This window comes from Calidris pugnax, unplaced genomic scaffold (genome assembly GCF_001431845.1).
Source record: "Calidris pugnax isolate Ruff unplaced genomic scaffold, ASM143184v1 scaffold44, whole genome shotgun sequence".
Lineage (NCBI taxonomy): Eukaryota > Metazoa > Chordata > Aves > Charadriiformes > Scolopacidae > Calidris > Calidris pugnax.
In genome coordinates this window covers 19,926,597-20,151,946 of record NW_015094506.1, presented here as the reverse complement: position 1 = coordinate 20,151,946, position 225,350 = coordinate 19,926,597, and the positions used below count along the sequence as shown (strand labels likewise).

The 225,350-nt window shown below is 39.1% G+C and overlaps 5 protein-coding genes across 11 annotated transcripts in view; 4 read left to right on the top strand and 1 right to left on the bottom strand.

Moving 5' to 3' along the window:
* The first annotated feature begins 4,330 nt into the window (after positions 1 to 4,330).
* On the top strand, positions 4,331 to 86,485 carry LGR5 (leucine-rich repeat containing G protein-coupled receptor 5). Its single transcript, XM_014963321.1, has 19 exons — positions 4,331 to 4,347; positions 18,367 to 18,515; positions 30,336 to 30,513; positions 45,081 to 45,152; positions 46,759 to 46,830; positions 57,768 to 57,983; positions 60,727 to 60,798; positions 63,383 to 63,451; positions 66,288 to 66,359; positions 67,167 to 67,238; positions 67,346 to 67,414; positions 67,563 to 67,634; positions 70,570 to 70,635; positions 70,839 to 70,910; positions 71,918 to 71,989; positions 73,905 to 74,030; positions 78,093 to 78,238; positions 80,577 to 80,660; positions 82,465 to 86,485. The coding sequence occupies exons 1-19, from the start codon at positions 4,331 to 4,333 to the stop codon at positions 83,553 to 83,555; spliced, it is 2,787 nt and encodes a 928-aa protein (XP_014818807.1). The 3' UTR covers positions 83,556 to 86,485.
* An 18,167-nt stretch (positions 86,486 to 104,652) lies between these two features.
* On the bottom strand, positions 104,653 to 148,740 carry ZFC3H1 (zinc finger, C3H1-type containing). Of its 7 annotated transcripts, none has more exons than XM_014963671.1 (35): positions 148,068 to 148,740; positions 143,268 to 143,687; positions 140,186 to 140,250; positions 139,725 to 139,920; positions 139,288 to 139,511; positions 137,042 to 137,165; positions 135,991 to 136,088; positions 134,737 to 134,940; positions 133,879 to 134,043; positions 130,055 to 130,192; positions 129,521 to 129,639; positions 129,127 to 129,273; positions 127,920 to 128,094; positions 127,593 to 127,724; positions 126,329 to 126,877; positions 126,136 to 126,245; positions 124,738 to 124,869; positions 123,494 to 123,615; positions 122,817 to 122,918; positions 122,177 to 122,293; positions 121,130 to 121,313; positions 119,269 to 119,455; positions 118,505 to 118,690; positions 116,355 to 116,592; positions 115,138 to 115,243; positions 114,862 to 115,060; positions 114,281 to 114,375; positions 113,181 to 113,291; positions 110,801 to 110,905; positions 110,545 to 110,710; positions 109,712 to 109,812; positions 108,471 to 108,572; positions 107,839 to 107,878; positions 105,631 to 105,693; positions 104,653 to 105,505 (listed from the first exon to the last, which is right to left on the bottom strand). In XM_014963671.1, exons 1-35 carry the CDS (start codon positions 148,672 to 148,674, stop codon positions 105,368 to 105,370), a joined length of 5,967 nt encoding a protein of 1,988 aa, XP_014819157.1. In that variant the 5' UTR covers positions 148,675 to 148,740; the 3' UTR covers positions 104,653 to 105,367. The 7 variants fall into 7 exon arrangements, 5 of the variants coding, with proteins under 5 accessions (XP_014819157.1, XP_014819156.1, XP_014819158.1 ...); XM_014963670.1 differs by having other exon boundaries at positions 139,725 to 139,923; positions 148,068 to 148,739; XM_014963672.1 differs by having other exon boundaries at positions 105,368 to 105,505; positions 105,600 to 105,693; positions 139,725 to 139,923; positions 148,068 to 148,739.
* A 14,581-nt stretch (positions 148,741 to 163,321) lies between these two features.
* TMEM19 (transmembrane protein 19) lies at positions 163,322 to 179,220 on the top strand. The gene is made up of 7 exons (XM_014964293.1): positions 163,322 to 163,672; positions 163,928 to 164,078; positions 170,777 to 170,890; positions 172,440 to 172,577; positions 172,904 to 173,158; positions 174,168 to 174,377; positions 177,481 to 179,220. Exons 1-7 carry the CDS (start codon positions 163,388 to 163,390, stop codon positions 177,642 to 177,644), a joined length of 1,317 nt encoding a protein of 438 aa, XP_014819779.1. The 5' UTR covers positions 163,322 to 163,387; the 3' UTR covers positions 177,645 to 179,220.
* A 19,599-nt stretch (positions 179,221 to 198,819) lies between these two features.
* Positions 198,820 to 218,608, top strand: RAB21 (RAB21, member RAS oncogene family). Its single transcript, XM_014963675.1, has 7 exons — positions 198,820 to 199,231; positions 206,108 to 206,167; positions 206,356 to 206,463; positions 207,801 to 207,864; positions 208,667 to 208,721; positions 209,156 to 209,244; positions 210,021 to 218,608. Exons 1-7 carry the CDS (start codon positions 199,085 to 199,087, stop codon positions 210,158 to 210,160), a joined length of 663 nt encoding a protein of 220 aa, XP_014819161.1. The 5' UTR covers positions 198,820 to 199,084; the 3' UTR covers positions 210,161 to 218,608.
* Positions 218,609 to 224,965: 6,357 nt separating this feature from the next.
* TBC1D15 (TBC1 domain family member 15) overlaps positions 224,966 to 225,350 on the top strand; it is a 37,521-nt gene continuing 37,136 nt past the window's right edge. The window contains exon 1 of the mRNA XM_014963320.1: positions 224,966 to 225,238. Within this exon, the coding sequence (XP_014818806.1) occupies positions 224,966 to 225,238 (273 nt within the window). The remainder of the gene's footprint in view (positions 225,239 to 225,350) is intronic.

Below are 225,350 nucleotides of genomic sequence, written 5' to 3'. Positions count from 1 at the left end.
GGGGGGGGGGGGGGGGGGGGGGAGTAGTCATGCTTACTAATATTACCAAACTTACGCATTAAGTACTTCAGTAATGCAGAAGTATTTGCTGGACTGGGACTTAATTTGTATAATGATTTTGCATAACTTCATCCTTTACGTGTTATGATTTTGTTTGTGCTTGTGTCATACATTTTCTCCCTTGAAAAGTGTAAAATAATTTTGATATTTATGAAGGGAGGTAAGTAGAAAAGTAAAGCTGGTGTTTAGTACTGCTACTTCTCTATCTGCTTCAGGTTTTTTGCTGTTAGTTCCTTTACCAAATACTTCAGTTTGCTTTGCTTGAGGATGGTATAGTTACAGCACTGGTATTACACAGAAATAAAGCTTTCCTAGCCTTTTTCTGCAGCAGTAGCTATCTTACAGTGCCTGTTATACCATGTCTTCTGGATCCTGTGATAGTACAAATGCTAGTCTAAGTGAACGAGACAGCAGATGTGAGATGATGTCAGCATTAAGGGAAGTGTAACTGCACTGATTTGGCATTCACTGAGTTTGTAAATGAGTCTCTGTGTGCCCTGAGGGGAGAAGTAGGTCATAGCTGGCAAAGGAAGCAAGTAAGATAAGACAAAGTTCTCTCTCACCCGCCACTGAAAGTTACCTGTTCTGAACCACCTTGATGAGTAACTTGCCCTTGGGTCTTTTATCCTTGATCAGTTTGGTGTGGAGGCTGCCTCAGAAATTAAATGTTTCTCCTGTTGGTCTCGCACATGATGAGGTTGCAATTATGTTTGTGACAGGGGGCAGACCAAGTTTTCCAATGTCCACAAATAAGATTAATCCTTATGAAGGCATAGAAACCAAAGTTTCTTAAACACACCAGTTCACCGAGATAGGGGCAGGAACTGCTTCTGGGAGTAGGGAGTATGATCAGACAGCTATAGCTGGGATCTAGGTAGCAAGACCTTTGAGTTCTGCTCCTGGATACAGTAATGAAGCAGTTTTCAAATTTAAGTGAATAGTGCAACTTCTGTGCTCTTACTCTTTGTATGTGATGGCTGGGACAACTACCTGCATCTGAGTTTTGACTAATTTGGTAGTGGCTGATAAATGCTGGAGATCTGTAGATTAAAACACTTAATGAAGTGCCAATTATGAGTATGGCATGGTAAAATAAGGTGAAATCCCAAAGGATTTTCTTCTCTTCATAAGGATCTATGTCTGCCTTTCAATTTTGTTCATGGCGGTCTATGTGGGCTGAACTCCGAGATATATAAGATTCTTATTGGAGCAAGTGAAGTCTGTGCAGGCGTCTGAAAGCAATATTTGACCTGCTGACAGCAAAATACAGGATCCATATGCTTGGTGCAATATGGAAGCATTGCCTGCACTCGTGCTGAAGTTGTGCACAGACAGGGATTTGGGAGAGGGCCAAAAGAAGTGCAGGTTCAACCTTGTGACCTGACAAGGGTCTCAGGGAGTAAATTCCAGGCCTACAGTGTCCCTGCATAAAGCCTAACTATATTGACTTTAACCTGCTACAGGCATACACAATTACAGGAAGATGAACAGAGAAGCAAAAAAGTGCATTGTGAACAAAGAGGCGGCAGGTACCTTGGGAATCCATCTGTATCGGTGCTACAGAGTAGTAAAATGTGGCTCTCATCAGGAAGCTCAACCAATTTTAAACCCTCAGGAGAAGTGGCAGTAATGCAAATCACAGTTTACGTGTGTGCTATGTGTCTGCAGTAAGACTTTGTGGGGCACAGTTACCTTGGCATAATTATTATCAGAAATGTTTGTAACTAACTGGCCCTACTGGAGATAGGTCTAAATATATAGTTGGAGTGAAGAGTAAGGATTTGCAGTACTGCTGCTGGGTGTTTTTAAAAAATGAGTGTGGGGCACTGTAGAAGAGTAATTGGTAGCAGAATAAGGGGTTCACATGGTGTGATTTTGGCCTAGCTCTGGAAAAAGACAATATGAAAGCTCATGATATGAGAATAGCAACTGAGAAGGCTGTACGTTCCTCAGCATATGGAGGCTTTGCGTGGCCTTTACTGTTGCTCGTACATATGTATAATAGTGTGAACTGCCAAGTGCCAGAACTTACTTCTTTCTGGCCAGGACAGAAGATGTGAAAAGAAAGGGCAGGACAAGCATCTTAGAGCATCCTATCTGCCTGAAGGCCAGAGACAGTACAGAACATAGTTGAACACGTTCTTGAAATCTTGAAGTACATGTTTTTAGAATAAAACAAATGCTTCCTGAATACTGGTAAGGTGAAAAACTTTTATCTGGAATAGAAGCCGCCATTGTGTAGAAACAGATACACGTAGAGGAATATTGTAGCAAAAGTATTTCTTAGGTTATTTGATGGAGTATTTAAAATAAATCATTATAGGGAATGGAGAAAAAAGACCCAGTGCCAGATTCATCTCTGCATGTCATTCCATGTGTGTAATTTAATAGACTTATGCCAAGAAAGACTTCAGGTAGTTTTTGCTCTGCTTATACTAATGGAACTAACTTAATTCTTTGGAATTTGTACTACTTCAATATAATTTGAAAAATTTAAAGATTTTGGAAAAGCATTAATGAATATAATTACAATGAAGCATTCACTTCAGTTTTAATGTGCCGACACTTGACAGAAAAGCTTCATATGCCATTACTGTGCATAGTGTCTGTCTTTCTGAAATAAATGAAAGTCAACATTTTTTTTAGAAAAAAAGGCATACAGCCAAGTGATCATTATTGCCTTGTTTGTGTCAGGATGTCGACTCTGGCAGGAGAGTTGTGTTGTGTTGTGTCCGGGAGTTGTGGTCAACTGTTTAGACTTTGCAGCACTTTGAGGAAGGAAGGATTTTCTTTTGTTTTTCAGTCTTTTTTGCTGTTGTTGTTGACAACATTCAGTGAGAAGAGAAACAGATTTTTTTGGAGGATGCTTATACAACCCTGTGATCCATTCATTCCCTTTATCTTAGACAGAAAGAACCGTCATTCCAAATAGAGTTATCAAAATCACATTTCTGTACATATTGGTGCCTCAGCTGCTCTGCCTTCAATGGCTGTCTCCGGTCAATCTGTGAAGAATCCCATAAACCTGAAGCCAGATGTGGCCTGTTTTCTCCATCTATCATCAATCACAGATACAGCATCTTGCAGTCATGTAGCTCTGTGTTCCTGCCTGTCTGACCATAGAGCAGTGCTGTAAGAGCATCAGATTTCACAAGGAATTTGTAATATCCAGATTCACTGGATGGTATTATTTACAGTGTTGTATCTCTGTGTGGGAAGTATATAGGGAAATGCTGCATGCTCTCAACATGCTGCTGGTTTAATCTATACGGATAAGGGTTTGTGAAAACTAATTATGAGCCAATTTGGTTCCCAGTAAAGCTAGAACTGAAATTCCTTTTGATGATATGGCTTGAGCTCCTGGTATGTCACAGTTTTATTGTAGAGGGTTCTGTTGGGTCACAGTGAGTCTAGTCTAAGGGAAATTACTCGCTCTTTGTCCAAATATCACCATATGTTGAGTACGCAAACAGGTTTGTTTTTCATATTTGGTGACTGAATAATGCCTAAGTACACAATGATAGTAATTAATTGTAAATGACATTCATTAGTGGTTTAGATTATCTCAGCATGGAGACCTTCCATTAAAGTGTTCACGGCTTTTATAAGGCAGCATTAAGGTGGTTGTTCAATAACTATGTACTGATCAAGATTAGACCAAATGAAAATAAGCACTCTGTGTAATCATCATGTAACAGTATGAATTTGGTAAATGGATGGATGTCGTAGCTACAAGAGAATAATAACAGAAAGATGTAAAGCAAAGAAAAACACACCTTAGCAGCAAAGCATTATGTCTATATTCTTTCATCAGTAATATCACTACTAGCGTTAAAGAGAAATGAAATACATGTGTAGCTGTACCAGCATGAAACAAGATCAGACATGAAATAAGCCTTCATTTTGTTCTCTATCTGTAAAACTGTATTGTTTATCAGAAACAGTTCCAGCAATTAAAACATTTGGATATCTAACATTTATTAGCAGATTTAGACATTAATCTGAGTGTTCCTCTGAGCTGTCAAGTCCATTCACAATGAAATGCCTTGGACCAGTACTAGCCAATGTGACTCTTTGAAAGATGGGTCTAAAGAGCTGACAAAGCAACTCATATATTTGTACGGTGTTTAATTCTTGGAGCAACTTCTGGTTTATTAGGCAAACTGAGGTCTTCAAACAGTGTTAGAGGCAAAGGCCTGAGTCAGTCCTCTTGGGTGCAATTAGAGGAGGCCTGTTGCTACTGCAGTGACCTTGGGTGCACTTCGGGAACATGCGGTTCAAGACTATGTAAGCTGACCTGAAAGAAACAGCCCAGGGCTGCACCAGGTGGGAAGGATGACACAGAACAAAGGGAACTCAAATTTTTTCTTTATGAAGTACGGCACCATTATTGATGAAGATGAAATATGAGGTGGAATTTCTCAGTAGTTACAGTATGAAAAAGAGGCTTTGAAGTTGCATACTGAGATGATTCTATAGTGCTGCTTCAGAGCATATAATTCTTGAATAAGTATTTTAATACTGCAATACATGTATGTTTTTCACTTCCAGTTTGAAAAGACAGTTTTTGAATATTTTGTCATGTGTCAGGACAAGTATAAATAACCGCGCACAGAGATTGATCTCAGTGCACAGGGGTTTAAACATGGAGAAAAAACCTCAACACCATTCAGATATCTGTCTTTCCTTTTACAACGTCATCCATCAGAATAGATAATACAGCTCATATAAAATCATGAGTTTTACTTCCTATGAATATTTTTTTATTTCTTTCACATTCATAATAATCATGTTGACGGGGTTGTCTCTGACTGCCATGCCACATTTAGTAAAATATGTAAGTAAATGTTCTGATAGGCAAGATGATGGTTATGTTTACTGCTGGCATGAGATCATAAACTAATTTTTGAATTGCTATAAAGCACTCGGAGCACAGACTGCATTAACAGAATATATTGAGTATTAGCATATTAACATAAGACACAGTATTGATGGATAAAAATTCAAACTAGACAAATGAAAGTACAAGTTAGGCCATGAAATAATGTCTTCAAATAGATGACATGGCATAGGCGTGCAATTTTCTCTAATTAAATAAATAAAATTAAATAAATAAAGAACACTTAAGCTTCCCATTGTAGAGAAACAAGTTTGAGATGTCACTGTGTAAGTATGTACATGAAGCTGAATGATATTAAAATGAATAAAAGCTTGTTTGAATACCAGTTCTGTACCTCATGCTACTCTTTCAGCATTTCACAAAGCGTGTGATGCAGTTGACTTTGAAAGGTACTGGTTAAGAAGAATTCAGTAAAGCGTTATTGGAGTAGAGTTTTTGCTGCTTCTGAAGTCCAGGCAGGGGTGACCAAAGGTACCTTTTGCCATTTTAAAATTTTTTTTTTGCAAGGTACTTAGGACAGCAACACAGCTCACAAAGAAAGTAGAAAATGCCTAAGGCTGCTTTTTAGAAAAGCCTAGATATCCTGGGAACTGTTCCTCTAGTCAGAATTGTCGAGCAAAGAATTTCAGTGTCCTACTCTGGCTTCTCAGGAGGTTTGCTGTATACTATTGACTGCCTTTTCCTGAGAGGGCTCCATCAAGGCAAGTGAGCCACTTTCAGACACTGACCCACAGCTGGGTCAGTGAAGCACTGTTCCCCAATTCTGTGAAAAATGATGAAGATCTGTCACAACTATCAATTTAGTTCAGTAGTGGAAATCATAGGCTTCTCTTAGATCTTAAAAAACTTATATCTGTGTTCTTAAACTTTCACATTTAGAAAAACTAACAACAGCGCTACAAGCTTTGCTAGTTCTAGGTATAGGTCACTGGTAAAATGATTTGATTTATTATACATACTATGTTTTCAGGAGACATAAACAAATGCAGGCTAATGCAAATGTGTGCATCTTCAGGGTAGTGATTTCAGCTGCAGTGTTTCTGTCTAGTGTAGAACCTCCATGCACTCAATAAGTCATATCCTTGAAGTGTAAAATATATTAAGATACAGAAATTAGTGGAGGTTTTTCCCAGTATCTGAATCTCTCATTCTGGCAAAGTGGTAATACTTTTGAAGTTCTGTTATACATTAAGTTTTTCCTTGGATACCAAGGTATTCTATGTTCATGGGAGTTTGGCAGTTGCATACTTTTGGATACAGCTGCAGACCTGGCTGTTTTGTGTTTGGAAGGAAAGACGGGTCATGGTGTGACTGCTGTGACATCAGGCAATCCAACTGTGGGAAAAATTACCTCCGTATCATCTACTCGGTGCCTGATGTCTTCCTAGTAAATCTGTGTTTGCTATCTGCATCTCTAAGTTCCTATACAGCTTTTAAGACCTCTACCCTTGCCATCTTTAAGCTATTAAAGTAGGAAAGAGATGCCTTACATGGGAAAACAAAGCTTTTTCAAGCTTCTCAGCTTACTATTCCAGATCAAGGAAGAGGTTTTCCATAAGATTTTTCTAGCTATTGAGTCTGAATTGCATCTCTCACTTTTTAAGACATTAACTGATAAGATGAAGAAGACTATTTCATTTCTAAGTTGCAGTTGGTAGAACACATACAGATATTGTGTATGCCTGTATACAGGCTGGGAAAAAGGTTCTGGCAAATATTTGGGCCTTAGAATATTTCTTTTTTCTTTTTTTTTTATATCCTGTGTCATTTAAATATGCTTAACAATCACTTTGGAAATCTGCAAACCCCTACAACTACATTGATTAGCAACAAGGGTATGACTGCAAGGGTACAGGCAGTAGAGAATAAGACAGCCATCTAAATCTGATCCTTATATCACTGACTAGATTTCGTGTCATGTTTCTAGGTCCGTCCTCTTTGTGGAAGTAATTATTGTTAAATAAATCTGAAAATTAAATGGTCTTGTTATCACAGTGAACTATGTAAGCTCTAATAAAATAGAATCAAACTGTTGAAGAGTCTACAAATTATACAGCAATTTAAATGAGGAAAATCAGAGTTGAATTATTAGTCAGCCTGTATTCTGAAGGGCAAAATAAGAGTTTGCAAAATTGATCAGACCAAGGTGATTAAATCTGTATCTTATTTTAAAAGCAACCAGCCCTTGCTGCTTTGGAGGATATTTAATTGCTACCTTATAAGTGAAAACAAATCCCTGTGTTCCATGGTATTTTAATACACTTGTGAATATTCTTATTCATGAGAGCACACTGACCCTTTCTGAATGCTGCCAAAATACTAATTTCGGCTGCCTCAAGATAACAGTTTTTACAGATACAAATAGAGTGCTTTTTGAAGTATCAAATACTGATAGGTTTATTATTACAGGAATCTTTTTATTATTAAGAGGATTGTTTCTCATTTGTAAGACAGACACATGTATAGTCTAACCATGTGTTCATCTTCTCTCTAAAAGAAATTATCCTAATCTTTTTTTTTCATATGTTCTTATGGTAAGTTTTTTAAAATTCCTTTTAATTAGAGTTCTCAAATAGTGAATGTTCAGTGAATACAAATTTTTTTTTTTTAAATTCTTTGCTTACCAAAATAAAAAAATGCAGAGTAATTCAAAATCAGGGCCATTGCAGAAGCCAACTTTGAAAGCAAATTTTGTTCTTTGCGATAATTTCTGTGCCTGAAATGACAACAGAATGAGGATGTAATGGGCATTTTGGGTTTGGTCCGAGGATTGTACTTGAGGGTAAGTCATGAAATCTTATGACATGGTTGGTTTTGTGAAAAAGATGTGAAGGAATGCAGGAAAAGCCTGATTTATATGCTATATTTTCTGATAGGTTTTATCTATACACTTTCTCTTCTGGTCCTGTCCACACAGAATCTCCTCATAAAAAGGCATAAGAAACCAAAATGGACTTTTCCTCCAAGCTATGAAAGGTGACAGATTTAGGACTTGCTAGATCTGTGAGGAAAAACAATTTAGGAGAGGCAGACCACCAAAAGTGAAGTTCCGAGGTGCCAGCACGCGTGCTGGCTCCTGACACTCCCAGCTCAAGAACAATTCCTGATCTCACTTAGCAGGGCACAGCACTGGGGAAGGAACTCACTTTCTGCAGCTGAATTCCTTGAGTAGAAGCTGCTTGTCTTTGCTAGTTAAGTTTCTGAATTCACACAATTGGAATAAGATGGTGCTCAGATTTTTCTGGAAGATTAGATTTGGAATAGGAAACTCAGAAAAAATGCGCTTCCTTATTAAGAGTCCCTCTGCAACAGAGACGATTTAAGATGTTCATGTTGGCTTTACCCCCTTTGAAGCCAGTTGTTCCCACCCTCCTGCTCTACGTGTTGTCTTTTACGGTTGTGCTGACTCAGCTATTTGTTGGGCGGTGCTTCTAAGCAGATCTGTGAAATAATCCAGTTTAAAAAGAAACACATTTCTGGTCTTTGAAAAATACGTATCTCATTTCACTGATGTGTGTTAGAATGTAGCCACAGAAAAGCCAAACCAGTGCAGCTGAAGGGACAGGACAACTGATTGAGAGTACGACAAGCAACTGAAGGGGAGTGGAAAACTTTTCAAGTATTCTTGTACCATTGCAGGTTCCAATGCGAAAACAAACATACAGAAAATCATAGGGATGGAATTTTCTTATCTTTGATTTAGTTGCAGTCATGTGCTCATTAGCAAAAGTCTTTTGCCTTGATTAATTGGGTATAGTTGGTAAACATAGCATTTTGTAAAAATTCCATTGGAGGTGCTTATAATTGGCACAATATAAATTCTTCAGATTATTCCATATGAGTCTAGAGTTCAGCAAAAGTGAGGAGGTAAACATTCTCAGAGAACTTGAGTTCAATTACTGTGGTTCAATTTAGTAGTCAACCAAGGGAAAATTTTTAACCCAGACATAGCTCTGTGAAAACAATTGCACAGATCAGCAGTTCTTCAATTTGTGAGTCAAATGAGTATGAAGTTTATACACCAAAAAAATTCAAGATAATGACGAGGTAAAAACTTTTCCAAAATTGGAAAAAAATATCCTCTCCACTCCATATTGAAGTACCTACAGGTAAAACATTTTATCTGCGTAATGGCAAACTTCACCCAAGATATAGATGATCCTTAGCCTATAGACCACATGAGATCATGTTTAAGAGAGTGAAATAAAACTTATGACATATACAGCTACAGTTGAAAATGCCGCCTTACTCTGAAATAGCTATGAAATATGTCATCCAGAGCAAAACTTCAACCAATTATTAACAAGATTAATAATTATTATTAACCCTACAGAGAGCAGTATGGAGCGTGTGTATACTTGACATATTTCTGCAAGAGTAGTTTCATTCCTTTAGACACTGTGGCACTATTATGATGCAATAACAGAAAGAAGAATTGTAAGAAGTGATTTCAGCAGCCAATTTCAAATATATTTGCTGGTTTTACTTCGTATACAAAAAGGGAATATTCTCTTTTGCATCCCAGCTGCCATTGCTTGCTTTGAAAATGAGGCCAAATTCTGCATTCCCAACCAATGCTCCACAAGTAAAACATAAAAATAAGGCAGTCACATTTAATAGGTTATCACCTCATATATCATTTTACAAAATAAACCCAAAAAGGTAGACATGTTTGTGTTTCTAAAAAACTTAAACCATTCTCGAATTTTATGCTTCACTTTCCTAAAATTCAGGAATGTAAGAAATGGTACACTTGGGGCACTGAAGAAAATGTACTTTTACAAACCTTTACAACTATGAATTGTCTCATTGTGTGTCTGTTGCAGTAGCCAGAGGATGCACTTTTATGTGAGATGTGCAACATGACAATGTTGATCGGAACATTTATTTACTAAGATTTGTGTTTTAATATTTTCAAGGCAGTTCTGTGTTTCTTGATTACCAAATAGCAAATCCCCCACATTTGTTTTATAGTCACATTCTATATATATAACATTGTAAGGAATTATATTAAACGTGTAACAGGATAAATAGAATTGTATTTTAAAACCTTGCTTGTCCCACATAGTGCCTAAGGCAAAGAACACTTATATATACTTCTGTAAAAAGTGTTTTTTAAAACTGACTTTATTTGTTTTACAGTTTGGAAATCTCTGCAGGTAGCCTTAAGAGCCTGTTCAATTCATTATCATTAAATCAACAACCAGAGCTTCTTTCTGCCATTCCCTGGCAGGATTAATGGATTTTGGCATGATTTGTGCATTTAGCAGTGAAAGCTCTTGCTGGGTAAGCTAGCAAGCTTGACTAATTCTCAGTTGTGCTAACTTCATAAACCTATTTTAAGGTTTTAACTTTGACTAAAGATTAGAGGTAATGTCTTCACGCTGCTACCTTTGAATATATGATACTCTAATATGATTATGTTTAGTAAGTGTAAATAAAATATCAAATGTATGTTGTATGGTACACATGTGAAAATAGGTACGTAATGGACATTTTACAACATCCTATAAACTGTCATTTTTGATGGTTTAGAATGAGATTGTACAAAAAATTGATGTATTAATATAAAAACACCTGCATATACTTAAATGCTTGAAGTAGTAAATGATACACAGAATTAGAAAACTCCACAACAGGAACAGATTATTTGTATTTCAAAACATCTCACACTTGAATCAGAAAAGTGATTAATTATGATTTTATTTGATTTAAAGCTGGCTTGCTCAGCAAAGCCACTTTAACCTGTAAAGCATTCGAGTTACTGTTGGGTTTTTCACCTTTCCAGACAACCCTAGAATCAGTATTCAGAAAAGCCTAAAGAAAGGAGAAAAGAGAGGAAAAAATATTTTCAGCCTGTCTGACAAGACTACATAAAAAGCCTGTGATCAAAGGGTCTTAAATACACGTTACTGGTGTGACAAACAACATTTTTGTCCTTTTATTAGATTTATTTTTCTTCTGAAAACTGCAGTGGCCAGTGTATAGTTTGTGAAAGAAAGCTGGCAGGGTTGTATTCTTTGATTCCTAATTAACACCTTCAGTCTCAAAAGAGAACTAACAGAAATACCATAAAATGTTGCAGCTGCATTGTTATTCCGCTTGGTTGGTTTGTTAAAAGTCGGCTGGGCATTGGCAGCTGCAATAAAGGAAAAGCTCAATGGATGTTTTGTATTGTGCCCACTGAAGTGAAAGAAGGCAACCATTTTATTTTCAAATGGGCAGCTGCATAGTGATGTTTAAATGGAGCTAAATGTGAGATTTACTGTTAATTTATAGTAATTGGTTATAAATAAAGTAGCAGTATAGCTTGGCTTTCATCTATTAAAGTCATAGAACACAAATTGAAGGGAAATCAGTTATGAAGGGTAAAAAGTGAACAGTAAAATACTGGAGTGATAGAAAATGCTGCTTAAAGCAGTTACTTAGAAGGAGTAATAGTATTCAGTTTTGCAATGTAATGCAGCAGCCACCTTGGAAGCAAGTAGCCAAGCCATTCTTTAGATCGCGCTTTGAGAAGCAAAGGTAGACATTGCTTTGTCCCACTGTAGCAAAAACCAAAATTTTAATGCTGAGATCAGAACCAATGCAACTCTGCCTGGAAAGCATAGGTTTGTATTTTTGGTAGTAGAATAAAGGAGGCATTTAACTCTGGTCAGATAAATCTCTCTCACATTCAAAAAATGCAATTAGGGAAATATGTAAATCTAGATGTTTCATCAAATGCTAGCTAAGGGGTTACCAGTTCTTTCCTTGCACAATGACTGAACTAAAGAACTTCAGTGTCTGTGTAAGAACCATTGTCCCAGCCCCAGAGCCCGTTGGAAACAGAGTCCAGACTGGCCGTGGGAAATACCTACATATTTGACACAGGCCCCATTTCTGAGAGAAAAGGGGGTGGAATAGAAAGTATGGAGATTTTACTGTTGCATTCTAATCAGCCATGATCTGCCTAATTTGCTTTGATCAGGAAGATAAACTAATTTTCCTATAGGCTGGATAAAAGTAATTAGCAATCCAATGCTTTCATGTTTTTGAAAAGGGTAAAGAAAAGAAGAGCAGAAATTGTTATGGTGGGAGCAAAGTACCCCTTTTCGGCTCATCTGAAAGCGCTGTTAGTTGAAAATAGGATGGTGCCATAGGAGAGGGGCCCTGATTAAGGTGGCTTTATGGGCTGGGATGTCATTGATCTATAATGCTACGCAGCTAAATGTTTCTGAAGGTTAATTTCACATGAGTTTTACTATATTTAGGTTCTGTTCTCTTTTATGGAAAAAAACATATCCTATGTAAACAGTATTTCTGCCATTCTCTGAGGATGCTGTTTGGTTTCCCAAGGCATTTTGGTATCTTTCTCCACAATCGCATTAGAGTAATTGGGTGGTTAATTAAAGTCTGGATCTGCTGCTACCATAAGGCTTTAAGATGAGGGTTTCTAAGGCCACATAGTGAAATCAAAAATGCTATAACCATCACCAAAGCCAAATTACTGGATATCTCCATCTCCTGATTCTGTTAGGTAAGAATGTGTGGTAGGTAAGAATTAGGTAGGCCTGTGTGGTTCTGCAGGCCTGAGCTGTGACTGTTAGCCTTACACGTGCACTATGGTGTAGTATTCCTCCACTAAGTTTTCTGGGAGCTGTTACTCCTCTTCTCTTTGACTTTGGCCATTCCATTTAAGTATAAACCAAGATGCCTTGAAAGATACTGACTATAAAACTATAAAACCCTTAATATGCAGACATGATGAAATGCCAGGACACAGAACAACCATCTTGACCCAGGCAAACAGTACTCATTCAGATAATCTTACTGAAGTCCACAGGCTGCAGAACACCCCATTTTTAATCTCTGTCTTTAAAAATGAAGATTATTTTGGAAATACTTATTAGCTGTCTTAACTAGTAGTAAATTAAGAAGCTTTCAAAGAATATGTGTTCCTGTAATTTTTTATGTTTGCTGCCTGGTCTGGTGCTCTGTCAGTAACACACCTGTTATCATAAGCAAACATTATCCATCCCACATGACATAAAAGAAATTACTGGACTGCATTGTTCAGCTTTTAGCTGTCTCGCGTTCACAAGCTTGACTTACAACGGTATAGAAAGCATTTCAGGGGTGCATTAGGGGCCTAAAACACCCATTCCTCAAGGAGGCCAGACAGACCTTCCATAACATTAGGGCCTCATATCTGTACATACTTTTGTGCTATGCAATAATAATGCAAAGAAGAATCATGTAACCTTGACTGTACTAAATGAAAGTTAAGGATTACGCCTTCCCCCAGGTCTCCCCATCTTCCGTGTGAATTGAGTAGTTCATCAGGCAGTTACAGCCAATCTACTTAATTCTGTCTACCTACCTCTTTGTATTTTGCAAGTTATATTTAAAAAGTCAGATAAGCATAAGGACTTTAGTTATCATTTGTTGTATTTGTATTGCAGTTCATGGCCATAATTGGGATTGTGGATCCACTGTGTTGGGAACAGTTAAAATAGAGAGGCAGGCTCTATAAAAGATTTTGTAGGGAAAAAAAAGCTATTTGTGATGAATGGGAAAACCATTTTATGGTGTGGATAGAGAAACAGGGGCATATGTTCTATCTCAAAGACGCTCTTATTAAAAAAATAATATCCTTTAAAGACTGAGTTTGGAAAATTAATTTCCCCTGCCAGCAAGATGCACTGAATAGTATTCGGGGGAAAAAACGATGTTCCTGTATGATAGCACTCTTAAACTGAAGTAGATAACAGATTTTTCAGTTGCCTTTCTACATCCTGAAGTATGTTGGCATTGTGAACATCTGCAGTATTTGCATTCCAACCCGTGTGATGTCAGCTGCAAAGCTATGTTAGATTGTATGTGAGAACATGGTCACAAAAATAAAAATTGATGGAAGAGTTATAAAGAAAAGTAGAAGCATTCATTGAAATACCACTGAGAGTTGTGGTTAGCTTGGGAATATTTATTGGTTTTGCTTAAGGAGGCAGCACCACCTCATAGATAAAGCATTGATCTGAGATGCAGACTTATATTCTATTTCACTTCCTTATTGCATCGCTTAGTGCCACAGCAAAGTTAGTTCCTCTCCCACTCTACAGTGTCCTCAGCTCCTAAATAGTAGCTAACTCTTTCTTTATGTTGTTCTTTGGAAAGTATTGCATAATTGAATATTGCTGCACAAAAAGTACAGGACAGAAAAGCCAACAAGCACATAATTACTTAGGCCCAGAAAATTCTCCACCCAATCCCTGCCAATACATATCCTTCTTGGATATGAGTTGGCAGAAGTTGCTCCCCTGGCACTCCCAAGAGAAGAGATAGCAATTTTGTCTCAGACCTTTGAATTACATCACATTTTCTGTAGGATGTGAGCTAGAGTGCAGATTACCACAGCTGTTATTCACAAACCTGAGAAAGGACAAGGGATTGCTTTTATCCTTCTATTCAAGTTGCACAAAAATTAGTTTCCTAAGTCCTTGGAATTTTTCAGAATGAAAATCATGAGGAAATTGGAGGATCTGTGACTCTTACAGGAGGAGAACACTGACTGTAATTATGAAAGATGTCCTTCTTCCATAGTGTTCTGTTCATTACAAGGCCAAGGGTTTTTAAAATAACATTTTCATGACAATATAGAAATGCACAACTCTCAAAATGATGTGGAAAAATAGTTTTATAAGGAATACTTCACACTTTTGTGATATCAGTCATTTTTAGTCCCAAAGGATTCAGCACACATACGATGTCACGTCTACGTAGAATTTTTTAGGAAGATCATGTGAGCTTTGCCCGTGTTCTAAGCCATCTGGAAACCATCAGCAAAGCACTGAGCCTGACCTTACCTGAACACTAACCTTACACAAAAGGATGTTTTTTATCTAGAGACACCTAAGAATCTGCATGAGAGAGAAACCTACTTCATCTCATTGAACCTAGAGGAATCTGGCTATAAGATAGAAGCTGACATGAGGTTGGACTCCCTAAACTCTACTTTCATGAAACACATCTTGAGTTACAGAGACGAATGATTTCAAAAGTCTTTAAGTGTTGTTAACAGCCTAACTCCCATTCACTTTTGTTAGGGTTTTACTAATTTTTATTAAATTGTCCTTACTAAGTATTCTGTATTTCTAGGAAGACTTACCCATTTATATTTTTATGAAAGGAAGCCCAACAATCAAGTCACAAATCTTAACATATACCAATGAAAGTAAAGACAAGTTCTCACTTTCCCACATGAAGAAAACTAGTTTCTTTCAAGAAAAGCTTGAGTGAGCAACCAGGCATTACAGTATGCTTCACATGTCAGAAAACTTAAGTTGTATCAGTGCAGAGAAGGAATCAAAGAAACAGATTTCATCTAGTTTCCTTGCATCACTGCTAGTATGAATATTGTTCATATATTTCATCTTGTAATTTAGTTGCTCCTGAATTCAGCTGAACTGGTATTCAGCTCCATATTCACATGCTGTTCAAAAATGCAGCTGTCTAGAGTAAGCATTGTCTCACTATCCTAACAGTCAGTGTAGTCCTAGTTGTTGGAGAGCATTGACCAAACAAAGTCACTTATCTGAAGATGAGATAAATCTTTCTAGATTTAACTGACTACACTAGGAACCCAGAAGCCTGTTTCACATGCAGACATGAATCCCAGCCTGAGAGGTCAACATAGTTGCCTAAGCGTAGGTATCTATCTAGTGCACTCAATTTGCCCTAGGGTATCTTAACTGGCTTTCAGCTGTCCCTTCAAAAGGCAACATGCAACCTGTGTCATCAGTCATAATGTAATATTTGCCAGGCCCATATGGGCGTCTCAGGAAAGCGAGAATGTTTCAAATGACTCTAGATGCCTGTGTTTAGCAAATTAAATTGACTCTTCATTCTTTAATGAAGCTGGAGCTTCATTTACGTGGTCACAAATATCTATCTTAAGCCGTTTAAGGTACTCCAGGTTATTTGATGTATCTTCATGAGGTACCTATTATATGACCTTTATGGGAAGTGTAAGGCTATTATATGGCCTTTACTGTATGGAGAGTGTTGGTTGGAAGCCAGATGTGATACCCTAAGTCATCTCAAGAAGTGAACCACAGATAAAATAATCTGACCTAGTTTACTTATAATCAGGCAGGAGACCCATGGCATAGTTCCCCTAGATATCTTGAAGACACGTGGAAAATTGCAGTACTATTAACACAGTAACTTGGGGTGGGGGAACAGGGCATGTTTGGAGGAGAAAAACCCTTCTGTTCAAACTGTGTTATAGGCTTCATATTATTTTTACAGTGAGTTGGGATGAGCAAAAAATGGATGGGATATGTCCATATCCATATAGGTGGTCAGTAAGGCAAACGAAAGAAGCAGATGCAAGGTGTGGCCTTCAGCCATAGTTCATGTGATTTCCCATATATAAATCCTTGACTAAGCTGCTCCCTTTCAACAGTACTACAGGGAAGGATAATCTTTGTGTATCCTTGTGAGGGATGTCAAGTGAACTTCGCTGATCCCCAAGTTGGGTGTTCTTGATGTTCACAGTAAATTGTCCAGTATGGTAAAAAGATTGATTTGTTCAAAAAAATTAGATCTATCTGGATTGGGGGAAATTTGACAGGGGTCTGATTTTATATTTTTTTAAATATTAAAAAATCTGCTTAGCTTTACATCATTGGCACTTCAAAATTTGCCATGAGTCTCTATTGTATGATCTTGTTCTGTTTTTCTTCTTTTCTGTGATACTTACACATTTTAACCTGATTATTTCAATAATAATAATAAGAAGAATAATTATATGTCTTGTGCCCTTCATAATAGCTCATGTCTTGGCTTTGGTAAAACTTACTGGATGCAAAATGCAAAAAAAAAAGAAATTAGGAAAGAATAGAGATGTTGTTATGATGTAAGAATAGGTTAAAAAAGAGATGTATGTGTAAGGGGCAGAGGTTTTGAGGATTTAGAGTTCGTTTTATTTGGAGAAAGATAAATTAATACAGTATTGTCTTAAAATACAACCACAAGGCAGTATGTAACATATTATAAATTATTAAGCCTTGTAAAATAAAAATGTTGAATAATGATTTTTTATAAAGTTCTTGTCTTTACTTTCAATATAAAACATACAAAAAGTCTTCTGACATCTGATTAAGGGAAATTTTAGACTTTTTTCTTTAGATAAAGCAGTCAGGTTCTGCTTTAATCAGTTTCATTGTTGAATTAGAAGAAACATACCTTCCACTCTTAAAATAGTAACGTAATTGTAAAGTTGTCAGTCTAGAGTTCCTATTTGGACTGATTACACTTGATAAAAATAACAAGCCATGACAAATAGCGGGGCTAGGTTTCAGTAGTTCACTGAAGAATGTCTCTACCAAGCCTTTGTGGTAAAATGTCTTGTTTGCAGGACAAATGCAGAGTTGAAATAACAACCCATGAATACCACTGGTGAAATGGCTATGTACACAAGGTGAATGCTAAAGTTTTCCCTTCTGAATGGACCTTTTAATCCAGGCATTATCTAGCCTCTGAAAAAGTCTTCAGTGGCCTTACGTACAGATTAATGGGAAAAGCTGAGACTCGGAGTTGGGCTATTTGCAGAAACAGTTTTCAAGATTTACTGATGGTTGACAAATGCCATTTAAGCTTTCAAAGCCATCAATATGCTATTGAAAGGGATTTAGAGGGAAATCCTCCCACTATAGAAGGCGAGGACTTTGAAGGATCTCGGTGGAAGCCCTTGGTCTCCCCACCCCTTCAAACCTTTCACTGGCTTCCTTCAGCATATAGGGCCCTGAAACGCGTGGCTATGGGAAAGGGGGGGGAGGTCCCTTTCAGAGGCATTTGTATATAACTGAATGTGCCAATCTGCTTTTGTTCAGGCATGAGAACTGAATAGAAGTGTTTCCAGAAAAAGTCTCTTGTGCTCATGGTCAGCTTTTCAATAGGCTTTCTGCTAATAGATTTTTAATATGGGAGCTGGAAATGGCGAAATACAAGTTTGAAAATTTTATTGAATTGAAAAATTGCCTAGAAAAGGCTCTCTGCCCTATAGCATTTGTTAACGATGCTACCATTTCCTTCTTTAACACTGGCTTTTAAAGAAAAGTAACCTCATACATTATGCATGTGACAAGACAAATCACCTGAGCTTTGAGTTTAATTACTTAAAATAATGCCCTGTCTTTTTTTCTGCAGACATTTTAAAACCTGTTTCTGTGCTCTTTCTTTTCTCTGGTTATTTAAAAGCTCATTTTCAAACCACATGCCTTTATTAAAAAATGTCCATTATGGGATTAGGTTAGAAAAAAAGACACCTTAGATGATCGTGTTTTAACTGTTAAAGGGGTTTTAATTTAGGATCAGGATGGCTTGAAGTTCTAGCTTTTTCCTGCGTTCTGCTGAATCCGCAGGATTCAAGATGAAAATTCTGAAGAGCTTAATGAAACTGCACAAATGAAAAAGTGGCAGAACCCGCTGGACAGTTCTGGAGAAAGGATCTCTCTGGAATCTCTGACGGATCATGCAAGGATATACTGGGGCTTTTTTCAGGGAGTTCCCAGTGAGTTTGTGTTTTTCAGTCAGAACTGCCCACAAAACTCCCTTTGCAATCCTTTTAATAACAAAATGTCTAACCATGTAGAGCCATGCAGTGCCATCTTCTTCAGTCTGCCACAAATATGTGAAAGTTGAGATCCATATGCCAAGACCATGACTGAGAGGGGCATCCTTCACCTCTCTAATCTTCCACCACTCTCCACATGGGACGGGAGAATGAAGCCAGCCTTTAGGCTGAGGTAGTCGCTTTGTACCTGGTGTGTGGTGTGAAGAGCAGCACCAGTCTGCATCCCACCAACTCCAAATCCCTCATGAAGGGACAGCAAGGCTGACTGGATTCTGCGGAGTGTGGAAAATAGGATAACACCTCTCAGCAGAAGACCACCTTCTGCTTAATGAGTGCCTTGACTTTATTTCTGTCCCATTTCTACTTGCACTATTTTCAAGCTGGTGTCCATTCTGTCACCATGTGGGGGAGAAGTGCAGCAATAGCAGTATGTGGCAGGTACTGCCTTGGGCACTCTTGTGCAAGATGAGTCCAGTGGTCATAAGCAGTTGCTGTCATGTAGGAAGTGGGTGTTGCTGTGATCATTTGTGCTACTTGTTAATCACAAGGCAAATTAAGCCTAGAAGAGATCTCCCAGAGTGTCTAAGCCTTCTAGTTCCAAATTGTTGATTGATGTTTGCCCAGAAGGAAACATCACAATACAGATTATTCCGAGCGATCCTTCTGGTTTCCTGATGGAGCAAACTGGAAAGCTGGACTTCATGTGATAGAAAAATTGAGCAAAGGTTATGGAAAAAAGAACGAGGAAGGAAAAATGAGCAGAATCAGCACATCACTTTGGAAGCACAACATCCAAATGAAAGTTAAGTACCCAAATATTTGGAACAGGTACGACAATCAAATAGAAAAGAAAGAAGGGCTTTAACAGTGGAAAACATGGAAGTAAAAGAAACTGAAATAAATGACTTCCTGAGATTTTTGGAACCTCCTCACTTGAAAAAAAAGGTATGAGGATGATTTCATCAGCAGAAAATGTCATACTTTCCTCTCTTTAGCAACCCAAATGAACTTCATCCTGTCTTTAGCTAAACAGATTTGAGAAACAGTAAAAAGGCTGGAAAAAATACGTAGAGATCTTCCCAGTGAACCCAGTGGTACTACATTCACTAGTCCAGGCAAAGCGATGTGCTGTTGCATGATTTCCACAACTATGAAGTGCTGCCTATTGGGTAGAACCTGGCATTAGGCATTGGGAGGCCTGGGATGACGTCCTCCTCCTATGGGAGTCAATGGGAGCCTTGCTACCAGCATCAGCAGAGCCAGGTGTTAACCCCCAGGCACTGTTGTAGTGCTGACATTGACTTGCTGTGTTATATGTTTTCAGACATGGAAATAATAGGGCGGCTGATTCTTTCCAGCATTTTTATAGCATTTGGAATAGCTAAAGAAAAGAGATCTTGGAAAGTTCATTTCATGTGCAAAAAAAAAGCAGAGCTGACAGGTGCAATATAGGAGACGCGTTTATTTCACATACGCACACAGGTGGAATAGAGTTGGCAGCAATACTTTACATTTGGTAAAGGTTTGTTTTGGCTACTGATTGTTCAATATTGTCTCCAGGAAGACCCAAAACTGATATTTGAAGCCTGAAACTGAGACACTGCATTGGATTTGACTGAACATCACCAATTAATTGCTTGCCCTGGAGAGATTTTCTGTTGATCATCATAACAATTGCAAGAAGTGGTGGGTCACTGGCCTCAACAGGAGGTTGCCAAACAGTGGACTGTGTAAACACTGTGAATAAAAGGAAGGAAGCAGGGATCATTTATTCTGGATCAGAGTCTGCTGCATCTACTCATACTAAATATTAGCTTATCCTCTGAATAGCCCAGCTCACCTCAGTAGAAGTAGTCCTGAAGTATTTTGCCTCCATGTATAAATTGTACATCTCTGATCTCAGTAATTTAAGTTACTGGAAACAGAAATAATTTATCCAAAGAGATAACACTTTTATGCTAGAAGGAGCACAGCCCTCTTCCCTGAAGATTTTGCTGGTATAACCACATGAAGGATACATGCCAGCCTGATCCAACATGTGAGGTCTCTACCAGAGATTACTCTTCATTAGGGTGAGTTAGTGCATCTCAGCCCTGCTCCTTGACCTGAATTGTTTAAAGCTAGTTCAGGGTTTGCAGTGTTCTGCCTATCTGAAGGGCACCTGTTCAGGTACAAGCAAACAAATTGTGTGGAGACCAGGTATATGGGATGTCAGTGTAAGATTAAGGTTTAAGGGTTTATGTATATTCAGACTCTTTTATACCAGCCCATGTGAAGGTATCTCATGATGAAAGTGAATTTTGAACACTTAAGCAAGAAAAAAAAATTACCTGATGGTGAAATACAGTGTTTTTAAGTCCATTATCTTTGTAAGAATCAAGATATACGTATTTCCTGGCACTTACTGTTGCAAAGTTTGGGTGTTCAATCTGTCAGTGAAAAATCTGACAGCTCTCATTCCTCTGAGCTCCGTAGGAGGTGTTGGAAGAGGTTGTCAGCCAGCCAGGGGCTGGCAGATCTGGAGGCCCATTGTATTTCAATGAACAAGTCAGACAAAAAGAGAAGATGTGCATACCAGAAAAAAATCCACAACTTTGTGTATCTGAAGAAGATTTACAGTATTTATGTCCTAGGTATAGGATCACCCCGCATTTCTCCAAGCTAACACTGCCAACTGAAGAAGAATTCTGCTTCACCTTCCTTATTTGTTTCTTGTCTGTGTTTTAACTTGTGGTGGAACAAACAGCAACACAATGAACCAGCTCAGGGAAGTGATTTGGATTAAAACTTTTTTTTTTTTCTGCTGTATTTATTTAATCTGGATCAATTGCCAACTCCGGTTCAACAGCATCCTCAAAAGAATGTGCTGTTGGGTAGGAAGGAGGAGGCGGCAGAGATCAGGAGTCAGTCTTTTGGTAGCAATGTTGGATGAAGATGAGCATGCTGGTAGTGTGACATCAGTTGGGTTGTCCACGCGATAAAGAGAAGATTCTGCAATGAATTAATTCAACTAAGCAACAACACAAAACCAATCAAATTAGTAATTCAGAGCAGAACTCTAGTAGTTGTGATATATCCTAGCATCATTTTCTCTGCTGAAACTCTTTAATCACTCTTCAACAACACAAGGTACAATTAAACTATAATAAAAGCAGAAGCTGTGTTAAAACAAGTCCAATCATTCAGCACCAATGCATAGGAAAATGGGACCCTATAGAATAAGAAAGGTGAAACAGCTAACCAGAATTTTACTGAAAAGTCTTTTTAAGATAAAAAAGATCAGTTGGGATCAAAGAGGTGGACTTTTGTCTTTGCTGAATGACGTTTTTTGCCATTTCCTTTACCAACTCAGAATTTCACTCAATCTTAGGGTATGTATATTTTGCAACAAATCAGTTTGGGAATACCAAGTTTATATATGCGACAGCTGCTACATTGCATCACACAAGGTAGCACTGTGTGGAGACCCTGCATGATGAAATTGGTGCAGTCACAGCAGCATCCTGCTGTAACTGGGATCATTAGCCTTTCTGAGGGCATCTAACATGGTAGTGAAACTTCCAGCTCTGGACCCAGCTCACTCGTCTGTACCTTGGGTACCTTTGCACTATGCAATGGAGGACATATATTTGCTGCTGTAAAGACAGGTGTGTTGTGCACATGTTTCCAGACACTTAGACTTACACCAGCACTGTTAGAATATATTTATAGCAGATGCTCTCAAAGCTGTTTGCTTTTTAATTCTTCAAATCCATGCTGTGGAATTGAGTTGAGGCAAATTAAGACCAGCAAAATAACTAATTTACAGTGTATCTTGTTATGACTGAAATCAGGCTAATCCTGATTCATTTCCACTCTCAAGGAGCCTCACTGGAGTGGTATTGGATATTTTGGTGAAGATAAGTTTTAAAATTGGTTTGTGTGACATGTAACCTACACTGTGCATAACTTCCAGTTGGATATTCAGCCCACCTGGCTGTGTGGCCCATTATACTTGATTTAGAAAGGTTGTACTTTATGACTTTAGCTTGTATTTTGAGTCTTTGTCTGCACTCAGATATTTTGAATTAGTTTCTGCTGTACTCAAGGTGTAGTACTCCAGTAAGCAAACTATGCTGTGCTTTTTGTAGATTTTCTCCTCTCATATAAATAATCATAATTCAGGAACATCTTTACTGAATTCACTGAAGATGTTGATGAACATCTTTACATGTTGATTTTTTACATGTTGATGAGGTAATGATGAAATTATAGACCTGAAATGAGAAGGAAATTGAACCCTCATTTTCTAAAATGGATGAATGTGTCCATTCATTCAGAAAAAAAAAAGTTTGTTTTCCTGTATTTCTGTCATTTTTATAACAAATAGTTGTAAAAATAAGCAACTTCTAGAGTTGCAGAAAATATTCTGAAACTAAGAAAGACCAAGGGATTTTTTTCCCAGTCTTGGTCACTTCTAATACATATCTTTTCTCAATTTAACTGCACTGTTTTTCATCAAAAATAAGACAAACAGTACCTGCTAAACAAACAGGTAAGGATGAAAAACAGAACGAACATTTTAGTAGTTGTCTTCATAAATTACAATAAAAATTGATATGTTTTCCTGTTGTGTATTTTTTCAGTATATGCCCAATATGAATCATGTGTGCAGTACTTGTAAAATCTATTTGAATTAGTGTGGCAGAAACAAGCAATAACTCACAAAGTAAAATAATACTAAACAATCTGTGGGCATGGAAGGAAGAAGAATTCCATTCAGTCCTCTTTTAATTGCTTCTGCTGGCTTCTGTATTATAAAATATTCCTTTAGTTATTTAAGCTTTAAAATATGTGAGTTAAGTACAGTAAATGATTGACATGTTGGAATGTTTTTGTAACTTACCCTGGTAATTATTACTTAGCAAACTGATTCTTCAGCGCCAAATGAACAGCCATGAATCAGCTTTGAAAGTATATGGATAATTTCATTTAGTGAGCATTGTGAATTTGATATACAAAAAAAAAAAGGAAAGAGCCAGAATCTTTGTACCTAAAATGAAATGTCAGGTACTTGTCAGATTAATTCAGCACTGTGTGTGTTTGATCTGATCTTTGATCTTTACTTTCTTTTTGACCCTAATTGTTTGCTCTGCCCTGCTCCCTCTGCTGGAGTCTTGGATAAACTGAATGGCAAAATTGTTTCCTGAAAAGATTAATCATGCACGTACTGTTTGCTTTACAAATGTTCTGCAGTCTAGATTTAAGTAAGTCTTTGATGGCAGTTTATATGACAGATTTGCCTACTATGTTCAGGAATAATGCATGCTGTTTAAAATGACTGTGTTACAGAGCTTCTGCAGTAATAAGCCAAATTTTGCTGTCTATGACATTAGAGGAACCCACTGAGAGGTGTTGGGAGTGCAGAATTTTGGCCAAAGTATTTTGTTAGTTTGTGTTGAATCCAGATGTGCCCTGTCAGCCTGGTTTGCCAGGATCTGACGTTTGATAGTCACCCAATGGGTTATTGGCCAAGACACAACAGCAGAGAAGAGGTGTAGACAGAGCCGTCCTGACCTTGCTGGATCACCTTTGAGGCTTCCCTACATTCAAGGGGCCTGATCCTTCCCGTAGATGTCTATTTACAATTGCAGTGCTTTTCTCTTCTGTAAGCAAAATGCACTGCTGGAACAAGCACCACTGGTGTGCAAAGGAAGGGAAGGACAGTGCGAGGGGCCACTGGGAATACAGTCTGTTCGCTGGCATAAAGCTCTTCATGAGGTGCACAGGCACACACACTCCCACTGCAGGGTCTATTCTCATGCGACCACACAATGTAATTTGCTTTTTGCAAGGCATGTTTTAATAGAAAGGTGTTGGGTCTCTGGAAACAATTAACTTCAATGTCAAGTAAAAGAAATTTTCTGTAAAAGATGGATAACAAGCAATCCTGCTTTAGACCTGCATCACTTCTGTGTTAATTTTTAAAAGCATTGAATAAGATCAGTTGCTGATAATTTGCTATTACAAATAATATTGCATGGGATAATGAACTTCAAAATATTTAATTTTAGCATTTGTCATTATCAACATGCAAAAGGGCAAAAATATCCATGCTATTGCCACTTATTATTTACTGTGAATACTTTGATAGAGTGATCGCCTGCTTTGAGTAATGGCTATTATAACTCTCTCTCTTTACTGCCTCTTTCTCCAAATCTACCACATTTTTCCCAGAAGATGTTTCAAAATACAAAGATGTACTGCTTCAGATGTGAGTCATTTAGTGGAAATTCACATTTTAATCTTAGTTTACTACAGAGCCCTTCAAAGAACCACAGATGAAGTCTGAAGGTAGTTGTGAGAAGAAATGCTATGATTTAATTGTCAGGAAGTGCTTACAATGCTTATTTATGCATGCTCATACTCTGCCTTGTGCTGCTCTGCATGGGTGTATTAAACATGCAAGTACATGACTACCAATTTTCATGTTGATTTTGGAAGATAACGTCATCTAGGACCATTAAAATGAAAATATGATCATTGTTTTCTGAGTCCATTGACAGCTTATGCATCAGCATTTGGAAAACTGGTGTAAATGCCATGGGGTGGACAGTGTGATCTAATGAAAAGGGCACTGGACAAATCATCATCAGTGTTTGGTTCCTCCATGGCGTTCAACCTATTGTTTGACTGTGAGCATGTCACTTCACCATTAGGTGTCTTAGTTTCCCTTCTGTAAAATGATGGTAGTTATTATTCTATTTATTTATTGAAACCTTGAATGAAAACATGCTATAGGATTTTATTTGTAAGAAATAGGAACTACCACTACAGTGTTGGCAAATAGATTTATCTACTTTAGGTAACTGTAGCAGATGAAATTATTTTTACTATCCATAGCGAAGCATTTGCATTAGTTGGTGGTGTGTACTTAATAGTTGACATATTCTTCCATCATACAGTGGAGTTAGTAAAGTATTCTTCCAGCAGCAGAAACAAGAGTGCTGTGTTAAAAAGACAGGCATACCAAGGGAAGAGTAGTAATTCTCACCCCTTTTCATTATTTTGTATTGCTACATATAAGATACTCTCAAATTTTGTTGTAAATGGATTAAGGAAATTGTCGTAGTTTAGGAGCTGTTCTTAGCTGATAGGAACTCAGGGAGTGCATTCAGCTTATTGACAATATTTTCATGTGAGTGCTTTATCTTTCAAAGACTTCCATAAAAATAATCATTAGTACCTCTTGTTGGGCTAAGGCAGGCCTAGAGGAAGCATAATTAATAATCCTAATAATAAGTCTTGATCATTTTCTAAAAATCAAAAAACTGATTAAAAAAAAAAAAGAAATTAATTGTCTTTAATACTGGATTATTGTATAATACCTGCAATGGGTAGACAAGTTTGTACCATTCAGTACAATTAAAGTTTAGCATAGTAGTAGATTACCAGGTTGGTGAAAGCCCATAGAAGCCTTACATATATCCCAAACAGATTTTTGTTCTTCTTTTAAGGACAAAAATATAATGTGAAAAACTGATCTTCCAAGATGAATAGTCACTGAAACATCTCTTGTAATAATGGCTAATAACAGGTTAGTAACTCTGCCTCCAGACTCCTCTATTACACGTTAAGAACTACTTAACTTGTTTTACTGGCTTTTGGGAATTTATTGTCAACTACTAACTTTTAAGGGGGTAACTGGGTATTTTTTCAGCATGGATATGCATGAACAACAAAACTGAGGGAGAAAAGACCCATTGTATTTGCCTTCTTGGACTCCGTTTTGCAAATGTTCACCAAGAAAAAACAATGCATGGTGCAATTTACAGTATTTTCTGTTCTTCAAAGATTTCATCACAGGTAGGATTCCTTTTGCAAGTCACCGGAGACACAGCATGGTGATTGATTGTCACAGAGAGTAATTAAGATATCATTATAGTGAGCCATGCTGCCAATGCAGTCATTGAAGCAAAACTTTTTATCTTTTGAAAGAAGTTATTTTGCTGGTATGTTGCTTTTACAGTCAGCACTTGGAAACAGGCTGCAGGAATACTGATAGGAGGACAGATAATGCGTTCGTCTGACTGTTCAAAATAACCTAACTTCTTTCTAGTACAGTACCTCATGGTGCAGCTAGTTCTCATAAAGGTAGATGTGGTACTGTTGCTGTTTACAGTAGGAGCTTTTTAAAACTCAGAGTGTACTCTTAACAATGCTATTCCAACTGACATCGGTGGGGTTTGCATGTGCTTTGGTGGTGCCATATAGGGCTTGTTATTTTATACTAACTTTTTAAAAGATATTCAGTTTTCTAATAATTATAAAGTTTTCATCACTGTAGCTTGTAAGAGTCTACCAAGTTTAACAGGAAATGTTTGCAGTTTCAGCTAGTTTGGTTTTGAGTATACATGCACAGGCACACAAATAAAATATAATCAGAACCATTCCACTAAGGATAGTTAAAGATCTAGTACCTTGATTTTAATATATTTCAGCATTACCCTACAAATCCTGACGTGCAAGCCATCTTTCATCTCCTTTTCTTTTCTGGAGATAGCAAATTGCTGATTTTGACAGGCTAGCACTGAAAGGAGAAATCAGAAAACCTGTTTGATACACCTTTTCGAAAGAAACCATTGCAGATGCCGGACGTTAGACATACCCGTTACGGTTGTTACTGGTTTTCATAGTAGTAATATGTAAGCCTACAATTTACCAGCTAGCTCTTTCTGGCTGGTAGCTGTGCTTGATCTAGCTAATGGCCACAGATCTCATCTTAGCTATGTCTTCTTGGCAATATGGTCCAATGGAGGGCAATTATTGAGAACCTCTCGTATTTGTCTCTGGAGCACTGTGAAGAATTTCTTCTCACCAGCCCAAACTTTGCAGTATTGCTCACATGAGACCCAGTGACTGATTGCATTGCATTAACTCTTTTTATTTGTCTCATTTCTCCAAGCATTCCCTCAGAAGCAGCTCTGGGTGATGGGACTTATCTCATAAGTCCCTTAGTTACTCAGTGAACAAAAATTGGATTAAATGTGTCCGTGGTGATTCTAACCCAAAAGAGTATTCTGAATCTAAAAACTGTAAGCACAGATGAACTACTGCTCTGCCAGTGTAAGCAATGTGAGGAGTTTAGGGAGAAATAGTATGGCCTAGTTAGCCAACTGGTACAGTTGGAAGGAGTAGAGATTTTGATTTTTGTGCTGGAAAATTTCTGGTTTTCCATCTGCATCAGTTAGCTTATCAAAGATACTACCTCTCCCTACAGTAGTTGTCTTTATATTCTTAAACCCTTAGAGTTAGAACAATAACACATTGCCAACACAGACTGGAATGGCCTGTGTATTAGTTACTAGTCTGTTAAAAACTAGTTTGGAAAGACATTATTGAACAAATTTGGAAATAATTTCTGTTACCTGCACCATCCCTGCAGGTATTTAAAAGACATGTAGGTGTGGCACTTAGGGACATGGTTTAGTGGTGGACTTGGTAGTGTTAATGGTTGGACTTGATGGTCTTTAGGGTCTTTTCCAACCTAAATGATTCTATGAAATATGCATAGGTAATGTTTAGTAGTTCTGTTGCACAAATACATCTTTCTACTTTATGTTCCAAGAAAAGAATAATCTGGGAAAAAAGGAACCTACCTAACATAATGAGATTAATTAACTGGTAGGTTTAAAAAGAACTAGCAATTGCTGCAGTGTAAACTGGGGAAAAGAAGAGGTTTTCCTTTATCGTATGACGCAGAGCACGTACTTTACCACATGAGTTGAGTCCTAAAAGGAGACTAGGACATTGGAGTTGACTTTTGGTAAATCCACCTCTGTGGTATAAAGATGTTTTTAAGAAAAGTGCACGTATTGTTGATTTTCCCATTGTGCATCAAAGAATGTAATGAAAGCTGCGTTCTCTTATTCCAATCCTCTCAAGATATTAGGGTCTGGTCTTTAGATTTCTTGTAACTAGTGTCATCATGTCGTCCTGTGGGTGATATGAACAGACAAGTACTGCCTGCTACTAATAGAAATTAATGTGCTAGAAAAACAGATTTCAGCTTTCCCTGGTCAGCCAGAGCACTGGTTAATGCTGGTTTTGTAGAATGCACTAAATATGTGTCTTGCTGAAGATGAATCACTCCCATTTTCCACCACGGCTAGCTTTTTAAGTCTAAAATGTGATTTGTTATGTTTACAAAAACCCATTAAGAGAAGTGTTGAAAATCTCATGATCAAAATGATACTGTTAAAATACTGGGTTTATCTTAATATTCAGTAGTGTATGATTCACTACCTGGATGAGTTTTTCTTTTTTCCAAATAAATCCATGGTTTTGTTCCTTTGCCAGAATAAATCCTTTGAGCCTTTATCAAAGTGAAAGGGTAATAACCTGCTAAACGGTATGAAAGAAATGGGTGATAAAGTATTATAGTAAAGAAAGAATTTAATAAGTACACAGTTCTTAAATTATACCTTGATTTTGAAGTGAATGCAGAGACTTTACCCAACAGTGATTTGATAATTGTTGCGAAGTATTAGCACATTTCCTTTATTTCACAATCTCTACGTGAAGTATGTTTTTAAATTATACATTTTTGAATTCAGCAAAAGATCAAACAACAAAATTAACTATGCTGACTAAAAGCATATATTCTGTAATGTGAAACAGACTGTGGGTAATAAGAACTAGATGGACTAGGAATAGGACGTCTACCCACCAAAGTACAGATAACTTATTTACCTTGTAAGCTCTCAACAGCTGGAAGAAATAAAGTTATCTAAATACTACCCAAAGTAGCTGGAAAGTATAAACATATATATATATATATGTGTGTTTAAATAGTGGGGAGTTTTAAATTATCACAAAATGTTTGCATAAAATATGCATGTCTGATATTTTTATTTTAGCAGTCTAAAGGACTTTGGATACAGTTGTGTAGTCATATCTTTCACACAGAATTTTATTACGCAGTCTGTTTACAGTTTTATACTTAAGGCAAAGCAATTATAATGATACTGTGGGGCATGGGGAAGACAATGGAAAACAATGAAAAAGCATGTTAAGAATAAAAAGGTATTATATGAAATTTAGTCTAAAACATAGCTTGAATGAGCTCTGACAGAGCTGATATGGCTGGTTGTTTCCTGTGCCAGGAACTACCGTGGAACCCCACCAGGAAGTGTGCTACAGAGCAGGATCGCATTACACCCTTGTTTTATGGTTCATTTCACTTATTTAATGCAATTTGAGAACCTGCAAAAAAAAGAGCACTCTAAAAAGGGGATGTTTGTTATTTGAAAATATGTCATTTCTTTGACTCAAGTAAGTTGGGGTTGGGGGACACCTAACGTGCCTAATGTAAGGCAAGGCAAATCTGTACCACCATGCAGCAGGTTGTTCACAAAAGCAAAATGTTTCCATATTCATGAAATGTAAAGAATGATGCAGATAGTGTATATCTGTACACTTTTGTCTGTCTACTTTAATAAGCCAAGTGTGCTACAGTGCTACAGCAACAGCAAAATCATAGCAGTTTTCCTTTACTACTCCAAGTAAATTTTAATACGGTACAGCGGTTTATTAAAATTATGTAGACTAAAAGGGTTGTTTAGTGTTCCCGCTGATTTATAGAGCGTGATAAAACATTCCAAAATCTCTGGAAACAAGGAACGTGCTACAACCTGTATTTGGTTTGACAAAGCTGCGTTCATACGAAAGAAGAATGTTTAACGTGCTAACTAGATAATGATTCATCAATTCTGGCAGAGGAACTAATTTTTGTTAATGTAGTACTTAAAAATGTGTGGAATGAACAGCTGGATACCACAGTTGTGGCATGCCATGTTAAGTCTCTGTCTGTTTTCCCCTACAGTGATCTCAGTATGAACAACATTACTAAGCTGCCCTCAAACCCCGTGCACAATCTCCGCTTCCTGGAAGAGCTGTAAGTATCATTGTATCCTTGATGGGCATAGTCAGCACTAGACACATTCCTGTGTTTGTCTCTTATACTTACTGTGGGAACCAGATAAAACGGTGCAGGAAAGCTGTCAGCCTGACACTTTTGGCACATGCGGAAACACTTAGCTGAAAAAAAACCAATTGCTCGTGATTCTGGAAATGAACTTATAAAAGAGTTACCGTGAGGCTACAACTTTTCTAAGCAGAGACAGAGCCAAACAAATTAAAATTTTTAAACAAGGGCTGTTTAAAAGAGCTGGATTGCTTTTTGGAAATAGTTAAGCAGCAGGATATTAAAAGTTTGAATACTGGCTCATGTTTATTAAAATCGCAAGTAAAGCTATAATCAAAACCAAAACCTGCTGCCTCGTTCTGCCTGTGTCAAGGACAATTGAGCCCACGTTTCATAGTATCAGGGCTCCTTGTCCTAGTCACTTTTAATTACTGTTTCCTTGCTCTTAAATTTAGCATCCCTGAAGGCTGACTGTAAAATGCAGAAACCTGCAAAAAGCTTAGTTACGCTATCTAGTACGTTCACTGAGGGGAAAAAGTACACTGCAAAAACTAGCTAATCAAGCACAACTTCAAAAGAGGAATGCTGGTTTGAAGTGATGGTGACTAACCAAAAGTGAAAAGTATTGTGCATTCATGAGACCTGGATTTGGCAGTGACCCTAGTTATAATGGCCCAGGCTTAAAAAGAAAATTTCAATTCCTGAGGAGTGATGGAGGCTCTGTAACTGATGTACCATAGATGTTGTGGGAAAAAGCTGGCACCTGCATTTGCATGAGTACCTCTAAATGTTGATTAAAAGAATTGTCTAGGCATCCGGCCTCTTATGAAACATGGGGTTTAAGCTTTTAAAAGTGAAAGCCTCCTTTTTTTACCGCAAGTTTAGCTGCTAACACACCATAAAACCCACGTAAGATACACAAAGTCATGGTGCTGCCCTTCTTGCAAAGACAGAGTCTATTTTAAGCTATGAAATGTGTACAGTCCTCTGCAATTTAGGTGGGTATTGCACTGACAACTTTTGGTGTCCTTGATAATGTTCATTTGAATTTTGCCACTTGGTCTTTCCAGCTGGCATCTATGAAAAAAAATAATTAAAACTATTTTGGTAACACTAACTTTGAACAATACCCTATTTGCAAGCAGATTATCCTTTCTTGTCTTATTTTTATTACTGGAAGTATTTATATTTAGAAAGAATTAGTTCTTTTAATTCTCTCTCTCTTCCTTTACTTACTTCCTTTCTTTGTTTATCATTATCTGTATTGCTGTTTGTGCAACTTTCAAATAACATAGAGATATGGACATAAAAATGAGAGACGTCACACACCAAGCGTTAATAATATCAAGTGCATATGAAATGAATATGCCACAAAGACCCTGCTTGTGGATTTTGACGTCATGTTCATGTTTGCTTGTCCAATCTCCTGTCAACTCTAATAACCCTACTAAAAGCTTCCATCCCAATGACTTCTCTCCAGCCATTAAAGAAAAGAAGAAAAACAAAAGTTTGGGCTTTTTATGGAAGGAGATTCTAATGCATTAAGCCAAGATACCTTCACTCTTTCATTTTATGGTCCAAAATTAGATGACCCAAATAGTGAGACGTACATTGCTGTTTGAGAAACTGTTCAGCAGTCTGCTTCATATTCCTGATGAAGAGCTTTGAAAGTGTACTGACCTTATTCTTGTCTTGGACCTACTTTTTCCACTGGAAATATTAAACCATTGTCCTTAGAAGCTTCTGTTCCAAATTAAGTGATTCCAGTCTTTCGTTGCTGGTAGTACCAGAAAAATATTTATTTATTTATTATGTTGTGCGTCACATATACGTAGTCAGCTCCTCCACTTGTTTCACACAAGCCAATGATTTCAATTTCTCATTAGTTCTGATGCTGTTTTGTGAAACCCTTCCATTTTGTATTCACTTTTCAAATAAATGTAGAAAACTGAAGCCTTTCAAGAGGTGAGGCAGCTGATTACCTCCTCTTAGTGTAGATTCAAACCCATTGTGCTGAGAGGCTCTTTGGTGTTCAGAGGCATGTATTACAATTCAGTTTAGTATTACGTAGAAAAAGTATAGACAATGGAAAGGGAATTGGCTATTCAGTTTTGAAGTAGGGTGTAACAGCCATCGTAGTTCCCATGCTCCCCTTACGCTCATTTCTGAGCAGTGATTGTACATTGGAAAATTATGTTGCCCATCCAGGCATTGCCACATGATTTTTATTCCAAATTTACCTGGGAATTATGTATTTTGTTGATGTGGCTCAGTTAATAGGGACTATTGCAAAATATAACTTGGCCCATAATGCAGACATTGTAAAAATAAGGTTTTATGAGATATTTAGACCAAAGCAATGTTTCCATGAAATTAAAACGCATCTTAGAAATGTCTATCCAGTCTTTGAAATACAACAACAGCAGGAGCTTAAAATGCATTTTTTAGGGTTTTTTAGTGTTGAAAGAAGTATTACTAATCCCTTTATTAGAGGGGTGGTTTAAAAATCTGATAAAAGCAAACAGTTGATCCTCCGAGTTTTAGCTTAGATACTATGTCCTAGATGTGTGGCTTGGCAATACTGCTAAGTCATTACCCCAGAAGAGCTGAGAATTTATTAAGACAGTTAAACCAATTGTTTTGACTCCAAAGCAAGGATGTATAAGCCAGGACTGTTCAGCCAGTTCTGACCTTCTAGGCTGAATCTGATCCAGTCTTCCAGCCAAGGTTATACACCTCTGCAAGCAGCATTCTCAATCCTGATGATCATGCCTGGTATTTATCCTTAACCAAAGACTTTGATCACAGAAATACAACATATTGAAACTATGCTTTATTTTTGAGGTGCATGTTCCTCTAAAAATGTTGGAAAACATTGTGGTACTTTGAAAACTGAACTGTTCTAGCTCCTGAAAAGTTTAGTTTTGAGCAGGATCTTACATTTGTGAAAATGATGGGCCTTTCAGGCATAATTTTGTCTTAAAGTGCATGTGATAGAACTCCCACCAAGAAAGAAATATGCTTCGGCTGCTTGATTATCAGCAAGTTGCTCTGCATGAACTTGTACAACACCATTAAGTCAAATTCTTCATTATGAATTCAAAATAACTGCAGATATTTATCAGTATGACTGAGTCCAACAATTGGTCTCATGTGGAGTATTTCTATGCATATGTCATTCTACAATATATGTAGAATGCTCATATTAATAGAGCAGTAGTTAGAGTAGTGCATTAAAAAAAATAAATTAAAAAGTGTAAAGAATTACCTAGGGTGTGACTTTTAAGAGTTTAAGAGACAACTACATCTGAGTGTAGACATATCATTTTGTGATTACTAACACTTCAAAGCAGTGCCTGAAACTGTTTTATTTTATAAATTAATGTCTCTATGAAGAGTGAGGAAGAAAGCCAATAATAATTTAAAACTATTTGAATCAGACCTAACTACAAATATCTCCAACTAGATATATGTACGCACAGACATACTTATACATAAATATATGCACACACACCCACACATGCACACATATAAGGCTTTTATTTTAATTTTAAGCACATTCCACAGATAAGCAAAACTCCAAGTGATTTTTAGTACTTTTTCAGCAACTTAAAATAGGTGTTTTACAGCAACAAAGGACTGTTTTATTACAATTAATTTACCTACAGAGTAAGACAGTTTAAAATAACTTGCATTTCACAAAACCAAGCATTAATTAATTGCAACCTACATACAGGTGCAAGAAAGCTTACTGATACCTGTATTATTTCTTAAAATGACCTTAAAGGGAATTAAATAGTTGTAAGTTTTTCAGATTGATCATGGTATTATTACAGTAGTTACTCAGGCAGAAGTGCCTTTAAAAGTGCATTTTACTACAATACTGAAGTGCAGAATTACAGATACAATACAAAACAGGCGTATTATGTGAATCTCACCACACATGTGTGGAAATCCCTTTACACTGCAAAAGTGGTCAAGAGGCCACTGTATACACAAATATGAAGTCCTAAATAACCAGGCACAATCCATCACCATCTGTTCTTATTTATTGTTTTCCCTTTATTTCTCTCTCTGTTTGCTCTTTGTTCCTACAAAGAGGTTTTCAAAGCTGTTAATGGGAATTAGGTATTCTTTTCCCCACTGACTTGGAGCAGTGGGACGGAGCTCTCTGGTCATTTACATCTTTGAAACATGAGAGCATTAGCTCCTAGGGTATTACATGGTCTTTATTTTTCTGCTGGTGCAGCCACAGTGTGGCTAGCACTGAAAATGGACTCTGTACTTTATGTAAGCTAGTAGAAAATATAGAAGTGCTGCAGCCGTAGTCCAAAACTTTTTGGAGAAAGTGAGGGAATCTGTAATTTATTTCAACTTTGGACGGGATGTTTCAATACTAGAATCTTGCCCAAAGATTAACCTGCCTAGATTTAAAAAACTCCAAGGCAAAAAAAAAAAAAAATACCTGAAGCTGATATGCACAACAGTAAAAATAGGGTATCATCTAGTGGTCTCAAACTGTCCTCAGATGCTTCCTTCTGATGTCACTTAAATACAAGTTTCACAGTTCTTGCACAGTGGATTTTAGTGGAGCTGTTCCTGGTGGAAATGGGCTCATGCCACTTCCGTCAGCTGACTTTTCAAGAACTTTCACTGCTAAATGATTTATGATCCCATAGGTAGCTTCAGAGCTGCGCATAGTCTGACATGTAAGTTATGAATTTGGTTTCTTCACATAAATTGTGAATTTAGTTTCTTCACTTCATACGTGCATGCATGTAGAGGCGATCTGTTCTATGCTGCCATGTTCGATACGTGGTGTTTGTCAGTGAGAGGAACCTGCCACCAGCCAGGCAAGTGGCCCAGGGCACATTGTAAATTCTGTTGCTGTAAGACAGACTTTGTTGATAAATCAGGGCTGTGACTCCCCAGCTTTGCTTTAAGACATCCAGGGAGGCACTCAAAGTACCGACAGCGGGAACTGCACCACTCATCTTGAAATTAACCATATGTTGGTAAAAACAGTGAGAAGATGTTTGTCTAGTTAATCAGTTGGAAGCAATTATGGTAGTTTTCTCCCCTAGTTTTTTCATACGGTTTAATTTACTAGAAAAGAACAAACCCAAATGCAGAAGATTCCTACTGAACGATGTAACAACTCTAACCTTTACATTCACAAAACAAGGGCCCCGATGCTCTGGAGCTGTCGGTGCCTTTGTTGCTCTTCCCTTTGATGCCACCAAAGCGAGTAACAACAAAGAACTCTGCCATGTGGATGTGTCAGCCTGGCACCCTCCAAACTGCTCTTTTTGCCATCTTATCAAGAATGACAAGATGAGGAACCAAAAAAAAAAAAAAAAGAGAAACATCAGAGCAAATGCCTTACTAAATTAGAGCTGCTTGCATTGCTTGTTGAATAGCTTGTGCTGACAGACAATTATTCTGGAAATGTTAATACAAATTGTACAGAGCAACCTTGACACTGGAACTGCTGTGCCTCTGTGGTGTAAAGGGTCAGAAGAGGAGAAGGTGGTGGATGGTAGAAGAGAAAAGAGAAGAGAAAATAGAAAAGATATGCATGCATGTGGAAACACTAAGCGTTCTAGGTTGATGTTCAAGAAAGCTTGTCAGTGCTGCTGCGTTGCTCCTACTGAGTGTGTTGAAGTTTATTTTTGGCTTGTAGCTTGTAAATGCTTTCTGGAACTTGTAAATTATTATCCAGCAAATTCGTTAGGAACTACTTTAGAACATCAAAAAAGGTCATAGGAAGAGCTTTTTGTATTTTGCGATCGATACAGATAGTGAAATTATACTTAATTAAACTACAGTGAAACGGTGCTTTATTAAACGTGCTATATATCTGTAGATCCTGAGGCAGGATTTTAATTTAAGTCTCACACATTCTATGTGTACTGCAGTAGCAAGTAGCAGACATAATTTGCTTTTTTTGCCAGTGGAAGTTCAGCCTGTTTATAGACTGCTTGATTCCAGTGCAGTGAACACTTCTGATACCTACCCAGTTCAGTTTTCCACTTGCTTAGGATTATGGGTAATGAATTCAGCCAATATCACATTTATTTCTACTAGATTCACAAGCACAGTAAAACCAACTTCTTCTCTTTGGTTTGTTTTTTTTTTTAATTTCCAAACAGGAGTAGCAGTAACTTCTTCAGTAATTCTTGGGTATTGCTTCATTGTACCGCTCGGAGAATGGTAGTAAAGGTCTCAAAACTTGGATCTACACGATGTCTGTCCTTTGTCTGTCACACAGTTAACACATTTTTCATTATTGATAGTTTGATCATGGTGTGTGGTACTGCAGTACACTTCAGCTAATTCCTGTTATTAATGATGATGATTATTATTAGTTTTTACTCTTTCTGATGATACTGGCACTACTGGGGTAAAACCAAAACAAAACCCAGCATCAGAAGTATAAATGACACTTGGAAGACCCAGCCCGGGAAATGTAAAGTATATGATCCACCATTTGTTGCTTCATCTTGCTGTATCATTTAATCTACACAAAGGGAATTTTAACAAATTTAAGATTGATTTGGGAGCAGTGATTTAGTGACAGCATTCTTCATACATGGAAGTGATGTCTCTTATTGGTTGTATCCTTGGGGTTTGCTGCTGGAAATCAGCATGGGATTTCCTGGCTGCTGCGGGAGCACCTCCGGTCAGTTGGCCTGGCTGCAGTCAGAAGGCAGGTACTTGCCTGGCTCTTGAGCAGAAGGGCCTTGTTGGAGCCCCATGGAAGGGCACTGCCTTTGGCAGCGCTGAGAACAAAACGGCTTGTCTCAGCGCTGGCCACGGACAGCTTCACCAGAGGAGAAATCAGTTGTATGTAGCAGTTATTGGATCACACTCATACCAGGTGCAGAAAGAGTCTCTGCCTTTTTTAAGTGGAGAAAGAAATAGTACATTTTAGACCACATCCTTAACTGACAATAATCTATGATCTGCTTTATCAAAGCCAGCTCAAGATCAAATGCACACTGATTTCATTCCAACTGATTGAGCTCAGTTGGAGTTATTCCAGTTTACACCCTATGAGAATTTGGCACATGCATTTTAAAAGGCAATTAGGCCCTCAAGCAAGAACAGACTGTGTTATATTTGAATTTCCAACTAAACTGTAAGTAGAAATAAATATAATATACAGCACAATTATGACTTGCACACTCCCCTCCCCTTTTTTAAAGAAAGGAGAATATCGTATCTTTACATTTTCTTCTTTGATCTCTCTGAGCATCAGTTTTTTTAATATATCATTTGACCCACATTTCTTTTTTTATTACTATACGGATTACAGTTTTAATTAATGTGACAGATTGAAATATAAAAAGATAATTAAAATACAGAGTAACATTTAATTTCCTAGTCTAACAAAGTAATTCCTCAAAAACATTTTGAAAGATATATGTTGATATCATCCATGAATTAATTAATAATTAATACAGTAATTAATCACCCATTGATTCATACATTTCTATTGCATTGGCCCAAGATTAATCACTAATAAGTATCAAATTAACCTCTTATCTCAAAATTTCAGTTGACTTCAGATAAGTGCTTGATGAGTATATATATTGTCAAAGCCTTTTTGATGTAAGAAGCAGGAACATTTCATGTCATCTATTAATAGATGTACATGTAAACTTAAGAACGTTATTGTCATAGAAATATATAGATTATATATTGACTATACATTTATATAGTTGGACTAAATATATGTGTAATTGGGCGCTTGTCTATCTTTGATAAAGTTTGACAGGAAACAAAATTTAAGGAAAAGGATAAAGGTTATTAATTCTTCCTTGAACAGAGGCAATTCTTTCTAACCAGAACAAGTTGTTTTAGAAAAAGATTTGGAAATTTATGTTTTCCTGTTATACTTCCACATTGTTCCTCCACAAACAGCCATTTCCTATTTTAGAAATGGAGAGAATAGTTTTAAGTTTGGTACTAGTGCTCTTGGTACAAATCCACAGCGAAGAGGTAAATTACTGGCAAATACGATACTGAGGGAGGATGCAAATGAGAGTCTTATTTCTCCTTGTGTCAGCATAAATTTTTCCACAGACATCAATGAGACTAAGATTTCACCATGGATCTTTATCAGTTATTCAGAACAATTATGGCAGTTGGAGAGGCTGATCAAGCTTTTAAGAAAGAAGTTTCAAATTACAAAAGAGAATTTCTTATCTGTACCGAAGGTATAAAAGACATGATCCACGATTACAGGAATTTGAATGGAATTTTCTACATGGCATACTAGTGTTGTAGCAACAGATTCAGGAAGCTTAGTACCACGAAGCAGCAGCACTGTCTCAACTGTTGGGTTTTTTTCACTGTCTCAGGCCTTCTCTACTTTCCATTTCTATTCACAAAAACAAAGATTTTTTTCACCAGTCTCTTAAGTTCCTGTATATAATTCCTTTTCAATTTGCTGCCTGGAGAGTTTGTTAATTGCAGTATATAACGTAGCAAATGAGGAATTAAACATCTGTTTTCCAAAAAAAACCAGGAAAATAGAAAACTGACTGAATTGTGACGTTATTGATGTTAACCTACTCATCTTTAAACATACATATGAATATATATATAACCAAATTCATCATAGCATTCTCTTATTGTGTGCAGTCTTTGCTGTCATTCCTTAAATAAAATCAGCAAACCAGTTAGTGAACAGAAGTAAAATGCAGAGACAAAGGGACATCAAGGCAAGGTAGCACATCATGGAATTATTTTTGTAGAAATCCCTCAGTATTTTCACAGCTGAAGGATGATTTCAGATTGCACTCACAATTACATTCTGTATAGGATATTGCAGTACATGTGGATTGATTAAATATCATGCAACACAAGTGATGCAATGATACATAACCTAATCTGTATTAAAGGGAATGCACTGGCACTAGTCTAGAAACATTGAGTCAGTCTGGTGTTGCTGTTATAGTTTACTGGAATAATAGTAAGTCCAATATATTTATCATGAATTGGAATGTAATGAAGTTCTACTTAACTGTATCTGTTCTGAACCAATTAGAATAGATTTCACTGGATTTTCACTTCTTAGTAGTGGAGCTTGACTCCTTTTAAGCTGGTTATTCCGGTCATATGTTGAGCCACACCAAGATCCAGAGGGCCACCTATTCTTCTACATTTCAGCACCTTGCGAGATTTGATCAGTAACTAGTTCCAGAAAATTCCATTCTGCTAATCCTGTTAGAACACAGCATGAATATTAATTAATGTAAACATATGGTTTTTCCCAAGGAGACTATTATCTTCCTTTCATGTCCTTCCTGTAGGTTTGACACTGGATTTTGAAATACACTTTACAGATGCTTGTTCAGCATTTGCTGGATTAGATCTTAGTCAAGCAAAGCAAAAAAGCAGGCACAACCCATATCGTACTGTCAGTCTGCTGAAGACATTGAGGGGTAGCTGGGGGTTAGATTTGCCACAGCTTCTTTCCACAGTTAGAGGAGAGGTGCTTTCTCTATTAAATACCACAGTTTGTTAGCTGCAGAGAGAAGTCTTTTTGGTGTTTCAAGTTCACCTTCCATCCCTGCAGGTAATGAAGAGCCGCTTGGTACCAGGCCAAGCTTGTTCTGATGCAGAAAACATCACAACAGAAAGCAGTTTTGAGTTGGCAAGAAAGTGGTTGACTGTGCTTAGTGACAACTTCATGTTCATTTGCTTCTTTCTGAAGAATGAAGTTTTTCTCTTCAGAAACAAGCAACAGTGGAAAGAAAACAAACCAAAAACATTTCTGATCATTTTCAGAGCTTTCTGTGGATGTCTCATTAGTTGTGTTGTCTTTGGGAATGTTCTTCTGACTTGGTGACCACCATGTCTCAGAACTGTGACACTGCAGAAGAGGTCAGAAGACACCAAAGGGCTAAACAGATGGGGAACAAACAGATGGAGCCTAGACACACCTTTTCTTAAATCTGACCACAGGCCATGAACGTGACCTGCAGCACTGCAGGGACATTCCAACAGTGAGCAAAGTTTGCCAGCTAGGCTGAACTGTGTTGAAAAGTATTTTATAAATTGCCGACATTTGAAAGGATGGAGGCAACATGCTTTTCTCTCAGCTCATTTATTTTACATCTTTTAGAATGAAAAATGAAGTCGTATAAAAACTTAGCGTATGCCAAAACCTGGTATCTTGAATCCAACAGTGGCAAGTAGCAGGTACTGAAGGAGGCATGTGGTGACACTTCCCCGTAAACATTTCCAGCCTCCATTAATTTGCAAGATCATATGAAGCAGCATGAGTAAAATCTAGTTCTAAAAGAATATAGCTCCAAAACTCCAAAGCTCCAAAATCAGTAATGCTGTGTACTTTTGATTACTTTTTCATTAAAAAGATGTGATACATTTGAGCCTGAATGTACTTAATGAGATATTTCTAAAATAATGCCAGAAATGCTGAAAATAAAACAACTTTTAAAAATTGAAATTCAAAGATGTTCAAGTGATAGAAGCCAGTCATTTGGTTATGCAAGCGCTATCAACAAGCTAGTTCATTCCTGCTCTCAGAAATCATTAACTAAATGGTGAACTATAGAGACAGATAATATGTCTGTCCTCATCTATTCAGGGAAAGCGATATTTACCCATCCATCCAGACTAAAAACACTACCCAAAGTGCCTCCAAAGTTCAGTAAAATACTGGGCAGCTTCCCTCAAATAATTTAGGGTAATGGAAAATAAAATCCCTGAAGTGGAGAAGCATAAACCCTGATAGATACTTGATAGGTACTGTATTGTCAACAAGAGGATTAATTTTCACCTATGCCAAGACTGAGAATAGAAACACAGTAATATCAGGAAAAACCCACAAGGAAGGCATTAAAATGATCAGGAACAAATAAGCCAAAGTTAATGAGCTTTGCAGCATGCCTTAAAGAACTGGTGGGCTAACTTTCATCCAAGAATATTGAAATATTTAGACAACGTTCCAAATGAATCATTTTTGCTGATTTTTACCAAATACCAGAATCCTGGGGAATTCCAAAGGGCTGGGAAGATGCTACTGTTGTGCCATTGTTCAGAAGTGGTCTCATGGAGTGTCTTGGGATTAGATAGGTGGTTTGCCTGAAGTTGGTTCCCCACAAAATCATGAAAAGGGCATAATGAGAAATAATTTAATATGGTGATGGCAGTCAGACAACATCATTACATAGAAAATAATTGTGACCAGATGTGTACCTTTTCTGTTATTGTCAGTTTGCTTGGTGAGAGAACTGTATGGACATGCATGTATTTTGGCATTTGTGGTACGTTTGATGTAGCCCTCTACTGAAATATGTTGGGCTATATATGATGAGTGTCATCTTCTGCTGCGTAAGCAGAGGTTTATCATATGAGATAGTTCGTATTAATCACTGTCTGCAAAATTAGTGATAACTCTTTCCAAACTGAAAAATATTCAAAGCAGAACTTCATGAATGACCTGACTTTTGAAAAAGGCACAGGAGTAAATGCAGAAGCTATGTCTACCAAAAAGATTAACTCATCGTTCCATCTGTCTGAAGTTTTTGTACAACATTTAATAATTGAGAAATTGTGATCTAAAAGGAAAAGAAGCAGAATATGGAACCTGAAGCAAAAACAAAAGAAAAGAGGAAAAAATTACATCTCAGTTTAACGTGCAAGTAACTCAGAACAGCTCAGGAACGTGGCTCAGCATCCCGTGCTTACAACTGTCTGTCAGCTTTGTATGTTCCTCTAAAAGGTGTTGGAGCTGGGGCCATGAAGAGGTGGTACATCGTGTGTGGCCAGATGATCCAAATGGACCTTACAGCCAGAATGACAACAGTTTACTTTGAAAACATCTTATCCTGAAGACAGTTTGACAGAAAACCTAGCCACAAAAAGAAATGGAAAAAAGTTACATAAAGTTTTATTTAGGTATTTCTGTCCAAATATATTAGATATACATTACAGGTACCATAAAAATGTCTTTAAAATTATGACAGCCCACTTTCAAAAAATGCCAAACATTAAGGTTACCACAGAAAGCCATGATGATGCTCTGAAGCTGGGAAAAGTGAGTATTACCCATTGAAACAAAACTTTAAAGCTGCATAGTGTCCCAATTAAATTGCCTCAATCCTGCATTTGGAACAGGGAGGAGCATGCGTGGCAATTGCCAGAGTCCTTCTCCAGGAGCTCTTAAACAGGTCTGATTTTCTCAGCCCATTTTATGAAGAGGATTCCAGTTCAAACAGGCGGTGTGAACATGTAGTGTGTTTGGCAGTTTGTACTGCAACAATTATACAAATTGCTGCAAGACAGCCCACTCTTAGGAAGGGATGGTGGCCTGACAGAGCACCAGCTTGAGTCTTCAGACATCTGGGTTTAGTTCTCTGCTCTTTATCAAGCTTAACGTACGATACTCAAAGCAGTAATTTAGAGCTGTAAGTGAAAACCTCAGTACCTGTACCTACTTTTTTCCCAGTAAAGTTTTGCAGACTCCTCACATTCTGGTTCATGCCAGGCTCCTGTCCAGACTCGTGTCCAGTCGTGTTATTAAAAGAACAGAGCAAAAGGGTGCTGTGGAGGTGAAGCAGTCTTTAGGCTTTCCAAAAAATCATATCATAAACTGAGATGAGCATTAGTTAGGTCCTGAGCCTCTACTAGTCAGTGATCCACAAATGGCATTTACTTTCAGGGACCCAGTCTGGTGTGCCCAACCTAGCACACACCTGCTTGATCCAGCAACAGCCCGAAAATCATTCCCATTTTTGTTCAGAAGGAAGCTGGAGCTGGAGAAGCCCCTTACACATCTGGAAAAAAAATAAATAAGCTCAGCCTGTGAGTGCCTCACCTTGGAGCAAGAGCAAGCCAGGTTTGGTTCACGCACCAGCCTGCAGGAGTTTAGGTGCACGTGCCCAATTCTCAGATGTCTGAACATTACACTCCGCTATACTCTAACGTGAGACAAGCTCAGCAGCTCTGTCTGAAGCCCAGTGGCTCTGCAGAGCACAATTAAATTCATTTAACAGAGAGAGGAAAAGCCACTTGCTAGAGTCACAGGTCACATTACGCGGCAGGGGTGTGTGTCCAGGGAAGAGCCTTTTCCCCGAACTGAAGATGCCTGAAAAGTCTTAGGAGCTGGGATCTAGAATAATGTTTTCTTTCTTAATGGCCCAATTTTTATTTTTATTTTCTGTATGAAAGAGATTCAAAAGAGAAGGTGTGCTCAGGAGCCTGTGGGTAGTGTGGAGCAACTAAACTCCAAAGGAAGACAATATTTAAGGGCCAGACAGTGCTGGATCTTTGGGACTGCAGTGATAAGCACCTGGCCTTTTCCATGAACAGTACTGGCAACTCTGGTGCCTGTGTCAGTGCTGTAGGTTCCTCTCTGGCAGCTTGGTACCTAAGGCATTTTCTGGGTCTAGTCCTGTGGTCATTCCTAAGGGGCCAGAGGCCAAATCAGATGTCAACTCTGTCATCAAATCAGCTGGTCTGTGGTAACTGTCTGCAATTTTGGTGTGCAATATCTTCGCTGAGGGGAAATATCAGTTCCACTTGGTTTAACTTGGTCTGCAAATAGAAGGGGGTTGCATCATATCAATCTGCATTTGTTGCCAGCAAAGAGCAGACACTATGGTTCTCCTGACACAGAGTAACTTGACTGGGAATCTGACCCCTGCCAGTCAGTTTTCCAGCTAGGATACACGTGTCATAGCACATTCATGCAGAACTGGGATACCAGGAGGCTAAATGCAAGATGTTTTGGAGTTGCACTGATGGGGAACATAGAAATGCCATTATTTCACATCAAATACATGATCTCTTTCCTAGGCACAAACCTTACAGAATGCATTCTTTTTTGGGGGAGAGTAACAGGCTTTGCAGAGGTATTTGCTGTACTTACATAGGTCTGTAAAATACTGTCAAGCATTCTGACAAGGGAGATGCAATAGAAGTAGGGCAAAAAGCCTTACAAATTTTAGGAAATAAACTTTATGATAGCCTATTACACATCTGCTCACAAGGAAAACTATGGTTCCACCAGTACAGCAGTTTTATGTATAGTTATATTTTAATGAACTGTGGTCATGACTATGTGGATGTATTTTCATATTAGTGCAAATGGGTTAAATATACATAGACATCATACATGCACAGTTCCAAAAGTGCATGCCTGTAAATCCAATGATTTAATTGTTGTCAGCATATCTGTATTTTAGTTGCTGAGATTGCTCTAATCCTTAAAAAGAGCAATATGAAGAATTAGATGTGCATTCTAAACCATAAGCTCAGTTTGCAGTGAAACTGCATTCTCTGCAATCCAGCTGTCAGTAAATCAACTGTACAGTTAAGGGCTTCTCTTTTTTTTTTTTTGCTTATAAAAGTGTATTAATGACAAAACAAGGCTCTTAAACTACTGCCTCTGGCATCAGCCGCTCAAACATAGCTGTATTGCACTTTTTAACAACCAAATTAATTCCACATGAAGAAAAAAAGTATTCACTCTCTTTCTTTCTCTTTTTCAAACTTTGCAGACGTCTTGCAGGAAATGGCTTGACATACATTCCTAAGGGAGCATTTGCTGGCCTTTTCAATCTTAAAGTGCTGTAAGTAAACTGTGTGTTGTTTGATATATTTCTGATTTCCTAAATGCTCCAGGGAACCAATTAACCAGTGAAGTTTTGATCAAGTAAATTACATATTTTGATCAGCTCATTTTGAACAACTCAGCTGAAGTGAAGATACATATGAACATCATTAAATCTTTGTTTTTTCATATAGAAAATTTCCTAAACACAAAAGTTGGAAAACATTAATGGCATTCTAAAAACAACTTGCTCATCAAGTAGATGTCTCTGTACAATATCAAAGGTAAAAATTGGTTCAGTTAATAGTTTCTTTAATTGTTTCAAAAGTTCTGATTTAAAATCTAAAACTCTTACTGGACTTTTAATGATCACACAAAACTGGAGTTAAATTGCCTTCTCCTTTTCTTGAGACCTGGGGCGGAAAACCGTTATTGTAGAACAGCATGTAATTTAAAATGCAGTTTGTATTTAGTATCTTGTTCTTTGCAATGTAATTACTATAAGATAAATTATAAAAGATATGACAAGCCCTGTATTATTTGGAGTAATAAGACAGTACATACAGTTACTAAAATTACTAGCAGACTACATCTCATAATATTTATACTAGAGGGGATCTTTGCCTATGTAAAGTTCACAGAAACTGTATTATTAGCAAGAACACCAACCTCCTAGGCAGCGTCAAACCAAGCCAGATGCTACTGTAAGACTATACAAAGCTTTACTGAAAAAATACCTAAGTGGGAAAGAAGTATGAAGAGTTTCCCACTCCATCCACTGCAGTTGGCCAGCTGTAGCTCTTGTTGGCCTAAGGAGATTTAAGCCTGCCAAAAATGATTTCATTTACAATGTCCCATCAAGTATGCCTCCTTTTGAAGGCAGCATGTACTACTTCAGTTTTACCCATGCAGAATCCTTTTATATATGTAGGAGTTGGTCCAAACAAGGATATTAGGTCATATTCAAAGGGAAGAAAAGATTCTCTTGGAATGAAAAATTATTTTTCAATCTTAGCAAGCTAAGTGATGTGGTATTTCAGAAAAGAGATTTGTCAGGTTATTGCTAGCAAACTTCCATTTGAGAAAATTTATTACATTGAGAAAAATTCAGCAGTTTTTACTGAGATAAAATTTTATTCAAACCAAATCATAAACTCCTCATACAGTTAAAAGTTCTGTTTGCCATAATAACATTTTCCTGAGTAAGGATTTCAAGAGTCAATCCTTCTCAGCTTTATGAGAGTAAGAAACTGAAGCACTACAGAAGGAAAAAAAAAATCAATACATGAGAATGACCATTTCAGAATCACTGGGACACAATTAGGAGCTTAAGCCCTTTTGAAAGCAAATGGGATTTATTCTTTTAACTTCCTCAGCTGCTTTGAAAATCCCACTTAAAGCTGATGTGGAGCTGTTAACAAAGCTAATATGCAACAGGTATTTGTTTGCTTTGAAGAGAACTGGCATTTGACAGGAGCAGGGAACTGAGTGTTTGTGTAGCTTTGCTTTGTTTGTAATCTTGAAGTAGAACCAGAACAAAGGAGGTAAGCTTGGAAGAAAATTTAAAATAGAAAGAAATTATCTTTACTGTGTTGATTCTGGGTTTTGTGCTACTCAAAATGTAGGATGCTGCAGAATAACCAACTACGCCAAGTTCCTACTGAAGCACTCCAGAACTTGCGCAGTCTGCAGTCTCTGTGAGTATACTTGATAAATCAACTTGTAACCTTGCATGAACAATAATGTATGATTACCTATTAATTAGCTGTTAATATCACTTAATAATGTGCTGAGTCAACTTTTTCTTTCAACTCTCTTTGAGCTGCTTTTCAAGAGAATTGTACTCTCAATTAAACATCAAAAGTGACTGATTTCATTCCATTAATTTCATGACACCAGCAGCTTCTTTGCAGTGTTACAAACTGGTTCACCGTCTGAGAAGACACTCCTTGCTCTTCAATGCTTTCTGTCTGTCAAGAATAATATGGTCCCTTGAGCACTGGTCTTTCCCATGGTTTCTTAAGATTCCTTACAGGGGAAAAGAAAAGAAAGAATCTCACATGACTCCCTTGGTTTTTTTCATTGGTGTAATTTTTTCTTTTTAAGCAGTATGGAAAATACTATTAACTCATGAAACAAAGTGTACTAGAGGATGCTTAATTATATTCTGTGCTTCAGGCAGGTCTCTGTATTTATAGTTCTTGACTGTGCCGTGCTGACTCAGTCCATGAGTTTCAGTTTTAACAGAACTCCTGCCAGAACTTCTAGACCAGGAGTGAGGATTGGCTGCTTCATGGTATGAATGAAATTATTTTGATGTGCTTCTGTCCCATAACAGAAGGTTGGTTGTACCAGGTCATGCTAAAAACTGGCCTAGCCCAGTGTCCAGTTTTCAATAGCAGATGCCAAAGGAAAACTAGAAGGAGGTCTGGCAAAGAATATAATAATATTCCTTTGGTAAATTGTCCTGGTGGTTTGCACTCAGGGGCTCACTGAGCCTATTGTGGCTTCTTTGAATTTAATAGCTCTTAAAGAATTTTCTTCTAAGAGTTTGTACGATTGCTTTTTGAGCCAATGTAACACTCATGATATTTTTGTGGCAGAATACCTGCTGATCAGCTAGCCCTGTGTAAGCGTGGCGAAGTACCTCCTATTATTCACTTGGAACTTCCCTACATTTGATGTTCCCTGTGTGCAGCATCAGGAGAAAGTGGAAACAGCAGTTTCAGTACACTAGACCTTATAGACCTCGTATCTTGTGTTTTTCAGACATAGGCTGTAAGGATTGTTTCTCATGTGGGAGCTGTTCCCTTCCTCTGGTCATCCTTGTCACTCGTACTGAACACTTTTTTCAGTTTCATATGTTTGATTTGAGACAAGTCAAGAAAGGATCAGAACTGCATAGCATGTTTAAAGCGTTTGCACACCATGGATTTACAGAGGAGAATTATGGATGCTTTTTTGTTCACTTTCCTACTAACTCCCCAAATTTCGTTTTGCTTAATTTTTTTAGCCTTTACTGAACACTGAGCTGTCATTTTCGTACTTACTACAACTGCAGGACCTCTTTCTAGCATGTTAGTAGCTCCTCAAGAGCTTGCCATGTAAAGTTTGAATTGTCTTTTCCCTAAGTGCCTCACTTGACACCTATTTATACTGAAATTCATCTGCCATGTTCTTATTCAGTCGATTGAGTATCATGGATTCATTCTGCTGCGCTTGCAGTTCACATTTTACAACCACAAGGCCGCTCCTGCTGTCTTAATACAGGAAACAGAAAATAGAGTTTGTTTTTAAATTATCCACATAATGCCATCGTCACCCAATACAAAAAAAAATGCCTACATTTTCTAAAATACCTACTGATTTTGAATGTGCAGCATAAAATACCTAGACGATTGAAGATAAGCAGGCAGGTTCTTTGGACAGAGTAAAATGTCGTCTGACTCATCTCTGTGCTTTAGTTGACCACCTTATATTTTCACAGAATTACTTTGAAATAAAATTATTTTCCTAAAAAGTTCCAAGATCCAAATGTGGAAGTCAATCTGGAAGTTCAAATAACCATCATAAAAAGTGTTGCTAGAGTGTGTGGTGATCACCAGCATCACTGGTAAAAGTCTAACAGAGACGAAGATACAGCGAGCATCTGTACCAAGCTGTCCAGTCTGGTTAGAGTTAAGATGGATTGGTTGAGAAATGTACTGTGTTGAATATGCTCTCTTCCTTTTTTGTGCATAAAGAAGTTCCACCAGAATGTTAACATCTTTTGCATGCATTCAATTCAGCCAAAATCTGACAAACAGAATTAATGAAATTAATTGATTTCTAGCAGAACTGTGTGATCTGTGTATAGCTTACCACTACAGACACACATTATTTGGTATTAACTCCCAGGTTCTTAAGTCTTTCTTAAACAACATTTACCTCCTTAATATACAATGCTTTCGTTAATGTTTCTAAAGGTGAAACAGCCCTAAGAATTAATTATCTTATAATTGTTATTTGGTCAGTGCCTTTTTTCTTTATTGACCAGACACAGACTGAAATATCTCAGGCATATACTTTTGAGGTTACGGTACTTTCCTTTGATCTTTGAAAAAGTCATGAGAAAATGCTGGTCTAGTGACTATATTAGATTTTCTTTCTGCTAAACAAACAAAAAAAAATCTTGCTGAGATCACATCACTCTATACACATTCTGGACCAAAACACGATAAGCCAAGCAAACAAGAGTTCCTTTGTTGCTCTGAAAGAGACTGTTGAATTTTCAGCACAGTTTCTAAACAAAATGACAGTCTCACTCAGGCTTTGTTGCAAATATTTTTTTCCTTGGGCGAAGAAGCTGAAGAAGTAAACCAAACATAGTTTGTGCAGTCTATGTAAAAGACCAGTATTTTGTGACAGAATTAAAACAGAAGGAGAATAGGAGTGGTCAGTAGAAACCTTTAGACAGCTGTGTAGCAGCCCCAAGATGGAATGATACGGGTTTGTACAGAAAAGCTACTATCACCTGAAAGATGATCACCAGCAAAAGAGACCTCTTTGAGGAAAAGAAGACTATTATTCTTTTGTTTGCTTAAACTAGGTTGTGCCTGTCAGATAAGGGTGTGCACAGATTCAATTTCTTGTTTCATACAGTCTAGGAATTTTCTGTTCACAAGGTGGTTCTTGCATTGGTTTCTGATTTACAATAGGAATTATTTCTTGAAACCTTTGAAATTGCAGGAGTCTTTTCAAGAGTGTAATTAAGAGGTTAAGAGCTTTCACAAAGGCAGTTCCTATAAGATAGCAACTTCTTGTATTTATTGTGTTTAACTATGCAGGTGGCATGGTTTCTGGAAGCCTCATTAACCCTTTGCTTTATGTTAGTATGGAAGCGAAAAACTGAAAAGTGGTGACAAGGCTCATATCTCTGCCTTTTGTGGTTTTACTCAAGAAGGGTGGTCCTGCAGAGGGGCAAGCCAGAATAACTGCCTTGTTACCTTAATCCATGTGAAGAGTATTATGTTAATTCCATTTTTATATAAGCATACATACATAATTATGTATGTGTACATGCGCAATATATGGGTGTATATATATGCACACACAAGTTTTCCATGTTCACCCATAGTGAAAATTCATCACAGATTTTTGCACAAAGAGGTATTTCTGGATGATGAGCTCTCCTTATTATCTAGTTCCAGGCTCAAAAGTGACAGTATAGGTATCAGTATGGATAGACACTTTAATTGATGTTAAATGGCCTGTGGCAACGTTCATGTATTGCAGGAACAAGCAACAATTTCTTCCACTTTCTTGTCCAAGTTGTAATATTGCTGGCATGCAGAACGGTGTGACAAGTTTGAGTGATAAATATTCATAAATTTCTTAACGCTTGACCTACCTCTAGAATAGATCAGTCTTCTTCAGGCAATAAATACTATCAAATGAGAAATGGGCACACAAAAAAAACCCCAAACCTTTAAGATTTATGAATTTCATCTTCAACAGCAAAAATCTGAGAAAAACTTTATACTGCTGCCTCAAAACAAACAAGCAACAGTATTTCACTTGTCAATATGTCACTGAAGCAACAATAAGATTAGACAATATTAAAATCTTCTCCAGTTATAGAAAAGTCTCTGCAGTTCTGTAGTCAACAACAGCAATGTGCTATTGTTTAATGAGGAAGTAACCAGAACATCTTGATTGTGAGATGTGGTTTTGATCTCCAAGTTCAGCAGAAGGATATCTTCAGCTTATTATATGGGCTATAATTTTCCTCTGAAATCTAGTGTGGGTACAAATTACCTGGGTTACTACTCCTAACAATTCAAATGGCATTTATTTGTGTTAAGCCAAAAATAGTAAAATATGTTCACAGGTACCACTATTGAAAGGGAGGAACAATCACTTCTGTGTCACAACTCAGATCTTGGCCGCAGGGTTTGAAGTGTCACTTGAGTGCTGTCTTCCCTGTTACTCACCTTGAGCAAATGTATTTCTTTAGAACCAACTTGTCTCTCGATTCTGTGATTCCCACAGCATCAGTATCTCCATTCTGCTTTTAAAGCAGGAAGCCTTTTAGTGATTTTGAATATACTTGCATAGTCCAAAAACATTTTACATATATATATTGATTTGCTTTTCAAATATTGTTGTTAATTAACAGCCTGTTTTCTGTCCAGTTTTTTCATTTAATGTATGTATTTGTTTAAATAGTTTTTTTTTTCTCTAATGTAATTGTCTTGTCATTTCTAATGACATCCTTATGTACCAGAATTGGCATATAATTTAAGTATTTATGAACAAGACGGGATTGGCAAAGCAGGCAATGATATACCAATTTATTTTTTATTTTTTTTTCTGTGAACATGTTAACACAGTTTATATTACTAGCAACTGATAAGCTGCAGATCTCCGTTTGTGAATGAATGTTGCTAAATAAAGGAGGAAAGCGTAATTGGCATTGCTGATGGAAAAGCAAAGCATCTGTTATTCTTTTCTTGAACTATTGTAATACAGCCTTTTCCAGTGAAGACTACAGATGAAACTTCACTCCCTGTTTATTTGCTTATTTAGGCATCATTGTTAATGAGCAACTTTTACTGCTGCATTGTCAAACACAGAAGCAGTCAAAATCAAGATCAGATCAAGTGCTACCTCATTGCCCATGCAAAACCAGTCATGAAGGACATTTACAAGGAAGCATTATTCACTGTATCACCTGCTTTCATTCTTGTAAAATTTAAGAGGACTTTTACTGTAACGGTAGGAAATAGCACAGAATAGAACATAGCCCATCTCCCAAATATGCTGGAAACAGTTGATAGAGGGGAAAAAATAAACCACCTTTTCTCCCTTGACAACTTGCAAACTTGGAATTCAGGGAAGCAAACTAATTTGACTTCAAAAGTAACAAGATAAGAAAATAGAAAAGTAACAAGATAAGAAAACAAATTTGTTTCAAATTTCCTAACAGACTTTGTAAATTGCTTAAATTTTATTTTTAAGATATTTCAGTATTTGTGGAGCACCCAATGGTGACATCAAGTTTTACATAAAAGATTATCCAGAAATCGTCCTGGATGTTGTTAATAATTGCCTGTCTGGAACAGATCAGCAAATGGATTTTTCATCTTCTCCTTACTCCTCCAAATATTTGGCATTTCAATAGAAGTTTTCATTCTTATCCAAACAAAGAGTTGAAGACTTTGAGGGCACAGAATTCTGAAATGCTTCCAGTTTAGGCTTGAAATAAAAAAGCTTTTTTTTTTCAGAAATGTTAACTTTAAACAATTTTTTTTCCATTTTGATGCTTGTCTTAATAATCCTGATTTTTAGTTAAAAGATTAAAGAACTTTGATGAAATCACATTCTCTCAAGAGAACTGTTTTCATGAACAGGCAGGAGCTTTAGTTGTGGTTTTCCATGTTACACCCCATGATAATGAAGGCATTATCCTTCTGAGGAAGCCAGGTACCTGAACAGGTACCCACAAACTCCCTGAGGAGGAATTTCCCACAGCTTAAATCAGGGTTGTGTCTACCCATGCGTGTGTCTCTATGCATACGCAAAGACGTCTCAAAACTCACCATTGCACCATTTTATCACGTCGTAACATTCAAGCTACTAGAGCCCTAGGAGGCACTAGATAACAGAAGAGTGACTGAAAGGTGGAGCGCTGGTACAGTACAAGACCACCCCTCTCAGCCACAGACGCTTCTCTAGCTTGATCACAGAATCAATCTTCCAGGTTGGAAGGACCTTAAAGATCATCTTGTCCAACCATCAACCTAACTTTGACAAAAATAGACACCCACACAACAAATAAACAGCTGGGAGGAAGACAGAGGTGCAAGGTTCCCTAAAAATGCACTTACTACTATTTTACTTGGGTGCAGACCAGCTGTAGGGCCAGTTGCTTTCAGAGTAGGGTGAAAATTGGCTGAGCTAGATCAGCAGTTCCAGGTCACTGGGTGAGGTTTTCTTTCACCCAGTAGAAGCTACTAGCCATGTGACTCTTTTTGTGTCTTCTGAGCAATTTTTTAGCATGTTTGTAGGGGACAAATTTCTCAATCTCAGAACTGCTAGCCAAAAATCATCCTGCATGGCTGAAGCCCACCAGGGCATACACCACATGTAGGAGGAGGACAAGGAGCTGCTGTTGGAGCAGTTAGCAGTTACGTTAGCCTAGAAATCTAGGCTCACACTAGATTTCCAAGGAGGTCCTCCTGGGTAGCATACAGTGACAGACTGTGGCTACAGCCAGCCTAGCAAAGCAAACAGTGCTTGAGAGTGCTCCCAGGCACTGGCCATGACCGTCTGTCCTGCTGCACTGTTAGCAGCGTCCTTGGCACACTTTTGACCCGTGCCAATTAACATTTGTCTCAACTTTTCCCTGGGGCCATCTGGCAGTTCGCACACCCCTGGGATCGTCCCCAGTCGGTGCTCTGCATACAGCCATCTCATTTGGGAGCCTAGGAGAGGTCACTGGCCTAGCACGGGCCACTGCCAGACGGTTGGCTGCAGGAGCCAGGAGTGTTCCCAGCCACACCAAATGTGCTGATCTAACCGTGGGCTCCTGATCTGAGCGTGCAGCCGGATTCCTAGGACAACCCAACAACTCCTCTTGGCCCCCACTTTTTCCCACTGGTGGGGATTGAGGGTACTCAGTATCAGAGCCAATTTGTATAAAACCAGCACTGCAACTGGCTGGTTGTGCTTTATGCCATGGACAAGCATCCCAGTCCACTGTTTTGGTTTACCAAAACACCTGAGCAGCATAGAATCATAGAATGGTTAGAGTTGGAAGGGACCTTAGAGATCATTGAGTTCCAACCCCCCTGCCATGGGCAGGGACACCTCCCACTAGAGCAGGTAGCTCATGAAGAGAAACGCTGAGAATTGAAACTCCCAGAGCTGCAGAGACCTCCCCATGTAAAACTGGGCACTGGGACAAACAAATGCTCCTAAACTGCCACTTGTGACTTTTCTTTTTTGGTCTTGCTTCTGTGACACAGGGTTTTCTGTATCAGTCTTGTAGAAGCCCATGCAAGGGCAGAGCTGAAAGTGAGCTGTGGGAACTGCTGCTGTGCTGGTGTGCTGCAACTAAGCGTTTACAATCGCCCTGTCATTTTTCCCTGTGGACTGAAGGGGATATCCTGTGTAAAGGGGCCATGTTTGAAAAACATGGCTCACAATAGCCAGCTATATTTTCATTACAGAGCCAGTTTTGATGTTGCTTGCCATTACTTAATGGGGCTTTAGCGCAGCTCCTGTGAACAAACGCTGTCGAAGATGGTAGGGCTCCAGGTGACCCCATCTTGCCCATTATACTTGCCCCAGACTTGCCCCTTCTCCCCAGCCTCTGTCCATCATTACTCCACACCTTGTGGAGAGGCTTGTCTGCAGCTCCCTGGGTAACAGAGCCAGGTATGGAGAGGAGCAAGGTGGTAGGAAAGGGAGAAGAGCACCCCTTCATTCATCTGCTGCCCTTTTTTATTTGGTTTTACCTTTCCGATTTTAAACTTAAATGTCAGGAGAAATATTTTGTCCTCGACTTCTTTATCTGGCTTTGTGGCTCTGCTCTTCTCTGGTCCCTTTGTTGTATTCAGGCCCTCCTGCATTGCAAGGAGATGCAATCCGTGTAAGAGCTGGTTATTTCAGGGGGGAGAATGACCTGGGAGAAATCTCCTTCCTGATCCCATAACTAGTGTTTGATTTAAACCTGAATGAATGAGCAAAACACACCAACAAGACATTAAGGAATTTCTTGATCACAAGGTACATCCAGGTTGTAGCTGGGCTTGCTCTTGACAGAAGGCTCAGAAAGAGGAAAAAAAAATATATTCCCTTAGAAACCTACCAGTGGCATAAAACTAAGTATCCGGTCATACTGAATTGATAAAAAAATGCAAATCAAGTATTCTTCAAACATCTACCTTCACTCGTTCCAGCGTACCGGTCAATGAGTCCTTTTTACAATTCTGTATGAATAATATCTTTTCATAATTTATGCACATGGTTGTAGTATTCACAGTATGTCACAGGAAACACCAGTGGGATACAGGCCACATAGCTCAAGCATTTACTTTGAAAGGTTTGGACATTTTAAGTGAGCTCATGGTGAATTTCATACTGGCTGCTTTATTTACATGCTGCCTATCAGAAGAGATCAAGCATTTCTGTTTCCCTAAATTGGCTCTCTCTGGAATATAATAGCAGCTTTCAAACTCACCACATGTTATCTATATATTTTCAATTATAAATAGGGTCATGTTTGTGAGTTAATGGGTTTAGTTCTGGAAGTGCCAAAACTTTGATCAACACATGTAAAACAATTGGCTGAAAACAGCGATTTTGATCAATGCTTTATACATCAGTGTGCATTACCTACAGTATGACAGGAAACATAACCACTGCTGAAACCTTTTAATATCTGCAAGAGGGAAAACGGTACTTGGAAATTTAAAAAAGATTAGATAACAAAAGAGCACTTGAGGCAGTACTTCTTACAAGCACTTGCAGGATACGTAATCCTGTTACAAGACCTGCAGCACAAATCATCGTAGCTTCTTGATTTCTTCCAAAGTTTATTTAAACAATAATCCAACTACCTAGAGTCTCATTTCTGTTACAGCAGTCCTGTTTTTCTTCCTATGTTGTGTATTTTGTTTACATAGCCACTGGTGGGTTTATATTTGGAAACTTCAGCTATAAACAAAATCAGTCCCTTGATTTGCCACCACATATTGGTCAGGTAAAAATCCTGGTCTCACTGACGATCAGCGGAAGCATTGCCATTTCAGCCACGGGGTCACATATAAACAAGTGGCTGTTGGCTTTGCCACGTGGCCGGGCATCCTGTGAGTAACTTCTGTGGAGTCAACGGGGATGTTGGAGCTGCAGAGGCAACCTTGGGAATGGAACGAGATGTTAGCTGTAATGCAGTAACACATTTAGGTTGAATAAAGCCTTCATTCTTTAATCAGCGTAACTGTCAAACTAAGGCAACTGTAACTTCTTAGTTTACATACCAGCATCACCCAGGGAAGAAATGTACTTCTGACTGAACACAAAGAAACCTCATCTACTCATTCAAATTATACCTTATTTGAAAACACGGGCGTAGCATGGTTGTTGCCCAGGGAATGGGGGAGGTACAACATGAGTATTTCTAAACATTTCCGGCCTCACCCATTTGTTGACAGACCCTTGAGTTATTTTGGAAGCTCTGTCTCTGCTGCCTGCCATGTCAGTTATTATTTTGAAAATTTAATTGTACAAGGGCTTTGACACTGAACTTTATAAATTTGTTCCAACTGACCTTGTCTCAGTTATTTGCCAGCCTGGCACAGAGCCTTAGCAATCATTATTTGTTCTCGTGCAGTAGGTAGGAGCAGCATGGAGCAGGAGATAGAATGGACCTGACATTTTACATGACTGTAAATGAAGAAGCAGCTTTAAATAAAGAGATTAGTATGCCCGCCACAAAGAGTATTGCATTTCTCTCAAACAGACCAGATTTCGGTTGTACAGAATTACTTCTTTGTACCCTGGGTGTGTCTGTTTGTTCTGCAATGTTTTCAAACATCTATTTAAATTTATTTCTGTTTCACCATTCACTTAATTGCTCCTCTGTACACACATCTTCAAGAAAAGTTTTAGAGCGTGGCTTTCATGTTTGGAACAAGGTACAAGTCACTACAACACATTAAAAGCAGAAAACATGCATTGCAGTACAGATCGCCGGCTGGATGTTTCACAGTTACAGAAATCCAAAGCACACTTTTAAATACTTCCCTGAAAGCATCACAACAGGAAAGCAAAATGGAGCGAAAGCAAAAGCCAATGAATATATGACATATTTCTGCAAAAGGTTCAGTAGATTTAATCCTTATTTACACAAGTGTGAGAGCAAGATATCACCTGCAGACTCTGAAAAGGTACGATGTGCAGTTGAGCTCCCTCTGTTGGCTCTGCAGCAACTGAAGTGTATTTCACAATTTCTTTTTCAAAGTAAATAAATCACATTACCAACACTGATCTTTATTCGAAAAACAAAACAAACCAAAACGTTTTGCTCCACTACTAAAAAATGTGAACTTCCATGCTCGTTAGAATCATTGGAATAAACAGTATGTAAGAAAAGGTAAAACAAGAACAGAGACTTACAAGTGAGTTTTATTTTTGGCTCCTAGAATGGGTGTCTAGCATATGGAAATCCTAACCATCTTGCAGCTCAGTGATTTATAAGTTCTGAAAGAGAATCTGTGGCTGAATTTCTTGCACTATTTTATTCCAGATTGTCAAATGATGAGGAAAGGAAACAAATTCATACCCGGTCTGTAGAAAGACTGTGTTCAAGAATTACCAGTGTGTGCTCTCAGTGAGTTGATGGCTCCAAAGGAGAGCTGTCTGCAGAGAGCCAGCTGACAAGGGGACTTGTAAACACAATGTGAGGTCTCAAGGGTGCAGCTGCAAACAAGGTGGAAATGTAGAATCTCCAGGAAATGAAAAATGGATGTGGCAACTCATGTCCGTCCTTTGGGGTTGTATTCTCGGTGATAACTTCTGATATCCATTGTGTAAGTAAGTCCACTGTTCTTTTCTCAGAGTCAATTTTCTCTATTTCTTTTTTTCCTAGACGTCTGGATGCCAACCACATCAACTATGTGCCCCCCAACTGCTTCAATGGCTTGGTTTCCCTTAGACACCTGTGGCTAGATGATAATTCTTTGACAGAAATTCCCGTCCAAGCTTTTAGAAGTTTACCAGCACTTCAGGCAATGACATTGGCACTGAATAAAATTCATTACATACCAGACTATGCTTTTGGAAACCTCTCTAGTTTGGTAGTTCTGTAAGTTTTATCAATTGTTTTTTAGCCACAATATCTGCTTCTTTGGCAGGGCTTTGACCATTTTGTGATAAATGACTTGAAGATGCAATGTTTAATTTAGACGTTGCCCGAGATAATCTTTAATAATTACATATTCCCCTAGTACCTCCCCACTTTACAAATGATAGGTAAAGAGGTATATCCCTGGGTTAATTAAACGTCTGTTTCGTTCTTAAATTCTTAGGATTAAATTGATATCTTGGGGCTATAATCTGCAGTTTCCCTTCTACATTTGCACTAGGCTTAGTAATATTCCTTTACCAAGCGGTCAGTTCCATTTGTTGCAGAAAATTGGTTTTTTGAAGGATAAATTTTCTCGCTTGTACATGTACTACAGAACAAAATTTTTAAAAAATTATCTTGGATAAAAGATTGTTTACAGCTTCCTACACTTAAACTAGCATTTGCTAAATCACTTGTTTTGATCTAGCTTAAAAGTTTCCATCCCCAGTAAAGAACTATGTAAGGGAAGTAAAAAATCACCCTATCTGGTCAGCAAAACAAACAGGAAGAGATGAATTGTGTGCCCTCAGACTCTAAGGCAGTGTGTACTGAATGAGGGAAGATTAGAAAAAGGAAATGAACTGAAAGCTTTCTGGGTGACTTGGAAATGCCATCCAGTAGAAAAAGTATGCATTTCCCTTCATAGAAGGTATACGTAGTTCTGTATTTTTTTATTTTTGCATACCAGTTCAACCAGATGAAACATGCGTAGCTCGCACCAAAATCTGGAAGGAATACTGTGGAGCATGGTTTCAGCTTTTTATCTTGTGGGAATGTACCAAGTGGAAAAAATTCTAGACTGGCTGGAGAAACTGAGGAGGGGAAGTGAGGTGGAAAAGTTATTTCAGGATACTTTGGAAAATGTTGGCGTTATTAAAGAGAGAATAATATATTCAAGCTTTACAAGCTGTCTGAAACCATAGTCTGTAAGACACTTAGCGTATTTTAGCCCCAGTGTGAGCACTGAACCTGGCACACACCAGGGTTCTCTATTGACAATTATAATCACCATCTCTTCCTAGTGCTTAATATATTCATATATACATTAGGGCACCAAAAATGGGGGGGCAACAGCTGCCTTGTGCCACAAAATGTTTGCTTTCTGTTTACAACTAAGCATCAATCCCATTCAAGTTAAAGAGTGGATGGGCTTGTCATTTGACTGAGCTTCTAGACTTATCTCAGTAATGCTAAAGACAAAAGACTTGTTTGAACATCATTCTCTAGATCCCTACCAGAAATATAGTGATAAGAGGATGGTTAAGAAGTGCAGGAGAAAATAATTTCTTTTCATGCCCTTATTGCTTCTCCTCGGTTAGTTTTCCTTATGTTAGATCTGCCTTGCTTATTTCTAATCTTCTGGGCTTCATATTGATTAATAATTCAATCATTTCTTGTGATCTACAACATCTGGTATTTTTGGTTCATCAAAATCTTTGTGTGTGGTTCTGCTTTCTTTTGTTTGCTACTTTATTCCATCTGGCAAATTTTAAACTTGGGGCAAAAATGCACGGTCAGTTGGAGCAGGTTTGAAGCTCTATCATTACAAATATGAAGCATAATTGGAATTTGGAGATGTACTCTTCATGCTAACTAAAACATTAAAGGTCAGTGTAGTAATTAAAAAAAAAAGTTGATTAGGCTTCTTCCTAGGAGAGAAAAAACTCATTTGCATTTTGCCATCAGAATGCCTACCTTCTGTGGACAGGTAGACTCAATTATTGTAGGTTCTGTAGAATATTTAAAGAGCCTCTGATCTTTAACGATATTTTCAGAGCAGAATGAAGCATTGAAGCATTGAAGTGTCTGGCAGCCCCTAATTCACAGACCTTTTAAAGTGCTACTCCTGTAGTTTCCCTCCCCTATAAGGGTAGAGTGTCAAAAAAAAATAAAAGGAAAAATCCAGGAAAAAGGCATCCTTTTTGAAAAACAACCTGAAGTGGCTCCAAGTTGTATCTACTCACATTAATGAGCTTCACACAGAGTGGAGGGTTTCCATGTTGGTCTAAAAGACATAGAAATAGGCAGCATTCTGAGCCTTCATGCGGGCTTGAAATATGTAACAATATTGCTTTCAATTGCTATACATTTGAGGAAGTAGTTGTTGATTTTTATAGTTTTAAAAGAAGGCAAGTTACAGCACTTTTAAGATTGGTTAGTTCACTCATCTCAGTGAAGCTATGACTTTTTTGTCCTGTGGCTTTGTGTCTTCTTTCATTCTGCAAGCCTAATGCCCCTTTCCCGTCTGCCGTATTACCATCTCCACACCTGCTCCTGTTCTGTTCCATACCCTCTAACACCCTCTGAATATACATCTTCCAAATATACACACCACACAGAGTTTTTAAGACAACCTGTTAATTAACCACCACTGAGAATACGTCTACAATTTCCCACTATTTGATATGCAAACCCCAACCTGGAACTCCAGGATATACCCTTTTTAAACAATCCAGGTGGTTTTAAAACAAATTCCTTCTATGAAAACAAAGTGGAAGCTTGTGTGGGTGGGGAGATATTGGGGAAAAGCTGGGAGGGTGGCGAAGGTGCCTCCTATACATGCTCTCGCAAAAGCATGACTTGCATATAATCAGTGCATGCCTGCAAATAAATTTCTTTTGATTTAACCATCAAAATGTTTTGCTTAAGTCCACTGTGCACAGTGTGCTTTCCTGACTCTGTGCTTAATGTTCCCCTGCAGACATCTCCATAACAATAGAATCTACTCCCTGGGAAAGAAATGCTTTGATGGGCTCCACAGCCTAGAGACTTTGTGAGTTGACCTCCTATTTGTTTCCTTTTTTTTTTTCTCTGTGTTTTCATTAATATTCTGAAAGAATAAAAATAGCTTAAAAGCCAAATGTGGTTTTTGGCTTGCCTAATCGCTACAGGATCTAAGTGATGGCGTACAATGACTCTATGTAGCAAATCCTATTTTTGACTATAAAATTAGTTTGCCTTTTTAATAAGCATTGTCAATTGATAAATTGTTGGAAGGACAGTTGAAAACTGTACTGAGCACTGAAAAAGAAGTGGCTATTCATGAACAGTTACGTTTGCATAATTTAGTACTATTTACTTGTCTTGTTTAATCATAAAAGCTAATAGCTAGATTGGGAAATTTTCACAATGAAAAGCTCTAACATTAAGCAACTGTCTTGCCATAGAAGAGGGTTACAAAATTGGATGGATTTATTTTTTTTATCCCTGAAAAAAGCAAAAGTGCCAGGTAGCCAAATTATGCATGTTTTAGAAGGAAGGAAGACGAATGTTTCAGTTCTATCCAAGTTTTTGTCTTTAAAAAGCTCTGATGAAGAATAGCACTGGTGAAGACTGAAATTTCCACAAGTTTTCCCTGTAGTTCTGTTCAGACCGACTGAGTTTTCTAACAAAAAATAATTCTACAGAAAAACATCAGACGGGAACACAGTGCTGACGGTTAGCGCAAAGTATTTCACTACAGAGTTAATCGAATAAAGATGTCGCCTGCAAGAGTAGACCACAAACCCCCAAAATGCACAGTAAAACATTGCATATCCTCCCCCCTGGCACCTGCAAGAATCAGCTGCATCATTTTCAGTGATTTTAGATATTTTGCTCAACCAGGACAGAGGTGGAAAGACTTGTTACGAGGAACAAATAGACAAATTTCAAATATGAATAACGCTAGTGTAGAAGTGAGTATTTACTTTCTAATTCACAGAACTATGTACTGCCCGCTTCCATGTTTCATTAAGATGAGAAAGCAAGAAGTTTTGGCCTTTGTTTTTTTTATCACTAGTTTTGATTACATTGATCCCTCGGCACTGAATTGCAATTTTACAATTTTGACTTCTAGCCGTCTGTGAGTTGAGAGGAAGTCCCTCGGTGTAGCACCGGAAAGGGGGATGGGAAAGGGAGAAGGAAAATGTAATCGCTTGTTTTGTTTTTTTAAGTGAGATTCACATGGCACTTGGTCAAAAATGGGGGAGAACAGAACAATGGAGTAAGTAATTGCAAACCCAGCCCCAGCCACCTGGCACGAGAGAGATGAAAACATAGAGGACAGTCATGAACCTGGGACTAAGTGGAGGTGCAGCCCCTTCGCTGCAATAGGAGAACGTAGCACTTGCCTCGAGCGCAGTAATTGCAGACTGTGTAGACTGTTTCCAGATAGTTTCAAGATAATCTAAAGAGATCTGGGTATAAATGATGGACGCCAGCTTTAAGATCATTTGTTTGCATCGACGCATAGGTCTGGAAATCACATATCACTGGAGGGCAAAACCAAACCATACATGCCTGTAATCTCTTTTTGTCAATAAGCAGGAGAGAGAGATTTACAAGCAGGAAGGAAAGCCTTGTTGAGTTCAGACAGCAGTTTCCTGCCTGCATTACTTCAGCCTGATAGTATTTCAATTTCAATCTATTGTAAACTCTGATTTGTGTTTTGCCTGTTCAGAAAGGCTTTTCCTCAAGTTTTTGAGACTGTGTTCTTCATAAAGCGGTGCCGGAGAGCATCACAGTAAACTGGCATATCTCAATTTTAGTTTCAGGTGTCTCATGAATGCCAAAGGATGCACATGTCATGTCGAGGGCAGAAGTTGGTTTATAGTCCATTCAGCCTACCAGAATAAAGTCTAATTACTGCTGCAGCATGAGCAGTTCTTAAAGCAGAGGTCACCGCTCTAGCTAAATAACAGATTTTACAATTTACATGCTTAGAAACATTCTCCTTATGAATAATGACAAATCTTAAAATTAACACCACAGTTAATGGTAACGTTGAACTTACTGTGTGTTTTCCTCCTTGCATTAGCCAGAGGAAAATATTCCCCAATCATTTTTACCCTCCAGATTCCAGTATGTCTTTTTTTTACCACTTAACCATTGGCAAAAATCTCTTCAGAGATTTTTTCTGCAGTGAAAAAAAAAAGAAAGACTGATACAAGTAGACAGTAAGTCAGAGGCAAACGAAACCTTTGTAGTGAGATGTATAAAATGTGTAAAATGCAGCTCTCCATGCAAAGTTGTTGAATATTCTGCTTGAAAGATTTTTTTTCCTGTTAACACTTTCAAGTAATGGAAAAGATGGGCAATTTACAAAAGAGCAAATCGCTTATTAGTATCTGAATCCGCTTTATTGCAGAATAGCTAAGATATAACTAAAAATAGGATGCTGATAAAAAATAGGAATGATAATGTGCCTTAAATAGAATTTGTTGGAAAACTTCCATACGCTTTTGAGGATTTCCTGGCTTTTGGCTTTATGTATTTATTCAATACATGGGAGATGATATTTCATTACAAATGCCAACAATTATATGTTATCCATTATGCGGTGCATAACCTAAATAATAAAATCTATTTTCACACAGAGATTTAAATTACAACAGTCTGGACGAGTTCCCCACTGCTATCAGGACACTAACAAACCTAAAAGAACTGTAAGTACAGAGCTCATATTAGGAAGGAGGATGTTTTGTCTAGTGTGTGATTATTTTTTTTAAATGCTGGTGATTTTATCAGTAATCCTTAAAAACTGATATCCTAGGAAAAACTAATAAACATGCCAACATGCATAAAAGCTCATTTTCAAGACTCAGTTTAGAGCATTCAAGTTCTGACAACTTTTACTTTTATGCTGCATTGTGTAGTGGGTTTTCCAGGAACTTCATCCTTGGAATACAGTAAATAATAAATGCAACTAATTCGCTTAGAGTCCTAAACACAACAGTGGGATTTTGCAAACAATCCAATATATCACAGTCTTCTAGTCTAAGAAGAAGGTGTGGCACCCTTATTAGTCGATCAGGTTTAAATGTCTTCCTTCTTCCCTCCCTTCCCCGCATTAAATTAAAACAGTTTCTGTTCAATATAAGTAGTCCTTTCTAGTGCTGTAAATAAACCACTTCTGGATGCACAGACATTGTTTGCATTAAAAAAAATCAACAATGAAAAGAAGCCAGCCAGGTTTGTTGTAAGAAACAACTGAATTATAAAAACATGGATGAAATTATATTCACACATCATACACACAATGTACACATCGATGCATATGTTCAGAATTCTTTCCGTTTGAATTATTTACCACGTTACTGGTACCATTAGCATAGATTTTTGAAAAAAATAGGAAATCATATAGTAGTTGGACATGGTTGTAGCCCGGCTACATCACAAACGGATCTTAAAGCCGCTTTAAGTAGCCACCTGGGATTTTTTCCAAAGCAGGGATCCCCAGGTGGTGTCGACTCCAGCTCTGCACCTCCAGTGCTGACAAAGAGTGCTGCTCTGGAAGAGGGAACAGGGCTATGAGTTTCTGATGTTGTCTGTGGGCTAAAATAATTGGTATGAAAACCAGTGGCCTCGAAGGACTGCCTTTTTGCTGACCTCTGGAGCCAGTAGCCAAACATGGATAGCCCAGGTTTGCAGTAAATGCACAGTGCCCAGTCCAACAAGCTGCCTGATGTGCCCACTGGCCCTGTAGGACTTCACCTCTAAGTTTCAAAGTACTTGTTTCATATAAGCTCCTAGATGCAAAGGATCTTTGGAGTGTGAAATTGCAACCTGACATCCCAAATCGAGCACAGACCATGAGACCATGTGCTTCAGTGCTTGCTTTGGGCCCTGGAAGCCAATCTTAGAAGCACAAGGTGTCTCCAGTGAGGTTGTGCTTGCCCTGCCGTTTTCACCCAAGTGAGAGCCCAGACCCACAAAGGTTCAGCTCATTGCAAGGCCGCCTTAGTAAGTGTATTTCTGGTTGGGACCTCATTTCTATCAGAATCACTGCTGACAAGTGGTCAGTGAGTCATGGCCAGATCTGTTTGATGCCACAGGGACACCATTGTCCCAGGTGCTCCGCACTTCACAGTCCCAGCTGTACGAGTAGATACCTCTCCAAAGTAACGAGGTATAGCTGTTACCCAGAGTTAATACATGCATAATGCTTTCCAGATTGGATTTTGAAGATACCTATAGAAGCGTTTTTCCCAGCGTGGCCTTAATACAGTCTTTTTACCCAGGGGTGTGGGTAGATTTTACTGCTCTTTTGCTCAGTATGTGAACTGACAGGCTACAAAGTGCCTTGGGTTCAGGCCGCATGGACCAGCTGGGTACAGTGCCCACGACACAGGCTGCACCTGGGAGCACACTCTCTTCCCAGCAGCTCTGAAGTGCCTCAGGCTCTTCTCTGCATAAATGCATTGGAATCTGCTCTTGGCTGACGATGGGGCCAGATACTGCCCTGGGAAGTAGTCGTGCCATTTCCCTAGCTTTTCTGCCATGCGAGGAATCCCATTCAGTACAGCCACAAAACCAGTCTATTTCTGGTTCTAAGATTAAATGGGATCCTCCTGTTGTTTAAGAACTGTGTGGATGCAGTTTTTATTGCATGCAAAAGAACTAGGGATTTAGAGCTACTCTTAGCACGACGCCTAAACAAGTAAAACCAATAGTGCGGGACCTGTTCAAGTAATGCCCAAGTGTGCTTGCATCAGTGAACAATTTGAGCTTTTCTAAATGCATAAATTTAACCTGGGAAGCCTTTTTCATACCCGAATGAACTAATGGGAGTTTCCCACACAAATCATCATTGTTCTTTTGAAATCTTAGTTGTTTCTTTTGTTTTTCACAATGGAAAATTACTCATATGAATAAAATCCGGTAATTAATGATGAGACAAAGATTTGGCCCTCTGTCCAGCAGGCACAACTACATTGGGTAGTTTGTTCATGTCCACGTTTAAAATGTTTCAAGAAAAAGGTGGTTGTGGGAGGCTCAACATATTACAGTATAATGTGCAAAATCATTTACATGATAAACTTGTGCAATCCATTATTATCCCAGTGAAAGAAATAAGGGGGGAAATATATATACTGTTATATTGTTATTTATTTAAATATTAATATTTAAATATAATGTTATTTGTTCACATGAGTGTGTATATTTACGTCATATCTGTATACTTACATAGATTCATAGATCAATGACATGCAGCTACAGAGCAGTTTCCAACTGAGGGCATCTGAATTTTAAAATGCCCTTTTGGAGTTTAATTAATCTGAATGTTTTTGCTTAATTAGAAGATTGCAGAATTCCAGCTATTTCATTGCTTTTCTTTTCTTTTGCTTTTTTCAGTTCTGTCTTATGCCAGAAAGCAAGTTCATACCTCTGCATGCAGACAGTTTTCTTATTACAAAAAAAATAAATTGTTGTGCATTGTGAATACCAATTGTGCCTTCACTTTTTTTTTTCTTACTGTATAAACCATTTTTCCTTTTGTAGGGGATTTCATAGCAATAACATCAAGTCAATACCTGAGCGTGCATTTGTGGGTAATCCATCACTTATTACAATGTAAGTGATAACAGTCTTTTCAATGACTCTTCTTGTTAAAGAACACGGAACTAAGTGTCGTATTTGTGGCTAATTGTCAGATTGGTCTCCATGTTAGCGTATTGTGTAGCACATCATTATAACAAGCAAACAAGATCATATCTTTCAACTTTGTGGAAAGAATGGCAGTTTACATGCCCTGTTGAAGGGAAGCAAACAGTGGTCTCTGGCCTTTGACCTTTTATTTGAACTTTTTCTTCTAAGTCTCTTAATGTTGAAGCTAGCAAAAATTACTCTTGATGGATATCAGTTCCCATTGTCTTACATGAGAATGCATTTAATGGGCACACCTCAAAATAAGAAATTGTAAAATAAATATTAGAAAAATAGTGACTCATCTTGAGCAATATTATTCTATGAGCAAAAGCAGGAAAAGGCCTCAAAGGTGCAAGGCAACCTCTTCTGAGTATGTGAAGTTCTGAGTTATTCACCTGATACCTTAAATTTGTCTCAGTTCATAACCAAGTTCTTCATATTTGGGTTTCTATCTTTGCAAACCTGGGAGGCAGAGGGAATATTCAGTTGATTGTCCTCTGGCTTTAAAACCAAGAAAACAGTGACTACCCAAATATTCAAAATATGAGAAGTGGATGATGTATATAGATTAGTGGGTGAGAAAAGCCCAGAGGTGCATCTCTGCTACACAGGTGCACAGTCTGTGATTCATCATAGAGAGTTTATTCATTTTCTTAAGAGTTTAATCACGTAATATATTTGAAATATTTTTAAATATTTTTCATAAAATGTCTTTTTATCCTCTTTTTTCAGACATTTTTATGATAACCCTATCCAGCTTGTTGGAAAATCTGCTTTTCAACACTTACCAGAACTCAGAACTCTGTAGGTGTTTACTTTTTTATTTTAATTGTCTTTATATATCACAATATTAGAATTTTCTCGTATTTCACTCACCACAGTTGTACTGAAATTATGTTTTTAAATCCCAGGACTTTAAATGGTGCTTCACAGATAACAGAGTTTCCTGATCTGACAGGGACTACAAGCCTGGAGAGTTTGTAAGTGCGAGAGAAATATTTTTTCTTTGTTTTATTTTTTTGCATATTGACTTATTCTAAATAATGTTCTAAAAAAAGGTGTTGGTTTTGCAATCTTTAAAAAGGAGTCTTTTTTTCTTTTTTTTTTTTTTTTAAATACTTTCAACAGGACACTCACAGGAGCACAGATCACCTCTCTCCCCAAATCAGCTTGTGACCAGTTACCTAATCTCCAAGTGCTGTACGTTTCAGTAAGATTATTAACATTACATTATTGCAAGAGATTAATGGAAAAATTAAAGCATTACAATTTCAAAATTACCCAATTTCTGTGTTACATTACTACTTAGGAATTCGGCTCAGGGAGTGGGCCCCCGTGTTACTCAGAAAGTTCACAACCCACTTATCAGTTAGGATTTCCCATACGTTGCTGAAAAAGATAATTACTTTACATATTTTTAGGAAAGGCTAAAACAGTTATTGATTTTGTTTAAAAAAACAGAACTACTTTATTTTCATTCATTCTCTCCTACAATAGTCTGGGGGTTTTTTTCCCTCACTGAGGCAGATAATTCAGTGAAGTGAATGGAAAATATGAATAGGGAGTGCAGTTTTGAGTCCTTGTTATGCTCCTCTTTTCGTTTCTTTTCCAACCAGACATAAGTAGCTGACTGAAATTTTAATAGCCTATTGCTTGGCATAGTTGGGAAATAGTTTTTATACTAAATATCCAATATTATTTAAGCTTGGAAATTTCCTTGAGTTTGCTTAATCACTAACGAAAGTAATCGTTCTGTCCGTTGCTTTGAGAATGAGCCAACAGCACTTTCCTTTATGTATTACATCACTAGGAATGTATGTGGTATTAGTTCTCTGGCCAACACTGCAATAGCACTAATTCTAACACGTTATTTGAATACCAGCATGGATGTCATGAACATTTCCAGAAAAAATTAAGTTTTAGTTGGTGGACTCATTATAATCATTTCCAGAATGATAAAAGGCAGAAACAGAGTCTGTTGCCAGAAGAAAGTCTGCACACAGGCTTAAGTTTAAATATGTGCTGTATTGTTCAAAACCAATAAATAATCTCAAAACAGAAGGCAAGTACGTACTATAGTAATTAATAACTTATACGGTTCATAGTAGATAGGACTGTCCATTGAAAGGTCACATATTTTGTTATGTATTATTAAAGCTGATATTTAAAAGGGTGGGGAGCCAATTTGACAGCAATCTCTGGTAGTGCCCCAGAGTTGCTCTTTCCCCATTCCCGTCAGGCTGGAATGAGCCTGCCAAGCCCATGTTTAGGTTTGCACGTTACTTCTGCCCGTGCCATGAAGTGTAAGCGTGCTGAACCCCACCAGTTACTCAGAGAGAGCGATCTTGAAAGGGGTTTCCTGGCTCAGATACGTGCACAGGCACTGCAGGCACAAACACCACTTTGAAAGGCAATTTGTACATCCTCCCTAGCCACCAGTACTTCCAGATGCGGATGAATGGACATGGAGGCTTCCTGCGTGTCTGCTCACTTGCAGTAAAGGTGTATGTGAGAAGATGGTCCCAGTAGTACTCGAAAGACTGTCCTCAGCACAGTCAGATACACACCTCAGCACAGGAACCAAAACCACTGGCCCTCTGCTGCTGCCAAGAACTTCATGTATTAACAAAGCAGGGAAAAAAAATTCTTAAAAATAAACAAGAGAAATATTTTCTGGAGCTCTAACAGAAACTGAGGGAAGAGTTTCGGTTTTGGGATGTTTTTTTCCCACGTGTGAAGAAGGAGTGTCAGTATCTTAGAAGAACATACTTCTTAGAAGAACAGTATCTTAGAAGAACATACTTCTAAGAAGACCTAAGTCACAAATGTGCGTGTGACAGAATAGCCACCATCCACCAGACGTACCAAACATCTTTTACCTTGGCCTAAAAGTCTTCAGCTCACTTGAATCCTCCTCTGTCATGTCTGATTTGGACCACAGAGTACCTGTGAAAAATACAAAAACAGAGGCTGCAATCTTCCCTGCTGTAACAAAAAAATATACATATATTGATGGTAGCTTTTGTGTATAGTAAAAGCAGAGTGGAATACCGTAAAAATACACACAGTCATTGCTTGCACCACTTCCACAAATCAAATAGAAGATTCTAAATTCCCCTGTTGGAATATTAACAGTGAAAATAAACTTTTACCAAGGAAGTAAATGGGTGGAGATGAACCAGTTCTAAAGAATTTGCAATAGGAGTGGAAAGAGATTACTCTTTTACGTGATAATATTGGATAAATATGGAAAAGGATATTTTTGCTAATTATAAGCATAAGCTTCTTTTCTATATTCTTTTCACCAACAGATTTCCCGTTCAGTTTTCCCTGAGCAAGATGTATATATAGGATGAGACTGTTGGGTGGTGGGGGTGGGTGTTTGGTTCCTTTTTTTTTTCCCCTCCAATTTCTGCAAATTGCCTGGGCTTGGTTTTGATTAGTTGTATTATACTATAAATCACTCCAGATGTTTCAGTTATTCTGTAATTTGTTGAGTTTTGGCTCAAGTCTATTCAGGGTTTTTTTCCTCCGTGTAGATTGATTTCAAAGTTAGTTCCAATACTCTTTTTTAACCACTTCCCTCAGTTAAAAGATACAACAGTCGAAGGATCAGAGGCAATACTGCTTAATTAAAAGTGTACAATGGAAAGCTGATTACACTCCATTGTGATTATAAGCCAGAAAAATACAAGATCTTCTCTGAAAAAAATATTATTATATATGTTTAGTAGATTATTTTAAATGGCTTAAATATTTGTCAGAATTTAAACATGATGAATATGAAGTCTGTGATGCAAATCCAATATTCCTATGAGCAGATGGCAAATATCATTATGATAAAACACTCAGAAGAAGTCTACACTTCAGACAGGAAATCTTCAGACAATGCAAAGAATTTGCAAACGTAGAATACGGAGTTAATACATCTTGCGTTTTTGCCTCTTCTCTCCTCCTCAGTTAGAAATTAAAATCTGACAGATGAGAGATGGTAACTGAGTTTGCACATTTCTATTCTTCTGTGAGTGGGGATAAAACCAAGTTATTTTAAATTGAGCGTGAAGGTAGACAATGAAAGATCTTTTTCTTTTAATGTTACTTTGAGGTTAATATTTTCTTTTCCTGTGTATTACAGGGATCTGTCTTACAACCTGCTGGAAGATTTACCCTGTTTTACTGCATGTAAAAAACTCCAAAAAATGTAAGTATCAAACTATCCTAAAAAAAGGCATTTGTATACAAATTTGTTTCAGCATCATCAACATGGGTATTGGTGCCAATTTGACATATCCCAAATACGTACCCTTACACTGTATTGAAGTGGGTCATGAAACATGATCTAAAACACCCTGAAGTGTCCTCCAAACGCCTTTGAAACTGAGGAGATTCTTATTGCTATTTCAGTGACTTGCATCACAATGAAATCGGTGAAATCAAAGCAGACACGTTTCAGCAGCTGGCTGCTCTTCGGTCTCTGTGAGTACGGCCCTAAGAGCCATTCACCCGGGTTCTCAAAAACACGGGGTGTACACTGTCTGCTCACTCTCATTTGCCCCAAAACATGCTTGTTTCTGCTTTTCTTTGATCTTTCACCCATTGTGTCATAACTGTGAAAGCAGAACAAGTGGTGTAGAGTTTAGCGTGCGCAGCAATGAGTTCAAAGATGTAAACTTACAGCTATAAAAGCTGTTACTTCTAAACGTTTTGCAGTTGGACTAGGTGATCGTTGTGAGTCCCTTCCAACTGAATTATTCTTTTCTATTCTACTCTCTCTATTGAGAGAGATACTGAGCCAAAGCTAGTGTCTGTTGGCAGGTTCATGTAATAATAAGCTCTAGGGAGCATGAAATCTTTTTATAGACAACAGTGTGTTAAGAAATAGATTCTAATCATGTGTCAGTTTATAGTTTCACTGACTTTCATATAGTCAGTTTATAGAGGCATATGCCAGCAGAGTAATTTTGTTGAGAAATTACTCATGCGTGTAAGTCTTTGCAGGGTCAAAGGATGCGCACTTTTTATAATATTTTGATGTAAAAATACTCTCCCATTTTTTAAGAGTCCCTTTCAGTTTTTTGATTTTTCAGGGGCAGTGAAGACTGAGATTAGGAAATTAAGCCTATTGACAATGGATTTGCTGTTATTAGCCACATCAGGAAGCCCTCTTAGAAGTAGGCCATATACCCCACCCTTCTCTCTGGTGCCCTGGAAAGCTCTGAAGCAGACAGAAAATAAGTATGTTAGACTGCAGAAGACATTAAGACATTCTAGAGAAAATGGTCAATTTAATAATTAAAATCATTAACTGACTAACACATTTTAAAAAGTGAAAAAAGATTTTGGACTGTGACATACGCAAAAGCTTATTGAAAATATTTGCATGTAATTAATACCTTTTTTATATTTAGGCCTCCTAGTCAAGTGTATGAAAACTTCCATATTCACTCAGTGGGTATGTAATTTTCCACTCACTTTTCTTGTAGGGATTTAGCTTGGAACAAAATTAAAATTATTCACCCCAATGCCTTCTCCTCTTTACCATCTCTGATCAAACTGTAAGTATTTGTATGTCTTCTACATTCAAATTTTCACATTTTTCTTGCAAAAGCCTGCAAAGATTTTAATAATTTAGTGCTCCACTCAGCAGAAATTGAGGCTTTCTGTATTCTAATCTTCTGATCTGTTGAATCCATATTTTAATGCCTGCTTTCTTGTAGTTCAACACCTGTAGGTATTATGGCAAAGCTGCATATAACGCTGTGTAATCAGAATGATTTGGGGTCCATGAAGCATATCAGTGTATCTGCCTTTCTTCATTCAATTTGTTAGCAGTTCAGTCACTTTTAGTAGTGGGGAATATTTTGTGTTGTGCATCAGGACTAAGGAATTTGATTCAAAATTAAATAAGGAACATTTTCCAGTAAGCATCTTTATTTCATCATTCCCCATTTGATGGAATACTTTGTCTTCTTCAGTAACTTCATCCAGAGTAGTTAGTGGTCAGCAGTCCGATTTTGTAGGCCTTGTTCACAAGCTCTTCTCAGTCCTTACTAACTTTTTGCTGTTTCCCACTGTCATTGTAATGCCTCTTTAAGGTGAATCCCTGAGGAACTGGGTGTATGGGAAAGACGTGAAAGGAAATTTCTCTGGAGTCATCCTGCTCCGTGGTTGTCACAAAGATAGACTGCTGGGCATCTGCATACAGATGATCCAGTAGATGCTGGGAAACCTGGTTTTGGAAAGGGATATTCATTTCTGTTGATGTGCAAAGCCTTCCCTTTGAATGGTGCACTGCAAAATGTCCATAAAGAGAATATTGCCTATGGTATCCTTTTTTGGGGGCCCTTCTAAGGACTTTCCTACAGAAGAAAGGGTTAGGGAACATCAAGCTACCAACAATAAATTGTAGCTCTGATCAGTAGCACAGAACAGTCAGGGAGGGTTAAAGAAAAAGTCCTTTAACACACGCATACACAGAGCAACAACACAGCGTATTAGTGTTTCCTGAAATGCAAATCTGTAACCCTGGTCTAACTGCAGCCAGTGGTCATTTTTAGTACTGCAATAGGACCAGTATTTCACCTTTTGTATTTAAGTGTGTTACAAGCAGGAGGACACACGTGCACACACACAAACACACTAAACCAGAAAAGGTAGAAGACCAATCCACCAACATACCTCTAATTTTATGTCTAGTTCCTTACATTTCAGTAGACAGTCCAAGAGACAGGAGCTTTGCATCAGACTCCCCTTCTTCCTCCTTCTTGACTGCTGACCATCTTAAGTATTGCAGGGTAGATAATTGTGAAGAGGACTGAAAATAAATGGACTGAGAATAAATTGAAGAGAGAGGAAAAAATGGAGAATACCTTTGGACTTCTCACTCTTTGATTACTTTACCGTTTCTCCGTGATCACAGTCACTTTTTCATTCACTGGTTTTACTTTCCCCATTACGTATCCATGCTCTGTGCTGTCTTTCTTCAGCTCCTCAAACCTCAGCTTAGAATGGTCACCTTCCTCTGCTCCAGCCCAGACCTGTCCTACCCTGAAACACATGGTTTCCTGTGGAGCTTTCAGGGCAGCCGTGCCCTGTAGCATCCCACTGAATCTTTTAAACTATGGGAAGCTGTTCTGGTACTGGCTGCCTTTAATTCAAACAATCTAATGAAGAGATTTTAAATTCATTTGCTAGTCTCAAAACTGCCACTCAAAACTGTTTGGAGGCAAAATTTGGCAACAGAGACTTAGCTAACTGCTAGATACTGCTGTTAGGTTTCTGCTAGACACATAGGTGCATACTCCTGAGTACTGCTGCAGCTTTGCTTTGCTGACTGGGGCCTCTGTTTAATGCAGTCATTTTTGATTGAGTTAGAAAAGCCTAACCTGTTTTTCCAATATGACACTTCTAGTGCAAGAAGGAAAAAAAAAAAGAAAGCCCATAAGCTGATTTTTATTTGCTGTTATGCAGGGATGTGTCATCCAACCTTCTGTCTTCTTTTCCTGTGACGGGGCTACATGGTTTAACTCATTTAAAATTAACAGGAAATCATGCTCTACAAAGTTTGATATCATCTGAAAATTTTCCAGAACTCAAGTGAGTATATCATTAAAACTAATAAGCCACATTTGTGTTCATGTGCAATGGAAGATGTGTCAGTGTGTAACGCATGTTACTTCGTATTGTCAGTCTTTGATCTGTGCTATTAAAACTAAAGCAAATATGATAAAAATGATAGACTTCTTTTATTATGCTGACTTTTAACTGAAGCAACTCTGAAGGGTTTTGAAATATTAACCTCAGTACTTGCTTAATATGATCCACATCTGCTTCCTGGTGATATGTTTCAAAAGCTGTTAAAACAATATTGCTAGCAGCTTAGTGCTATGTCCTTCTTCTACTGGACTGTGCTTATAGAACTTCCATTATATTTAATGAGAACACAGAGAATATCAAGGGAAGAATATACTCCTGAAGTTCCAAAATATTGGGCTTCTTTTGTTTGAATGTGTTTTTTTCTGAAATATTTTGATTAAGATTCAGATAGCACTTTGCCATTATTACTAAAACATTTTGATGCTAGTAACTTTCTGCTGTATGCTCTGTCATACAGGAAGGAAGTGTTCTCTAGAGATCATTTGCAGCTCTGCCAGTCACTGGATGACCGTAGAGAAATCACAGTAAGGAGAGTTTTGCCTCTGACTTCAGGGCATTTGGGAGTGTCCCCTAACTCTCCCTTGGTTTTTATATTTTAATTAGAGGATGACTAGTACAACATACATTTTTTCCCTGTTTTACTGTGAAAGGTTTGATGTCATAAAATAAAAGTTCAGTTAAGATTTTAAATAAGATAAAAGTAATAAATAAAAGTAATTCTTTTATCAAAATTATACTTTATATGATTTTTCCACCAGTAAAATTATGTACATTGCTCAAACGCAACTACAGTATTTACCCTGGGTAAGTAATTAACAAGGATGCGTCAGGCAGTTGTTTAAGTCTTTAAAAAAGATGTGAAAAGTGTGATGATAAAAGGATAAAAAGTATATCTAGAGTTGATTAACATCTGTAAGAACAAATTATATCCAGTCAGGAGAGAACGGGGTAAAATCCTGACCTGGAGTCTTCAGGACTGCTACTGTGAGTCAAAATAAGGCCAGGACTTCACACAGGATCACTGCACAGACAATGCATGAAGCACCAAACTTGAACAGAGATCTGAAAGAAAACGAAATTTCAACCTTTGTAATTGTTGGAACTAGGCACTGGTTACAACATTAAAGACAAATTCCTGTATAAAAGCTTCCTGCTCATCTAAATGGGTCATTGCTGTTCAATACTCAGACACATCAAAGAGCTGAGCATCCTCTGCCCCACCTTCAGCAATGGCAGCAGAATGCTCTACAGAGCCGAGCCCAGCCTGCTATGGCAAGCCATGAGGAAGTAGACTCAGGCTGCCAGCCACTCCTTCCTTCTTTATCTGATGCTTTGATTCAATGCTCTAAAGAACTCATTGATTTGCTCCATCCGTCATAACTGTGCCTTCCCATTCACCGTCAACCCCACACCTTTGTGAGGTGGAAAACAACCTTGTGTTCTCTGCTGCTTAATCTAAAAACAGAAAATAAAGGCATTCCTTGCTGCAGGAAAAAAATTATCGAGGGTAAAGATACCATCAGTAAGATAAGCAGTATATAAAAATAAATTGAGCCAGTGTTTCTAAAAGAGTTTAATTTGACAAAGTCCAAATCTAATCACCCACATCGAAGAAGCAGCCATAAAAAGCACTGTTTTCCGGCACTGTATGGCTATGAGTTGTTACCTCTTTTGTTGTTGTTATTAAAAGAAGCTTTTGCAAGAAAGAATTTCCTTTGTCACCGAGAAGAGCTGATACTTATTTCCCTGCACTGTAAACCATGTTTTGCCCTCTGTGCTCTGGGTCTCAGTCATTCTGTCCAATTATGTTTTGGACACAGATTCAGAAGCATTCAGCAATTTGAGGCCTGTATGCATATTGTAGTAACCCAGGGCAAAAAAAAAACCTACAAAAACTGTTCAAGTTTAACAAAGGATGCTAGAAAGACCTGCAGAGAGGAGAAATGGGAGTCTTGCTCTTTAAAGATAATCTAAAAGTGTTGGGGTTTTTTGGCTACTTCATCGAAGCAGTGGACCAGCACTATGTGAGAGGTCCACATTTCCAGTGTATGACAGGCCAGCAGGCTGGTAGAAGCCCAACAGTATTTGGAAATCTGTTATTATTAAGAACACGGAGCTGTTTGAATAAAGAGAGAGGACATTTCTGTTAGTCCCTTGAGCCTAAAATATCCACTAGCTGTTCATTTCCCAGCTGTATTAATGTCTTCAAAAAGGTCTGAAGCCAGAAGTTGCAGTGATCACCTTGCAGAATTGTCAGGTTTCTTTTGATAAGTCTGTTTGTTGTTGTTTGTGGGATTTTATTTTTTTTTTCAGAAAAGAGGCATTTCTAGTTGGGGATTGGGCTTGGATTTAGACTAGGTGACTAACTATGGGTTAGTCTAGTAATCTATGGGTTTAATAATAATTTATTTAAGAAGGACTTCTGGGAAATGTGTTCGAAAAATGTTTAATTGAGATAATCTCCTTATTTTAAAAGATGGCATGCGCAGAAATGAGTTAGAAATTAAATATTTAAATCTGCTGGCAAGAGGTTGTTTAATAGTTAGATCTTGGTTACCTTGAACTTTTATTGCAGTACCTTAAAAATACTTTATGTATCTTTTTGTATTGGATGCAAGGATACAGATTATTATTGCTAATTTTTAACAGAAATGTAAGTATATAGAATCTAAGTGCCCCAAAATGCACTAATTTAAAAACTACTTTAGAGCTTAAGGTTCTGTTTGTTCCCCTTTGTACCAAGCTTTTGGCTTGCGCACAAGTTTAAGTCCTGTTGGCACTGGGCCTGATTCAGACTGATTTCTTTGCAGATTTCCCAGGGAGTTAGAGGTTGCTTGGAACACTCATTATGTTAATTTACATGATTAACCTGTTGAAAGTAATCTGATAGGAGAATATAGTTCTATTTTATTCCTTTTAAGTTAAGTCAGAATAACTTCTAATCACCTCTTTATCTTTGAATTTTTTGGTTTATTGGGCTTTTGGAATTAAGCTGAGGTGTTAGGTCTTACTATGTACTATTGGCAAAGTGTGCAAATTAAATATCTCTGCTTCCAGAGAATAAACTATATCTAAGGAATAGAAGAAGTAGTTTATAGAACTTGAATATATGTAATTATCCTGTGCTACCCCAGAACTTGCACATCCACAAATGAATTAAATCTAAAATATACCAGAAATGAGCAATTTTCTGACAGAAGAAACTCTCAAAATCATTGAAAATCACTGACCTATACTCAGTTACATATTAGGAATACTGATGATCTTAAAAGAGTTAGGAGTGAGCATCCAGTGCCCTGCAGTGACCATGCTCATTTCTAACAATTAATGAAGTAAAACTTTTTCCTCAGTGACATCTGTTTCCACACACGGTGTCTTTCTGATTCATTCACCTCTTCATTTAAAACACTTTCTTGATCTGTGCACAAAAGACAATCTCCTTTTTGCCATCTTACTGTGAAAAGAGTTGGATGTGGAAAGAGGTGGATAAAATTTGAATTCTAAAAGTTCTCATTCTTCCCCAAACTGGAGAAATTCCATTTGGGAAGTGATGTTTTGTTTTTGCCTGTTAGGTAGATGCAGTTGTGATCTTTGGGTCTGCTTTTTTAAAAGAAACCATTAAGAAAGAAACATGGAGAAACTGTTGAGTTACACTGTAAAATCATTCAAAATCATAAAATAGAAATACGGCTCTAAGAGTAGCATTCACTCAACTGCAAGGCACATACCTCTCACTGCTGTATGTCTCAGGAAAATGCATAAGAAAACTTCATTGTGCCATTACTAAAATTAGCATAGACATCATCTGAGTTTCTGATGTGGAATTTTATTTGTGAGTCCTCATTTTGTATTATCATGACTGATCTTTACCCATAGATACTTTCACTTTCAGTCATGGTTCTTTAAAAGAGTTCCTTTGTGCTAACTGTAGAGAAGAAGTACAATCTAATAACTTTGGTGCTAAACCAGTATCGTTGCATGCTTTTCCTTATTCTTCTACAGGGTCATGGAAATGCCTTATGCTTATCAGTGCTGTGCCTTTGGAGCTTGTGAGAGCCACTACAAAATCTCCAGCCAGTGGAACAAAGATGAGAATAGCAGCATTGATGATTTGCACAGGAAGGATGTTGGGTTGTTACAAATTCAAGGTAATCACCATCTTTGGCTTTTAAGTATACCTGAAGGCTGTGAGCAGTCTGTGATGTTAAACAAATCCAGTCACAGAGGCAGCCTCTCCCTCTCTCTCCTGATAAGATGTTATTCAAGCATTCCTATGCTTAGCAATACTATTTTTTCAGGTCTGCCTTTCAAAAATCTCACTCGCTCATCTTTCCATCCAAAGAATAACTATAATAATGTGGGATGAAATCTTCCCTTTATTTGAGAGACAGGGAAGTGGCGCTGGTATGTAACCCCGTACAAGAGCAGACCAGCAAAGATCCAGTTTCTTGCCAGCCTTGGAAGTAGCCACGTGTCCTTGGCTCTCCTGCTGTCCACATGCTTCAGGATGAGTCACAGACCTTATGTGGCTGCTCTGGCATACCCGCCAATACTATTTCCTGGCATTTCCCAGGTACCAGAGAGTGCGTCTGCTCTCCATCACAGAAGACTACTGTATTTTTCTTCACCTTCAGCACAAGGTCTGTTACTTGACCTGTTGCCTGTTATGTAGGTGCACACATTCACGTTATACCATCCTGGTGCTTCCTGTGCTATCTCTTCTCCTGCAAACCAGTAAATCTCAGAGTTCAGGGCTAGCCCCAGCAAGAAGAGAGCCAAGAATACATGGTAGAGTGATGACATAAGAAACACAGAAAAACTTGGGTTAATTCACCTGTCAGCCTCACCTCTGTGGTGATCTGGGAAAATCATGAACCAGATCCTCCTAGAAGCTACGCTAAGGCATATGGAGGACACGGAGGTGATTTGAGTCAGCCAGCACGGCTTCATCAAGCGCAAGTCCTGCCTGACCAACCTAGTGTCCTATGAGGAGTGACTACATCAGTGGACAAGGGAAGAACTATGGATGTCATCTGTCTGGAACTCTGTAAGGCCTTTGACACAGTCCCCACAACATCCTTCTCTCCAAATTGGAGAGAGATGGATTTGATGGGTGTACTGTTTGGTGGATGAGAAATTGGTTGGATGGTCACATCCAAATGATAGTGCTCAATGGCTCAGTGACCAGATGGAGATCAGTGACAAGTGGTGTCCCTCAGGGATCCATACTGGGACCAATACTGTTTAATATCTTCATCAATGACATAGACAGTGGGATCGAGTGCAAGTTTGGCAATGACACCGAGCTGGGTGGTGCGGTTGACACGCCTGAGGGACGGGATGCCATCCAGAGGGACCTGGACAAGCTCGAGAAATGGGACTGTATGAACCTCATGAGGTTCAACAAGGCCAAGTGCAGGGTCCTGCACCTGGGTCGGAGCAAACCCCAGTATCAATACAGGCTGGGGGATGAAGGGATAGAGAGCAGCCCTGCCAAGAAGGACTTGGGGGTACTGGTGGATGAAAAGCTGGACATGAATCAACAATGTGTACTTGCAGCCCAGAAGGCCAACCATATCCTGGGCTGCATCAAAAGAAGTGTGGCCAGCAGGTGAAGGGAGGTGATTCTGCCCCTCTACTCCTGGTTAGACCTCACCTGCAGTACTGCATCCAGCTCTGGAGCCCTCAGCACAGGAAAGACATGGACCTGTTGGAGCGGGTCCAGAGGAGGGACACAAAGATGATCAGAGGATTGGAGCACCTCTCCCTTGAAGAACAGCTGAGAGAGTTGGGGTTGTTCAGCCTGGAGAAGAGAAGGTTCCAGAGAGACCTTACAGCAGCCTTTCAGTACTTAAAGGCAACCTACCTACAGGGACAAACTTTTTAGCAGGGCCTGTTGCAATAAGACAAGGTATAATGGCTTTAAACCGAAAGAGGAAAGATTTAGACTAGATACAAGGAAGACATTTTTTACAATGAGGGTGGTGAAACACTGGAACAGGGTTTCCAGAGAGGTGGTAGATGCCCCATCCCTGGAAACATTCAAGCTCACGTTGTACTGGTCTCTGAGCAACCTGATTGAGTTGAAGATGTCCCTGCTTATTGCAGGGGCTAGACCTTTAAAAGTCCCTTCCAACCCGGATTCTTCTACGATTCTACCATTTTTTCTATGAATTCTTAGTAGCCTGGCACAACAGCAGAATTCATATTTTACACTCCTTCCTGGACAGTCATCACACTGCAAACCACATAATGGAGAATGTATCTGTAAGTGATTAGTTTCAGGGAAGTGGTGGTGCCAACTTTTTAAATAATCCTGAGTACAGTAATTCAAAATCTAGTAGGCATACGTCTGCTTCTGCTCATAGTTTGGCAGGCAAAGGGGCAAGACCAGACCTTAAATGCCACAGATGTTTTTGCAATTTGTACTAAAAGAAGTTTTCCTTAAAATCACAGTATTGAATCTGGGTATTTTCTCTCCCACAGATGAGCGTGACTTTGAAGATTTTTTTCTTGACTTTGAAGAAGATTTGAAAGCTCATCATTCAGTGCAATGCTCACCTTCTCCAGGTAGGAAACTGCCAGACAGATAAGAATCCAAGCACAGTATTACCAGATATCCTAGATGCAGAACAAATTCTGAATTTGATACTAGGACAGTAACATGATATTTTTCAATAATTTGATGAGAGTAATACAAATCCATTGCACAACAACATAAAATTTTACATTGAGGTCCAGAAAGCTATTCAGCTACTAAATTCATCTATGAGTGTAACATAAGTTTTACCCAGTCCTCAGGCAGATCCTCACTCCAGGCCCCTTTTCACAGGAATTGATTCACTTATCAAGGGAATGAGAGAGTGAAGATTGTGTTCTACCAAGACACAGATGATAAAGGGGAGCAGAATATTTGCTCACTTAGTCTTTTGCAAATCTAAAGTAATTCTTCTGAACGTCACTGAATTATTCTACACTTGAGCTTTTTAAACAAGACACAGTTTGGTTCAAAGTGTAGGAAATACCAAACACTACTGTATTGATATATGCAGCCCATCACAAAGGACCCACAGTACTGTCATTTTCTTTGTAGAGTAGTGCATCCCTGACTTCACCGTGTGGCAGAAAGGAAAAATAAATGTCTTGACTGAATTACAAAGCTACAGGCCACCAATTCCACTGAAAGTCTCCTTAAAGGCAAGGAAAGAAATAAGGGAGATCACTTCTAGCTTTAGCAGCCATGGTCATAAGTTTTGCTTGCTTGATTCAGCAAACATTTTCCCTAGCCATTCTTTCATTGTGAAACATGAAAAAAAAAAAAAAAAAAAAAAAAAAAAAACCCAAGTGACAACTAGTACTTCAGCATTCATTCCAAGCCAAGATGCTTGTTTATAACAACAAATAATAATGTATTTTTTAAAGTTATGTGAAGAGGAACAGAAAAGGCAGGAAGCTAAAGAATTTAGAACCATTTGACCATCACATATTCTCTTATGGCCTAAATATAACTACTGAGTACACAAAAACATAGCTGTCCTCAAGGTAAGCTATCACCAGACCCAAGAGAAAACTTAGCTTCCTTGTTGATCTTTCAAATAGTATCTTAGAAAAACTTGCAAACTGACACAATACATGCTTATGCCTACTTGATGGCAACAGCTGAAGTCATATGGAGCACATTGCAGCTGTGGGGTTTGTGTCTTCATGGAGAAGCACAGACCACTGTGAAGGACTTGCTTTGAGAGAGCATCTGGCCTGTACCAAGATAAATAACGTTTCTTGGGCTGCAGAGCATTCAGCTTCAACCATACAGCACATGCACCTCAATTCTGTGAGAATACACAGCAGGCTTCAATCATAGTGACCTGATTTCAGCCACAGGTCAATCAGAAGCCCCTCCGAAAAGGCAGCACTTCCAAATGCAAAGACAGCCTCAATTTTCTTGGACTGTGTTATAAGGTAGCCAAAGTGCATCTGTCCATATCCATTACATCACACTTCACCAGGACTCATTAGCAACCTGGTCTAGTTTAGTGAGAGGTGTCTTTTTCAGCTTTTTTCGCACACTGACAAACATCACAGCATTTCTTGAAACTACAGACTGGCCATTCACATGGCACTTGGACTGCTAGGCAAAAAAACAAACCCATGGACTATTCAGGTTAAGGGACAAAGACTCATGTGTACCAGCAATGCGCATGAGCAGCATGTTATCAAGGTCTTACTCCCGAGGAAGGACAAATTTTTAGATCCCTCTTGGGACTGAAATTCACCACTGAGAACCTGCAAGAAGCATGAAATTTAATGTCTTAGCACAAAATTATTTTTTTTGTTTACACGGGTTTCCCTTGTCCTTTTTATTTTCTCATTCCAGGTCCCTTCAAACCATGTGACCACCTGTTTGGTAGCTGGCTGATCAGAATTGGAGTGTGGACCATAGTGGGTTTGACCTTCGTTTGCAACGCGCTGGTGTCTGCTACAGTTTTCCGATCTCCGTTGTATATGTCCTCCATAAAACTTTTGATCGGTTTAATAGCTATTGTAAATGCCTTGATGGGTCTGGCCAGTGGAGTCCTGGCTAGTGTGGATGCATTGACTTTTGGCAGCTTTGCTCAGTACGGAGCACAGTGGGAAAGTGGAACTGGTTGCCAAATAACTGGCCTTCTTTCCATATTTGCTTCAGAGGCTTCCATTTTCCTCCTTACCCTAGCTGCGCTTGAACGTGCATTCTCTGTCAAGCACGCTTCGAAGTTTGAAACAAAATACTCCATTGCTAGTGTAAAAATTGCCATTTTCTTCTGCTTTGTGGTGGCACTAATCATTGCAGTCATACCTCTCCTCACTGGGAGTGAGTATGGGGTTTCCCCGCTTTGTTTACCGCTGCCCTTTGGAGAACCCACGGCAATGGGGTACATGGTCGCTCTGGTGTTGCTGAACTCCCTTTGTTTTCTGGTAATGACTATCGCTTATACAAAGCTCTACTGTAGTTTAGAAAAGGGAGAACTGGACAACATTTGGGATTGCTCTATGGTCAAACATATAGCCTTGCTACTTTTTACTAATTGCATTCTTTATTGCCCTGTCGCCTTCTTATCTTTTTCCTCCTTACTAAACCTCACTTTTATCAGCCCAGAAGTGATTAAGTCAATACTGCTAGTGATTGTCCCACTGCCTGCATGTCTAAACCCACTCCTTTATATACTTTTCAATCCACACTTTAAGGAGGACTTGGGAAGTCTGCGAAAGCAAACTCTGCTATGGAGGAGATCAAAACATGCTAGTCTCATCTCTGTGAATTCAGAAGACATAGAAAAACAGTCTTGTGACTCAACACAAGCGTTGGTAACCTTCACAAGTGCCAGCATATCCTATGACATGCCTGCCAGCAACTCACTAATGCCATCGTCTTATCAAATGACAGAAAGCTGCAATCTTTCATCGGTCGCATTTGTTCCTTGTCACTAGTTTCAGTGGCAGTACAGAAAATACCTATGTTTACAACTTTTTAATCCTGAAAGAAAGTATGGGGGTGTGTATACAAGCTAGAGAGTGCCTCTGATTTGTTGTTACACACGTCAGGAAACAGACAATGACAAAACTTGCAGCAGGCTGAAAATCCAATACTTGAGCCTTCTCAGCCTGCTTCCGAAATGCTGAGATGGAGAGAGACTGAGAGCTGCTGCAGTTTGTGTGGCTGTATCAGCTGCTCTCTTTTAAAGTAGCACTGCTCAGAAAGGGCATCACTTGGTCAAGAGCAAAAATACCATGCAAAATTGGTAAGCTTTTTTTTTCAAAGCATCACCTGGTACAGTTTGTTTTCAGGGTTTGGAGGTTTTTTTCCCCATTTGTAGTAATTTGTTTTTAATAATAGTTTTTCAGTGCCATGATTGCTTTTGGAAGCATCTGTGCACAGCCCTCATTCAGAAAGGTATCTAAATGGAAGAGTAGTCCTGTTGAAGTCCTAAAGGTTTCTGCAGAATAGACTTTGATGAATTTCCATGTTTGATAAAGCTGACTTAATAGTTTAACTGGCATTGGATTTGGTTTTTAGAAGTCGTTTGACCTGACAAAGCATTTTTAATTGTCAGCTAAATCTACAAAGTTAACATGGTGTGGAAGAAGCTGATCAAGATCCTGTTAAGCACTTAAAATGTAAATGGCAAGTCATTGTCACGTGGATATTTTTCTAGTGAGGTTCTGTGCAGTTTGGTCCTGAATTGCTACCATGCCAGTAGAATTACTCCCAGAATTACTGCTAATAAAATTGGCAGATGACTCATAGAATTTGAGGGTGGGTAATACCACACAGAAGGTCATCAATACAAAAAGACATGGCATGCTGAGGGCAATTAAAGGACACTCACATAGAAACATCCATTCAAGGTCATTTGTCTAGGAGCAAAAACTGTAGTCCTGCTCTGGCATGATCTCAGTCCTGTGAAACAGTGATTCTAGAAAGCCTCTAGTTCATGGTCACTAGTCAGTCGAATATTTAGAGGCCACTATGTCCTTTTGGCTAAGGAGAGCCAATATCCTTAGCCAAGTCAGTATCGAGTAGGAGTGAAGAGGTTGTATGATCTGTGTTCTTAGCGCTGTTGCAAGCACTACTGGGGTATTTCAAACAGTTCTGGCATTCACATGCTGAAAAGAACATAGTGAAATTGAAAAGGATATGAATATCATGAATTTAAAGCAGCTTAAGAAAAAAGTGATTTGATCACAGTTTATAAGAAGTGATTTGATCACAGTTTATAAGTAGCTACTTGGGGGAAACAGAAGTTTGAGAGCAGAGGACCACTCAGTCAAGAGAAGAATCTGATAAGATCAACTGGACATTGGGGACATGCAGCATAGAAATAAAGGTGCAGACTGCTGGCAGTGATGTTCATTAGGTCGTGGAACTATCTGTCACCAAAACCATCTAAGTTCAAATTGGATATATTGCCAAAAAAGGTTTTGGAGCAGCTATTGGGATTCAGGGACTTCTGACGGCTTTGGTTTAGGAAGAGGTTAGATTAGATTAACACAGAATTCCTCTCTGGCTTTAAACCTGTTACTGCTTTGCTTCATCAAGGTATGTATGTTTACACATCAGAAGCATCCCAATTAGAGAGAAGAGAGTTCAGGTTCAAGTCTGCTGTCAAAATGTCTCAGACAACAGCGCGACCTTCACTTCCCTAGAGTATCAGTCTTGGGCCTTGGCCAAGCCATCAGGGGATATTCCAGTTTTCTTTTCTCAGAGCTGGCACCTTTTGCTCAAGTGAGCTGATCGTTTAAGACACAAAAGTGCAAAAATTTACTTTCTTTTGTTGTTAAAAATAACTCCCTGAGGAGTAACATTTAATAGCCCAGTACTCACTGCTCAGTTAATGGCCACTCAACCTCCAGGTGAATGAGACTAATATTTTAACATTACCGAGGTTAGGCTAGCCCAGTAATTAAGATAATTAGTTACAGATGATCTCTGTTGTTCATCAGTTACTGAATCTACAACATCCTGGGACTCAAGGGATGGATTTTCACAATGAGGAATTTGTTGCCAACAGTGGATATGCCTTGATTTTCTTGTCCATTCACACTGGCATATTTTTAGTTTTGCAGTTACAGATGGCATCAGTTGACTTTGGCTGACAAGTTCATCCTTCAGGAAAAAAAAAAATGAACCAATGCCGAAATTATGTATGATAAAGTCAGCTGGGTACTTATCTTAATCCTTTATCTCTTGCGGCTTTTGAAGCAGTGCAGCATACAGCTGGAGAATGATGCCTGAAACCACTTTGGATTAAACAGAGGATCAGTCAACCATTGCACAATACCTATTACCATGTTTACTTAGCTTTAATTTAACTGGGGTCCATCTGCGCTGCACTGTTTAATGTCAGTGAAATTCCTTTCAGCTCGCTATATTTAAGAAGTTTGTGAAGTGATTTGAGAAGCAAAATAATGTTATAATTCTAAAGACTAGTTAAAGAAAGCTTCTTTTATCAGAACTTTTTTAGCTTGCAGAAAGTCCTAAAGGCTTTGTGTCTTATTTTTATAAGCATGTTTGAAATATTTTGATCAGATATTTTAAACTTGAAATTCTTAAAATTCATTTAATAGATTTTTAAAGTAAAATGTGTAAATATAGAACTGTATTTATTATTACAGTGAAATGCAACCACAGTAAAGGACATGAGATTAAGCCCTGTACAGTTTCATATTGATATTTGCTATATTTTCTGCTCATATATATTACTAAATTTGTTATCTGTAAATAATATAATGTAAATGTGTAGTGATTGTAAATAGGTGACATGCTTTCTTTTCTATCAGTGTTCCAAACATATATAAGTTGTAATAAAATGTGATTACACAGTAAAGAGCATTTAATCAGGACCTAACACCTCACAAAATTGCGTGCATTCTCAATTAATCCTTCCCAAGTTATTGTAATACTTCCACTAACCTCCCCAGATGTCTGAAATTCTTGGCAACATATAAATTACAAGTTGCATGCTCTCATTAGGTGCCCAGGGAGCAAAAAAAAAAAAAAGAAAAACAGTGTTTCATTTCACCACAGACTAATCCTCTTACCAAAACTGCTCTCCCAGACCCTTGTGAATGGACCCTGCTCCCTGTGCGTGCTCTCCATACCTCAGTGACGACCTCACATTTGCCACATGTGAGAAGGACTGTCACCTCCAACCGTGTGACAAGGGCATGCACCAGCTCAGGCGATGACTGGGCATATTGGACATGACCGTGTTGGACCACAGGAGAGATGAGGTTCTGCTGCAGTAGGCTGCTGGTGAGACAGCAAACTCTACCACATGCTTCCTTATACTCTCTCCAATCCCTTACGTGGCAGACAGAGCTTATGTGGCTTCACACCTCGTTCCCAAAAGCAGGGAGAACATCCCTGGATAATCTGGTGGTCATACTTGATCTCGAGTTGAGGCCAACCACTTGCACAGTCCTTCCTGTTGCTGCATCTCAGTGTTCGCTTTCTGCCTTAGTGGCCTATGTATAGTTGACAGCAGGAAAGCTGCTGCCACACAAAGTAACTTCTGTCCATATTATCTGTAGCAGGAATTTCAGCTTTACAGTATTGGGCACCACTAATTTCCTCTGACTGTTTTATGAAACACTGGAACAATAAACTCATAATAAGACTTTTTGCTGTCATCAGTTTAGGTTCCTGTATGAAAATTAAGGTCTTGCTGAAAACCTCATTACTCAAACACTTAAGAAAGGCGGTGACAGAGCCCTGGAACAGGCTGCCCAGGGAGGTTGTGGAGTCCCCTTCCTTGGAGATTTTCAAAACCCGCCTGGATGCAGTCCTGAGTAACATGCTCTAGCTCTGGGCAATCCTGCTTCAGCAGGGGAGTTGGACTAGATGATCTCTATGGTCCCTTCCAACTCTAGAAATTCAGTGAAATTCAGTGAAAATTAACATTCTTCCATCTGGAAAGCACTGGAAGACAAGGAAGCAGAGACAGAAGAGTAAGAATATGAATAGGGGAAAGCTAACAATAAAAGACCAGAACTAGGATCACAGCAGCAACAATAGAAGATCCTTTCCAGATCCATGAGGCACAGTGACTGTGCAGATGCTCAGGTGCTGCAGGAGAACACAGCTCTCAAACTCCAAGAGATCTGCGCTCCTTCCACCAGCCAAGGATGGACCAGCATCCCCAACTGCAATAAGCAGCTAATGTTCGGTTTCAAGAACATGTGTTAATCAAGGGACAAATCTGTCATTCTCCAACAAAGTTATTGTAAAAAAAAAAAAAAAAAGTTATTATTTTATATTATCTAAACTAAGCCTAGAAAATTGATTCAATGCTTTCTCTGTGTTTGCTTGAACAGAGTCCCAGCTACATGAGATCAGAAATTTTAAAGAAAAATGCAAATTTACCTGTGCTAATAAATAAAGTAGAAGGAATTTCATGTGTTATACCTAAGACTTAGAAGTGTACTGGAAAGAAAAGGGAGAATCAACATTATGAACATCTTGTTCACATAACGAGAATCACAGACTTGTGCTCCAGTCACTCTGGAGACATAGGAAATACGAGTATGTTCCCTCCGTAAGACAATTTGTTGTGGCATTGTCAAAATTATCTAAGGATCCGATCTCAGTCATAGGAAAAAACAAACATTAGGAATATTCCTCTTGAGAGCTGGCCCACAGCCAGGATTTCTGAAAAACTCAGTCACAGACAAAGAGTCCACTCAAAATCCCTACTTAATCTTTTCGCAGGTGGCAACATTTTCCACTTGTCAAGCAAAAAATATGCTTCATTAACAAGGGAAAAAACCTGTCCATCTGTGAATCTAAAGACTCCCACTAAGTATTATGCATACGTACACCAAGAGTCTTCTCCAACTGGCCTTGAAAGTCTCAGGACTCCAAAACTAAGACTTGAAGGAAGTTTCAAACATCTCCTTTTTCATCTGGTGTCATTCTTGATATGTAATCATTGTTTTGACAGGTGTCTGCAGTTATTAATTTGGTTCCATGCATAACAACAGCTTCTCAGGACTATCTGTAGATGTCACTGCAGTTATTATCAGCGTTTCCAGTTTATGATCTGACCTTTTCCTGGAGAAAGGAGCTCTCTTGGCCTTCTAAGAAAAAAGTGAATGAGGAGGTTGTTCTACCAGAAACAGGGGCTTCATCTCCTATAGGAAGTACCACAGCCTTCTGTGAAATCCTCCTAGCCCTCTTTTCTGCTTAACTATGAAAATGAACCCCAGAAAACTCTGCATGGCCAGGGAATGAATTCTAGGATATGAAATCAGTCTGAAGTCTGCAAAGTTAAAAAAATACCTCAACATTTCTCTCCCTGAACATTGTCATCAATCCAAAAACAAAAGAGGAGCCAAGATCATTGTTCCAGGGAAGTAAATAGAAGAGATGATTGATGAGCACATGTCTAAGCCATGGCAAAGTAGTCAAGTGGAAGAGCCAGCCATTGGCATCTTAATTCATGAAATGGGAAAATAGTTCCCTGATTTAATTGAATGCTGTACTGTGAATGCAAGATGTGAGGCGTTTTGCTTTATTTGCTTGTCCCAGTACACAGATAAACTTCCATATTGGAAGTGGTGGGTTTTTGGGTTTTTTTTTTTGTGTTGGTTGGTTTGGGGTTTTTCATAGGCAACTGGCGATATTCTGGAGTTCCTGCAACTTCAGCATATTCCTCAATACTGAAATGTAACTGCATACAAATTTTATACACAGATTTCTCTGAGCTGACTGTCCCTCAAGGAAACTGGCCATTGCTTGCCTCCAGGGTAGCGACAGCTCTACATGTTTGCTCTTTTGTTTGGTGATGATGTGACATATTTGAGACTTGATAAATTCAGTGTCATAGGTAAGCAAGGTGCAAGGCCCATTTGTAGAACTGAATGAGACAGAAAGCTATTTCTTAAAATTGGGGTTTCTATACTTACCTTACAGCTACTTGGAAATTGTAGGAACCTTGAAGGAAACAAGAAAACATCGAATTTTCCACTGGACTTGTCTCCATTTTGCAAACAAATTTAACGCCAGCCCACATGTATGTCCAGCCTGTGGAATATAGAGAGACTTGAGAGGCTCCAGCTGCTGGAACGGTCATCGTTTATGTTCACACTTGAAGATCTAAAATCCATCCTAGTAGGTCCTACCCAAAACACAAGACAATACAGCAAGTCAAAATTTGCAAGACTTACTCTGCAAGAAAGCAACTTAGTTCAGCACTCTCAGGAACAGTCTTTAATCTAGCAATTTGCTAACTTAATATTTTAAAGGACAAAAATAGAACTAAATTCATAAGAGTCCCTTGAACATCATTCAACTTCAGTATGAATTTCTTATGGCCAGGGCCTTGTTCTCCCCACCTCGGGCAGGGCTTGGGCACCTCGTTTACAGGACAGTCTAACTCCAGCTGTAACTGTTTCCTGTTGGAGAACTGGAATCCCCATGTGCCTGTGCAGAAACTCCCATTCATACTTTAAAATGCCCTGATGTGGTGAAATGGCCTGAGTGTGTAAGCCCACCGAGGAGGGGACTTCCTCAGAGCCTGACCATACCTTTTTGCCACTATCCCATTCATCTATTGCACACGCCAAAATGCTGTGCCTCTGTTACCTTCCTGCTGGTACCAAATCTGCTTCTCTGGGTGATGCTGCTACTTCCTCACTGCCAACTCTCCCTGCTTCTCTGTCCCACTCCTCTCGTGCTTCTGGCTAAGTAATATCCAAGATGTGCCTCTGGCTCAGTTTAGATTCCAGAAAGCTTTGCAGGTTTGGGGACACGGGCTCTTGCTTGCATTTATCCCCGTGAAGGGGACTCTATATCCCTCCTATTTTCAAGTAACTTTCTTCCCAAACTACAGAATAATGATATGTATTACTAGAGCTGTTGATGGTACAGGCTATAAGTCCTGATGTCCTGCACACATGGAAACGGTACCATCAGCAAGTCAAAACAGGCTGATGCAGAGGCAGTGACAGGAATTACCCAGTCCCACACTTAAACAGGAGTCGAGGACACTAGCTTCTACAGAAGTAAATTGCCAGTATTAATTATTTAGTCCCTGAATACTACATTTCTACCTACAAGAATTGATAGGCTTTCCCCTGAAAAACATTCTCTCTCCTTTTCCCATGCTCTTGACACTATTCTTTTCACAGCACTGCTGGTCTAAATAGGCCTTTCCAGGTCTTTAAGCACATTTTGCCTCCTCGACGGGTTTTACAGCAGTGAGAAATCCATTTTGTGAGCCAGAGGTGAACTGTTCTCAGTATCGATCTCTCTCCACTTTTATTATTATCTGTGTTAGGAGGGCACTTTGGAGCTCTGGTCATGGACCAGCATCCCACTGCTCTAAGCGCTGCATAAATACAAAAGGAAAAAGTCTGCTTGGAAGCTCTCAGGGCTAAACTCTGAATGAAAATATGCATAAATAGAAAGGGAAAAAATGGGTAAGAAAGCCCACAGGCCCTTCCAGTGTGGAATTCAGAGGCTTTGCAAAGACCTGCACTTCTGTGGATTTCAGCAAGTTTTTATTTCCATACCAAAATTCCTTTTTCCACAGTGGAACTTCTCACTTTTGCAGGCAGCGAACTACAGCATAGTCCTAAAAACTGTTGCTTTATGGTACAGTGAAGCATTTCTCACCAAATCTGGGACCTCATAAATGATACACTAGATCTGATTTTTTTATTTTTTTTTAGAAGGTAAATAAGTGACAAACAATAGAGCCATTGTCCACTAAGGACCATTCTTACACCAAGAGCCTTTCATAATGACAGCAGCATCATAAAAACGCTTTGATCTATGAAGGATCAAATATCTTTGTTTCCTATTAACATAACTTTCTTTCCCGATGGAGCACAGAGCATTCCTGATAATGGCACTCTATTAGGATAATTAGAAAAAGATTGCTCAGCTCTATTTCTCCCTAAGAGCTCCCTGGCAAATTTCTCCTTTCGTGTCATTCAGATTTTCTACTCCAAATACCTCTGTCATAAGGAAAAAATTTAAAAGTTTCACATTTTATAGCTCAGAAGTTTAGGCTGCCAATGTGATGTTAACCAGCCATTAACAGATTCTGAAGAAGGACCCAGACTGAAAATTAAAACATCACCTTTTAAAAAAACTATTTTTTTTTTTTAATGTGAGAAAGAATTTTGATAACTATGTCATAGATCTTGTAATAAGGTAGCAGGAATGTGCCCTGGGTTTATTTGCAAGGGAGGGATGAGAAAGCTTTACAGGAAAAGCTTGCCCCAAGGGATTTGTGGGTGCAATATGACCAGAAGCAGACTTCGTATGACAGATGACAGACGGAGGAAGACACTTGCTAGGAGACTATCCCCAGACATCCTATTGGAGACATGGAGTTCTTATTTTGTCTTGTTGTGCAATATTCAGGCTTTTGCCTCTTCCATCAGAGATGTAGATCTGAGGTCACAGGCAGTTGGAGCCACCTGGAGAAAGTCAGTCTTTTTTCGCCAGGCACCTAGTGCCACCATGTGCCCAAGTGTGCCTCACTGCTGGTGTGAAACACTTATTTTCCCTTTCAGTTTCTGGTCCAATGAGTTATTCCTCTTCCAGAAGGCTTAGGACAATTTGAGGGAAGTCCCTGGACAGATTTCGGGAATTCTTGTGGAAAGGAGGCTCCCAGGATCTCCCACGTTGGTGGTGGTGGAGACAGGCAAAAGACTGGCAGTGGGACCCCTTTGGCTTCAATGGTTTTCCATCCAAAACACAGCATCCTTGATCAGCAAGATAGTTGCCAGTCACAGCAAAACACTCTGAACAGCAGAAAGGAAATAATCAATGAAGACATCATGAAATCACAGAATAATGGAATCATAGAATGATTTGGGTTGGAAGGGACCTTAAACAAGTCCCTCATCTAGTTCCAAACCCCCCTGCCATGGGCAGGGACACCTGGTTGCTCAAAGCCCCATCCAACCTGGCTTTGAACACTTCCAGGGATGGGGCATCCACAGATTGTCTGGGCAACCTGTTCAGTGTCCCACCACTCTCACAGTAAAGAATTTTGTCCTAATACCTAATCTAAATCTACCCTCTTTCAGTTTAAAACTGTTACCCCTCATCTTATCACTATAATCCCTGAAAAAGAATCCCTCCCCATCTGTCCTGTAGGCACCCTTTAAGTACTGGAAGGCCGCTATAATGTTTCCCCAGAACCTTCTCTTCTCCAGGCTGAATAACCCCAGCTCTCTCAGCCTGCCTTATAGGAAAGGTGCTCCAGTCCTCTGATCATCTTCGTGGTCCTCCTCTGGACTCACTCCAACAGGTTCATGTCCTTCTTATGTTAGGGGCCCCAGAGCTGGTCCCCTCAAGTGGAGCCTCAGGAGAGCAGAGTGGAGTATCAGTTTTATCCACTGATAAAACTGATCAAAGGGCTCCAGCATTATAAGAAAAAATTCTCTTATAAGCACACTGAGGAAAACGACAGCAGGAAAGCCAAAGGCATAGAAAACAGACCCAAACTAAGCAGATCTGGGAAAATGAGGACTAGGAAATCATGCACAGAGGACTCTCACGTCTGTACAGAAGAGTGGTCAGGAAATCAAGACAACTCAGTGCACTCGGACTTACTTTTGTCCGTATCTATGCATTTATTATTCTATAAATAGCACATGTTCCTGTTTGCTTCAGGTATCTAAAAAGTAAGCTTTAAACCCAAAGTATTTGGAAGGCCGAAGATGAGACAGGGATGTCCTGAACCTGTTGAAGTGTTACAGTTCCCGATTCCAAAATCTAAAGGCAGGTGGGACATTAGAAAGTGTGCTGGAGAAGCCAAGAAAATGTTCAATACTGGAGCCCACTTTGACAGCACTCTCCCACCTCATGTGTGCAACCTAAATACTGCAGCCCAGCAAGCGTGCAGGTGGGCAAATTATGGCAGGGGAGAGTGACAAGAGACTTGCATGTCTCAGAAGCAAAAACATCCTAGAACATACCACAGTCTGCAAATGCTTCACTGTTCAGACAGGGGTCTTCATTGCCATCACTATCACAGTTTCTCTAAGCCATGTGGAAAAATAATCACTCTATTAGCAAAGCATCCCCTCTTTCACCCTGCATAACTGTTTGCATACTTGTTACTCGATCACTACAGTTCTGAGAAGGTTGACATTTCATGATGGCGCGGGGGACTGAAGGAAAAGAGATGTGAACTGCACTGGAGGGCTTCAGCTGCAAGAGCAGTGCCCGTGGCCCAGCTGCTGTCTCTTGCTGCCTCTTGGAAAAGCCATCAGGATCCTGTCTTCAGCAGTTTGGGCACTCAGGAATTCCAGGATCCCAGCTCCACCCAGAAAAAAGCAGGAGGCTCTGATCAGTGTGGTTGGCTCTATGAGCTCCTCTGAGTCTAGAGTACCAACACACAAGCTGACTCAGCCTCTAGTCACAGTGGCTATGTCTATACCATGAATTAGATGATCTGGGGATATTCTCTGCCCTCAGATACAATCCAGATCTACACACTTACACTCCCTCCAGTCCTTCTTTCCCTCAAAATAGAGTGATCTTGTCCAAGTGTCCGGTCCATGATAATTTACCAAACAATACCTGTGACAGATGCTGCATGGGCCAAAGCCATAACAGGGAGCCTGCTAACAGAATGTTGAATTGTCAGCCTATGCTGGAATCCGTATCTTGGCTGATCACACTAATACAACCACTGTTTCTGGAGTTTCTGGAACAAATCAGATGGTTCAGGGTCTAGGCCTAGGACCTGATCAATGTGTCCAGCAGACCTGGAAGCACTAAATCCCAGGCAACCATGTGGATTTCTGATTTTGCTTAGAGACTTTCCAGACCATTCCGTTGTCCCATTGCTTATGATTTAGCAAACACAAAAACCAATTTCGGATAAGGCCCAGTAGCCCATCAGCGGGTGCTTTGTGACTGGCTCAAGGCTTCTTGACTCCAAGTTCCTATGGACAATTCTCTATGCAGCCATTTGTCCCAGTTATGATTTAGGACTTGCACTACATCAGAAAGCAGAGTGTGTACAACACAGGGAGCTCACGTCCCGGTGCTGTGTCTCCATGTTCTCCACACAGCTACATGTTGGGTGAGAGACAGCCAGGCTGAAACCGTTTTCATTGCTCCATTTCAACAAACGCTTTTCATAACTTAAAGCCTCTGGACTGCTTAGTAGAATTGGATAGAGAAAAAAAAAGGCAGAAAGATATACAAACACAGTAATCAAGTCTAACCTTTGATCTAGGTTGATCTGATAAAGCCCTGGCACAAGGCCTTCAAAAACAACTCAACATAGCACTCTGGAAGGATTATGCTGAACAAGTGATAAAAGCACAGGCTTTATGTTCATTGGCACTTTACAGACACTGTCCCATTCACATGCTGATTTCAGACAAAAACATTGACTTTTTGCCTCACAGATGAATTCCACTGGTCATTTTCCTATCTCCCATCATGCAATTATAAGTGCACTTACATTATTTATGGTGTGATGTCTTTCTCTCTTCACGCTATTCTCCAGACAACCCATCAGATTATAGCAGGGCTTTACAACCAGAAAACATGTGAAAGTAGGTATTCCTACTTACCAAGTCAAAACTGTTTGACTCAGAGTTGGTGCACAAGTGCCACAGGCGAGTCCCCCCGGACATTGCTCCGCTGGAGCAAACAGACCCACTATAAAAACAAGGAGCAGAAGATCTGTGCAGTCTAAACAAGATTGTTGCCTGTAATTCAGTCTTTGGCTTTATTTTTCCAAGTCTCCCACATTTGACTTCTGACAATTAAGTAGAAAATATGCCATGGGTTGCTGGCTGAAAAATGTTTAAGGGCAAGAGAGTCCTGCCTCTTTTTTTGTATCCAAGAAGGAGGGGAAAAAGAAAGGGAAAATATTCTTCCAGTTAGTGCCTTGTCTAGTCAACAATGATTTTATCATATATTTGTGCTGTAGGGAGTACCACAACACACCATGAAAACCTTCAGTTTCAGACCAGCAGGTAATGAATGCACCACAAAGACCCAAAAAATCGTCCTTATAATAAAAGCACATTTTCTTCTCAAATTAGGCTAAGTTGGTGGGCAGGGAATGCTAAATGCTGTTGTGACTGACTGTTCCCAGTGTAGCACATCTCAAAGTATCTCAAAGTATCTCAAAGCCCTTACCAACATACTCCAGAGTTTATCACAGCTTTCTGAGTCCATACTGGGTTCTCCTCCCAAAGACAGCATAGACTGTCCTGCTGACCATCAAGGGCTGGTTTGGGGCATGGATGCTGACCTTTCTAAGCTCCTTCTGCAGTAACATAAAAAGACATAGGGTCCTCTAAGAGAATCATTCTAGCAGGGAGCCTAAGTCCAACTCTTTAATGAATGCCTCAGAGTACTCAGGTACATCAGAATCCTCTGCCCATTACCTTCTACTGGAAAATTGGGCTTTGGAGGTGTCCATTCTACCCACATGGTACTGGAGCATGCATCTGACACAGGATCTGGTCTCACTATACACTGTCTCCTGCATCCATCATCAAACCTTCAGCACACCCTGTGTCTTTAGGCATAGCCTCAGCTATCCCAAGACAAATTTTGTGAATTTAGTTTTTTTAAATCACTGAGTTTGTCCTCTGTGTAGGCAGATCTTTAAGTTGACCCTCCATTTTACAGGAATGATGGTATCATACCTCTAATCACACAGTTTAGAGCCACTGCCCTTTTGAAAGCATGCTTCAGTCTTGTTGGTCTATCCAGGGCCAAGTAATGAATGTACCACCACTCTTTCCTGGTGTCCCAACAAGAGATTAGACAAAGTTTGGCTTCTCCTGACTGTGCAGAGACCTGAACAGTGCAAGCCTTGATGGTGACCTCGCTACAAAAATCCACCTAGCTACTGGCAGAAAAAGGTATATTAACATCTCTTCTAGAAGAGAAAATTCACAGAAGACTTCAGAGGGAGAAGGAAGCCTCAGGAGGGAAAAGTGAAAGCTGATGGGAAAGGCAGATGTGGTTACAGGGAGCAGGGGCTGAAAAATATGGGCTGTTCCTGCATCACATCATCATAACCAAGACTTCCTAATGCAGGGTTGTGAGGGCAGTTCTTCTGCCTTCCTATTCATGCTGTATCAATACAAGAGAAAACACAATTGCTCTCAAGACCCATTCTTCGAAATTCCCAATCACCTTTCCTGAGCCAGAGTTTTCTCAAACTGACCAGAAAAGGGACTGACCTAACTACAAGGGTCACAAATGAGAGCCAGATTGACAGTTGTTATGAAAATAAAAAGCAGATATAGAAATCAGTGAAGATTATCATCTCAAAGAGCAAACGTTCCTCACAGATCACTTATGGCCATAATGTGCTGGGGTAGCAACGAGAATTTAATTCAAAATCATTCCCTTTTTTGAATATACAGAGGTTTCCCCAGCTCAGACTCTTTGAAGTAACACACTTACATAACAGCATCACTGTATTTTCTATGCTATTCTCTGCTAGATCAGGCCCTGCTCTCCACACTGAGATGCTTCCACCTGTTTACTCTTTACCAGCATTTTACTGAGCTGCAATACGGTCACTTCTGCCAGTACCCCAGGTGCAGAACCGCAAACTTTATGATTGGGTTTTATGCTCCCATTAACAGAGAGCAAACATACACGTATATTTTACAAGGTTAAGTTTCAGTTACAAGCCGTACTCCGCTGTATTATCTGCTGCTCAGGTAGGACAACAACAAATAGTAGTACGCAATAAAAAAGAAAAGTAGCAGTTAACGACTATATCCAAATTTTGATCTTGTGTTCCTTGCAAACATTAAGTCACCTTACAGATAAGGATAAGATAACACCCCTGCTCTGTTCTTCAGAGCAACAGATATATCCCCTGGCATGAAATACCGACCGACTCGGGAAAACAGCCCATTTCTGCTCTCATCTCACTCCTGACCGCTCCCTAAAACCAGCGGTAGGGTGACCCCCAGTCCCAGGTGAAATGGCAGGATGTGTAAGGACATCTGCAAGTTTTAGTGTAGATTGCTCAGGTCAGAGACAGTTCTACCTCTTTCTGTGCACTGTAACTACCTCGGTAAACTATTTGGAATTTCCATGGGATTTGAAAGATGCTGAAAAATTTTAAGTCAATGGTGCTATATCTTTGTTTGTACTCCACCCAAGCTAATTAGGAGCATTGCCACATCTACAATTACACAGTCATCACAGAACAGAGATATAACTTGCATATCTTATACATTAGGTGAAGTAGGTAGAGGTATTCAACTAACAACATTTGCATTAGATACATAACCCACAAATTCATTATCTTGTAACCAAATTCCACTAAGACATAGATACTTACATTCAACTCACTAAGAGCCTATCTTTCAAATTTATCAGATGCAAAGACCTGACATTACATCTGGCAAAATTATGCAAATTATTTCCTTTTGATATTCCCAACACCAAGGAAATAAATTACTAGCCAGGTGCTGAAAGGTAAGCTAGGTTTTAAGAAACAACTGAAAAGGAAAATCCATAAACATAGGTGGGCTTGCTTACATGCAGTTTGTTAAAAATTCTGTAGTCCTAAAACAATGTAAATACCATGCAGTCTCCCTGTCTGGCCAAAATCAGTGTCAGTGAAACAGCCTGTGATTTTCTGTGGATACACAAATGGTGTCCTTCAAACCAAGAGGATGAAGTTCCATTTGTTCCACAACAGTTCAGGAAGCTCATGGCTATCGGGACCAAAACAAGAACAAACAAACAAAATAAGACAGAAACCAAAGCACAGAGTCAGTCAATATGAAATTTGCAAAGGGAAGTGGGACTGCAATTGGTTTGAGTAGCTGACCATTTACTGGGAAACTTGTATTTGAAATCCAAAGAAATATTACCAGTGGGGAGAAGTTACATTATTGATCAGATTGTTTCCACATTCATATGGAAGAAGTCTGCTCATAATACTAAAAAGCTGGTCAGATGACCAATGCACTCATCCCTCAGCTGAATTGTTCCATGACATAAATTTGGGTGATCAGACTTCTCACCTATTCACATAAAACAGAAACTTTGTTGCCCTGGTATTCTAAATGAAATTTCATGAGACATGAACTCAAATTACCTGTGAGGAGGAGGGGGCTTAGCCAAGGTCTGACCAGCTTAAGGAGAGATGCAGGTCCATGAGCGTTCTGGAGCCTCAGGGACACAAACCCATCATGCAAAGATCTAGTGATGGGCAAGTTGGGAATTAGGTTTTTTCTTCTATCAGAAAATTAATTTAAGTCCATCTTGTTAAATACTCTACTTGATAATCTATTTTGAGAATTTCCAAAATCTTGTAGTTGTCTTTTTTATGGATCAAAGGAAAAACAAAACCAGGCAATGTCCAAAATTGCTAGAAAAGAGCAAAGAACTGACAGAGGGTCAGACCAAGTGATTCTCAGGAACAACAGCTTCTGCAAGGAAGATACTTTTTTGTTTTGTGATTATTTTCCTCCTTCAGTGACCATTTACCTGCTTCCAACAGGCAGCTTTCTGTGATTGCTGCCTGCTTATGGTGCGTGTTTTCTATTGCTCCTCCTCACTGAAGGCCAGAGTCTTCAATATTCCTCTCTGCATGAAGGGCCCCTCCATTTTAATCATTGTGTGAGTGAGTACCTCAGAGATCAGAATTTCTCTAGGCATTTGCAGCTTCCAGATTTTGAAGAGTACAACTGTGATAGCAACTGCAGTGAAAATGAAGAATTTATGTATCTTAAGGCCACATCAGGACCATCAATTGCTTCCTCAAACATGTTTCAAGTTAATTTTGCTTGATCAAGGAAATTTCAGCTCATCCATACATTGCTATCCATACGTTGCTAGGATAAATGTGCTCATGGTTATTAAGTCTACTGGGATAATTGCACCTCTGTAACAGTCATCATGGTTTGTAATTTTAAAACAGCCCATCTTCAAGTCTAATCACATCTGCTTGCCTCAGGAAGGCTTCCTTTGATGCTTGCTACATACCTAGAGTTTGGGGCAAGGAGGTGAACGAGGAGTTTGTGCCCATTGCATCTAGTCCTGTCACTGGGCACCACTAAGAAGAGCCTGGCTCCATCCTCTTTACACCCTCCTTTTGTACACATAGGATAAGATCTCTCCACAAGTCTCTCCACTGACCTCCTGCATCACCCTCAGGACCCAGCTGTTGAGCCAGTTTTCAGTCTATCTTGCTGTCTGCTGATCCAGTCATACTTCATCAGCATCTCTATAAGGTTAGCATCCCACTTCCCATGACTATTGTCTGTGGAAGAACTCTGCATCTTCCCCCGACATACTCCTGCAAGTCTGGCTTCCTCACAGACACCCAACTTGGTGTGGGATTGATATCATCACAGCAGCTGTTAAGTAGATTGCCAGATACAAGACAAATTGGTTTTGAAGTCTTTAGTATCAAATGCTACAGCAGCCACGTCATGTTTGTAAGTACTGTTGGGGTTCTGATGCACAGCTCTAACACTTCTTGTAGTCTCAATATAAATCAGCACTCCAAAAAATAAAGGTAGCAGGTTACTAATTGTCAGCATGGATGAACAGGAAGAAGCATTTTTAATTGGGTAAGAAGCCCTATTTTTTAAGTGATTACGTTTTTGGTATTTTTATAGTTTTATATAACCCAACCAGGAAAAACTATCAATAAATTAATGAGTTAAGCTTTGCTATCCCTTCCTCCACTCCTTGTTAAAGGCTTGTAATCTGGATAGAAAAGATAAAAAAGCTTGTCCCTGCCTTCACAGTATGTCCTAGAAGCACAAAAAGGGTAAGATAAAGCAGCTCAGGAATCTGCCATCAAAGCACAGAATGCAATTCATGTGGGAATAGCATTAACTCAGCACTACGAGCAGAAATAAAAACCAACGTGGTACAATCATACAACCGATGACTGTAATTCAGAAGCCTGGATGCTGCTGCAAAACAACTTGGTAGATGTGGAGGCCAACAGCCTTAAAGCATCTTACTGGGCTTAAGAACTAGAGCTTGTAAGAGAGACAGAGACTTTTTATGAAGGCCTGTAGTGACAGGAGAAGGGGCAACAGACTGGACACATGGAAGAAATTCTTTACTGTCAGGGTGGTGAGGCACTGGAATGGGTCACCCAGTGAAAGTTGTGGATGCCACATCCCTAGGAGCTTTCAAGGCCAGGCTGGACGAGGCTTTGAACAACCTGATCCAGCAAAAGATGTCCCCATGAGCGGGGACATCAGTCTACTCAGTTAACTGGGGATTTGCATCAGATCAGAGCCATCCCCTTCCTGCACCCGCAGACACCAAATCCAAATGTTCACAGCCGACAAACCCACAGCAGTTACACAGAACAACTGTATTCAACACCAGTGTAGCCAACTCTGTGTCTCCCAGTACTAGCCCAGTGCTTCAGAACAGCACTAACTGCATCAATGTTAGTGGTAGAAATCTTGTTTGTTGGTGGGTCTGCTTTCACAGCTGAAGGCAGCTTAGCTTTGAGACACTGATCAGTTGAGAACTTGGAGGAGAAATATCTTATTTTGTGAATCCCAGAGAGAAGTAAGGGCTCACAAGCAGCCTCAAGTGCAGAGCAAAGGTTCCAGGTTCACTGGTACCTCAAAACAGTGAAACAAAGAGGCGAATATGTCAACATCTGACATTGCTTTACGCCAAGAAAAACTGAAGCTCTGAGGAACCTCAGAATGTGCACTGAATAAAAAAATAAATGTCATGAACGATGTCTGAAATTTAGGAGTAGATGCTCTCTATATTCTTTACAACAGGTAACTCCTAGTGAGATCTTTTTTCTTGGTTTTTCATTTCACTTACTTGCCAATGTTTAAGAAACTTGCATATGAATTGGAGAACCACATAAATAAAGGGAAAGGGACATGGCAGTGTTCTGCCCCACAGCCCCAGGCAGTAGGAACAGTTTGAGTTTTTTCTCATTTTTACACTTTGGGTAACAGGAGGGACAAGGACACCTAAACACAAGAAGCACGATGTAAGTAGAATTAATATAATTTGATAAAAACTAAATTATTTCTAGGACAGAACAGTTTATAAGTCTCAGTGCCAGAACTCTTGTTTTGTCTCATTTACAGGAGGTCAAGTAGGGCCCCAGGGCAGTGACCTCTAATTGTAAGGCACAAGCACCAGCTGTCCACCCTGTTCAGGAGAGCACCAAGACTTACCGGAGGGAGCAGGGCACGTGCCCACAGCTGAAGCTAACAGCAAGCTGGACAGTCCACCAAGCTTCTTGGAATACTACAGCGTTCTTCTGAACAGCTTCCTACTGAGCAGCACCCCAAGAGGTGCCCAGCTGATGTCCATAGCACACCGATTGCATGCTGTTGTTACAGCACAGTTCAAATTCACCCGCTTCTCATCTAATTGAAACAGTCTTTCCCATTTTGTGCCTTGGTCTCCTCGTGTTCCCCTAGACCTGCATTGCCTCCCTTGAGTTTGCCGACCTCTTCGGACCTCCCTTACAAGGTCACCCCACAGCTTACATCGAGATCAGGTGAACCTGCTCACTCGTTCATTCTAGGAAATGTTCCTGTGACACTGAAAATTCCTGGATCTTTTTGGAGTTTTCTCTATAAACACAGAACATGTGATACAAGCTTTCCAATCTTTCACCTGAAACAGGGCCTGTGGAACGTGAAAGGGAATCCACATCCTTTTAAGAGTTGCCAATTGCCAATAAATATTGTTGTATAAAATACAATTTACCAATGGGCCTAGAAGAGTTAATAGGCTCATCCTCAATCCCAGTGAAAAGAGGATGTGTCTGGCAGAAAAAATACTACTTTGTATCCCAAAACTTAAAAAAAATTATAGGAAAAGACAAGTCTTGGTTATCTTGGAAAGGTTAAGACCACCCTCAGCTTTCCTATCTAATTTTTTTACCTCAACAATTCTTTAAAACCTTTCAGCTTGCCTCCCCTTATTGCTTCCTTCTGCACTTATTGTCCAACAGGCCTTCACCTTGTAGCTGTGGGGAGCGTATCTGTAACGAAGCTGGGCTAAAATTGAACTTCTGTGAAAAGTAAACAGCGTACCATCCCATAAATTGATCATTGTCTTGATAAGCAGTAAAGTGATTAATACTGAGATGATCTTAACGGAGGTCTTCAGTGAATGTACTAAACAAAACAAACAAAAACTTCCATTTAATTTTCTTCCTAATAAATGCAGTTGGATATTTTGTTCGTATTGTGTGTCTTTCCAATTACTGTGCTTTCCTGTTAACTTCATTTTTCCTCTTAATCAGCTTGTATTTTGCCTGATTGATGGGAATGATCCTTTCTTCCCAGTTATTCACCGTTATTGCCCATAATCTGAAAAGTATTTCTTCTAGAACAGAATCCTCAGAAAAGATCACCAATTTAAAAGACTAATACATGGATTAATACCCTTGGTTAAATTTCATTTTTCCTGAAGATGAATTAACGAAGTTTTGCAGAGGACAAAAACCCACCTTGTTTGTTTCTCAATGGGAATGCCTTCCTTGTTGCCCCCAGAACAGGGAGAGGATTCAGTGCCAACCGCAGGCCCGTGGAAGCTCTAAATCCTTCCTGGCAGCTCTGGGCTTTGTTCCTGGCCTGGTAAAAAAAAGTGTCTGTGCTGCTCTACACAACACACAGCTTCCTCAAACTTCTTCATTCCAGCTCCTGAACGGGCGATTCCCATCACGATTAGCTACTTTCACATAGCATCAAGCCAAGCAAAATTGGGTCAAGAAGCCGCATATAAAGTGGGAGTATTTTAATTAAAGCAATATGGATCAAGGCCAATAGAGGACAGAACATTGTGGAGCTCTGGTTCCCCGCTCCCTTATCTCCATTAAGGTAGAGTACCGACGATTAATCCTTGATGAAAATGTAAAGCTTAAGGGCTCTTTAAAAGAGACACTAGACCTTTTGTTATATGGTCAGCGTGCAGCAAGGCAAGAAAGGTAAGAAAGTAACAGTCCTAGCTATAAGACAGGCCTAAGCCAGGGAATGCGTAAGACGCCACTGAAAGCGCTGTCACCCCTGACCATGTTAATCTCTCCTATTTTTAACAACAGAACAGGTGAAATGCTATCATGCTAGAATAAATACTGCAGGTGTTTAGGTGTTGCTGCAGGAAATTATGAAGTGTTTATCAACAGTTTTAAAGACAATTTTTGAAAGAGTTATTTGAGTAGCACGTGTAAGCCAGCATTTACCATACTTGAAGTGTTTTATTAAAAGAATTAAATACTGCATGTTCACAGTCTACACCATTTTCATTCTGAGCCATGCCACATAATTTTGAAGAAATCAGGATACCACCTTACTGCCATGAAGAATGGGTTTCAGTCACCTTTTGGAGTACTTGTAATTTTACTTACTTCGTAATTCATGCTTCAATACAAGTTGACTTAAGGTGCGGAATCACCCTCCATTCCCCTAGATGAAAAACAGTATTTCTCACTTTTCCCCCCTTTAAAAGCTGTTTCATGTGTAACTCCAGATAAAGTAAGGGTTTTGAAAGTTACTGGAAGTTATGAGGCAAAATGGTTTGTGGCTTATTCTCAAACATGAAGATGACTCATTCATTGTCTTCATGACATCTTCGTAAGTCACCTATGCAAAAGGTGCTACAGCCAGCTGCTGATGGAATTTGGCACAGATGGAAAAGCAAGTGGAAAGCCAACCTGATGCAAACAGCCCCAGCACCGGTTCCATGGGCTGACAGCACCTCTCTGCACTGTACATGTAGTGGCATCATTTTATCAAAGTTGAAAAGGACAAAATATGAAGTGTACTTTCCATTACCAAAGTGGTATTATTGACAGGAATAGCTGTTACAGGACAAACGTCTGTGTATGTGAGGCAAGAGGAAGAAAAAAAACCCCATTGTGATGTAGTTATTCTACATCCACAACAGGTGGCTCAACCATATCTGCCTATGCCTTTTGATCAAAATAACCAAAGACAACAGATTTATTTTTTTAAAAAAGGTCAGCTTGTATTGAAAATATCTCTGTAAGAACACCTGTAATACTACAAGGTAGTACCAATACAAAACAGATCAATATTAACTTTCTTTAAACTGTTAAACTTTATTATAAATTAAAATTTCTTTACAAAAAATTGCACATAATTGACCACTCTTATGTTCTGATGCACTGGCATTTGCAATAGTTTCTTTAATCTTCAAGTTTAATAGTCTCTGCCGTGAGTCCAATGCAGAAAAGGGCAGTAAGCAACCCTCTTAGAGCCTTCAAGTGCAAGAAGCATACTTGTGGCCACGGCAGTTACACTTTCCTTAAGAGCGGCTGCTTTTGTTTTAAATCCTGTAATGAAAAAGTCTCAAAAAAGGTTTAAAAAAGGAAAACCCCAAAATGGACTACTTGCTTTTTTACTGTAAACACAGCCCAGTAAATTAATCCCAAACACAGATCTCTCAGGCATCAGCGAGAGTGTCAAGTGAATCAGGAACAGCAAAACAAAGAAAACAGAAAATAAAAAGAAAACATAAAAAAATAATGTCTGTCATTTTGATTAACTATACTTACGTACATGACGTTATGAGAATCTGGCAGGGCCCAGAAGCAAGGCCAGACAGGGAGTTCATTTTTCCAGAGGAAGGTCATGTTAATTGTTTCCAGGTTGAAGGAAAGCAGATTGGAGACTTGATATGCTCAGCAATACTCATCTGCCTTACACAGATCCTAGGCATGGATCAGCCTGAAGAATCATTCAACTGATTTTGGCATTTAATAGGACTTATGGCTGACCGTACCCAGCGTTCAGTGATTCTTGCTTTCTGTTCTGTAAGTGTTTAAATTTAAAAGCTCATCTAGGCTCACTCCAACCTCTTGGCACTTGGAAACTAGTTTTCTCAGGTTATCAGTTTTACCTCCTCCTGATGCTTCAAACAAGAGTTGCTGTAAGAGATGGGGAAGCAGATATAAGATTTAGCCAGAGCTTGAGCATCACCACATCTATGGATATGGGATATGCAGAAAATTTAAATGAAACCTCAAACTGAATCATAAGGAGAAAACATTACATCTTTCCACAGTGATGCACATAGAGGTAACTTCTGAAGGGCTCTCTGATATAAATGATGGACCTGCAAAACAAAAACAAGTATTAAAAGCCAGCACAACTTTGTGCACTCAAAATGTGTGATACGAAGCACAAAAATCTCTTGTGATAATTTTTAAAATATGTTTTTTTTTTTTTTTACAAAGTTTCAAAGTCAAGCATTAAATTGTTACTAGAAGCAAAGGCAAGTTTATGTCTGACCTTAATTCTGACCCTTGTATGCACATGATTAATTACATGAGGACATTCTATTTTTCTTCACAAGATTCTTGCCTCATTCATTGCACAGGATGGAACACATTCAGGGAATGAAGCAGCTTACTGAATATTTCTCTTTCACCACTCAATATGTAGTCTCAAGGTCTCGCTTATTGCATACCATCCCAACCCTGCAATGAAAATAACTGGTTCATAGGCTTTTTTCCTTCAGCATCTATCTGTGCTTTAACAATCATGTGTGTCTTTGCCACTGTCTAAAAAAATAACAACAATAATAATAATGGGTTTACCATTTTATGGTTGGAGATAGAGGAGCAAAACGTTTAATGCCAGTATTTACTCAAGTCTCCTTCAACTACTGGTATCTAAAGTATCAACTTTTATCAGAGAGTCATTAGGGGAGGTATTTGTTGACATTTTAAATACTTGTAACCTTTTTTAGATTTTTTTTTTAGCAAACCTTTACATGACCTCTAAAGGGAATAAATGTCAGGTTCCCCAGGAACAGGAAATCCAGAATCTGAATCACAATTCAATTTAAAAACAATATCCTACTTGTTTACTAGAAAATCCAATTATCCAGAATGGCCCCTGATTTGCATAAAAAGTTTTAAGTGCTCCCTAGATCCCAAATTAAGCCCTCCTGCAAAAAAACCCCAACTGCCTTCTGAAGAGATTTTACTCCACACCATACAGTTAGTCAGGTGGTTGCAGAAGAAAAACAAGATTTCTTCTGGGTGTAATCCAGCTACAATATTTTATATATGCCTTCATTCTAATTGGTTCATTTTCTTTAAGGATCCTCTTTTTGATTCATTTGAAATATATTTTGCTAACTGAATAAAGCAGGGATCTTTTAAGTCACCAGCCTCACTATAGGCAGTGCCTTAAAATGTAGTCCATCTAATACAATGACTGAAGCAGGGATCTGTGACTAATTACAGATTACACCAAACCATCAATACGGAGACAGAATTAAGGTTGAATAGGCAACCGTGCCTTTGATATCTCCTGACTTTGAACTATTTGATCTTACAAACCAAATAACTGTCTACTTGGGGGGTGTTCTTTTAAAACATTCTAGGAGACAGTAAAAAAGGAAAGCAAAGATTTCATATGTGAGCCTAACAATAGCCATACTAGCCATTATGAACCATTTAAAGCTTTAATACTGTTTCAAAGAAAGACTAACAGAAAAGAAGGACGCTGAAAATCAACCACTACAAGAATGACACAAAACAAGATACAGCAGAGAAGTAGCTCAGAAACACCACAAGCAAGTGGTGTCACAAACCCAGGGCACCATCGTCCCCCCAACACACAGCATCTTTATGCTGCAGGAGACTACTTTGAAGGTGACAGCAACAATACCAAGAAGATCCATTCTGTTTGAACTGAAAAGGGACTTTGTTGCTGTCCCAAAACCCTGTTGCATTTGTATAAAGAATGATAAAAATATTTCCCTCCCCAGAGCACTAGTGAGTGAACTTGTTATTTTTGGAGAAAAAGAACAGATGTCTTTGGTGGGGTGAGGAACCCAAACTCGCCACATACATTGGCTTGGCAGACCCATCCTTCCAACTACTTGTAAAGATACTCGTTATCGTCTTCCAGCACAACAATCCTTACTTCCCTCTACTATCTTTTAGGTGCTACCAATCTCCTCCAGGTTAAAAAAAAAAAAATGTGGGAGAATACAGCCCCCTCATCCCCTGTAATGGAAAAATATACACAAACAGTATGGACAAGTACTCATGATATAATCCATTCCACCTTGATTGTCAAAAATATTTCTCACAGTTGAGGCAAATGCTTCGGTGTTTACACAGAGTATTTCAACTATCTAGAAATCTTGGTTTTAAGAGATGACTATTGCTTTGGATAAAGCCATAGTATGAAAATTCATACAGTATTTGTTAATCACTCATTTCAGTAAACTGTGTTGACTTACTTCTCTTTGTCCCATTAGAAAGCACTCGGCAGCAATGGCTCTGAGGAAAAGAAATATATAAAAAAAAATTTATTCTTGAATGATTTTAAATGCCATTGGTGGCAGAACACTGACTGTGGAATGGAATTACAAACTCCTTGAGAAGAAACTGACTAACTTCCAATGATGTTAATCTACAGTGAAAAGATAAAAATAGCCATTTTTTAAAAACAACCTTACATGAGCAAGACATTTCAGTGGTTCCCCATTATGAACAAACACTGAAGAAAAAGATCAGTTCAGCATCACTGGATAATGGAGATTACTGCTATTGTGATATATAAAGGGGAGGGTAGAGAGGGGGAGACAGAAGTCAATAGTTGAATTAAAAAAGCAACTTGTAAATACATCATTCACATTTATCTGCATAATATCCATTCACATACGTTTTCCCCAGAGGGAAACTTCATTTCTCATTTTAAAGAGGTGACAGTACCTCTGTCTGTTGTAACGAACAGTTACTGTTTAAAGTAACGAAAGAGAGACTTCCAGTATAAGCCCAATTGCAAGGACGTTTCAGATTTACCTTTGTGATGTAAACCTTATAAACAAAAGCAATATCTATGAAAACAGATGTATGACTGTTGCATTACATTTTCCAGATGGCCAGGCATGTTGGGATATTATATGTAAACATCTTGGCTTGCAGTTTCAGAATTTGAACATTGCTCTCCTCCCAGTATCGCAGAAGCAGTCTGTAAAAGGCATTCATGAGAAAGGAACACTGCTCTAATCACTGGGAACAAAAAAGCAATCAGAAGATACAAACACATTACACAAAATATATTATACCAAGAGTTGCAAGGAGGAAAAAAGCCCAAGCCACCATCCACGATATTGACTGAACATGCTCCGGAACAAAACAAAAGAGATATACTTTCAGAGAGCAAGAAGTGTGAAATCAGAGAAAATATGACCTGGGTACTTGACAAGATCCCTTTTTAGCATGCACAAAGTAACCCCTCTATTTGAAGGGAAGCTAATTAGTTTTACAGTCCCGTGTGTGGAGATACTGTGGCCAGGAGATACTGTTCTGTCAGTTCTGCTCACCCATTTCATGTAGCACCAACACTGTCTAAGGAAGCTACAAGTTCCATCTAGATAGAATTGCAACCTGGTTTAAAATGCAGCCATTCAACTTTGTGTGCCCAAGGCAGGTGTGTCATACTCTCCCCATGCCCCCAACCACACACACTTATTTCAAGTCTTGCTTTGAATTCTTTGGGGTCACTGTTGATGACGAACAGGAAGTGCTCGGAGAATTTCCAAAATCAATCAAATGTTCGTGAGTTCACTGCAGCCGAACATGGCAAAACATGGACTTTCTAATTAAGGTTTAAAATACTGCTCAAGTAAGAATCAGTGTGATGCTTACATCAACTATTTGTTTCCCCACAAGATTATTATTTTTTTTTTCCCCAAACTAAGAATGGCTTATCTTTCCTAATAAACTTCAAGCTGTAGCACTGTTATACACTGTTGTTAGCTATTTTCGCTTGTTCTATGCTGGAATCATACATTTAGTAGATCATTAAGCAGCAACAAGATTTTAATAGATATCTGACATTTCTCTACACACTTCAAATTTTGATCATTTGTACTCATCACGTACAACACTGAGTCAATTCCTTATAATTATAACCTTTCTGTAGATAGAATAGAACCCTGTCAAATAAAAGAAAAATATTGAGGTGACGTCAGAAGGCACAATATGCCTCAAGCAACATGCAATAATGGAGTAAGCATAGTAAAAAGCAAGTCATGCATGTCTTGCCCAAAAACCAGTAGTTACGTTAACTAGCTGTTTGTCTTGATCACAAGGATTTTTACATACCTCAGTGCAAGTCCGGGATTAGCAGGCATCATAGAACAAAACCGTTCCAAGGTTTTGGAATGTTGAGATTTTGGAATGCAGCTCAAATAAAAAAGAATTACCTGTAGAATTTGAATTATAAACATTAATCCACTTTATAGCTGTCTTAATTTTGCTAAGAATGGAATGACAAACTATGAATATAACTAAAGTGAGTTACGGCCTACAAACCTTATCAACTGCAAACCTTATCCCTCAAGGGTAATCAATTTGTGTAATAAAAAGTTAGTATAAAGTTGCTAACGTGAAATATTTGAGTCCTTCCAGTCCGCACTAAGTGAGTAAAGAGAAATGCACTGGATGTTAGCAAAATGGGACCCAGAACTTCTGTAAGCTTTATTCTGTTTAAATGCTTAACTTGCTTTTACTCCTACTTCTATCTTACTTCTTCTGTTTCTCAACCACAGTTAACTTCTATGATCAAAACTGACAGCTTAAATACTATTTCCATCTGCCAGTGTTATAGCTCTGCAGACCCCTTTTGTTCAGCCATCTCTTCCCTCCCGTACACATTTTCTCTAGGAAAGATGAGTTTGCCATTAACAGCTGCATCCACGGTATTAAAGGATGCCTAATAAAGTTTCTCTTTGCCTTACACACCCTTTATTCAAAAGGTCACTGCTAGATAGTCTTCTGCTCAGAACACTCCTCTGATACTTGTGTCTTTTTCTACTAATTCCTAACCCTCAGCATTCATATACTATTGGTGCTTTATTTGAACAAATAAATCACAGGTACCTGCTAAAGGGTCATCAGCCTCTTTTAATTAAAACTGTCCACAGACACATTTTTACCTTATTATGAAACTCATAATTGGTCCAATAATCAGCAGTACTAAAAGGAATTGGGTATCGTGTGGGGACTGTAACCAGACATCTGTTCACTAGGTCAGTAAAAAGCTTGAATTCTTGAACTTTGTTGTTGGATCCAACAACTTTGCTATTGATAAAAACAAGGTAACTGGAAGAAAAAAAAAAAAAGAAAAATAGATGGTTCTGGTAGCCTTCACTTAATAGTTCTGAGATTAATTTACTATCCTTAAGAACTTACTCCAGCCAGATGTTCTGGACCATTTCCTGCTGCATCACTGCCCCCAGAGCTGCTTCATAAGCATCCAGTGCTTCACCAACACTTGCGTGAAGAGACTGGCACAAACTGTTTATATTAAAAGTTAAAAAAAGTGTCGTATGTCATAAACAATGCATGTTCTTACATACTAAGAGTAAGAAACAAAGACGACCTTCCCATCCTGAGATGCAAGGAAAAAACCAAGTGTTTTCAGTTTAGCAACATTATGGACTAATCAGTCAACTTACTGAAATGGGTAAGTCTCAGCTTCCAATAATAAGGAATAATACAGAAACTATGCAGTTTTAAATGCAACTCTTAAATAAAAATGAAGTATTATGAACTGCATGCTACTCATGTGAAAAGTACCCTTTTACTAATCCTTATAATAGAGGTGCTCTGACTGCTACAGAAGGGAGACAAGTCTTGAACTTCAGTTTGGAAAGCTCCAAAACAATAAACTTCAAAGTCAGATTAAAACCACTTGAGAAACTGTTATCAGACTGTGGCAACAAAATTAATGTTCTGAAACAAATATAACTGGGGACCTGGGGTAGAAATATGCTGGTCACGTTGGGAAAAAGAACAACTGACAAGAATAGTAAAAAAACTCTTAATTTTGTTCCACAGCCCCTTAAACACACGGTCAGACCAACACAGAGGATCTCACAAAGACAAAAGTAGACATATTGTTTGACCAAGAGTCAGTGAACAATCCTTATTTCAAAGTGTAAAGTAGCAGTGAAAAAAAGGTAAGACTTTCAGTAAATTGTAAGAGGAAAAAACCAGCAACCTCACGAAGAGGAAGACTACAGAAACACAATATAAGCTAGAGCTAATGTTGCTACCTTACTACAGGATCCTCCTGACAAGAGTCATATAATCTGAGTGCCTGATTCTACTCCTGCTTTCCCCAAGAACTATGAACTGAATCACCAATTCGCTACTCTTCCTAAAAATGCGTGTATGTCTATGCTATGCGCACACATACACATGGGTAAATGATCCTTCCAAGTAAAACATTGTTCCTTGAGCTTTGAGGCTTTCCTGATTTCAATCTGACTGTTTTTGCTTGGTAACAAGTGAACTTCTATGTCTTCTGTTCTTTGTACCCAAAAAAAGGACAGACACATAGGTTCAAATACCTAGGCACCTATTGTAGCAAAACTCAACTGCAAAAACACTCAATTACTAGCTCTGAAAGAAATTTAGGTGCTTATTTCAAGAACACTAGTTTTTCTTTTAGAAGCAGGTGGTGAAGTACAAGAGCATCTGAGCTTAAGGTCCCTAATGACTAAACAGTGACCTCAAGTGTCTAACAGTGTTTCTGCTGTGCAAGTACTAAACTTAGTTGAACTTGCAAAGAGGTATTTTCTAAAAAATAATTTATTTAAATTGTTATTAATGGACAGTATCAAAAGAAAATGTTAAGATACCTTAATCTAAACCTTATATAAAGATTTTCTTGAAAAATCATAATTTTCACCTGTTTGTAAATTGTTCACCAACTAAAAACTATAAGCAACAGTGCTGTAGTTCTGGAGTCCTCACTCAGTATATGAAGCATTATCATCTTTATCCCTTTACTTACTCGAAAAGCCAAATAACTACTTGAAGATTGACAGACCCAGACCATGAGGTGGCAAACTTCCTAAATAGCCTCAGTCAGCATCTCAGTAACCACAGTTATACTAGTATAAGTTAGAGATGGCTAGTACTTTAGCGCTTGCCAATCCTGGATATTGCTGCTATCAAAAGGAATATCTTTTTTTCTGTTCTTCCACTAGTGTATACATGAGAAAGATCTGTTGTCTTTGCAGTCTCTGGCAGAGGAAAGGTCACTTTGCTGTATTACTTGGCTACAGAGGGGCGTCTGTGGCTAGTTCCAACTGTTCTAGCCTGTTGATAGTAGCTCCATAAATAGCTGAAACAGTGAGTCAAGAAAGGTGAGGAGACCAGGGAAAAACAAAGTTCAACAGAGTGGGGGAACGATTGTAAAATAAAAGGGAGGCAACAGAAATCCAGAAGAAAGGAGAACACTACTAGCAGTAGCAACCTAAACCAAAAGTAAAACAAAACTAAAATCATTTTGTGAGATGAACACACCTGTTACTGTTCCCATAGGGCAAAATTTCTGAAAGATTTCTCAAGTGGTGAATTTAAGCTGATGTGCAATTCACAGTTCCATAAAATTGTCTCTGTTGTGCAGTAGGCAGGCAGGTTCTCTAAGGCTTAGCAGGTCATTTATTTAAAGAACCCAAAGTGATACACCCTCAGGCAAATAATTAACGTTCTGCTTTTGAAAAATGTAATTTACACAGACCCAATAGCTGTTTCTTAGAAATACTATAGATAGTCTCACCAGTATATCTGCCACAGATAGGGGATTTGTTGGTTTACAACATCATCTGTAAGATGTTCTTTATAGAGAGGTGATGTAAATTCAATCGGCATTGGAAAATTCAAGAGATATCTAAAAGAGAAAAAAGTAGTAGTAAATGAGAATATCCCTCTAACATGCAAGAGACCTACGTGGATGTAACAGTTTTGAAATCCACTTCATGGGACATATTAAAAGAAGATGCACTTTTCCTAGATATTATTTTAACTCCAGATACTATTTATACAGAAAGCATTACACGGAAATGGTTTATACAGAAAGCATTTACTCCCTTATTATGTACTATGTTAAATGTTCCTTTATATATCAGACTCCCTCCCGCACAAAAAACGCATCTAGTAAGGTAGAATCATCTACCAACAGTCAGTTAAGCAGCACTGCATTACTGTAAACAGATGTAAGCATGAGTAAAATACAACACCTAAATATGATACAAAACAACCTAACAACATTTGAAAGCCTCATGCGCATAAGCTTTAGCACGGAAGGTCTTCCTTTGAAGGCCTTCAGAGGCACCTATTTTGACTATAGGAAACTTGCATAAATCAAAATTTTGATAAGTCTCTCAATTAGGTGCTAAAATTCAAGTGGAAAATCAGCAGGCTTAATACAAACCTGTGCCTCTTCAGCAATAGTAGCCTGCTGATTAATAGCATGCTGGACCTCTGGATTGAGGTCTTTTGCAAGTGTTTGAGGAATACAATTTTAGGCCCCTAGCTTTAAAAAAAAACAAACAAACAAAAAAACAAACCAAAACCCCAAAAAAACCACCAAAATTACACACAATCAATTCTGGCATACATATGACTGATTTGCATCCCCCAAATCCAGACACTAAACTTGCTGGCTGCTTCATCCTTAACTGCTTCTGAATTTAAAATTTAGTGTATATGCACAAACAAGTATAAACCTTATGAGCTGCCAAATCATCATTCACTGAAGTTTTAGCAAAACATGCCAAGCTAAAGATAGAGGAGCTTAAAAGGTCTAGATTGCCTTATTTTTAAATTTCTGTAATACTGGTATTTTCTTTAAGTAGAAAAAAAATATTCTAAGTGTACCTTAAAAGATCCATGGGACTGTGCTGTTGACATGTATTCTCAAAGAAAGCTGCCACAAAATCTTGCAACAGTGGAAAAATACTGCTTGACTTTTCCTGTTGGGGGCGGGTGTGTGAGGGAGGATGGGTATTTTTTTAAAACAGAAAAAATTAAAATCAGACATCAACTTGAAAATGTCAAGAACAATTTGAGCACAATAAACAAACAAGTGGTGTGTCTATCTCTGCAATGGTCCACTATCATCACTCTCCCAAGCACGAATCTAACTGGGTCAGTAGTAGGTAGCAGGGAAAAGCTGAAAACATATTACAGGGTTTACTGTTAATGTCTATTATTGCATACGGATATTAACACTGGATTAGAACAATCCAAACTATAAATTCATGATTTTATGTAATTCCTTTGATTATCTTTAATCATGTCACTAATCTTGCCAATTCTATTTTTCCCCTTGATATAAAGGGGAACTAGACATTACAAAAATATCATGAAAATTAATCAATTGGAAGTATTTGAAGCAAAACACAAAACCTTAACTTCATAAAGCCAGTAGACCAACAAAATGAGTTTTGGAGTATTACCTGTGAAACAAGGAATTTACACAACTGATAAAAAATTTCTGCATTCTGAGGATTCTTCTCAAATGCTCCAATCCACACTTTGTAGGCATTGTCACTCTGCTCCATCTGCAAATACAAGGTGGCCAAACTCTCCAAGAGCTGACAGTTATTAGGGCAGAGCTCCAATAAAGATCTACAGAGTTCTGTTGCAGACTCCCACCTTAAAGGAAAGTAAAAGTAAGTTTTCAAAAAAGCAGAGTTAAGTACTCCAATTAAAAATGTCTTGAAACAACTTACCTTTCAAGAAGTTTCAGCAAAGCTATCATGTTTCTGTAGAGAGGAAAGCAGATAGCTATTCTTTTGTCAGCCTCAAGGCTTTCATCAGTACATGTTTTGACGGCATCTTCAAAACAAAAGCATAAAATCAAGTCTTTAGACCTCAAGCAATGTCAAAGTTATTTGAAGCCTTAACATAATAAAAGGTCTTATTTAACCTAATGAAAAAACGTAGACTGTGGAAGGATATTTCTGAGAGAGCTACTTTTGCAAATTACTAAGAAAAGGAAGATGGTCATCTTTTGAAAAGTTTCTTAACACTTATCACCACAGCATAAAGACAAGAGTCTTTCACAAGTTTCATCCCGTGTTCATTTTAAAAACAGGAAATATTCTACCAAATAAGCATTAGAGTCACTTTACAGGTAGCAGTGTACCACTGCATTTAAAACTACACTCCAGGATTTCCAGCATAGCTGCTGAAAGCTATTGAAACAAAAGCTAACATAGGATACTATTTTTCTTCTCAGCATAAAGCTCAATAATGAACACCCCATTATGATGGCTAGACTGCCTTCACTCCCACAGTTGGGCTATTCAATCTATCCTTGAGTATTTCCACACTGCATTACCATCTGCAGCACAGATACATTCTCAGTGGCAATTCAGTGTTACTGCTGAATAGTCTACTTCTGGCAGCACCACAAGTCAAGAATTCTATTTCTTCTACTGTCTTCATTTTACATCTTTAAAGAAATTATTCCGTTTACTTAAACTTTGAATGAAGACAAACACATGCATTTCTCTGCCTTTAAGGAAACACACTTCCTTACTACACTATATTGGAAAGTAACACACATCCCACTGAGGGGAGGTAGGGTAAGAGAGAGAACATCAACAGAAGTTTTGCTTTATGCTTGCTAGTTTTCATGGGCTTGTGCAATGTCATACTGTCACAAGGCACTGGTCTTTATTTTGATAGAATATCACAGTTGAGAGAAAAAGCTATGGCTTTGAGCCACAGATGAAAAACTCAGTGTGTACATTAAGTACCCGAGAACATGGACTTTCCTCACCGCTCTGTTGAACTCAAGATGAAATACTTTCTGGATTAATCCCAATGGCTTAACATAGTCATCAGCAGTATTGCACTGCCTTGAAATTCCAAAAGTTGGAAATAATTTCTTGATTTACAAGAAGTGAGTGATGTATTACGCAGTTTACCTCTTCAATCTTACCTTCAAACATAGCTAGCAGTGTATCAGGATCAGTCTTCACATCTTGAACCGTTTGCCATGGTATTAAAAATGGCTCTTTGCTCATGATCCTTGAAGGACCGACATTAGCTGGATCATAGAACTTGACGGGGAGAATGCCAAATTCAGTTAGATGTATGTAAGCCAGCCAAGCCAAGCAACGGTCACTTACAGTAAGGCGTTCTGATATTGTCTTTTCTTTTGCTGATTTTAAAGCATTCTGTGAAAGTTAAAAAGAAATACATTGTATTTCAACCATAAAATCTTTAAGATCTAAGAATGAGACGAGGAAACAGGAAGAGTAAGTTTTAACATTTTCAAATCTTTTCCATAGAAAACACAGGAACTAATTCTTTACATCAATCATGACTGTATTGGGCTATGTGAATATGTGACTGTATACAAATCATATGCATAATTTCTAATAACAGGTTCAGAAAAACTGTAGAAGATTGTTATTTTGGAAAGTAAACAGTAAAATATGCAACTACCAACATACGTTCTATTCTTCTGCTTAATTCTTGGACAATTACTTCCAGTTGCATAGAAACAATACATTAGTTCTAGAGACAACTCATCTGTAAGTTGGATTCAAGCTTGTTACATCCTACTGGGTTTTGTGGGCCTGGGGTGTTTTTTTTTGTTAACTTCTAGTTGTACAGCTATTAAGTTACAGCTATCCAAGTCTACTGAGAGTACCATAATCTTCTAGGGATATTGTTAAAAAAAAAAAAGTGTTGGAAACATAACTGAGAACAAGGATACTGCCTCATATTTTTCTACCAGTCGTATGCAAAACTAGAATAACCCAGTTTAACTGGCAGATCCCAAATAAAATCATTAGAGCATGCAATTACACAAAATCTAAACACAATTGCTCCTAAAATAGAACAGGCTCCTAAAATGTGCCAACATTTTTCTGGATAAAAGGCAGTACAACCAAAGAATTGCTTTCAAGGGAATGAAAGTACTTGCAAATTTAAGCAACATTCAGCAGGACACTTGTCCTGTAAAAGGCAAAAACCTGAAGTTTCAAAAACATTTAACTTGTTCACCCTTCAAAGTATTCAAAGGGACACATTGCTACTTACTCTGAAATAGCATTTATTTAGAAATTATCTTCTCTTAAATATGGTTAGATAATCTCTCCTCAAGACATTGAACTACACATTTCAAGTGGATATAAAAAAAGAACCAAAAAATTTTGGTTTTGTGATGATGGGAAAGATAAAGGAAACCAACATGCTATTCCCTCATATACACTGGATTTCCACGTCAATTTGACACTGTTCTTTCTCGCTCTGTTCTTTTTGTTCATTCAGTCAAACATTCAGAGTTACATATATCAGTACTGCTGTATTTAGAATAGCTTTTGGATGTAGTCAACAGAGCATTACACTTTTCCATTTAAAATGGAGCTAGAAAGAAAAAAGCACTACAGCCTTAAACCATACCAGTGAGAACAATGTTTTAGGGTGCAGCGAGCAACAGGTGCCACCTGCTGGTAGGAATGAAAAAACGTGCAACTGAAACTAGAGCAGCTCCAACTTTCAGTAGGGGCTGATGTCAGCTCTCAATTTCTCACCTTCATCCACCACTTCTATTGACAGGAACAGCGACTTAAATTCCTTCTACAGTCACAATAAAAGTCTGAGATAAATCCATGACATTGGAGTTCAGAGGATCAATAAAATCCGATTTAACAGTCTCCAAATTTTGGAGCAAGTCAATACTGTTAGGCAACATCACACTATGTTCTTCCCAAGAACTACTAGTTGGAAAATTTCTGTAACAATAAACATTTGGGAACCTGAGGCAATACATTACTCGCAGGCCATTCACTACAGACAAGTGTTCTACAGCTTACTGGAAATCAAGAAGTAAGGCAATTCCCTAGTAATTTTTTTTGAGATGTTGTGATCTATTAGCTACACAAGCAAAGCAAAATGAGTAACAAAAACCCCAAAGGTATATCCAAATTTTACAATGGCACCCTATCTCAAAACAGAAGTCTGTAGGAGAATTCCTTCAGCAAATAAAGGAATAAAGTCCTCTCGACACTATCAAGAATCACAGACAATATAAAGGTGAAGGTATGGAGACAATTCCTGGGGTGGTAACGTGGAAGTTACCTGCAGCAGAACAAGAGCATTCTGATGTCTTCCTGTAAAAAGGCTTAAGTGAACTCTGTACAGGAGAGTCTCCAGCAGCTGAAAGGACACAAGATTTGGATTTTCTTCTGTGACTTCCATTAGGAACTGGAGCATCCTCCCACATACATAGTCTTTTCCATCAAAGGAATTCTCCAAATTCAAGAACTAGAGAGAAATAATTCGTATTAATCAGAATATTAGTAAAGTTTGTAAGTTCAAGTCACATGAATCACAAGCTTTGCATAATGGCTTTCACCACCTTATGAACTTTATTTCTCTCCCTCACACTTAATGTTCACGTTAAAACTCAGAAATAGTGTTTAAATACTAAAGATCAAGTAGTCAAAGGTAAAATTTGCAAGCTTAAGTAACACAAAATAAGAAAGATGATAACCAGGTTGAATGGGGCCTTGAGCAACCTGGTCTAGTGGGAGTTGTACCTGCCCATGTCAGGGGGCTTGGAACGAGATGATCTTTAAGGTCCCTTCCAACTCCAACCATACTACTGTTCTATCTTCATTTTAAATGCCTTTTACTACTTATTTATTATTAGAGGAAAAGTGATGATTTCTACAAATATCCTGCAAACAGAACTTTGAATGGCTTCATTTTCTGAGGAACTTGAGTTTTCAGAAGGCTATAGTGTTTTTCGTTCCACACTTTCCCTGTCATACATACTGGTTTTCTGCAGTAGAAAAGCACACTTATATGAACATTTCACATACACTTTATTTTTAACTTACTGTCCACCAGATTTGATAAGAGGGAGCGTATTCCACTGCTGTTTCGCACATTTCCTGTATCTCCTCCTTGGTTCCTCTTTTTGAGAAGAGTTTGAGGTAATGACACCAAATTTCAGGATTTTCTTTATTGTTCTCAAGGGCTCGAGCCAGAACATTTAAAGTAGAATCTAAACACTCAGACGACGAGCTGTAAAAGTGAAAAAATTAAAAAGGCACTCACATAACTGTGTTAGTATTATGACTTACACACTATCAAATATGAAAACAGATGCTGAGAATGTAAGTAACATGTTCAGGTTTTGTTTTGTGCTGTCCTTTACCATGAAATTTTCGAAGTTTCAGTACGTTTTCATCCTTCAAATGTTATTATTAGGTGCAATTACCACTGTGCGTGGAAAAATAATTTTTCTGGGAAGAGTGCCAATTCAAATAGGAGTCCAATTTAATTGAAAATGGGTAAGATTGATCTGTAAGTACAAGTCTCAAGCTGCAATCATACAAAGGCATTTACATAATACAGACTAAATAACTTAAGTAAAAATTTCAAAGGCTTACTAAAATAAGGTAGAATATTTTTCTTACATATTTAATTTACTTTCTACAGTCTTCAAATACAAGCCTTTATTTCAGGTTTCTATGCATGTCACACAGGTTTTCTCTGCCTCTAAACCATTAAGAAAATATTTTACTTTGAGATAACTGTCATGAGACAATATCAGCAAAGTAATACAAGATTAGCTCAAATAACTGTATTTCAAACCACAGAAAGCTTTGAGGTCACATTTATTCTAAAAACATCTTTAGAAATTACTTTGCATAGTCATTTATGAGAGGAAAAACACGTATAAAAATAAAATTAACACAGTTAACCACGTATAGGTCTGAACCCTTCCCAACCCCTTCTGTCACCACCACCCCCAGTAAACCACACAGTTTCTTCAGAATACTGAGGTGGGGGAGGAGAGAGGGACATGAGGGCAGGTGGTTGTTTTAAGAAAAGGATGCATTGTCTTCCATTAGGTTTTCCATTGTATTTTCTAAGTATAAGGTTTCACACTTATATTTAGAAAGCACGCTCCTCTCACCCTGCCATTTGCTGGCAGCATTTTCTTTGAGTACTGGCTTTTCCAATTCTATTCCTTCTAGTGTTCAGGCAGCCACTGATACAGCTAAACTGATCTTTTGCTTTGTTCTCCTCCCTGCTACAGCTGTTTAAAATCAAACTAAATCTCTAGAAAGAATCCATCATAACAGAATTCCTACTGAAATTATTGGCAATTATGATTGCCAATAAAAATGTAGTACCTTGCAGAACAACTTAAAGGAACATAAACTAGATTAGCTTAGAAATCTAAAAGTTAAAAAATTACAGAAGAAGAAACTAAGTGCTCAACCGGACAATTTATATAGGGATAAAACCATACAGCAGAACTGTTCTTGTAATGAAGACTTCTGCTGAAATTACTTTCAAACATTATTCCAACCATTCACTCTGCAGAGGAGAAACTGATTTGAGTTCATTGGTTCACTACTTTATCACTGGAAGTACAGCATTCCACTGCAATCTTTGGAACACATCAGGTTGTGCATTTTTCAAACACAAACAATTATTTCTCCCACACTACTTTCTACCAACTTCCATTTTGAATCAGAACCTAGCTAAAGATAAGCCATTAGCGTAATTTATTACTCACATGCTATACTGCATACCGTAGGAAATCAAATCTACTTTTTTAACCTGCTTTTAAGTAATAAATTATTTATGGCATTGTTGATGAAAGTTCTTTAACATCAGAAAGAAAACTTGATCACAGTAGCATGTGTAAAGCACAAAAGCAAGTCTAAAATGTAGCAGACTTACCCTTCATTTTGATTCAAGTATTTGTATGCAAGCTTAATCCAAAGCTGTACATCACAGGGGTTTTCTTGAACACTTGCCTCCAAGTTGGAAATGTCATCAGTCTCACTTGTAAAATATCGGACATCATCTGGAGTCACCACAGCATCAAGAGCTGGAATTCTTTTTTTATGTTCTGTGGGATGGGCTGCAAACAAAAATAAAATAAGAAGAAACATACTTCTTTTCAAAACAGAAGCGACCCATAAGATTAGAATTCACACACGTGGGAGGCACTGAGCAGAGCAAAATAGAGTTATTTCAAGATCCTCTAACTTAGAACCGTGTAGTCTGTAGAAAACTGGTTATATTTCAAATGCAAAGGCAATAAATAAATAGCAGTAAAAGGCTGCTTTTATCAACAGACACCAACTAAGGCAGTTCATTAGGTGGTATTAGGAAATAAAAAAATCATCTCAATTCAGAGTAACTAAAAAATTCTTTTTACAGAATTTGTTAACTCATGCAAGTGGGAGCTTTAGGATTTGTTACATGTGAAACACTGTCGGGTCACTGACACTAGCAAGCTTCTCAAATGCTGTTTAAATGCAGCTTTTTTTAACTCCTGACCTCACCAAAAAATACTAACTCTGTACAAATTTAAAATAACCAAACACATGAAGTTTTACTACTTATAGTTCTGGGAGGGAAAAATCATGGATTTTTTAAAATCCTCATGGTCTAAGGGCAAAGTTGAAACAGTCTAGGGAAATAGTTCCTTATATTCCCTTTAAGAACAGCTAAGTAGAAATTTCACTTCAACTTCCAGTCACACATTACACCAGATTATTTTTTTTTCCTTAAATACAACAATGCAGGTCAAACTTTACCCAAAAACTTATGAAAAATAAAGTTTGCATGCAGGAAATACAAAGTTAAGAGACCTATTAAAAGCTCTCTTAAGTTTAAAAGTTTTCTTAAGAACCACTTTAAAATTTAGGTCTTGGGAAGAGGCTGGTAGGTATTTTCCCCCAGTACTCTTTTTTTAATAGATGCCACAATCCAACTTACCGTATTTAATAGGTCCAACAAACTGTTCCTCTTCACTGCTGCTACTATCTAACAGGGGTTTTCTCCAGTACCTTGGTCGCCATTTCCTTTTATCTTTCCATGTTGTAAACGGGGGTGCTGTTAACAAGCGAAGTAGTAGAAATTCTTTTACTTTTCTGTATTCAAGATTAAATCATCTTTGCTAATAATGATTTTAGATAAAAACATTCTGTGAGTGCAATAATCACGTAAGTTTCAACACTTATTATTTAAAATCAATTATTTTGATTTAATTTCTTAAAATTATTTAAATTCAAAAAATTAAATATTATGTTTAAAATATTTTATAACTATTAGTTTTAAATATTTAATATTTAAAATATATAAAATAAAAATTCAAAAATTATTTTAAACCAGTTATTTCAAATCAATTGTGCTCAAGTATGTGAGTCACTTTTCCAAGCTGGACTCCAAACCCACTACATTATTGCCATAAAAAAAACTCTGCTGCCTTTAATGTACTGCCTGTAATGTAGCAAAATTTATATATTGATATAAAAAAAATAAGCAACAAAAAAAAAAATCTTCGTTTACAGAAGTCATCAAGGTATTTCTATAATTTTAAAAGTTTATATTGTATTCAATCTACCAAGTTACTTACTGTGACTTTTACTCTCATTGACATTGCTGGCCAGAAGAACAGCCATCTGATCCACTGACATACGGTCTCTGTTTATACCAAAAAGTTTTTCAACATATTTTTCTGAAACAAGAATATTTCTATCTTAGGTAAGGATATAAACGAAAATGGATAGGTAACAACAATTTAGCACAACTTATGCTGAATTCATGAAATGTGACTGCTTCAAGAGGTATAGTAATTTAACATACAAGAACAAAGAAATTAAATACTGAAAAAGTTATTGGGCAACTTGCCTGTATGGCAACAGAGTTGTTAATAGAATTCCAGTTCCACTGAAACAGACCAGCTCAGTAGTTACATAAAGAAGTGAGGAAAAGAACTGAGGAGGGGAGAGGGAAAGACTATGTCCATTGCTCCTCAAGCCCCCGAATCCTAGCAATCCTTTTTTATTGGTTTTTTTTTTTTCTGGACTGGAATATTGCACAGATCAACATTTTTTTTTTCTTCCTGTAAAGACACCATGGTAACTACCCACTACAAAAGACCAAATTGGACAATTGCAGAAACTAATTTTTTTTTTTCTATATAGCTGTATCTAATGCATCAAAGTCCTCGCACCCAGAGCTTTCAATGGAAGCCATTCCCTGCAGTAGTGAATCTTTGTGTAAAAAAGTGAACAAAAGACTCTCAAAAACCTGTGGCAGTGCTGATCTCCTCATCAGTGCTTTTTTCTGAACAGCCAATCAGTTCTAAATTGTAAGACAGAATATCCTGAAACAGCTGCTTACGGTTAAGAGTGCAATCTTTCATGTGCTGCCTAAAACAAATAAATAAGCAATTAATATACTTATCACAGAAACAATTTGATAAGGCTTGTAACTAGAAAGTTGGTTTTAATACATGTTAGGGTGAAGCATAAAGGAAATTACACCCACAAAAACCACTATCGCCTTTGAAGGTTCTGTTAAATAGGCCTGGGTCTTCTCTAAACTTAAGCCTGCATGAGTAACTTAATCCTAGCCTTCGTTATTTCACTATAGTATTGCCCTTTAAAATGTACTTCTACACACTTGCTTCACACTAACAAAACATTTGATGTAGAACTTTCTCGTTCAGGCAAGGTAGTTATAAGAACTAGATATCACTTGACATCTAAAAGATTCAAACTATGATTTGATAGTAGCAGTTGAGAGCTGATCCAAAAAGCTGCCTACCACCAGAAAGGGGAAAAAAAGAGCTGAAGTCCACTTCTATGATATTTTCCAGTAATTCAAAGTTTCCAAATTGAGTTTATTCTAGACCTATTCGTACCCATTTGTTCTTGTATCAACTTTTTAAATATACTGTGCAATGTTGTTTAACAAACTATTTTTAAAATAACTTAACACCAGCTTCAAATTAACGAACTTAGCCAGCATTTTCCCAGAAAACTAGAATTCCACTCTTATAATAGCTGTTTGGGTTTCATGGAATTTTTTTTTGTTTGTTTTGTGGTTTGGTTTTGGGTTTTGTTTATTTGTTTTTAAGATAATCACATAATATTTGGCATATGCTTTATTTCAGTTAGCAGCATGCTACATCTCTAGTGTGCTTAACAGTATCAACCACCACCTAAGGTTCCATGATGGTCAGAAGTTATATTGAAGCTATAAAGCAAGAGGGATCCCATCTGAATTACAAGGCAAGCAAAGGGTGAAATGTTCTCTAACAGTGCATTACTGCTTTTGTAAATTTACATCTAAAAAGCCTCCTTTCTTCATGGCTTTGACAGGTTTTTTTCCTGCCAACCAAGTAAGTGCAATAGGGTATCAAAACTAACTATTTTCTAGAACTTGTGCTAGACCCCTTAAAGAAATGAAAAACATGCCTATTTTGGTCTTTGAGTCAGACATCTAGAAGAGAGGTTTAGTTCAAACAAGTGTAATTAAAAAAAACTCACCACTGACAGTCATCATCATTACACGTGCCCGTTAAATCAAAACGGCAGAAACACTGTTTTGGCTCAATCATATTGCTATACGTTACTGAACTGAGGTACAGTTTTTCCTTCGTCCGAAAATACGGACTAAACCTAAAACAAAACAGTGAATTCTTGTGACAAAGCTTCCAAAGTAAGACATCAGTTTTACTAAACAAAAAGTTTTAAAAAAAATAATTACTTTTTCTATATTAAATCTCATTATTTCCAAACCCTTAATACTAACCAAACACATTGCTGACCTGTCAGTTAAGAGAAAGGCGAAAGCAGGAGAGAAAGGGAAGAAAACAGTACTTCTCAACCTAAACAGATTCTGCTCTAGCATTCTCTTCTCCCTTAGCTGCAGAACTTCATACACAAAAACAGAAAGCGTAGTTATCATCCAGTAGGGAAAGCAAACTACTGAAATCAAACTTTAGTTTAGTTCTAGAAAAACTGCACTCATGCTCTGGTGAGCCTAAGGTCAACATCAAATGGAAGTGTAAAGAGAACCACTAAAGATTAAGCTCAAAAAAACCAATGAAAAATCCACATCAGATTTTATAACATGTAAACAAACAAAACCCAGTCTGAGCTGAACAAACGAATGCGTGTTTTAAGTTTGAGTATGTCCATTTTGGCATTTCAAGCTCCTTAAGGAGCTGAAGCTATAACCTACAAGAAGTTAAAAATCAATACTTTATGATGCATCCTCCATCTTTTGCTACTTAAGAATATAGAAATAAAAAACCTGAAGCACATGGTAGGATTCAACTGCTCCAGTTTGTATTCCAGACTTTTGTTTTCTAAAAGTTAATGTGTAGCAACAAAGCTCTCTTTAGCTAAAAGATAGATGTGTCAAATTGACTGAACTTGCAGGTGCTTATTATAAGTCAAGATGAATCACTGTGGTCATGACTCTTTCCACTGAGCAGGAATCCAACAACAGGTGATTGGCTCAATCTTGACTCTCGCAATGTAGATTCTAGCCAAGTTTGAAGACTGCATAAGTGAAATACACTCCTGCTGATTTTTTTCCTGGATTTTAGATTGCTTCATATTGGATACAAAAATCCTGTTTTCAATTGCTTCACTACTATCTTTTAATTTAGTTATACCAAACAACAATTCAGTTGCAGGGAGCAGTATGTAATACAGTATGAGAGCAGCTTACTGCACAAAAGCAAGGGACTCCTCCATAACATAAAAAGTAACTAAAAACATCATGTTCCCTAAACTAGAGAAAGTTGTTTCAGGATAGTCAAGTTTCTCACTGCAACTTGTCTTTCTGTAGATGCCTGGGTATCAGGGAAGAGCAGTGAAGAATACGTAAACAAGAACAGATATACACAGAAGTCAAATAGCTGTTAGTCTTCCTACCTGTAGGATTTAAATACTAGAAGAGGACTATGATATGGTCCAAAGGGAAATGGTTTCACTTCTGTTTGTTTGTTTTGCGATGTAACAAAATCCATGTCCACTGAAATTTCCTAGGAAACAGACAAACAGATATACAACAATTGCTATACCACCTAATAAGAACTAAATATGCGGGTTTTCTTAAGACATTTACCTGACCACACAACAGATCTTCCTTAGGTACTATAAAGGAAGTACTTTTCATTAGGAGCTCTTTCAAGCTGTCAGCTTTAGCATAAAGCTTTTTCAGTTCATCAACATTCAACCCAAGGAACAGCTCAGGCTCCTCTGATGCCTTTTTAGAAAGTTTGTTTTTAGTTTCTTGTTTTGGAGTGTCCATGTGTTTAAGATTTGGTTTAGTGAAAGAATTAGATTCTCTGAACGACCTCCTTCGTTCTCTGTTTGAATTAGACAGAACTTCGTCATCAAAGTAGTTTTCTTCACTGTCCAAAGACAATTTATCCTGTGTAAGATCATGAAGTGATGGCTGAGGTAATGCAAATTCAGACTCCTCTTCTGCCTGAGGTGCAATATTCAATTGTTCCTTGGTTTGAAGAGCACGGGCTTCTTTCAATTTCTGAATCTTCAGAGCATATTCATACTCTAGTTGCTGTAGTCGTTTTTTCTCTAGTGCAATCAATTCTGCTGAATGCTTTTTTGGACTTGATGCAGGGGAGTTCTCCAATTTCAACATTTTGCTTGGCTGAAAAAAAAAAATTGCCTTTATTTTCACATTTACTGATCTAGCGACAGGAGGTAAATGAAACATGTACAAGATATTTAATTCAGAGTTTATAAAAATGTACTTTAAACTCCTGCCAAAAGATTTCAACAAACAGCAGGAAAACTACAAAGGAGTTTGCCATAACTCAACTACCACGTTTGCACATTTCTAAATAAAAATTACCCTACAACATGTACAGGGCTACAATAGGAGTTCTGTCTGCTTTTAAAAAGTGAGATATAAAACAGGTATACACAATGGTGTTGAAGGAATGAGGGGGAATACAAAGTAAAATTTTCAAAAATATTTTAGCTTTGTTTTTCTATTTTTTATTTTTTTTTTTTCAAAACAGAAAGATCAGATCCCCACTTCAGCATCCTTGCTAGATACTTTTAACAGGATTGCTGATGTCTACAGACAGTATTTCCTTCACAGGGACATAGCTCCTCTTAGTATTTCACTACTGGCATGGCAATATATTCCTGGCACAGAAATTCCAGCTTTGAATAGTTTCCTTTTTTAAATGCTCAGTGTTTTTTCTGTTGAATTCTCAAAAAATATAGGAAACCAACATGAAATTTCCTACAGTGCCTTTGAATCATTTTCCTGAAATCCCACTTGAACTACGTTTCCTAATAAAGATTTCTATTGTTTTTCAAGTACAGCATGGTTTAAAGGCACACAACAGACTTACTCCAAGATGATCTTGCTCCAGTTTTCGTTTCCCAATTTCCTTACTTGCTACAGCTTTGGCTCGAGCAAGTTCTTCCCCATATTTTAACGCCAGAGCTTTTTTCACTGTAACTCGTTGTTGAACTTTATGAATCTGAAAAAAAAAGAAAAGAAATACTACAGTAGGTTGCAAATCTTCAGGTATGATGACATAATAAAATGTAATCAGAAAAGACACAGCAATTAATTTATGATTAATTCAAAGAAATCCTATTGCCTCCAAAAATCAGGCCTCTCGTTTCAAGATTTCCAGCTCTAGGAAACAGAAATATTTTAAAATTAAAGTTACTTGTTCCTGAAGCTTCTTGAGAAACATCTTATTAGCATTCAAGATCTTCTCTGTTGCTTGTAGCTGTTCAGCCAGTTTGTTAATCTTATTTTCAGCAATTCGAACATTCTCTCTCTTCTTGGCCTCTTGTTGCAACAAATGCTTCAAGACAGATTCATCCTTCATCAACAGAAGTCTAAAAGCAGAAGAACCATGTAACAAATTTTTTTGCAAAGAGAAGTTTCTCAGACCTATCGCTGCTCCTCTAAAACCCTAGTTATTTAAGAACCCTATTTCACTTAACAAACAGCATTTTAAGTTTCTCCAGCTAGTCTTAAACATCCATGAGACATTAAATATTGCTAGTACATACAGCAATTTTCAGTATCCCAAGTTCAGGATGTCAGTATGAAAACATCCCAGTTATGAGACAAGAGAAGGTAAGCAAGCGGTGTATCTTTAATACTGTTTTTAACATTAAGACATCCCAAACACATACATTCTTGCTTTCTGTTAAGTAACAGCCCAATTCTTCCTTAGGGCACATACTACAGCTTGCAATCTGCTAATGTGTGTATTATGGCACAACATCAGAGTAATTAAATATAAAAAGCTATGCATTAAAGGAAACAAGATAAAGACTTAGACAGGTGTGAATAAAGGCAGGGCAGAACAATGTCCTTCAATTTATGTCTGACCAGGAACCAGTTTTTCACAAGACCACAGAGAAATAATCAAGTGGCAATAGAAGCAGAGAAGAAGGATGCCAAGAACTTTTATTTTCTACAGTAATTTGGAAGAAGGATGATAAACATGGAAGAGGCATGCTAAAAGAGAAGAGGTGTACAGGAAAAGCTTCAAACAGCATACCTATTCAGCAGGAACAGTCATTCATTTCTACCTATCAGGCATATCCCATTGAAACATGCTACTCTCAAAGTGTACCGAGTAACAAAAAGCACACTCTTTTTTTCATGTATATATTAGGTGGCACAGATGATATTCTAGTCATTAAACATAAACACAGCTGAAAACAGCTTGACAACCAAACTTTAAAATTACTAAACACCACAATTGCTTTCGTATAGCAATAGAATTCAAGACCAGATAGTTCAAGATGACAGAAAACCAATCATTTGCTGTACTTGAATGCTACACATTCAAAAAGATTACTTACCATTTTCATCCTAAGCAAATAAGGTATGACTTATAACAGTGAAACACATACCTGTTTTTCTTAAGCTTTGCTTCTGCTTCTGTAACTTGTTTTGTCACTACTGCTATTCTCCCAATTCCATCAACTTCACCATCAGAATTTGCAGGGGATGAATTGTTTCTCAGTGGATCAGACTTAATTAAGCGCTGCTTCTCACGACTAAAACAGAGATATTAATGTTGAAGCTGCTGAACATCTTTGCTTTTAATTTCACTGTGTACTCCCAATAGTTTTAAAATGTTCAAGAAAGTAGCAGGACAAGATTTCAAGTTAAACGAAAAATAATTTTCCACAACTGCAATCAATTACTGTAAATCAGTTCAAATTCAAGGACTTCCTTTAGACTCCTAGGTTGTCTTACTAAAATAGAGTAAAATTTTACTTTAACAATTAAACTTGGTTGTACCTGGCAATCTCTTCTTTTAAGAGTCTGTATTCTATTTTCTTATCTTCTGGTAGAGCCTCTGGAGTTCTCATTGGATCATTTTCTTTTTCTGATTTTGGAGGGGCTTTTACTTTTGAGGCCTGTACAATGAGGTTCAGGTCAATACCAGTCATACTAGTTTAAAATACAGCTATTAACTACTATTTTTAAGAGGTATTTCAGCAAAAACTTCAAGCTGTTCAAGGCTAATCAGATCTTTTAAGCCAATACTTTTTTTGCTAGTAAATAAATATGCACTGAATTTTAACTGAAAAAAAAGAAGCCAAAATATATTACAAATTCTATCTTCAGGATGCCATCTTAACCAAAAAATCATTTTAATTAGCTAGTGCAACCCAAATCACAATGTCATATAGTCCAGACAGGAGTAACATACTCATTCTTGCCCATTTCTGATATAATCCAGTATTTCTTGACCAAATTCTAAAGTTGAAATCCCATATACAACGCAAAATCATTATTAAAATAAGCCTATTAAATGCTGATAAAGTTTACCTCAACGTTTCTCCTTGCTTCTTTTATCATAGATTCTAGTCCTCCAAATACACTGTTAGTCGAGTTAGACGGCTCTCCATCAGACTCACTATCATCTGAATCGTTTAATGTAACCACAACAGACTTGTGTTTTGGAAGCTGTGGGGAGAATTAAAGAAGTTTTATAGCAAGAAGAAAGAGTTAGGTACAGATACAACCAAGCACATATTTACTAGAAGAGAAAAAGGCAGTTAACTCCTTTTGTTAGCATGGCACACTTAGTCTACATTATAAGAAAATAAGCAAGCATTTGTGCATCTCCACTAAAAGACAGAGACACCATACCAATTTTTAACACTGTGACACAAAAGGTACTCCAACGTTTTCAATGTATTCCCAAGTATCTGCAGCATATTTATGTTTGCATGTTCATAACATACAAATCACAAACCTTTGACTCCTATAACCTCATGAATTATTCCAATTGCAATGACAATTATGATCTGCCATTTGCAAGCAATTTTTTGAAGTAACTGACAGGTAACAATCAATGAAGTTTGCATTAGAAATGTGGTGACAGACATACCAGAACGCCCTCATCTTTCAGCCACACAGTTGAGATGCCTCTTGTCCCACAGTTATACTTAGCTGACTTTACAGTGAGCTGCTCAGGCAGTTAAATTGGCAGAATACCAACAGTATATAAAGAACATACGAAAAAGAGATTAATCACTTTTTGTTGACATCACTAACTGAAACAGCTCACTGAAGATCAGATGTCTGCCAGTTCCAGCACAAAGAAAATCCAGAAACAAGCAGACAATTTAGATTAACCTCAAATGTTCTGGAGTTACAGCTTGAAAAGAAGCAACTTAGTTCACATTTCCAGGACTGCTCTTCCCATCTCCCAGTGTAGGTCTGGACAATTACAGTTACACTATTAACCTTCGTCTCAGGACAGGACCTTCAAACCTCTTTAAACCTCTAAGTGTCTTTTAAAGAACATAACCCACAAAACCCCCTACTTTTTAAAGTGAAAAATTCCCAATTTCCACAATTATTTCTTTTTTATATTCTCTTTCTGGACAGTTCTTAGAATAAGGATCATATCTACTACTCCTGCACATGTTACAGCTGCATCATTTTGGCACCACCGGAGCACGGGTAGGTGAAATTCCAGTTCATATTGGTGCAAGGCACTGCTCCTCTCCTCACAAATATTCTCCGGGTGTAGCTCCATGGAAACCTGAATTTATCAGACAAGGCACCCCACCCTTCTTGTCCTCAGATGCCTAATACACCCCTTCCCCATCACTGGCTCTTGGTATTAAAAGACCAAAACTGCCAAGCTGCTTTTGGCACAGCTGTGTAGGGTAAGCTGTCTCCAACTGCCTTCCTCATTTGCCTTCTAGGGGAAAAGTTGATAGTGGGGAGGGTCAAAGTCAGCTTTTCCCAGGTGTTATTTTTTCACGTGGTTCAGCAAAATGTTTAGCTATCAGTACAGTAACACCAGGCAGCTACCATCACACTGCCTTCAGGAAGACTTGATTTCTACTGCAGGGGAACCACAGCCTCAGCTGTAACAGCGGATCTCTCTCCATGATGTTATAAGGCATTATTTTCTATCTGTGGTGAACAGATCCCTGACTGTCTGTGATTACTTTGAAAAAGGGTTACAAGATGCCACTGAAAAAACAACTAACTGTAGGCTATCACCATGCAGAGGTCCTCGACTCCACAGAAGAAATCTCAAGGTTTGTAAATAGAAAACCTCTTCTGAAATATGGTACAGCATACTCAAACATTCAAAAGCTACCAAGCCCTCAAAACTATGAAAACATGTCTAAAAAAAAAAATTAAAATTTTGCATTTTCTATACCTTTGTGATTTTTCATTTCTGGATATGTCCAAAAACACTCATAGAAAAACTATCAGTTTTTAAGTTCAAAATTAAGTGCTCATGAGTTCTTTTTTTATGCTCTAGTAAGAAATACCAAATACTACAAAAGTTAAAAAATCATAAGCATTCAATACGAGTTGTTTCTAAAAGCTTAAATTAACAGAAGTAACTGATACTGCTTTCACAGATGACAGAAATACCCTGTGACTACTCTCCTGTAAGCATTATTTGGCCATACATGCATGTATGTTATGTATAAATATTCTGTATCCCAAGCTATTGAAAAAAATTATTAACAACTGCAAAATTATTTGTTTCTATAATCATTTTTGTAAAAAAAAAAAACAACAACAAGCTAGCTGATTCAAATACAAGGTATTAATCTCTGTCAGCTTTAACTAAGCTAACTTAGCAACTGGCACTGAATTTCAGTTTCAGGTTTTTTTTTTTTTAACATTTACATAATGCCTTTCAACAGTACAGCTGATAAGAGACATTTATCATGTTACCAAAACAAACAGCTCCCCAGTAACATGTGCTCTCCCCTCATTTATTCAACAGCAGTTAATGAAGTCTCATGACAGAGTATGCTGTAATTTAAGGGTTTTTTTTCAGAATAGGTTTAGTATTTAACCACAGGAACACTTAAAAAATGTAAGTAAATGTGAAGCAATTTCAGGAAGGATATAAGCATGCCTAAATTGAACAACTAGTCTGGTTATATTTAGAAGATATGAAGATGGGTATAGAAAAAAAAATATATCCACTTTAAGCTTAGGAGCACCATTTTCCTAAGAAAGGAAAGGAAAGTAGGCCTTAGAAAGACCAAAAAAGAAATATACAAGTGTATTTTTTTTTTATTATGGAATTATGGGCAAGCAAGCTGCTGGCCAGCTACGGCTAGATTTGATAGTGATACAATAGCCTCAATGATACTATACACTCTTCCAAATTTAGTAAAAAAAAAAAGCTTTAGAGACAACATCCACTGACAGAAAGGCAGAGGTATGGACTCAATCATACTATTCATTAGAAAATCTGCATGGGAAAGAGCTACAACAAACCAAACTTTGTAAGATGTGCTGTTGAAATAATCGCAAACCATCCACTATGCAGGGTTCACTGCCATAAACAGAACAGTAGGTTACATGGGCTTCCAGTTGGCATAAACACAGGCAAATATGTTTTTACAGCACATTTCCAACAATCCAAGGAGACTGCTGACATCACACATCAAATGCTAGCGGCACATACCTCCCATGACCATCCAAATGAAGGTCAAGTTATAGAATATGGCTTGAGCTAATGTAATGAATGCTGCTGCTGCCTGAAGAGAATACTCTCTCCTGTCTTCCACCCTCACTCACAGACATGCCATCTGCCACCACTTCTGTGCTAGCTCTGATGCTCACGCACTGTTCACTGAAAAAAGTGAACTCCTCCTAGAAGGAAAAGTATCTTTTCCCCCTCAGGGGTTAGTTTTCTCACCAGTTTAGCATGTTAAATTTAAGCAACAGGACTGATGCTCCAGATCCCAGGTTAAAAGGAGGAGACACCATTTGGTCAGGAGCAGACTAAGAGCAAGACCACCTCTTCTTTGGCACAAAAAGTGATTAGATTGGCTCAGCTACCACTGAACAGCACCCTTTAGCCTATGCTAATCTGGAAAAGAAATCAATTGCACTATGCTTACAGTCTCTTCTAGTTCAGATGAGTGCTGGTATGTTTTGATGCTCTCTTAAGCTGAAAATTCTTACTTCAGTATCAAGTTCTTTCTAGAGGAGCATATGGATTTTCAAAGTCACTAATAATTCAAACATTTAACTGAAACTCCACCATTCTGTGCTGTCTCACTAGAAAATCTTAAGTCTTTTTGCTGTTCACTTGAACTGAGGACAACTTCAACACACAGTTTTGTTAACAGAAAGCATCAATATTTCCTTACTGTGATCACTGCTCGTGGAGCCCTCGGTACTCTAACAAACTTTGTGTTTTGTACCCGTGGCTGTGAGACTGTATTAATACTGACAGTGGACAGATTGCTTCTTGGCACAGACTGCAAATTATCTGGAACAGGAGGGGAAGGTGGACCACTGTTACTTGAGGTTTCCTAACAAAATAAAACAAAAATACCGTCATAAAAATACATACTATACACAGCTATTTTAAAAGACAAAAGCATAAATGAGATGGTTCCATGCGTGACTTGGAATTGTGACTTAGGCAGACTATCTGAACGTATCAGAAAAGTCTTGCAATTCTACAATAGTATCAAAGAAGCACACAAGACTATGCCAGTTATTCATAGGTCAGCTGCAATATATCTGTGACTTTTTAATGAGGTCAAAAACGATTAAAGTTTTCGAAATTACGAACTTTGCTTCTTAATCCAAAAAAAAAAAAAAACCCAAAACAACAAAAAATAGAACCGTTAACCTCTCCTGACTCCTTTTGCTAGAAGGTTGGAACAAAGTGTCTTGTTTTCTAACTGACAGCTGATAAATAACAAACATTTTTTCCAGAAAATAAAATCCCCATTCGCCTGAACTTACTCAATTTTTAGTTTCATAATTTCTTCAGAAATAAAAGACAAGCTGCAATTTACAATTCAAAGGGTGTTTCAGGGTGGGTTTTGGTTTCTTTTGGGGGAGCAAAGGGTGACAAAGTCACATAATTACTTTTTTTTTTTAAGTCATCAAAAAGGTAGCACAAAAAAAGCCTGTAGTCCTCACTTAGCACATCATATTTAAGTTTTGGTCAAGATCACCATCTAGAGGTTTACATTCAAAAACCAAAAGAGTACCTCAGATCTGAAAGCTCGTTTGTTGGCTAGAGACTTGAGTAATTCTTCTCTTAAGAGCATCTCCTCTTCCTCTTCCTCATCTGCAAATGGAGGTTTTGGTGGCTGTTCCGGCTCTTCAGGGGGAAGCGGAGGAAGAGGTGGAGGCGGCTCAAGAGAAACACATGAAATACCCTCCATGTAAAGCTGGCTCAGAGATGGTACAGGCTGAGAGAAAAAGAAAAACAAAGGTTTGAAACTTGAAAGTTACTATTACTTTATGATTATGTAGCAGAAGTTGAGTCCTAAATTATTTCATGGTTTAAAACTAATTCAAACTACAGTGGATTTAGACCACTGTCAAAGGCTGCTACTGAACGGTGAGCAATTACTCAAAGATGATGACAGATGGAAACAACAAGGTTATACTTGGATAGTCGAGTAGTGCAGACATACAAACTAAACATAAGTGAGAGTTCAGAACCGGAGATAGTCTACCCACAGAAATATGGCTCACCAGATAGGTTCACACTGCTTGAAAAGCAGTCCTTAAACAGTTCTATGAATTTGTCTTAACTAACAAAAAAAAAAAAAAAAAAAAACAAATTTTTTTTTTAAAAAAGTTTATAAATTTTTTTTAAAAAAAAAAAAAAAAAAAAAAAAAAATCACAATTTCCTTTAGTCGAAAATTCAGAAGCTGTCATGACAGGGAATGGCAACTTTATATTGCTTTACTAAGGGTAAGAATCATACAGTGAAGAAAAGTGGTGAGGAAAAAAACCTATACTAATTAAATTTCATTGTGGACTCTTAGTAGAGCAGACAGACAGCATATAGTCAAAAAGTACAAAGTTTGAAAGAAGGACTGATAAGCTACATTTTTGTCTATTCCCCCCCTGAGGTAACAACTCAGAGCATAAGTGTATCTACATACACAGCCTAGAAATAAGAGGGAAAGTTGCCTTGCAGTAACAATTCCAATTCATTATTTTTTTATGTGCTTCAGGCAACTTGTTTTGCTATTAAACAACATAGCTCTAACAACGAAGAGAAAACAGGAGACTTCCACTAAACAGGATTTGGATCAGCAAAAAAATAGCTGATACAAGAAGTTTTTAAAAAGAAACCAAAAGTCTACCAGGTAGTCAAGGGAACTGCCAAATAGAGAATTGTATCAAAAACAGAATCTAAATTTAATCATAACTTTAGCATTAGAAATAAGATACAAAATAAGAAATCAACATTTCAAAAAATAACATTCCTTCCAAGGTTACTTACTGGAATTGGAGGTGGCAGGGGTAAGGAAATTGGTGGTACTGGAGGTGGATAATATCCTATTGGACACTCAAAGAAAGGAGGCTGCACTGGAGAAGAAGCTGTAGATAAAAAATTAGGTATTGAGTATAAGAAATATGGCAGGTAATTACTGAGCACCAACTTCAACTGATTAACACAGCAGGAGATGACATATTTTACTGTGTGCCAATCTGAAAGGTAACATCAGACACAGCACAGTGCATTTATTTTTTACATATATGTATATAAATGGAGTAGTTATCTGTCCTTCTTTTATTTTACATGCAAAATGCAAGTACGGCCAAACAGTACTACTAAGGTAATGATTTTATTCATGACTTGGACCTCATTTTGAGGTCCTTATTTATTTAAGTGCTGCCCCTCATTTTCTGTTGCACACTCCAGAGAAGAGCTGGACTCTGTCTTCTCTGTAACTGCCCACTAGGTGGTTGAAGACAGCAGCAAAAACTTTCCTTAGCCTTCTCTTCTCAATACAAACTCAGCTCCCCTAGTCTCTCTCCATAAATCAAGTACTCCAGCCCTCACTGAACTCTATGAAAAACAGGCCTGAAAACAGTTTTCCTTAGTTAAAAAGGTCCTTCAGTAGACTCCTTCTAGTGCATCACTATCTTTAAAGGCTACAGTTTGCCTTTATAATCAAAAGCCATGGTGCTGACTCCCATTTCACTTAATGTCAATTGGGAGCCCCAAGCCCTTTTTTGCAAAGTTGCTGTCTACCCAGTCAACACTCTGGGGCCCTTACTTTCTATTCAGCTGCTTGGGAATGCGAAAGAATAAACTCTACAGTACTGCACTGACAACAGCACAACCTTGAAGACCTTCAAAATACCATGACAGTAGAGACGACAGAGAGGACGTTAAAAGACAACAGAATTAGCTCACCTTCAAATGTTACTTCTGTAACTGCCACATCTCAAAAGAAAGACTTTCCCTCTAAAATGATAGCTCATTTCCTACTTTTTTAACTGTTTTTACCACTCACCATATAAGAAAACAAAAAAATAAGGCTTACCTGGAGAGTTAGTTTCACTATCTGTATCCATGGCAACTTCATCATAATTATCATACTGATATATGCCTCCTGCACTATCTGTAGACGGCTTGTCCAAAGACCATCTCAAGTCTGTATCTGAAGACTAAAAATACAAAAATGTGTATTTTATTTAGCTGGTCTGACATTATTCTTTTAGAGCAAAACAATTAAAAGTAAATTTTAGAAACAGACCCTTATAATTTTGCCTTTAATTGCTTTATAAATACAACTTACTTAGCTGGTACAAAACCAGCAAACTGAAGTTTAACTTTTGATTAACGTTCGTTAGTAGGTAGTGACCTGACAAATTAACAGTTTTAAAACTGCATCTCTTCGGGGGGGGTGTCATGATAACATAGAAGCAATTTTTAAATATCTATTAGGCCATTATGTATCTGGTAAATTGCCATGCTTGTATTTCAGAAACACTGAAAGAGGTTTAAATGCTTCAATATTTCTGTTAATTTGTCATGGCAGTTACTAAGAGTGCTTGAACTACCTTTGTTAGAAACAATACAAAATTGCACAAGGGTCATCTTTACTATGACAAATTCAGGTGGGGAATCCTTTTATTGTCCCAGAATGAGCCACATACCACAGTGAAACAAGCCCAGACACTGCCAACTAATAAATCAGATTTAAAACACTATTAGCCTCAATTTTCTACTTCTTATTATTATAAATGAGACTATTCTATAACACGACCTCAAATAGGAAGTCCCAATTCCCTTAGTTGCAGTTTCATTTCTCACTACAGCATCAGTAGCTCCAAGCACTTGAAACACCCAGCTGCAGCAGCTGTACTTCCACCATGCTTCCATGATGATTAATGCTGAGGAAACACTGTCTTTTTTTTTTCTGTACAGTATCAACGTTTTAGAGACCCCACATTTGTGATTTAAGTGCCTTTTGCTAATCTTAAGATGAGAGAATGAAGACAGCCTACAAGTGTGGCATGATGACCACTGCAGTTAAGTCCGTTCCTTCGTAAGTTTGACATGATTCTGTCATCCTGTAATGAGACTTAAGCAATTACCTTTTGTGTCTAGGCTTATTTTGTACCTTGACAAATTAAAAATATACTATAAAGAAACCAAACCTCAGATAACGTTTTGAAAGGACAGGCCACTGAAGTCGTATAGACACAAAAACTCTGAAGATGTGGAAGCAAAACTGCAATCTAAGAGAATAAAGTCAAGGAAGTTTGATTGACTGTTTTGTGTTAGATTACAGAATGCTCTTTGAGCACAACCTTTAAAAATCTTTAGGAGAAAAATGCTTTATCGCTGACTTGCAAATATACAACTCATACAAAACTGATGTCACCAAACCCAATGTGATTGCCTGTCTAGCATGGGATTAAAACACCATAAACACTGAAATATTTTGAGCTTTTCTTTTGCTTTTTTAAAGGGGGGAGGGCAGATTAGGAGGGACACAGACAGAATCATGAGGGGCGTGATTCTATTAACAGCTGGAAAGCAGCCCTGAGGAAAAGGACTTGGGGGTGTTGGTGGATGAGAAGCTCAACATGAGCTGGCAATGTGCACTGGCAGCCCAGAAAGCCAACCACATCCTGGGCTGCATCAAGAGAAGCATGGCCAGCAGGTCATGGGAGGTGATTCTGCCCCTCTACTCTGTGCTCGTGAGACCCCATCTGGAGTACTGTGTCCAGCTTTGGAGTCCTCAACACAGGAAGGACGTGGACCTGTTGGAATGGGTCCAGCAGAGGGCCACGAAGACAATCAGAGGGATGGAGCACCTCTCCTATGAAGACAGGCTGAGAGAGCTGGGGTTGTTTAGCCTGGAGAGGAGAAGGCTCCAGGGAGACGTTATAGCAGCCTACCAATATCTGAAGGGAGCCTAAAGGAGAGCCGGAGAGGGACTCTTTGTCAGGAAGTGTAAAGACAGGACCAAGGGTAACAGTTTTAAACTGGAAGAGGGGAGATTTAGATTAGATACTAGAAAGAAATTCTTTACTGTGAGGGCGGTGAAGCACTGGAGCAGGTTGCCCAGAGTTGTTGTGGATGTCCCATCCCCTCTGGAAGTGTTCAAAGCCAGGCTGGGTGGGGCTTTGAGCACCCTGGTCTAGAGGAAGGTGTCCCTAACCACGGCAGGGGGGTTGGAACTAGATGATCTTTAAGGTCCCTTCCAACCTAAACCATTCTATGATTCTAAGACAGAAATTACTCATGAACTTAAACAACATATAATAAATCTGTTACCCTGCTTCTTGATCTCCTCTTTCCTCCAACTAGCTTCATAAACCGATTGTACTGCTCTTCTTGATTTGAGAGGTCCCTAATTTTTCTGATTTCTTCTTCTCTCTTTCTTCTCTCCTCCTCCTCTTCTTGTTTCCTCTGGTCTTCCTCTTTCTGACGCCTGTCTTGTTCCTTTTGCTGCTGCATCTTCTTGGATGTCTTTGTCTGTTTCCTCAAAGCTTGCTTGGCTTTAAATAAAAAAAAAAAAAAATGTGTGATTAACTCCACCTTACCTAAATGATTCCCCCTTGACTCTTAAGTTCTTCAAGAACTTTGAGTAGATGTACTGGGTTTTAGAAGAATTAAAGGCTCATTGTCCAATACTTCACATAACATACTACGTTTTTTTATTTCAGAGGTCATGCCATTGGTAGCCATTTCAGTAATATTAAACTTATTACCTGTAGCACTAGTTTTTTTTGTTGAGTGTGCTTTTGTACTGGCTTTGACTTTCTGTGTTACGCTTTTTGTTTTTGTCAATTTTTCCTTGCTTTCCTTCATCACCTGTTGTTCTTTCTGCTGCCATTTTTTACTAGCAGACTGAAGTGCAAGAAGCCTAAGCTGCAATTCAGACATCTCCTCCTCATCATCAAGCAGCTTCTTGAAAAGAAAAGAGAATAAAAGGTAAGACAAAAAGTCAAGAAACATCATTTAGACCCAAAGCTTTTTTGAAAAAGTCCTTTGAAGTCTGTCCAAAAATTTTTACCAGGAGAAAGCTTAAAAATCCTACTGTGCTGGTAAGTGTCATTCCTTAAGAACGGACTGTTTCTTTTAAAGAAACATTTCTGGACTGCAATTTGGAAAAAGATATCAGAGTATCATAATGCAATTATGCCTCATCTATGGAGAAACACTGTCTTACCTTTTCAGATGTACCATCTGAACTGCTAAGCTTTCGCACTGATGTTTGTTCCTTGTCTTCTGCACCTTCCAAAAGAAAAATATTATTTTTGGGCAAACTGTTTCGCATGAGACAGAGCTACATTAAAATGATGTGCAGAATTTAATCCATTCAAACATATTTTATCAGTATCATTGGTAAACAGTGTAAAACAGGATAGCAGTTGTATACATATATTAATGTTGGTTAACGTGCTTTCAAACTTGGCATGTCCGAGGAAAACCACATCATCATGACACCATAAGCCTAAGGCAAGATTTGTCATTTTTTAATGATTCTCTGTCTTAAGGTTGGCACATACTTCTCCAAGAAGCAGATCCAAGAAGCAGAGAAAAAACACATTTGGAGACAAGGGGAAATTAAAACTTCTTGCCATCTGTTTTATGCTACCATCTCATATCAGCTGCTGTCCTAAGCATCTCAGATTCCAGTGGCAGTTATTTTGAGTAACTGGTCAGTCTTTTGCAGCATTAAACATAAAGCCCAAAAGCTACAGTAACAACACACTTGTTCCATTTCATGCCAAAGGAAAAAAAGGAGTTATTCTACGGAAGTGAATAATAAATAGTAATGCTTTCTTACTAAACATAAATATGTTGACATATTTGTTAGACTGCCTAAAAGCCATATATCCATCTGATTATTACATAATGTATATTTAAATTAACATATTATACTTTATATAATATACAGCATTATGTATATTCTACATCATATTGTATAATTTAACATTTATAGCTAATAGCTATTAATACAATCAACAGCAAAAATATAATTATTTAATTTTTAAATAAATATATATATTTATATGCATCAGAGGAAGGAAATAAACATTTAAAGAAGCCTGAAGATCTTCACCTATATTCGCCCTTCTTCAAAGGGAGATTCCTTCCCACAATTCTAATTGGCAGAAGTTTGCACTCTTCCTAATTTTTTTACAAAACGTCACATTCAAAAAAGTACTGTTTAAAATACACCAAGATCTTATACGTAAAGAAAAACGGTATGTAGCAAATGCTGAAGGTCTTCCTACTTGCATATGCACACATTTTTTAAAAGCGCACATACAAGAGGAAGAAAAATAATATTTAATACCCACATGTATTCTATAAAAGTCAAACAAGTTATTACTCTAAGCAAAGATGCCAACCATTCAGTTGACAGAATGGAAGCAGGGAGATGGCTGGTATGTTGGTTTCTGTGACACAGACTGATATATGCAGGGACATACTACACAACTAAAACACTCTTTCAAACCAGGAGCAGACCACAGAGGCAACATAGACTAATGGGCAAAAAGGGAAGGAAAGCAGGGAATACTGTAAAGCCTGTCAGAACACTTGAACCACAGAGAATTAATTCTGGAGACACAAACTTCCCTGAGTTTTAAGACAAGTTCTTCACCTTGAACAGGTCTGGAGAACATCCAGTACACCATTTAAAAATAAATATAATGGGAAAAACAAGTTTTGCTAATTTCCTAATATACACATAATCAAGTAGTATACATTCACTTGATACACATGAATCTGCAATAACTGAAGTCAGCTGGGTTTTTCTACTTTGGAACCCTCTACTACATTGTCACAAACAGTCACCGATACATAACGTGTCTGCTTTCAGATTGTTTTTAATGTCATACATTGAGTGGTGTGCAAAAATTAAGATGATCTTGATGTCCACACTATAGCACCCATTTTCATATATATCATACAAGCTGTATTTTCAACTTTAGTGCTTTTCAGTTTTGAAGTTGGAAAATTTTTTTGAGGCTGTTTTGCTTTTTAAATAGCTCTTTTAGTCCTGCCTTATTATGTTGTTTTCCTGAAGGGTACTGGGTTTTCTTCTATAGTCAAGATCTGTTGGCTTTCCTCATGTTCCCCATTAAAAAAATACACTACCTCTCAAACAATACTAAAGCTTTTTTTTTTTTTTAGGTGAACAAGAAAGACACAAGGGGCAAAAAAATACTTAGAATGAGGTGGTTTGACTAGTAATTACCATTTTTCCTCTTTCAATTTCTTTACAAGCTTTGTCTTCTAAACTCATACTCTGAAGTTATGTATAAATCATTCTGACTTCCAGCATTCTTGTCCCACCTTTCTTTGTATTCCTACTAATTACTCACCTGTGTTCTTAATCCATCCATTTACTACTCAGTCTCTTCCCACTCAAATTGGTAGTTTACATACACTGACAAATTAGCTAACACAAGATGATGAGTGATATCCACAAGCACACCCTCAACTACAGTAAACACTAGAACTAGATAAAGCCTCAGAATAGGAAGTTTGAGCTCATTGCCTTGTTTTGCTGCAGACTTAAAAGTAAGCTCAAGGACTTTCACCACAGGTCAGCTGGACACAATAACTTTGTTTCTCACTAACTGGTTCATGCATCTGAGCAATTATCCTTTTTGGCCAGCAGAACTATCTGGGCAAGATGCTTACTCTACCTTTTGGCTACATTTCTTCTACAAATCATTTCTATTTCTGGCCCATGATATCTTCACTACTCATGAGTATCAATTATGACCAAAACAATTCTGGTGAAAAATCTCATACAGGTTTGTCACACTGAAGAAAACATGTAACAAAGATGAAATGCAGAAAAAGATGTCTCCAAATGTTATCTTTTCTGCTAAAAAAAAAAAAAAAAAAAAAAATCACTTTTTTTTTTTAAAAAAAAAAAAAAAAAGGGAAAAACAGAAGGAAAATTAAGTGAAAGCCAATGACTTCTACTACAAACTGCAATTAAAACTTTCAAGTCTTGTTCAGGTGCTTTTTACCAAACTAACACTTAGACTGAAAAAACACATTAGTTAAAAGCAACCCAAAAAAATGCTTCTGAGCATGTTTATGTAATTCAATTAATTACATAAAACAAGAATTAAGTACATTAAATCTGTAACTTAAAATGTTTAACATTTAAATTAAAATTAGTATTTTAATTAAAATAAAATTTTCCCCAACACCTAATAAATATGAAAGACAACAGCAAGCAAAAGAACTTTACAAACTAAAACAACTTTATAAGTATTTACCTTGGACAGATTCTGTGACTTCAGATTTTTGTGACAACTGTTTCGTTCCTTCTTTGCCTTTTTTTAATCTGCTCCTCTCAGCTGGAGTAGGCAGTTTTTGTCTGAGAGGTTTCAGTTCAAATGCCTGAAAGGCTATAACCGGATTTTTCTCCTCAGGAGATACTTCTTTTATAGCATCCGTTGTAATACTGTCATTTTCTACAGTTATTTGGTCCTCGGTGTCCGCTGTTTTATCATCAGCTTGTTGTTCACTCTCTTCCCTGTTGCTCAAAGCCAGTCTTTCATCTTTATTAATGTGTTCAAGCTCTAATTGTATCTGCTTATACTTCAAGAGCAGATCCTCAAAACTTTCTTCCACGGAGTTCTCATTTTTAGAAGAGTAATTCTGCTTTCTAGATGGGGACCTTCCAAAAGTTTTGGCTGAATTAATGGTCAAGAAAACTAAGACAAGAACATGTATAACCTTAAAACAGTAGCAATATGATCACTGAAGACTCAACTATGACAAACAGAACTTAAGGTCTTTCTCATATATTTTAATTTTACCTTAAGGCTAGCTTGAAAAATATCCCTTACAAATATGAGCAGCATGCAAAAGATATGCCCATTATTACATACTGACAGCTTAAATAAACATTTTCTCAATCCAAAAATTTAAAATATCCTAGTCAGGACAAGAATTTCTTGAATTGCCAAGAAGGCTTGTCTCTTGCTTACACCTGCCTCCCAGAAATAACAGCTGTAATGCTGAGAAGGTTCCCCACCACAGAGGGCAAGTCAGACTTCCACAGTTCATAACTCAAGTATTGGCTCCCCATTTGACATTTTGAAAAAGGTTAAATTCATTCTCACTTATCTCCTTTCATAAAATGCTACGTCTATTCACTGCACAATTACACACTGCAATAACCGTAGCTCAACAAATGAGGTAAGGCACTGAATAATCAACAACTGAAGGGGGGGAAAAAAAAGGCTAAAGACTTACCATCAAAATATTAAAAAAAAAATGCTGAGATGATTGGGAACTACTAATTACTCAGAAAAGGTTGTCTATGCATGCTCAAGGGATACATTCTCTTGACAACATGTTGTCCAAGACAGGCAATGGAAATATTCTTAGGCAACTGTATCCAGAACACAAGTCCTCCCGAGTAGAGGTTCACCTTCTCTTGCCTTAACCTGACACTTAGAAAGCTAAACTATCCTGTAAAATAATCATGCCCGGGGGTAAAACTTTTAGGATACTGAGTCAGGTTTGACTCACTTGACTTTCAGTATCAACCCCGCTGTGATAACAGCTGACTCACACCCAGTTATGTGAAGTGCTTTTTCATCAACGTCATCTCTTAAAACAATAAATGAAGTAGAACTAAAAATTAAAATACACATCCTCTGAATGCAGACACACTGAATCCAGCGGAAGGTAACTTTATATTTGTCTTCTGCTCACATCATGCATCAATAACTTGGATGTTTTGCTATGCTAACTTCTAACATAAGTATGAAGAGTCTTGATATGTATCCCACAAAAACAACTTCTGTAATATCAGGGAACGTTTTGGTATACATGCTTTCTTAAGCTTCAGCACAAAAAGCAGAAACTAGTAAAGATAAACTACATGAAATCCAGAAGGCAATCAAACAAACTATAAATATGCTGAAAATATTAAGAGCTGTGTGCAGTATAACACCAAATTATTTAGTAATTATATTTGCCAAATTCACTTCCAACACAGTTCTACTTCCAAAAAGACAACTACAATAGTGATTTCATGAGCCACAGGAACATGTGAAGCTAATTATGGGACTTAACATCACTTATAAAAATAAGTCTAACTATTATTTGATATTGAAATACTTCAATAGCTTCTGGAGTCATCTAGCTTTGCCTTGTTACCCAACGCTATGAGATGCTTTTTGTGGTCAGGATAATTCAATTGCTAGAGCTCCCACAATGGTATTCATCAGAAATTCTGTGTTTCACATACATAGGAAATTTTTTACATGTGGTTCTACACACAGAATGCAAGACTACATGGTGTGCTATGAAAGGCAGGTAGGCATATATGCATTAAAACAACAGCTATTCTTCAGTCAACACAAGAGAAGCTTCAACCCACAACCCAGAAGAGACCAACTAAAGAAACTGGGGGGTTAGACACAAAGAAAAGCGTACACCGTGACGAGTTCAGCATCCAATGGAAACACAAAGTCACATTTTGGTCCCGTATTTCAGACTCAAAGTTCCACAATTCTCTATGCAAGAATTTCTGCAGAACGACTATCAAACAGCTTCATGTTAAAGTTGCTTGGAATTAAAAGAGAAAGCCTATTAAAAGCTAATACCCAACAAGAAATAACAAGAATTCTTATATTGCTCCACCATGTCGTTTACTTCATTTACACATACACTTCTACAAAGCATTGTGCAAAGACACTTAAAACATTTCATTTCCTGGGGGAATTCCAAATACCACTCCAGGCCACAAGCCTCCTTGTACCAGTTGATGTGGAGGTCTCTTCTGAAGTCACATGCCCATGAACTATGCCCCTACTCCATTAATGTTAGCAACACAGAGGTACCTTAATATTTAGGAATACCTTAATATAAACTCCTTTAAGTGGCAAGGATATGAAAATACAGAAAAGTGCTTACCCTGACAGAAAATCATGGTCCTTTCTTAACAACATGATCCATAAAAAAACTGGATGTCACTTATTAAAAAGCAATAGTATTAGAACCTTCTCTATCATGTTTAAAAAGAAGAGTGCATATTAAGTATCAGGGGGAAAAAACCCACAAAAAACCACAGAAACCCAACTTCCTTATTTTCTGCTTTTGGTTTTATGGGGAAAATAAGGGAAAGTCGGCAAGGAAAATTATAAACACACTTAAGTGACTTGCAGCTGAGGTGTAGAAAAACACATATATAATACTAATTATTGCTTAGTCTTGCATTTAGATAGCACAGACCTGTGATAGACTTAGAGGCACCCTATCAAATATGCCTGAGATTCCTGTCCTGCTGTGGGAAAGATCAAAGCACAGTGGTAACCTACACCTGAGTGAATCCCTGATATATAGGGAGCAGCAAGAGCAGCAGGTTCAAAAATTCCCTAGAAAGGATTGAGGTCCTTGGTGCTCGGGTTCCTGCTTGCGTGACTCTGCCCAGGTGCTGCTTCAGAGACCCCCCGGGTTGCAAGGTTCACAAAAATAAATGTACTCTTTGTATTTCATCCGTGGTTTTGTGGTTATTCCTGCATCCTGCCTGTCAGCTTACAGTTTGAAAACAGAATTATTAGTTCCTCCCTCTTTAATTAAAAGAGGGAAGGAGGTTCTGTATCAGTAATAACACGCACTGCAAGGACTGCTTAGGATGATCAACAGGCTTCCCCTGCAAGATACTCATTCCACAGAAAGTAACCATTTTCTGGTACTCAGAGCAACACTGCAAACTAAAAGAGTTAAAATCTATTTTCAGCACTAGAACCATCTTGCTGTGTGACCTTGGGCAAATAAGGTCTTCACTTGCTGCATCTCAAGATTCTTGAAAGAAGAGTTCTTGTGACAGCTTTAGTAATGCTGTACCTTTACCAGATGAGATTAAATAAAAGCATCTATTTATCACCAGTTTATATACTCCACCCAAATTTAAAAAAAAATAATAAGTGACATGGATAAATAATCTTGTATCTAGAATAAAACAAGGATCCAATGGATAAATAATCTTGTATCTAAAATAAAACAAGGATCCAACGAATAGCTTTCCAAGCCTTAAGTCCTGGCACAAGTAGGAAGATTCCTGTTCCTGGGATCAAACGCACATCCTTTGACTATTGGTACGGAGAACAATAAAACGCCCTAAGATTCTGAAGTATATGTTTTAAGCACTTGCTCAGTGCTTTTTCACATTCACATACATTTTCAGTTAGGCAACAGTGCAGTTACACCAAGTTTCAGTACCAGGCTGCACCGAAATTACAATGAGCATCAGGATTTTTTTGTTTGGTTCCCCCCCCCCACCCTACAGCAACCCCAGAAAACGAAAGGAGCTTTTTCAACCACTTTCAGTTCCTACTCCTAAAAGGAGGTAACATTGTAACTCTATTAAAAAGGCCAGCTAACCAACTCTACAATCAGAGGAGAACATCCTAAAAGGGATGCTGGATATAGCTTTATAGAGAAATGGAGCTTTCCTATGTTACCCAAACTCCCATAAAAACCACATTCTGTGCATACAGTCCCGGTTCAACTTAAGTTTAGCTTTAGCTATGTGTAACAGTCTCCGAAGGGCTGGAAGCAAAAATGAAAAAACAGCGGATCCTTCATTGCCCAATAAGGCAAATTAACAAGCTTAGGGTTCTAGCTTTACAACCGTGACACTTTAATTATATACATTAAAACTGCTGCACCAAAGGCTGACCCCGCTTCACAATACTTGCACTTCGGGCTAGAAAAGCAGCGACCTGGGATCCAATCGACTACAGCTTTGTTTCAGGCTACGTTTTTTCCTTACACAGGACTGATCGGCCGGATTGCAAGCCAGGTCACGGCAATAATCCGGCTTCCCAGCAGCCTCTCCTTGAGCAGCAGGGCCCCCCAGGTCACGGCCAACCCCTAGGACTGGAAGGGGAGCCTCTCTTTCCGTTATCCCTACGGCAGTCCTAGTGCCGGAACAGAAGGAAAAAGCGTCCCTTCCCAGGGACTTTCGGCCACGTAACCCGGCACTGACACACACTCAGGCCCACCCCTGCAGCTCGGCCTCCTCGCCTCCGCCCCTTCTCACGTCTCAAGGATACATTTTCGAGGCGAGGGCTCCCTCCAGCCCTGGCTGCTGCTGAATCCGGCGCCGCCTCCCCCTCCGGGTGGCCTCCCCGGAGGGTTGCCTCCCCGCTCGCCGCCGCCTCGGCTCCTACCCCAGCGCCCTCCGCCCCTGTAGGGCCGGCCTCGGAAACGGAATCGGTCCAGCGCATTGTGGCTGCGCTCCCAGAAGGAGAGCCGGGGGCCCGTCTCGGAGTGCGAGCCCGACGGCATCCGCGGCGCCGGCATGGGCGGCGGATGGGAGCGGAACGAGTCCTTGGGCCGATACCCGCCGTGGCCGTGCAGGTGCCCCATCTCCGGCGGGGGCTGGTGCCGCGAGCGAGGGAAGCGCCGGCCGGAGGAGGAGAGGGAGATGTCCCCGCGGAGGCCGGGGGGCGGCCTGCGCCTCGAGTAGGGCCTGCTGGCGACGAGGCCGCCGCCGGGCTCGGAGCCACAGCCGCCGCCGCCGCTATAGGGCCCAAAGCCGTTGTTGTCATCGTCGCTGATCTCGCCGTCCTCCAGCTCCCCTTCTTCCTTCGGGGAGAGCCCGCTAGGATCCAGCGCCACCGCCTCCCCGGGCGCGGCCGCCGCCTCCGCGGCCGCCATGGGGCCCAGGCCAACGGTCTCGGCCAGGCAGCGCCACTCCGCCCGTTTCGTTTCCTGCGCAGGGCGGCCCCACGCACCGCCCCTGCCCTGCCCCGCCCCACCTCTCGCGAGACCCCCGCCCCGCCCTTCGCCGCCCGCCAGGGAAGAATGGGGCGCTGGGTGTGCTGGGTAGTGTAGTTCGTAGCTGGGGGCTAGGGGCGTGTAAGGCGAGGGGGGCGGAGAAAGACGGTGCCTCAGCCTATAGCGGGGCGGCGGCGGAGGGCGGGAGCCAATGGGGGTTCGACCCGCCATGTTGGTAAAGGAGGCGAATGGAAAGGCCGCCATCTCGTTGAAGGGAAGAGAGCTGAGAGGAGGCAGGAGGATGGTGAAGAGATGCTGAGGCGCAGTATGGCGGCGGGCTGCGCTGCTCTCTAACGTAAAACTGTTAGTGGCAGGGTTCTCTAGGGCACTCATGTGGGTGCTTGTTCCGTTGCGCTTCAGACCCTTTCTCCGTTGGCAGGGCCTGTGTCCCGCCACCCCCGCAAACGGTGTACAGGCTTGGAAAGAAGGAAGAGTAGCGGGGGTTCTGCCAGTGCACAGCACCCCTGTGGGCGTTGTTAACCCACCACCTTGCTCTCAGTAGCTAACCTGCTGTTAAAATTTTCAAGAGGGAGGTTTCTGGGAAGCTCTCCAAACCTGTGATTGCTTGGAAACGCAGATTGGCCCCAGTGGCTTCTGTGACAGGCATGAAAAGTAAAGCAGTTACATATACTTAAGTCGTTCATTTTAATTTCACTTTTCTAAATTTGAGTACGCTGGTGCTACCTCATTGTTTGTTCCAGTGATGCAGCCTCATACTAGGGTGTTGGCAGGTAAGCAGCAATGGCTTTCTTGGGTAGAATAAGAAACCTTATTTTAAACAAAACCTTTCAGCCTTCCCAAGTCAAGTTGGTGTCACCTGGAAAACTCCGAAAACTTGACTTTTAGAAATTCAGTCCCTGAGAGTATGTTTGCAATGATCACACATACTAAATGTCTTTGCAGGCTTGCCATGGTCCTAATACTTCGAAAAAGACTGCTGCCTTTCTGTGCTTTTCCTGAGGGTGAATTACAAGTGGTGGGGTTTTTTTTCAGTGAATAATGTGTCATGAAAGCACAAGTACAAAAAATAAAATTCAGTATCATGTTACTATTTATTTTTCTTCTCTCTAGGTTTTCTTTAGATCCAACAACAATAGGGGAATAAATAATGCATATGCAAGTCCAAGATGTTGTGCCAAACAAACTTACTTTTCTTTGCTCAAAACAGTTTGCATCCTCTTGTTTTTACCTAACTGGACAAACTACATGACTTAGCATAGGTAACATTCCAATGACTGATACCTTAAATTTGTCTAATTTCTTCTATTTGAAACTGTGGATTTTATTAAGATAATTGCAAGGAACAATTGAAGCAAGTTAAAAGTTTGCTTTTTTTTCTTTTTACAGGCATACCACAGTAGTGTGTTATTTGTGTCAGTTCTACTCAAATAAATGTTACCTCTAGAAATCACACTTAATTGGTGGCCTTATACTATTCTACATATCCCACAGTGCTAAAACCATCTCCAAAGGGCCAGCAGGTATGACACAAGACCTACTGAAAACTTTCTGAAGCAGGAGCTGGGGGTCATGCGGGTTTCTTAAACAGTGCTAGCTACCAATCTACCCTTCTGACATCTGATCTGCTGAAGTTACAAAGAAGTTTCATTATCACTACATCTAGGCTGCCTAAATTTCCCTCCCAGCAGACGATTGCTTACTTGGGCATCTCAGAGCTTTTTATGTATCTGTTCCAGTTTCCTTTGTATAATTAGCTTTATTTCTAGGTGTTTTCACACACCAGTAGGAAATTGGTATCAGCATCTTTTAGAGCAGGAATGGAAATACTTCTAAAACTGTAAGGTATTGGCAAAGAAGCAGCAGCTCTATGGGAAATTAACCACTCTACTGATTGTTACTGTATGTTTGCCTACAGTTTGTCCAACAAGTGTGTTGAATTTATTCAACAATGCTATATAATCTGTATTACCAGTTTCTAGCTGAGATAATTAACATCTGAAAAAGAAGATGCTGAGAATCTTCCAGTGGTTTTGTGTATCCCATGGTATCATATGTCCCTTCTTCTATTTCAGTCATCTGATGCTGCCTGCTTTTTTCTCTCATCTAATGTTATCAGGCCTGTATCCTATCAGTTTTATGTCTAAAATGTTTCTGCAATAAGCCTTTCTAGAACTAAAACTTCAGTGCCTTTTGTTTCAATTTGTTCAATGTTGAAAAAAATCAACATTTGTTTCAATGTACAAATACAAAAATTGTATTTGTTTCAATACAAATACAATTCAATTTGTATTTGAATTTCTGAGAATTATGTTCAGTTAATCCATAACTTGACACCATGCAAGTTACACAACTTCACCTCACTTTGTTTCCTAACTCGTTTCTTCTGTTTTGTTTTTTTCTTCTGGGTTTTTGTGTCTTTCCCCCTCCCCCCCCAAACAGAAACCTGTGTGATATCTTCCTAAGAAGAAAGAGGTTTATATGTAAGAAGGGATAAGTGTAAACAAGTTCTTACTGAACACAGCTAATGCCTTCAAAAGACCCATGAAAGTAAAAACAAGTAAAAATTAGAGGAGACAGTAAGATTAAAAATGAAGAATTACATTCAAACAGAAGGCAGAGCTGCACAATGATAGATTGAAATACTTGCCTCATCAGAAGCTTAAAATCAAATAATATTTCACCAAGAGATATATCTGAGCAAATTATATTAAATGCCTGAAGGAATCTTCCCTTGGTTGAGTTAAAAATACCAGATAAAAATATGAGATATTATGTAAGTTTAAAACGAGATACTTTGCAGGAGACTAGAAAAGTTTTTGAAATAAAAAAGTAGTCTGTAATCTTTACATTGGTATTTATGCTGTTAATGCTAAAATAGGAATCACTCACATTGATGAGCTCTCAGACATTCACTCAGTGATGAGAAAAATCTTTTTATGACCGTTTAATTATTCAATACCTATCAGTTACTATTGAAGACTTCTTTAAAATCTGGAAGATGTTAAAATGGGATTTTAGCTTTTCACCTCAGGTAATAATAGTGTCTGATGGAAGAGCTGGTTCTGTGAGTTCAGTCTTTCCCAAAGTGCATACAAGAAGCTTTTTTTCTTTTGGAAGAGGTTTTATTTTTAGGAACATAAAATAATAGCTGCAGGTAACATTAACATTAGATGGAACACACTCAAGTACCAGCTACCTTCCTCCTGTTAGATGTTGCTAAAAAGAATGGCAGTTCCCTCTAGAGAACGTCAGTGCCCTTTCCTTCATCCCCTGAGATTTACAGCTGAGGATCGTGTGTTGGTACTTGAGATTCGTACAAGAGACCTTTAAGATCATCAAGTCCAGTCTAACACTGCCAAAACCACCACTAAACCACGTCCCTCAGCACCACATCTACACCTCTTTTAAATATCTCCAGGGATGGCAACTCAACCGCTTCCCTGGGCAGCCTGTTCCAATGCTTGGCAACACTTGCCTTGGAGAAATTTTTCCAAATACCCAATCTAAACCTTCCCTGGAGCAACTTGAGGCCGTTTCCTCTTGTCCTATCGCTTGTTTACAGACAAGCAGCAGACAAACTGCAGCTGTCTTACTGCTCTGCTGCCAAAGTGATCATCGTTTGGACTGTCACATCTTGTCATCTGCTGTTGCCTCTAGGCTTGGGTGTCAAGCAGTGTTGCTTCTGGATTTCTTCTTTGCTTTCCAGCCCTGTTCATTTCATGTCAAGGCGCTTGAGTCCCATCTACCAGGTCAGGGTTAGAGTGGTTACAACAGTCTCCCTGCATTTCTTAATACACAATTTTACTGTGCAGGGAATTATTTTAATAAGCACGTACAGTACAACCAACAGCAGTAATATCATAAAAGACCGTACAATTTCTTTTTACCTAGCAACCCACCCTGCGTTTTTAAACAAGTTCCAGTTACTGGGTTGTTTTGCTTTGGCTGCCTCTTTTTTAATGTGTTCACTCAAATCACTAATGGTTTCAGAATTGGCTGGGATAGAGGCAAAACATTCTTTTCCAGTTAAAGTGCATATTTCACCCTTATAAGCCAGCATAAAGCCAAGTGTTAACCTGTTTTAAAGGGGGACTGTTCAGATAGTGGTCATTTCAATCATTATTTGGTAAGGATCTGCCCTGCAATTCCCAATTTGGTTTAAAGAATAGCAAATAGACCATTTTTAATGGCTCTTGCCAGCTCATACATGGGAAGTATAATAGTACTAATTTTTTCACGCTCTTGCCTTTTCTGACACAGCGTGCCTTTTCTGAGACTACTCCGAGGGCAGAGACAACTGTTGAACAGCTGGCATTATCTACCCAATATAACATGATCCAAACCAGTCCTGTGGGAGCCACGAGTATGCAAATGTACCACTAATGAAACAGGGTTCCAAGGAAGTACGTGGAGAGATGATGTCAACTCACAGTTTTGTGAGTTATCAAATGAACGTCTAGTATCATTCTGAAAATTAAGAGTTTTGGTACAATTACTGTGTCACATGTAGAATGTCGCATTTCCTTTCACGTAACAAGTGTTTCCCAGGGGCACCCAATCCCAGCTGGCGAGAAGGAGTTGAGGCTTCATGCACATCCACAGTGGATCAGTTTGGATCAGTTCCCATGCATTGTCATTGGTGATAATCTTTGACAAGAAATTTCTGCCCTCTGGGGATTCCAGGCTGGTTTTTTTACTGATGAATTATGTACCATAGGAAGGGTGGGGACACATTCAGTAGAGTGCTGAGGGATATTGAAACACACCCAACGTTTTGAAACATCTACATCTTTAGCATAATGGTAGGCCACCTGAAGAAAGGTATCTTAATAGTTTATGTGGTGATAAAAAGACTCTTGACTCTTGAAAGACAGAGCATCTTTATGGGTTCTATTCTGTTGATCTTGAATTGTCTGTATGTCACCTTGGTGTAGACCCAAGTCTTCAGATTCCCAAGGGTGACACGTTTAGAGGCAGGTTCTGGAAGTTCTTCTTTGTCCTGTGAGTGAACAGTCTTCACACATTTCATTAGAGCTTTGCAGTAATTCAACATAACATCATCGGTTGTCTGTACCTTGTATCAATGAGGTGGCTTAGTTCAGGTATGCAGTAACCATATGGGTTTACACATTACAACTTCTTATGGGGGTAGTGGGTGCTCTTGATGTATAGTAAGGCTAATGGTAAAGCATCTGGCCATTTAGAGCCAGTTTCTTCAAAAATTTTGGCCAGTCTAGTTTTTAAAACAGAATTCTTCCTTTCAACAGCTCCCCAGGGTAAATGCTGTTGGATTCCCAGGGCTTTACAGACCAGCTGGACAACTTGTCCTGTGAAATGAGTTCTTCGCTCGCTCTGCAGTACAAGGTTATTCCAAAATGAGGCATTCCCTCAGGAGTTTCTTGGTGACACTAGTAGCATCCACATTTCTATATGGGCAGGTGTCTACCCAGCCTGAAAACATGTTTATGATTATAAAAATGTATTTGCAGTTACAGCATTTGGGCATTTGTATAAAATCCATTTGCAAATTTACAAGGAACCTCATGGGTTTGGGTGTGCTGCAGCCTCAGTTTTGACCCTTTGTGTGGTGTTATGGACCAAATAAACAGGACAAGTGCTGCAGTGTTACTGTGCTCTTACAGAGAAATTTGGAGCAAATCAATCTTGTTGTACTGCTGCAAGTTACTAACCCTACTTGCCAGTGTTAGCCACCAGGTGTATGGGAGGAGAACCTGAGATGCACTGAGGTGGCCATCTGAGGAGCATCACAAGGAATCAAGGTGTAACTGGCAGCACTGGCACAGCCAGTCAGCATTTTTGTCTCTCGAGGCTGGGTCCTGTAAAATAGAGAGTTCTGAAAGAGAAGCAGGCAGTGACTGCACTGTGGAAAGGCTGATGAGAGCATGTTTAAGAGCCTGCTGCCAGAAAGGTCCACTGTCCTTCCTGATTCATCAGTTAAGGCATATTCTTGCATGATATCCTTATAAAGAAAAACATACGTTTAGCATTTAGCATTTTACTATTGCTAAAAGAGAGGGTAATAAGCTCTTGCAGAAGAGCTTCAGTGTAGCAGCTGTTTCGAGGAGGAATGCCAGATGTTAAGAACTTCAGCTGTTGTCAGATTTGTCTACAGTTGTGCTGAGCCCCAAAGGCACATGGGGGATCAGTGAAACAGTGGTTGCTCAGGGCAGCCGAATGCTCTTGTGCAAGCACAGAGGCAAGAGCCAGAACAACGTGTTCTGCAATTTGTGCCGAAGGGATGGTTGACAATGAAAGCTGCTAGACCTTTGGTGGAAGTACAGAGAGCACACCCTGCAGCTGGATGCCCTGTGGAGACACGAGGATAGAACAAGGGCCCATCTCCAAAAAGGATTATGTCTGGCTTCTGTAGGGGAACATCTCTGAGATCATGCAGGGGTGCCAGGGGTTGTTCTGTGACAGAAAGACGGTCATGGTGGTCTCCAGAAACAGGGGCAGGACGAAATGCTACAGGGTTAAGGACAGAGCAGCAAGAAAAAAGGTTGGCTGATGACAGGAGTCGTTTTTATTGGAAAACATGTTTGTGCAAGTTGGAAATATGTTGTATTTTCTCTTTTAAAAGAAAGGCTGTAACAGGGTGGGGAACAGCAGCAGTTAGGGCAAGACACAGGACTAGAGTATCTGGGGGGAGAGCCTAAATCAAAAAAAACAGCAGCAGTGACTTTCTGTTACTTCTTTTTTTGGGGTTTTGTTTTGTTTTTTCCATTGGGTGTCTTTTCATGTCAGCTGAAAAAGACATCCCATTGGACCTGGGCCACCAGGTTGCCTGAGTATTTATACTATTAAACATATCAACAAGGGAGCAAGACTTTCAAAGATTAATGCCTTACCAAAGTTATATTTTTTTAAGAAAAAAGGTGTATGCATATTAATTCTCAGTTGGTAGCTGTGAAAAGTGCTGGGATTGCTGTCCTGGAGAATTAAACCGATATGTAAAGACGTGTGACATGACCCTCAGTGCCAGACAGATTTTTCAGCTTTTTTCACACCACTTTACTGTTATTCTTCAGACTAATCTGAACTTTGAATATATAGGAAAATTAAAGAATGTGAAGTGTTCTGTCCAGTTTCAAAGATCTTTTCTTCAGGAAAGCTCAGTAACCTTAACTCTACAAGAGAAGTGGATGATATTCTCAAAGGCCCTGATTTAAAGCACTGAGGGCTAATATTTGACTTTATCTGTGCTGATAAATAAGTGGGCTTAGGTCCAGTCCCTGGCTTCAAGGCGAACTGGTGCTTAGGACTAGCCCCCTCTCTAGGGACCTCCTAGGAAACAGCTAGTTGGAGCAGTCAAAGTGCAGCTGGAGAGTAAGTTTACAATGAAGCAGCGTTGACGGTCTTATTTATTTATGTAGCAGTAGAAATATATCGCCAAGGTCTTCTCTTACTTAATGGAGAAATAATTTCTCTGTCAGTTGTTTCAGTTCATCTAATGCCAACTGACTTCAGAGGGGGTAACACATACCAGAAATCTTGTGTTAATTAATAAAAGGAGAGTGGTTTCCATAGGCTGAACTTAACTTTCTTAAATACAACAGAAGTGTCCTAAGACACTTGTGAACACCATACCCTTAGCCATCTCTGCAAAAGTGTTAGTACCTTACATCAGCCAGCAGCTACCAGTGGCCTGATTGCTGTACAGAGAACTTTTAATTACTATTTATCTTTTGGATCTGAGCATTTTCTAGGGAAACTGTAAGATCAGTTTTCAGGAAAAAAAAATCAGAAGCTTTTCTGTGTGGCAGTACTGACTCTGGAAGATTTCTCAAGTTGCTCATTTGCAAGAGAGAAATCTAAAGTGTTTGACAAAATTTTGAATTTTTAAGCCCAAAAAAAAGGGATTTATTTATGCAAGTACTTTCCTCACAAATGCTGGAGCAGCTCCAGCTTGCCTAAGGCTTACAACCAAATCAGTGGCTGACATAACAGAAATTAAACATATAAGATGATTTCCTAATAGTTGAACAGACTTACAAAGTGGGAGGCTCAAATAATTAATATAAAAGCAGGCTGGATGAAGGCTCAAGACAGAATAATACAAAATATATCCAAAAATCATGATCCCTTCAACTAAAATAATCATGAATGTTAAAAATACTCACTTTTTATTTATGTCTTCAGATTTCTCCTGAGAAGATTTTGTTTGAATCCAATTCATTCTCCTTCCTGCATTCTTATTACCCAATGTCTATGTCTACGCCATTAAGAAAAAATACCAAATGCAGCAAGAGTTGGCAGCTGTGAGATAACCTCCTGTTGTTACAGTGACGTCCCAAACCTGAAGTATCTCAGATTTATGTGGGAAAGCAGAGCACCAAATTTTGTTTATCTTTGTTATGACCATGTTATGGAACAAATACAGAACCCTTTCACAGATCAAGGATGCATTTTTTTTCCACAGCTAGTCAAATATACAATCTTTTCTGAGATTAAAACAGTGGCAACTTAACGTGTCGTGTACAGTGAAAGGGCACTCTGCAACTTCAATACCAATTTATGACACTGGGTGGATCTCTGAAGTCAGGAGAACAAAAAAAGAAATCTTTAATTGACACTGTCTTGGCATGAGAAGAGTGGATTGGGCTCCACCCTGTTCGTTAGCGTCTTGATTTCTCCATTATTCCTCTGCTCCAGGACAGGATGATTTGCTGTGGCATCACTTTGCTGTTTGTGACAGAAGCGATGGGAATAAATTATCACGGCAAAGCAGCAGAATAGGTAGCTAAATAGTCATTCTCATGAGAAAATTCAGTTGCTGACAACGTTGGGAATCTGCAGTTCCTTGTCATAGGACTTAAACTCATCTTGCTTTGAAATACTTTTTCTGCACTGATTCTACTTAATCTGGACTGAACAGAAGCCTTGAAAGGTAAGGGATATTTTTTCATAATTTTTGAGTGCACGTTGTTATAACCCTCTCTTTTGGGTAAAACTTTCCTTCCTTACTCCGCGGTTTTGGTTTTCCATGTTGTCTTCACATTTCTTACATAATTACCCACTTTCTAAAGTGAAAAAGTCTTCAGCTCCTTAGCAGTGTTTAAAGTTAGATGTGCAAGTGTTTGCTCCAGGTGCACCAGGACTAAAATTCTGTATTGCCAAAATAAAGGTATTGTATTTGCGTGAGTATTTAATGATACAAAAATTTTTGTTTAGTAAAAAGCCAATCTCCTGAAATCCAGTTTGTTTGCCACAGAGAACTTGCTGCTTTCATCTGTCTCCACAATGTAGTTAAATCTGTAGTGTGCTTAACAAGTGTGTTATCCTCCAGTATGTATCTCTCCAAGTAAATAATACTTACCTGGTTTAACAGAAAACTGAGTATCTGTCCGGAGCTACACAACACAACAACCTTACAAGTACATATTTACAATCTACCATAAATCTAAGAATTATGGGTTTTAATTTTTATTATAAACTTTATATCTTTATAATAATGCTGCACTGTAGCTTAAGAAAAATAACTCTTTAAAAACACATCAGACACCACTGTAGTCTGTAGTAGTTTTTAATAGGCTACTACTAATGTGTAGGATCTTCTGTGTCAATACAAGGCTTCTACAATGTATGAAATGTGTGGAAGGTCCCATAGTGCTGTAGATTTGAATCCGGGTACACCCCTCAGCTGGATAATTCCTGCATGAACTTTCCTTACAGTTTCTTTGGTAGTTATCGAGCTAAGCATTGAAGGAAGATTTTATCATCTATTTCATTTCAGGATCCAGATACTGCTTAGGGCTTACAGCGTCTTTTACAAATGTTGAATAAAATGTTTAATAAGTTTCATTGTGTATGAAAAAATTGGCAAATCATCTGGCTTTATGTTGTTCTTGATTCAGTTTCCCATGGGATCTGGAACAAAACGTTTACCAATATTATTTCCCTCCCTTAAACTGTGCCAAAATGTAATGTTTGTGAAGTTTTGTAACCTCTTATGATTGTACTGCTATGGAAATGCAAAGTATGTGTTACCAATTCAGAGAGACAGAACACCCTCAGTACTAAAGCTGTGTCTTCATAATTGGTGCCCTTGCCTCTCAGATGCATGTAACAGCCAGACATAACGTTACACTGTGTGTAAGAGTGACTTCATACCATAATTAATTCAGTTTAAAAATCAGATTGCTTTTGATACTTCAATTCCAGCTAACGCATGTTTTTAGTAACCTGAAAAAGTGAAATAAAGTTGCTTTGAAGTTGATTTAAGAGGCATTTTACCTGCTTCACTAGATTTTATATAATAGTTTATAAATTTAAGCTAAGAATATATAGCTGCAGAAAAGAGTTGTGAAAGCTATTTTTCTATAGTTCCTTAGTCAGACTCGGAATTGAGTATATGCTCAGTAACCTCTATTGTGCCTCTAATCTTAATCAACTAAAACAAATACAAAAAGACCACATTCAGTACTGGATGAAGTGAAGTGATGACTACTTTATTTCTTCTATCAGGACTACGAGGAGCACATCGGTATTCATCGTATGATTCAACTGAAATGAATACACTTATCACTGGAAATATGAATTGTTTCATTTTCATCCAGGCATCTAATATCAGTCCAAACTGCAATGGCTTAGGCAACTAAAGCAAAATATACTAGCAGGGACAGTGCCTTTGTCATCTGTTCTTTGCTGTCATCTGTCTTTATCAGCTCACCAAAGGCTGGCTTTGTGGCCCATAGCTTTGCTGTCTAGTAAGTACCTAAGCATAATTCTTCCCTGGTTTAAAGGAGATACATCTACAAGGTAAAGGGAACTCAAGCCCCAAGCATTTTATGATTTACTACTCTGAAAACATTTGTCACTAATAAAAAATACCACTTCCCATGTTTATTTTTCAGAAGCAATTGAAAAAAAATGGTCAAGTGGAAATTTAATAAGGAACAACCAGTAAAAAAGTAGAGTCAAGAAAATAAATGCATTTAAGTGGTGTTTGAGAACCAATCTCTCCTTTAATAAAAAAGCAAGTCTCACTGCAAGTCTGCTTTTGAAATAAGAATTAGTGAGCAAATATCTGTTTGATGGTGTTAACAGCATCTGCCTTGAGTTTTTGATTCAGATCTGCACATTGTGTAATACACCACATCCTCACTGGCTTGCATGGCCTTGCAGCTTCGTACAGCCACAAAAGGGTTCATCCCAAAATGCATGTAAATCTCTGTTGTGTTACAAGAGCATCCCACCCTCCTTCACATGGAAAAGGCAGAGAACTGGAGTCACTGTAGCTCACAGCAGCTGAAGAAAAAGTTTGGAAAAAGGGAGTAGGAGGAGATATGAAGTCATGCCCTGATGGGAGACCTGGCAGGTGAAACACCACCACCGCTTGGTGACACTGGCAGAGTTACCCCTGCAAACATTGTGTGGTTCAACGCTGTTTTGTTTCAGGTGCAGATAAAGACATGATGAGCAACTGCTTAAAAACTCCTAGTTAAAAGCTATTCATGTAAACACAGCATTTTGGTACTTGGGCCATTGCTCAAGGGAAGCAAAATTTACCATCCTGTTAAGGAGATGGTTTTTGAAATGTGAGTCATATTTTCCTGTTGCTTTTCATCTTCCAATGGCTTGTAAAGTGGTCTACTTTTTGAACCTCTACAATGAAACATAGATTCAACAAATAGTTGGACTTGGGAGCCGGGTGGCATGGCTGCTTTACCAAGAAGAAATGTTGAGGGATTTTAAGCACTTGTTTCCTTTCGGGAAGTGCTGTTGTTCTAAAATCAAAACATATCAGTTTCGCCTAATATTTTTGTTGGAAAGCTCCTAAAGTCAGGACAGAAAGTGGATAAAAGTCTTATAATAGCGACATCCCTTAGAAAAGCCAGTAGTCTGATGGTTGGAGTAGTCGGTTAAAAATAGTATTAAAAATAGTAAACCTAACTTTAATCCTTGTCCTGCTTAGTTCCGGGAAGACAAGTAAAAACCAGTAAATGTTGGTCTTCTACATGCCCAGTGATTTCCAGGCTATTACATCACTTGAAGGTAAATGTACTCAATTAAATTTTTTTGATGAAACTGTCATGCCTGCAGCCAAAAATCTCTTTTTGAGGCCAGTTCATTTGATCTCACTGTCAAGACGACAAAAAAAAAAGGGATTTCATCTATTGACATTTAAGTCTGAAAATTGGTGTTGACGTGTGGTGGAGCATCCACTTTGCACTTTTGCATCCACTCATTATATTACCACTTCTGCCATCCTACCTATGTGCTTCTTCTTGCTGGTGTCATTCAGCAAAGCTTTTTCTACCTCTTGTTCTGCCTGAGGGTTCTTCCCATGTCCCAGCCTCTCTCCACCAGTGTTTCGCAGGCATTCTGCCTGCCCTTCTTTTCTTTGCAATCCTCATTTTTGCCCTAGAGTTTTCATTCTTTTTTTTTTTTACCTGAAGCCACCAATCTTCTTTTACATGAAGCCCCAGCCGAACAATTTCATTCCTCCCACCTGCCCGTCCTCTACACTGAATTTCCAAGCGTTTTCCTTTTAAATAACTACAGTTTATGTCTTCACAGATATATGCCACCCGTTTCCAACTGAAATGGGAGCTTGGCACACCTGTAAGAATCCAGGCCTAGTCTCTAATAACCTTGAGGACGGACAATACTTTTTATTAAGACTATGTTCCATACCTAGATTTGGCTTCGGTTCATCCCCTGACCCTCCAGTATCTCTTACGAGTTATTTTAAACAAAGTGAAAAACTAGTCATCTTAAATATTTAACAGTATTTACCAAAATTGTCCAATTCTGCTTAAAACCCTAGAGGTAAATGTGACAGTTCTTATGCTGAAAATCTTAACATCTGTGATCTATGTAGGAAAAATGTATGTGCATAGTTCCATCACTTCAACTCAGTCTGCCTAAACAGGTCAAACTGCTGATCTCAGTCATTATGTATGACAAGTTACACCCACTTACTTGTGTAGAGGCAGATGTGGAAGGACATCCGTTTTCACAGGCTAAAAATGTATGTAACTTAATAACTCTGAATCATTTAAAAGTTATCTAAATCTAAAAGCCAGCCAGTCCTGTTCCCTTGCCTAGCTGTTATTCTGTCAACACAGACTATGCTCTACCTGGCACAGCAATACAGAACGATGATGCAGCTTTGACGCCAGTCCCAGGGTTGCTCTCATCCACCGTATGTTGGTATTCATTTCTCGATGCAGTTTTGGTGTACATGAGCTAAATTCCTAAACCACACTTCTCGTGCCAGGCGTTGAGAGCAGGACTCTCTTTTGCTTTTCTGGCTCATGTAAACTCCAGCAGCAGCAGCACCCACAGGTGTGAGGCCTGTAGATAAGCCAGTGCAATAGCCTTGCACACTAAATCAGTGCAAGTGCTGCTTATCACAGGAATGGGACCTATGAAGGAAGCTCCACAAACCTCTCACACCAGCTGCTGGGTTACCATTAATCCTGGTCCCACAGTTGTACAGTCCCACAGGTATCAGCCACGGCTGTATGATCCCTGCAGGAACCTTTGTTTCTCTACCAGAAATTCCAGTATCAGTCTGTTACAGTTTACAAAATAAAAAAATAAGCAATAAATTAAATAAAGCAATTTATTGCAGTTAAAGGTGTATCTGAATTAATTAATTTATGAGCTGCTTACACCTAAACAAGCAGCTACTTTTTCAGGTACCAGTCTAAGTAGAGTTGATCTTATTCTGGTTGAAAAATTCAGTTACTTAGATTTTGGGAGGAGCATCTAAGCAATGTCATATTGGTTTTATCCTTTGAAAGGTATCCTGGTCTTACAAAGCAGCCCAGCTACTGAGCCCCTGATTTTTAGATTTCCCAGATAGATCTGAAAAGTTGTGGAGCATCACCTCCTTCTGTGCTTTGTTGACAAAGCCTTTGATGTGTGGGAGTCCTTCTAGTAACTCCTGTTAGCTTCCTCATTTATAGTCCAGTGTTTTGGGACTAATTCTGGCATGCCCGCAGAAAAGCTACCAGGCAGGTTTGCCTTGTTTTCATCCCAAGTTAACTTCAGGAAATGTTTCAAGTCTCTTTCTCCTAGTGTTAATGAACTTTGCAGTGTCCCAATAAGTTTCAAACCCCATCCGGGTACTCAGTGGTCTCACCAATTATCAACCGATTGCATACTTTACACAGTGGTGCCATTCCCGTTTTTATTTCACAAACTGGATGTATATTTAACCGGTGTTTCTTCCTTTGGCGTGTACACTGTTAGTTATTTGGGGCTGTGGCGTACAGGCCAGCCCTGTGCCTGACGGGGTGCAGGAAGATGGCTGTCTGAGGGATGGTCGCTTGCCGCAGAGGGGGCAGGCTTACACCGGCCTTTCGCCAAGGACAGCCCCTGGTCGCGCTGAGGCCTACAACCCGGGAAGCCCCCCGGGGCCGGGAAAGGCTCCGGGAAGGGGAAATCAGCCCCAGCTCGGTACGGAGGCCTGCGGAAGGGTGACGAGCTCGCAGGCCCGCCCCTCAGCCTGGCCCTGCGGCGAGACGCCGCAGCAGAGGGCCGGGGTGCCCTCGGGAGGGCCGCGGCGGCTGGGAGGGGAGGTGCCCCGGCTGCCGGGGAGTCCGGCCGGTCCCGTTCGGCTGCCACAGCCGCCTCTCCTTGCGGAGAGACAGGGGAGCTCATGCTGCGGCGACGGGCTGCTGCCGTGAGGGCGGCAGCGTCCCAGGACCAGAGCGGGGAAGAGCCGCCGCTGAGGGGACAGCAGCGCCGGGGACAGACGGGGCACGGGAGCGGCTCTGCGGCAGGGAGGGCAGGGCAGTGCCCGGGGAGGGCCGAGCCCTCCCGGAGCTCAGGCCGCCTCTTCTCTCCCTCCCTGCCCGCCAGCGGAGGGGCAGGCGGCGGCCGGCGGAGCATGCGCGGAGCGGCGGCGGGGCGGGATGGTGGCGGCGGCGGGCTGTGGGAGCAGGTCGGTGTTGAAGGGGAGGAGGGGAGACGGGGCGGGGGTCTCCAGCCACCGAGCGCCGCCCAGCCCGAGCCCCGAGCGGCCCGGCGTGGCCGCAGCCGCCTCCCAATGAGCGCCCCGAGGTGCCGGGGGCGAGAGGCGGCCGCAGGGGCGGTGCGGGCCGGGCAGGGCCGCGGGTCGGGCCCGGCGGGAGGAGGAGGAGATGGGGGTGGAGGTAGCGGTGTCTCTGATGCGGTGTGCTTTGTGCTTCCTCGCCAGGTGTTCTCCCTCTGGTTTCCTATGTCCTATAACCAGGAAGACTTCTTCAAAGAATACCTCAAGATGATGGCGAATATTGTCGTCCTTAACTTGATCATTTGTATTTCCCTGGCGTTCTGGATCGTGTCCATGACGGCAAATACGTACTACGGTGAGTCCAAAGGCCGGGGAGAGGCTGGCCTGGCACGGCGGGGGGCCAGCTGAGCCGCTCGACACCCCCCTGCCCTCCCTTCCTGCCCCTGCAGGCCGGGTTGGCATGGCGGGCTGGAAGAGGCATGTGCACAACCCCTTTCGTCATTTTACTCTGCTCTGGTGGGACCTCAGCTGGAGTACTATGTGCAGATCTGGAGCCTTCAATATAGGAAAGATATGGACCTGATGGAGCAGGTCCAGAGCAGGGCCACGAGGATGATCATGGGGTTGGAGCACCTCTGCTATGAGGACAGGCTGAGGGAGCTGGGGTTGTTCAGCCTGGAGAAGAAGAGGCTCCGGGGAGACCTAATAGCAGCCTTCCAGTACCTGAAGGGAGCCTACAGGAAGGCTGGGGAGAGCCTGTTTACAAAGGCCTGCAGTGACAGGACGAGGGGCAATGGCTTTAAGCTGGAGGGGAGCAGATTTAGACTGGAGATTAGGAGAAAGTTCTTTACTGTGAGGGTGGTGGAGCACTGGAACAGGTTGCCCAGGGAGGTGGTTGAGGCCCCATCCCTGGAGATATTCAAGGTGAGGCTCAATGAGGCCCTGGGCAACCTGGTCTAGTTGGGGGCGTCCCTGCTGACTGCGGGGAGGTCGGACTAGATGACCTTTGGAGGACTAGATGACCTCTTCCGGCCTAGACAATTCAATGATTCTGTGATGGAGCTAAAAACCTCAGCCCTGACAGCAGCTGGTAGTGGTTTAGAAGGCGTTAACAGCCATTGTGCTTTGCTTTGAATCCCGTTGAATTTAAAATGTCACTATTCTTTGTGATTTGTCATCGTAAAAGAAAGCAAATAAGGTAAATTGAAAAACTGAAAAGAAAGATCTTACAGAGGCCTTCCTCTGTTGGGGGAAGTTGTGACAGCACAGGAGGAGTGTGCGAGCCTTCAAAACAGTTTTAAGAGTGCACATGCAGGCTTTGAACAGAGCACGTGAGCAAAATTCCCTGGTCACAGTAGAGAGAAATGGGAAATGGTACAAGAAAAGAGAAATGTACGCATGGAGTCTGGCGTGGGTGTATGCTGTGAGCTGTGTTCTGTTCAGGCAACTCAGGCAGGCTGTGGGTTAGTTGTGTGTAGTTCCAGGGATGCTAGTTGGTCCAGATTTCTGTGGTTTGTCGTTTCAGTTTTAGGACCATTTTTACAGCAATGTGCAAAACTGCCAGTACTGCCTTCAGCATCAGTTCAAGCCTACAAGAGTTTAACTGCTTTCCCAGGACAGGTAGAGACCTGTCCTTAAGACCTCAGCCAGTTTCATGCAGGAAGAACTCCAGGGCCATTGCAGTGTTGCTGTTGCTGCAAATGCCTAGGGATGCAGTATGAACAGCCCCAAGTGCCTAGTGTCACCTTAGATCCAGAAGGAGCTAGAATAAATATCCCAGCAGTTTAAGCTGATTTTTGCAGTGGGAGTTGGATGTCTCTGATCGGTGTTTTTCAGTGCCTTTGGTTTTATTCATCTTGGTACAAGATTAAATCTGTGTTGTTGTGAGATGCCAGACACGTAGAAGGTATGCTGAAGCAGGCTTCAGAACCAGGTCTCATTAGTCTCATTTATAGATAGCCAGGTTGCATTTAAAGACACTTTTGCTTGTGCATGTCTGCTCTCTAAAGATACAACTCTCTGAGTTCTACCTCTAATTAGCTCCAGTCCTTGCTATCTAATATGATTTAGAATTGACAGTGGAGAGGCCTGGTATCAGATGAATCAGGATAGGGACTGATACAAATGAGGAGATTGCAGACAAATCCTCCATTTTTTAGCAAATTATTGTGGAACAAGAAGGACATAAAACTTTTGTGGTCTGTTTGCTTGACACTATGGAAAGACCTTGGCTTAAAGAGGTGAATGAAGCATATAATAGGAAGGGGTTTAATGAAGTGGAAGAGAGAACTTAAATATTTAATTTCAGCCTGTAAAAGTGATGTAATTCAGTCCTTAACCATAAATACAAAAATACTACAAACATACCTTCATTAATTTACAGTTTATAGTAAATTTATAGTTCATAGTAGGGCTTAAGCACCAAGCAGTGACCAAAATTTTGATAAAATGGAAGTGTTAAAGAATCCATAGTAAACCAATTAATGTGTTTTATCTTAGTATTAACTACTTACATTTAGTAGTAATTTAGTACCAATACTTTCTATTTTTTTTCCGCAATAAAATAAAAAATGTCAGTTTAATAATGACCTTAAAAAGATGAAGATTCTGTTTGTGATCAGCAACACCAGACTACAGCACTGGAAATCTTTTCATACGCAGCAGGTGGTGCTTTTCTTTTGAGTTTTTGAGTCAACCCTTGGCTGCAAGACTCCCCTGCACATCTCCTACAGCACTGGGGCTTTTCAGTACACAAAAGAGAAGTTTTTGTTTTGTGAATCTTTGTGCTTGCAATGACAAGTGTTTTACTGTGAAATATGCTTGTCCTGCATTGCACCAGGGATCCTGTATATCTGCAAAGCTCTCCTTACTGCTGACACACAAGTTCTTGTTGAAAACTGTCATGTTTAGCTTTCCAGCAAGAGAAGCTGCTGTGCCTGTGTGAAATCTTGCTTCTGTAAGATTGAGACCCACTTTAATGCTAGACTTGTGACGTCTTATATTTATTAACTGCATTTATTTCAGTAAGTGTTCTGGAATTTTAGAAGGAAACAAATATGTTTAGGCCATTGATAATAAATTGTCTCCATACAATTAAGTTGCTGTGGACACTAGTGATTTATGGAATGGTGTGGAATTATGACACCTAAGTGGGATATTGTTTTCCTGTTCTGCAAGCTTGTTTAAATTCAGACCATAGTGACTTGACTGACTAAGCAAAGGGAACAAACTGGAAACTCAAGAAAAAGCTTTTTTGAAGGCACTGTAGATACCTTGATGAGAAAATAGCTTGATTTTTTGTTTTCAGTTTTGTTTGTAAAAGTAAACCATTGGTAGTTTTGAAAACCAGCATTTTTTTGTTTGGGAGTATTTCAAGTGGTCTGTCTTGGGAGTTGAAATTTGTCAGTGAAGAATTTAATTAAAAACAATCCTTTCTTGCAAAAAGTTTTGGATTTGACTAATTTCCAGTTAAAGTGTTCTGAATTGGGTTTATTTTCTGTGTAACAAGGATAACAGGTAAGCCATTTGTGCTTAGATGTTAATACTAGACCTGAATTGGCTTATTTCTCCTCAGTTCAGTATACTTTTCAAATACAGAAGCTTTGATTAAGTAGAATCATTTCTATATGAAAAGAAGGAATTGATAGAATTAAACCATTCAATATATTGCAATTGGTAGCTCTGCGAGAAAACTGATAAGCTACAATCAAATATTAGAATAGCTGTGACACGGGAAGTTCAGTTTGATTAAATGAAATTAACCAGTAAATGAAGAGGAGGCCAAGAGCTTTCTTGGTAATTTTGCCACCTCTAGATTCCCAGGTATTGCTCACTTAGCAAATACGTAAACCTAAAATCCATACTCAAGTGAAATCACAAGGCAGGACTTGAGCAGTGTGGCAATTCTGCTGCAGAGAACTGCTGTCAGAGAACAAATATCTGTGGAAAAGGATTCCCCCACTACGTGAGGCACATTAACTTGTAGAAAAAGAAAGGTATCTCCTAGCTTAAATATCTGTCTTAATTCTATGCTGAATATACCATGCCAAAAAGAAAATAATTTCTTATGCAAACATGTTGTGCAAGCTAAAATAAATTCTCTTTTCCCTAAATCTGTTTGATTGTGGTGTTCTAGATAAAAATGCGAAAAAATAACAGGGAGGACAGTGGGACATAGAAGCGGAAAAGGATTAGTCTAGAGAATCCTCAGAGGAGAGTAAAATTCTGGGAGTAAATCCATATTGTAAGACATGAAATTGTTGGATGCAGCTTGCTTTTCAGCGTGTCTCTGCAATGCTCCAGACCAAAGCGTGCAGTTAGTTGTCTATACTGCTGCCAGGTTGGGAAGAGGCTGTGCAGTGGAGAGGGACTATGCAAAGCAAAGAGTAAGTCTAAATCATCTCTGGTCTCAGCTAAGCCAAATTTTCTCTAGAAACAGACAGAACAAGAAGAACTGCATTAGATAACTCCAGGCTCACTCGAGGACAAATACTCAGGTGGAAACCAGACTATACAACACCTGAGCAGTATGTCACATAGCTACCTTTTCTTAAATACAAAATTTATAGTATATATTGTTCTTTATTGAAAAATATGTTTGGGGGAACGCAATGACTTGCTGAAATAAGCTTATTTTTTTAAGTGTTCCTTGTTTCCTTTGCATGTTTGCAGGACTAGCCTTTTTGGTGAAAAATTTAGGGTTAATAAAATCATAGTAACATCCATTGTAAAGGCAGTGGATGTGTTCTCACGTCCTGAGGGATGTAAATTCTACCTGTAGAGGAGATGTGCTCCTGTGGTGGAGAGAGAGACACAAAAGCTTGGTTACCATGGGAAAAGGTGATGAGATAGTGATGCAAGAAAAGATGATGAGAAGAACAGAGCAGCAGGGCAAATACATACTTTTTACACCAAAGCTGTCTGTAATTAATGTACTGCGTGACTGAAGAGGCCAGTAGCTTGGTTAAATACAGGCAAGGTAAGCAGGAGGGGAATTACACCATCCAAGTTACTTACTATATTCTCATCTATTTTGGAAGTGACATGCTTTTCACTCTGTCAAAAAATCAATAGATTGATAGAAGTTGAAAAGTCATAGTTGCAAAATCACAGTGTCTCTCTGCTGTGAGTACTGTGTGCACTTTCAGAATGACCACAGCACAATTAGAAAGGAATGCAGCAAGGATGGTCAGAGCAGGTAACAGGATCCATTTGAAGAGGACTTAAATAGGTAAAGATGTTTTATCATAGAAAGGGGACATTTATATAGGTCATGAATGGCAGGAGGAATGTGAATAGGAAATCGTTATTCAGTTGGTCATAAAATTTAGCAGATGTCCAATGAAACTAGAAGCAGCAGGATCTTTGTTGTTTGGCTTTTTGAAAGGCTGTTTTCAGTGCATCTAAAACCAGAATTCAGTTCTGTGGCTGGTTGTGGAGATGAAAAGAAAATTTAGAAAGTCAATTGGGCAAATATATGAGGGATCTTAGGAATACTGACATAAAAGTTCCCAATAAAACAGGGAAGATCAGTCTTTATGTGTTCCTTATACTCTTTGCTTGCACATGTGTAGCTCACCACTGCCAGGTGGGATTCTGAGTCAGATGTTTGGCTTGATCCAGTTTGGAAGTTCCTGTATTTTCAATCCAGTATAGTGTGGAGACAATCAGAACATTTTGGATACCAACAAAAGAAGAATATTTCTTTTTTAGAACTGTAAAAGAAGACCAAGCATCTAAACTTCCTTTCTTGCCTCAATATTAATTATCAGTGATGCTGTGATTAAACTGATGAATTGCTCAGAGACATGCAGAAAGACAGAATCAGTGTATAAAATAAATATATATATGACTGCAGGACTTCCTGCTAGTTTATTAGATGACATCAAGTATCACTGTAGCTCAACTAAGCACTTAGATATATTACAGAATATGTAAGTTTTCCAGACTAGAATAAAAGGGATATGGTAGTAATATTAAAGCTATAAAAACACGGCCATCAGCTAGCTTCTGTGCATGCTGACATCTTCTCTCCACGTAGACATGAAACTACTTCTTAAGTCTTCTGTCAGCCAAGTATCAGGAGTCCCTCTATTAACATAATGTAAAATTCTGGTGGATGGCGTAGACAACAAAGTGACAATATTAGGCACATCCTAGGAGTAATTCAGAATACATAGACGATGAAAAAAGGCATGAAAAAATTGCTTGCTTTTCATAGCCAAGAGCTAGCAAGCTAAAGCTTTTAATAAACAAGGATGACTTTTCTTAAAAACACGTGGTATTTGGATGGCTTGAAGACAAGGTAAAGCTTCCAATATACTGTACTAATTTTCCTTCTACTACAGTGCTAAAAAGCATTAATTAACATAGACAGTTTTGTTCATTCCTTTTATTGTTGCCATCTTTTCTGAAACTTCATCAAAAAAGAGTCATAATAATAATAATAAAAAGATCAACCTATGGTTGGAGAAGATTAGTCATAATTGGATCTATGAGGGAAGCTCTTGCACTAATTTATTTACTTGACATTGTTTGCAGTCTCTTTACATGAGGAATGCTAACGTTTTGGGAACTGGAATTTTAGTTTGAATTTTATTCATATTTGAAACTGAATTCTATGTAACTTATTGTGGCTGTATGATGGTGGTTTTTCTCTAAAATCTGAACTTACCTGTTCTATCCAAATCAGGTTTCAGATGGCCTTAACATTTTTCATGATAACTTTTGGACTTTATAAGTCTCTTTTAGAGTGGAAAATATTGCCATGTTCATTTCTTGTCACATTTGCTATTTTTTTAGTAATTGATTTTAACTCATGTAATGTATTTTCTTTTTTTTTTTTTCTGTGAAAGCTGATAGCAAAACTGAGTAGATAATTGCAGATATTTTGGTCTTCCATTCATAAAAATATTTTTTTCTGGAGCGTAAAAAGTTTTAATCTCTATTAAGATCAGATTTTAAATGTATACTAGACCACAATGACTTTTCAGATAGAAAGGCATTAAAAAGGCTTATAAGGATCATTGGTAACCCTTTTATTTGATTTATCAGGTAGTTTACAACCCATTTCTCCATGGCGCTGGCTTTTTTCAGTCTTGATTCCACTGGTGATTGCTACACAGGGTTTAAAGAAGAAGAGTCTTGATCACAGTGGTGCATTGGGAGGTATGTTCTTTCTGAGACTATTAAGATAATCATTTAGTAAACTAAATTAAGGTAGTTTTTGTTGAACATAATATTCTTTTAAGATTTTGCTACCTAGTTCTATTACAAGAAAAGTATAAATGTAAGCATACATACCTTGAATTCATACTTTTATTTCTCATGCCTGTTTGAACAGTCAAATTAATTTTTGCTGCTGTTTGTAATTCATGGGATTACTATTACTAATATTCATGTGATTACTACTAATTAGATCTATATAAACCTAGAAGAGTCTTTTAAACTTCAGTATAGTATGCAGTTAAATCGCGTGTTTTGGAATTCACATAGAGATAAAGAAATGGCAGAGGTGGTGGTAAATACCATAAAACTGAGCCATGTCAGCAGCCTCACCTGCCTGGTAGGAAACCAGTAAAGATAATGTGGTTCTCCTTTCTGTGACATGAGCAGCTCTAGGCAATTTTTGGCCTCCCAAAAATAAGAAGAAAATTAAATCTGCACTTCACTTCAAGCAAATGACCGTTTCAACAGAGTTTTTCTTGACCATGTGAGAAAAGCCCCAGTGAAGTGTACAGTAGCATTTGTTGAAATGTGATGCAAGTTTTCTGGGGGAGGTGACTCACCCTTATCCTGTGACATTGTCTGAATTGATGGTCAATGGAAAGAAATTTGACCTCAAATCTTTTCCTCCCACGTCACTTATTTTGCAAATCTTGTTCTTTCTGTGTGTTAAGGGGAGCACTGTCTAAATTAAAAAAAAAAAACAACCATCTTTTCTCTTCTGCTGTGTTTTTACCTCTTAACACAACAGCTCTGGTAGCTACCTTATATTGGCATTCGCTTTAAGTGCAGCCAAGTTCTTTTCAGTCGGGAAGAATTGTAATCTCATGGTGGGCAATGAGAATTAGACCTTCTTTGTGAAGGAGGAGACAAAAAAGCAGCACATCCAGGAGCTCAAATACTTAAGAAAATTACAAAAAGAAAAAGATGGCGTAAAAATTAGAAGCAGAAAAAGGAAATGAATAACAGAAGGGAAAAGTAGTGTCTGTTAAGATATAGAGCAGGGTTATCCATGTTATCTAGAGACCCTGGAGGAAGGATAACTGAAGATAAACTTGCTGATAGAGACACAGTCACAGCTGTATATATGCCTCTTAAAAAATAACCATATTCTTCAGGCAGAGTATTTAAATTCCAATTATATATCCTTTGGCTGCTTTTATTATAGCTCTGTCTTCTATTTTTGCATAGCATTACTGATTTGTGGCGAGGGAAGGTTGTAAAGATCACACACTTTAGCAGGAGAAATAAAATTAGCAATTTAGCAATGAAATTTAAGAGAATATCATAAAGATAACTGATTTTTTTTCAGACAGGGTATTTCTGGAATTCTTACACAGGTATTGGGTGCTTCAGTAATTCTTCTGTTGCATGATTGTCTTCAGTTTATCCTGAAGATATTCTTCATATTCAAGAGATTAAAAATACTTAATTGCTTTGCAAAGCAGGGATTGTTACTTGAAGGAATTTTATGTGCCTTTTTTCTCCATAGGACTGGTGGTTGGATTTATCCTTACAGTTGCAAATTACAGTTTCTTCACGTCCTTGTTTGTATTTTTTGTTACTTCTTCAAAACTTACTAAATGGAAAAAAGATATAAAGAAGCAAATAGATTCAGAGTACAGAGAAGGTAAGCCATAACATTTTAGTTCTTTCAGATCCCTTGTGGAGAATAACTACTTCATATTCCTCTTTCTTTCAAAGGGTCAGATGAGACATAACATCCAGAGTAGGGAACACTTTTGTCATGCCTCCCCTCCACCCCCATCCCTATGATCCCAAGCAACTTTGCTTTTGCTTCTGTTTTATTTAATAAATGGCTATCTCGTTTCTGTTTTGAAAGCGTGTCTTTTTAAATTTAAACTTTATAAGTGTGTGGTTTTGCTTTTGTCTTGTGCTATTGCCTGTCAAGGTATTTTGCCTGAAAATACTAAAATGTGGCTTTTGTCACTTTAGGTGGACAGAGGAATTGGGTGCAAGTATTCTGTAACGGTGGTGTTCCTACTGAGCTGGCTCTCTTATATATGATCGAAAATGGACCGGGCGAAATTCCTATCGACTTTTCAAAGCAATACACAGCATCATGGATGTGCTTATCCCTTCTGGGAGCTTTGGCATGCTCTGCTGGTGATACGTGGGCTTCAGAGATTGGTAGTGTTATGAGCAAAAGCAAGCCAAGGTTGATAACAACCTGGGAAAAGGTTCCAGTAGGTAAGGTGTTGCCTGTTCTACATGTTCTTAATATTTTGCTGATCTGTTTCTGTTCGAATGATGCGTCCAACTTGAAAATTTCCAAAAAAGCCCTAGAAAAACAAACATCAGAAATTTGGGATTAGAAAATGTTAGCAGGAATGCATTCTCTGAAATATATTCAGTTGTGTTTCTGCTGCATCTCATTGGCGAGATGCACCGACATAGCATCCAGGGAGCTGAAATCATTCTTAGTGAATGCTGTCACTTGTTATCTCTGGCACTATTGAAAGTGTTTATGTTGGCAATAATATAGAGAATGCAGTTATCAACTTGAATTTTTCAGACATTAGAATTTTAATCAGTGGAAGAATATTCAATATGCAGTACAGATGCCACAAAAAATTCAATTCTTAACCAAATCACTCATTTCCTTTAACATCTTGCCACAGGTGCATGTTCTAGATCTTGTGGGACAGAATTTAAATGCGTGGACATCGTTATTTCCGTTTTCTAAGTGTTCTTCAGATTTTTATTCAGTGAGCAGCTAAACATCTTCTTTCCTGTGGTTCTTATGGATTTTGTTCTTTCTTTTAAATGTGTTGGTGAAGTCCGTCTTGGTATGCTTCTGAAAGAGGCATTGCTTTAATAGCATGCACACCTCAAGCTCTGTATTTTTTGGAGCAAATCTCTTTTTCTTATCCTGCCTCCTCTCCCTCCACCTTACAGCAGACAAATACCAGGTGACATTGAGAGGTGTGCTATCTGGTTTTATTTAATTTGATGCTAGTGAATATTTCTAGATAACTAGCCTTAGAGACAGGAAAAGTAATAGTAATAGACTGTAATGGTAGAGGTCATGCTTCTCAGCAGCATAATGGAAATTATAAATAAAAGCTGTGGTAGTAGAGCCTTGGGGATGGGGAGGGAAGATCACTATGAACACGGGTTTGATTTCATATAAAACATTTGAACAAATACAAGTGTTTAAGAAAAAGTTTGTAAATCATCTTGGTTTTATTTGACTTAGGTACTAATGGAGCAGTTAGTTTCGTGGGCCTGCTTTCAAGTTTGCTTGGTGGCATGGCAGTAGGTGTAGCCTACTTCATAACACAGCTCATTTTCGTGACTGATCTGGAAATATCTGCTCCACAATGGCCCATTATTGTGTTTGGTGCTGCAGCTGGCTTGCTGGGATCAATTGTGGATTCATATTTGGGAGCTACGATGCAATACAGCGGTAAGATGCTTCTCTCACTATGAACACGGGTTTGATTTCATATAAAACATTTGAACAAATACAAGTGTTTAAGAAAAAGTTTGTAAATCATCTTGGTTTTATTTGACTTAGGTACTAATGGAGCAGTTAGTTTCGTGGGCCTGCTTTCAAGTTTGCTTGGTGGCATGGCAGTAGGTGTAGCCTACTTCATAACACAGCTCATTTTCGTGACTGATCTGGAAATATCTGCTCCACAATGGCCCATTATTGTGTTTGGTGCTGCAGCTGGCTTGCTGGGATCAATTGTGGATTCATATTTGGGAGCTACGATGCAATACAGCGGTAAGATGCTTCTCTTTTTTTTTTTTGTCTCTTTTTTTTTTTTTCCCTCCCTCTCCTAATGTAACCTAAAAATGGACTTGAATCTCAAAAAAGGCTGAGGACATAATTTTTAAATGGAAAAAATACAGAATTAGCAACAGAGAGGACAAAAGGAGCCAAAGTGATGGATGTGATAATGAAAACAAGTGCAAGGGCAGTTGGTCCTCTTCCACATTTTGATTTATTTATGTTGTGTTACTCTCTTGTTGATCACTGAAAGAGACCAGAGATCTCCAACATGTTACCTTGGGAAAAGCTTAATTTTAGCCATTTACTGAGATTAAGTTGTCACTGCAGAAGCTCCATTTCTAACCCTGAAGACTTAGCAATAGTCTTAGCTTTAAGAATTAAATAAGCGGAGTCCCAGGAAAATGTGCACATTTTACATTCATTTTTTTCCACCACTTAAAAAGAGTACCGTTTCCTCATAAGTTACGCTTATCACAAGCTATCTGTGACTTTAAAAAAAAATAAAATGAAAAAAAACATGTTCATTTTTAAAAAGGTTGTTGGCTGGCTGCTTCTAAATAATTTCAGTATTTATTTACTTATTGTCCTTTAAGGATCATTGTTTGTGAAAAAATGCTGTAGGCAACCTTTAGACTAAGCTGTCAATTACCCTTTGTTTAAAAATTGTTTAAGGACCGTATTTGACACTATTCTGTTTAACAGCTGGTTTACAGAGAGAACTTTTAAGTTTTCAGGTTTTGTTGTCAGTATATTTACTTGTTGGAAGTTGAGGTTTGAATGTGCAGGTAAACTGCCTGAGAGATGAAAGTCCTTTAAGTCTGCCATCACAGTGAGAGCTGCAAGCTGTTGTTGAGTTTGGGTTTCCAGCAGTTTTTATGCTCTATTCTTTGTAGCTCCAGGAAAGTCCAAAATATAATGTAATGTTTAATCATTTGAGGAATTTTTAGATACAATATTTCTGTACTAAGGAGGAAACACTTAAGCACTCAGACAATATTTCATGCTCCTAATGAGGCAGATGCATTAAGAGAATTTGGTAAACCTTGCTAATGCACGCCAGCATTTATCAGCGTGTTTCTTCTTCACTTCAGATATTTTTCCATGCTCAGCAACTTCCTCTGCTGGCTGTAGCAGGGACAAATATGCAAGTTCCACAATTTCTTTTACAAATTCCTAAGCCCTGCTGGAGTATGCATACCGTATACATGTTATGCTATGGTATATACGCTGTGACATAGATGCAATAGTGCTGCTTGTGTGCTGCGTCGTGTTAGGTTTTGTGTCCCTCTTTGCTTTAACCCACTTTTCCAATCCCTAATCAATGTGTTCTCATAAGAAATACTCTAATCTCTCTGCAGCATCTTGAAAAACAGTGAGTAAATACGGCTGTGGTAATAAAGAATTGTGTCTTCAGTTTGTGACACCGTTTCTAAGAGAAAGTCCCTCCCCGCCCATGTATTTATTAAGTAAAACTGTGTTTGAATAGATACGCAGAATTAGATTCAAATTCTCCCACGTTATTAGTCTGAAACCAGACCTATTCTGTAAATAACCACACTAATGGAAAGACTTACTGTTGCTCTTCCTGTTTGTTTATGCACTGAATCCATGCTTTCTGTGCGTTTGAGGTATGTATTTATAAAAAGTTATTCCCAGTTTTTCTCTCAAGAAAACTTAAGGCTTTATAAAACATAGTGAGTGTTAAGAGTTAAACTATCAGGCTTTGAAGTTTGATTTTTGGGTATTTTTTTTTCTGTAGCTCTTTTGCATTATCCAAAGCTAGGTTTAAATGTGTGATTCAAAGGTAACAGTAATACCAGTTACATACCTGCCAAGCGGGTTTGTGGTGTGGGGTTTTTTTAAAGTTTTGTCTGAGGTGCTGAAATTTTTTTTGTAATAAAGCAGCAGCTGAAAATGAAATTTCCATGTTGTGGGTTTTAGCAGATACTCAGATCTACAAAGAAAAATAATGTTAATATAAAATAATACTGATTTGTTTTGGAATGTTTCTTCATGTCAATCTTAAATGTGTGCATGTGCGTGTACCCAGTTATACTTCATTGTAGGGGGAGTTGGCATTAAAATCAAGGGTGCTAGAGTTTAATGGATTTGTCAGCATACAGAATAATGCAGTTGGACACAACATAGGGTAACGGTGTGTGTACAGTAACAGCTAATGAAACAGTGCCAGAGTTCTGATAATACAGAGATAGACCAAGAAATGGCTTAAGTACTAGGAAAGAAAATCCAACAGCTGATAGTGTAAAACTGCTGTGTAAATAGAAATGATAAATTCAACCTCTGTAAGGAGCTTGTTTTCTGTCAGATCAAGTAATAATGTTATTTCCATAATTTTCCCTTGAAAACAAATACATCTTGACAAGGAAATACGTATTGCTGATTAGGTGTTTTTGTTCTGTTCAAAACAGCATCCTTTGCCTTACAATGGCTCTTGGAATAGCTTTTTCCTCTTCTGATACAGATTGTTTCATTCCTTTCTTTGCTATGAAACTACATAAAGAGAGAGAAGCAGACCTGACAGAAGGGTGACTTTATAAAAGAAGTAACTTCTAATGTAAAGTATTGCATTTATATCCCATTCTTTGAAGATAACAGATTAAACACTATAATTTAGTTTAGTCTGTTGGTGCCTTTTCTTAGACGTTTAGCACAATAATGGTAAATTAAATTTCAGAAGTTGTGTACACCACCTTATTAAGTTACTTTTCAGCTTGGTTGACTTTGTAAAAATAAAGTCTTTATCTTTTCTCAGGTTTTGACCGGAATATTGGCATGGTTGTCAACCACCAAACAAAAGACTCCAAGCACATATGTGGAAAACCTATATTAGACAACAACACAGTAAATCTTTTTTCTTCTATAATCATAGCTTTGGTGCTTCCAAGCATGGCATGGTTTTTCTGGCCCAGGCGTTGAAATGGTTTAAGGTTTTCTGCATGTGATCCAGTCTTACTCAAAGACTCCGAAAAGTTTTCTTTGAACTCCCTTGAAGAGAGGGATCTGAAACTTTCAGAGAGCCAAAGGACTTTCCATCTCAGCTTCTGAAGGCTGTAAGCTTCATATGGCAGTTGGCATCTGCCATGGCAAGGAAGGGGTCTTGTCAATATGCTCTTGCTGCTCTTTAAAGGGATGTAGATCATTGCCAAGGGAGGTGAAGCACTTCATTTATCCTCGTGGAGCTGAAAGGTTCTTCCCAGTCCCCAGCATCTGGAAGGGCAAGAAGCTGGAAATAGAAATCTAATCTGCATCAATCAGTGTGATGGAGCATTGCGGCTATTGTCCAAGCCAGACATAAAGTGTGCTGCAGCTTTATGTGGGCAGCGGTGACATGGGTGAAATGGGTGAATTCTGGTATTTACCATAATCTGCGGAATGTAAGGTTTTAGGGAAATCATTGGGGGAGGGGTGGGGGGGTGAGTGAAGAGAGAGGTGAACCTTGTTGCCTATCTGTATCCTGATACTGTCTCCACTTTCCTGAGAATAGGGCTGGTAAAAGTGATGCCCCTACATAATGTTTGAAGTGAAAGACTAAATTTAAAATAAAAACTCAGTAGTTTTTCCAGTAAGAATAATAAATTTGTCTGTGCTTTTTAGACATGTTTATTTCAAAACTAATTATATTTATGAAGATTGTCAATACTGTGGTACTTACTAAATTATATAAAATTAAAGGTTACAGTTGTGAATTCACATTCATCTCTTTAGAAATAGAATAATTTATTTCTGTCAGCATAGAATTGTTCCGTAATGCTTAGCATTCTGAGCAAACGATACTCTTTGGTTCTTTCTCAGCAGTGGAACAGTTTCCAGTTTTGTTTGGGGTTGCTGTCTGGGGATGAATGGCCTCAACCAAAGAAGCTACAGAGGTTATCCTCGTAGTGAATGCGGAAAGTCTCACTTACAAAGTCTTTCAAACTGGGAATTTAACTTCTGGTGCTTGGGATCCTATGTTAAGCAATTCCATGTTCCATCATGAATTTATAAAAGAGGTGGAAGCAATTTAGCCAGCACAGTTTGTATTTAAACCTTAGAGATGCCCTCATAGTAACTGACACTGTCAACATTCAGAAGGTGGAGCCCATACTCTTAACTTATAAAGCTTTTTCTGTTTATCTTTAGAGATTGGTGAGTATTTTGTATTGAGCATCTGATTATTTTTTTTACAAATGTCTTGTGTATGTTGCCTGTTTTAATTCATTTGAATTGTGTATTGTGGCACCTTGTATGCGAGTATTCAAAAATTTTAAAACCTTCCATATTGAGTTTACTCTTTTGAAATCTAGTCTTTATAAATCTGGAATTTATCAGTGGAAGCAGTTTACTGTATTATCCAGTTATAAAGATGAGATTTCAAACTAGTAAAAGCTTCTGAAACGAATGAATTGTGTGGCTGCTGTTTGTCTGTTCCTGTGGCAAGGCACAAAATTATAAAAGGAATATATGCACTAAAACTGTAACAATAAACATTTGAGATTCTTATGCGTTGTTTGAATTTATGCTGCTTCTAAATAAAACTGTATTAGTTGTCTTAATATTTTAGTAATACCATTGTGCCTTCTAGAACTAAGACACAATTTTTGTAAGATACTTTTTCTTTCAATGAAGTGCCTAATTTTTGTATTTTTTTGATTTCTGCAACACAGTATACTTTCAGACTCAGAAGTAGACCTGGTCAGCTTTTCACTGCTATTTAATATGGGACTCATTTTAAAAACAGCTTGCCCTACTGAGAAGACATCTGTGATTTTAAATTCATAGCAGCATGAAACGCTTTGATCTGTTATCATAGGAATGAATGTGATCTGAATGAGCTCCTTGAGTAGGACCTTCAAAGGCCATTATTCAGTTTTTTTTTCTTTGTCATGTCTTAGTGATGATGCTGAGTTGCTTTTGAAATTTGAAATTCCCACTCATAAATCTCCAGTAGTTTGAAAGATCTGAGCACTCTTGAACTCTAAAAACGATGGTGTTAACTCTTGGGTATATTGTGTAGAGTGGGGTATAGCTTATGTGAATTTTTTTACATTTAACTATTTAATAGCTGTAAAACTTTTAGCTTGCTTGGGGGGGAAGGGGAGTAGGGGGATACAAGGAAGAAGTTACAGTATGTGACCAACTGCTTGTAGATTGGTGTGTGTCACTAAGAGCAGTTACTGAGCTCAGGAAGGAGCAGACAGGGATACCACATGCTGCTTGGAGAGGGAGGACATGCAGGAGCTAGGATAAAAACAAGGAAACTGATAGATTAGAAGGTGCAAAATAGGTCAGTGCAGTAAGCAAATTTAATTCCGTTCTTTAAACACTCTAATATTTCTTTTGCTTCAGTACCCTTGATATATGAGGTAACTCTGTCACTGGTGTTCCTGTCATACTGAGGTGGCACCAATATTTCTGGGTACCAAGAGGATACACTTCAGTTGTTTCTTAACTGAAGAGGTTCCTATTGTGAAGTATTGGTCTTCACTCTTGGCTTGAGTTTTAGATGTGTTAGAAGTCCAAGTAAAAGTATGATTATGACATAATTGCATAAGAGAACTCTTTAGCCAGGTCTCACTTAGGTGTCTTGATCCCGAGTGTTGAAGTACACTGGTATCAGACTCACCAATATTCAGGAGTTTTTTTAAATATTTCTATTTCATTGTTACAGCTACATGGACTGTCTGGGGTCTGACCGTGGTGCTGTTGAGTGGTCCCTCATAGCAGCCGTAAACCACAGTTCCCTGGGACAACAAAAGGAGGTGGTATGAAAAACTAAGGGGATGTACCACCTCTTCTGGGTATTAAGAGCTAGCTGATGTTCAGAACACTGACTTTTTCTGACAACAAAAGGCTGAAACACCGTGAAATACTGTTGGTATCTTACAGAACCCGATTTGGGCACTGGATAAATGTGGTGATAGATTGATATTCACATTACAATCTGATAGGGTTGGCCATCTCAGATTTGCAAGCAGGATTTGTTTTCCCCGTGTTTCCCTGCAGGCAGTGCTTTGGCCCCTGCTCAGCCTTTTTAAAAATGTCATTATCTGGCATCTTAAATTGAAGTCACTCGCTCTTCTTCAAGCAGGAGTTAACCTGTTTTACAGCAAGTTTATTCACTTAAAGCTTTGCAGGTACATAATGTTCTCTGCTTCTGGCTGTTACTGTAACTGAATAATAACTCAATTTAAATACTTTTTCTGTTGGGGGGGGGGCAGGATGCAGCTGTCACAGTGACGGGCCTGTTGTAATATGTAAATAAGAGCAGGTACATGGATTCACTCAGACTATGAAGATCCCTGCAGTGCTCCCAAGCCTGCAGCCACCTTCAGTAAATGTTAATGCAAGTCCCAAAAGAAGATGAAATGTGGGAATGTAGAAATAAAGCTGCAGGGCAAGTGGTAGCTTGTACTTGGGTACTCTTGTTGTTGTAAAACTTAAATCAAAGTAATGAAATTCCACTGGGAGAGCATTTATTCAGCAGCTTTTCTGCAACTTTCATGCCCCAGGAGAAAATGGGTCAATTTTAATATCTTGCCACTACAACCATGAACTAAATCATAGACTCATGGAACTGCCCGGGTTGGAAGGGACTTCAAAAGATCATCTGGTCTAACCTTTTGTAAGAAAGGTTAGATTAGCCTAAAATTACATTATCTAGCATCCTGTCCAATTGCATCTTGAAAACCCCTGGTGATGGGGACTCTGCTATGCCCCTAAATGTCAGAGTTTTCCTTGAAACACAAAGGTTGAAATATAAACAGATTTCATAGGATAAGATGAAATAATTAACATTAATAACACTAAAGAAGCAGTATTGATCCTGAACCATATAAAATACATGAGAATTATACTCAAGACAGTTCTATCAGCAGGAAGCTGTGCACTCCCAGCAGTGGACAGCAGACGTTATACACTGTGAGCGGTACGGCTTCAGGAGGAAAAGAAGGGCTCAGGGGTCCAGCACCAGGACAGGAAGTTCTCTGGTCCACCACCATCAATGGAGAGAGAGCACTTTTCAGCAAACATTCTAATTTATATTGAATGTGATGTTCATGATATGAAATAATCCTGTTGGCTAGCGTGGGTCAAGTGCCCGGGTCTTGCTCCTCCTCATCCCTGCACCTGGCCAGGCTCAAAAACACTGAGACCTTGAATCCCACATAGCATAGCTGGCTATAAAGTAAATATTTTCACAAATTCAGACACTAGAGTCTCCTAAAAGTGCAGTTTTCCCCAGCATTAGAAGAGAAGTAAGTCCTGTGTCACTCAAACCAGGACAACAGGAAAGCAGAAGACCATGGTTATGTGAGTTCTGGGAAACCTGCCATGTGACCCACTGATAATATGAACTAGTAATTTCATGCATGTTATCACTTTGAAAATATCTTTAGACTAAATGTACCCTCCTTTAGTAGACCTCCTAGCAGGGTCATTAGCTCTGTGCTGCTCTGGGTTCTGTCGTCTTAGAGCAGAGGCAACTCCTGGTGGTTGACTGCAGAAGAAAAGACTGGGTTTAGCTGAAATGTGGAAGAACCAGTCTGGTCCCTGTTGAGGGAAGGGATTTTGGAAAGGGGAATACTACCAATGCAGAAACAACCACCAGTCTGGGGGGAGCTACCTGGCTGGACTTGCAGAGCCACCTGTAAAGCCCTGTGTAACTTGTTTGCACCTCTCTTGCCTTGTGGCTGCTTTTTTGTGGCTTTGCTCATGCAAGCATAAAACAATTAAACACTGCAACGTGATCACCATCCAAACTGGACTTGGAGGTTCAAACCCACATCACTGGCAAGGACAACAGCAGTTCAAGAGAACATGAACACATTCTGCGGTTAGAGGAAATGTCAGTATAAAGCAAGAAAGCAGTAAGTAAAGTATTCTGGTGTTCCCATGTTATTATCCTTTTATAACTTCGGTAACAAGTTTTGGAAGGACTTTAAAAATGCAGCGCCAGTTGCAAAACTATGAAAGTAGAAGGACATTGTATAAACTCAGAGGTTTTGGGTTGGAAGGGACCTTAAAGATCACCTAGTTCCAACCCCCCTGCCATGGGCAGGGACACCTCCCACTAGACCAGGTTGCTCAAAGCCCCATCCAGCCTGGCCTTGAACCCTTCCAGGGATGGGGCATCCACAGCTTCTCTGGGCAACCTGTTCCACTGTCTCACCACCCTCATAGCGAAAAATTTCATCCTAGTATCTAATCTAAGTCTCCCTTTCAGTTTAAAACCATTACCCCTCATTCTATTGCTCCACTCTGACAAAGAGTCCCTCCCCATCTCTCCTGCAGGCCCCCTTCAGGTGCTGGAAAGCTGCTCTAAGGTCTCCCCGGAGCCTTCTCTTCTCCAGGCTGAACAATCCCAACTCTGTCAGCCTGTCCTCACAGGAGAGGTGCTCCAGCCCTATGATCATCTCTGTGGCCCTCCTTGGGACTGGCTCCAACAGGTCCATGTCTTTCTTAGGTTGGGGGCCCCAGAGCTGGATGCAGTACTCCAGGTGGGGTCTCACGAGAGCAGAATAAAGGGGCAGAATCACCTCCCTCGACCTGCTGGCTACCTTCTTTTGATGCAACCCAGGCTATGGTTGTCCTTCTAGGCTGCAAGCACACGTTGTCAGGTTCAGATAGGTTCGGAGTGGTTTAAAAGATATTTTATTTGGGTTCAGAACTCACCTGAAATAAGAATGTAATCTAGATTTCAAGCTTAGATGCCTTTCCTTTTTCTCTTCTTACCTCTAATAAAGCCAGTTCTTTACTATATAATTTGATTTCTTTCCACAGTGGAAAACAGCTAGTCATCTGTCTTCACTTACTGTTCTGTGTGAGAAACTACCTTCTTTCTTAAGGTATAAAAAACGCCAAGAGGACAGAGGCAAGGATAAACCCATGTGTAGTTTTGAAAATGTTTTGCTCCATTCTTCCTTGCAGATGGTTTTGCAGTAGAGCGCAAGCTCTAGCTTGATTACAGCGTGCTCAAGTTTATTGACTTGTGCTCTTAAGCTCTTAGGCCAACTGTTCTCCTGCCTCCAGCCCTCCATGTGATCGGAGGGACACAGGCCTTGCGTGTGCATGGCTTGAGCGAGCTTGTAAGAGCATTTGGAGTGGGAGAATAAAGTTCAAATTCTCAAAATACACAAGGGCATAATTTCAGTGTTCCCCAACCCAGTCTAATGTATGACTTTTGCCACAAATTTCTTTGTTAGAGAATGTCAGTATTTTCATGGCCAATAGGTTAGCTTTCACTCCTGATATTCGGCACATTAATGTTCATATACAGCACTTAAGCATTGTCCTAAAGAATGAAAGGCGTTAACAGTTAACTGCTGCTGGTATTTGTGCATAGTGTAACAGCAAAATCCTACTAGATTTAATAGGCACTGCCATAAATACTGCTTTTTGACACCCCTAATTTTCAAAAATTAAAACTGTCATGAGCATTCTCTTTGAGGACTAGCCATTTGCAGAAGTTAAAATCCTGCTGTTTTGAAAGCTTTCAAAATATTTTTTTTATATTAAAAGGATAGTACGTTTTAGGTTATTATTTTTCTTTACACTGTTACCAGGATAATATTTTGTTTGTGTTACTCACACTTTTTGTCCAAGAAGCAAACATTAAAAATGTAAGCCAAAAAGAATTTTTAAAAATTTAAATGGATTTAAAGTTATTGAAAATTACTATTAAATCTGTGATAGCAGTTAAATTCCCTTAAATGATGTCTGTATGCACTTGCATACAGCAGCTCCACTTCAGTACTTTAGCTAGAAGGCAAGAGAAAAAGAATTGTGATGATAATGACTATATGTAGTTGATATATCATTGATACATATCACTCTATACCCATGTCTTCACAGAATTTACAAATCCAAAAATAACAACTGCACATATGCCATTTTGGGGTTATTATTGTTAGTTCTTTGCAACTGTAATCCTCTCCTGTGCAATATCTTCTCTTGTTTTATTTTCTGCCATTATCTGAAGAATCTAGTTCTCAGCATTCCAGTTTCCTCTCTCTATGTCTCTGTTTTACTGCCCCGGCTTCTGGACTGGAGTCTGCAGCTACTCCCTGATCCTCATGAATGTGAATTAGATGAGCCACAGAACAGTGAATCTTTTCATAGCAGCAGATACAAAGTTAGTGTTTACTCTTCTGTGCCTGGCGCAGGACTGTTCTGTTCTGTGCAATTATTTTTGCTTTGCTAGTGCAAATAGTCATATAAAAATACTGGTTTATGTCCTCTGGGGCCTATACAGTCTCCCTTTCCTACTCAGATACAGGGAAAAGTGCAATGTAAACCAGCAAAAGCTGGTTTCAGCTAGGGCTGAAATTTGCAAGAAGCTGAGCTCCAGTTCTGCACTAAGGATGCTGAGGAGTGCTAAGGTACTCTCTCCTGTACAACAGCTTAATGCAAATAGATACCTTCAGATTGAAGGCAGTCCTAAAAAAATCAGCTCAGCGTCTTTCTCCAGAACTGAAGCATCGGTCCGGTGTGAGACCGTATCAGGCCACAACAGACACATCTGCACCAGGATTATTTGATTTCTCTACCCAAGAGCACCTAGAGTAGGTTGCCTCCCATTTTTCTCAGATAGGAAAGCTGAAAAGCAGTAAAGTAAATTAGCTGTGCCAAGCCACCTGCACTTACGTTGTCCTGTCTTTAGTATGAAACGGTCCGATTAGTAATTCTTGTAAGGACTCCTTGTAAGAACACTTTTATATTTACTATGCTTAATGTGAAGTGGCACAGGTTGATCAAAGTTTTCAGCAGGGTTATTTTCCTGCGCCTTGTTTTCACCACAGAGTTTGTACAAATCCTTGCACAGTCGATAACGCTGTTGTCATTTTGCCAAGGTCAGTGGCATCAGGCACTCCAGTGCAGCTCAACTTCATCAGTGTTTGATCCCACTACAAGTGGAGAGCAGCGAGATGCTACCCAGCAAATTGTTCAAGCACACAGTTGATTTTAAGCACAAGAGTAGTCCCACTGAAGTGTTAGTAATGGAATCATAGAATGGTTTAGATCAGAAGGAACCTTAAAGATCATCTAGTTCCAACCCCCCTGCCATGGGCAGGGACACCTCCCACTAGAGCAGGTTGCTCAAAGCCCCATCCAGCCTGGCCTTGAACACTTCCAGGGATGGGGCAGCCCCAGCTTCTCTGGGCAACCTGTTCCAGTGCATCCTCACCCTCATAAGGAAAAAATTATTCCTGATGACACCTAATCTAATTCTGATATCTAATTGAGGGGTGTGCTAGTGCTGTTTAAAGTTAAGCAGACCCAGAGCAGCCTTGCTAACTGCAGTCAGCAGGCCCCTCAGCATCACCTCTAGCAGACAGGCCCTACTCGTGCGAGTCAAGTTCATGAAGTGCACGGCCAGCTGTGGGATTGAGTTCATCCGTTTTATCTTCGACAAACTGTGCTTCATCTTCAAACATAAAGTAACAAGTTCTGAAAGGATTGTATTATTACTGCTATCAGTGGGGATCCTCCCTACCCTGGCACTTACTTTCAGGGTCAGAAAAGGCATTTCGGAAGCCTTCAAAGGGTGTTTTAAAGAAATGAATGTGGACAGGCTGTTTAAAACTGCTGCACCCAGAAACTGGGTGTAGTACAAGTCCTTCAAATTATATAGTACTAAAGGAATCCAGGTTGAAAACAAACCAGAAGTTCTCCAGGCATAATGGGCATTTAGAGAGTGGCTATAGTTACACAGACAGAAAGCTGAAACCATGATTCAGTATTTGTCTGCAAGATAAGCTCTAATTCATACAAGAATTAGTCAGGGAGGATGTCATAATTAAACTAGACAGGAGGTGAGACTAGTTGATGGCAACAATATGTTTTGGCTTGATGGCCTGTGACCTTTGTGAACTGACCACTTAAGTGAGCCCAGAAATGCATCCCGACCAGCAGTGACTCTCAAAATGGTGTGCCTCCTTTGTGAGTGGCAGCATTCTCATCGGCACTGGGGGGGGGTTATTGATGCGTTACAGCCATTTAACCACACGCTAATCACGTGGCAGACAAGTGACATGAAGATGCAATTATACAGTCTTATAAAAGGTCTCATCAACTAATTAAAGAATGAAAGCGATCAATATTTCAGTTTTATAGCCCGCTGAAAACACTGGCACCCTCAGACACCAGGAATTGCCTTTCACGTGATGCTACTTGAGCAAGAAATCTGCCATCTCTGCAGTGCTGCTTCCCAAAGCACTGGGATTTGCCCGGCAGTGGGAGAGCTCTGTGGAATGGCTTCGCTGGGGTCACCCACTGGCACCCTGAGGGAACACCTCACCAGGCTTCAGCAAAGTCAAGTCAAGGATAAGCAGGAATCTCGGACCTACCCTTAGCATTTCACAAATCTTGTGTGGTTTTTCAATCAGCTTGTTATTTTCATACAGCTCTGCAAACGGACTCTGGCCCACTCCCGTAGCTCATCCTCTCCTCTGTTTCGCATTTAAAAAAAAAGCAAAATATTTTTCTTTTATGAAGAACGGAGTTATCAGCTGGTGACTGACAGAAGCACTGCTTACTATCAAAGGAAGCATTTGTTTGCCTTGAATTTCCCATTAGATGCACGTAGTTTCTTCTTCTGCTAAAAATAATACATTTAAAATTTCTTTGGACACAGAAATAGCTAAGTGTTCAGACCCAAACCAACTTGCAAGCCTTTGATAGTGAGCAGAAGTGATTTCCTAATAAAAACACAGAATTACTAAATACAGTAGAATTTCCAAAGTGGTTTGCCTCAGTGGAGCTCTGCCATGGTATTAATGTTGCAATAACACCACTGGAAGAATTTAAGCCGTATTTCCATTATTGCTACAGGCCTGTGGCTCTGTGTCCTCGAGGGACTTGCCATTTTAATTCTGCTTGTTGAGAGGACTGTTGGAATGTATTACAGCAACTCCTGAGGCAGGACAGGGTTGCCTTCTCCTACCAGGGTGACCTGGCAGCACCAGGGGGAGAACTTGTTCTGTCCATCTTAAAGCCTTCTGGTTCTACAGTACCAAAGTATTTAATGAGAAGAGGAGGAGGAAAGTCCTTCTGCCTTGCTGATCCTCGAGAATTTTAGTTTGCTTCTGTGAATTACCTGGACTCTTCTACTGGTTGGAAATAGGTTTTGCTTCAGGTCCTGCAGCACCTGAAAGCAGAAGCCCAAAGCTGGCTGCCTGAATGCACCCATATTTGCACACACGAGCACTGTATTCTCTTCCATGGAACAGCCTCCCATAAGCAGGGACCCTCTGGTATAACCTGCACAGAGTAGGCAGGAGGTGTAACCTGGGAGACTGGTGTAACCTGGGACAGTATGGCTGTAGTGATGTGAGGACCCAGGTAAACACGATACAAACTCAAGAGATTTTGGATGGTTCCTTGATAGCCTCATTCCTCTTTATGCTGCTATTTATAGGGATGTGTCTGATACTGATGACATATGCGTTGTTGCAATGAAAGATCCTGGGGAGCTTAGTGAAAAGAGCAGAGGTCAGCACTATCTTCTAGATGACTTACATGTTGGGTTACTACATTCTGTCTCATTCATAAGTGTTCCGGTGCTCACAGTGAGGGTGACGGAACCCTGGAACAGGCTGCCCAGGGAGGTTGTGGAGTCCCCTTCTTTGGAGATTTTCAAAACCCGCCTGGATGCAGTCCTGAGTAACATGCTCTAGCTCTAGGCAATCCTGCTTCAGCAGGGGAGTTGGACTAGATGATCTCTATGGTCCCTTCCAACTCTAGAAATTCAGTGAAATTCAGTGAAAAGTTTACACAGGTGTTCATTTCTTTCTCCTCAACTCGTTTGTGCTGGAGGTTGTCCTGTAGCTTCTTTTCACCATGCCTCGGTGATGTCTGCTCATTGTATCTGCTGTTCCCATGTTTTGTACAGAAGCAAAGATCAAAGATGACAAACAGACATGGAATGTTTAATGAAACACAATACCTAAAAATGTCATTTTCTTTTCAATACTAACCTTTAGGCCATAGATAACTTCTTTTTCAGAAAATATAGGCTATTTCCTGAAATGCTCCATTAAACTATTTTTTCTCTTTGTTGCTATGCCAAAATCACAGACCTTCCAGTTTTGCAAAACCTATTTTACAGCTCTTACTCCTGGTCTGCTCCACCAGCAGCACCTCCTCTGCAGTGCTGCTCCCCAAGGCTCTCATACTGCGGGTACAGACGTCGCTGCCTTGAAGATGGGAACAGCTATTCCACCTTTGGTCAGATAAAACCATTCTGCACAGAACAATGCATGGAAAAGTGTGGAGAGTGTGTGATATCATAGTGTACTTGTAGCATCAGAGAGACCATGTCATTGTGTTGAAGAACACAAGCAACTGTTTTAGGTTTCCCCACGGAATGAGTCAATTCAGATACACCTCAGTGGAAAGTGGAAAACTCGTCATCACCTATAACTTCAGACCTTTTTCTAGAACGCCTCCACTGAAATGGGATCATTCTCCTACTCCTCTTATGTCTTCCTTTAACAGTAGCAGCAGCTGTACTGTACGAAAGTGAAGTAGGGAGCCACCAAAACAGACCCTGAGGCTGCAAGGCACTAGCTTCCTGTAATTCCTGTGACCCAGCCACATGAAAGTACTCTGTTTCCTTTCTCTGTGTTCCTGGAACTTGTATTGTTCCTTTGTCAGATGCATGTAGAGACACCAGCTTTTCTAGGAACCATCAAATGTACCATCAGATCGGAGCAGAAGTCTCAGCATCCCTCCTGGAAACTGGCTAGATGGCTCGAAGGAAGTATCAACCTGAAGTAAGAGAATTGGCCTGGACAATTAGGAGCTGACCTGCACATAGGGGATGTTTCTTACCTCACCTTAGTTAGAGGCTGAATTTCCTGAAGCTTGGGAGTTTGCATCATTACTTCAGTCACTGCTGCACATCTGGGGAGCTCAGGAATTGAGAAGTGAGACTTGACAGAGCTGGGAGCTCAGAGGTGCCTGCTATATGGCATTTTAAAACTCCTATCATGCTTTTGCTACCTGAAAAGCGAAGATGACTGCACCTAGCCTTATGCCTGTCGCCCTTGGAGATTCACAGCATTCCCCTTGCAGTTGTCCTCATGTGGTAAGGACAAGGCAGATGAGAAAGTGCCACTATTCAAGCTAACCTTTGCCGATACATGAGACGAGAAGGCGCAGAACAGCCAACACAAAGCCAAGCTCAGGCATCGTTAGTTGTTAAAGGCTCTCTTCAGCTTTGGTTTGAACTGGCATGCATATTTTAAGTGAATGAACAAGTTGAAACCAGCTTGATTACAAAACATCAAGAGTAAAATAAAGTTTTATTAGTACTAATCATGCTAGCCATGATTTCTATGCCTTGCCAGGTGAAGCTATTAAGCAGCTAGTTCAGTCAGCAAAGGCTACTCTGTGAGAAAATTCAGGATTTGAATGCAATCCTGATAGGAACTTTCATTCTGGAGCAGCAGTATGTAGTTCAAAGTGACAAAGTAACACACGCTCCATATCCATCCCTCTGTCTTGCAGCAAACAAACCCTCCTTCCCTGCCTGCGACGCTCCTTGAACTGAGCAGAGGGGACTCCCACCGAGCAGGGAGGGTTGGGGGGCAGAAAAGCTGGCTCACTCCTCCTGCCTCCTCCGGCCTGAGCGGGGGCTGCTCTCATTGCTGGAGACTGGCACGGGCAGGAAAGAAAAAGTCCTTTCGGTCAATTGACAGCTAAAAACCAGAGTTATAAACACACACGCCTTCCCTTCCTTCTTCGTGTTTTTATTTGTAGTAAGTACTGTTTAGTGAACCTTACCAAGCTCCCACCCCTTTACTCATGGAAAAAAAATGTATTAACCAAGGATGCGATGGTATTTTGAATCAAAGTGCTTGTAAAGAGGAGTTGGAAAACCAGATTTCCCCCAGAGGGTTTATTTTGGATTTTTTTTTTGCTGGGTCTTGGCTGTTTAATTTGGCAAATGCTGTTGTTTGCTAGAAATCTGTTAATAAATCTGTGGTTTGTTTTGTTGGGTTTTTTTTAAATGAACACATCAATATGTCTTGTAGCCATCAGTGTCTCCACAAGGGAAAAATAAAACTATCAAAACACTGCAGAGAATCCCTAACCATGGATTCACTTATTTTAAAAAAGGTGGTTCCCATGAGGTCTGCTGTTTACAAACTTACTAGTCGCTTTTTCTGAAGTACACACTAACATACTACATATGTGGTTTTACTGCTCCATTTAGATTCAAGTAGAGCTTCAGATCATGGAAATATGAGGATCATGCTTTTTGGATGAAACACGAACTCCGCGTTTCCCCTCATCTTCTGGAAAAGTAGTGCAGTCTGCCCAGCCCAGCAAGCTTTGGGTACGTCACCAGGGCTCAGTGAAACTCTCACCAGGTTGCAGGGAACACAACTATTCCTTCACAATTTACACACAGAAAGATCTCAGGAGTAAAACCCCCCTGCCAAGTGCAGGGTGTTAGTTGTGACTCCACCATCTCCGTGCCAGTCCTGTCCATGGCCCTGCAGCAATCCCCACATCAACTGGTGAGGCCCCACCTCGAGTGCTGTGTCCAGTTTTGGGCCCATCGCTACAGGAGGGACACTGAGGTGCTGGAGCGGGTCCAGAGAAGGGCAACGAAGCTGGTGAGGGGTCTGGAGCACAAGCGTTATGAGGAGCGGCTGAGGGAGCTGGGGTTGTTCAGCCTGGAGAAAAGGAGGCTGAGGGGGGACCTTATCGCTCTCTACAACTACCTGAGAGGAGGCTGTAGTGAGGTGGGTGTTGGTCTCTTCTCCCAAGTCACAGGACAAGAGGAAACAGCCTCAAGTTGCACCAGGGGAGGTTTAGATTGGATATTAGGGAAAAATTTCTTCATGGAAAGGGATGCCAAGCATTGGAAGAGGCTGCCCAGGGAAGCGGTTGAGCCGCGATCCCTGAAGGTATTTAAAAGAAGTAGATGCAGTGCTGGGGGACGTGGTTTAGTGCTGGACTTGGCAGTGCTAGGTTAACATTTGGACTTAATGATCTTAAAGGTCTTTTCCAACCTAAATGATTCTATGGTTTTTTAATGGGGCTCCCACTTGAATAGCCGAATTGTTTATTTGAATGACTATAGTGAGCTTAATCTTGCCCTTCATCTCACCTTTTATATACACAACATACATTCACATAATAGAAGATTACCTGTACATACATGTCTCTCCATATACACACGCACAGAGCGTGCATACGTTGCTGTGCTTGCTCTCCAGAGGCTGCCTAACCCAGCACTGGCAGGCAGCCTCCTCTGGGGTACCATGCAGAAGCAACTGGCTGTAGTGCCCTCGCTCAGGGGCAGGTGGAGGGTTCTGGCCAGAAACACAGCAGTGCTGTCATTTCTTACAAAGCGCTTCTCCAAAACCTCATCTTCATCTCACCAGGCGACCCGGAAGGCAGCGGGGCCGCTCATATTGAGCATCTCCTTCCTTAGCACGGGAGGTTTCTTGTCTCCTGCAGAACTGCAATGACGGGGTAACCCCCCCAGACCCTCATACTGCCCAGGAGCATCAGCTGCTTCAGGCCTGGGGGCAGGAGTCGTACGTACATGTTTTTTTCTAGACAGAAAATGAGCGCAGTATTTCTATCACTACAGCTCTCCACTTCCAACAACAAGATGTTTTGCATTTTAAAAGAAAATACTTAACTGGTCAAAGCAGTAAGATGACAATTGCTTTTTATGGGATGTGTTCTTCTGACAGTAATATGTAAATGCCCTTTTTTTCCCCATTGTGTCCATGTGACTCTTGGAACTGTGCAACTTAGTGCAATTAAAAGAAGAACTGGCTTTAAATTAAAAATCTTCTCAGGGAAGAAATTATGAAGGAAATGGAAAGGACGGCTGATTCTGTTTCATTTATTCAGTCAGTCAAAATGGAAGCCTTTCTTTAAGAGTTTATGTGGTAATCCTGGTGTCCAGTCACTTGCCCTTCATACAGTGTTTTAAAATGCAGGACTGAACAAGAGTGACAATTGAGCATATACTTGTTGCTGTTTATTTATTTACTTGCTTGTTCCCAGTATCCATACTGCAAAGCACTTTAAGGAATGCTTTGCAAAGGAAAGAATCTATAAAATTGATGTATTTTAAGAGTGCAGCAATACATTTTATGTCAATGGTAAGAATTGAATGATATTATTAAAAAACAGCTTATCTGTTTTTCTCCTTGTTTGGGAGGAACTGCTTCAATTTAAACCATATAATGGAGTCCTAGGATTGTTCCACTTATTCCCATGAAGTATACATTTAGAATGCAATTTTTCCTCCAAATTTTAGAACTCTTAGGTGAATGCACTATATTTCAGTGAAATGTTATTCTCATTTGCGCCATTAATAATTCTGATTGTCTTTATTTCAGCAATAAATATGATGACTATGATACTGAAAAAATAAATTATTTTAAAATTATTATTAAGTTTCACAGCTGGCAGAGATGGTTAATCTCCTATGAACTAGGCCTGGTGACTGGCTGAAATACAATCCGTATCTGGCCAAAGTCATCCCATCAGGGTCCCCATCAACCCTCATGCAAAACTGCCAGAAGATGAGGAATCATTTGCTTCACTTTGTAGTTTGTATTGGTTTTAAAACTTGTGTTTCATCTTGAATCTCAGTTTCTCTGGCTTTGGATTCCTGCTACTAGTTCTTTCCTTGTGCCTGTCCCTGCTACATCATTAATGAGCTGACCAAAGCAAGCGTTTTCCTGCTCTCTGACCTATTTTTAAGCTACATGCCAAATACCAAGATCAGTTTTATCAATGCTATAGACTGAGATAAAATCATCTCTTCGTTATTTCCTTATTTCATGTCCAGGAATTACCTCAGCCCTTTTGCTGCATATGAGATACTTGTTATGTTTTGACTCTCATATTCTTTACGCTGCCTAAGAGTTATGACTTTTATATCCTTTACAATGTTCCTACTTTTCAGGAGTTAGTTTCTCATACAGTTCTTGCTGGATGCCTTATTCTTATCACTGTTTATCGCACAGACAGTGCTACACCACTTCAAATTTGATCAGCAGTGATTTTATATTTACTTTCCAGGCTATTTAAGAAATTCAAGGAGCCCCAAAGGGAACCTCAAAGACAGTTGTCTCACTGACAGCTACTTTGAACTATTTCTCCAGTTCTTCATTCTGTGTTTTATTGCATTAGAATATAATTTTTTTCTGATCATTAACTTGCAGTGCTAAGTCAAGCACCTTAAAAAATTAGTACAGCTATGACGTTATCTTCTAACAGCCAAGCCTGTAATCTCATCCCAGGTTTCTCTGATGAGACCTGTTTTCCATTTGACTTTGCTGATTGGCACACATAATATTCACATGCTTCATTTAATTGCTAGTCGTTCTTTTGCGTCATTACTTTTCTTCTTATCATCCTCTGCTCCTCCCCACAGCTGAAGGTATGAGTGTGAGGGTGAGTCGAGGTCCGTGCGTGCACAGAAGGCTGTACAAGCCGAAGCGCAACAGGCAATTATCATTAACAAAGAGTCGGTCTGTGAACTGCCTGGTTGCTGTTATAATGGATTATGATTTGGATGAAGATACATAGTTGATGAAGTAAGCTTTCTGTGATCCAAAGCAGAGTGGGGTTAGTCAGAGAAGCTCATTTCTTCTCTCACCCATGCAATTAGGATTGCTTAACTGCAGCACTGAAACAAGCGGGCTTCAGGACGGCCCTGAGGAACATCCTTAGCACCCTCGCTTCCTCTCCATGTTCCCGTTCCCACTACAGGACTTCTCTGATAATTTACCAGCTGATCAGCCAGGAAATACAAGCCCTTTCTTTCATTATGACTGCAGCGACCGAGCCGTGGTCAGAGCGCTGCGAGATCTCACCAGGGATCAGCTTGTGCTTCGCTCTCACCCAGAGCAGGCTCTGAGGGAACCCACGGACTTCCCCATCTTCGCCTGCACCAGAGTCTGGTGGAAAGTCTCATCCTTTACACATCCCATGAAGGAAATACAGACCTGCCAGGAGCTGCGCTGGCCTTTTCCATTTGCAGACATTGGCAGGATTGTCTAAACAAGGCTTGCCAGCGACTGACACCGGTCTAGGTAGTTCATGATTGCATGGGTCCCGTTTTCACTTTTTAAATTTGAACATGATCTTACCAGTTCTGCCTTCCTCTGGAATTTCCCTGGTCTGACAGCATGTGTTTAAAATGCACACTTCTGCTTTTTTTTTTTTTTTTAAATTTACTTTTTTCATTGTTAACACTGTCATAGCATACATGTAGTAAACAGACTTTGGGGGGAGGGAGGTGTTGGCTTTTTAACTATGGCATTTTAATACCTATCAACTTTATAAGCAGTGGCTTTACCTGCTAATGTTTGTCTGCCCTGCTCATATTCTGCCTGTCAGTATCCTAAATGACTACTAATTGCTTTCTACCTCCCCTCTTTTCCCTCTCTTTTTTTTTTTTGTTTAATTTAATTTCTGCTCCTGCTCATCCAGGCAGGGCATTTAACAAAAGTAATCTCTTTATCTTTCTTTTTTAAATTGTGCATTTGTAATTTTTCTAACTTTACAGGCCCTTCTTAGAGGAGTCCCAATTATGATTTCCACTTTTCTTTGTAAGCAAAAAGTTTTCTTCCTTTGTGGAATCAGCTCATTAGCTAGTACTAACTGGTAGTGTTCTTTTCTGCCCATATTGATGTCCCTGATGCCTAGGAAACCATCCCCAATGCCATGATTATTTTAAGCATGAAGTCCAAAGCAGGATTGCCTCATGCTGTGTGCTCTACTGTTTGTTCTAAGAAATGAAAGATGAGGCACTCCTGAAATTCAGCTGATAGTTCGTATCTGGTCTCCAGGTCCTCCAATACAGAGGACTTTCTAAGTAGATGACTGTCACACCATTTCCTCTCCTTCTCCTCAACCGAACACAGACAAGTTTCTATGAAGAAATTCAAGCTCATTTTCCAGTTTGAGTGTTGGTCTTTTATTGACCCTGAGCAATGTCCCTTTTTCAGGTTTTGCAAGTAAAAATGGTGCATTCAAGGTTCTCTGTGTCTGAATTGGTAATAATGCTGACACAAGTTACAGTGTCTTCAAAACAAGCTATAGGATCCCATCTGTTGCACTACCTGTATGCTTGTTAAATAATAAATTATATTATTTTGATATTCCAGCTGTTCAAATTGCTGTCCATGCAAGCGTCAGAGATGCTATTCATAGCACATTTCTTCTCAATTAGTACTTTTTTAAATCCCTGTTGCTGATTTCTTGCTGTTAATATAAGTACAAAACAATACAGATGCCTTTGTAATGTATTTAGTCTCTCAGTAGCCTCTGCTGATGTCACCTTGGTTGCCAACCAGGAGGACTAATCCTCATAAATCAAACCTTCACATTACCTGCTGGAATGCGGACAAATGCTCCACAAAGCCACGACCTTGTATTTGCAGCAGTAGAGGACCCACCAATCCATATTGTGTATCTTCTTCTGGGGCCTCACTGACTCTACAGTGTCCCTGAGCCCCAGGTGCCAAACCTCCCAGAGCAGGGCTGCTCTCGGGGCTGAAGACTGGGACTGTGGATTAATAGTGAAAGGAGTTACGGCACCATTTGTCTCTTCCTCACTGCTTTGAGAGCCTGCGTGGATTCCACAGGGTGCCCATCGATGTGCTCCAATGTGTCAACGAAGAAAAATTTCCCTACCTCACAGTCCCGGGGAATCTTGCTGTTATAGGCTGCATTTCTGCCCCAAAATAAGTGGCACGCAGATACTGGCTTGATGGTCTTTTCTGCAGATTACACTGAAATGTGACACTTTAGGTAGCTCTGACAGAATTTTCTGTTCTCAGCCACATCAGCCTTTTCATTTCACCTAGCACTGGTGGCTCAAGTTTTGGAAGGTATGGGGATTCTCGTACAGGAAAATCAGTAATCATAGTTTCCAGACAAGAGAGAGGAAAACAGAAATGATGGAACACATGGTTACTCACAGCAGCCTACTCTCCGTGGGCAGATGCATCTTCTAACTTTGCATCACAGAAGAGGACTCCTGGAGAAACACAGCCTGCCAGAACTGAGCTTCACTTGGTGCTTTACGCTTTGCTGTGCCCTTTCTTAGGAAAACAATGCTCACGGTTACGCTGTCAGGCCCATTCAGCACGTGGACTTCACAGAGGGCATCTCTCCTGTAGCCCTTTTCAAAGCTTCAGCTCTCTTCCTCACTGGAGAGCAGCCTGGATGTCCATCACGGTGTTCAGTATAATAATACACTTGCCTTAAGACTGATGAAAACTCATCCATGCAGAAAGCACCCTTTTAACCAATAAAATGTAACCGATTAATGGATCATTTCTATTCAAAGGAGAACTGAAAAGTACAAATCAGATGCATTCTTCAGTATAATCCCGTGCACTTACAAAGAATGTACGCAGAACCTGCTTTTGTTGAAAACAGTAAAAATCTCCCAGAACAGGAATGTTTTTTTGCTAACAGTTTTCACAACAGCCTTCCGCACAGCCCTGTGTCTCAGCAGATGCATTTGCCACCAGTTACCCAGCAAAGCCTCAACCTGCCGGGCCCTGCAAGCAGAGCAGCTTGTGCTCAGGAGCATTGATCTCCATTGTCTCTGGCAACCTTCATCCGAACCCAGATCTTACTTCTATTCAGCCTCAAAGAAGAACTGCCCCTTTTACTGCCTGTACACAGACAGCATGATTGGCAGAAGCCAGCATCGCTTTCCAGCAAGACTGTGTTTTTATAGCAACTTCCTGAAACCACTTATGTGCTAATAAAACTGGGTGTTTATTTAAAGAAAAGATACTCCTGAAGATTGCATCTGCATTGATTTTTTTTTTTTTTTAACCTGGTCCCATGTCCTTTATTTACAGCTGGATAAAATAAAAAGGTTTCTTTTATTTACATCTGGAGAAAATAAAATCAATCCATTTTGTATGTGAATGTAATGCTGTTCGTAATGAGGCTTCTTGCTTCAGGAAATTTGATCTTTGTTCTCCTGGACGCATCCTCTGTTCTTTCCTCTATCATTTCTCACACAACAGAGCATTAATACTGTCTGACAGAGAAAAAAGGAAATTGCACTAGGATGCCTTTTCATAAGCCTTATTTTTCTTACTACTCAATGGTCATCAGGCAGAAGTTACACTGCAGTAGTTTGGATTGGTTTGTGAGGATTGTTTTTAATTAAGGAATGACAACCTGTGTTACAAGGCAGTTATCTAGTTCCTGAGCATAACAGAACCTACAATCCAGGAACTCAACAGTGTTTTTCTTGTGCTTTTTTCATCACAGCACAAGAGCCTTCTGCTTTCACAGCAGAGTTTTGAACCATTTTATTACAGACTGTTTTTTTTCTTCTCCGGTTTAGAGACTCGTGTAACTTAGTTCACATGGGCAGGACCACCGAAATTGAAACAAAACCTGCCCTTGTGATGCTTATTTGGCTTCCTGCTCACAGGGAGATGCTTGGTAGGTACATTTGCTGCGTTTGAAAGCCTTAACGCGACATTTAAAAGCAAATTCATATGGGCGCATGTATAAATCTTGCATGGATTTCCTTCTCTGCCGACGGTCTGTTTCTAGATATGGTAAAGCTATTTGTTGCCCTGGGGGCCTGGAGGGCCAATCGCTCAGCCGTCCGCCTCATCGCTCCCCCCACTACGAGTTTTGGGGACAGACGCCTATTTTTAGAAACAGCGGGCGGACGACGACACACGCACAGACACAGGACAGGCCTGAGGAGGAGCTCCCTCCCTCCCTCCCTCCCTCGGGCGCACCTCGCTTTCGCCCCAGCCGCCCCTCCGGCTGCCCTTTACGGGCAATGAAAAAATCCAGCCGCTGTCGGGAGGCGATCCGCCCGCGCAGGCCGGGCCAGGAGCCGCCAGTGCCCGCGGAGCCGCCGGCAGGCGCACACACTGACTCACAGCGCGGCTCCCGCACCCGTGCGGGCGCTGCCGGAGGAGTAACCCGCACCCGGCCCCGAGAACGGCCTGAGGAGACGACGCCGCCGCCTCCCGCCGCGCTGCGCCCCGCCCCTCTCCCCTCAGCGCCGCGGGGGCGGGGCCTCACGCCGCCGCTGCGTCCGCCCCTCCCATTGGCGGCGGGAGGAGGTGCGCGTGACCTGAGCGGCGCGTGACGTAGGAGGAAGAAGACGCCATTAGGGGAGCGGGGCCGTCGGCCGTGAGGAACGTTGTTGCTCGTGGCGTCCCTCCCCTCACGCTCCCGTCGTCTCCCCGGGAGCCTCGGCGGCACCTTCCCCTCTCCCTCCAGCCCCGAGAGTCCGCCCGTTTCCCCGCGGGTCCCCGTCCCGGTTGGTGGCGGCGGCGGCGCCTCGCGGCCGCGGTGCGGGACCGTTGATGTGAGGCGGCGGCGGCGGGGCGCGGATGGCGGCGGGGGCCGGGTCGGCGGCCGGGGGCCGCAGCTTCTCCTTCAAGGTGGTGCTGCTCGGGGAGGGCTGCGTGGGGAAAACCTCCCTGGTGCTGCGCTACTGCGAGAACAAGTTCAACGACAAGCACATCACCACGCTGCAGGTGCGGGCCGCGCCGGGCCGGGGGCGGGCGGGGAGACCCTGCCCGCAGCTAGCGGGCTAGGGCCGGGGGGAGAGTGTTGGGGAAGGGGGGTCCGCTGCTCTTCCCCTATTCCCTTGCCCAGCTCTTAGGGTTCTGGCCAGTGCCAGCCCGCCACTAGTTGCCCTGCGGCCGTCGCTGGCCGGCTCCTTCCGCCCTGGGGCTGGCGGAGTGTCGCCCCCTGAACCCGCACTGGGGTTTCGGTGCTGGCCGGTTGTTGACCGCTTAACGGCGGCCGAGGTGACTGCTGCCGCCCTTCAAATGGTGGCTGTCCCCTGCCGAGTTTGCTGGAAGCGAATTTTCTGGTTCTTTTTAACGCCTCGGACTTAAGCTTTCAGTATTTAAATACCTCGTTTCTATTCTGAGTACAAGCTATTCGTTTTTTCCAGTTACACGTATGAGTGTCTTCATTTGAATCTTGGGAAGTATGATTTGAAAGTAATGTCGCTATTGTAGTCGTCGGTAGTGGACTGATGACTAAGTGTTTCAGACGTGCCCCATTCCTGTTAATTATAGTCTTCCTCATGTTCTCAAATCCTAACACTAGAACTACCTAAATACTGCTCTTTAAAGAGAACAGCGTTCGCAAAATGGTTTATGAGATTAAGGCTTATGATTTAATAACACAAAAGATTCTTAAGGTTTACTTGCTTGTCACATTATCTCCCTGAATTTTGGCCCAGTTCTCAGTAGTACTGTTTGCTAATTTGTAAACAACAAAAAAGCGATGTTTCACTCAGGAGTGTGTGACAGGGTGTCAGCTTGAAAGCTATGTTTGTGCATTACCTACTGGTGTTGAATGGTATGTATGCCATGGTAGGAACTAAAACGTTTATCTTCTACGTGGTCTCAGAAAACATGTTTTAAATTTTGTGTTGTGGGTTGTGTGTTAAGTCTTTTTGGATGTCTCTCCTTGTTTAACCTTTTTGTTTGCGGTTACACCAGTTGCACAGGATCTTTCTTAGCCATTGTGAACGTGTATATGAAAGTGTGGTTTTAGTGCTGTAGTGTATAGTGTACTTAATGCTCTTTTGTTGTGAATAAAGAAACAAGCCCTGTCACAGTGCAGGTCATTAGTGGGCTTTTAACTACTTCTGAGATTCTGTCAAGCACAGAATATATAGTAGGCGATGCTAAAGTAGGGCCTAAGGGTAGTTGCACGCTATTCCTGTGCATTTAGGGGAAAATTCTTATAGGGTTGAGTATCCCAGAAGTATTTAATAGTGAATTTTTCCCTTAAAGTGAAAGCCACATTAGAGAAGCACTACAAACAATACAGTGTATGTTTCATAAACAGATGCTGTATATAAAGCTCAAAACCCAACATATTTTAAACTTAGTTACCTTATGTTCATACGTTCATACTCTGCTGTTGGATGAATGCAGTTGGTCGGTTTACTAGGTATGGTGATTATGGCAAACTGATTGTGGCTCTAATTGCCATAGAGCTAATTGATATTTGCTACCTGCAGAAATGACTAGCAGCTTGTAAGTGTCAGGCCTGCAGTTGTAATTTTCAGCTGAAGTGCAGCATTGAGCAAACAATCAGTGCATCTAAATGAGTACATATAGCTGGATTCTGGTATCACATGTAGCTAGAGTAAAGCTGAGTAGTTTGTCATGTGATGCAGCTTGGTGTGTTTTTAATGTTAATTATGTTCTTGAAATCTGTAGTGGAAAACCTAAAATTAGAAACAAAAAGTGAGTTGGAATACAGACTGTGGTCACAGATGTCATAAAATGGGCCTTTAAATGGCTCCAAAATGTAAACAGTAAAATGTCTCTAGGTACTATGGCTTCAGAGCTTTCAGGTTTGCCTGCAGTGGGGTGTGTGTTATGTTTGTGGAGAAGTGGAAGCACATGCTCACACTTTGAGATTTTGTTTCTCCGCTGTGACTAGGTTTCTGGTTGCTACCTGTATCTTTTAACTGACTGCAATGTGTTTCTCAACTCACTTGCTTTTCTGTTCTGAGCCTCCTTAGCCACGTATACATCTTATTGATTGTAAAATTCAGTGTTAATTGCCATTGAATCTTGCTGTACATCATCTGTACTTATGAAGTATTATCTCTGTTATTCTTGTTTTCCTACATTTTACAGTTCTAGAGGAAAATGTTAGTAAGTTCTATTAACAATTTAAAACATCCCTTTAAAAATAAGGAGAAACTAGGTTATCTGATTAAACAATGAGGTGACATTTTTTGCACAACATTCTAGGTTTTTTTTGAGATTAGAGGCTTAATCTCATAAAGTGGCTTTGTTCTGTGGCGTCAGTTCAGAGTGTTGCAGCAACTTACTCTTGTTCCTATAAAACCAAAATTAGATAAATACTTAGCTTCTGATTCAGCAAAGGAGCCACAGTGATGAATCATATGAAAAGATCACTAGATACGGAGACTAGAGGCTCTCCATCCACAGTAATCCCCGATTTAGGAAAAAAAAAAGTACTGCATAGTGCTTTATTTCAATATAATTGCAACAAAAAGGATAATAAGACTGTAGCCTTCTGGAAACTAGTGTTTCCTGCAGTGAGCCTGATGATGGGGAGAGAGCACAGAAGTCTTTGAATTGGTCAGTGTAAGTCTCTTATCTAATGTATATCTATGCTTTCCTTGAATTCTAACAGTTAAGCGTTACTCTATCGTGAACATAACCTGTGTACACCCAAATAGGAGAGTTTCACTAAAAACCTTCTGTTAGTGCACAAGAGACAGGGAGCTGTTTCTCTTCTCGTCTACACACTCCGCTCCCTTCCCTAAATGCAAGCTAGACGGAAATGGTGAACTGGAACTTCCTTTGAGGTTAGGAGGCTGCTGGAATGTGTGTAGTTACAGTAGCTTTGAGTCATGTACCTAAGATATTGATGACCTGCAAATTGAAATTAAGGTAAATTGAAATAAAGAAACATTTATCTAGAACAGTGTGAGAAAGCTGATGCAGGAAAGGTGGGGCTTTCTTGCAAGCAAGGAATACAGTCCATGACCTGTTGTTAGATCTGGTGGAACGGTTAGAATTAGTTCCTACTGATTGAAATATTGAGGTCAGTGCTCCTCTCTTGATAAAATGATTCTAAGCTATAAATTGATAAAAGTGAACAGCAAACCTACTGTCAAACAATGTTTTTTAAAACATTTGGGTAGACACTTTCTGTTAGTTATTACTCAAGATAAATACAACTTTGTGTACTGATCTCTCAAATGTGTGGAGGACTGCAAAATATCCAACCCAGAGGAGCCACTGATGTGATGCTAGTCGTATACCTGGCTTGGCTCTGTTGAAGGTGAAATGGTCAAGGGACAGGTGACATACCCCTGTCCCTTCAGTGACTTTCAGAGAGACTTTTCAGTGACTCTCAAGAGAATCTTTTCTAGCTGGGTCTTGTGTTTACTCAGGCCCCTTTATCAGCTCTTAACAGGGCTTGAAGGGCATGTGAAACTGAGCTTTTAGAAGAAAGAATTAAAAGAAAGAAAATATTTTCTACAGGCATATAAAGAGAATGGAATTTTAGCTCTTATAATTGCATTATCTTTTTCTTCTAAGTGTGTGAGTGCTGTTCAGACCAGTCATAAGACACTAGAGTCGAAATACCAAAATTAGTAGCTTACTTCAAAGACCTGTTTGAGATTATTTATATTTGAATTAACTGTGGTCCTATACATTTGTGGGTTTTTCAAAGTCCTAGCAGAAATGAATTGTCATAGTAATGAAAATAATATGGAAAAGAGTTAGTGATTGTAAGTTGAGTCACAACTCAGACCCAATTTGGCACATTCTTGGGAGATGAGGAAAAAATGTTAAATCCTCTTCTGTGTATGGTTACTTAACACTGTCTAGTCTGTACTCATTTCAAAGGCTTTGACACTCTTGGCAGCTGACTTTTTTCCTAAACTGTCTCAAAATAGTCGTTAAGGCTCTTAGTTCCATGTTGAGCTCCCCCCACATTTCTAAAAACAATGTAGTCCTGCTGTTCACCTGATTATTTTCTTGCTGTCTAACCTCAGAAGAAGTGAAGAGTAGTAACTTTGTTCTTCCATGAGACAAATGAAACTTGAAGGAAGTGGGGGGTGTTAAAAGGTAGATATTAGCTGGTTTGCCTTTGGCACGTTTGTCACTGTGCCTGAAAAATACACTTTGCTCATGGTAAATATGTCAAACTTACCCATACTTATTAATACAAGAACGGAGCCTGCTAACAGTATTCTTCAGGTATATGAACACAGTGAGGAAGAAGGAAGCATTTAGTCTGTAATATAGTATTGACTGTTTCTCGCAGCATGTTCACAAAGTCTTCAGCTCATTACTAACCATGACTACTTTGAAAACCAGGTTCCAATCTTATTTTTGGGCCAGCTTTTTAGACAGACTTGCTTGTAATCAAGGTATTTGATTTGGTATAGCGTATTCTCTTCCTTTTTTGGTTAGGGGCCTCAAACTTAAGGTAGACTAAAACTTAATTAGTACAAATTGATCAAGTTTTAATGCAGAGAACAAGTACAATTGCCACAGTCCCCTGTGATTATTTTTTCTCTAGGAGACACTAAAAAGCCTTACTTGAATTGTATGGGTCTTCTAGTACTCGGGTATTTAGGAAAGGAAATACCCAACTCTTAGTGCTAAAAGACCATATTGCTGTCAAAAGCTGTAGTGACCTGAAGGACTGGTATTACTTGAGTAAAACTTCTGTGGGGATAAGCCTACTTTGCTCTTTCAGATAGTAAAGCTATCTATGCTATTAATTGGGTCAATGTCTAAAGCTATGATGATATAACTTTATGGATAATGAGTTCTGTAGTTTTTTCTTAAATATAAATCCTGTTTCTGTGGAGGCTTTTTCTCCCTTTTGGTCCAGAAATGTGGTTATCAAAACACTTATATGAAATTTGTATCAGCTGAGCAGAGTCGATTGTCAGTGTTGTGACAAAAACAAACAATGCTCAGAAGAGCTTTTCCTTTGAGACTTAGAATATCAAGTACTGTAGTACAGCATATCAATAAAGCACTGTCAGGTAAGCTTGATTCATTGTGTCTAACCATAACTTCTCTTAACATGGCCCAAGTATCAGTGAATTAAAACTTTTGAAATCACCTCGAAGTTTTTAGCTTTTAAACTCTGGTGTAGTAGAACAAATTATTAAATGAAGACTAGACACTGATCAGATAATCCTTAGGGACAGCTAGCTGGAAGCCATGAACTACTTTCTGCAGAGCTTTTTATTAGAGAATTAAAGTTTTCCTGATGTTTAAGATTTACTACTCCACTGTTGAGCTGTTTGTTATAAGTTGGCTAGAGTTAAATACTTTTAAACATGCTATCTGCAACTTTTTCTGAAGTTGACTTATGCCACCTTGCTGTAGACTGATGGGGTAACATTAATGCTTTAGTTATGTTGAATGCAATGGTCATGATTATTTCTTTGCTATCTTATCTTGAATCATCTCAACTTGGGTCATACAGATGGCAGAGCTGATGTTAGGGAAGTAGCTGAAGAGCAGGAGCTGCCCTAGCAGCTGAGTGTTGGATGACTTTTAACTGTAATACAGGCAGCATTCTAGAGAGGCACTTTCATAGCGGTTTAGGCTGGTGTAAATTGGACTATCGTGGTCTTCTGTACTTGTTGTTTATGTAGTTAAGCAGCTGATCTGGCCCATGCCACATCCCACGTACACATGACTTTTAGTCAGTTCAGTGCCTGGTCAATGCTCATACTGAGCTGCTACAGTCCAGCCTAAAATAATCTAGGATTATATCGTAAGATACCACTGAGTACTTGTTGGTGTCCAAAAGCTGAAATGAAAACTAGGTACAATTTAAGGAAAAAGACAAAAGTTAACCCTTGGCAACTGAATTTTCTGATATTAACCTGTTACTGCTAGACTTCATAACAGGGGGAGCAGATTCCTAATGTGCTAACTCCTTTGGACCCTGTCCTAGTCTATTAAAGTTATTAAATTATGCCCCTTTTTAGCCACCAAACTATACACTTGGTAACAGAAATGGTGTTTGAAAATGTGGATCATGCAGTCTTGGAGAAGAACAGACATACTCTTCAGTTACTGAAATTAGACTAACCTTGCAATATGCTTTGGTCCTCTTAAAACACTTTCAGAAGATAACGTAGTGGAATTCTTAGAGCAGCTTGTATGCTTATTCTGAGGCTTTTCTTATCCTGCTGCTTGCTTTTGTGTTTTAGCTGAGAAGCATATCACTGAGCTTTAAGGAACAGTGTCTAGTGCAAAAAAAAAAAAACAACAACCAACCACAAAAATCCAAACCACACCACTTCCACAAAAAAGTCCCCCCCAAAACAGATGGGGAGAGTTGTGGGCTCACTTCAGTGAGAAAAGAGAGAAGATGCAGACAAGAAAACTTGCAGAATACTAGTGTTCTGAATCTTTTAGTGATAAATTATGTTATTTTGTTCTAGTAGCTCACTAACAGTGAACTACTTTGCCTAATTCCTGCAAATTCAAAATCCTGTTAGGCTGGCTCCCACCCAAACTTCATGTACTCTTGGGAAATGCTTTGAGTTCAGCTTAGACTTATCAGTGTTGTGAATTCAGACTCTTTCCACACAACTCTTATCCTTCCCAAATCATTCAAAACAACAGCAAAAAGATGTAGTAAATGATTAGCTTGAGCCAAATTTATTTAGAATGGACTCCTGGCAAACTGTAGTGAAATGATTAACTGGCTCGGTATTGACTCAGCCTTCTGGCTTAGAGTATTTTGATCCAGAAATCTGTCTTTTATTGATTCAGATGTTTTTATTAGTAAATCAGTTTGAAGTCAAATGAGACATTCATGTGCAAAACTTAACTCTAATCTGTTTTGCTTTCCAGGCATCTTTTCTTACAAAGAAGCTAAATATTGGTGGGAAAAGAGTAAACCTTGCAATATGGGTATGTATGTTTACTTTCCTATTTTCCTTCCCCTTGCTAAATAGAATATTTTCTTGGAAAATTACTTGGGTTTGCTAGAACTCAAATGTCAGGCACTTCCTAATAAAGTAAGATTTCAAAGTATTTGGAACTTCTTGAAGTATTGTTTGCTTTTTCTTAGATGCTAACAAGTGTAATTTTAAATGCAGGATACAGCTGGTCAAGAAAGATTTCATGCATTGGGGCCGATCTACTACAGGGATTCTAATGGCGCTATTCTAGTATATGATATAACAGATGAAGACTCTTTTCAAAAGGTACTGGACAGATTTTTACCTCTGTGCAAGATGTAAACTGATTGAAAGGTAATCTGTGATCCAAATGTGTAACTGGGAATCTTCTGTTTTCAGCACTAACAATATATATTACATCTGCAAATTTAGACCATATAATGGGAGTATATACCTTGTTAGTATTCTCTTGAAGGCTGACTTTTTCTGTCTACTAAAGTTCTGGCAGGGTTATTCAAAGAACATGAGGGAATTAGATGTATGAGTTAACTGTTACAGGCTATATACATAAATCAGTACTGTTGTGATAGTATGCAATACTGATCTCTACTGTATAAAACAAGTTCCTAAAAGATACTAAGCGACATGGCCTTTTACTGTCTGAGAACTCTGAAATTGCAATACATGGCAATGAAAACATTACTTTCTCAGTGATACTAGATACTTGGACTTCAAATCCTCACTAGAACCTGAAATTTAATGGCTATGTATTTTACAGAAGTATAAGTTGATGAGTCTGGGCAGGTGAGTTTTTTCCAACACTGTCAAATCAATGCTATTGCTCCATAGGGTGTTCCAGCTGAAAACTGGTTACATTCTTTCCTAAGTGAGTTTGTCTTGGGTGAGCTTGTGGCAAAAGTAGTAGGACCTCTTTGTAGAGGAGTAAGAAATTGTGGTTATATGGTGAAGGCTTGGGTTAGCAGTGATAGAAGTAAAGGTATAGTTTGACAACAGCTTAAGTAATTTAAATAGCCTGATGTAGGGCAAGTAAAGCACTTGTGCTTAGCAGTTAAACTCTTGTCCCCCTTGTGCAGAATTGTGGTGACTTGTGAGTACTGCTTTCATAATCAAGTGACAATAAAGAGTCAAGTGACTTCAAAGCGTGACAATAGAATTGCAACAGATACCTTGCCATCAGCTGACTTGGCACTCTTGTCCCATCTGTTCTCTCAGGAAACAAACATCTGTTATAGTCTAACCTGAACAACTCAGTTCAGGTACCTCTACCTTTAAAGTACCATTTGTGATCTGTCAGTAAGTGCCTGTTGATAAAAGATCTCATTGGCCTAAAGTGGCCAATGCAGTGAGCTTGTTCTTTGGAGTGGGGCTAATACCAGTATAGTGAGTTATATTTCTGGAGTAACTGAACCATTTTATTTCAGTCATTTGCTCTTAATTTCAACTGCAAACTAAAACCTGCTGAACAAGGGTCATGCGTAGCTATCTAAAGAATATTTTGTCCATCTGTGTTGCTCTAAACGTGCTTAGACTAAACAGTTAATGAAGGAAATGGGTCAGTTCAGCAGTGCTTGAGCTAATAGTATATCAAGTGAAAATACACTTAACCTCTATTCTTTTTGCAGGTAAAAAACTGGGTTAAGGAATTAAGAAAAATGTTGGGAAATGAAATCTGTTTATGTATAGTAGGTAAGTCTTTTTTTTAACGTGATTCTGAGTGAATCAGAAATGTTTCTTTTTATTAATAGCATATTCCAAACATTGACAGCTTGTACATGTGAAGGGGTAAAGCCTATGTTAGTTTGATATTTAAAATTTAGTTGGAGGTAGAATTTTAAGTAAATCACATTGAGGAAAAATAAGAGTTAGTTTGGAAAGACAAGTTGTTTAATGATACACCATGTCAGTGCATGGTACGGTCACCTGCAGATTGAAGTGTAACAAACAAACCTCAAATGTGTATTATCCTTCTTGCAAGTAGTAAAACATGTTTTTTACTGTTATTAGTGGCATAGACTGGATGTTTTCATAATCAAGTGCTTGGAAGGTGGAATGAGTCTTAAAGCCTGGCTATTTCAGTCAAACAGAATGCAATAGAAATGCAGGCTTTAGATTTAAAATTGGTGATTAAAAGTGATTAGAACACATTCAGGAGGATAGATGTATGGATATTTTACAGAAACTACCTCTGCAGCACAGATAAGCTGCCTGACAAATTACAAAAGAAAAACAGAAGGCTGAATTGGTGGCTTCTGTGGAGGTATTTAGCTGTTCTGATCTCTCTACAGAAGTAGAACTTCATCTTCATTGCCTGTTGTGTGAAAATGGATTCTTAAATTATATTGTTGTGCTCCAAATTGAGACTTCTGTAAAAGTTGTTCTTTACAGGGACGGCTTGTAAGAAAATGGTAGGGTACAGTGATTACATGATTGCTTTCTTTTGGGTAATTTTGGAGCACAATGACTTGAAAGTTGAACTTGTTTCCAACAGGTAACAAAATAGACTTGGAAAAAGAGAGACATGTTTCAGTGCAAGAAGCAGAAACGTAAGTCACACCAGTTTATTAATAGAAACAGTCATTGTCAAGTTATGCTGCAGTAATAAACTTGTGGTGCTGGTAACAACTGGCAGGCATAGACCAGCAGTTGACAAAGCTGGCTGCTGTGTTAAATGTTCTGTTAGTATCTGAGCCCAGAATGTCCTTACTGACCAAAATGTAACTTGAGTTGTACATGATTAAAGTCAACATTTGTAGTTTAAATGTGTTTCTAGACATGAAATTTTCTTAACTTCACCTAGTGTTTTTCATGGATCCTGGCAGTTTTAACCACATAGTTCCCCTTTTGCATTATATCAGCATCTGTAGATTAACTCTGAACTTAGAATAAAACCTCTAGCAGTCATCTTTGCTTCGTGTAAAGTGGCTTAGAAAGATTGAGTCCTTCAGTACAATGAAACTCTGTATCTGTATTCCTACAGGTATGCTGAATCTGTTGGAGCAAAACATTATCATACTTCAGCTAAACAGAACAAAGGAATTGAAGAACTGTTTCTTGACCTTTGTAAAAGTAGGTATTATCTAGTTTGGTAAAGAGCTCATTGACAAAATGCTCAAGGCTTCAGGGTGCTTAAAACCATATAGAAAAGCCTTAATGTGAACTATTACCAAGAACTGACAGTCTGCTTCAAGCCACCTGCGTACTGTAACAGCTATGGGAGTTTGTATGGATGCTTAAAATAGCAAAGTCATGCTGTACTTCAAAAATGCCTTTTTGTCACTTTGTTGGAGCACTGGCTACTGTAACTTAAAATCAAACTTCATGTGACTGGTCTCGCTATTGTCTGTTTCAAACCCTTTGTTTCAACCTCTTTTGAAAAATCTCAAATTATGTCAATTACAAATCATAAACTCAGTTGTAATGATGCAAATTGTACACAGCAGTCTAAGCAAATGGTTCACAGATCTAAACAAAAGACCATGGAATGTAGGTTAAGAACATTGTAACACAGGGGAGGTGTTGGTTTTGGGGGTTTTTTTAGGGGGTGCTGAATGTTCATGATACAGGTAGGTAAATCTAGCTTTTCAAGTCACTAGCTCCAGAGCATCTGAGCATCTAAAGTCTCCTTTAGTGAACAGGAACTGCTGGATGTTTGGTGCTTTAGGAAGAAGATTTAAGTATATTCTTGCAGCTATGCCATGTTACACTGGAGTACTTATTTCTGCATAACAAATAGGAGAACCAGTCTTGCTGAACTTTGTGCATGTAACTCAAACAGATTAAGATCTCAAAGTCTTGTGTGAAAACGCGGTGGAATGTCATCTAATACTTATCTTCCTTTACAGGAATGATAGAAACTGCTCAAGTGGATGAAAGAGCAAGAGGCAATGGTTCCAGTCAGTCAGGAACAGCAAGGCGAGGTGTACAGATCATTGATGACGAGCCACAAGTACAGAGCAGTGGAGGGTGCTGTTCTTCTGGATAACTATAAAACTGTGCATCGTTGCCCTCTCTATATGAAGACTGCCATATTCCAAGTCACGCATTCTTTACCAATGGAGTAATAGGATTAACAGTATTTAAAAATAATCACATGTAACACTGCAGAGACCTTAAGTGCTAAACTAGTGGCGCCTGTGACCAGAGAATTGGCATTTTCTACAGTGGTTAACAAAGCAATTACCAATGGCCTTTTTACATATTTTTCTTTAATGAGGAATAATATGCATGTAGAAAAGACCTACTTAAAGGCTTCATTTATATTCTTTTAAATCAGATCATTATTTAATAACTTATATACATTGTTGTTGGAATGGTATACGTTTTTGCAGCTCTTTGTATTTTGTGGTAGATTGAATTGTATCACTTCTGAAATGCAAATTGATTTCTTTTTTTTAAATTAGCAGATATCTGAAGTAATATTTTTGCAGGGCCTCTACAAGCCTATAACTGTCAACTACTTTGATATATTCTGTTCATCCTGTATGCCAAGCTGGTAAAATACATTGTAAATTACATATTAAATATTTTATCTGCTTTTACAATTGCAGATGCAGAAATATGTACATCAGTCTTGTCAGTGATTGTGAAGTGAGTAAGTCAGTGAAAGATGCAAGCTTTTCATGTGTATTGTTGAATTGCTCATTCTGTTCCCCCTCCCTGAAAACAGCTTTTTTTGGTACATTCATAGCAACAGGATTATTGGGGTTTTTTTAAGCCTTTTCGGCAAGTAGCAGTGTTAGAGTACCTCCTTAGTGGGAAGGGAATACTTCCTTTGACTGCTGTTTAACATTGAGGTGTTTGACTCCCAGCTAAAACAGTTGGTGCATGCGTATATCTTGCCTCTGCAGTTACTTTGGCCTCTCAGAATATCCCCAGAAAGTCTGTCTGGTAGCCAGTTAAACCAGATGCATGGGAGACTCCTAAGATGCATTAATACATTTGTGTCCCAAGACAACATCATAAATTATTAATGAGCATTTTTTTCCCCTTTATTGCAGAGCTTGAGTGAGCAAATGAATTGGCATTAACTAGATCTGTTACTGATTTGGAGTGATTAAATGGAAGATATGAAACTTAGCAGATGTAATTGTAACTTTGGGGAATCTAGACAGAACTGAACTTACACCTGACTTGCTCTTTTTTCTTGTAAAGTGTTTTGAAGCCCACTTAAGTTCTGGGAGGAGGGTTTTCAGAAAAAAGTGTATAAACTACTATCACAAAGGAACACAAATGGTGGTAGCTGAAACTTAATGTTTTGTGCTCTGACTTTTTTTTTTTTAACTTGTCATGCTTGGAAAAACAGTAAAGGTGATGTCAATGACAAAATAGAATATTCCTTGGCCTTCCTTTTTCTGAAGGGTAGAATTAGTATTGCATATGAATGCACTGAATGGTGTGGGTACGTTTTGATGCACAAAGGAGTAATGGTAACTAATCAGTTTGACATGTAAGAAGTGTGCTGTCTTCAATATGACTTTTATTTTCTCTGAAATAATAGATGGCTTTGATACAGACTGGTCCTGGTGCACTTCTTCCCTTTCTGTCTAAACTGTGGTGTAGATACTTCTTCTTAAGCTACCATTGCCATGCTCTTCTGACGTGGTTGTATGCTTGATGAACAAAGGTGACTTCTCCATGCTAGTGAAGATAAAATTTCCTGACTGCACATAGCTTTGGTGCGTATCTAAAATTCATGATTATGTGCCTATATGTATAGCAACACCATTAAGTTAACATTCATATATCTAACTTAACAGTGAGCCTTGCCAAAGTTGAAAAACAGGTCAGTTAGATTTAAAACCGGTAGCTTCAAATCCATACAGTTAGATAAAAGCAAGTCTTGTAAGTGGTAGGTATTGATATGAGGAATGAAACTGGCAAGACTGTATGTTCAAGACTGGAATCTCTCATAATAGGAGTTCCAGATTTTTTTGATTCCAAGTTCATTTGAATATCTGGATTTTTTGCAGAGATGGGGGGAAAAAACCCACCAAACAACCAACCAACCCAACCTCAATTATATTTGATATGTAGATGAGTTGTGAGGGCTTACCTACACCAGAGCATATGTGTTCTCTCCAGCACTGAGCTTTCTCCACTTTGTTGAAGTGGACAGATGTAGTTCTGGTCTGGAAATTAATACTAGGTGTTTACCCAAGCAATTGTTCTGTTTGACTACTTTGAAATAGAAACAGTATGTAGAATATCTTTCTGCTGGCAGCTGAAGTTTTTCTTTAGTGTATTCTGTGGTTGGGGCATTCTGTGTGACTTCTGTCAATTACAAAACTAAGTCATGTTGTTGCTAACTCTTAAGTCTCTTGCAAAACTAAAACTATTACTACTGAAGACTTAGGTGGGGTAAAGAAGCTGAAAATTTTGCGTGACTAAGAAAGGTTCTGGTTGCTATTGGCAAAATACTTTCTTAAAAAATCCTCTGAAGCTACAGCATGAAAAATACTGGAAACCTTCCTGTCTAAGCTGCAGTTTGATTGGACTTTATTTATGGAACTTAAAACCTGTGCTTAGCAGGGTATTATTATATTACCTTTCAAAAGAAGTATAGCTTTGTGAAGTCAGGGAAATTGATTTCCAAGACACAAGTAAAAACTTTATGAATTGTTTAGACTGATAATGTAAGACCAGCTATTCATTGTTAGCAGACAAAATAAAACAGTTCCAGGAAAAGGCATCTTTATTGAAGATACCTGAAGTGTTTTTTGCATTGAATATATAGGAAAGCACAGATAGCTTGGTTTTCTGTATTTGAGCAGGATCTTGCTCAGTAACCTGGTATTGCTACTGTGTGGTTTGGTTTTCAAGAGTCTTGCATTTCCTGGAATCCATCTAGATTGCCTGGTTTCTGTGTCTCAAGGAAAACTGTATTCTTGTTGCTAACTGCTGCTGCTGAAAACAAGTAAAGCTATTTTTCATTATTCTGAGAAGAGTGCAAGAGAACAACTATGTCTGTCTTTAAAAAGTAACTCTATTGTGGGATAGATAATACCAGCCAGACACTCGCTAGAGCATGGAGGTCAACATTAAGCACACTTCCTCAGAGTAAATCAAAGATTAGACTTTTTTTTATTATAGCAAACGAGTACAAATACCTTTCTAAAGCAACTTTAACTACTTGCTCACAGTCTTGATGCTGCTGCTCTGAATACTTGAGTTACCCATGAACCTCTATCACTTGCTGAAGTAAAATCTAACAAACCAAAGTCCAAAAACCTTAATGCAGCAATATGTATCTAGTTGGAGTTATTTATGGATGCTGTCTTACTGCACTTAGACTACAGTTCAGAAGTTATAAAAAACCAGACTGAGTCACTCGAGGAAAGTAGTAGATTCAAATGTGTAGTGCTTGGAGGTGAGTGTAACTAGGTATAAAGGTTGGGGATGATGACATTGTCTGGTTTGCAGTGAACTCGCATATGGTTCCAAGATGGGACGTTCAGTGTTTGGATGAACTGCATTGGCTGGTCTCTTGTGGCAGTTAAGTAATTCAGTGTTGCCTTTATTATACACTTTTCTTCAGTGTTCACACGTTATGGACAGGCATTCTTGCTTACTACCACGTTTACAAGCATTCCTTAGCCCTCTTTCCTGCCACTTTTATTGTTCTAGGTGTTTAACTTGTATCTCTGCCTACAGCTCTTGAAGAAACTTAGTAATTTAACTTCTACTTTAGATTCCAAGCCAGATGAAAAAATCTTTGCAAAAAGGTATGAGGTCATGGAAGTTGTTAGAGCTCAAATTGAATTCTCTGAAAATGTTGGATGCTGTCAGAAAAAACAGTTTAAAGAAGGCAAGAGGAACAGGCGTCCTGCTTGAGGACAAATGGAGGTTAGGAATCTCAAAAAAAAATAAATGAAAGTAGTTAAGTGATATGAATGATAGAGTATGGGAATAAGAGTTGAAGCCAGCCACCTCTATTGTTTTTCTGCCTTTTGTTGAAGGAAAAAAGAGAGGTGGAAAGAAAAAGGCAAGTAGGAAAAACTGAAGGTGCTGGTAGCGGGCTGCAGAGGAAGCACTGAGGTAACTGTTTCTTGGTGGAATTGCTAGTATGTCATATCAGCAATGGTAGTTGCCTAATTTAAGACTTTTCTAAGATTACTATCTAGGTTGTTCTTCCTTCTGTGAAATACTGTTTTTGCTTCACTAAAGACAATAGAAATAACTTTGAACAGGCTTTCAGACACAATACTAACCTACTTAAACCTTGACTAGAATATGCTAATTTATGAGCATTACAGTTAACTGACCTTGTTAACCTTAGTTTGTATCAAAGCTTAGGAGTTGGTTTTTTTTTTCCTGACAAGTCAGGAAATATATCTTTCAATGAGGATAACTTTACTGCAGTTGTGTTACGAAGTTGCAGATGAAGACAAAGATCCTTGGCATTAGTTGCTGCATAAGCTCAACAAGGACAGCCCCCAAACTGGCTCACTTTGTGCTGGGCACTGTTACTCATACTATTCTTTTGGGGATTCTGCTCAACATGCAGTTTTTTTCCTCTATTTAGGACCAACCTGTGCATCTCAGTGCTGTAGTCATGTACTAAATTTAGGCTTTTTCTATTAAATAATCCCTCTTGCCACTGTATTGAGTACAATGAGATGAAGAAGCTGTTTTGAAAGTTGTGGAGAATCTAAAATGTTTCTTGTCTTGGGTTGGCTTAAAAAGTGAGAATCTATGAAACAGTCACTGTTATGACAAAGGTATTATTCTGTCCAAGTTAACTGAAAATATTTTGGCTTGGAAAAAAGTTTTAATACAGTCTGATTAAAATTAAAAATGGCTTGGCTTCCAAAATGAAAATTTATTTCAAGCTGATCTCTTTTCATTCTTAATTTTTTCCAAGACTTAAGTTCACCAAACAAGGCCAAAAGCTCCAATTGATTGGCATGTTCTACAGCCCTACAATAATGTCTGACAGGGAGAAGTTGTGTACTCATTTATATTCCACTGGATAGTCTGGAGCTTTGTATTTATTCAATACCAGGATGTTGAAAGATGGACTGCAAAAATAATTGTTTCCATCTACTTCCACTGCTTTGCACATGCAGGCAAGCAGTGTGACCTCATGCAGCTGCAGAGTGAATGTGAAAAGAGTGTTTCTGTCTCTTTCATCCTGCTTGTTGGCTGCACTGATCCTCATTGTTAATGAATTACTACTACAGAAAACTTTGTGCTGGAGATTCCCCTGTACAAGAAAAGAAACGTACAAGTTCTCCGTTTGCTTCTCTAGCTCTTCCATACAGTGGTGAGTACTACAGCAGTAAGACCCAGTTCCTCCCAGTTTGAGTGTTGGTTTTATTTTTCCCTGTCAAGAGGAGCTTTTCTTATTTCTTGACAGGTCATTTTTTCAGTTTATCTAGTCTCATCTCTTGCAAGGGGTTTAAGACTTCATTGTAGATCATCTAGAAGCAATTGCAGTCTGAAAGTATGTCAACAAAGGATGATGACTAGCAACAATCTGTCCTGCTTCCAAACAAGTAAGGAGAGAGTATTGGAAGTTTGATGTTAAGTCCTTGCTACTTCTGGTACCTGACTGCTGATTCTTGGATTTTGGAAGTGACTTAAATCCAAGTAGAGAGGATTGGAGAGAGCAAGGACTACTTTCTCATCTGTGGTCAAGTAGTTGATATCCTGTGACAGATCCAAACTCATATAATGGATCTCTTTTGAGCTGTTGAAACTGTTAAATTGCAGACTGTTCTTCAAGTTAACCATCATTCCATTCTGAAAGATGAACAAATTTGGGACTAAGTGGGGAAAAAGATTATCTAGTTTTTCAGAACAGGAAACTTAAGAAACAGTGTAATCAGGCTTTTCTTAGTGGAAAGAGAAGAGCACTTGATACCTAAAGATTTAACTGTTGTCAGTGCTATTTGATCATGCAGGCATGATTGTCTTAGTGGATTTTTCTTCTCAGATAAGCTCATTGAGTTTATCAGGCTCAATCAAATAAAATACTTTTCTTTGAACCCAGAGAAAATCTTAGCAGGGCAAAAGCCAACACTGAAAGGGCACAGTATTTTTAATATCGGGTAACTTGACATTGTCAAATGTAGGAATATGCTATTTGGCATTTGTGGATAAAAGAAATTTTGGAAAAAAACCCAACACCAAAACACTGAAAAACAGTATCTAGCAGAGCCTTCATAAACCTTACCTTTCGCAGTGTGTTGCTGCAGCTGGAGTTCTTAAATACATCTAGAGTGTTTTTTATACCAGTGCATTTGCATGAAGATAGTTCTGTGATAAATTAATTCCAAATGATCAATCAACTAGGGAAACAAGAACTTCTTTAGCATGACTGCTATTCTATCAATGCCTAATATTAGAAGTGTTTATGCACGTAGGTGGGAATGGCTCAATAGAAAGCAGGAGAAAATGTGTACTGAAAATCAATACAAGAAAACAGCTGGGAATTTTGGTTAGTCATACTTGAAAATTATCTCCTACATTTCAGTAAGTCACAGAATTTGAAGCTTAATGAACAGTCTGTAATAAAGTGGCCCTGAAAATTACTGGAATAGTGCCTGTTGGGGGCAGTGACCTGGCTTACAAAGAGGCTTGGTAAAAACTGAGACCACAAGTTTTTTGTGCTAGAAATACAGTAACTAATTTCTGAACCCATCAGAATGATGTGATGAAAGATGGCTTTATGGTGCCAAACCAGGCTCGGTGAGGTTGCTCTACATTATGCTAGCATATAGCCCAGAAACTGCAGTGGGAGCAGGGACCCATCAAAATGCAGCTTTGACTCACAATTGGTCTCTGGCAGCCCAGAACAGTTCATAAGGAAGAATCAGTTGCTTTTGAATGACATTTGTCAGCTTAATGATAGCCCCAGCCGTGCTGCCTGTATGCTAAAACAGCAGCAAAAACAAGTCAAACATGGACCAAGGCTCAAGACTGGGAATTTTCCACCAGTTGGTGTTTATCCTACTGATGTCCTCCCTCCATAATTAATGTTTGTGCACACTTCCCTAGTGAAAACTGCTGTTCAGCTGATGCTGTGGATTTAGACTGGATGGACACTGAGTGAAAACAGAAAGCAACAGGAAAAGCAGGGCAAGATAAGGGGAGTTTGCAGTTCCTGCTTTGGCTGTTCTTAGCCCTTTCATTTGCACTTTTTTAAAGTAGTAGCTATATCCTACTATCTTTGTGTCAGAAAGCGTGGTTACTATTTGGTGAGTATTTTTTTTGGGCAAGCAGCTAAAATCTTAAGAGCTTTTTAGAGTAAATCTAGTTCTTTCACAGATTTAGTCTTTTTGAAGACTGTCAGCATCTCATTAAAGGGGCTATATTAAATAATGAAGAGGAAGTGTACTGCCTGTAGTTACACCCCCTGCAATCGGAGTCCTACAGTGAAAGTTTCAAATAGCAAGGGGCAGCAGAGTATCCAATGCACCTCTGACTGCCAGCCTACTCTCCCATTGTTTTGTGACACAGTAATTGCAAAAAAATCCTCAACCATAAGATGTGCCTGTACTGCTTTGAGAAGTTGGTTTGAGACTTAAAATGATACTAAATTGTACTTTGGTTGGAGCCTTCAAGGAATCTTGACCATCCTTTCAGTATGTGCTTAGCACCGTGGGGCACTAATTTAAGAAATTTCAGGATTAGGGATTTCAGCTTGGGAAATGGAGCAATGTCTGCAGTGGCTTGTGAGAGCAAGTTAAGAGAAGGAAGTATTCTGTTAGTAGCACAGACTCAGCATTGCTTTTGGAACGGCTGGGATAAATACAGCATTGCCTATCCCCACCCTAAAACAATTGTTCTGTTAGTTTCCTGCTCTTTCCAGGAAATGTTGCCTGTTGGTGGTGTTGTAATGCATATGTAGAAGTGATGGGGTTACTACTATTTGCCTCTGCTTTCTGCATTTCTAGCTCTGGCAATACTAGTCTGTGCCAATTGGCAAACAGCAGATCAGTTTCTGTTTAGTCATCACACTCGGATAGCTTCCAGTTACTCTCTGTGGAGGCTGATGCAATCATGAATCTCTCCTTGCATGACAAATGCAGAGCATTTCGTGTTGGTATCTGCTCTGCTTCTTTTATATTTTTAAGAAAGGTTCCTTGTCCCACTGAGGCAACAAAGCTGTTGTAAAGTTGTGATCAGTTGTACCAACTGTAATATTTTCTTACGACAAATCTTGCCATGGTTTGGATTGTCTTGTTTTGGGTTGTTTCATATTCTGAAATTCTATTAATACTCGATATGCATAGATGAAAAAAGAAATACCAGGTTCACAAACAGGATTTCACTGCTGTGGTTATGGGTATACACAATGTGACACAGTGCAAATACTTGAAGAAAGCTCATCATCCAGTGTACTGCCTTCATGTCTTGTTACATCTCCATGCTTTCACACTCTAAATACAAATAAATGCTGCTGGGGAATGGGTTTCCTTCCTTTTAATTTCACTGTGTATATTTAATTTCTTTGTCCGCATCCTTGTTTAACCTTGCAGCAGAAGGCAGCCAAGCGTGGAACATTACTATACCTGCATGCTCTGCTCATGCAGGTTAGGTGTGTTATATTTTCTTAGAGGAACAGGGCAGAAAGGCTATTGTATCTTCATTTCTCAGTTTCTACATTGTGGTAGAGACAATTAGTGAGTAGAGAAAATTCCGACTGGTCCCAGAGGCAAATAAATTAGTCCAGGGTACATAAGGAACTCTGGCCTCAGGAACACATGGCACAGTACAGCTTTCACATTTACCTGCTGATTGCTTGGAGCGGCTGTGCTGTTCCCCATGCCATGTCTAGTTATTAGTCTGAGAAACCTTAAATGATATGGACCATAGTTCTATAAGAACTGCTGATTAAACAGCAAGGTTGACTGTAGGTCAGTACGCCGAGCTTCCTTGGTTGACTTGAATGGATGTAGCCAAGGCCTGATCTCTCTTTTGCTCTCCTAATTGTGGAGTAGGATGGGAGGTTTCTTATTGTTACCTTTGCCTCTTGCATGTGGAAAACAAGAGCACGAGCACTAAATTCTGGGATATCTCTTTTATTGTCTGTAACACTAATTCACCCTGAGGACTGGTATCTCTTAGAATATGAGGAAGTGCTAGTACTGGGCTCCCCAGTACAACAGACATGGACATCCTAGAGCAAGGCCTGTGAAGGCTATCAAAGATAATTGGACCATTTGTCATATGAGAGAGGCTGACAGAACTGGGACTGTTTGACAAGATCTCTGAGCCTTCTCAAGACCAATGTTTAAAAATACATTATGAGAGGGAGTAAAGAAGGCAGAGCTGGACTCTTCTTAGAGGTGTCCAGTGAAAGGATAAGACAAAATGGACACAAGCTGAAATAGAAGAAATTCCATTTAGGCATAAGAAAAATGTTTCGGCTCCAAAGGTGGCCAAACACTGAAACAGCTGGATCAAAGAGCTTGTTGTGTCTTTATGCTTGGAGATACTCAAAATTCAACTGGACAAGTGCAATCTGCTCTCAGCAGGAGGGCTGGACTAGATGATTTCTAGAAAGGCCCCTGCCAATCTCAACCTTTCTGTAATCCTGTGATATTGCAACCTGAGAGCAAAGGGTCATTTTGCTCTCCATCTTGGATAACGATATACTCATTGTTACACAATGATAGTTTGCAAAAGAACAAGGGAGTAGGGCCCAAGAAGGATGTTTGGTAAATTGGGCAACTAGCTAGAAGGTGGTCATGTATTTCATGGAGTAAATTGGTCTATGGGACTGAGCTCTCTGAAATGCTCTTCCTTCTTGACAGTGAGGCAAACAGTGACTGGAATGCTGAGAGTAGTGTGCTAGGATGGGAGATTCAGGAAGAGTCCTGTGGGACCTGTTGATCATTCACCAAAGAAACTTAAGAGCAGAAACTCCTTTCCTATGACTGGTGGAAGGAGAAGGGAGCTGCATTGAACATATCTCCATCAAAGGAAAGTAAATGCTAAGCCTGAGAAGCATCTCAAACTTGACTTTTAGGTACCTCTGGGAGAAGACTTCTCTGGGAAACAAAAAGAATCCTGGTGGTTGTGTGAGAATTATCACTTGGCGAGGATTAATTTCAAACTTGGGGGGACAAGTCAGTGGGACTGATACCTGTGTTAGGAAGCAGCGTCTGGGAGTAATGGATGATTCCCAAGGACTGGGGTAGTCCTAAGGCCAGATAAAAAAAGAAATGTATTGAATTTTAACAATTTGAATACATCACAAGTTGAAGATTAGTCCCTTGCCTGTACAAACAGCACTCTTGCAATGACTTTACACACATACTCCAGTACAGCATATTCCAGTGATGTTTTACAAAAAAATCTATTAATTTTGGAAATGCAAGGATTAACTGATGTCTGACAGTAATACAAATGGAATTTATCTTCTAATTCTTTACTTAGTTGATAGCTTCTTCAGGTAATACTGTGCTGCTCCCTATTCTGGTTACACAACAGGAGTAAAAGCTTTTCATTTCAGGCTTGTTTCCCAGCCTTTGAAGGCTATCTTTTCCTCTGTTATGGTGTTTCTTGTGAATCAAAGCTTTAAAATATCTTATAAAGATAAATGTTTTTAACCATTCTTCTGTTGGCATACAATGCTTCTCTGTAAAATTTTTTTTTCAGAGTGACTTATATGGTGCTCTTGCAGTGTACCTGTATATTTGTAAAATGATAGCCTCACCTGCATATACATTTTAAAGTCTGTGTTTGAAGACTGCAGGAGCTTCTCCATTCCAATCTCTTCCTTTTGAACTGTGTATTGAGCTTCAGGGATGCTCAAGTATTTGCTGGTCAATGATTTTGATTTTTTTTTTTTTTTTAATATTATACCTTTCTTAAACCTCTTGTTTCTTCTAAGTCTAATCTCCCAAGCTCCAGATGCTGCTTTTCTTAAGGAATAATGGAAGATAGTTTTATCTCTTTGGTCAGGTTTTGAGCTGCAACTCCCTAGTACAAATATTGATTACCTTAGCACAGGTCTGGCACCAATAACCAGTCCTAACAAATTCATCTTTATCTACATTAAAATGTTTAAGAAAATCAGTCTAGAAATAATTCACAATTTCCTGGATTTTTCACAGCTCCATCTATTTCAAAAATTTATTCTGAGTTTCTCTGTTAGCCTGTCCCCTGCTAAGTCCCCTCTTTTGCCATTATTTTGAGTCATACTTCCATGTTTGGCAAAGAAACTCTGATTATGTGTATAGATACATAAACCCACTGTGTTAAACGCTTTCTTCCCTCACAAGAGGTGGACAGTAGCTGTTCCTCACTGCTCACATCTTAAGTGGAGTCTGCATCTTAGTGTTCTCCATTTTTCCACTCCGTGTTTCTATCCTCATTGAGTGACTACAAATGAATTGGGGAATGATGGAAGCTTAAGGGGAAAACGCATAGAGGAACACAGGAACACAAGCATTCAGTGAGCTTACACTGTCATTAACTGTTAATTAGCATGTTTTCAGCAATGGAAACACTGAAAGAAGAAACTTGTAGTAGTATTGCCATAGTACCTTAAGAATCTCATAAAGGAACAAGATTCTGCTCTGCTAGATTCTTTAGGTTGGTCTCTAACTCAGGTAAACAAGTGGATTTGAACGGCTGTCTCTTGAACTTGGTTTCCCTTAAATAACCAGATTTGTTGAAAAGCAGCTGTTAACCCTTATTTGGGTTAAGAATAAACAAGAATTTTCAACCATCCTCAGTTGAGAAAACGGAAAACACTTGTCTTGATGCAACCAGGATGTTCTGGGTAAGCATGTCGCATCAAGCACATTGCTTTTGGTCTCTCTCTCAGTCACTCAGTTGAGAATCACACTTCTCAGCTGCTTGCAGGGTGCCTCTGGAGTTGCATTCCCAAGTCTACCAAGAGCAAAAGCGACCCTGAACATTCTGACGCAACTACTACATTAGTCCTGCTTTGAGTGGTGAGGTGGACCAGATGATGTACAAAAGTTCCTTCCAACCTAAATTATTTTACGATTATGTGAAAAATAAAGACCCTCTTCAGTCCCACTGACAGTCAAAGAATTGGTAAGAAACAACACACAGATACAGACAGAATACGCAAGGAAACAATGAGACAATGAGAGTTGGTTTCAGTTCATTAACCATCTACTCAATATCAATTTTTGGGGTATGTTTTCTAGCAAAAGGGAGGACAGGATTTAAAGAATGAGACAGCTTGGTGCGCTTCTAAGGGACCTTTTGACCTGTAGGAAGGTCAGCTTGAGGAAGAAACCTTCCACACAACTTCTTGTGTGAAAATTTTACAAATAATAGGCACAGTCCAGCACTGAGTTGATGTGATGCGGAAGGTGGCCCTTTGGCAGTGAGAGCAGGAGATAATCTTCCTCAAAATGAGGAACGATGTTTTATGCTTGGCCCTAGAGAGGCTAGAGTTGAGAGCTGGCAGATGGGCAGGAGGAGCTAAATGAATGACCTTTGCAAAAGCATTCTTCAGGAGTCTGAACAGATCAAAAATGGTGTTAGTCACTGTCAGGAAACAGTTTCAAGAAAAAAGAGTTCAGCTGTGTGGATAGAAAGGAAAAGCTATGCTTTGGAGCTGCTGCACAAGAAAAAGTCTGCAAGAGAGCTACTTATGTGAAAGAGAGAATCCAGAGAGATATCTAAGACTACAGCATCAACCAAGCTTGGAGACAGACAAGTATTGATACTGAAGAGAGAGAGACAGGTGCCAAGACAGTCTGGAGGAGGGTAAAACCATCGTGTCTGTTAGCTGCCTGCAGATGGTAAGATTTTAATTTGGATCAGGATTAGTGGCTGCAGTAGAGATAAAACAGTGAGTCATGAGATAAATATATATTTATTGACATGATTACCTAAAAAGTAGAGGGAGTCTTTCACTGAATATCGTAATGATCAAGTCCAAGAGATAGGAGAACTAGAAGATGGCAGTCATGCTAGCGAAGAGAGCAGACTTCAAGGAGTCTGTTGTAGATCGTGATAAAGGCTAACAAAGCTGAAATAGGAATCTTAATTCTGAGCTTCTCCTAGAAAAGAAACTTTGAAAGAAACCTTGACAAAGCACTTTCAGTGGAGTCCCAGCATTAGAGTATGCAATGGAGCTAAGCAAAGGAAGTCCCCAGTGTTCACTGCAGACTTCAAGGAGCTGAAAGGTGAAAAGGAAGTGGAGAGAGGAATGGGATTACACATGGGTGTGTAACTACTGTATGATTACATTGCAAGGAGAAAGAAATAAAGGAAAGTGAAAAGAAAGGGAAAGGATGAAAATGAACACACGGGAGACCAAATGAGATTAAACCAGTGCAGGTATGGAAGGTGGCAAATGACAATTTCACCTCTCAAAGCAATTCATTTATGGTGATACATTTTTAATGTGCAGCCTTCTTCCTTGTATTCACCTTAACGCTCAATTGTTCTCCTACTAAATACAAAGAAAGGGACCACCTTGATGTCCATTTCTGAAACGCCCATACAGCTTCCCAAACCCAGATACGACTACAGTAACTTGTGCTCTGACTGTAGTTTTATTTTATTTTCTCATCTTTATGCACGTTTATATCCAGTGAGTCACAACAGGCTCTCCCAAGTTTGAAGCAGTATCAGTATTTGTCTTAAGAACAGCAAATCTGTTTTTTCATGGTAAAAAGTACAGTGTGGATGTTAATCTAGCCAAATGAGTTTTTAATCTGAGAAGTCAAAAGCAAATTATGATAACATTTTATGACAGAGATAAAAAAGACCAAACATCCTTTGCTCCTTTAGAGTAGTGAATTGCTTCTATGTGAGCATCTCATTCATCCATTTCAAGTAAACAGTATTTGGGGACATCCTATTTGCTCAAAGTATTTTATGATAAGGTGTTGGAATATAACAAATGCCTTAAAAATCATCTCAGTGGGATTAAATGTTGCAGACATGAAGTGAAACTTTTTTTTTTTTCTTTTTAAGTAATACTATGCATTATATACATTTCCAGTTAAGAAGGCCAGTGAAAACCCGTTATGTCCACAGAATTCTTTCAGTATAAATCTGCACATATATGGATGTGGAACATTTGCTAACATTGATAAGACTGTAATTAACGTTTGGCTTTATGCCATGATGAGTATAAATGTGTTATGTGTCAGAAACCAAAGGAATCTCATCTTGAAAGTGGTGCATTTTTCACTAAAAGTCCGGTCCATGGGTATTAGGGCAGCTTAAGAGTGCCCATGTACTGGTATTTTCTTTATATTTACACTATGTAATCGCGGGAAGAGAAAGAAAACAACTACAGAGAATACTATATATCACAGAATCATAGAACGGTTAGAGTTGGAAGGGACCTTAAAGATCATCGAGTTCCAACCCCCCTGCCATGGGCAGGGACACCTCCCACTAGACCAAGTTGCTCAAAGCCCCATCCAGCCTGGCCTTGAACAATTCCAGGGATGGGACATCCACAGCTTCTCTGGGCAACCTGTTCCAGTGTCTCACCTCCCTCACAGTAAAGAATTTCTTCCTGATATCTAATCTAAATCTCCCCTCTTTCAGTTTAAAACTGTTACACTTCGTCATATCGCTACATTCCCTGATAAGAGTCCCTCCCCATCTCTCCTTTAGGACCCCTTCAGGTACTGGAAGGCTGCTCTAAGGTCTCCCCGGAGCCTTCTCGTCGCCAGGCTATTTGATACTATGTATCAAATTTTCAACAGTGCTCAAATTGTGATTACAATCTCACGTGGCTCAGAAAAAGTTTTAAGGCCGAGAAAAACAACCAACCAAAAAAAAAAAACCACAACAAAACCCCCCAAATTCCTCTTTTCTCCTTACTGCCATGCTTGCACGATCTAGCTGGATCTCTACCGCTCCCATCGCTGTGGAGGCCCCGGCGCAGGTGCAGGCGCGCTGGCTGTTCGGCAGTGCCCCCGCTGGTTACACACCTTCTGCTGCTGCCTTCTCCTTTGCTGCCTCCTTACCGCAACTCTCTCTGAACCCTACCCGGGGTTACCGCGGGCAGCGCCACAGCCCAGCCCCGGGCGGGCCACAGCCAGGCCGCGGGGCCTGCCCGCCCGCCTCAGGGGCCAGCCGCTTCCCCGCGGGGGCCTGCGTGCGGGGGATTCGAAAGGAGCCGAAAGACCAAGGGAAAAAAAATAAAAAAAAAATATTTTTTTTTGTGGAAAAAATAAAAAAAATAAATTAAAAAAACAAGGAAAAAGTTA

Excerpts from the sequence above, each read along its gene's own strand:
- LGR5 (XM_014963321.1), top strand. Across the intron at positions 67,635-70,569 it reads TTACCTAATCTCCAAGTGCT|GGATCTGTCTTACAACCTGC; the intron begins GTACGTTTCAGT and ends TGTGTATTACAG. Across the intron at positions 80,661-82,464 it reads GCAATGCTCACCTTCTCCAG|GTCCCTTCAAACCATGTGAC; the intron begins GTAGGAAACTGC and ends TTCTCATTCCAG.
- TMEM19 (XM_014964293.1), top strand. The coding sequence starts at position 163,388 with ATGCTGCGGCGACGGGCTGCTGCCGTGAGGGCGGCAGCGTCCCAGGAC. Across the intron at positions 172,578-172,903 it reads AGATTCAGAGTACAGAGAAG|GTGGACAGAGGAATTGGGTG; the intron begins GTAAGCCATAAC and ends TTGTCACTTTAG. Across the intron at positions 173,159-174,167 it reads CTGGGAAAAGGTTCCAGTAG|GTACTAATGGAGCAGTTAGT; the intron begins GTAAGGTGTTGC and ends TATTTGACTTAG.
- ZFC3H1 (XM_014963670.1), bottom strand. The coding sequence starts at position 148,674 with ATGGCGGCCGCGGAGGCGGCGGCCGCGCCCGGGGAGGCGGTGGCGCTG. Across the intron at positions 134,941-135,990 it reads CCCTGCCACCTCCAATTCCA|CCTGTACCATCTCTGAGCCA; the intron begins GTAAGTAACCTT and ends TTTTTCTCTCAG. Across the intron at positions 110,711-110,800 it reads GTCCAGAACATCTGGCTGGA|TTACCTTGTTTTTATCAATA; the intron begins GTAAGTTCTTAA and ends TTTTTCTTCCAG.
- RAB21 (XM_014963675.1), top strand. The coding sequence starts at position 199,085 with ATGGCGGCGGGGGCCGGGTCGGCGGCCGGGGGCCGCAGCTTCTCCTTC. Across the intron at positions 199,232-206,107 it reads AGCACATCACCACGCTGCAG|GCATCTTTTCTTACAAAGAA; the intron begins GTGCGGGCCGCG and ends TTTGCTTTCCAG. Across the intron at positions 208,722-209,155 it reads TCAGTGCAAGAAGCAGAAAC|GTATGCTGAATCTGTTGGAG; the intron begins GTAAGTCACACC and ends GTATTCCTACAG.